Below are 228,181 nucleotides of genomic sequence, written 5' to 3' on the forward strand. Positions count from 1 at the left end.
TGTTTCTCTTTGTCTTTTCTGCAAAATCGTGTCCGGCACAAGTTGAACAAACAACAGTGCAGTTCAGGCAGCTGCCTGAAACTCAAATAAATGACTGTGTTATGTTGTTTTATCTGTTAGCAGTTACAATAGTCTTTTGTTTCAGATGTATTAAAAAGTCAACTTTCTCTCTTTATATACATTGACTACATTATTCACTTGAACTTCAAAATATCAGTGAAAACTGACAGTTACAACAAGCCCACATATGTCTTACCTTCATAAATTCATGTGGTCTGATTAACAAATAATAAATAATGTTTTTGCTGTCGCATAAGACAAAGAAAAAAACCTTAAAAGATTTGAGAGGTGGGGAAATTGAAAATGTTTAAAAACTAAAAATTGCACAAACAAGAAAAGCACTCTATAGAACACATACGGCTGCCAAGTCCCTTTTTATGTAATAAAGCTGCACCAAAGTTCACCCACTCATGTCAAAATAAATGTCAAAAAACCTCGCAATGCAGATTTTTTAAAATCACTTTGTTCATTTTATATTTTCTTTCTTGGCCTGTCTCATCCTTCCTCCAAATATTCTGAAAATCCAATCAGTAGTTTTCTGTAATCCTGCTGACAAGCAAACAAACACAGAAACACAAAACATAACCTCCTTGACGGGGATAATGATCACAATAGTTGATCATGTATTCTGTTGATCAATTCACCAATGAATCATTTAATTTGTCTTTATGTCAACTGAACCAAAAACTGTTCTACCACCACTCTCACAGACACGACACTGGTATTTCTTCTTACCTTGCATTTAGCAGCTTTTGACCGTGTTTGACCTGTGGTGTTATTCTGCTGCGCCTGGACTTGTGTTGTGTTCACTCGGCCATGTGAGGACACACTAGTGCCTGAACATTGTATTTCAACTGCGTCCTTGTATAATAATCTAAATTCAACCATATGCCCTGACAGTGGAGATTACTGAATAGAGATATTTCTTTGTGTGTTATTTCATGGGCTTTTAAATCTACATGGTGTTGTATGCCAGTGAATATCATTAACATTAGCATCACGTTTTCTTACCACTTGACAAATTCCATAGAGAAGAGAGTACTCAGATCCTTAACTTAACTAAAACACAACAATATATCAGAAATGAATCAATTTCAAGTTAAGTTCCTGCACAGAAAATGTCACAGTACTCAATGCCGAATATTTCAATTACATTTTATTTGTAAATTGCCAAATCATATAACAAATGGTACAAAAGGCAAAAATATTTCAGTGAAAGCCTTTTCACATGATACTTTCTCCACACTCCTGCAATAGAGATCTCTAAAATAAAGAAATGGTCTTATAGTTGTTTATTCTTTTGTTCAAATTAAAGAAAGACAGCTGACAGTGAAATACAGATTTGGTTTTGTTTGTTTGTTCCTGTATTGGATGAAGACTCATCCTGTGTTTATGTTCTCATCAGGTAGATGAAGCTCGGTACGTCTGTCTGCAGTGATTTATCAGTTATGTGGTCAACAAATTATGGATCGATCCAAGTCTACAGTCAGCATCATTGTCTTACGGTATGTTTACTGTTATCTGAGGTCACTGTTTCCATGGTGCTGGAGAATTTGCAGTCGCATAATAATTAATAATTATTATATCAAATGATCATCTCCTGCACTGAGTAACAAACAGCAGTGTGGCTGAGAAAATAATGACTTATATCTGGAACAAATTCAATATCTCAGTCACAAATTATAATTTTTTTCACAAAACCAAATTATAGATCCTCAACCATGTATTCTGTCATACTGTGAAAGTAGTAGCATCAGAACGAAAAAAAATATGTGTTACATATACTTATATATATTAATACAACCAGGTGTTTTAATCTACCTCTATCATCAAGGAATTCTGCTTCGAACTGGATTGTGTCAGAAAGTAGCTATTGTGCTATCATGTGCTCACAGTATCGTCCATAAAGTTTTTACTGTCCACGCGTGCGGTCAGACCTTATGGTTTCAGTAAGCAGCATGTTATTCGGTTCCCTCTCTCACATGTGTAGCTTCGCTTTCACTCTTTAGTTGGTGTATGAGAGCGACTACTAGTGCACGTTCACATACACCCCTGCTACTGCCATTTATTGAATGGCAAACGATCCAAAGTAAGTAATCTGCCCATTTCTTTGGATCTGCTCTGAAATTGAGTGGGTTCTTCCCTCGGGCCATGTCTATCCCCTCCATAAAATGATATGGAAACAGGTGATAACATTAAAAGTAGTCAGGTCGTTGCTTCAAGTGATTTCTTTCCTTTTTCTTTATCTGACAAACGGCTTCATACAACCTTTCACACGTAGTTGTTCTCTCCAAGACATGAAAGCAGACCATGATGTGTGGAATCAATGCTGCTCCAACTGGAGTACATACTCCACTATCGTGTGACTATACCACATTTACTGCACTGACAGCACTTGACCTTTTTAATGACTCATTAAAATTAACACTATAATAAACATTTAACAGTTATGAGACAATCACTCTCTCTCTCTCTCACACACACACAACACATCCTTAATAACAGGAAAAGCGGTGGCAGCGCAAAAGACCAATTAAAAATGTGAAGGTTGAACCTTTAAAAAAATACTGTTCATTAGGGGAATTATTTTATTTTCAAACGTGGACATCTCTCCTATATGCGTTTTCGTGGTTTTATATTGATATGAAAACTGTTGGAGACACTGTGGATAGTTGTTAACACATTCTTCCAACAGCAAGAAGTGAATGTGATTGGTTGGATGGTTATCAAAGGTGTAGCCCACCTATCGCCCAATGTCAGCTGAGATTGGCTGCAGCCCCCTTACAACCCTTGAAAAGATAAGCGGTATAGATAATGGATGTATGTGTGACATTTACTTTATTTTCTCATCATGCTCACGTCTTGCTTGGTCAACGGTGCAATTCAGTAAAGATCTCAGCAATAAAATAAATCCAGGTTTTAAAAGATCAAAGTCACATTGTCTTTCGTCAACGTGGCCGGGGATTTGCATCAACCAACATCCACTCTCGTCAGACGGGAGGGGCGTTTAAACTCACGATATGGCTTCACTTCATATCAACTTAAAACAGCATATCATTTTAGACACAGTTAAATGTTACTTGCGCCATTTCGTTTCCAAGGTAACAAGAAGGGTATATTTAGAGTACTAAACTGAGACAGAAGAAAAAAGTGTTAATAATCTTGATGTAGCAATTACAATTAGTCAAAGTCAAATAGTAAAGATCAAAACACCTCATCTGCTTACAGTTGAAGGTGAGAGAATGCTCAAGAACAAGCATCCGGCTCATTCATCAGCACCACTTCTGACACTCGCTGATTCATATGGTACAGTAGAGGCTTCACTTGAGCTACTCATCAACCTCCGTTCAGGAGAAATACAGACGTCAATGAATAAAGTGTTTGTGGTTTTATATGTTTAGCTTTTTATCCACGTTTAATGTGATGTCAAACATGAGTTGTGCAAGAAATGTATCAGAACAGCACATAGACATGAGTTAAAAATCTTCAATGTACAAAAATCCCTTTTTCGTTGAACTCTTCGGTGTGTAAACTCAAACTTGTCACTTGAAACAGAGTTTGGTTTAGTTTATTTAAGGATCCCAGTTAGAAGCACATGGTTTTTCATCTAGTTTATATGGTCCTGAATGTAAAAATACAACACAGACATACAATGTAGAGCAAACACACACAATTTAAAATCAACCTGAGCAGATTGGATGAATTTGTATCAGACTTAGTACAAATTATACATAAAAACAGAAACCAAACAAAACCAAGGAACACACACAAATCAAGCAGACTAATCCCATGAATGAAAGAAAAAAGATAAAGAGATTAAAGTAACAAAGAATAATTATGGTAAAAAAATTAATAATAATAAATAATAGTTACAGCATAAATAAACAATTACATGCAGGGTATTGTGCTTTAACCATTACAGTGTTAAATGTGATGAAAACAGATTTGATACATGAACAGAATTTTAAGAAACAAGTTATTTTATGCATATTTATTCATATATAAGTCAAATAGGCAGCAAATACAAAAACAGTCACATACTTATACATAAAAATATACATTAATATTTTTATATCAATATATCAAACTTAAACCAACTTTCATATACTTTTGTGTCACAGTTGAGGCTACCACAGTTCTTCGGTGATTAGGCAAAGTGATGCAAATGCGCTATCCCTAGCGTATATTAAAACTGTAAACACAATCTGTATCTTGCTTAATTATGATCATTGACAAGTCCAGGCTTTTAATGGCTCTGCACTGGCGACAACCAGCAGCTCCAGGCATTTGGGATGTCTGTCCATCTGTCCCAATCTTGTGAACACGATACTTGACAAAACAACTTGAGGGAATTTCTTCAAATTTGGTACAAATATTCAAGTGTACCCAAAGATAAACTGATTAGAGTTTTTTTGGTCGAAGGCGCTGTGACCTCACCAAAAAAAATGTTTTGGTTTTGTGAACACATCTCAGGAATCTTGATACATACGTTCATCTGGATAGACAGATGAACTGATTAGAAATTGGTGGTCGGAGGTCCAAGTTGACTTGATATATCAGTAACACCAACACAAACCCAGCCAGTGTGGAGATCTAGAGTTTAGACCTGTATTTTGTTCATGATTTTGATTCTCACTGTCCTACACAAATTTGGAAAGCCCAGTTTTCCATAACCAACACTACGTTGCCACAGCTTAACATTTACTGTTAACCTGGGCAGGAGTGTAAGACACATGATGTCGCCAGTAATTTTTGTTATAGCATGCAAATGTACCAAAGTTCAGAAATTTACATTGACAGAGAAGATTATAAAAAAACAGCAGACAAATGCAGTGGAGAATTACTGTTACTGTATGACACTCTTTGCTAAAATCACATAAATTATTCACAGCAAAGAGTTACTCTCCTCAAACGTTTAGCTGAAACGAGTGAGACGTCACGTAATTACCGTCTGACCGCTGCCCTGAGTTTAGCTGAGCGTCCTCGAGGATTTTCATTCACATCATCCTTTTCTGGAGTGATCACTTTTCTCCGCAGAGGAAACCAGTGAACACTTCCACCATCTCTTTTTTCATGCCCCAGTTTTTCCCTCCTGGTGCCTTGTTTCCTCGGGCTGAAGTGATATTGATCTAGATTAGACATATCATCTCCCTGGAGGAAACGTTTGACCAGTCTGTCTTCTAGTGAGTGAAAGGTGATTATGCAGAAACGTCCTCCAGGTCTCAGGATTGCCTGGGCAGCACGCAGGCCTGCGTGTAGTTCGTTCAGCTCGTCGTTCACAAGGATTCGCAAAGCTTGGAAGGTTTTGGTGGCCACATGTGCAGGTCGGTGGAGTCGGTCTTTACGAGCATAGATGACAGCGGGAGGAAACGTTCCTAGAGACAAAAAAATGGTCAAAGACTGAGTGAATCTTGTAAAACATGGAAGCAATCTGATGCTCAACATTTTCTATAACTGTTTATATACTTCCTTTAATTTGCATGATCATGCAGATTAACAAGTGCGTCACTAGCCTGTTAGCATTAGCATCCTAATAGAAACTTACCAAACATTTGATTTAAATTGTAGAAAGAACATCACAAAAGTTCAGCTGTTGGATGATTGAAAAAATGTATGGTGTATGAAACGTCCCATTGCTTTTAATAGAATGGATGATTTCTCTGCATTTGAACATTGTTGGAAACAAAGGCCTTATTGTTATACGACATTTAATGATGATTTGTTTCATATTATATCTTTGATAATTCTTGTTTTTAAAAAGAGAACTTGAGGTGATCTAAAACATTTGACCTGAAGTGTATCAGTTATCACACCACTAATCTATACTATGACTCTTGTTACCTTACAGACTTATTTAACGTCTGGTGTGTGGTAAACACAAACAGATTCAAATAACTGTAAACTTCCCTGGTCAGGACAGTAATAATACATCCTGAATGAAAAACGATTATTTAGTTGCCTTTGACTTGTAGTTGTGCTTCTGGTGTGTCTGCGGTTTAAATCATTAATTGAAGAGATGGATTGACAAAGCAGGATGAAGCACAACAGAAGCAGTGTAGAGCGAGCTGCAGCAGGAAGGAGCGGCAGGCCCATCAGAGACAGTGAGGAGCCGATGCAGGGTGGACAGGGCGTGTCACTAAAATACTGAGGTAAATAGAGTCACATGTCTCTGGTGATCCGTCACTTCACTGAATTCAGAGTTCATGTTTAAATGTGTCCGAGCACAAAACAACTCCTCCCCTCACACTGGTTGCTGTTAAAAAAAGACAGAAAAAGGAAAACTAAAATATTGTTTTTTTTTTAGTTATTGCTCTCTGGCTGGTGCACTCAGTCATGACCTGCGCTCTGTATAATGAAGTAAAACGAAGGGTGATTTATGTTTCTCTCCCTCACCACAACCTTTCTCTTTAACACTCCTGACCGATTGTGCATGGAGAATTTCTCATGCAAAACCTTTAATATCTCCTCCCATTATTTAGGAGATTCTCCTTCAGAATGCATGAGCAAGGAGAAAGGCAGATATGTAGAGAGTTTGAAAAAAATTACATGCTGGGTACAGAATGCATCAGATGTGGACATAAGCGGTAAGGGCAAGAACACTGACTGAGAATCGATTAAAATTTGCTGTAAAGTTAGGAAAACATTATTTATATTAAAAAGCGCAGGGTCCAGCTTGACCAAGTCCTAACCACCACACAGAAGAACAATTAGACACTTGTATAGACCTAAAGAGAAACTGCAATAAATAGAGAAGTGAGTGATGTGGCATTTCTCTCCTCCTGCACTAAACAGCCCAAGGTGTGAGTCACACTGCAATCAATACGATGGCTGCACAGCACAGACCACCCCTGTTCTGGTCTCGCCAAGCCATGCGCTCTCTCTCCAATTCATCTTTCAAAGGTCCTACAGACAGATCCGTGGAGAAAAGAAGAGATTACGATGTGTACATAAAGAGGAAATCAAGAAGTTAAGAAGGAGAAGCGACTTTGTGAAGCATTAACATATAGAATTAACATCACAAAGCTCTTGTTCTCTACCCTTGTGTCACGAGAGGCTATTAGTACAACAACAGTGTTTCATGCTTCTGTGCTTTAGTGGCTGAACTGACGCTCTGACAGAGTTTGTTCACAACAACAAATAAATAAATAGAGCAGAGCAACATGGTCACAACTTTTTAAAGAAAGAAGTAAAGACCTGGACATGTTTAACAGGCTCATTTTATTGCCATTTTGCAACGACTTGAGTTTTTGTTAATGGATTTTTTAGTGGCAGTGACATCTGCTGCTGCTTTCAGACATACAATGAAGTCTGGACATTTTCCTGAGAGTATCTGTGGGCGCTTTATGTGAGAGTGCAAATGCCCGAGTCAGTTCCGTCTGATATTCTCTGGAGTTTTTTCTGCCAGGCTCCAAGTAAATATCCCATGAGAGAATACATCGAGATAATGTCTGCAGAATTCACTGCCAGCCAGTGATCGTGTTGATGATGTTACAAACACACTACTGACGCAAAACTGAAAAAAAAGAAATAATATCTCAAGGAAACAGAGGTGCCTCACACAGATGCCAACAAAGACGTCAGCTTGAAAAGACAATGACATTCAGGGCCTTTCAGTTTTGAGAACCGATGCCGGTGTTGATGTGCCACAAAAACATGTGATTTCCACAACATAAATGTATATGTCATGTCCTGCCTCCTGCGTGCTCTATCCAGACAATCTTCTTACAGGTTCTTAATATGCTAAATTTAAACTCCAGAAAATGTCAAGACTCAATTGCCAAGACCATTTCAAGAGTTCATGTGTTCAAACATATATTGTAATGTTAAACACATTCAAATGCCTCATCACACAAATCATGCAGAGGCAAGAAACACACAACAACTCAATGTAAACTCTGCATAGGTGAAATGACAGAAACATGCTCATTGCCCCTTTTCCTCTACTTGTAAAGAAATGCTGAGGTTCTGAAATAAGCCACACATGCATGAGAACATTACGCATGACGTTTTTATCAACCATCAGGCAGAAACATCTTGCTCATTATCATTAAACGTCACTAAAGTTTTCAGTGACTTACTAAGTCATACTGAAACAAACCTGAAAAGAACAGAAGCACAGGGAAGTCACAAAGGTAATTAACTATGGTTAGGTTTATAAATATAATACACAACCACCCTAATCTTCCCTCCCATTACAACATGAACATCACACAGCCTTTCATGTTGACAATAAACATTGGCACCGGACGCACATTTTGTCCTGCAGAATCAGCCAATATCAGCGAACCTCCTCGGGATACTAGGCCGGTTACAACATACTGGATAAACAGCTGAAGAGCAATGCTGCCTGACATACACAAATCCCAGCTGGAGACAGAATTTGACTATAGGAATTGTTGAAATTATAAAGATACAGGATGGTTTGAAAATTCTATACAAAACACAATGACTCATATTTAGAAATGTGGCTGCTCAAAGACAGATCTGTAGAAAAATGTTTTACAACTCATTCAGTGTGCTGCAAAAGTTTCAGGCTACAAAATACAGTGAGGGTGGTTTGAAGAAAATGATGCTATAAATAGATTTTACTCATCAGTTATCTTCATGCAACGTTCAGTGAATGTGACGCACATTTGACTTTAAAACTGCACCGATTCTCCCCGCTACATTTGACTCTAACAAAGTGTTTGAAAACACAATCAGTAAAATTGGCTTCAACTTCAATTAATGGTGTTTTATTTTTAAATCCTCCCTCACTTCACCTTTACATCTCCACATTGTTATCACCTTCACAGTCATGTCACCTGCCCCAGAGAAGAACCCTTGTGTGCCTGATTAGATTACATGTGAGCTGCATACACAATTAGTTCTGACCATTTCATGTGTGGGAAATGGCGTATACATGGCCTTTTTTTTTTTTTTTAGACATTTATGTCATTTACCACATTCACTCACAGCTTTTGTAAAAGCCTTTTAATTTTGATTTAAATAATGAATCATATACACAGGTAACCCAGTGAACAGGACTTCATATATAAAAAATATTTCAGGTTGTGAAATTTCTAACATTAAAATACCCAAGTGTAAAAAATAATGAAATGAGGGGAGAATGAAAGTGTGACTAAATTAACCTTTTAATCTTAACAGAGGCAATGCAACAGGGTAGGCAGAAACAGGCAATTACCTGGGGCCCTGAGCTGAGAGGGGCCCCCGAGAACGGCTGATTACGATGTACATTTAAAAAAATTCTATGATCAGCTTTGTATAAAACATTGCAATGTGACAATGGATAGAAACCCTCTTATGAGGCCCCATGCCAGTAATTTTCAGCCAAAAGCTTCAATACCTCATTTACACCAAAATTAGCAGCTACATGCAGGTCTTTTTAAACATGTGTAAACACGTTAAAATTGTCAATGAAGAAGACAAAGTAAATGATGAAGGAGAGGGCATATTGTAGAAAAAGCCAGATGTTAGTGGCTTATTTGACCAGAGGAAAATGTCTGAAATGTGTTCGATTTGGTTCGATTTAGGGAATCCCAGGTTTTTGCCTTGGGCCCCCAAAAGTCCCTTGAAACGCTCCTGTGTCTTAATACCACTAAGTCCCTAAAGTGCAGTCGCCCATGTCTCTCATACATAAGTCCCCATCCCTTCTTCTGTGACTGTGCATTTTTTCTTGTCAGTATCACTATGACATGTAAGAGAGCAACACCTGGAACCTTAAATCTGAAATCCAGACCTCTTGGATTGTTCCAAACAAACATCGGTGGTAACTCGCTTTGCTCTTCAAACTCCTGCTCTTATTCACACCTGTTCTCCCAGGGTGACACTGACGCGCACACTGCTCTGTGCAATAACTACTGAAATGACATCTCACTCGTTCAGCAGCTCAAATCTTGAGGCATACTGCCAAAAAAAAACAACCCAAAAAAACAATCAGTGAAGACAAACAATGTAATCCTGGCTTTATGCACAAATGTGTCGTGTGTGAGCATATGTGGGTGTTTGCATTTGTGTCAGGTGTGTCTGCATATTTGTGAGCGGAGAATTGAGGGGGAAAAAATGGGGGGGGGCCAAAAATGTAATGTGGAGATGGAGAGAGATGAGCTGTATGTGAGATAATGTTTGTTTTCAAGACATTAGCCACATTCTGTTCCAGCCACATCCAGCTCTGTCGTTGTCTCAACCTTATCTCTCAGAGGAAGATGTGCAAGACAGGCACCCGAAACAGAGTCAGGAAACAGAATGATGTCTGAGATCACAGTCTACGTAATTTTTGGAGACAAATACATCCCACCAGGAGACAGCCTTAATAAATCCACTCATGTTTTATTTTCCCTTACAAGCTCCACAATGCTGCAGGGAATTATTTAGGACAGTGTCTAGCTACCTGCCACCACGCTGGCCAGCTGCTGTGTCCGGGTGATGGGGTTGACACGGCGTGCCTTCACGATGGCTGAAGCTATTTTCCTGGCGTGTCTTTCTTCCCCATATGCAGTGAGGATGGATGCAAGAGCCTGTTGATCTAAGGTATTCACAACGTCAGCAGCGCAGGGCATGTCGAGGTACCTACGCACAAAGAGAAGCCCAATTAAGCTGCTTGACGTCACGTCCTTGCTGACAGTGGCGAATCCTGACAACTCTGAGATACAGCCGAAAACCTTTATGTTTGACAGTTATGAACAGATCGAATGGGAGGGAATGAAAAGAGAAAAGCAGCTTGTGCAAATGCTTGTAATGGAGTTATCTTAAATGGATTCTTTGCACAAGCTGCTGACAGAGTCAAATAATCTGTATATATTTCTGAAAACAGGATTCATTAAATTACACACACACACACAGATATACACATAGGCTTAATACATATTAGAGGCAGACATGACGGTACACAGCATGTCCACAATAGGGTTTTAGATTTTTATATCAGTTACAATGCTGCCATTGTTCATGTAATTATATGTACAATATAGCCTATATATTCTGAGAGCAGTGTATTACTGTATTTCAATAAGTCATATAATAAGGGAATTACCAGTCTGCCATGTAATGTTATGTGTATGTGTGTATATATATAAATATATATATATTTTTTTTTATTATTATTATTATTATTTTAAAAGAAAATTGGAAATGGAACTAAAACTTTACTCTAGTCACATCAAAAGAAGATTAAAGATTAAAGTCTTCTGCTCTATGTTGTTGGTAGCCCAGTATGATAACTCTCCCTTTTTATCAGCTGAACTTTGACATCACTGCTGCACTGGTGCAATTTGACTCTGACCACCCAGCCTCTCCAGACTTACCTTTTTCCATCCATTCTCATATCCAAGGGCCCATCTTTGCTGAGGGAGAAGCCTCTCTCTGCCTGGTCCATTTGCATGGAGGAGCAGCCAGCATCCAACAGGACAGCATCAATGCTGCCTGGCTGAACGTTCGCATTTGACAACAGGACCTCAAGCTCACTGAATCTGCCAAGCAATGGTTTCACACGACCACTAGAGAGAGGATTAGAGGGAAAGGCACAGCACAAATAAACATTTGTATATCAATGAGTTTGGCACAATGGCTGTGAAAATACTGGCCTCATATGAATGGATTTAGTCATTGGAAGTCTTAATTATTTTGCTGACATCCATTTTTAAAAAGTTAAAAACTGTAAAAATTTATTGTTATTAATTTCATTGCCAAAGTACCTTCAGAAAGCGAAGAGAATAAGGTTTGAAACTAGAAATAATAAGAGAATAAGGGAAAGATACTGAACTTTGGTTATGTTCCTCATTCTTTTGGAATAAAATTAAATCTAGGAAATTAACAATAGAGGGTTGGGGATAAAAGATAAAAATAGAATTGCACAATAGAGGTTCAGAAAAATAGAAACATCAGGTTGAATGAGACATAAGAACAAAAATGAAAGGTTTGAACAACAGCAATTAATGCCACTGAATATTTCATAAAAATGAGATTAAAATGGTTACAATAGTGAAAGAAAACATATAAAGTCTTCATCTTCGACTCTGAAGTTCTAAATATTCTGAAGAGGAGGAAGAATTTTTGTCCTAATATTGTTCCACACTTATTATATTCAGTGATGATGAGTTGAGTTACTGTGTGCTGCTCTGGTTACAACACACGTTTTGCTGGATTATTCCTTGATAGAAATAATACAGAAGGGAGTTGTGTAGTTTGTAAATCAAAGCAGCTCCCTTTTCTCTAGACTGTGATAAAGCTTAACGTCAGTCAGTCCGGGGGGAGAGTTTCAGAATATTTTACAGTTAATTGTTAACTTGTTACTGTATTATGCATTATGTGATGGAAATAGATTTCATTACTGTATGAATCTAAAGGATTGATCATGATGTTACATATGATTCCTGAGATGTTATTACAAAACCTGGATAACAGAGAGTCTTACTATTAACAGTTTTAGCATAAACATACAAGACATTGTTGGTTTATCAGTTTTAAGAGTTAAAATGAACAGTTACATGATGCACTCATGAACAGTTAATCACATGAACACTTGGGTTAGACTTGACGACCCTTGTGTCATTAGCAAGTCATTCTTCTCTGGTTCCCTGAGTAACACCTGTATCTTTTTTATAAAGATGAAAAATAAAACATTCATAATATTTTATAAATTATATAATACAACAATATGTAGGAGAAAACAATGGATCTTTTTAACCAATCAGATAAACCTGACAAATGAACTGAAAGACATATACATTAGTTTATATTTTTAAAAATAACTATCATTGTTATTAATCTAATCCATATTATGTGACTATGTGCATTTCTTGTTTACTAACTGTTTATATGCATGATAGATTTGATCAGTTTGATTTTGCCATTTTCTGACATGTTTTAAATTAAGTTTGAGAGAAAAAATATATCCTACAATTCATAGCAAATTAATAGGAGCCAGCGAACATATTCACACCTGTAGGCGGCTCGGTACAATCACAGTCTGATCTCCACTAGAGCGGTCTGGGGGTTGGGTGCTGTGGTCAAGGGCACCTTAGTCTGTGCCACGAGACTTCAGTAATGAGGGCGGGGGAAGCTCTGCTCTTTCACGTTCTCTAATCTTTAGGTCACAGATGCTACTGAGCGGGAATGGTAAGTCGTCTGTGTTTTGGAAATGCTGAATACTTTCATATTTTATCTTATCAGCATTAAACACTGTTGAGAAAAAACACTCAACGTCTGACAGTCAAAGTAATTTTTATCCTAATGTTCATGGACAAGATATTCAATTTAAAGAAAACCTCTGGGTAGGTTGAGCAGCTTATAGTAGCCTTTTTTTTTAAATCATGGAAGCCAACCAGATCAACACATCTGACTAGCCTATTGCGATCGTTGCTTGCCTATGACAGAGGTATGTACTCAGTCACTTCCTCCTGCCGACAGTAGTGAGCTCCTCCAGCCACATTCATGAATATTTCATGTGACCTTTTAACATTGTGTGAACAAAGATGATGGCAGAAGACAGCAACAGGAGTTACAATCTATAGATTAGGTGCAAAGGTTCCTCTGCAGCCTTCTACGCCCATGTGGTTCCAAAATATGAAAAAAGGTTTCCGGTCAAGTGATGAAGCCAAACATATCAGATTGGCATCTCTAAATGATAACCCACTGCAAAAACTAGGCAGCACAAGTTGTCTACAACCTCCTTATCCAGCTCTCTAAGTACAGTTAACCTGCATTTTTAATCCGTTTTAAAAGTTGAAGATATATGTTTTAAGGACTCAATGTTTGGGCTGGGCAATGTGGCCAAAACTTTTATAGAAATAGAAATTCTCAGTTAATAATTGTCACATTATTATTTCTGTTGAGTATAAAGCTCAATGTCAACTGGGATTGGCTCCAGCACTTCTCTGATGGTTGCCTAAATTTGAAAATTGTCTGTTTCATGTTTCATGTTTCTTTATTCCACCTTCCTCAAGCGTCACTGGGGGGAATTCAGGGAAACACAAATTGTCAGGTCCTCCATTTCAAAACCCACAGAAGACAAAATGGCAAGGGAGCCTCTCGCCCACACAGCCAGGGCCTTTCACTGCTTTGCTGTTGTTATCCACCATCATGTGCAGTGATTAATTTGTTGAAAAATCTATAGTAAAGGCTTTGTTGTTCTCTCCCATCACATGCACAACCCTTTTATATAACTGCGTCTTCAACAGCACTCTGCCCATTATTGCAAATTTCTAATTTTGTATTATTGCTCAAAGTTGCAATATAAACTTTTTGGGGAGAGTTAATTAATTTTATTATATAATTTTATAAATCGTAGCCATTCTAGATTCTAATTGGAGCCTAACGACTCTTTACAACAGATAGCATTGTAACCAACAGCTAATAATAATCCACCTACACTGAATGAGTGCCTCATCTGGTGGTGACTGAAGATGTCAGCAGAGGCAGAGACTGAAGACAGGGAGGAGAGAAGGGGCGGAGCTCTGCTAACTGGTGGACAGTGGCAGCTAATGAAACCATGAGCTCTTCAATGCTCAGGTAGAAACATTATATAAAACTAAAGCTGAGTCCCTCATGTTATTTTTCTTGGGGAACACAAATAATATGAGCTGGTCTATGAAGGGTAGTACCTTCTCTGTGAAAATGCAGACAGGCCACATCCACATGTGGTGCTGTCAGGGCCGGGCAGCATACTAACTGGTGTAAGATGGTTGAGAGCTGGGCGTTAGATAAGAGTTTCTCTTCAGACTGAACAGAACCTCATAGCTTTGTCTGGAGGCAGTTATATGCATGGAGTTTATGTTAAGTATTTCTACTCTATATCATCAACCCTGCACAATTCATATGTATGAATGGGAAAAGTTGAAAATTTGTAGACTGATTTAACACCTCAGTCTAACACAACCTTCTGCCTTTTTATCATAATAGTGTAAATAATGTTGTCTGTTATCTAATCATCCACCCTTTATCAATACTGCTTCACCTTAGGGTCGTGGGGGGAGCTGGAGCCAATCCCAACAGGGCAAGAGGCGTGGTACACCCTGGACAGGTCAGAAGACAGACTGGACAGTTGGAGTACCCAAACACGGGAAAACATGCAAACTCCGCAGCGAAAGACCCCAGCCAAACTGAGATTGGAACCAATAATCTTCTGAGGGAACAGTGCTCACCACCGCATCACCATGCTGCAATAACAATTCAAAGGGTATTCCTTTTTTTTACTGTACGGTAACACAAGTTTTTAACATTAATGGAAGTGCTATCATGGCTGCATTCCCATTATATTGTAATGTTTTTTCACAAATGACTTCTACTTTTTAATTACTTAGAAATAAGATTCTCAAGTCTGTGACCGCCCACATGCAGGTGATGGACGTACCTTCCTCTTCACACTGCAACGTCTCCTACAACGTGTTTTTTGTAAGCCACAGAAGTATTTAAAAATATGCAAAACAGTTACATAACATTTCTAAATTATTAACTTCTTTATGTGACTTAGACACAGAGTTGGAGATATAAATGCCTTATGTAAGGTCTTATATTATTAAAGAGGACAAGTTTCAGTGGTGTATGTGCTGAGGTCCAAGTGTGGGCTCATAATTGCTTAAGAGATCTGCACTATTTATAGTTGTAGCACCCCACAACACTGACATGATGCAAATTTCTGTTATTCTAGCATCTCACACAGAGACAGTCCAAAGACCTTCATATTGATTTACAGAATATGTGTAATATCTGTGATAATTTTACAAGAAGTCCAGGACAAGGTGGTCTGATGTCAAATGTTCAAGCTATTCAGTTGGATTACCATGAGACCTGATACTTGGACATTCATACTCCCCTCTATGGACTGTAAGAAGTTTGGTGATTCCTGGAGTTCTTGTAAATTGCCATCACCAGATCACAAAATAAATAAAGAACTTTACATGCATAGATTTATGACCCAATACCACACAAATGGTCATATAGACATTGATTTCCCCTATATAACCAATATACCTTAAGCTGCTTTCTGACATGCAGCGAAGTCAAGAGAGATGACCCAATCAGAGCCTGCAGACTTTCTGCAGACTTTATCCATCCAGCCCCCTTTGAAAAAGTCCACAGAATGTCTGCAGGAGCTGATGTGAGAAAAAAGCAGGACATCCTCCGCAGGATTCACCAAATCCCAATCCAATTTTTCGGACATCCTCCAGAGGTCATGTCTGAAAACGGCTATAGAGATGTCAGTTGTAAACTCGCTAAAACACACACACAGAGGGGGAGTGAATGTGTTTTTGTGTTCAAGCCCAGGTTCTTAAGGATCTTCAAAACTCACCACTCAGTTCTGTTATTTCCCTCCAGAGTCTAACTTTCTTCTCGTCTGAATGTTGATCCATTAAAAGCAAAAGTTGTTTTCCGCGTTGAAACATTTTCGACTTGAAGGGACCTTTCTTTGTGTCAGGTGGCACTGCCTCATGCAAATTTGTGTCTAACTGTGTCTTTCCACTATGCTTTGTATGCAGCCAAGACAACTCTGAACTCCTGTTGCATCCTGTCAGTCTTGTTTAAATCATGTTCGAGATATTGTCATGCCTTGTTCTATGGATTAGTGCATATCAGTAAACCATAAAAAAACAAAATCACAACACTTCTGTCATATTTTCCTTTATCAATCTATCTTGCTCTTGTTTTGTATCAGTGACTAAAGGAAATACTGTGTGTTGTTCCACAGTACACAGAGGCTGTTTTCAGGCATGCACTGAAGCTCATACATTTTCCTGAAATTTTCCAGAGTTGCTGTACATGAGAACGCAAATGTCCGTGTGAGTTGCTCTGGAAATTTTCTGTACTTTTTCTGCCAGCACCCAAGCAAAATGTCTATAAGATATTCAAACAATCCCATGTGAGATTACAGCAGGAAATGGCTGAAAAATACAAAACAATTCGAGAGGACGTGTTGATTACGAAACTGGAAGAATACAAATATCTCAGGATGAAAAAGAGGTGCCGTACAGATTGAAGACGCCAAAAACTGTGTTCATTTGGAATGATTTGAGATCTTTTTGATGATACATTGCGGCAAATAATTAAAAAAATAAACTTTGCATTTCACAGCAGAATCTATAAGTTTTCCGATTCCTGCATGCTCTACCCAGAGGCCACCACTTCGCTGAATGCTCCAGAGTTTTTCCTGTTGTTGTAAATGTGTCTGACTCATACAATCTCCTACTACGATCTTCATATCTGAAAGGCAAATGTAATTTCTGAAAAAACTGAGATGAATGGAAACATATTAGCATGTTATCAATTGTTAGATACCCTGAAAAAGGAAGGACATCTGACAAATTGATGGTGCCTAAAAAAAAATTCCACGTCTGAAAGAATTCCAGGTCACCTTGTTCAAAGATTATTAGACTATATTTTAATATGTTTTTGCATTAAACATTAAAGAAAATTCACATTTGCCGATAACACTACATTCTGCTACGCCTTTATATTTCCTCACACTAAATGTGCCCTGGCATGAACTTGTCTGTCTGGAATAAGAGTACACTCAGTGGGGACATCAAGAACCTCCACAGCAGCCTCAGTTTGAGTGCATGCTCATTCAACATGATGCTGCCTCTTCACATATCAAGCCTGAAATATTCCCTTGTGTTGACCTGCTCAGTTCCTTTACCTGCGTCACTGAAGCCTTAGACAAGATGCTGATTGATTGCTTTCAGCAGGGGAGCGGTGATGAAAATATCTACAGTCCCGTGAAGGAAAAAAGAAAAAGAAAAAAACCCACTCAGTACAAACACACAGGTTGGTCTTTATAATGCATTTTGGTCAGGAGTTCAATTTGTTCTACCTCAGTTGATCTAAGGAAGTCTATTAAAAACTCCTTGTGACTTAGCAATAAAGCTAAAGGAAATTTGTGAATTTGTGACTAAATGGCTGCTATCTCATTGGTAGCTTTACCAACATCTCCAAGAAAAGCCATCCCACTGGTACTTCACTTTACTGCTATCATGTTCATTCAAAGGGCTGATTCAAAAGCTTGTTTCTGAACAATTTGAAAATGTTGTGTGGCAGGTGAGGAACACTTCCACATATGGAATAATATGTCAATGAAGCCTGATTGATTGACTGAGGTTATTAATCAGCTGGTTATGAGAGAAAATGGCAGTCTTGTGTGCTGTACAAGTTGGTAGTTGTAACAGTATCTATCACACACATGCAAACGCATTATGCTGGTGTATTGTGTATTGTAATGTGAGCTGCAACTGTTGCGTAACTAAATCCTGTCTAAGGATGTTTCAGCATCCTATAATTATTTAACCATTAGTCTGCTATTCTAAGGCTCAATCCCATTTCACCCCTTTGCCCTACCCCTTGTTTTCGAGGGTTATTTTGCCCCATTAAAACTGAGTAACAATGGGTAGTGGTCAAAATCCTCCCCTACGAATTGGGAGAGTACTCCAAGAAGCCGCTACGTCACCATTAGTCGTCGCGGGAACCTGACAAGTCATCAATAGTCGTCAATGTAAATAGACGGGACAAAAGGTTTTGCTGGGTATGTCATTGTAATAACATTGTTGAGATCTTAAATAAACCAATGCAATTGCTTGTAGTTACTAAAGTGACAAACCTATAATATCCAAAAACATCTATGCTAATGCAGGTGAATCAAATTACCAGGTAAATGCTAAGGACATGTTTTCCTATATATAATTGCAATAATGGTACAACACAATAACATTTGCCTTTTATCCAATTGAAAATGAAGCTTGGATGCTCGGCATTATTTCATGTATAAATCAAAGGCACACTGCTTTAGGCTACTAGCAGTGGTCTGTAGGCACGTCTGCCAGTAACCTCACTGCCCTACCCTTGTTAAATTAAATGCATCATGTAGCTTCAAAGATGTGACATGGAGTTATGTCCAAATTCGAGATTATTGTGCATAAATCAGCAAAGTGCTATAATGTTAGCATGCTAGCTGTTGAGAACGGTAGCGATTTTTTAAGGTTGTTGTGATAAAAAAACGATCATAATACATTGAGCCCCATCACCTGCCCCTCACCCTCCATCCCAACACGAATCAGAACACACTACCCCTACACAAGAACGCACAAAACAGAGGGGTAGAGAGAAGGGGTGACCTGGACCTCCTGGAAACATTAAGTTAAACCGCTTCTGATCACAAAAGTGTTTGTATCTACTGATAATTACTGGGACAGATCTCTTGCCACTGATTGATTAAGACAATAAAACAAAATAACCCCACCCTCAGGAAATGGGTGGATATTAATAAAAAATCTGGATGATAATAGTGAAACAATCTGAATTTAGTGGTAAAGTCATTCCTATGTTTGTATTCAACACTAGCTGTTCAGAGGTGTACATAGTTTGTCTTTTCACATATGAAGAACACAGCAGGTGACATGTCAGACATGTTCAAAACAACAGTAAAAAGTCAGGCGAGGGTTGGCAGGAGGCATGACCACCATCGATGTCAGGTATTATTACCCAAAGCTTGTTCAATTATTAAAAAATAAACATTTTTATTCAAAAATAATTACAGCCTTGGGATAAACAAACCATCATTAAATAAGCTCAGGGAAAAGGGAGAATAAAGGCACACAATATACAAAGGTAAATTATAACTCAGCTTTATGTGCCAAAGTTTTCAACTCTACTAAAACCAACAAACTGCACAGTGCATGTATATCATTTCTTATACTTTATCTGTCTCTGTGTGACCCCCATATGCACACATGTAAATCCAATGTTTGCCTGACTTGACTTTCCAATTATTCTTGGTGCCTTTTCATATTTATAACAGTTATTGTGGGCACAACTGCTGCTGTGCATCAAGAGCAGGGAAGTCATAGCAACAAAAAGAGTGGTGAAAAGCAGAGAATTGCGAGGCTAAACATGCAGGAGAAAAATCCCATTGAAGACATGGATGAATATCGTTGAGGAACAGAGGGTCACCTTCACCAGTGATTGCTTTTAAGTATAATGCACATTAAAACCGGGTTCAGATCCACACTAACACTCTACAGTTTGCATCAAGGTTATACTTTCCTCAAGACAAGGGGGAAGAGAAGAGAGAGAGAAAATCCTCTAACCCTGTTGTGTGGATGCGCTGCGTGGGCTGACAGGGTCTTTTACTCAGGCTTCCAATAATATTGGTTAATTGCTGGATTTCTCTGGCTTCTCTCAACTTGCATCACGAGTAGGCGTGGAAGAGTTTACAGCAGGGGTATATTGCTGCTGACAGAATACAGTGTTCTCATTCTCTCTCTCTTAATTGTCATTCCCTGCTCACAGGCACATTTCGCTGGCAGATTCCCTTGAGAGAGGTTTCCCCAGAATCTACGTAAAAGGATTCCTTCCCACGCCATGGTCTTAGGAACATCTCATTTTCATCCTCCCGCGCCTTGCTCGTACACACGTACACACACTCACACAAACACACACACTCCCTCACACCCCGGCATTGTGTCCTCATGTCTCCCTGTTCTCTCTCTCTCTCTCTCTCTCTCTCTCATTTTCTAACTTCTCTAGGCTTCTCTCTGCCCCCCCATATCTTATAGATCCTCCGTGGGAGGCAGCATCTCCCTCACACTGCAGGCGTGGGCCCTTACTCTGACAAATGACATGTCGAGCCCACCAGCTTTGCGTGGGGGGAGAAAAGCTTTAAGTTAAGAAGGAGGAATGGATTTGATTGGATGGTGAAACTCAGGGGCTGTATCTTACTGAGCACCATTTGATTGGGACCAGGTAAGAAGTGAGAAACACAGGGAGAGCTGCAGTACTATATCACACTGACAGTATGTTTTGAGAAATAATGACTACATTATAAACACTGCTCAAAATGGTCGAGCTGTCAACTGTGACAGTGAAAACGAATGGTTAAACATTAGCCCTGATATAGGATAAACATTTGTCTGGGCAGCTTGTAGCTTTAACTTGTGTTTTGGTCTGGCTGATATTTTTCATTAAATCACTTACGAGTGTTCCTTGGCTAACTGCTGGGCCAGAGAATTTGCTGTAGGATCTCGGTCTAAGGCCAGGACTGTGACTTCAGGAACCATGTTCAGAATTGCTTTGGTATGACCACCACCTCCAAATGTCATGTCCAGGACCACCTACATGCGAGAAAGCAAGAAAAAAAGCAACACGTTCTTCTCACAACAGGACTCCATATACATGATTCATCGTCTTATCATCACAATGTGAGTTCTACATTTGAGTTTTCACAGTGGAGCACAGACAAGTGCAACTTGAGTCAGGTTTTTCTGAATTTGTCTTATCTTGGTGTACTAAATGTCAACATGACTTCAATGTGACTCCCCCCCATATATGTATATATGGAGGGAGAGAGAGGAAGTCAAATTTACATCAAGTACATCGAGGTGGTGCAGTGGTCAGCCTCACAGCAGAATGGTTCTGAGTTTGAATCGCAATTCATCTGTGTGGAGTTTGTGCTATTTGGGTTAGGTTCATTTGAAACTCTAAATTGAACTTAAGTGTGAATGTGAGAGTGAATGGTTGTTTGTCTCTGTATGTTGGCCCGGCGATACACTGGCGACCTGTCCAGGATGTGCCCTGCCTCTTGCCCAATGTCAGCTATCCTTAAGGATAGGTAGTATAGATAAGGAATGGATGTGTGTGTGTGTGTGTGTGTGTGTGTGTGTGTGTGTATACATATATAAAGAACAGATTTTAAGACTGATGTCTTTGTCCTGGAAAGATTTAAGTATCTTTTTTATTTCATCAAGTTTTTACTTTCCAATTTTCTGAGCAAAAACTAGGAATCTTGTAAAGGGACTGATCTGATAATAAAATAGATTTTCAGCTCACAATGCAATGTGAGGGCAGTGAGGTTCAAAATACTCTTCATTTTGTTATTTTGTTCTGCCCTTTGCATTTTAAAAGGCCACGGTAGATTAAAAATGTATCATTCATCTAAAAAAAACCCAATGATACAAGATAAACATGACAGGGCCAGTATTTGTTTAATCATTATTTAAATTAGCTATGATGTCTTACAAGCAAATTTTGAAGTCCCACAGCAGTGTTTCTGTACGACCAACTAAACCGTTATTTATTCTCCCCTTCAGTAACCAAAAACACACTAAAACTAGACTGACGTTGTAAGTTTGACGACTTCAACCTTCACAAAACATTTTTGTTGAATCCAGTCTAATCAGATCTAACATTAACAGTGATGGAAATGACTGGGTGTAATGTGAATGGTGCTGCAACTCTTCAGGTCCCCTCAGCTCTGTGGAGCATTTTAACCGGCCAACCAGTCGAGGCGAATGACCGCCCACATTGAACCTAGTTCTGCTAGAGGTTTCTCCCTTTTAATGAGGGAGTTTTTTCTCTCCACAGTCGCCAAACTGCTGCTCATATTGGGAACTGTTGGGTTTCTCTATATAAATACGATTTTAAGGTCTCGACCTTCTATGTCAAGTGCCTTGAGATAATGTATATTATGATTTGGCGCTATACAAATAAAATTGAACTTCTGCAGCTCATTGTTTTGGTTTTAATCTCAACAACTTTACCGAACCTTCAACACTTCTCACCACTTTGACTTGCAGCAGAATCGGCAGCTGTTTTTAATCATAGTTTCAACCAGGGAATTTTATACCATGGTGGGTGTTGCCTTGTTATGGTCAGGTTTTCATAAATACGGTTTTCCAACTTGTGAATAGCATTCACATCCACTTCCACTGTATTAAAATATGGATGCATGACAGCTCTGCAAAAGCAAGATTCATAAATCCTGCATCCTCCATGTTAATGTACAGGACATTGGCCAAACTAAAAAGTCACTTCAAATAAACTTTTCTCAAAGATGGTTTCTGTCATTTTTGGTAGCTCTTGTCACACTGACGTTCGTTTTAGTTCTTACTTTTCCAGTAAGTTTGGCTTTAATTATCTATTTGATGCTATACAAATTAAGTTAAAGATCATGAATCAAAGCTGAGAGTGAAATGCAATTGGTAGTGTTCATATCCAGGATATTCTGGCTTCATTTTTAGATAGAGGAAGGGGATAGGGTTGAACCTCCAGCAACAACAGATAACTCGCTACAATGTGATGTAAAGGCTGTGGTCATGAGTTGTTTTTCGTGTCACTAATTTGTCGCCAGAAATATAACAGTAAGCCAGAAAACATTTATGATCATGAACACAGCATGTATCCTGCATGTCTGTGTCTCAGGCTCAGTCGGTGCCTCCTCTCTGAAGTTCACTTCACAGAAAATATATTCAGTAGAATTTTGAAATCAAGACTTCTTGAGTTGTATTCTAACTTTCATATTTTTATTTGAATTTGACTAATGAACTGCTGATCAATATGTAGTATTAAGATAATTTTGCTTCAGATTTTATCTGGACTAGCTTTTAGGTTTGTGTGCCACACAATACCTTCTTACAATCACACAAAAGGATGTTTATATGGTTGACCAGTGAAATATATGCTTGGGCAATGGATTTTTTCCATCAACAACAGGATGCCTCACATCTGCCAAAGATTATTGTTTAATAACATGGAATGAAATCTTTCAAGTCGTTACCATGGGAATCTTTCCCATCTCTGTTACCTACCTATATATCAACCTTTATCAGTTTAATCTATGAGAATACCTGATGAAATTAATGTTATATTATATCCAACTCAAAATAAAGATGGCAGAAGCTCTGCAAGCCATGTCCTTATGAGAAACTGTTGATAAATACAGCCTATATATGTTCACCAGCTAATGGGAACACTTGCTGATTTGAAACACTGCGGTACAGTGATGTTTTTAATTTCACATCCCCTCCTGTGATGGACTGAGGTGTTAGCCTCAAGTTTCCTTTTCCTATAAAAAATATTTTCTTTTGTCCTTATACTACCACATGCTGCTCTGATTAATTATGTGAGAGTGAATGTATAATGTGATATGACAGTATGCTACCTACCTTATGCTTATAGTGAGACATATTGGCTTTCAGGCTTTGTCCCATGTTCTCATGCTAACCCAAAAATATCACTTAGAACTAAATAAGGGACAAGTCATCAATAAAAACAAAGATAAAAATAACTCCAACATGATATTGCTGTGATTTTGTCCAATTTGAGAATTGTTTTAAAAAATCATAAATAATTTCTGTTTTGAAATTGTTAACGTTCACAGAATTCTCAAAATGGACGATGATAGTTCTTTACTGTGTACTGAAAACAATCATTTCTTATTGAGGGTGAATATTACAAAAAAAATGATTCCCCAAAAATGTTTATCCAAATGCCATTGGATATCTCCTGAAGTAGCTTTTCATTTGCCCTAAAAGAGCCGGATGAGGATCCAATCAATAAAGAACGCTGACATTAAAAATTATGTTTAAATCCAACATGCTTAAAAATATCTACTTGAGGATGTTATCAATTGTAAATACCAGTCTTTCAATCTTAACGTTTAACTGGGAAACACAGTTTATCGATCATATCATGAGGGGCAGGAAATGGAAAAATGTTTTAACAGGGAAATGTCGAAAACCTGCCAACCATTCTGCTGCATCTTATTCAGGTAGCTGTTCACTGAGCTGTATCCACAGCGTAAGACTTGCAAAGCAGAAAACATCTCCACATATATGCTCATACCTTTTACAATTGTTGATTAACACTGCTACACAACAAAATAAAATAAAGATCCCAGCCCTGTTCTGAGTGAACAGTCTGAGATTGCTTGAATAATTGACTGGATTATGCTTTACTTTTTACTTTTCTACATTTCTGTTCTGTGATATATTATAATGTCAGCAAATGGTGGGGACCAGATGTAAAATGACACAAAAGGAAATGCCAGCTATTCTCCACAAAAACATTAAACCTGTCGATCGATAGTGACGTTGAAGGTGGGGTGTGTGCGTGCATGTGTGAGGGAAGAAGTGATCAATGGCGGTTCCCTCTCCTTTCCAGCGCACAGCAGCAGATGGGGAGGGGGTGTGGGCTAGTGGGATGAGTCACACGCATAATGAACTTGCCTGTTGTGCTATTCAGTACAAAAAAGGAAAAGGAAAACAGAAACACAAACAGCAAAGTAGGCTGGCTTTTATCGAAACAGTCAACACAAGCAACCAGGAGACAAACTGGTCCTCTACTGGAGTGTGTTGCACTTTTCACAACAATCTTTTGTCACATCCTGAGGAAGCTGTGGCCAAAAGAACAAAGGTTAAGCCTATTTATTTCAGACTGCCAGCCAATTCTCAGCAGTGTTAAAGGCGGTTAGTTGGAAATCTAAATACTGTTTATTTATTCACATTTGCTTCAGTGAGCATAGACACTATCCATCTTTGGGAGGTTTAATAGTATTAAACACATACACACCATGTTAACTAAGCAAAGATGAAGAACTGCATGTCTACAAGGTCATAAGGTAAATTGAAAATATAGTTCCTCGCCCTGAGGGAAAACAAGCTTCTTCAAAAGCCCTGAATGCTGCTGTGAAAATCTCCCATCTTGTTTTTAGCGAGCGAGCTACTTCTACCACCAGATGTGCAAAACAACTTCTTGAAAAGATTTTGTGATAATGGGCTTGGCATTTGCAATGATGATTGACACCAAACTTGGGAGTGAGTCATTCACATTGATATTTCATACAGCGGGGTGTCAGCGAGGCTCTCACCTAGACTGGGCCTGGCCAGAGAAAGCACCAGACTGGAATGAAGCCAGCACTCAACGTGGGTCCTCGCAGTCTCTAAATGCAGAGTCGGTTCTTAAAATAAAAGTAATTACTGTAGTCCCGTGTTTTGTTACTCGGTTTAGGGTGTGTAATATCTGCCTTTCCCAGCAGAGGGAATAGGAGAGTTAGTAGTGGTCCAAGTGGTGCAGTCCAACAGTGAAGCTGCAAGGCGCTATAATGCAGGACACTTCAGGAGTCACCCAACAGCATTCTTAATGAGAACTTCTCTACCCAAAAGGAAAAAGGTAAAAAACACTGTATCTCACTTTATAAGTTACATTGAAAAATAAGGAAGAGCATCTACTGAGTTTTAAAAACACGTTTGATGGAAAAGTGTCATTTTGGCATTGAGATTTTTACTAACATACAACTGTAAATAATATCCTGGCCATATGGAAAAAAGGGGCCTCAACTCAAGTCTTCTTATGGTTGAATTCATTAGGAAAAGGGGAAGAGGAACCTGAGAGAAGCCTGAGTACTCACCTAAATCCTACTTGTGACTCCCCAGCCCAGGTCAGTTACAGTGGGGGATCTAAAATGTCATTGAGGGGAGTTTTTACAGATCTTGTTACACTAACACACAGACCATTAGGGAGACAGATACACAGGTACAGGATCGCTTTTCTTGTCGCGTCCGTTGCCATGGCAAGAGTGGAGGTAACCGGTTTGCATTTCTTTCTCTGTCACACAAAGTTCATGGCCAGACACAAATGTGCAAGAATTTGTCAGGTTTGCAGCATGAGAACCTCGTATGAAAAGATGAAGGTACAGGTTGTGCTTGATGGCGGTTGTGTTGACTGCAGAGAGAAGTGTTGACTAACCTGGCCGTTACCTTGACTGTGGATATAAACCTTTCACTTGAAATAGCACCAATGTTGGACAAACATGAAATTAATAAGTTTTTTAACAATATGCTCATACCTAAACCACCTTATTATAGAGTAAGTCTCAACAGCTTACCTCCTCATTTATCCATTGTTTTTAACTTATATTAAGAAAGATCTAAGTAACTTTTTCATCTTTTTACTTTATTTAAACAAATATAATAGGTGTGTTCATTGTTCATGCAAATAGTGGGTGAAGGTGGGGGTGCACAAAACAGATGGTCAGTGAGCACAGACAAACTCAAAAGGCATGAAAGCTTCCTGCAATTACTCTGTCAAGAGATTATGTTGATGGTGACCAGTGATGTCTGAGGTGCATGTGGCCTAAATGTAACGTGTACTAAACATACAGCCTATGTCTGACAGCGAAAGGGAAGTCGGTGAACAAGTGAGCGCGTGAACAAGTGATACAGGAGCACTAAAATGTTGACAAAACTCTTTGCCAGAGGGCTCCTTCCAAATGCCTCTCTGTATGTTAAGTTAATCTCTCTTTTGTCAAAGGAATGCTGCAGAGTTACAACAAATACTTTCATTCCTCATCTATTCAGTGCTGTTTGCAGTCTGTTGGCATGAGTTTAAATAAAGGCACCTGAGGAGGTATTTGAGCTAGGTAGGACAAGACACGTCTGCACGCGTAACAGGAGCATTTGCTCCTCCAACAACACCCATCTGAAGTATGTCTGATCTAGGTCATTTCCAAGCATCTGGCTAAATAGATGCATGGTCCTTTCTAATCTAGTCCCTATTAGTCCGATGGTCCAACAATTAAGCTAATTGTTAATATCACATATTACTGCCATAAAATATGGTTGGAATAACTTCTATGTTGGTGAATTGTTATCATACTGATTGTTTTATGATAAAAGTGGGGCAAAGCATATGAGACAAAAATTAGGTAAAAAAAAAATCAACGAAACAGATAAAAGAGAGATGTCACATGAGTGGCATTCTTGGAATATGCTGTTCATTTCTTTTGAAGTAGAATTGAAGAAGGTATTATTTGTTTATTCATCTTTTTGAATATAGTCATAGCTACATAAATCTATAATTCATACATGATTGGTCACACTTGTTGAATGCAGGACTCTAGACTCTAGACATGGATTCTCCTCAAGGTCCTTAATAAATTATCTGCCACTTCGAAAAGAGGTCGAGGGTAACTAACTAACTGAGTGTTATTGAAGCCTCACTTAAGTCCACCTACAAATATTATCTAATTATGTGAAAATTTAAATTTTATCCCATTAGAGCTACTCCCTCCATCCCCCAAATCACAGAAGTTAGTTATCTGTGCCTGATTGTCTGTGCAACACACAACACTTAACACTTAAGCCTATTATCACTTTGTCTGTTGTTTATCACCATGACTCACTTCTGTTACCTGCAATATCTATATATTCTAGGGTTAGGGTTAGTGTTCCAATTATACCAATTATACACGGGTGTACCAAAAGCTGATGAAAGTTAACATTACTGAGGATCAAACAAAGTCTCAGTCTGAGGATGTAATGCTACATGGCTACTACATAAAGCACATGTCTCTGAGTTAAACTGGATTTGATGATGCATGCTCCCAAAGGGAAGTCTTCACATTATTTAATTCCTTCTGCCATTTAAAAAAAAGTTTTCAGCCTAGAATAGATGCTATAGGTAAAACCGATGAATTGACAAGGTTTGATGTCCTCTTTTTAACAAATGTTTTGTCTTTTGTTTCCAGTTTTTAACTTTGGATTGATCCACCCCGTCTCCATAACAGATTTACTTTCGGGTACTAATGGAGGAACCTTGAACAGAGATACAGTGTCTATGCTGTATGGGAAAGTGCAAAATGTAATGTCAGTCACTGGAACTTAATGGTATCGTTGAGTATTGGCCAGTATTTACGTTTTTGATGAACAACTTGGATTAAAATATATTCAGCTGCTAAATGTTGTCGTTTTTTCACTTGCTTCCTTTGTTGGCAAAATTGTCAACAGTCACAAACGCTGAGTGACTAGCATTCTTTGGTCCTTTTTAGCTAGTGTTTCGTGATTTTTCTAGAGACGTCCCTTTTTGGGATTGGTTGCAGGAGAACTTTTGCCTACTGGTCCAAAGTGTGTAGTTCTCAGTGCAGCACAAGGCAGAGGACATACTGGACAACTATCTAAACAATTTCAGGAAGCTGTCTAGTCTGTTTGTCACAGTGTGTCCCCACACCATATATAGCCAATTTCAGACACAATCCGGGCTGTTATGAAACACTTGCATGGATGAGTCTCTATATGGTAATTTCCTTAGTAAAATATTGTTTGATCTATGTCTCTGTGGCATAAAATACTTGGTTATAAGGCAAAGTACTGCACTGAAACACAATACAGCAGAAATAATATGAATATATAATAATAAAATAAGGTGGGGAAATGAAAAGAGGGGACATCTTCACTACGTCTGATATTTTCTAACTTAAGACACCTCTAACAGACAGACAGAATAAAGGCTGTGTTGGAGGAAAGAAAAGTTGAAATGGGGGTCTGATGAAAAGGTTGGTATATTTGATAAATATCCAAGAAGACCCCATCCCTAACAAATTGCTTCAAAATGTTATCCTAGTTTACAAGAAACTTCTTTCAAAATGTTGGCCTGTTTCCAACAGTTTTCAAGACATCAATGGCAAAACCTCTCCTCCAGATATACAATCTACGATTACTCAGGACTATTATTTGCAGACCAATTTCTTACCTTTCCTTGGCAAGTGTCTGGAGATATGGATTAATATAAACTTTTTGCTGATTTCCAATAACAGCATTTTCAAAAAGCTCCAATCTGGTTATCAAGAAAACCCCAGCATTGAGAACGCCCTGAGGACAGTTGTAAATAACCTTAGAAACACTGCATTTGAAAAAAATATGACTTCTTCTTAGATTTCAGTTTTATTACAATCCTCCATGAATGTTTGACAAACTTGAGGAATGGAGCTTGGCTAATTAAGGTCTTCCACACACTTTGTTGTTTTCTGTATGCGTCCCATACAAGTACAGAAGAAGGTGGACCTATTTCCAGCAGCTTCAGTCTGTCTGTGTGTCTTCTCAGCAAAAACTGTTCATGCAGCAAAAGTGGAAACAGGGAAATCAGCAGGTTGGTGGCATATTCCACTTACTACTCAGGTACTAAAATGACACTGATTGGCCTCAAGGTGGCGCAGTAAAAATATTTTGGACTATGGTTCTTTCTTCCTCACACATTTTCACTTTTTTTTTTTTAATCAAGTGAAAGTGAAACTAATCAGTAGGGGACAGTTTCTTACCAAATTCAGAATGCCTCATCTACAGACAATGAGTCATCAAAGGAACTTTGATGCATCAAGCTATTTTGAATTTATATACTTAAAATCATGTAAGTCAGTCAATCAGTTAAAAATCTTAAGACGTAAATACTGTATCACCATTTAGGGTCATAGTCATTGAAGAAGGATGCTACGTTATAGGAGACAGAATGACTCACTAGTTTACTCATCCTGGGGCATGGAGGTTGACATGAAGATATACTGCTACCCTAAAGGTCTGCCTGGATCTTACCAGGGCCATAAAAACATCAGCGCCTCCCAAACATCTTCCTCTTCCTTCCTGCCTGCCTGCCTGCCTTCCTTCCTTCCTTCCTTCCTTCCTTCCTCTCCTTTATATACAATTTTTTTTCTCAGCACCACTTTCATATAATTCATTACCAGTCCTGCCTTTTTTCTACAGTTACATTTTTTTACATTTTCCTCTTCATAAAGCTCATAAAGCCCATGTCAAGCATCCGCCCACTTCAAGGAGTCCTGAGACTAGATCTTACACCACAGTGGTGCCGAGGAGATCCCTGGAGAAACAGGGATAGCAGGCACTTGCATCTTCTCTGAAACTCTGAGCCAACAACTCAATATTTACTGTACGTGGGCAATCCAAGGCAACGATTAGTCTTTCTACCACATTCCTTTTGCTGCTTGCATTCTGAAAAAGTAATATAAAAGTAATTTAATTCAAAAATGATGAATTAATTTAGCTGCTCAGAGAACTGTTATTTGACTGTTAGTATTTGACTTCTTTCTGTCAAATTAAAACATAGCACAATGCACTTAAAGCAGCGACTTTAAAGTTGATTCTGATACATTAGACTTTCGATCATGTGTGTTTTAGTTGAATTTGGGGTCAGTATATGACTGAAACATCATGGATGCAGAAGATTATCATTAACACAATCACAATCTGTGTGTCAAAATTTATAGGGCAGAGGAAAGCATTGTGGGGATTTGATTTAGAGGCAATGAGTGACAGCTGGGGAAGAACTGATTGGACACTGAAAGAAATGGAAAGGGAGGGACCTCTACTGTGAGCATGAGTCATCACTCTCCACCCCCACCCCCCAAACTGCCTGTTTTTGTCTCGCAGGTTGGAGATTTACTGAGCTACATTTTCTTTGCTGGAAACATTCAATTTCACATAAAACTGAACGCAGACCATAACAAGCAAATTATAGTGAGTGATATCATGAGTCAAATCTGCAGGAGGTTTACAACAAAGGTCCAGTAGCTGCTAAAAATCTATTTACAGTTAGTATCCTAAACATAAACAGATGTGTATATTTATTACACATTTATTACATTTTCATTCATCAGTACGGAGCAGAGTCTGCTTAAACACAGATTGACTAGGATACATTTTTAACATGTTACTGAAACAGGATTTAATCCCTTGAAATTCATGAAAAATTAGAACTACCTTATTTGTAAAACTGATTTTTCTGAGTGGCTCTAGGATACTAAACTTAAAATCAGTAAAGACTTCAGCCTCACCTCTGTGCTATGTAGCTGTGGGAGGCAGCCATTCATGATAATTTAATTTATGTTTCCCACAGTCTAACAGGTTAGTTTGGGGTTGAAAACAATGGGAGGACGGTTGCTGTGAGTGATATCCTCCTCATTATTCTTGATTGGTTCATTCAACTCAATTGCCACAACTGAGATGCTGTAAGAGGAATAGATCTTACATTATTTGACTTAAAACACAGATATTATTATTATTTCACTATGACAGCTTTAGCTCGGACAAAATTATTGCTGCAATATTGTTGTCATCCACTAAAAATTATGTTTTGCTGTTTTTTTACTTGGGTTTGCGACCTTCACTGTGCAAAATGATGCATGTGCACTAGAAGGCTGTTTTCACATTTAACTGCTGAAGGTAAAACTTTTCTCTGTGCTCACCTTAAATCTGAGTTCAACACATGCACACACGCTTAAAAATGTTATGGCACTACAATTGGTTTGGAAGCTAATCACACTTCAGCAGTAAGCCTATAAGTGTGAGGTGGAAACATACATTTCCTGAATGAGAATTAACATTTCAGTGTAGTAGAAGATATCTTAATAATTACAAATTAATTTTTAGAAGAGGTAGCTGTATCATAAAGAATTTGGTAATTTTAATATGTTCTTAGGATTAATCAGATACAAATCATTACTCCAAGCAGAGAATTTTATGTTTAGGAAAACATTTCTGGAGGGGATCTTTAAGACAACCCACTGCACAAATCACAAATACATTTCCCTTGATGCCAGCCAGTAACCTGGACAAATACAAAAGGAGATGTAGGAAAGCCATCTGAAGCATGATATGATCCAAAACGCTACTCTCAGAGATGAAAGTTTCCCTGAATTTTGCACCTGACAATTTACCAAATTTTTCCCTCTGCATCTTAGTCAAATGTTTCACAAATATCAGAGTGAGCTCATGTGAGCAAAAACAGAAGGAAAATTCATAGGAAGCAAGTGGGTTTGATGTTGTTTGTGAAAGTGAAAAATACAAAAATAATACAAATATCTCAGGATCAATAAGAGGTACCATACATGTAGAAGATGCAGACGTATATGTCAACTTGGAAAGACAAGAAGATTCGAGAAAGGAGTCGCGTGATTTCCACAGCGGGACTTATACATTATGTTATGCTTCCTGCATGCTTCAGACGTCATTCCTCACCTGAATGCTCTGCACATTTTCCTGTTTCTGTTTCCTGCTGCATTCAAGGCAAACTTCAGAAAATATGCAGACCGGGAGTTCATGTCTAAAAATGGCTTTCATTTTTATGTAAAGACTTTCACATTTTCTCCCTGAATAAACATATACTGATTTGTTCCTTGGCTTCTTTCAAATGTATACGGCGTGCACTGCAAGAATCAATAGACACAACATGTTGAGATGCAACGCTTACACTAGAAATGACGTAGAACAATATTATGTAGTTCAAGAATATATAACGTGTAGTTATACTGGCATATATTGTGGTTGTTAAAACATAGTGGATAGGAAACAGAGAGAAATGTCAAAATACTTTTTCTTTGTTTTAACTGGAAACAAGAAATAAGGTCAAATATGATGCAGTGGATCTACTCCAAATGATTACGTGCTTCATTGGTGCCTGCTCTGAAAGATTTCTCTTAAGTGTGACATTACTGTCAATACAGTGCACCAAGGAAACAATACAAACTATATAAAGTGAAGTGGAAACGGACGTGAAACTGAAAAGAGGGGGTGGAATCATCTAACTATATTCACGAAATGTAAAGAAGCAACAGAAAGGATGGTTTTCTCTCCTGAAGGTGAATTTCATGGTACTAAAGGAAGACAAAAGAAGAACAGGGCCAAGTCCATTAAGGAGTGCAAAAAGGAGTCAAGCTAAATGAAGGCCTTGTGGTGGAAGGCATGGTAATAGGGAAAAGACATCAAGGCATTTATGAAGATGCTTCCAGTAGTTTGAAGACTGGGTTGACAACACAATATGAAATGAAAGGAACTAGGGAATGGGGTGGGGGCATTGGAGAGGTCTTGGGGGAGGGGATAGGCTCAGAGGGAAGCTTTGTAGCGCAGTGTTATGTGCTGATTTTTGATAAAGTTGCCCTAAGCCTTTCCATGATGGGCACCATCATCAGTTTACCAATGTTTTGGATTTACAGTACCTGTTAAGAAGGACACAGAGGTACTATAAAGGTCAAAGAGTGTATTACAGTTATAGCAGAAAGAGAGTAGAACTATTTTCTGTCTAGCAGTACATCTTGAATTGTTTTATAATTTACTTATTGACTGCCTCCGCGTCAACAGATGGCCATGAACAAATTAGCATTTTCATCAATTAGTTTCACTTCATTATCCATTCTGACATCATGACCACGTTAGCAGTTTCCTATTTGCGAGGAAGAATTATTATCGAAAACGATCACAAATTTCTTGTGGACAAAGGAAATATATTATTTATTTCCCTTTTTCTTTTTTCTTTTATTAAAACTTTACAGTAACCAGCGTGAGGTGTGTGTTGTCCGCTCCTCTTGTTAATATTGTGGGTATTTCCATGGGACTGTTAATGACACTTCAATAGGAAGAGATACAAATTGGAATGTGGGAAATCAGAGATCTGCAACCAGGCTAAACCACAGTATCAATATTTAATGGTTTTCAAATATTTCTTTGGTCACCTTGTCCAGCCCTAAGCTTAAGGTGCTAGAACAGACTAGAGTTTGCAAAGGTGGAAATAAAGTGAGATGTAGAGCTGACCATGGATTAGGATCCATTTGGCACATTGTGACCAAAATTGTGCTGCAAATCCCAAACAAAACCCAGGTGGGCAGAAATACATAATCATGTGCAACTGTTCCAAACCAGTTATTCAAGCACATCTGGTCACTGAAGCATTAAAGTACTCATATTTTGGATATTTAGTTTGAAATTGGGGGTCTGCTATAATCGGTCAACCTGGAGGTAAAGACGGTGTAGGAACAATGAGAGGAAAGTGAGGAAACTTCTGTTATTTGTTAAGGTCAGCAGTGCCATGGAGTGTCGAGCGGACATGCTCTTCCCTGCCAAATTAATCTGGAAGTAGGAGAGGAGTGGGGGCACCCCAGCTGAGAGCAACAGAACTTCTTCTGGATGCTGCTGAGAATATAAATAATGTTGGCTACACACATAAGATCAGTGCAACTTACTTTTTTTTTTGGTAAAGGTGCAACAGCAGATACAACAACAAAAATAAATTAGGTGCAGGAACAGGATCAGTAAAAGGATCCAATGCACCTTTAAAGAACTATATACCTTCAGTTACAATAGGCATTTGACCGGATTTTACAACTATATAGTGAAAAACAATCGTTATCTACTCCTTCTTGTCAATCAGGTAAAATGTTGAATAATTCCATTTTTACCCGGTGTAAAACCAGTGCTATTTGATAGTGATTTGTTGATATGTGCCACAACTTAAATGACACTGCACAGAAACCAACTGTGTGCTAGCTGTGTTTACGATAAGACAGTCTGTTGTGACACACATGAGTGTGCCTAGGTTTTACAATAAATAGTGATAAAGCAAAATGATCTCCATGTTAAAACAACATTTCATGCAAGAGAGGAAGTCTGTCTATGACAAATCCTTCATCACATCAAAGTACAAAAATGCCCCAGTTAATGATGATCACACCAAAATATCTAAGCATTATAAATTAACCTTTTCTGTTTTTTTGCTTTAAGCTCATTGTCATAGTCAAATGACAAGAAAGGGAAAAATTTAAAGGGGGAAAATATACATATGTATGCATGCGCGTATATACATACATATATATGTATGTATAAAATATTAAAATGATACCTAAACATTAACAGTAATAGGTAAAAATTTGATTAAATGATAGATGTTTTGTTATATAATTATTCTGAACATATTCAAAAGAAAGGCCACCCAGATAATGTGTTGCAGGAATGAGTCATCTCAATCCAGCTGTCCACAGGGCATGTATCTGATTAGCATACCCACACTCATGCCAGGATCAGATGTAAATATTGCAATGAGGCCTCCCATAATAGTATTAATTGAGGATCAAGGAGCACTTCCACTTTATTTTTACCAAGTTTGGCAATAATGGACGCCTGTGAGCACAGTGATATGACTTCTATAATTGTTATTTAAGCAACATTATGTAACAGCCATCTCCGCAGCCACATGTGGTAATTTATTGGGTACCGAGTCTGAGCAATTAAGTGGTTTTCATGGAACAAAGAAAACACACTGGCTTCCGAACAGTACATTTTCCTCATGATCCCAGGCCACCTGAACCTGAGCAGCTGTTGCCATAACGAATACGCCAAACTGCTTTTGCAAACCTTGGTATTTTAAAAGTTTCTTCACTGAATATTGGAAATGAACACTGATTTTAAGAAAGTCTTTTTAAAAAAAATATTTTTGGGGGATTTCATCTTCTATGATAGGATAGGTCAAGCAGGAAATAGGGAGACAGAATGAGGAAGCCATGCAGCAAAGGGCCTGGTCAGAACCAAGCCTGCAGACACTGCTTGAGGACTCAAGCCATTTATACTGGGCACCTGTGGTACAAGGTGAGCGAGCAGTGCCCCGCTTCTAAGTCTTTTTGACAAATCTACAGTTTGGCATTACTCTTAAACTTACTGGACCTCACCAGAAGATATGACGAGCATGTACAGGTGTTTAGGGCATGAAGTGAAAAAGTAAGAGGTCCATTCTCCTTGTTTCAGGTAAATGTATTATCAGAATGATTATAAGGCTGCTATTTTAAGGTAAAGTAGTCTCATAATGTTGCTTTGAATATAAATGAAACTACAACTATCAGTACAAGCACATTCTTCCCCCCTTCACAATAACATGAACTTTAACTGTTGATGATATGTGGATGCATCAGTTGTAAAGAGAGCTCTCTCTATCTCCTTTGCTGTTGCTTACTCTGTCTTGCTCTCTCACATTCAGTCAATGGTGTTGTGGCAAATTCAATCAAACATTAATAAAGTGCAACATTTGAAAAATAATTTACTTTTAGAGAAGCAAAGAAACTTTATTGAGCCATATACTGTGCTGTGAGGTGTGAGATACAGCTTTGTAGGTCGCCAACCCGCGATAGACAGGTCGATCTCAACAGTCGACACTCCACGCCTCAGATCAGCTGTGTGTCAGTTTTCTGTTGTTCACACGCGTAGTGTGTCTGCTATTGGCTGTGGAGCTACAGGTTTATCCACTGCATTTCCTTCAATAACAGTCGTATGATGTACTAAACTAAACACCAGGACTCTACCGACTGAAGACCTGCATCTCTCCCACAGTTGCGATAACAATCAAAGCCCCGTTGGAACAAATGAAAGGATTCAGAAAGTGAAACCGTGAGTGTTTTTACTTTGTAACGGGTGCGGGAAGTGTTGGAAATAAGTGTTTGTGACATAGACAGATATACATTGTGTTTAATTGCAGAGTAAACAGAGAAAATTATCTTTTACCTGAGTTTTAATGTTTATCTGTTGAATTTATGTCACAAACATAGATGGTTGCAACGCTTTCTGTATGCGTTTCAAAGTAAAAGCACTCCAGCGTTTCTGTTTTTAATCCGTTCACTCGTTTAAAAAAATGGGTTTTATTGTGAAATATTTGCAGGAGCAGAAGATGCACTGTATAGTACTTTAGGAATACTTTTATACAAGGAAATAGTCATACTTATGGCCATATTCAAGGCAAAGCCTGTGTAAAACATTGTGCTGCAATAGCATATTCACATATTGTTGAACTGAGAAGCTAAATACAGGTATTGTGCACTGAACAGATGCTGTAAATATAAATCGATATGAAAGTAAATATTGTGCATTGAATAGTTAAAGTTGCATAACTGCCTTTCTTTGTGTATATTTATGCTCGTACATTAAAAATTATAAACATGACCCCCCTAAGTGTTTTTTTGGGAAGATATCAGGATGGTAGATCTCGGCTAACGTTTGGAATTATAAAGGGATCTTGGGCTTCAAAGGTTGGTGACCACTGAGTTAAACTGAATGGTAAGTCAATAAAGTTTGGAGGGTTGGCATCTGCTCAGGTAGGCACAGGAAAGCTTGTTATGTTTGTTTAAGTTGTTGCTTCAGGGAACCTGAGGCTGAAGAATGTGTAAGATGAAAGGGCTAAAACAACTCTACGGGACAGTGTGGTGAAGCACCCACAGAGGGGTTGTCTGCTCAGCAAGGCTGAACGATTTGGCGCTCTGTAGACCGAGGCACCCCATTTGGCTAATGAAGTCCCAGACTGTCTTCACACCACACCCCCACCCACCGCTCCACTATGAAATGTTCTACTCATGAAAGTAATGAGGCAGGGAGGGAGAAAGACTCTTCTGGCCACTGATAACCTCAGACTAAACTTGCAACCTTACGAGACAAGGGCCTAATATCTGGCCGTCAATCAGCCCTAGCATCCCTGGCTGGAGTGTTTAATTACAAGGATCAATTATTTACCAGCCTCCTCTTTCACTACTCAGTGCTCCCAAAAAAGGAGTGCAAAGAAAAAAAAAAGAAAAACTTTGGCATGACCCAGGAGAAGTTGTTGGGGCAAATTTAGTACAGAGAAAACAGTATACTGCTTGTTCTGGATAACAAGCACACATTTTTACATTCTGTATCTATACAACAACTTCTATATGTATTGTCAAATCAACACACTTGTTTTTGGGCTTATAAAACTTTCTAAAATAAAAATTATTTTAGTAACAAAATATACATAATTGACATAGTAAATAGAAATAAGTGAAATAATTCCTGACATATTCATAATGAGAATGTTCACCTACAAAACTTTAAATACATAATACAATCATAATTTATATATAAATCATCTGTCTTAACACTGCTGATTCTTTAAAAAAGGATGCAAAAAATAACATCTTCAGGATGCAACTTTTGTGACATTTACTCCTACAGCCATTTCTCGACTTCAGCTGCATGTCCCACACAGCAACTGCAAGGCTTTTAACTAATTTGAAGAGACAAGATCATATTACACCTTTGCTTGTATTCACAGCAGCGCTTCACCTGGCTGATGCTGGGAATGTAAGGAAACCCAGATAAAGTCAAAAAGGATAATTTATCTGAAATTGTGTACATTTAAAATGCAGCATCCCACTTGCTGACAAAGGAAATTGTTTGTTTTTACTATAGATGTTTCACGGTACATTACATTTCATTTAGCTGACGCTTTTATCCAAAGCGACGTATATATTATGCTTCTGAATTGTCTCAGACAAAAATTAATTACACTCACTGCACACAAAGCTTTAAACTAAATACTACTTAAAAAAAACTAAATAATCATATTAACCCTATCTATGCCCTTCCCTACAAACGTGTACACTCAGTTACAAAAAATATACTATACTAGACCTGGGCAATAAAACAATATCAATAATTATTGCAATATAATTATAATCAATAGCAATATAATAAAGGTGCAATATATATCTCAATATTATCACAGTGAGGAGATACAACATGTAACTTATTTTCCTCAGATTTATTAAATATCCCTTCAACGGTTTGCTAAAGTCATAAAGAGTTTAAAACCACAATCTTCACTCAGGAGTAAGAGCAGTCTTTAAACTTAAAATAAATAATAATGCGACATTTATTGTGATAATTATCAATAAAAAATGATTTTGTTTTGATATATTTGTTCATATTGTCCAGCCCAATCCTGCACTCACATTTACGCTGAAGCATTTTTCCTACCAGACAACCTCCATATTCCACAAACCCACATGTGCTCTCCACTGCAGAAAACCACATTCAATGTAAAAAAATTTGAGATACAACAGATGTTACTGTTTCAGTTTAACCTTTTATGTCAGACTGCTTCACACCACCATTCCTACTCTATGTTCCATCTTGCATCTAAAATTTCAAAAAGAGAAATAAGACAATGAGAAGTAGCAGCTGGTGGAGTGTTCTGTGGTCATCTATCCATAGCACAGAGTGCCTCTCCAAGTGTCCGGATTGCAGGCGACCAAATAACCCAAATAACAGGGAAAGTGAAAAATGCAGCACTCGTCCACTGCTGTGGTTCTGAGCTTTAACAAGCTACAACACCTGTGATTTGTGGTTTGTCTGTTCTGCTGTATTTTTTGTGTAACACATCTATTGTCATTATGAGTCAAACCTTGTTCATTCTATTCATGATGTGCAAGCTCAACACTGGTGGCCACCTGCTCTCTCTCTTGTAATCTCTCGCTGGCATTAATAATTCTTTAACTTTTGATAACTTTAATTTGCATTTTAGGTTCTTTACTCTTCCGTTGCCTTTGAATAGATAAAGCGTATCAGCATTTAAAATTCATGTTATATATATATTCGAACATTAAAAAAAGAAAGACAGAAAACAATGCTGACTGTGAAATACGCATTTGGAAGTTTATGAGACTGGCCCAATGCCATGGCTGATGATCACATTTATGAAACTATTTAAAATGCATCTCAGAGAAATAGCTGTTTAACTTGAATTCGTGATTATGAAACAATGTTATTCATTCAAAATGTAACACTAACATACTCCATCTTCCAGTTTATTTGTAATTGTTTGTAAGGAATGATAAATCTGCTTGTCAGATATCCCTCTCTACATTGCCTGACATAAAAAAGAACAAACTCTCATATGTAGCTGTCCACTTTTGCAAGCTCAAAAATATCTTGACTGTTTAAAGGCTGAGATTGATACAAAAGTAGGTTCAACATTTATGGCCCTCATTAATTCCACAAGGGGGAGTGTGTTGAGACTGAAATGTAAGAGTAGGCAGCTTGTTTCTACTTCTACAGCAGCACAGGGCTTCTCCCCTGGACTATCAGCTGATGGCTCATTAATCTATTCTAGAGGAGGTCCCCTGCTCAAGCAGTCTGCACCAGTGAAGGATTCCTCAAGCTTCTTCCTGAGAGTGACTATTACTGAGTTTAAGAGGAGGTTTCATTAAAGCAATATATAAACAGGTGCACCCGGCTTTTAAAGGGAATAGGTGAGGGCACTCTGATTGGTTTATTGCATGTTACACCCAGAACACACCCATCGTTAATCATAAGACTAAATACAGCCATTTTGATCCATGCGCCTGGTACAGCGGCCTCTTCTACCCTGGTACTGTGGCCTCTTCTACCCTGGTACAGCGGCCTCTTCTACCCTGGTACTGTGGCCTCTGGCCTCTTCTACCCTGGTACTGTGGCCTCTTCTACCCTGGTACTGCGGCCTCTTCTACCCTGGTACTGTGGCCTCTTCTACCCTGGTACTGTGGCCTCTGGCCTCTTCTACCCTGGTACTGCGGCCTCTTCTACCCTGGTACTGTGGCCTCTGGCCTCTTCTACCCTGGTACTGCGGCCTCTTCTACCCTGGTACTGTGGCCTCTGGCCTCTTCTACCCTGGTACTGCGGCCTCTTCTACCCTGGTACTGCGGCCTCTTCTACCCTGGTAATGTGGCCTCTTCTACCCACTGTTAAACTGGCAAAAGAATCTTTGGACATGGCCTTCTAGCATTTGACTAATGCGATTTACACCTAACACTTAAAAATTGAAGTTAAATTGAAGCAAAGCAGGTTTTAATTGGCAAGAACACGTAAATATGGTGAGAATGATTATGCTATCATGTTGATGTTGAGCAGGTATACTGTTGACCACCATTTTAGTTTTGTGTGTCAGTATGTTGATATTGTTTGGATGGGAATGTTATTAGTCTGTATTTCTTAAAGGTTCAGTGTGTTGGATTTAGTTACATCTAGTAGTTGATATCCTACAGAAGAAACTATAGTGGCCTTCAGGTTCTCTTGAGACAGTTTGGTTTGTCTGTTCTGGGCTACTATAGAAACAGGGTGGACCATGGAGAAGAAGAAGCCCTCACCATGTAGATATAAAGGGACCATTCTAAAATGAAAACAACGATTCTTTGTTTCAGGTCATTATACTCTAATGATAACATTTAATTAATATTATATATTTTATATATATATACACACTGGACCTTTAAGCATTGAACAAAAGCATGTTGGTTGTAAAACTCTATATCAAAATATATTACGGGCTACCAGTGGAAATTGCCTACCTGCAAACACATTTACAGCCAGCTGTCCTGTGTGGGAGGCAGCAAGACACTGAAAGGCTCCATTTACACACTTTGGTTTAACTGCAGTATTTGCTCTGACACCCATCATCGCTTAAGTACTCCATTCATATGTACTCTGCTTCAGCTGACAAGAACAATTATATATTACTGATTATTTTAGCCATTCATACCACTAATATCACTGCCCTCAGAGATTTTAGTGGACATTTGCGACGGGTATCCTCTTCACAGCAATGACACAAACACTCCACCACCACAAATTTGCCTGTGTCAGAGAGTTATGTTAGAACGCAGATTTCTAATTGCCTGACTAAGACTGACAGGGCATTTAGCTGTGCCTACAGAATTATAAATCAGCCATATGAATGTGTAACATGACGATGTGCAAGAACCCTAATATCTTTGTAATGTTGTTGCAGCTATAATATAATCAATGAAACTGCAATAATCTGTATCAAGATAATAAATAAATCAACAAATAACATTTAAAACATCCGAATGCAATCATATAACATTTCCACAGAGCGTCAAGTGATTGTGTCCAACAGCATGAACTGTACAAAAAGAAAAATCTATCAAACTGTTTTTTAATAGCATCTGATTGGCAAGCTGTCTTGGGACAGTTGGCAAATGGGCGGGCAGCGGAGGAGTTTAGAGGTGCTAAAGTTCAGGCAGGAGCGACGCAGCACCCTGTGTCCTGCCAACAGCCTTACAGTGGCGCAATTCCTGACTAAGTTGTTGACCCATGGCCCCCACCTGCCTTGACTATGCATTATATGGGAGGGGGGCATCACTTCCCGTTCTATGCTGCTTGCCACACCAGAAGGCTTTTGACTCATGCCCATCTGTCCTCATAGTACATACATTAAGGGAAAGCCAAGATGCTGGCACCCTATCTAATTTCCTGTGTGCCTTTATAACGAGCCATTATATAGTGTGTGAACAAAAAATTTTTTAATCTTAGAAACAAACATCTCAATAAAGACAATATCAGTTAAGTAGTTATTTCCACTAGTTATCTTCAGATTGCAATTAGAGGAATTATACCTCACATACTCTGATATTTACTTCTTACCATTGGTTTTATTAATTTTTTTTAACCAATAAATGTCTTAAAGGTACAGTGTGTAGAATTTTGTGATATCTAGTGTTGAAATTGCATGTTGCATCTGAACACCCCTCACCTCACTCTCTCCTTCCAAACATGAAAAAGAACCTGTGGTAAACTTCAGTTGTCATAAAAACTCAAAAGGTATTAAGTTTATCCAGTCTGTACTAATGTAAAAAACATGGCGGCCTCCGTAGAGAGGGTCCCCTCAGTGTAAATATAAAGTATTTAAATATAAAGGGTCTTTCCAGGGTAAAGAAAACTACAATTCATACAATTTAGATGAAATTAACTAGTGAAAACATCATGAGATTTATTCTACATTACATTTCTGCCAATAGTTCCCTTTCACCTAAATCTTACACAAGGGACCTTTAATTACAAAACTAACATAACAGTGCTGCAAAAAATCTTTAAGAAGCTTATAATATGAATCGTTGTTGATGCTGTATTGGTGTTGTTGATACAACTCTGTTGTAGATTTGGGATTGTAGTTAGTGGTGGTGCAGTATTACATTACATTACATATCATTAAGCTTTTATACAAAGCGACATACGTGCATTCAACCATGAGGGCACAAACTCAAATCAGCAAGAATCATGTAAGAATCGAGCTGTATCGACATGTATGACACTGGTAGGTGTTCAATAAGTTCCGACACTATTAGATGGAAAGAAAAAAAAAAACATCTCTCAGTATGAGTTTGCATTACCACGGCAACCAAGGCAGACCGGATCACAATGCCTGAAATACAAATAAAACTAATCACTTGCAAATATCAGTGTGGACAGTCTGAGGGATTCATTTTAGTCACCCATCAAATTTGCCAGTCTAAACACATTCTATGAACTTTTTACCGTTTAATACATTTTATTGTCGTGTATGATGTTAATAAGGAGGAGGTCAAATTATACCATTGATTTTGTGTGAATACTTTTAAATGACACTGATTTGGTCTGAATAAATGTCATTTGAACAGACTTCAACTTTCTTAAAGCCAGCACCAACAGCAAAGATGCAAACGTACCTGACCAGGTTGGATGTTTAAGTTATGAAGCACTTCTTTGAGCATAACAGGTGTGTGAGGGGGGTTTTCAGAGGAAGGAGAACACGGATCTTCAGATCTGTCACTGTGACCAGTACCAGATGATGCACCGATTGTAGAAGAGTGCAGGCTTAATTTCCATGACCTCCACAATCTCCACACAGCCAGATGGGTTTTCCATAACACTGGGTTGGAGCGCAGAAACATGTGGTAAATCATGATCCTTACAATGATCTATGAAGAAAATGAAAGCAATGTCATGAGTGTTAATACTGATTACGAGGCATGGGAAAAAGTAATACTGCAGAATATGGGTAGTATTTTGAAGCTTGAAGTAAGATGTTGATTGTCTCAAGTCGCAGGTGATTACAGATTTGACTACGTTTTTATAATGTTATCTGGGTTTCTGGTTACATAAAGTAATGCTGTGTGTGTGTGTGTGTGTGTGTGTGTGTGTGTGTGTGTGTGCAAAGAAATTTTAATTGTTCAAAGCAGATGGTTTCCACCTGGGGATGCCCAATCAAAACAAGAGGACATCACAGCTTTAAGCCAGTTCAAAACCCTTGTAAGGGTTGAACCCATTTAAAAACACCTCTCTCTGGATCATATACTGCTTCACCACCACACATACAATGAGAGAAAGTACGTCTTTGGCTGATTCGTTTAACATTTTACATGAACAATACCACCCGCACCATGCACCAAAGTCAGCCACATTGTTAAAAAGGTATTCAGGTGTTTCCTGGCAACCAGATGTATTGAAAATAAGGGCTCAGTTAAGATGCATGATTCCAATAAAATAGAATTATGTTCAGAAGCTGAAGGAACAAACACATTTGGTCACGACATTGGTGAACACAGTAGAAGTGTTTGATGGCAGAAGAGTTACACGGTATTTGAATAGGTAGTAATATTATACTGAGTGCATATGTGTTACTGTTGTCAGATTGCTGGTTATACCGGCAGTACAGGACAACTGTTTTGCATTTATAAACGTAGAGGGAATATAACATCTTGCAGGTGGGGGTGGGATTATCCCTAACCAGAAGAGCATATAAATGAAGGAATAGTTTGAGTAGGGCGGGCCAATAAAACAATGCAATTACTTGTAACAATATAATTTACATCAATAGCAATATGACAAAAGTCATATATATATAATGCTTATACATTGTGCAAGCACAATGAGGAGGTATAACGCAAAACTGATCTTGCTTAGACCTAAAGAATGGTTTAAAACCACTACCTTTAAGTCTTTAAACTTAAAGTTTACATACTAGCAAACCTAAAGAAATAATAATGACATTTATCGTCAGTCGTCAATTATCAATATCGACTGATATGAACATTTTAATCTTGTTATAATTTTTGGCCACATCAGCAGCATGTATCACTTCCTAATCTTTTTTGTGAGAAATCATGTATGTTATTTATTTTAATTGTCATAAGAGTAGAACTTAATTGTTTTCTCGTGATAATTAAGTTTATTTAATAGTCTGTTCCATAGTTTTATGAGTGACTGGATGAAGTGGAGAGTAAAAATAATAATAATATTAATATCTGGTATTTTTTTCAAGGGCCTGTGATATTAGCAACGCCCACATCTCCTCCCATTGCCACAGCTGCTGGCCATGAAGCTAGGTTTGTGGAGGTTAGCATGACTTTACAGCACTGGGTAGTTGCTAGCCTATGTAATGTAACCAAACGCTTGACATCGTGTTATGCTGGTATATGTAATAATACTAGAAACAAACAAAAGCACTGCGTTGGTGTGGAGCAGATTAGCTAACCTACCTTGCTAAAAAAAACAAATGCCAGAGCTAGCTTCGAGCAGCTGTATGCAAATGGCTGTGTGGAGCAACACATGCACATATGAGTGTTAGCAAATGCGAACATTAGGTCTCTTACCCTGTGTCACGACAGTGTGTGGTGGCTGTGACGGTATTTATGAGCAGTGGGATTCTAACACCCGACATGTTTGTTTAGAGAGTGACCCCTCCCGGCACAGTTAGCTAGCTAGCTACTCAGACTACCAATGAGCACGTGGAACAAAGCAGCACATTCGTATACATTCAAGCACGGCTCGCCCGGGTGACCTGTGCCGGACAAACGTGGCTTCACCTCCGGGAAGTCGGCTGGAGCTTACCGTAGTAGACCGGGGCCGTGGCTCCACCTCCCAGAGCGGCAGCATGGCGCCTGCGTCACCGCGGCCCCGCCCCGTGACCAGCGGCTCACATCCAATCCGCTGCGACAACGGAAGAGGGCTTGTTTTTGAAATTATTGGCGCTTGCCGTGTTCGCCATGACGCTCTGTCAGCGGTGCTAGCGAATGTAGTGTTTTTATCCGAACACAAACTAGTTGTTTTTCGACCATAAAGCGTTGCCGTGGCGATGAAACGCAAGAGAACGACTGCTGGTTCGAGGGTAAGTCCTGTTTACGTGTACCAGTCAAACACCGTGTAACAACAATGCTAATTTGCCGTTGGACGTTGTATGAGGGCTAGCTAGCAGGCGTTAGCCGACCGTGTAACACATCCACCATTTCCTCTTCAAATGGCTGTTTTATATGACTTGACAACTTTATCTTCTACAGCAGCTTTGTCTTGGCCTTCACTGAATTGTTGTAATGTTCAGACAGAGCTACATTCACCTTTTCAATTCATGTTCGTATAATGTTTCCGGTCCTTTGTATTGTGTACGCGTCCTCAAGATACAGCATTGGGGTGTTGGTTTGTTTTAAACTTTTAAGGTTTTACTTGTTGAATATAAGTAAAGTCAATGTGTTCGACATTGTTCAGCTGCACAACAACTTAGTAATGACACCATGAACCTGGGCTCCATGTTTAATCGCTTCACCTTTTAAAAAGCGCTGTGTTGCAGCATTCAGGTATTTACCGTGTGCTAATATGCTAAGTCGCACTTCAACACATCAACAGTAAAATGGTTTCTTATATCTAACGTCTGTATTGGCTGAATGTGACTTATCATTAACTGTTCAACATGTTTTAAATGTAAACGTAGCCATGTTTTAATTCTGTTAAGCTCCTGGGTGAAGGTTGTGGTTTCAAAACCTTCTTTAAGTTCAGATAATGACAAACACTTCACAAATCTGAGGTAGATCCATTGTGTGTTAAACCTCCACACTGTGCTTGCACTATACATAAGCATTATATTGACATATAGACCTCTGTTCATCATGTTGCTATTGATGAAAATTAAATCACAATAATTATTAATGTTTTTTATTGCCCTACTACAGTATCATGTTTATCTGTTACTGGGACTGCCAGCTTGTGAGGAAGGGCATAGGTAGATTTGATATGATAATTTAGTTTTGAGTTGAACAGCTGAGTTTCGGAGGCAACTGAGATGAGAAATGATTTTCAGTTTTCTCTCTGTTTGTAAGCTTAATTTGTTATAGCGTACCAGTGGATTTGAGTGAAATTTTAAAGGGAGATAAACTGCCTCTAAGCTGCAATAACGTTAGCGCATCAGTTTCCTTGTAATGAGTAGAAATGAAGCGTGAGAATCATCGTTGCAGGAATACAACACATAAACATTGCACACCCAGTATTTGCCTGTTGCCACTTTACTGGGTACACCTGGCTAAAACCAGGGGAATTTGATACAAGCTGAAAGATGAGTTTCTTTTCTCAATAAAAAAAAATGCTGTGTTGCAACATGATTAACATTAAAGTACTCCAGTAATATAACCAGAATATTGTTATAATGTGACTTTGGTGTTCTAGATTTTAAATGTTGTTTCAATTAAGCCTTTGTTTTTTGCTCTTTTGTAGCAACACTGAAATTTCAGAGCGACCAGGATGGCAAGTGACGTGTGTAGCCATGTCAAGGTGGTCATTCGAGTGAGGCCAACCAATGACAGCGAGAAGCGGGAGAACTGCCGAAATGTGGTCCAGGTTGTTGATAACCACATGCTCATCTTTGACCCCAAAGAGCAGGACTTATCATGTTTTGGGTCTCGAAAAGCACCAAACAGAAACAGAAACATCAATAAGAAGGCCAACAAGGACCTTAAATTTGTTTTTGACCATGTCTTCGACGAGAACTCTACTCAAGACGACATATTTGAGAACACCACTAAAGGAGTGTTGGATGGTGTGATGAATGGATTCAATTGCACAGGTAACATATCAGTAATAACACTTTCCGCATTGAAGACCTGATATTAACGTTTGCCTTGAGTGATATACAAGTGGACGGCTCTAATTTCTCACATTTCAGACCCAATCACATAGACCACATTCATAGGTGGTCTGATGTGCATGTGGTCACTTTTCTTGAGCATGGCTAACACACGTATCCTGGGCCACATTGAAGGACTGCCGACTCAAATGACATCTTTTGACATGCTACAATGTCATATTGAATTGGAAAACATGTTTACCATTTCCCATAGACTGAATTATTTGTCTCTGCCAAAACATTAACTCTGACTGACACATATTTTCTCCAAATGAGTTAAATGTTAATTCATTGTAAACCTCAATGCATTACATTGATTTGCACAGCCCCTCCTGGCTCCACTGTCTCCATCTCTCACACCAACACATTGACAACGGACCCATCTGTATACTCAGACTGGCTAAAAACAACATAATTTGGTCTTTGCAAACACAAATGACGTAAGTGTTGATTTGCATATAGAGCAGGGAAGTGAGATCTGATCACAAGTGGTCTATGGAGACTCATCCAGGATGCATTCTAATGCCAGGTGTGAACTGACGTACTTGGAGCTGTCCACTTCTCATCAGATCTCACGGGACAGATGTTAATACCAGGTCTGAACACAGCCAAAGCTGCAGCTTGCTGCCAAGCTTGTTGGCAAACTGTTTGGCAGCACTGTTTGCTAACAAGTTCCACATGTCAACCTTATTAAACGTGATGATAGGTTAATGTTGTGTTGACAACTTGTTTCTTCTGCACCCAAAAAAATCTGTGAATGCAGGTAAAATGTTACAGCTGCAATTAAAGCTCCATGTCTAATATTGGCTTATGTGACACAATATTACAATTAACAACTTAATGAATCTGTTAAAATAATAAGAGAATCACACATCACCTCTTGCTTCTCTTTTATAGTTTATTAAGCATAGACTTACCAAAGGGTTCACGGCGGGATTTATTTTCTTAATTACTTAAGTTTCCTCACAATACTTGCAATACTTTTGCATTTTTTACGACATATTTTGTGTTACCTTTTTTAACCTTTGCTTTACCTTTTACGTTACCTCACATTTAGTTTTGCATTCCATTTATCCATACCCCCTCATCCATAGGAACAGTTTAAGGAAATGCTCCGCAGATGCAACCGAAAGGAGAGATGATGTGACACTTCATGTTATGTATTGCACATTACTCCTTTTGTAACATAAACAGCTGGAGCTGCTCTGTCTGAGTGTAGTGGATGAAGCAGTGGCTGTGTTATGGTTATTGCTGAATTTGTAATTGTATCAACATAAGCCAAGCAGCCATAATCAAAGACCAATCATGTCTGCAGCCACAGTTAGCGAAGATATATCATCCTGACAAAAAACAAATATACAGTAGTTGAATTGAGAAAATGTTATTTTAAGTAAGTAAACATGAGTAAAAATTATTTCTGCATTGTTTATTCTGTAAAATAAAAGTTTTGATAACAGCAAAAATAAACGCAGCTACCAATATGTCTGTGAAAGGTTCATATCGGCCAATTTTTATTAGTCAATAGATAAATCAGTGTGAGTTCAAAGCTTGTTATTTAGGTGATGTTTGTGACAGTATTGCATAATGTAGAACCACTTTTAAATTCAAGCTGATTAAGATATGATTGCACTATAAGCTCGCTCTAGCCAGCCTTTTTACAGCAAGCACTTTACATTCAACATATGATTCAGAAATATAATGTTTGATCCTTTAATTGCTCACATGTCATGTTTCACATTAGTTGGTGGTTGCGTTCAATTCATAGCAAGTTTAATGTTGTGGTAAGAAATCATATGTATGTTTGTTTTATTTTGCTGTCACTCAATTGTCTTTCAATTGAAACATTTTTCAATTACAGTGTTTGCTTATGGTGCTACTGGAGCAGGAAAGACCCACACCATGTTAGGCGCACAAAATGAACCTGGGGTCATGTACCGCACCATGAAAGAGCTGTTTAAACGCATGGATGATGCCAAGGAGGAGAAGGAATTTGCTGTTGCATTCTCATATCTTGAGGTGAATATTTGAGTGTGTTTTTTATTTGTATTATTGCTTGATCTTTGGTTCTTTTTATCCTCTGTATCAGAGCATGACCTTCCATTTTGTGTTAGACCTTACCTGAAGGGTTTCAGTAGTTCTATTGTTTGGAAAGTGAACCACATTGGTTTTGTCTCCAGGCACTTCAGCAGTTATAGGTTGTTTTAATAGCTTTAAAACATTTTTAGGGTTTTACTCATCCTGTACAGAGCCTTAACAATCATTTGTGTGTCCTGACTAACTCTTTGGTTGGCTTTTAATGAATTTGCTGTTATATTTATTGTCTTTTTCCAGGTTTACAATGAACAGATCCGAGACCTGTTGGCTAACGCAGGCCCCCTTGCAGTTAGAGACGACGGCTCTAAAGGAGTGGTTGTTCAGGGCCTCACATTGCATCAGGTTAGTAGCAACATGTGTCACCAACACTGCTTTTTCATAGGGCTTATTCACTGTAAATACTGCTGTTGCTACAAAATCAATTAATCGCAGGCACTCTCAGTTACTCTTGCAATATATAATGTATACTTTTAAACTAGAAAACAATTTGTCTTGTCAAGAAAGACAAGCACCAATGTCTAAAAATGCATTTAAATTGTTCAGATATTACCAGAAAAATTGTGTGAAGGAGTTGGAAATCAGGAAGCAGATTTTCTCTAGTGATTGTCTTTCTCTTAATAAATAAAGGTAGTGTGGGCTTTTTGAACTGAAACTTGACCTTTGTGTTGGCATCAATTATGCAGGTAGTGTATAAGATGTTATACTGGCTGTTTTCTCAAGTAACACTAATTGATCAAATATGCCAATAAAGTTATTTCTAAAAATACAATCTAATTATTGTTTTATACAACTAAGTTACCTGTACATGGTTCCTTTTACTGACCCACACCATCCATTTCTCTTTTTACAGCCCAAATCTGCAGAGCACATTCTTGAGGCTTTGGATTCTGGCAATCGAAACAGAACACAGCACCCAACTGATATGAATGCCACCTCTTCTCGGTCCCATGCTGTGTTTCAGGTATTTCAATCCTGTCCTAATGAAATCATGGTGTCATGATATAAAAGACAGGAGAGAAGAATATGATGGGGGGGGGGTGAATTAATTGAAAATGTTTTACACAATATTATTTTTTTGCCTTGCTGTGTTAGAAAAGGCAGACACCACATGGTCAGCCATCACAGCACAATTGAGAAGTGTTCACACTTTCAAGCCTCTCTCTTTTTAAGTGTTGTCTGTGAGCATCTGTACAGCCTGCTAGCTCCCATAAAAATCTTAGTAACAGTGATTAACCAGTAATTAATCTCTGTCTCAAACTATGCCTCATTGGATCCTTAAATTGAGGGGAATGGCCCTGAATAACCCTTGAAAATGCCTTGAATTAGATGCTTAAGAAGTTTTGGGAACATTGTCTAACAATGCATCACAGTTTGCCTTTTAATTGTTTTAAATTGACTGTTGTTCTTTTTGCAGATATATTTGAGACAGCAGGACAAAACCGCCAGCCTCAACCCAAACGCCTGTGTTGCCAAGATGAGCCTGATTGATCTGGCAGGCTCGGAGAGAGCCAGCGCCACAAACGCCAAAGGGGCACGCTTGCGGGAAGGTGCTAACATCAATCGCTCACTACTTGCCCTTGGAAATGTTATCAACGCCCTTGCTGACCCAAAAGTGAGTTTATGTAAACCTACATATACTATATACTTGGTCCAGAGATGGACACTAAATGCATTGCATGCAGACACAGTGCTCAAGTACAGTGGATGTGCAGAGTTTTACACAGATCACAAACTATTAGCAGATTATAATTTATATATTTAGTATTTTTATGCTAGTATTTGTTCAGCAAATCATCAGCGAATAGGTGGATTTGACGATTATTATGGTTATAGGCATAGGACATGATTCATTGACCTCCATATAAAACAGAGAGCCTGGGAAGTTGAGAGTCAACTCAGTATAAGGGCATTATTTCATTCCAGTTGCATACATTAACCTGTCAAGCAGTCTTCTCATATTACACACCACTCTCAAGGGATGAGGTGCATGCGGGCCACATGCATTTAGAAAGTTCTTTGCAAATGTACCACAGCCATGTTGAAATGTGATCCTTCCTCAACAGGTTATTTCATTCTTGGGGTAAAACTGTGCTCTTTCAAACACACTGTCCAGTTGTTATTGTTTAATCCTAATCACTATTTTTGAGTGTTGCAGTCTTGGAATAGATAGATCTGCTCTGGCTAAAAGGCCAACCACTGATCCCCACTGCTCCTCCACCCAATCCACATGGTTATTGGTGGTCCAGTGAGCACTGTTGGCAGACGAGGAATTCATGTTGTGACCATTGTTTACAGGAAAGAATGTCCCCACTTGTGTCTGGGCTGACATGCCTTTCGATGATTGAGGAGAAAGTCTGCTCCTCTGTTTGCGCTGTTCAGTATGTCATCCTCATGCTATGCTGCACAGAGGTTTTTGTTGAAAGTTGTTTGCCTTAGGCAATGTCCAAGCCAATGCAGATACATTTTACGACACATCACTTATCTCCTTGTGGATCTTCCGTTGACACAAGGCCATTGTTTCTCACCCTCAAAAATTGGGCTTGTGAAAAGTGGACACATTAGATTTTGCCCATTTTGCCAATTTACCAAATCTGTATCTACCTCACAATAACATTTTACATAGTTGTGCCAATAGCAGATCAACTTGTGAGAAAAATGTCATGTTATTATACATGTGTGACATATGTAACTGCAGCGCTGATGTTTTTAACAAGAAATGTTGCGCATCGGGGCTGTTACGAACAAAAATTTAGAAATTATATTCCCTATCGGGTCAGGTTCGATCATGTTAGCTAGACACACACAGAGGCTGCATGCAGACAGGAGAGAAGTATTTCACACAATGCAGAATTATTTTTAACTTCATTGTTTCAGAACAAGCGATGCCCCGTTTATCCAGGAACATAAATATTAATTCTGCAGGTTTATAAAAAGATCAGCTCCAAGTATGAGAGATAAGAAAAGAGCAGGGGAGCAGAATCTCTTGTTGACCAGCAGAGTAATGTGCCTTGACGCTCCCAATGGGGGCCACCCTACAGTAAAGGCTAAAGATGCAGCACACAAGTCTAAACTGAATGAATGACCAATCTATGTGGAGAGCACATTCTTATAAATGGACTGTTGTAGTCGGATTTTTGAATTGAAAACCTTATTTTGTAAATTATAGCACACATTACTGTAAACACTTACAGTCTCAAATACTTTAAGCACAAATCACAAGGCTCGTGAAGATACACACCTCTAGTAGTCACACAGGGATAAAACCAAAAAATCATGTGAAGAAATAAAATTATTTGATGCATCTATATTTTATCATCGAATCGTAGCCCTCTCAATCGTAATCAAATCAAATCATAAGGTGCCTAGAGAGACACAATTATATATTTTATTTATTTTTTTGCTCCTTGCATTGTTAACCCAGTTTCAGTTGTGCCTATCTATATTTCTCTCAAATTATCTAATGCGTTTTTGTGATTTCCCATATTTTTTGAGTTGCATGTTTGTTTTCACTTGAATTGAAGCTAAAACATAAAAAATTGTCTTATTTCTGTGGCTTATGTGCACTGTTCTCATTTGTTTCAGAGCAAGAAAGCTCATATCCCATACAGGGACAGCAAGCTGACACGGATACTGAAGGACTCCTTGGGAGGCAACTGCAGAACGGTTATGATTGCCAATGTTGGCCCCTCATCCAAGTCATATGATGACACCCACAACACCCTCAAATATGCCAACAGGGCCAAGGAGATAAAGTCATCGGTTAGTATTTAAGTTGTTGTATTGTTTCATAGTTGTCAACTGTAATATAACTGGACTGTAAATTGATGAATTTCTGTTAAACCTTGACATTTTTCTCTTTATCCTTATCTATCAGCTCAAGAGTAATGTTGTAAGCCTGGACAGTCACATTGGCCAGTATGCAGTAATATGTGAGAAGCAACGGCAAGAGGTAATATGAAACAACCAACAAATCCAAAAAAACCCAGTGGAAAGTTATCATACTTCATATTCATTTCTGACTTTTAATGCCTTTATATTTTTCATTTCTACAGATTCTACAGTTGAAGAAAAAACTAAAAGAATATGAGGAGAAGAACATGGTGCCTGGGACTTCCAACACTATCTCCTCTCAGAGAGCAGCTGAGCTCAAAGGGTAAGCAAACACATGTGTGAACCAGTGTAGCTTGTTTATTCAAACCAGTTAAATTGTAAACAGTGTAACTGGAATACAGACGCTCGTTGAAGACAGGCACAGCTCATAGCCTGTGCTTGGCAGTTAATTGTCCAGTGGCACATTCATGGGGCCTTTGGTTTTGTTAGTGGTTCTGGTGGCTTTATTCCTTACAATTTATATTGAAGTGGATCAATATAAATTGAGGTGTAATTAGATATGGTGATATTGGTTTAAGGAATCAAGTATGATATTCAAAGAGACAACTTTTTTACCTTTTTTGTATGAGCTTTAAACAGCTTCTTCTGGTTTGTTTAATAACTATTAATTCAGTTAATACTGAAGACACAGTAATACATGTGCTGAAAGGGGCAGCAAAACTGTTTTATATGGCACATGTTTAGAGAGCTCTTATGAATAAACCATGCAGGAAAAAAAATTTCAATGGGATCAGCAGTACTGTCACCACTTCAAAATTTTAAAATTGCATTAAGTCCTTAAATTCAGTGTTTATAACAAACATATGGCTTAATAAAGTAATATGAGCCGAGTGTTGTTATTGATTCACACATACAGTATGCCCGTAACATTTCACTAAATGTTAAAGCACACACTTGACAACTTGGTACCTGATGTCAATACCTGATGACATCCACTTGTTTTTAAAATGCATAGTACAAAATATAGAGGATTGTTTTGAGCTGGAAAGTCTGTTGGTCAGTAGTTGTTGTTCAGCGCTTCACTAGCTCATGTGGTTGCATCTTTCCTTACTTTTATCTCAGGACTAAGATGAAATCTAAAAAACACTATACAAAATCAACTCTGCTCCCTGCCCACTGTCTCCATCTCTTCCTGGAGGGTTCCCAAGGCATTCCTAGTCCAAACGGGATATATAATCCCTTCAGTGTTCTCTGGGTCTGCCTCTGGGTCTACTCCCAGCTGAACATGCCTGAAATGACTCCACAGGGAGGCATCTATGGTGCATCCTTATCAGACACCCCAACCTCCTCGACTGGCTCCTGTCCATAGCTGCTTTCAGACATGCACTGGTCTCCTCAATTCCTCCGTATTTTTATCCAGAGGAGGTGCATGTGTTAACCTCGAATATCTGAGTGAGAAGCTCTGCAGTTCCTACGGACTTTATCTGCCTGGCTTCCTGTATAAAGTCCGTAGAAATCCAGGATAAGTCAATGTGTGAACACGTGACAGGAGCAAAAAAAACAATATCTCCTAGTGAAACGGCTCATGTGAAGGAGCAACAGTTCTACTACAGTTTCTGCCTGGATGTTTGAATTTCTCACCTTGTCCCTAAAGCCCCTTTCTTAATGGACATAAAACACTCACAAAGACGCTGTTCAGACATTTTATTAACATCCTACCTGAGAAATCCAATAACAAGTGGACAGCTTCAACTTTGTCCGTTCACACCTGCCATTAAAATGCATCCTGAATGTGACTCCTGCGACCACTTATGATTGGATCTCACAGCCCCTCTTTATTTGCACATAATCGTAATTTCTGCTCGCATTTCTGGTCTGAGTTTACAAATTAGTCTGATGTCAAAGTGTCTGTGTGGGTTCAAACGCAGGACAGAGATAAAGGGAGAAGTCAGGAGGGGCTGCGTGAGTCAATGCACAGCACACAGCTCTATGTGGCCCAGGACACATTTGCGTTCACACAGTGAAAAGATTACCAGATTACTTTCTTGTTTGTGTTACTGCTGTTTGTTTTACTTTAATTGAGTTGTTGTCCCATGAAATCGGTACCTGGACAGTCAACAGAAATTGTTATTAGCTGGAAAACTGTGAATCTTTAGTAATGACCGTGCTGCACTAGTGCATGTAACAAACATCCCATCAAAAACTCATCATAAATGTTTTTCAGCATCCCGACTTTCTGTCAAAATAAAGAGCCATTTTCTCCAAAGCTGATGGCCCATTGGTTTTCACTAAAGATGATCTATACCGGTCTACTGTGCTACTGTAATGTTTTCCTTCAATTTCAAACCATATCATGGGGTGTGAGAGAGTGCAAGTTCTTTCCTTAATGATATTGAGCTTTTATGTTTTGGAAGCAAAACTGTAAAAAAAAATTCAGTCTAATTATCTATTTACACATTTATATTAAACTGTATATCGGTGTGTGTCTGTTAGTGGGACTGGGTGATATGGCTGGTAAATGATATTGCAGTATTTCCAAGGCTCACCGTTTATCAGCCTGGCATATGGCTCTTTTTTTAAACTGATTTCCAATTCAGTAAATTATCAGATTTTGCTTTAGATTCCAAACAGTCTGTCAAGGACAAGAAATGCCAATTTAATCTCCACTATCCCATATCCCTATGTATATCTCTGTATCAGTCAATATTTGTCTAACTATTTCATTCTGATAATGACAGGTGTTTAGCACCTTCACCTTAATTTTAAATATGTATTTATATTTGTACTTATTCTGTAACATAAATCACATGAACCACATCCCATCTAGACGTCTAAAAAACATACTATGGCATCTGTTGGGGTATTTGGGTTGGGGGCGGGGGACATGGAAAAGCTGAATGAGTCTCACTCCCACACATTTCATTCACTGGCATCAGAATTCACAACTTGCACAGTGAGAGGCTCTGAATAGAGGCTGCACGTGTCTCGCACTATTAAAAATTCAGCAGTCTAGCAAGGCCACAACGTCTCCTACGTCACTGGAGTTACATTGAAGAGTGCAGTCACATTTCAGAGACAGCTCTCTGGTCTTATTTACCTGCATTTCTCTCCTGTCTCATCTCAGCTAGATATCCACTTGCATTCAATCTGGAAATTACCTCAACTCTGTCACAATGGATAACATAGTGAGCAAGTGGTTTATAAGAACTCCTGGCACAGTAATTAATTACATTTGCTCCTCACATGTGGCACAGCAAAATCTTATCATATCTAGCTTGAATCCCTGTGATGTTCTATTGGATTGCACTTTGAGAGGTGTTTCTACTATTTTGCCCCCCTCGTGTATGTGCATCAGAGAGGACTGCAAAAACACTTTTCAATATACAGTATTTAGTCCAAAACAACACAAGTGCAGCCTTAAAAATGACTACAGATGAATGAATGGATGCCTTTGACAGCACCAGCATTATACTGTAAAGATATTTTAATGGATAACATTGAACCACATATGTGCCTGGGTATTGTTTTTACCTCCAGAGTTACAAATACATTCTGACCTTTTTGTCCACCTTTTTCAATATCATGATGTTTGACAGCCAAATGTAATACAATTAATACAATTTGTATTGCCTGAAAAATGTAAATTCCCTAATACAACCCTTTAAAGGAAAAAGAGTGTAATATTCTCTTGCTGTCTGTCTCTCTAGGGTGTCAGAAGCTCTGCAGCAAATCTTCTCAAGTCGGACCCAAATCAGGAGAGAACAGCTGGAATTGGAGAGACAACTGAAGGAGAACGAGCTGCGCCAACACTACAGTGAGGTGGACAACCTGCAGGTCCAAACTTTCTGTGCCAAAGAAAAGACTGAGAAGGTAGCTAATGCTAACACTGCTATCCACAGATTCCATCAACCCTGCAGAAAAGCAGCTGCTGAGTCATTATTTCACATCTCTGTTCTCTACAGTTGTGTTAGCCTCTCATTTATGCCACTACGGGATAGGGTCACTGCTCCTCAGGTCTTGGCTGTTCTCTGCTGTTTGAGCGTTAGGCCCAATGCCACTTGAAGTACAAAAAGTAAATCCTCCAGAAAGTTTTTCTGAGAGTGATGCATCTGCCTGCGTTTAAAAAAGAAAAAACTCTCCAATAAATTTCTACCAATGCTAAAGATTTTTAGCGAATCTGTGTTATTTGACTTAAGCCTGGTCATATAGCTGCTTGTGTCTGTATAGTATAGTATGCAATACTTATATTATATAGTCCATTTATAATATTCCTCAAGTGCCGTTTTTTGTTGTTGCTTTCAATAGGCCACTTGTAAGCATGAGCGGAAGATTGCCAGCTTAAACACTCAGCAGCAACACATTTGTAAGCGTCTGAAGGAGTCAGAAACACGTTTCAAGGAAAACGATGGCTGGCTTCATCGTGTCGAGAATGAGATGAAGTTGGTGAAGTTAAATGATCAGACTTCAGAGGTAAGTAGATCTTATCGACCATTTCACATCGGCCTGAAAGATTTGTGTTTCTGTTGTGACAGCACATTGACATTTTAGCTTTCCAACTTGTATCAATTGCATGCAGAAGTTGTTTTAAATTCTATTTAAATTTCTAATTATTTTACCTAACTGACATTGTTGTGGCCACACTTACATAGATTCAGAAATGATTGTAGGACTTTGGACAATAGATCTGGAGATGTGAACAGCGAGTTAAGCTTGATGCTTAATTACATAACTTGTAGACAGGATGAAATTGTTAGAGTTAATTTTGGAAGATAATTAGATCAAGAGAAAAACGTTACAGTGTCAGTTACATCAAAACTCATTGCTTTTCCTTTGTTTTTGTTTGTTTGTTTGTTTTTGAAAGTAGGCTGTGTCTCTACTGAAGTCGTGACTGTCTTTGTTTTCTTCCCATCTGTTCTCCCAGTAATTAGAACCGTGCTCATTTTATTTCTCCAGCTCACTCATGGATCACTGAAGAGAATAAATCAATACCATTTACTCATCCCTCACACAGCAGCCAGTTACCTAAAACCATGTCCATGTTATTTTTTCTTTTTATCCTTTCTTCCAGGAACTGACCCAGAACTATGACGCACCCACCGGTCAAATGTTCTCTCTGCTGTTGTTTCATGGTTTCTTTACGTCAGAGTTCTTTTTCTCCCCTCCCTTACCCTGAGCAGACAGCTAGTCTGATGAAACAGTGATGAAAACAGAACTTAACATCTTACCTCTGCTATCCTGACCCCCAACAATTATTTTGTTTCCTTTAATTCAATATGCTGCTATAATTTTTACTGTCTGACCTCACTTTTTCTTTAGGTGTTAGAGAAGGAACTACATTGCCACAGATTGGAGCTGCAAGTAAATGACCTCCAAAAATACATCTATCAGATCATCGCGCTCACTACACTGCAGGATCAGGAGAACAAGCGAACTCAGAAGTAGGTTGACAAAACCTAGAATCATTTTTCATTAGGTTAAGTTAATTAATCCTGTTTTGCAGGTGAATAAACTACAAAACATCTCAATATTATTTTTCTATTGCATTTTAGAATGATGGAAATCTTGCTGCCCGCATACAGTCGACACTACTCTGCGTTGCAACGGGCTGGGCTGGTCACTGCAGCAGATGCGATGGCAAACGACGAACTGGAGCACCTTGTGTTGAGGGATAGAGGCGTGGTCTGGGCAGACCAGGAGGGGGTGGGGCAGAAAGGTGAAAGGACTGGAGTGGAATCACAGAAGACAAATGAGGTGGGAAGCATCGGGCTCCATGGCGAGTTGGCACCTTTCCTGTCTTTCTCACATTTGCAATACCACCAGAGCAGCCCCTGCAGTAAGTCATCACACTTCTCCAATTTATTTTTTCTGTTTGTGTTTATTTAGCAAGCATGTAAAAGATTTGGGGGGATTCATTACAAAATCATTGAATGCTGCAAATTTAGGCAGAGCTCCTAAAATATCAGAAGCAGTGGAAAAAGTCCATCACACTGTCCCTGTGCCCACTTTAATGTTTCCTATTTATCTGACTAATACTGCACCCACTCATGTTTAGGTATTAGCATTCTAGATAAATACAGGAAATCCTGACCTCATAAAAAAATTAAACAGAACATATCTATGTTAGTGGGAAAAAAATAAAGAGAACACATAATTATTTTTGAGGAGGCTGGTCACCTTATTAATTACATATAACTTATTTTCCAACCCTGCCCCTCTCCCTCTCAGAATGTATGAAAGAGAGAGAGACTTTGCTGTGAATCTTTGTCGACCCATGAGAGAAAATGTAACTCGGCCATTCTTCTTTCTCATAGCCAGAATCTTAGCTGATCGCTTGCAAATGTTTTTTAAAAACACCCCATTATTTATCTGAAGTTAAGATGGTAATAAGAAGATGTACAATTAAATTTTGTTAACTTACAACATTTAAATATCCATGAGAGTCGCCTTAGTAGTAATACTTTCTTGCTGTCATATTTTTTGGATTCCTTTAATGTTTATCTTTCTGTTGATTTCTAGCGGAAGCTGAATTATCCACAGAGATCTCCTACTCTCCAAAAGAAACAGAGCCAATAATTAAAACCAGTTAAAACACAGAATAAAGTGAAATGAAAATTCAGTGTTTCCTTTTCTGCAAATTAAAACCAGTAAGAAATTCCGATAGCAACCTCAAAGGTAGCAACTTGCATGTTGAAAATGGAAGTTTTGAAACAGATTTTGCCTGTGCAGTCACAGTCGATGTGTCTTTAACTGTTTTTAATGTTTTCTTTCGAGGGGAAATCATCATTGAGTATTTGGCATCAGTTCGGGTCTGATATGTATTTTGGGTCCCATGAGATTGTACAATGTACAGTTACTTTTTAACTTTCATCTCTGCGTGACCAAGCAGCACCAGTTCACTCATGTCACATAAGCCATGACAGACAGTGGAGCATTAGCCTAAGCTGGCCAACAATACTCAAGGCCTGTGATGGTGTCTATCGTTTGTCAGATAGTAAACTCTACACCTGTTCCTCTCTGCCACTGCTGGCTTGTTTTAATTCACATCACATTTAGTACTTTCAGTTAAATTTGTTGTCAGTTTTACAAAGTATTGAATGACTCTGGAATACAGATTCTAGTGTCGGTCTATGCTTTGGTGGATTTAACATTGGGGACCAATCTCCAATCACCCTTAAAACAAAGGGCTACGGAAGCTTTTCTAGCTCTAGTGTTGTATTGATGTGATGTTAATGTTGCTCCTCCTCAAATCTCATTACGATTTCCTCAGGTGCAGAGGGGCAGACAAAAAGAACATCAATTTGCAAAGCTGCTCTATCCCCAAAAGGTAAATCTCCGCTCCTCTGTTCCCCGTCTTGCTAACATCCTGTAGTCGTTAATCTATACCCCCTGCATGCCTGTTAATCCCTCCCACCCCTCAATCATTCACTTATATCCTCTCTCCCTGTCACCTTTCACTCACTCAATCCATCACACTTACACAAACATACTTCAAGAGACAATGCTGCATTTTTTCATTGAAGCAGAGCACACGGATCAAATTTGTTTTTAATGTGCAATATAAATTTGAAACTCTTCTGTGTAAACCTAAATGTTCACTTTGGCGGTGTGCATTTTATTTGCTGAACATGTTTGTAGCATTTTTGCTTAAACGACTTCAGAGCAGTAAAGTACACAATAAAAATCAGACATGTAATATAATTTGATTTATAGTTCTGCTGCAGACATTCCGTCCTGGCCAAAACTTGAATAATAAAATTATGTGAATACTCACAACCGGTTTAATAGAGGGAAAACTGTGCATGTGGAACCTTTGGGGAAATATAATACATAAGCCTTTGTGAAATATTGCAGTTCAAATTGGCTGTAATGATATTTACTGCAGGTGGTCTAGATTTCACTGAAACATATTGTGGGAAATACAACTTTTGAAGAAAATACTTCTGCCAGATGACGACGGTTCCTTGAGTGGAAATTAAATATGAAAGCACCAGGGAATTTGTCAACACTGCTATTAAATTTCCTTACAACTTATTTAGATAAGTCAACTCTGAGCGAGTATTTAATTAGTTGGTTTTTTTTTTTATATGAAATAAGAAGCCCCACTTTCTGTGTGGTCTGTCTGTCCTACCCATCTTTATACCCTACATTTCAAGCAAGTGGTTTTAGTAGTTTCTTTTTTCCATTCCTTCATTTGTGGTTTTTCAACCATAATTGTGCTATTCTTTTTTCCAATATGTTTGCGGTCAGCCAATCACAAGAGGCAAAACCTAAACACACATTAAATGTAATAGTGTGGTGATAATTTTATGTGTATAAATTCAGTTTAAATGCAGAATTGGACTCACCCACAATAAAACTGGTCTTTGAAAAATCTCATTAATAATTTTTTATAACACTAAAATGGTACTTGTAGTTATAATAATAATAATGACTTTTATCATTTTTATTAACAATATTGATAAATTGCATACAAATGTTGTGTTAATCCATAACCTTCCTTAAACAAAGTTCTTGACAAAACATTTATAATAGCTTTCCACTAAATAATCATATTTATGTGTAATCAGTGTAATTTATTTAGTCTTTAAATAACTGTTTTTGCATCACTATTGTCCCATTATTAGGATAATACAGCTTCAGTTTCATCTCTCTAATAAATCATAACCCTTGTGCATCCCTTCTCAATTATGCATTCACTGACTCACACCTGCATCCTTGAAAACCACCCTGTCCATCTTCACTACAGTCTGGAGCTCCAGCTTTGTACATGTTGTCCAGCATGATCAGCTATGGTCAATTACTGATAGATTCTGAATTATGTAGAGAAACAGCACAGATGTTTTAACTACTAAAGGTTTTAACTTAGCATTCAGATAAACTGCTCTGATCTTATCCTGGTGCTGTTTGTTAGTCCCTTACTGCCTCCTCAGCTCTTAATGGTAGTCACTGCAGCATGTTATGAGCAATGGCTCCACCCTGCAGCTTGCCAAGCCAATCAAATTTCATCGGTTTTAGAGAGGGTTGGGGTTTTGAAAAAGCATTAACTCTTTGTGGACTGCTTAATAATGGCAAACCACACAAAATAATCTATTTGAGGGGCCATTTCTTCATTCCACAACTCATTGTTGATTATCACATGTCCACACATGCATTTATAAATAGCTCCCGGATTTTTCATTCAGATTTCTCCCACGGCCGCGTCCTTGCAGTTATTTTTATATTCTTATTCAACCCCCCACCCTCACCTCTCTCTTTTCTATTTTTTCCTCCATAGATTTTTTTTCTGTCCCTTCTGCTTCAAACGTCTGTTAGCCTGGCTTTTTTCTTTTCCTCCTTTTTTCTGTCTGTCTACCATCTAACCCTCCCAATCCCTCTTGAGCTTCATTCATGAAAATGCAGATCCACAGCAGGGCAGGAAAAAACGTCAACAGACGTAAACTCCCCTGCTCCACCAACCAGAAAAGGCGCACTATAAAAAACTGGCAGCAGCAACCAGGCGACCCTAATTCAGTGCAGCCTCCACCAGAAATAGCAACTCATGCATGTATTAATCCCCTACAAGCCAAAAATATGTGATGGAAGGAACTCTGCTGCCATTTATTGCTAGGGACAACTCCTCTGCCACAGAAAAGGACTATTTATCACTCGACGTGCTGTCGGAAGTCCAACCCACATTTTCTAAATAGTGCATTTTGATATTTAGGGTAATGTCTAAATCAGTCATTCACTCTTCGTGCTCTCACTTCCTTATGTGCTGGCATTTTCCCTTTTAGCCCCTTTCATAACCCCTACACCTCTGCAGGAAATGCCACACGTGTAATCGTGTTCCTAATGCGATGCAGACATCATGATTTAACCCCGTTCCGCTCTGCGGTTGTCGCTTTTAAATGAAGACATACAACATAGCAAAAGCACTCACTGGATAAAATTTCACATATCAATCAATATGTAAATGTATAATTGTATGTTTAACTTGGCACTTCTGTAAAGCCCAGAGAAGTTCATTATCACTCAAAATCTTTTAATTTCAACATTATGTTGTTTATGTTCTTGCCAGCGTTGTTCATATCTCATAACAGTACATTGATATTTTACTCACTAGCAAACCATCTCTAGGCCAGTGAAGAGACAACTGTTTGCAGACCTATTTTGTGGCTTGGCTTATTTTCTAAATAAATGTTTATACAACTTAAGAAATGTAATAAATAGAAGGCCGATCACACATCTGATTGTGCCTTTGACTCTATGGAGAACAGCCGGTTCTAGGGTGGTCGAAGTGATGGAACATTTTATGTTTAAAAGGAGTCATTTTCACAAAATTAAATTTGAGTGCAAACTCTTGGAAGGGTTTGCCTTTTTATCAAAGTCACACAGTAGCACAGCAAAAATAAAGAAAATCTCAATTGAAAGAATGCATAAATGTTTTTTTCCCCAGTTGTTGTCCCATGTTCCTCACAAATGTTTTAATTCACAACCACTGTTATGTGCACCAATAAAAATTAATCAAACCTCAAAAAGTTCCTGGCTAGTCATAGCTATAGTTGTAGCCATTAAATGGTAATCTACTGTTAGAAAGCAGTGCAAGATAAAGTATTAATAGAGTCTAACTGGATAAGTTACATAGCCACAAAATACAACATGAAAGATACTAGCAGTGTTGGGTCCCAGTAATGCAGTTAAATGTCACAGAACTAGTGGCTTATATTGGCACGTAAAACTGCACATAAATACATTTCTTCTTAAAATATAAGCCCTTATTAAAATTATTAAAACTGGTAGGTCAAATCCTCAAGATCTGGTTTCTTGATAAAATGTTCTACTTTTTTTTCCTCAGTTCCATTGTGGCTTTAGTTTTTAATTACCTTGTGCTGTGCAAAACAAATCCAACCCTACTGATCACACTGTAAGTTAAGGGCATGATCCATCTCATTTCTCTGGCATGATATATTTTAAAATTGCACTGTTAAGCCTAAGGCTGGCACTTTACTGATTACTGATTGAGTATGAGAAACAGAATGATTATGGGAGCGATGTTGCCCTGCTTACTTTATAAAGTGGATTGATTTGGCTCTACGTTGTAAACAATGAATTGATAAGTGTATTTTCAAGACTGCTTGTTCCAGATAAAAAACAAGGCTTGAAATGTTGTAACATTATAACTTGATGACTTAATATAAAGGACCTCAAAGAGATATAGACTGACCTCTGGTCTGCCGACAGTACAATCAAACGATCAATAGCCTGAAGTAATCAATAACGATAACTTCAGGCTAATTCATTTACTCATTGTCTGAAGTAAGTGCAGTTGTCACTAGGGCAAAAACAATATCAATAGATACAGCAATATAATTTTCATTTATACATATCGATATAACGCTTATGCATTGTATAAGCACAGTGAGGAGGTATAACAGGGATTGACGGTGCCAGGCATAAGCAACAGACCCAAACAGATTTGTATTCAGATAGTGTGTGGTACATCACCGCTGTGAGAAAAGCACAAAAAAACACAAATACAGAAATCTCAAATGTCCAAAACTGTTGTAGCTTTGGCAGACAAGTTTATGTTAATGCCGGATTCCCACCACACAGAGTAATAAGCTAATTGAGAACATATTGTATGTCCTCCGGTTCATGGTGAAAACTCTCTCTATTACAATGCTAATTCTTCATAGGTTTTGTTTTTGTTGTCAGTTGGGTTGAATTAATTTAAGTTTATTAACTTTTACCGATGGTTTGGATTTTTAGGTAGAGGGAAGGCTGACATGAAACAGGAACCACATCCCAGAATGCCCATCAGGAGAAATCTGTCTGCGTCACTGCCACCACAAAGCCCTCAGTCCGTTGCCAAGGTCCAAGTGTTTGAGGATGGCATGTTTCCGCTCCAGTGCACACCAGAACCTGCTCGAAAAACTGCTGAGGCGCAGTCGCTGAGCTCTTCCACTGCTATGGATCCCAACATGACCTTCGAAGTTCTGGACAATGATGATCAAACTGCAAATAATGCAACCATCCTATTAAGCGGTGATAGTCCCTCTCAACCATCCAAGTCCAATGACGTCTCGGGTCACAGCCGACTACACCATGCACCTAAGGCCAATGAGGGGAAGCAGATTCAGACTAAAAGGTCAGAAAATATTCATGTCTTTACCTTTTTCTATGATTTCAGGGTCTCATAAAGACAATTTTTCTCATATTTTAAAGCAACACTTTTTGATGTTTCTGATCTTTATCATTTACAATCACATAACTGGAGATGTTCTGGTACCATTTTACTCCACCCGACTCCTATTCCTTGACTATGCATATCGGAGTTATGATACAATACCAGTACATTAAAAAAATTTACTGTGTTACTATGTGTAGATATATTTCCATATAATTCTAGAATATATAATTTACTCGTACTTTTTTGAATGGTCCAAAAATAGAGCCCAATGCGAAACACTTAGCAAAACGGAAATCTTTGACCTAAAACTTTCTGTCCAACACACTTCTCATGATCTCAGAATACATTTGATCCCCTCCTAAAGTCAGTTATATAACCGTACATGTCCGTTTCCAGGCTGGCCTGTTATGTGGATTACAGTTCTCTTGACTCTACACAGTTTATTGGTTCTCTTGCAGGTCCATATGGTGCCTTTTTTTTTTACATTGAAGTAGTTGCAAACAAATGCATTGCTACATGGGCTTACTGCCTACTACACTCCTGTGGTTACGCCACAATTTACTGCTACAGAACTGTATACTTCTTTCTGCATAAACAGGAAAGTCCATATGAAACACCCATGGTAACTGAGAACACTTTGGAAAACACCATAGAAAATACTGCTGTCACAACAAAAACAAAATCTCATATAACATCGCAATTTAGCTGCAGACATAGATTTTTACAAGGTTAGTTCACGGGGAAAAACTGTTACAGATGCCACAATCTATCAGAACCAATTGTCGCACTTTCTTGTTCACCAAACAATTTATCTCAACATGCACTTTTGAGCACTGGAGGGTTAACCAGGGAGAGCGATGCGATCAGTGAGCAAGATAAGCATGATTACAGTTTGAAATAAAGCCAAACGTAAATTACTTATTGATGTAGTACTCATGTTTTTGTTTAGGTTTTAATCAACTTCTTATTATTTTCTCTGGGTTGCACTTCTACAGACAAAAGAATAAGAGACAAAAGTTAAAGTAGGAAGATTTAAATTACAAAAAATCCTCTTCACTTTTATTTTTTGTGACTAGCTGTTTGCTTTTAAATGTCAGAGACTAACAAATGCCACTAAATATATGAATCCACCATTCCTTCTTTATGTCACAAATGGGAAGTAGTGTTATTTCTACTCCATTGGATTACATGTTATTTTCAATATATTTTAAATAAGAACAGTAAACAAAAGTTATAAGTGTTATTAACTCTTTAAATGATATTCACATCAGGGACATCTGCACTTATATCTAAGAAAAAATCATTGTTACAAATGCACAATGTTTGAAGGTTAGTTCAGTGGTAATGCCTTTTGAATCTGGAAAGTTAGAAAGAAGTTGGAAAGAAACATTATAACACTTTGTCTGAACAGTACACAGAAGTATTTAATAAATGAAAGGACACAAATGTTATTTATTTATTTAAGTAAAAGAAAAAAAATTATTGAATGGCTTTAATGGTTCAACACTTATCGAGGTTTCTTGAATCAAAACCTTTCCCTGGCTGCCTATGATACGTTTCAATGTAACTGGAGGATCCTGTGTGAAAGTCTTGTTGGTGACTAAACCATTGAAAAGTGGTAAATCCCCTAAACAGTATTCAAAACAAGACCGAGACTGGAGTGCAAATAGTATTTATTCCCACCAGTGGCATGTTTCCAGACTGGAACACTGGGTCGAGAGGTTTAAGTCATCTGAGCAGCTCCTTGGTGTCTTTAGCTGGAAGTGGGAAACAAAACCGGAAACGTCGCAAGCTACTGCAGCAGAAAGGCTTTTTGTTGGTGAATGACGTTACCAGCAGAGGAGTCTTCACATTACCTCGTTGAGTGTGGACCATTTTATTTGTTGGATAATATCTGTGCTACCCCACAAACATTCAGGAGATGTTTTCCTCAGAGACTAAATCTTAGGAGTAATCAGACTTCATGAGAGCATCTGGTTGTTAAGCTTTGTTAAGCTGGTCTGCAACAGACAAGTCAAATCTCAAAGAGAAACAAAACACAACCTTGTATTAATATTAAGACCAATACACAGGCTATTGTAGATGGTGTTGTAAAGAAGAAGGCAAATTTAGAGTAAGAGACTCTATGTCTTTCTTTAAACTTGGTGCGTCCATTTTATCCTGGCTAATGTAGAAAATAAATTTTTAAAAACTGCAAGGTGGGTGAGTAGCAGTTCCCTGGGCAGGGTTCATGCGAAGTGCAGCAGACAGGGACAGGAGAGGCAGAATAAGTTTAAGCCGTGAGCAGGGAAATTAGGGACAGAAACAAACTCCAGTAAAACAAATGTTACAGATCATACAGATTTCTGTTTCTGGTGTTTCTCTAAACAATCCATTACGTTGTGTTTTTAGAGGCCACCTTCAGCTGGTAGGACTTCAGTTTGGTCTCCAAAATGTTGGTGCTGTGTGACTGTGTGACACAGAATGTGTTCACTTTGGATTTGGCTTTTGTTGCTTAAACCTTTCCACTTATTGTTCTTATAAAAGGGATTTAAACATCAAGACGTATGAAGCTGCTAAAGGTTTTTTTACCTACAAACTGATTATTCAGGGAGACGCCCAATGTAACTTGTCAAATGTCAAATACATACACAACACAAATGCATACAAGCAAACTTAAACACTGGCTTACATATTTTATATCTGTGTCAAATTCATCTTAGGGACAACACATTTTTTATATCCAAATTTCTGGATGCCAGTGTACTGTAATGAGGAATCTAATATAAAACAACTTGAATAGACCTAGCTTTTGCAATACAACAGAAACAAAATGTGGTAGTTAAAAGCTGTTTATTCTTAGGTTTTTAACATGCTATTTTGAATACATTCCTTGGTGAAAACATGTCATGGTAACATGAACCTTTGCTCCATAGACAGCAGATTCCATCTTTACAAGAGGTCAGACGAGCCAAGCCGACCTACATGGAAATGACGTCTGCTGCACAAGGAAAGCGTAAATTTAATCGGTAATTTCTCTTAAATTCTTCCATCCTGCTTAGACACATTTATGAAATATAACAAATTACCAAAATTAATAGTTACATCTTGTTGTTATCAGATGATGATGATGCTGGTTGATATCTGATAACTGTTTCTGTTTTCCCTCTCTTTGATTCAATGAAGCAGCATCAGAGAAGATATAACTCAGGGTCTCTCTGCACCAAAGCGTATAAAGAAAGACCCCTTGGTGGCCCAGAGACCGCTCAGAGTGCATCGCTTCGCTGGTAAGTGTCAACACAGGAAAACTGAGCCGAAGAAGACATCCTCACACAGTGTTTATAAATGACACTGTAAACTATAATCAAGAGTACACACATATACAGAGTATTTTTTTTAGAAAGTGCGACCATAATGATTTAGTTTTTTATTTCTTTCATATCCAAAATGTTCTTGTTCTAGGTGTAAATTTTTTTTCAAAAAATTGAAAATCAAATAACTATCTTTAAAATGCAGTCATACCTTGTGTTTTATTGTTCATGGATGAAAGTGACATTTTGCCCATCTATCTACCCTCAACCTATCAAAAAGTGAAAACACACTTTTAGAAATGGTTGTTAATGTATTAAAATTCAAAAACTGATAACTACGATAAACACATTTAGACCCTTTCAGCTTGTGTTCAGATATTTCTTTTAGCTTTAATTTTCCTTGAGATGTGCGTGGAAGTTGATTAGAGTTCACCGGTGGTGAACTGAGTTTACTAGCCATGGAAGAGCACACATCTGCCTGTGTAAGCTTGCATAAGTCACGCTGCATTACAGGACAAAAATCAAGCCACAAAGTCCAAGGAGCTCTGTGATAAAATGGTGGCAAGAGTATAAAACAATTTTTAAAGCTTTGTGTTCCCAGGAGCACAGTGGTCTAATTCGAGAAATAGAAAATGTTTGGAACCACCAGGACTCTTGCTAGAGTTGTTGTTCTGGCAAAAACAAGTAACTGGCCAGGAACAACAGTCACACTTACAGAGCTTCAGAGGTCATCTGCAGAAACAGGAGAACTTGAGACAGTGCCTACACAGAAGCTACACGGCCAACTTGTGATCAAGCAGGATGCCAAGGTATTTGTAAGAGATGACCCTCTTGCCATCTATTATTAAAGCCAGTAGTCAGTAAGTGATGAGCAAGAATGACAAAAATTATACATTTTGTCGTTTAGAGAATCAAAAGCTGTAAAGAATTGATTTCCACTTGAGAGATGATCCCATAGTATAAATAGCAGTATCATCTGCATAATGGTTTATGTTTCCCTTTCTCCTAATCCTACAGCAACATCATTTAGTCTATAGAAAATACAATTTGTCCTAAAATAGATCCTTGGGGAACACCTGCCTTTACTATCAAAGATAGATAGAGTTGTAATTGTCTCTGAACACACACAGGGGTCTTCCAGTCAGTTTAAAGATCAGTTAATCATAGAAGTCCATACATTTGCGACTATGAAGAAGATATACCATATCAAATGTTTCTAAACTGCTAAAATTGTTTCTGTTAAGTACTGAAATAATGGCGTAAATACTTAATTTTTATGATATTGGCAAAAATGCCTTAAATACAAGTTTTCACGCTGTCATCATGGGTTACAGGGTGTAGATTGATGGGTAAAGATGTACATTTTTTTTCCTTTACAATTAAATCCACAACATAAAGTGTGCAAAAAGTGAAGGGGTCTGAATATTTTCTGAGGCCGTTTGGTGTCTGTCCTCAGGTTCAGAAGAAAACAAGCCTGGTAGAGTTGTAAGGAGCATTTCTGAGGGGAACCTCAACCTCCTCGAACCTCAGAAATCCAAGTCCATTTTCTACAGAACAACCCAACAGATAAAACGAGTGGCAAAGCGGATGTAAAGCCACATGGTCAAACTTTTCATCCTCAGCCTTTATGGACACTCCAACTGTCTCTCCACTCTCTTCCGTCCACATTAGTCTTCTCTAGTTCTTTTTCTCTCAAAACCTAAAGAAGTCTTCTATTGTGTAGGTTTCTCCAACACAAGTACTAACATAGTAACATGGAATGGAATGTGTAAGTTGCGTTGTTTTCTCACTCTAAACTTCAGCATCACACCACAGTGAAATGTCATTTGAATGTATATAAATGTATAGTGGTTGTGATCAGTTTTTATTAGTCTATCATTTCTAAGCCGAGATAGATTTTAAGATAAACATTGAAATACTCATGTACAGACTGCAAGAAATAAAATGTGTCCTGTGGATTCCAGGTGTTTTACTTTTACTTATCAACTGCAGCTATTCTCTTCAACAGTGATCAGCGTCGTAGGTGACAATATTTCACAGGGCAGCTATTACCAGAGGTAGACTCTACATGACTTCAAATTCAGGTATGGCTGAAAAAAAGAAGGAATCAGTTGTGCACTGCGGTTTGTGTCTTTATTTTTCATTGAATTTTGTCTTGTACAGTTAACAACAACAACAACAACAGTTGTAGATCATCCATAATGAAACTGGTTGTAACTGAATCTATGTTTTTCAACAAATAAATCCACTTTTAGTGCTATTGCTGTTACCCTAAGTGTGATTGTGGTCTTAAATGAAGTTTGCGTTTCAAGATGTGCCAGCAGTAGATATCAGCGACGTAGGGACAGGCTCAGGAAAGTTGGAAACAATCAAAAAAGGGAATTGACTGTATAGGTAGGTCTTATTTATGTCAACATTCAATTCAACCAACACTTCTTCTGTCACGCTCTAAAATGTCTTGGTTTGTTTTGGGATGTGTTTTGTTCTTTCCTCTTGTGTTGTTTGCGGTTTATTGTTGTGGCTTTTGGTTTTGTTGACAGGGGTTGTTTATATTTACAAATTACACTATGGATACCCACAATCTCTGTCATGTTTCCGAGGTAAACGAGGTAGTTGTTGGGAAGCGTAATTAATTACTCCAATATTCCTTTATTTCTGTCATACTTGAATTTTATTTATTATGGTCTTTAAAACCTGGGGTGTGGTTCAAGAAACGACAATTATCACAATAATCACTTTACGGTGTATTCATTAAAACACGATACGCTGAATAATCAACATATTACTGTTTTTCTAATACAGTCATGTTTTCTGTGAAAACAAGTACTAAAATTTTGTCACAATTCTCTATGCAGGAAAAACCCTGACTCAATTGGAAAACTGGATTGTTGAAAATTTCCAGCCGCTGCCACTCAAGTTATTGTATGCAAATGCAACCTAAACACTGACAATTCAAATGTAAGAAAAATATATAATAACAATGTCCACTTTTATATGATAAATGGTGTTAAACAACATCCCACCAGTTTAAGAACATGACTGTTGTCAGTGAAGGGGTACTTTGGCTCATCTGCTGGGGCTTCAGGGAAACATTAGAGATCATCTTGTGATGGCTTCACACACGCAAGCTACGATTTCTGTCAACATGTTGACGTACATGAGTATTCGGTACTACCATATTTTACTCAATAGTCATGGGTCACACCATACCCATCATATGTTGATTAAAAACCCTAATTGATCCTGTGGGAAATTCAGGACAGGTGACGACAAGATTCAAACCCACACCCGAGTATTGTTGACACAAAGCTTAACCAGCTCAGCTCGGCTACCCTGAGCTATCGCGGCCTTTATTATGTTCTGAACTGCACACCTGGGATGTTTTGTGACGGCATCTTTTCTGGTTGTGACAATGTGGTGACGAAATCTATCCATAGACAAAAACCCTCCAAAGACCTGAAAACCCACCTCTGGGGTAGTTCCTGCTACAGTGGGCGTCTCCAGGACCTCATTTTGCTGTGATGACACACACAGACTCACAACATAAAAACAACAGCAGCCTCATGCTGACGCAGCTGGTAAAACGGTTTAGGAACCACAGCTAAACAACACTTTCAAATCATGTTTATAAAAACATTTCAGGCTTTCTGACGATGCATTTTTAGCCCGATCAAATGTGAAGAATAGCTGGGAACGAGCTTTTATTAGAACTCCAGGACTTAAAAAAACAAATGTCAAAAAATACCTCCTGCATGTATCTATGATGAGGGTGGGACCTCATTGCTCTGTCTGGAGAGAACCAGACTTGTCACTTTGAATTCAGTCTTGCAACTTTCAGTGGCACAGCATTCAGTGTGATCTTTATTTTTAGCTCAGGAGCTCAATGCATATATCAGCACTGTACTGCGCAAGCACTGACACCCTCTCATGCTCTCATTCACAAGAATCTCTTCATTTTGTGTGTGTGTGTGTGTGTGTGTGTGTGTGTGTGTGTGTGTGTGTGAGAGAGAGAGAGAGAGAGATGTAGAGGGGGAGAGTGTGTGTGCGCGCACACAGGGAGGCAGGTCTTGGCTAAAGTTTATTAACTTTCTATTAGCCAATGGGGCGCCTTGTGCGTTTTTCCTGCTGACCAATGGGACAGATCGAGAGGTTGGAGGTGGGTGTTGCTTAGCAACTGCAGGTAGAATCTCAGATCATGTCGGACCCATTGTTTTATCTTGCCTCCATGAGAGACATTACATGCTATGTGTTGTGATTTGTTAGTAAAAAAAAAAAAAAAAACACCTCTGTGCTAATGCGTCACAAAGTTGTTATCTCTATTTCTGTATTGTTAAACAAAGATCACACAGACTTTGATGGCATTTCACCCTCAGGACAGAGCCATTTGAATTCATTGTCATCAGGTTACTACATGTAGCTGTCACTGGAATTTTGATTTTACATTTGTATTGTTCCTCTGATTACAGGGCAAATGGCCTTTACTGAATCTCATGTAGTAATAAACATGGAGAAGATAAGATTGACAAAAACACTGATTTTACATGTAAATGAAACATTCAGTCTAACACACCGTCACACTAAGGCACATGTAAAAAAAACCAATGTAATTACTTAGAACTACATTATTTAATGACTCTTATTACAGACATCTCTCGTGTTGACCTACATGAAATTCAATTTCTTTTTGTAGAGCCAGCGTTAGAAAAGGGCCTTTACGTTTGTTCACGGCCAGTAAGAGAGACCCAGATAATCACATACAAATATACGCATGCGATCCCTCCTACAATGTTCCTGACTCCCACAAGGCAGCACGTCACAGCTGTGAACTTTTTGTCCCCTGTCTAATTAGATGACCTGATATCTTAAAGCAATATGTCACAGTGGAATGACTCGCACAGAGCTGACCTCCAGTACTGTCTGTCCTTTCCCCACTAATAGTGTCGCTTTTTGGCTTTTGTTTTACCTCTGTTAGCCTTAAAATTGCATGTAAATGTCACCTGACAATAGGTATGCACAGGCCTGATGCGCTCTCTGTGTCTATTGTTGGTGTGAACATGCAGGAAAATGAAGATGAATATTTCAGATTTAAGTAGTGCTTTAAGTATTTGTCAAGAGCAGCCTTGGTATTTATTATTTTATGCTCCTTCCTTTTTTGGACTTACACTTATGCGTTAGAAGATAGTACAGTTCAATAAAACGAAATAAGAAGATAAAAAATAGAAAACATTTGCGAGGTTAGTGTTGAATTTATCTTTTTTTTTTTTTGCAGGAAACGGCATCATAAGCGAGACACACACGCTTCTGCTCACCGTCCTGTCCCGTGATGCTTAATGCAAATATTTAAATGGGGGTTATGGAAATTCCTGGTCATGCACACTGGATTTGTCATTTAAAGCAGGGACGTGAAGATTGTTGTTTACACCACATCCATTTGTGTCCAGTAAATCTGACAGTGTGAAACAAAAGGAATAGAAAAAATAACTTTAATTGGAGCACATTTGTTGGATATACTTGAGCTCAAAAGGCAAACAAACAGGGATTCAGGATAAGGTAAGTCTGGATAGTTCACAACTTTACAGAGATTAAATCTAGGGCTGAAATGATTGGTCGATCAATCACTTGGTCGGTCTTCGTAAAATGAAAATGTATTAGTTTAGATTTCATGTGTTGCTTTTCTCAAAATGTTTTGTCTTTTGGATTAATTGCAGAGGTCGTGTCAGGCTTCTTATGGTGATTGTGTTTGGCATTTTCTTTTCTATGAACCAAACACTTTATGAACCAAATCAATCAAGCAAATATTGAATCAATTGGCTTAATCTTCACTGAAAACAAGTTCGTTAATAGGTTGTTGGAGCAGATTCAATGAGCAGCAGGAGCCTCGGATGATTCTTCACATAAACATGCCTTATTTTAAAGAGTGCTCACTTTTGTCTTTAAAGAAAGAAAAAGACAAAGAAACGGAATACTGTTTGACTTTGGAAAAGTGAGGTTCATCTGAGAAAATGTCAAACATCAATCTTCAAGGACATTGTGCTTTAACAGTCTGTCACATACAGAAAAGAAGAGAGAAAGAGAAGTGTTTCAGGTAAATTTGACCAAACAATGCTTTATTTTCCACGATTTCTTACAACAGAAATCTGCTTTGCCTTTGTTTTGCATCCTCCTTTATTGCAGTTTCACATTGTAATCTCCCTCTGACATTTTTCTCGGCAAACAAATTTGTGTAGGAAAAACAAAATGTGGCAGCAAATACCTGCCTCCGCTTTTATCAATACACACGACTGACTGTTGACAGGACCCTGAGCAGTGGTTATCACGGGGGGGGGATGGGTGAGATTTACAGTTTCCTTTACCAGGTATGTCTCCAGTTGCGAAACAATGTGACAGAAAATCAGTACAGCTGTGATGGCTCAGCAGTGTTCTTTGCCCCTCTACATTCTCCTTCAGGAGCTTATCCAAAGCCCACCTCAAATGTGCCGTATGTAGCCTGTGGATGACTCATCCTCGGGAGAATGAGCTGTACGGTGCAGGTAGCCTTGCAAATAAACATTTCACCATTTGCAGAGTCCACTGAAGTGCTCTGCTGACTTCCAGTCTGAACCCACCGACTGCAAACTCTGACAAACCACTCCTGTTTTGTTCTGACTGTGAGGCACACGGTGTAAAAGATCCTCCCGTGCTAATGTTATTGAATAAGAAAATTTGTCATCATTGCAGCAATTGCCATGGAGACAGGGTTAAGTCTCAAACCTACCGGTATTATACAGTGCATGAGTGTATGCTCATTACCCTTTACCGCAACTTCCAGGAAACGCTGCACGCAGAGTGGATGGATGACTCCACGTCTTTAGTATTGTTTGGGAATATGCAGACATTCAAATGATTTCTCTTTCCCGGGAGCACTTCACACCTGTTTGCTCTCAACGCCCGCTGAACACTCCCCCATTCTTCTCTCAGCTTGCAGCATCCCGTTGTTCTGTGCTGTTTGTATTCTAAAGTTTGTCACTAATGGGGAGGATTCTCCACCCGATGATGGTGTAGCTTAAGTGATGCTTCCATGACTGCTACTCCATGTAGAGATTTCTTTGATTTAAATTGGACTCTGTTCATTCCTGTGGCAAAATTTGTGCTTTGTTTTTCACTGATCCTAAAGACCAGTGGCCATAACCTGAGACAGTGTCTTGTCTTTAGATGAATAATAGGAGTAGAGCTGTGTTTTCTTTTTGGAAGACGGTTCCTGGTTCAGATCCCGGTTTGTCTGGGGTCTTCCCGTGTGGAGTTTGTATGTTCTCTCCCGTGTCTTTATGGGTCTTCTCCAGGGTACTCCTGATTGTTCCAGCAGTCCAAACTCTAAAGGTGTGAATGTGAGTGAGAAAGGTTTGTCTCTACATAGCAGATTTCAGACATGCACCATCTCCAGATAATTTCCTGAAATTATCCAGAGGTGTGTGTGACAACGCAAATGTCCAAGTCAGTTGCTTTGGACATTTTCCAAAACTTTCTCTGCCGATATCCTCTGGAGTTTCTCCTGGAATTTTTTCCGAAACTTTTTCTGATGATATTCTCCTGCCAGCCCCGTGAAAAAACTCCTGGTACCCCTACAAAACAAATGTCCAAGTTAGCCCATGTGAGAATACAGCAGATGCTTCTATATATAATTACAAGAGGTGCCAACGCCTTTGTTGATGTGCTGTAAACAAAAACACATCATTTACCCAGATGCTCCCCCTCACCTGAATGTTTTGGAAATTATTCTGCTGTTTTCTTCATGTGACAGAAAAATGTTCTAAATATTTGGCCACTTTTTCCCTCATGTTCATTGAAAGGATCACGATTTACCCTCAGCTTTAAATGATTATGATCAAGCTGGTCTTTACCTCACATTTTGGTCATGGCCAAGTTCAACTCAATTCTGCTCAGCTCTATATTTGAAATCTATTCAGAATTACTAAGTGTAATCATTTGCCCCTGTTCTTGGACTTGTTGGAGTACCATCAGAGGGTCTTGCCCTTCAAAAAGCTCAGTTTAACAGCATAGCCTATACTTTCTTTCTTGGCAAAGTGTCTTATTCTCTAAAATTTAAAGGGTTTTCAAATGCAGCCCCTGAAGGATGTGGCCCCTGAATTGAGACACAGTTAATGAATGGATTCATGGGTTCTTCCGTCTTTTATTCCAATGTAGAACCGTTGAGAATGGCTCTTAGTTCTAATAATCAGTTAGCTATTATTTCATGAGGCGAGCTATTTATCAAATAATGCTTTTAAAAATGGGAACAAAATTGTCCATTTTAAAAGTGAAGAGGACACGTCCTCAGTGTCAAGGGCACTTGTGTCGGCCACTGCAGGACTTGAACCACTTGAAGAGAAACAAATGTTTTTGGAGCACTCGCTGAAACAACTAATGCTGTCATTCCTCTTGGTGGGACAGACTCAAACACTTGTGGGAGAGCAGGGGTCGCATTTTGGGATCAATACATCAATATGAAATTAATTTTGAGTCTCTTCTCCAGTCTACACTTAGCTGACAATTTATTGGATATTTCGGGTGAAGTGTGAAAGAAAAGAGTGCTCTTGTGGTTGAAGGAGAGCTGAAGCAGTTTGGTCTTGCAGTTTGTATCATAAAGGATGTAAGAGTGTGTGTACCTGAATAGTGTTGTGATCACATTACACACACGTTTACCCGAAGGGTCCAACAATAACTTGAGTGGAAATTGTAAAGTTTGTTTGTCTAAGTTTACAAATATCCCATTTAAATGAAATAATTAAAATGTTTAACACTAATGACTGTTTTCAGAAAGAGCAGAAGTTTTATGAGGAAATGACAATGTGATATCACTGTTTATTACATGTCAATATGACAAGTCTTCGGAAAGCTTCAATCATTCGACAGCTTCTTTAAAGTATTCGAAAACACCTTTGTGTGTTAACGCTTGGTTTGGTAATCCTGAAAAAATCTAGCAAGGGCAGGCAACAAATACATCCCACCCCCTCCCACCAGCCCTCAGGTCGGGTCAGTGACGGACAGGTACGCAACCAATCATTTCATTCAGTTTGGATAAAATGATGGGTTGTTTTTAATCCAGCCTCAGACACAGGCTGTGGCTGAGGGGGTAGAGTGGTTGTCCGCTTACCAGACGCAAGATACTGAACCCCCAATTGCCCTTCATAAAAATAGTGCTGCCCATAGTGAATGGTAACAACCTGTACTGTGAAGCGCTTTGAGTGGTCATCAAGACCAGAGAAGCTCTATATGAATACAGACCATTACCTTTAAATAACTCTAATTATAACAGTCATCAATGGTCGTGTAGTTTAAAAAATCAGTCAGAATGCTCAAATAACCACGCTTATAATATCTCTTCCCACCATGTGCACGCTTCTCCCTCAACTGCATGTGGGAGCGAGGCATGCTTCACTGCTGACACACACAGAGGGGCTTCGCTGCCAGATGACAGGAAACTGCACTTCCAGGCAGTTTGATAAGTAACACACGTGGCTCCAGACTCCAAATGTGGCCCTCAGTCTTTGTCTCTCATGGCACACACACACTCTCACCCTCTATCATATACTCACTGTACATAGGTCTCTCTCCCTCCCCCCTCTCTCCCTCTCTCTCCAATGATTAAAAAAACATATCCAGCTTATAACTGCAAGTTAGTCAGACACCCACACTCATTTGCAGTGAAAGGCAAATGACCCTGGTGATGAGTCATTGCATTCACTCACAGACTCGCTTTATTCGATAGACTGAAATCTCTTAAGGCAAAGTGAGGCAGTGGTTCTCGCCATGGTGCCTCAGGTGTTCCTTGACGTTATTCTCAGATATAAAAGGAAAAAGCAAAGCAAAAATAGCTCAGTGTCATTAAAATCAGACCACACTTTCTTAGTTACACACATAACAATTAATAAGGGCTCCCTTCTCCAGTGACCGTACTGGGCTTTTTCTAATATTTGCAGCCAATCAATAGTTAGGTGTTCCTTAGAAATGAGTTTTTAATGGGTATATTGAAAGTAGAGAATAATTGCTCTGTAAGACAGCTAAACCCTGCTGTGATAATAGTTATGGTAACAGTGAAAATGTCATTATTCATTATACAACTTAACTAAAGAAAATATATTATGTGTCAGAATTATAAATCACAGACTAAAGAACTTATTGGCTTCTGCTGTGATTTCTTTTTTTTTTATGTCCGCTTAAGATGCTGGTTGTATATTTTCATTAAGTGAGATTTTTTCCTTCTGCAGATTTATTAAGAAATGTGTTTGGAGCTTTGAATCTGTAAAACCATCCAGAAATGTGAAATAAAAGTCAAAGATTAGAGAAATGTCTGAAAACAACATAATCTACTATAAAAAAAAAAAGAAAAATCTTGTTAATCATCCCGGGACTCCTCTGATTTTGTCTGGATTTATTTATTTTTTTTGTTTAAATCTCATTTGATGTACATCATTACTAAGAACAATAACTTTGGGGAATACTACACTGAAATAAACATCATCAAAAATATTTATTAGATCTGAAACAAACAGATGATTGATTCATTGATTGACAGAAAATTAACCAACCGGAACGATAATTCTTACAAACAGTCATTTTCTGTAAATATCTGGGTTTTGAAATTTTGATCAGACAAAACAAGCAATCTGAAAACATCAACTTGTCTCTGAAACTTAAATGGACATTTCTCATTTCATATAAATTTCGCAAATCGTTAACTGAGACAACAATCAATTAAATGATAATTAAAATAGCCATTAGTTGCAAAAAAAGAGAGAACATTTTAATTTTAAAAAACGATACAATTTCATACAGAAAACTTTCACAACATCATACAAATATATTTTAAATATTGTATGTACAGTTTGTTTTAGTTTGTAGTTGGATGAAGAAAAGGAGCCACCGAGTTGTCTGTGACTCAGGTGTGTGTAATTGTGAGTCAGTGTGTGTGTGGGCAGTAAAACTACTTTCTACGTATTTGTTTTCCCTTAACATGTGTAGAAACTTCCAAAGTGATAGTGATGTATTTCACAAGCATGTAAAAGATGCAGGTGACAGATGTTTATAGAAATGGAAAAACCAAAAAGGACAAAGATTTCCTGAGGCAACAGGGAAACGTGTCCAGTCTGACCGCAGTTTGTACGAGAGGGGAAGAAAAAAAACCTGAATGAACCTGAGACTCATTTTTGGGCATTAGGCCTGAGGGCTGCAAGTGTTATCTGGCTGCATCAAGTTTACTTTGTTTAAGAAAAGAAAGAATGGTGGAGGAGTGTATGGGGGAGGGAGTGTAATGGGAGTCTTTAACGGGGAGTAAAAGGGACTGAAAGGATTTTGATCCAGTGATATTATATATCTGTTCTGGTCAGGGCAGACAAAAGCACACAGCAAACCACCAGAGAGCAAAGCATGTCATGTGAATAGTATGTCTTCTTTGCAGTGTTGTACATCCAAAGGCTTTGTGCGTCTGAATTTGGCTGGTAGACGGCACAAAGGAGGCAGTTTGTTCGCCCCTGACAAGTGTGCTTTTATTTGTAGCGGCCCTTTGATGTATAGAGAAACTTTGGCTGGGATATCCCTCGCAGACAAATGCACCAGAAATCCCACTCCTTTGTATTATCCTTAACAATTCCCCTCACCATTCACGGCAAAGCTTTTATTCCCTTTAAGACCTTTATTTTAAACTTTGTGCCTACTGTCTGTCCGTCAACTGTAATGGGGGAATCTCGTTTGACTGTATTGTACCGGGAGGGGGTTCGGGTAGCAAGGGGAAGTGGAGGTTTGGGGCCGTGTAGTGCAGATATGGAAAAATATCACCTGACCAAGTGACGAAGTTTGACATTTGTTGTTGAGAGTTGTAAAAACTACAAAAGCGTCTCATTACAAAGTAGCGTTTCTGGAGCTTTTAAACAGATTCTCAGTTTTTATAAATTTATAAATGTAAAAATTTCTATTTTTAAAAGAATTGTTTTGTCTAGAGTCATATCTGTAAATTGAATGCCACAGTCAGCAGTTAGCTAGCTTAGCTTAGCGGAGTTAAGTAAAAACTTATAAAATCCACTCAGAACATCCAAATAGATCTAATTGTCAGTTTATGTCTTGATGTTTAATCTTAGTTAACTAAGGTTAATCATTAGTTAAACATTTTTTTACAGAGAGTATTTTAGGATTCTAGCTTACCCTTACTTATTGTCATTCAGTTTGAATATGTGACGACTCCACTACCACATCAATCATCATTAGAGAGTTTGAAAACTTTTAACATTAAACTTTATAGTTTTACTTTCAGAAGAAGAATCTGTTTAAGTACATGTAGTTTACAACTCGCTGATACATGTTTGATATATCGACTTTGACCATTGTTCCAAAGACAACACTACGCTTTCACTCCTGCCTTGTTTAGTCTGTACTTTCAAACTTTCCAGTTTAGTCCGAACCAAAATAACCGATGTGAGAGGAGCTTCAGAAAACTCCTCAGACTAAAGGATGAAAATTTAGTCCAGACAAAAGAGGTTGTCTCGGTCAGGAAGTGGCTCGCAGGAGGTCTTCACCTCCAGTGATATAATGTTTGACGTTTAATTTGCTGGCAGTGATACCATAAAGATATTAGAGTGGGAATGAAATGAACAGAATAAATTGATTTATTTATTTTCTCAATTCAGAGGGAAGACTACACCCTGCAGAGTTAATAACACACCAACATCAGAAGCACACAAACCAGTATAGATAGATGCAGCTCAGGTAATGATGAAGACGTACTGTCCATATGTCGTACAGAAGTCTGTACTCCTCTCCCTGAATTACAATGTGAAACAAAAACTCACCAGATCAAATGCAACAAAGACGTGAACGTTGATACAGTTCAAGCTGTGAAAACGCCCTAAAATCATCCATTTAACAAGACGAGGTGAAGAGAACATTCACGCTCCCGGGAGCTCCAGGGAGCTGCCCAGTGAACTGTCACAGCCTTACACTGGTGTTATTGAACAGTTGGGACTTCAGTGACTCTGTCCAACAGCATTTTGACAGTTGCTGTTGAGGCCGAGCACAGTGTTACTTCCCCACACAGCTTTCGTTCAAATCCCCGGACTGGCTGGTCCAGGGATTTGAACTGCCAGCCTCCAAGTTATATCAGATGTCTTTTATATCAGATGACAGTGAAACAGCTCAAACACTTGACCTGTCCATTCCTGGGCGCCCACAAGCGCTTAAGCAGATAAAGATTATTTTAATCACATAGGCATTTTATGGGGGTCAGAAAATAGAGCTTTTACATAAAAACATTGATTTTGTTTTAAAGCCCGAGCAGTGCCGCTGTGAGTTTTCTGGGCTGTTGTCCTTGACTGACAACTGACAATGAGCCCAATTTTAATGCAAAGTGAAAGGTGATTGTGAGCTTATTGTCCAGTTCACAAAACCATGACAGGGTTCACCGCCTACGCTGCTTCAGTCCACGTCACTGGTGTGGGACTGAATCACACAAAATGATAATCAGAGTCTGTCACTTAAGTCCTGAGTTTGCATGCAGCAGTGATGTAGAATGTCTTCTCTGCATCTGCACACTGTAAAAAAATAACCACACGCTTGGTATTTTTCGGTCATGTCTATTTTATTTGTTACATTGCATTGTGAGGCAGGTAAATAGGTTTAAACATTGACTGTATATGAAGATGGATGACATGACAGCTCCATCATAACTGAAGCCAAAGCATCTTGATTGCCCACTGGTGGCTGGCTTCAGTATAGGACATAAACCTGGCCTCCTCCATGTTAGTGGATGGAACCATGGGGCTATACCAAAAAGTACACGTAAAATCTTTCGTTGTCAAAGTTGGTTTCAATCATTTTAGAAATGATGTGACCCATGTAAGATAACAGCGTTTGTATCCCAGATACATTGGCTTTATGTCTGGGTCATGGGAGGAGGTGGAGACACGGCACTATGGTTTGATGGTGACTGTGTATAAAGATCCACAACGCATCTCCACCGATACACCTGCTCGACCGATCGTGAGTTAGGCTCTCGTTCATATTGTTTCACCTCATTTTTATAGCATCAAATAATGAGACACAGGAACACTGGAACATACATCAGTGTGATACCTAAAATGCAACTTTTATTTGAGGTATACCTTGACTTTTTAGTTTGATTCATGTCCCATCCACTAACACAGAGGAGGCAGGGTTTGTGAACTATATTGCAGCCAGCCACAAGGGGGCAATTTAGATGATGTGGCTTCATGTAGTCCATCGTTTTTTACAGTCTAGTCCATGGTTTGAACATTTATGACCAAATACACTGAGCTTTCAAAGTCCAAACTCAGAATTAAATTCATTGTCACTGTCTCTCCTTTTCCTCGTAGAGTTCAGCAGAGCGTCTGGGAAGCAGAGACAATCATGCAATGTGAACATCTCTGCCAGCGTGTGTTACATATATGTGCTGCATTGAAGGTCAGTGCTTCACACTTCTACTGCACAATATTTGGCCGGTCATGAAGGGGCTACCATTCGCAGAGTTGCCATGCATGCAAAATTTCAGGTCACCACCACTGGGAACCAATAATGCCTTTGGCTATGCAACAAGATGCAAATACATCTATTCAAATTTGCACAACTCCATACACATTTGAGCTCACACAAACACTCACACAACAATCTCATCTCGCTGCACCAGGCTGCAGAATTAAAGTACCCGGCATTCATTCATGTGTTGAATAAGTCACTGTCCTGGGGCGATATTGGATCCGAGACCAGTTTGGATCCATATTCCTGTGTTCGAAACGTATCTACGGTATTCTAAATAATTAAAATATCATTTTTTATGTTTACTCACCTTGTTGACCAATGCTGCTTGGCAGCCTCTCAGCCCAGTGGCAGGCCCAGATTACCTGTCTCACCCAGACAGTCATAAAGCTAATGGCAGACAGGCAGCATCCGCCACTCCGGGCTGTCAGGACGTTAGTCAAAGTTAGGAGATCGATGCTTTTACATGTCACACCCAGAGCTCTAGATTTCTTCCCTCGGGCACTAAAACACAGTGTTTACATAGTTGCTCTGTGTTTAACTGGTGAAAGATGGCCGGGAGAGGACGGATCACACTGTACACGGAAAAGAAAGATAGAATCCCCTCAATATCATGCTAGCACTAGCTTCAATATCAGCCCTGCTATTAGCCACCAGGGCTGCCCAGATATCATCCATCCCGACACTGTCCGTCACTCTATACATAGAACGGCAAAATTAGCACAAATGCAGCACTCGCCATCATCGTGAAGTATGACGGCGCTGGGGCGATTATTTACGGGGCTGCATTACTTTCTGAAGACCTGAGCTCTGAGTCACCGACCGAACCTGATAATTAATTCCACACTCCGCAGAAATATTATGAAGCCGCTCGACAGAATGACAGATGTACAGCATGAAGCACGCTGTCAACAGGGGAACTGGATTAAGGTGTTGTGACTCCTTTGTTGGATTTTTTGAAGAAATTGTGTTTTTATGTCAGTGAATCAAAACTTTGACCGTTTCTCTTTTTCTTCTATTCTTTTTTTATAATCTACACTTAGGAAAGACAAGAGGTGCAGTCGATTGATTCGCTTCTGTGTAATCAGAGTATTTGTTGTTTTCTGTCTGCTCTTTTCTTTGTCCCAGAGCTCAACTTCCTGTAGATACAAGAGGTATGAGAGGGGGAAGATACACTGGGATCTGACAGTAAGAGATAACCTGCCCTCACTGAGCCTTCTATTTTTAACAGCAGGTGCTAGTAACACATGACGTGGGGCTCTTGTTATCAATATTTATGGAACAAAATTAAGACAGAGTAATGATACACACCGCCCCGACTGGATCCATCCTCGCCTAATAGTTGTCATTACAGCGAGGGGGAGGAAAGTGCTGATAGACTCAAAATTTTAGGCTGGCTCTCTGCATTTTAGTAATGATTCCAGAGACCAGGCAGGGCACAAATGTGATTAGCAGATGTAAACATGGAGCTATGGTGGCTACAGCGTAGAAATGGCTTTTTAGTGAGTGATTTTGTGCAGTTGTCATTCGAAAGGATGGAGTCGGAATTCGTTTTTCAGACTCTGATGGGCCATTTGTGGACAGAGTCTCAGGAGAGGTTGGTTTAAATCACACAGGATCTCATCTTTAAAGCAGGTTGCAAACATGGAAGTAACAACAGGTTCACGAAACAGAGAGAATAACTAAATGTGCTGATGAGCTTTTTCTCACTTCACACATCTTCTTTGCTGTGTTTACTGATCATCAATATCTATATCAATCCCAGTCTGTCTTCACAGGCCACATAGATCTTCAGTGGTGCACTTTCCTCTCCGACTTTGCCCCGCAGTGCAACCCCGTCGGCGTCACATTCCCTGTGCCAGAATACAGTCCACTCAACACGAAAAAGTTCTGAGAGTATACGCTCAACAAGAGGTGAAGTATCTTGGCAGACCACAGAGCAAAATGCCATGCAATCATATGCAGCCCAGGGGATGTAGTGATTGATCTGTGACCTCGGGAGTCCGCCATAAGATATTGTGGTGGAGAGTGCGGGGGAGGGCATGGATAGTGGGAAATGGACGAGCATGAGTCAGTAACAGAGTCTGCGAAAAGCTGTGGGAGCAGAGGAAGTGTTAACAACATCACAAGTAGGAGCAAGTCAAGTTACCACGTCAGGAGGCAGAAAGGACCGAGAGTAGGACGATGGTAGGAGCCCGAGAGGTGATGGGACACATACATCCTGATCATTTAATCGTGTGAGTCGAAGGAAGTGGGATTGTTCATCCTCAGCATGTCGTCCACTTGATATGTGTTACCTCTCTCTTTACGTCACTCTGTTTTTTATTAGTATAGCCTGTAATGAGTAGCGGCTGTGTGAAAAGCCTACATTTAGAAGAGGAGGGATTTCAAGGATAATAAGCCATGTGTGACTCTGGCTCAGCAGCACTTGTTGACTGTATGGTACAAGAGTGCATCTTTTCCTAGCAAATTATAACCATATGATAAATAAACGCTTCTAATTTTATCTGACTATGCCATCTTGTGTCTTCATGACAGAAATGTGTCGACGCAGACTGCAAAGAAAAGAAGTTTTTCTTGCCACTGCCTCTACAAGCATAAGATGACAGAGTACATGCGTAGTCAGACCAAATTAGAACCAACTGTATTTGCCAAGAAAAGACTTTTGAATGTGTTGGAAGTTTTGCCACAATATTGATGAGTGACACTGACAGCAACTTGAATCTTCTCTCTTAGCAGCAATTTTTATTTTCTGATCACACAAGTGCATCAATCAGATGTATGGTGACAAAGGGAGTGTTTCCACACATGATTCACATATACAGAGGCAGGAGGCAAACTGTGCCTCATGCAGAGCAGCAGGGTCTGAATGCCAGAGTTGCCCTAATCACTTCGAAGAGCAGCTTTTTGGTGTTTGCCAGAGAAAGTCCAAGATTTGTCAGCTATTGTCTCCTTGCAGACGCACGCCTCCAGGTTCCAATAACGCGACTGCCCACGCAGCGTGATTTCCATAAACTATGACAAAAAAGTCATTTATACCACGAGAATGACACTTGGTTGTTTTTTTTCCTTCTCCCTCCTCTCAAACACTCCAGAAAGTTTTTGGGGATGCTGGCAAAGAGTCAGGCAAATATCACCTATTACTCATGTTACTTAGTACATTTGGGGCTTCACTTGCAAGCACAGCGCTTCGTCACTGCATAACAATCAGATGGCTGAGTGTTGGCAGAGCAACTGATGGAATTTTACTGAAAACAGATTTCGCCTTTGAACTTCCAGATATTCGTGATCGAAAAAAGTATATACCTTCCCCGGCTCTGCTGCTGCTCGCTGTGTGATTGCGGCTCTGGAGGACGTGGATTAACTTTTTTTGTGTGTGTGATTTCGGTTGTCTGTTTTTTGGTGAGGAAATAACGCAACACTTTGACACAGAATTTGACAACGTAAGTATACATGTGCGTATATATGTGGTGCAGACAAAAGGTGCATGGGGGGTGCTGGGAGGTGGGGGGTTCATTTTTGAGCAGCAACAAGTTCCTGGAGAACTTGACAGGCGAACACAGGGGCGCTGTTATAATGTGCTATTTGTCTGGTTAGAAAAAAGGCGACCCGGGCTGTGCATTGCGCGCGTAATATGGAGGCATCTAAATGACCAGCTGTGCGTATGCGTAATAGGCCTATATGGCCCTTCGCCAAAGAGGGAGTCGGGGTTTTCTGCACAAACACGTGAATACGGATCAGTCTCAGAAGTTTCTATGTCTCTTGTCATTGTTGCTCGGTGCCGATTTAAAGCTTTGAGCCGCTGAGCGCAGCCATCAGTCGCGGGGACTCGCGTATCCCCGCAAACTTGGACTTGCCGTCGCTTATTTCAATCACGTAAGACCCCTAATGGCGTTGTCCGGGCGAGGGTGTTACGTATATGTGTTCAAGCTCTTTTCTGACAACGCAGCCTTGTTGATAGTTGTCTCCTTACTGTAGAGCCGCCGAGGTGTTGCCTGCACTGAGCAGAGTTTTAAGCACGGCCGATATTGCAAAGGGTTATTAGATTCATAAGTCAGGCGAAGTGGTGGGCGATCTACTGAGCACAGCAGAAGTTCTCATATGATGACTTCAAACAAGACACATTACCTACCAGCATCTGTTGGAGTGAGTGGATATTAAGACACTTGTATCTCCAGGACAGCGCAGGGGGAAAATGGTAAGTAAGCACACGGCGTATATAAAAAAGAAAGGGGGGTGATGATTATACCGGTTAATAGTCGTGGATGCTGTTTAGTCTGACAACGCATTGCTGGAAGGGTTGGACTCAGAGGCTACTTGAGAAAGTCAGTGATCGAGACCCGTGTCTGGTTGAGGCTGATGTTGACAAGGCTGGTGTGAGGGGGGAAAAAGATTGTGAGGCATTTCTGGGCTGAGGATATGCCGGTACAGTGAGAGAGAGGTAAGGAAATATTACATTGTGTCTGTGCGCAATGTGTGGATCCTGGGAATGGAGGCTATAGGAGGGCTGTGCATGCGAGTGTGTAAGCAGGGATGGCTTTATCTTTTATGCATGTATTTATGTTCTTTATTTTGTAGAGACAAAAAAAGCAACATGTGCCACTCTGCCGTGACACTTGCTCGTATACGCGTGGCAATGTAAGGAACAATGGGGGATCAGTGTGTTCACCAGCGGTGCCGGGTTGTAATTTGGCACCGACTATGCGCTGGATTGAGCCGGCGTTTGGTGATATAGGTGCTGTTATCTGGATGGAAATGTACGACTAACATGTGATCAAATATTAACAGGACTCGGTTTGGCAAGGGGGCGAATAATACACGTGACGAGACGCGGGGAATCGGCAGCACAATCACAAAGTGGGCACTCAAACAAAAGTAGGCTATATAGATATTTTCGTGGCCCCCTCTTTTTTAGTTCCCCCGGCTGCATGTGTGTGTGATGCTTTCAGCACGTTGGACAGAGGCACCGGAGTCGTGCGTGGACTAAAAAAACACCGAGTGGACGCCAACTCTCTTCCTCTCTCCTCCCCCCCACCCCTAGTTTGACCAAAAAAAACCTTGGGATTGTTTTTTTTGTTTGTTTTTAACTTTTGGTAAGCTTATTCTAAAGGAAGCCTGTGGTGGGGGATAAACGGGATTCATTTCTAAAAGAGAGAAAATTTGATAATAGAAAAAGAAAAACCATTAGGAGCTTGTTTTGGTTGTTTGTTTATTTTTATTTTTTTGCAAAGCAGTGCCAAAGTTTAAATGTGAGGTGTGTGCTGTTTACGCGCAGCACATCCTCGGTGCACTAACCTATAAGCCCCCCCACACTGCGTTAAACTTTTGGACATGCAAGTCTTGGCCGCGGAGATCTAACCACGCTGCGTAGTGGTTGTCAGCGCTTGTGAAGGTAAGAGCACAATCCCATTGTTTCCTTGTCAATCTTTTTTGTTCCTGTCGTCTTTTTTTATCCACTGGGGGCTTTTTTTTCTTCCTTTTTCTTTCTGGCTCCTCTCTCAAAAAATCAACTTATTAGAACCACAGCAGGCAGCGTGCATGCAGCCTCCTCGCCCCGGCACAGCGTCAAAACGTGGGGCACCGGTGTGCGAAATAACCGGAATGAAAGCCGATCCAGGTGATCCCGTAGATATTTTATTCCTTTAAAAAAATGGATTAATAACCTAGAATTTAAAAATAAATATGGATGCGTGGCACATTCATTCATTCATTCAGGGTTTGTGAGAAACTGGGACTCGTGTTTTTCGTGCTTGGGATTTATTTTGCGTTTCTTTTTTTCCCTTGTCTTTTTTTGGAGTTTCCGAACACTGTCTGCTGCAATATAATTTGCGTAATCGTTGCGTTGTGCCTAATCATGCTCGCAATATGGGACTAAAAGACGCTGCAGTGATCCTTCCACGCGTGCATGAACTGGACGAAACTGGTGCTTCTATCTTTCTATCTTTCCATCTCTCCATCTATCCATCGTTATTTTTCCATCGTTCCTGTGCTGCATGTTTCATGTTCTGTCTCCATATCAAACCCTCTTGATTTTTTTTTGTTATCGACCAAAAATAGCCCCATACTCTTTACCTTTCTCTCTTTCTCTCTCTCTCTCTCCATCTCTCTCTCTCTCCCTCTCTCTATCGCCCCCCCACCTCCCGTCATCGCCATCAAATCACTTGTGTTTTTACTACGACCGCTCCACGGTTTCATTCATAAGGTGCTTTTCACTTCACCTGCTACCCTACCCCTCTCCCTCTCCCTCTTTCTTTTTTTTTGTCCATGATGCACGGCTCTTGCTGCTGTGTGTGTGCGCGCGTGTGTGTCGACCTGTCAAACGCGCGCCTCGCATTTGTTATAACGATGATAAAAATAATAATATTGATGATAATAAGGTTAATTGATTCTTAATTGCGATGCAGCTCATTGTCATGTGTGCAGCCTGTGTTGTTACAGAGGAAACATACGACCGTGTGTGTGTGCGTGTGCGTGCGTGTGTGTGCGTGTTATTCCTGTGTAAAATTACAATAAATATAGGCGTGGTCAAAGTGCATCCACTGACAGATGTTATGGCTGAATGTGATGGAGAGAGATGGGATGGCTTGATATGCAGTTGTGCAAGTGGCATCGATTCTTCTCTTTCTTTCTTTATTGTTTTAAAAAACCTGTCACGTGATGCTTGTTGTATAGACGTAGATGATGATCTACGAAGCAGATCTGCTGTGGGATTTTATTCTCCGCTCTCTCCTGAAGGACTTGTAGCCTCAAAATCGTCTTGCACCGATGCAGAAGCGCTGGATATTTTCTATTTCCTCTCTGTATATGTGTGTGTGTGTGTGTGTGTGTGTGTGTGTGTGTGTGTGTGTGTGTGTGTGTGTGTGTGTGTGTGTGTGTGTGTGTGTGTGTGTGTGTTTGTGTGAGTGTGTCTGTCTCTCTCTCGTCTTCTCTCTCTCTCTTTTCTGGTCAAAGATTTCAGATTTCTCATCCAAGACGAAGCGGCTGCAGGAGGAGAGAGAGAAAAGCCCCTATAACGCCCACTGTTTTTAATCAGGTCTCCTCTTACACGCTGCGTCCTCTAATAAATTCTCCCCCCCAAAAAATACGCGTCCAGTAAATTGTGGAATTACGTTTAAATGATCTCTGCCGTCATTTGTTTTTAAAGCCTAATGTGCGCAGATCGCTTTCTGCACATTACAGCCTATTAGCCCTCATTTTATATGACAGTGAAACCAAAATAGATCATATTACTTACACCAGGCTGCCCGACATTCATAAAAACCGTCCTTTAATAATAAAAGCGCTGCTGCGTCGCAATAAGCTCCGTAATAAGACACATTTCTGCCTTTTAAAAGCAACAACCCGTTTATGGCTCAAATTATAGCCGATCAATAATTTCTACAACGAAACGATGAAGGTTTTCGTTAATATAAGGTGAACAAGACGTAAAGAAATCATTGTCATTTTTGTGTAGATGGAATAAGAGATTTCTGGCTGAATTTGTTGATAAATGGGATCTTTCCTCTGCAGACCGCCTGTGTTCTGGCTGTATTTCTGTTATTATTATCGCTATTATTATTATTATTATTTCTTTTTTTTCGACTGAGACGTGGGATTATGGTGTGGGCGTGGGCGTGTTGGGTGGAGGAGGAGGGATGAGCGGAGGCGGTTTAGGAGGGGTCTGTGGGGTGGCACGACACACTTTGTATGTATGAAGGTTTTTTTATAGCACTTTTCTGCAATGTACGTCAGCGGATCAGTCCTTAAATGGGGCTGCGCGCGTTTGTGTGCGGGCGTGCGTCCGTGTGCGCCCGCGCCTGTGTGCGTGCGTCTCCGCGTGTGTTATCTTTACCGAGAATCTCCCCCCTCTCTTTCTCTTTCTCTCTCTCTCTCTGTCTATGTCTCTGCACTCTCTCTCTCTCTCTCCCACTCCCTCTCTCTCTGTCTCTGCACTCTCAGCTCTGCAGAGTTGGGGTGGGCGTCAATAACAAACCTGATGGTAGGTTTCTCTGCAAAAAAAGATGAAATTCTGTCGGTAGGCCTATTTCTTTAACGAAAAATATTGAATTTAGCACTAATAAAGATAACAGTTATAATACGCGAGTTTTTATTTTGATCAAGCTAACGTGTGTTTTCTCTGTAAATGGCCTTTGTGTCTCATTTTTCCGTGGCGATCAATCCCTGCACTTTGGGAACTAAATGGATTTGGTAAAAATCTGGTTTTCAATTAAGCTCGTTTTAATATAAATGGTCTGTTTGTTTTTAATAAATGTCGATTTCGGATCGCGCTGTGCCCACATGAAATGTAATAATAACTATTTATCCAGGCTGGTGTCTGATAGAAATGATAAATATAGGCTATTGATTCTTTTGGGGGCTATAGATGGCGAAAATGTGGACACACAGCGAGGTGCACGTCACGATATATTTAGAGCGAATATTAATCATCTTCATCATCATGGAGATGTAGGCTTATACTTTCACCGCTGCTGCTTTAGTCACCACCATCATCTTCATCACCAACACCTTCATCCAATTAACAGGCTTGTTTAAACAAGTTCTGGCAGGAGGCGAAGCCTTGAACCTTTTTTTCCCTCCTTAACCTTTAATTATCAGTGATTCGTCACAGTGACGTGACTGTGGTTTTACAGTGATGGATCCCACGATGAGTTATTAATAAGCAGTGACAGTAGATGGAGTTCATCTGACTGGAAAGACTTTTTATGTGTCCGACCACTGCGGGACCACAAGCATTCATGATGCTCTGCCTGCGCGGGTGTGTGTGTGCACGCGCACGTTTGCACGCATGTGTGTGTGAGGAAATGTTCAAATGTCTCTCGGCATGTGAATCTGCAGCACACAGCTGAATTCTAGCAACTTCCAGAAAACATGTGTGTATCGATATATTCCTGGATTTAGCTGTACAAAAAGTGACTCGGGTTCGGACTGAGGTATAACTTGGTACAATGTGTAATTTCTGTCATTTAACTGTTAAAACACGTCTGTAGTATCTGTATTTTAGCACATGGTGGCAGGATCTGTCACATGAAACCATTGGTTCAGTTTCCTGCAGCCTCCTTTTACAAAGCTAATGAAAGAAGAAAAAAACGCCTTTTGCTTTTTGTGACTTGGACTTGAACAAACATTTCAGCGTTTCCAAGTCATTTAGCGGTCTGATTAGTGTGTTTTCATTCAGCAGCGTTCAATAACCATGCAAAGGTTATTGATGCTGTGGGGATATTGGATTGTGGGGGGGAGGAAGGGGCGAGGGTGTGGGGTGGTAGAGGGTGTGTGGGGGGGGTATAAGCCAAGAAAAGAGACAGAGAGAGGATTAATAGCCTGTGGAGTGATTTTCAATCTGTGCCACTGTAGAAATAATGTCGTCTGTGTGAGGATGTCGAAGGAGGACTGTGTACATGTATGAAGCTTAGGAGACCAGTCTTCTGTGTCTGCCTGATAATTACAATAAAGGTTATCATCATCACAGGAGGGATTGTATTAACTCCTCACTCCAGCATCTGATTAGAGAAGTTTACCTTCACCAGTCTGGAGTTTTCTCAACTGTTCTCCAGCTCGCCCCTCTTCGTTTGTTTGACGTCATCCCACCTCATACAGAATGTTTTCTCAGTTGACGTGTTTTCCTCTCGGGGAAGAATGCAATTTCACTTTCATCAAAATACCCTCGTCGCCTTCCTTTATCCCCAGTGAAAATGACATTTCACAAAATGTCATTTCGCCCAAGTTACATGGCTCCTCTCTTGCACAAGGAGGCATAATTCCACTTGTTAAGTGAAGCTCTCGGCAGTGCGGACCTGTCAGCATCGTGCTGCATTTGGCAAGAGGAAGCCTTGAAAGGTTATACAAGTGTGCCGTGTTGTCAGCTCCTGTGGTAGTTTCTTTCTTTCTACAGCACTAACGGGGAAAAGGTTGTGAGCACGGAAGATGTGAGAGGAGAAGGACGCGACTGCTACTGATGTACGTGTGTAGTCATGGACCAGGTGATGAAAAGCTGTAGAAATTTGCCAAACAACATGCAAAGACAAAAGGTTTCAACCGAACACCTCAGATGGTTTGAAGTCATTGTCACTGGTGCCGGATTGAGAAATCTTAAACCTAAAGAAATCTTACACCTCAGTTCCGATGACCTAGTGCTTTAGCAGTTTTCAGAAAGACTCCTGGTTGCCAGGCCGCTGCCGTCATCCCCCTGCTTGACCCTCAGTAGGATTCGAATGGGTCTAAAAGATCCTCTCACTGCTCACAACTCGTTGTGCTTGGATGTTTTTTATTTTCATTCACAAATTCAGTCCTTCAGGCCTCAGACACGTGCGAGCCTAAAGAGTCCTCTTGATACACCACCTTCAGTTGTGCAGTATTTGCAGAAATGAGAGGGACCATGTTGTTGTTTTTGCTCTTCTAATGAGATGCCAAGTGATTTATTTATGAATTACTTGTTTGGAACAGCCCCCTTGTGCAGTGTGCATTTTTTTCTATCCTCTTTGGAGTCATGTCGCTCAGTGATTGCTGATGCAACTCTTTGTCATCCAGAGTTTGCCCTCACCTCCTGTGGGCCTTCAGGGAGGGCTATATCTATCTTGGCATATCCCCGGGTGTGTTGGAGGTGGGAGTGACTCATTAAGCAGGTGTGTGCATCCACTCCCATACTGCTACATGCCAAACAAGAGCTCTCCAGCTCATAAGCTCGTGCAGGGAAGAATCATGATGGCAATAACGCAAACACTTGACAATAAATCTTTGCTCTGGACCTCGGCCAAGTCACAAGGATAATGAGCCGCTATTTCCCCATTATGCTCACTCTTGTATTCATCAGAGGTGGAGTTTCCTAACCTTCATCACCAATTGAAAGGTTGTGGCTCCACTGACATCTTTATTTGAATTCCACATTATATGGGGAATTAATTGTCCCCAGTCTGTCCCTGATGAGGGGGAACTGAGTGTCCAGAAGCAAAGCAGTTTGGTTCTTAGTGAACTCTGTGTACGTAATTTGAACGCATTTGTTTGGCTGACATTTGGTAATAATAACCTGTGAAAGCTGGTTACTACTCTGCAGAGCACTTGCAGGGGAGTCATCCATCTGTTGTGGAGATGGCTCACTTTAAAAACAAGGAGACGCACAATTGTTTCCAGTAAGTTCACATCTCCGTTCGTCTCCAGAGCCGTTGGCATCCAAATGTTTTCGCACCACTCACATGTTACAGCAGCAAAATGATAACACCTCCTCTGAGCTCATATTCAGATGGTTTGGATTTCATAGAAATAAACACACATTACTCTGGATACTCTATACACAGTATACACAGTGTATGCAGTATACCCAGTACATTATACACAGCATACACAGTAGCCTATGTGAGACACAGTATAGGCTATGTGATACACAGTACATTATACACAGTGTAAGCAGTATACACAGTACATTATACACATGGTACATCATACAGAGTACATATACATACAGCACATTGTTCACAGCACATAGTTCATTACACGCAGTACACAGAGCACATTATACATAGAGTACATTATACACAGTATATAAAGTGCATCATACACATTATTCAGAGTACATTATACACAGTATTCTGTGAAAATAGGATGAGATATTTCTGGGCTATATGAAGGATTTATAAAATAGATGTAAGAAGACTCATACTGCCCAAAATGATGAAATAGCGAAGGTGTTCAAACACAAATCTATAACCTACTTTAGTCTCTTCCTTATGGCTCATTTTGATATAAATCACCTCCGCTCCATCACTATCTGTAGACCAGCACAAGAAACGTGTATTTTTATTTCCCTGAACATCTAATTTTACACAAATAGGGCATCTCTAAATGGCAGGCGGTGGATCACGACTTGCTGGAGACGCGCTGTTACGCAAAACCTTCCAAAAAAAGAAAGAAGACAAAATATGCCACCTCTTTGGCTTCAGTGAGCAAAATACGGAAGAGCACAGAGTGCTTTATATACTGCGAGACACTGTGGTGTTGATGCAGGCTGCGCGGTATGCGGACAAAGCGCATAACGCACACTGGACGCGCATTAATAGTTCCGCCTCGGGGCTGTTTAAACAGGAGTTTGGTGGCGACCAGTCAGCCAGCGGCGGGTCACATGTTGCAGCGTCATTGTGTAGTAAAGTTACTGTAGTTGCAAAGAGGCTCCTCATTCCAGCTCCAGAGGTCTGTGGTCCCGTGGAGCTGCTTCTGCCGCTGCTGCTGAGGCGTTCCAGCATGCGACAACTTCAGCTTCAGACGATGATCTCCAAAGGAGCGCGCAGCCATGGGAGTGCATTACCTCAGCCATGCAATTTCCACCATCAATAATTTAATCTATTTGCTCCAAAGCTGAAGAGATATCCTGAAGCTGGTCGAGAGGGCGCACTGGGAGGAAAATATCGCTTAAGTTAAATTACTCGGGGAGTTGTCCAAAACATCCCAGATGACACTGCTGTCCTGTTGAATGGTGTTTTACGACTGGGCAGTGAGAGGTATGTGTTTGGCTCTGTTCGTTTGTCTTACGCACGGTTTTTTTGGTTTGTTTCAAGCACTTTGGCTGTTTGCTGCTGCTTTGAGAAAAGATTAAGATGTGTATGTCTGTGTGTATAGACTATATGTGTGTTTGAGGTGTTGGGAGGGGGTGAGGATAGTGGTGGTGTTGGTGGTGGGGGGGGGGGGGGGGGGTCTAAAAGTACCTCGATCAAGTCCGGTTATCCAGCGAGCAGACAGCGCCGCAGCCCGAGAGGGGATATGCGTAACCTTATCCTCCCGTTCATTAATAAAAAACGGGAGTTATTATGTTGATTGGGTTTCCAGTGGAGAGCACAGGCTCAGCAGATGTAATCTGGATGAACACACACACAAACACACACACACACACACACTCACTCAGTTGTTTCATCGTGATTAGTGCAGCCTGAAGCAAATGTGACTTGTGGTTATTAGTATTTTCTCGTATAAGTAGCAAACTGGAGACAATCCAGCGTGTCCCTGCGTCATGCGTCAGCCACGTTTCAACATTTAACTTCATGCTCATGAACAAACTCTTTGTTTAGGGTGTTAGTCTATATATGTACTCATCTAACCTCCACACACACACACACACACACACTCACTCCAGACAGTTTTTTCTGCATTGTTGTTTTGGAGAGGAGGGGGGGAAAACTTTGATGAACTCATTAAGACTTTATAGGAAACCCGAGACCTAAACGCCCAGCGACGTCGGCCAACACACACACACACACACACACACACACACACACACACACACACACACACACACACACACACTCTCACACTCACACACACACATATATACACACACTCTGAATAACTTCACACCACTGTACAGAATGAAACGTGGATTAAAACAAAGTCCCATTTATAGAGCGGTGGGAGAAGGAAAAATAAACCTGGCTCATGTTTGGCAGCTTTAGTTTGAGAATATCTTGTCTAAGAACGAGCTGCATGGATGGATGATGGTGTCATGATGAGTTAATGATGTTCTTTCAGAAAAATGCAAATTGAAGCCAAATTTTTCCTCAGAGTTGTGACTAAATACCATATAAGTCAAGTTTATAGCCCATTTACAATTACGCACAACAACAACATGTTTGTGCGTCCTGGAACACAACGTAGGATATGTTTTTCTTTCCATCCATCTATCTGTCTCTCTGTCTGTCTGTCTCACTATCTATCTGCCTGTCTGTCTCTCTGCTTGCCCGTGTGCCTGTCTAGATATCTATCTATCATTCTGTCTCTCTATCTCCAGGAGGGAGGGAAAGGGAGATGGGTGGAAGGCAGAAAAAAGAAGGAGCTCTCATTATTTCACGGTCTCACACGACATCTAGTGGAAATGTGAGGGGACTGCAGCGCTGTTGGTTTGCAGCTGCAGGTCTGCTGGTGTGACTTCAGCTGTCAGGTTTTTCGATTTAGTGATTCGTGGGTTAAAATGGACACGAGGGAATAACAGAATTTCACATTAATGCGATGTAATATGGGGGTTTGCACATAAAAGGCCTTAAATTAGCATGAGTTGTGAATCTTACCAAGCTGCATGTGTTTCCATTGTGCACAGTGCTGGGAGGGACTCAGTGTGAGAAGCATAAATCACTCAGCAGCCGTCTGAACCCTGGTCTTTCTGTGGCAGTGCTCGGCCTAGAGGCTGCAGGTATAATCCCTCAGTAAAGCTCATCTATTACTAAACGTGCTCTGAAACGGTGTCAGATTGAAAACAGATCTCGAAGAAGACGCAAGCTTCCACATGTGTCAGCCATTATACTGCAGACAAATCTAAATGCCTTAGTTAAGTACTGCACATTGTGGCACACAGGGGGGTCCTCGGGGAGAAGAGAATGTTTCATATCATGTGCAGCATGTGTTTCTTTCAAGCTGAATATTTGGCACACGTTGGACATGACAAAACTCGTTGCTAGGTAAATAACTCGGTCCCGACTACACATTGTGCAGGAATCGAACAAAGATGCATGCCCACCAGGGAGACGTGGTGGAGGCAGGAGAACAAATGTTACTGCAGGTCACACTATTGAAACGTAGCTGGAGCATTTCTCCATCCTCCACCCCGCTCGTCTGATGTTTACCCCCCCCCCCCCGTGTCTAAGACGTCGCGCACGCTGTTGGTGAAGATGAAGCCATAAAGTGCGCTGACATGTGGAGGGAGACCGGGGGAACATTACTGAGTGTGTAACAACACGAGCCCTGCTTGTCCTTTCATGCTTTAGAGGAACTTTTCAGCGTCTGTCAAAAGGAGACATTTATCACTTTAATCCCCACCTGGCGCACAGAGTAAACGCGGAGGGTAAGTTACAGATCCGTGCCATACAGGCGCGCTCTCAAAGCAGACCAACAGGTGGTCATCCAGAGACGTCAAACAGTAGACACACACACACTCACCTGCTCCTATTGTTTCCATGCTCTAGGTGTGTTGTCATGAATGAAAAGGTGTATTTGAGAAGCAGCAGGGCCTCTTTTCATCTCCACTGCAGGTTATCGACGCAGTATTCATGGCTGAGGGGATGTATGTGTGTTTAGAGCGAGTTCTTTTATGTGACATGTTTCCATAGTTGCTATGAAGCCGAGTTTCATTTCCAAAACGTGCATTCAAAACAATCCTCAACCGCCTCCTCGTGTTGGACGTTTCATAAACCGGTCGAGATGGTGCGCAAACTCCAAAGGAGTCGATTCTGCTGCAGACATTCCTCCATATGTTGCTGCTCATTATGGTAACTCACTTTTTTTTATTAACTGCGAAATCCAGCAGTGCACATAAACTCTCTCCCTTCACTGGATGTATAAAACAAAGAGCAAACCAATCGGTTGTCACATTTAGCCTGTGGTAGATATATAAGCCAGAGCCTCTCCGCCGGTCCCATAGCAATTAAATGATTCATTGGCTTTATCGCATTTTAACAGGATGTTGATTGAGAGCATAAGCCATATTGATTGTCCTGATGGAAACAGGAAATCACAGAGATAGAAATAAAATCATTTGTTGTTCCCGGTGTGAGGATACCCGGGGGAATGGCATGCAATTGCACACCGTTGAGTGGCATTACCCCCCCCCCCCCCCCCCCCCCCCCATCCCTCCATCCCTCCATCCCTCTCCCCTATGGAGACCTGGAAGAGACGTCATCTGTGGTTGTTATGCTGCGAAATGACGCTGGCACTCTCTCTCCACCCCCTGCTACTGCAATATTACCCCTGTGGTCTGTTACGGAAGATGCAGCACTCCTCGTCTGCACCATTTCCAGCATGAAGTTTGACGCCTGACAGTAATCAGCCCTCTTTGCCTTCATCTCCCTCGTGTGGAAGTGGAACCATTTGATGCTGATAATAATATCAGCCCTAAATGCATCCTACGCGTAAAAGCTCGTGACTGGGGGCCTCTCATCCCGTAAACCTACACACCTTTTCTGTGTGTGTGTGTGCTGGGAAGCCTGCACAGAAAATTCTCGTGCTTGCATGGAAGCAAAACCTCAGCAACACTGCAGGGGTCTCCATCTTTGCATTTAAATGGGCTTTCTGTTGACAATATTTAATAAAAAATACATATAATCAGCTGCTAATTCATTGCTTTGTCCTCACTGTTGTTTTAGTTGGTGAGACACACACACACACACACACACACACACACACCTTCCTCCTCACATCTTCCTTGCAAACACGCACGAGCCAGCCCCTCCCCATGCCCCCCCTCCCCACCTGACACGCACACTCTCACGCGCACGGAGGAGCGCGTCACAGAGCTCGGGGAATGAGTGGCTCATTAAGAAGAAGGATGTGATATTTTGAATAGAGACTGCGAGACTCCCAGCACATCTATTTTTAGAGCAGATATCTCTATGGCAGTCGCCGTGGTGTTGGTTAATTGCAGCCACGGCCCCAGATACCAATTAAGAGCGAAACAAATGCATTTTAAGGTGCAGGGGTTTTACGCTCCTCCCTGCACTGTAAAGGTCCTCGTGTCCATTCTCTCTCTCTCTGTGTGTGTGTGTGTGTGTGTGTGTGTGTGTGTGTGTGTGTGTGTGTGTGTGTGTGTGTGTGTGTGTGTGTGTGTGTGTGTGTGTGTGTGTGTGTTTTCTGCTGGGTGTGTTTTCCTGTATCAGGTTGGGATATGCAGAGTGCAGTCAAAGCCTCGGCCGGGCTATTTTTACATGAGCCTCTGTGGAAAGCGAGATCTAGATTTTCTTTTCATTATGGCTGCTTTTATATCTCTGGCCGTTGGATGTCTACCGATTCACTGACTGCTGTGAATCCTAGAGCTCCACAAAGGTAAGGGATTCATATGTGCTCAGGCGGTTCGCTGGTTAAGGATGTATGTTCAGTGTTTCGGCTCCACCTGGCTCGTCCTTTTCTTTTCATTCCTCCTCCTCCTCCTCCTTCTCCTTGGCGGTGCTGTGCTCATCTTGTGAGATGCTCGAGACTGGTACTTTACAGTGCGGGGAGAGTGTGACACATCTTTCTGTCATTCACTTCCCGTCCTGACATCCTTTCTAGTTCATCCTGCGATGCTCTCACCATCCACCTGCCAGAAAAAAACACAAACAGTGTCCCTCAACAAACCTCCTGCTTCCCATTCCCGACTTTAAGGTTTATTTTCGAGCACAGAACGTGATATATATATTTATTTTTTTCAGAAATAGTACTGCAGCACCGTTTGTCTGAGCTGACTCGAACACAACATCTCCCACTCAGGCAGTGTGTGAGTGCTGCAGGTCCACTGTGTGATGCTAATGGCGATTTGGTTCGTGGGGTGAAGTCAAAGACAAACGATAAAACCTGAGCTCTTCAAACAAACAGAACAAACAGAAATACAAACTTAACCCTATGCACACATTTCTGATTACAGGCAGCTCACAGCTCAGCCTCACACAAAACACATCCTTTATTTCCCACCTGTCCAATTTTAAAATCAATATACAAACTAATAATACATGTCACTGCTGGTCCTTATATACAGGAGGTTTAAGAATGTGAAAATCCAACATGTCCTAAATAAAGTTTATAAAAATTTGACGGGAAGCCTATAAAACTGACAACTCAATGTTTTTGGACAGTGAGAGATGGAGGACAAGTTTGGCCACAATATGATAAGATAGGATAAGATAATATTAGATTGGATAAGATAAGATAAGACAGAAATTTGTCCTGACTATAAAACTACACATCCTTTCACACTGTAGAAATAAACCACACAGTTAACTGTTTAACACACCAGTAAAAAGAGGCTCATAAATAGCATCAAGCCTGTGAGGATCTATTCGTGTGATTTTTATCTTTTGTAATAAACAATCTCTCTGATGCTCCGCACAGCTTTCGTGCGTCCCTGCCAACGAATGGAAATCTAAGCCAGACCTCACATAGGAACAGAACGATTACAGTTTGCAAACAGTTTGCAAACACTGATGACACGGCGCCAATATCAGTTTAATAAAAACATTTTGTGATTTCTTTTTTTCAAAGCTACTGGCTCTCTTTTTGGCTTTCAAAGAAACATGAGAGGGTGTAAATAAGAGGAGAGGCCTACATGCTGCATTATTGATCAAGTATAAGCTAACTTCATTGAAGATGCTCTTTGACTAACTGTCTCGTTCTCTCTCTCCCCTCTCCTCCCCTTTTGTTCTCTGTCTTTGTCTCCTCCTCCAGTTCCACCAGGTTAGAAGAGTGATGACCATCCTGTTCCTTACTATGGTTATTTCATACTTCAGTTGCATGAGAGCTGCGCCCCTGAGAGACGCCCCGGGCATGCGGGGCCATCGGACGGAAGGCTACTTGGGCGCTGCTGCAACGGCCGCAAGAGGCCATGGGACTCCACAGAGTGGTGGTGGACCAGGCCAGCGTGGGGAACTGCCCTCGCTCACAGACACGTTTGAGCAAGTGATAGAGGAGCTGCTGGAGGTGGAGGGAGAGGCGGCACAGCTGGGACAGGGGGCTGATAAGAGCCAGGGAGGTGGGGGCCCATCCTCTGTGGTCAACGCAGAGAGCAAGGATGTCGACCTGTACGACTCACGTGTGATGATCAGCAACCAAGTGCCTTTGGAGCCGCCCTTGCTCTTTCTCCTGGAGGAATACAAAAACTATCTGGATGCAGCTAACATGTCCATGAGGGTGCGGCGACACTCCGATCCCTCACGGCGTGGAGAGCTCAGTGTGTGTGACAGTATTAGCCAGTGGGTGACAGCTGTGGATAAAAAGACGGCAATAGACATGTCTGGGCAGACAGTTACCGTCATGGAAAAGGTCCCTGTCCCCAATGGCCAACTGAAGCAATACTTTTACGAGACCAAATGCAACCCCATGGGGTACACAAAGGAGGGCTGCAGAGGAATAGACAAGCGGCATTATAATTCCCAATGCAGGACAACCCAGTCCTACGTGCGAGCGCTTACCATGGATAGCAAAAAGAAGATTGGCTGGCGGTTTATAAGGATAGACACTTCATGTGTATGCACATTGACCATTAAAAGAGGGAGATAGTGTATAAAATGTATAGATTTTATTGAAGAGTTTAAAAAAGAGAATAAAGAGAAAATATCTATTTGTATATATACATAACAGGGTAAATTATTCCGTCAAATGAAAATTTTATGGACTGCATGTAAAAAAAGATGAAGTTTATACAGTAAAAGTGATACTACAGTCTATTTATTGAACATATTCATGACCTTGTAAACAATTAAAAAAAATCTGATCAGTCATTTGCGCCCAGTTTAAATTACTATATCACATTCCTCAAGACATTGTGATTTGTTTACGTTGCCAAGAATTAGAAAAAAATGAAGGAAAAAAAAAACAGGCAAGGAATGAGAGAGGACGGTTCCATCTTCAAAAGCTTGCATGCTGCTTCAATTGTGAATCGAGAAATTCTCCACTAAGAAAAAAAAGGATATGATGCTGACCAAAAAAAACATTCCGTTTACATATTCAGCAGAAAACAACTTTCCTCTCAAGTAATTTATCTGTTTACTGTTCTAAACTTCTCAAGGTAATGTTGAAATTACATACTATGTCAAGGTGCTGTTGTCAAAGCTTTGCTGTTTATTTTTTTATCCCCACCAGAGGACAAGATATATATATATATAAAAAAATTATATGTATATATATATATATATATATATATATATATATATATATGTATATATGTATATATATATATATATATATATATATTTATATATAAAATTTATTCATTGACATGTTTCTGGGTTAATATTATTCATTTTGTATGTTGTGAAGTTGTTTGCAATATTAAACTGAAATATTTGAAGAAATAAAAATGACTATAGGCAACTGAAAAACAAAATCAATGTCGATAAAGTTTCAACAGTGCATTTTAGGTAGAATAAACTTTATTATACAGACAGGCAGGCAGGGACGAGGAGGCCTGGCACACACACAAACACACACACACACACGAATGTGCACAAACTCTGCTCCATTAAAAAGAATGGATTGTTTCACATTTTTGTCACGGTAAAGGAAATAATATATTATAGCAAAGGACTGAGTGTATTGGGTAATACACAGGAAAAGCAATACAGGCAGCAGTATATTTAGGAGCTTCTAACGTTGTGTTAAGGAGGAAAAAAGTAGTACATGCTATCAAACCACCTCCTGCTCCCACCAGCACATCACTTGACGACAGACTTTCGTAGTTTGATTCTTAGGTATTTACACTCAGGTGTTCAGAGCTTTATTGATCTATGATTAATATCATGACTCCAGCTGCAATACAAGAATTTACAGCCACAAGAAAAAGCACCTACACCTACAAGCATGGACACGTACAAGTAAGCTAAGGGTGAACATGAATTATGCCTGAGTTTTGACAGTGATGGACTCCCCCACCCACATGTTTGTGTGCATTAAAAACATTTGCACCCACCTTTTCTGTTATTAGTGCACGATAATCCCATCTTTAAATCTCTTGCAAAAGAACTATCATCACAAGGTTTTTACGCGGCGGAACATTCGCTGTGGTCCTGAGGAGAAGCCATTCCAGGTAACTGGTTTGGTGTCGGGATTATAAAAGACTGACGCGGCCTCATATCAATACTCCCTCCAGCACACTATAACTTAATGCATTACATCGTTACATAGACAGAGCCCGGTGCTTGCCAAGTCTACATGCCACAGATGGAGGTTGCATCAAGATAACAATAAAATCTGCTTGACTCCACTTCCACACATACTCAAAATATCACATATTTCCGCGGTGATATATAAAAAAGCAGAAACAAAACCTTCAGTTACTGCTGTGTTTTAGTTTCGTCTGATCCAACCACCTCATTTTACTTCTCCTTCATCAACCTGAAGGTAAGTGTGACCTCTACTGAGAACCAGATCTGGCCCTTTGGGAGATTTGGGGGAAACAGATTGCTGAATAGAGGAATCTTTTTTTGTGAGTGGAGAAAAAGATGCTCCACTTTCTCCTCTGGTTTGTCTGGATCCTCCTGAGAAGCCTGAGACGAAGATGCTGTGAGTTACTTTTATTATACAAAAGTGGAGGATAAACACGGAGTCGGAGGAAGATGGCGAGCACGCAGTATCTCAGATAACCCACTCTCATAAATCTCCAAACAAAGGGTACTTAGGTTTCTCATCATGGCCGCACAAGCCAAATAAGAAAGAAGATTACCCTAAGTCATTTTATTATCCTATGGGAAGAGAAGCAGCCATAATTCCTTCCTCCTCAGAATACAGAACAATAAATCAAACCTTCTGGGACGCATTTTAGACGAGGCTCTCTGAGCTGTCCCATTTATCATGAGCAGACATATTGGGGTGTTTTTGTTGAACAAAGCTTAAGTAATAGAAAACTTTATCCTCCAATTACTTAAGTGAGGAACAAAGTGACTGGTGAAATCACCAGTTGTGTTTGAGCCAGGGTGAAGTCTATGTTTACAGGCCAGACCATATTGTCTCTTATAATCATAAATCATGCATGTGAATAGGTCTTCAAGTATCATTCAGTAATTCCTTATGCCTACGACTGAAACTTGGAGACAAAAACAGGAAGAGAGAAAATAAAAACTTGAGCAAACAAGCATTGGGCCATTAGAGCAAATATGGCTGCTGCTTCCAGCCGCACCCCAGTCAGTGTTGTCATAGCAGGTATATTTTCATCAGCTGTCAAACGGCTCCAGAGAGTCATCACCAACTGGGTGTGGTCAGAACATAGTGATTCTATATAGTTTGAATGTTTCAGGCTACAGAGAGCAGTACAGCAGGAGATTTCTAGATTGTCCAGATGTGCAGCAGCCAACCAGTAGAGAGCAGTAGAGAGATTGAACGTCCCAGGTGACAGACAGAGACGCTTCTTACAGCTTCCTGGTCACCAATACCCATAATACATAATGGAACAAGTCCTTAAAGTATGAACATCCATGAGGAGGATGAGAGCAGCTGCTGAATGAATGATCCGCTAACACACATAATATAGTTGGGTCACATACCCGATGACATGTTTTCCCTGGATGCTGCTCAATGAGAACAGCGAGTGAACTGAACACAAGACACAAGGATGAGCACTCCACATTCTGCAGGTTCAATGTCTTCAGTAAACAGAATTTACACCACACGCTACCTTAAATTAAAGTTAAACTCAAATCACAGAAATATCAAAGTTCAGAAATGTTATTATTATATTATGTTATATATATATATATATATATATATATATATATATATATATATATATATATATATATATATACAGTATCAGTATAGTATACAGTCTGTACTATATATCATCAAGAATAGAAATACATTTTATTTGTCGACTACATGAGGCCATGGATAGATGTGGCAGTCCCAGCAGACAGTAACAAAAAAAGATCATGAGAAGATGGAGAAGTACCAAGGGCTGAAAAACAGCTAGAACAGATGTGGAGAGTAAAATACAATCTGATCCCTGTGGTAGTAGGAGCATTAGGGGCTGTCACTCCCAAACTAGGAGAGAGGCTCCAGCAGATCCCAGGTACAACATATAAAGCTCAGGCCTAGGAACTGAAAGAATATTGTGCAGAGCCCTCAAACTCCCAGGCACCTGGTGAAGGACCAGCTTGAAAAAGACATACTGACCCCATGTCCCATGTGTGTGGGGAATGAGGGGGATTTATGTCATCAAGAATAGAAATAACTTTGATTTGTCAATTACACAAGGCCATATGGGTGAATCTCTCAAATAGGGAACTGTAGTATATATTACAGGTTCAGTTTGTAGAATTAAGTGATATCTAAAGGTGACATGTTGCAGCTGAACACCCCTCACCTCACCCTCCCCTTCCAAACACGAGAGAGAACCTGTGGCAGCCTTCAGTTGTCATAGAAACTCACAAGATGTTAAGTTTGTTCAGTTTGGACGACTGTAAAAAAACATGGCAGCCTTCGTAGAGAAGACCCGCTCCTGATGTAAATATAAAGTATTTAAATACAAAAGACCCATTCAAGGGTAAAGAAATGATAAAGATGATTTTGCAGTGAAAACATCACACGCATTATTTTATCGTCAATTTCTTTTATCGTTAATTTCTGCCAATTTCACCTATCTTACACACTGAACCTTTAAATTGTGATTTAAACACACATTTGTGTGATGGGTCTGCAGGATAAATACATATCTTACTTAACACTGACTCACAGTAATTACAAAAGATGCATTCAGTGTCCTCTCGTGAACACCCAGTTCCTGCCATAAACAGACTGAGCTCGGTGGTTTTCATCCAGCCTTTCGAGGGTCGGTGAACGCACCATGACACTGGCAGCTAGCCTAGCCGGCTAACTTTGCTAATCTGATTTATCGCCCGAGTTAAGCACGCATAACGCTAGCCAGGATTACCAAATTTAGTTTCCCAACATCTAGCGTTTAACGCAACGTCTACCTGACACCAAACAGCCTCACATCATCAGGATGGCATCGCTCGGGGAGCCTGTGCGGCTGGAAAGAGGTAAAGTTAATGCGCTAGCTAGCGTTAGCTTAGAAATATTTGTTGTGATAGCAGGGAGGCGTTAGCCTAGCTTAGCTACCATTAGCTCAATGCAGCTGATTGTTGTTCTTTCGGGCTGTACACTCTGTTATTCAACCACGTGTTACTGCACTAACGTTGTGTTACTGATAACCGACGTTAACGTCTTTGGTGAATTGTGTCTATTTCTGGGCACCGAGCGATAATACCGTGTGTTTTTTGCTCTTGTATCGCTTCACTTCGCGCAGCAGCTAACTGGCTAATGTGAGTGAGAACAGGGAGTGAACCGAGCTGGTGTGTTAAAGGTTTGAATGAATGTCAGCAGCGAACACAGTGAGCTTCATACACTGAGTTCACCGCCTCCACCATCGTTAGCATCAGTGATGAGCAGGAGCAATTCAGAGCATTGTTTAATCAACCAGTTCGTTCTCATAACGTAACACTGACATTAGCATCTGCTAACACAGCCCAGAAACCCCAGATTCATACAAACCTACTGGATCTACTGACATTTTGAAGAAGGGTGGTGTCATTAGCAACTCGCAGACAAAAGGCACAATTTAGGTGAGACAAAAATAAAATAGAGATTGAAATATAGACAGAAATTTAGAGGAAAATGACTTTAATGGAGTTAATGATTTGCTGACATGAAATATGAAACGTGATATTTTGTGGGTTGCCCCCTTTCGTCATGTAGCTTCATAACAATTAGGGCTGGGAAATAAAGTAAAATCAAATATTATTGCAATATATATTTTATTAATGTATAACACAGGTTAATTGTATAGTGATCCAATGTGTATTGTGTAAGCACAGTGAGGAGGAATAACACATAATGGATCTCAGTCAGAGTTATAAAGTTTTGCAGTTTATCAAGTGTTTGTCATTCTCTGCTCTTTGAAAAGAGTTTAAACCACGACCTTCACTAGAACAAATAATAATGTGATAATCGTCCCTATTAACTGTTGAGAAATATTTATTTTGATATCATTTTTGGCCATGTGACCCAACCATAACAACAATGTTTATCCAAGTCAAGACACCTCTGTCCACAGGGACAAAGCCTTTTTAACCAGAGCATGTGATTTGAAAGAAAAGATACATTTAGTCTCAAACTAATTAAAAACCTGTTAATTGACAACAAGTTTATTCCAGTTTTAATTTAATATAGAGTTTCCAGGGTTGTTTGTGTCTAGTGTTAAATGTCTCTATTTTCAGATTAATGAAAACCTTGATGGTGGTATTTATGTTCTCGTTGACAGATATCAACCGTGCTATTGAACTGCTTGATAAGCTCCAGAGGACGGGTGAAGTGCCCCCCCAGAAGCTGCAGGCGCTGCAGAGGGTCTTACAGAGTGAATTCTGTAACGCTGTCAGAGAAGTGAGACTTGGTCTTTGCTGTTCTTGCAACACTTACCTCATGTCTTCTCTTATGATGTTAAACTTTTAAAACGTAGATTTCTATGTGATTGCTTTGCAATGTGGTGATGAAATATTGTCCCAACAATGTCTCTTCAGGTTTATGAGCATGTGTATGAAACGGTGGACATCAACAGCAGTCCCGAGGTCAGGGCCAACGCAACAGCTAAGGTAAACCCTCGTCATCCAAGTTGCCACCTCGCAAACAAACATTTGACTTAGTTTTTAACATCACTCTCGTTGAACTTATCAAATTCACAAAGGTTTAACATCACTGCTTGTTCATTTGTAGGCAACTGTAGCAGCTTTTGCGGCAAGTGAGGGTCACTCACATCCCCGTGTGGTGGAACTGCCGAAGACAGAAGAAGGTCTTGGTTTCAACATCATGGGTGGAAAGGAGCAAAATTCACCTATTTACATCTCACGGATCATCCCAGGAGGCATCGCTGATCGTCATGGCGGCCTGAAGAGAGGCGACCAGCTTCTCTCTGTTAATGGGGTGGTACGTTGAATTCACAGAATCACTACATACAAAGCATGGCATGCATTTCCTTTTCAGTTTGTGTACAGCTCATTAGGATTTCACTGATCCAGTTCACTTGATCTGTACCCAGTACCTATAAAATATTGAGCCAATACTGTTGCTTCCTACATATTCAGTGGATCTGAAGATAAACATTTTCCCATGATTATTAACCGATATAAGAATCTTGTATGTCGGTGACACGGTCTTACAGCATATATGGTTTTTTTTCGCAGAGTGTTGAAGGCGAGCACCATGAGAAAGCTGTGGAACTCCTCAAAGCAGCTCAGGGCACAGTGAAGCTGGTAGTAAGGTACACCCCCAAAGTCCTCGAGGAAATGGAGTCCCGCTTTGAGAAAATGAGGTCGGCGAAGCGCAGGCAACAGAACAACTATCCCCAGTAGGATTTTCCCATGTTCATCTCCAGCTCCCATGTCTCTCCTCCTCCTCTAGCCTTCTAGCCATCTGTTCTGGTCTCTTTCTTATCTACCGACCCCAAAAACACAACATACATAAGTTTTAGTTGCCTCTCACTCATTCCCTTCATTGTGCTTCTACCCTTCTCTGTAGCATTTTTATTATTCACCACTGTTACTGTAATAGACACTACGACTCTAGACGAACACTAGAATAATCACGATTGTCAGTGTAGGTGGTCTCTCACACGTGTGCATTATTTTGAAAGTGACAATTTGAATGCAAGTATGAGTACTTCTGTGACCATCTACAGAGCTTCTTTGACTGGAAAGGTAGTGTTTTTAATTCTTTTATCAGCCACTACCAAGTGCCTCAGGGCAAACATGTTCATCCTATGTACTGTGTTCACTGTTCATTTTTTCTCTCAAATGGTTTAAAGTCGAGTACTGGTAATTAAATGTTTGTGGCAGGAATCACTACATGCTTTGCAAATGTTATTTTCAAAGATTGTTTAATTTGAGTATAAATACATTTTCATTTTAACGGCCACTCTACACGCAAGTCCAGAATAGCTGGAGGAGTTGGTGTCAGTTTGAATTTGTTAAAAATTATTTTTGGTAATAAGGGAAACCACTGAAAGGACACATAAAATCAAATGTGATGGATGATATTGAAGGTTTTTTTCTGGGTTTGCTGTCAAACTTTTCTTTCTGTTAAACCACACTGTTAACAAATGATATAAAAGGATCTCAGCAATTCATGAACTAAATTCCTGCCATTACACAGACTCACAGTTTTACTTTGATCTAAGTAATAAACCGTCACAAGCATAATCTCTGCAGTCAGCATGACACAAGATGAAACCTGTTCAGCTTCTGATTCCTTTTTCTTGACGTAAATCAGCATTTTATAAGTTGTGTTTGTCTTTAGTCAGGTACAGAACATTTACATAACATTTATCTGTGATCTTTGTTAAAATCTGCTTGTTAGTGTTGTTTGCGTCATTTAGTGACACTTCAGAGCAAAGTAAGACATTCATGATATTAAGCATTGTTTGTCACAGTAATGTGAGTCATTGTTCTCAAGAGTGAAAGGGCAGATGCTGATATCACACACATTGTTCATGGCCATTCATCAAGACTTTATACAGTTTTTAGGGCATTATGTTGCGCATCTGTTGTTTTTTACTATTTTATTTCTCCACGTCTGACTCGAAACAAAAAGTGTGTCTTAAATGAAGCTTTCGTTACTTTTGGATTTTTATATATTGATTTCATTAAGATCTTTAAGTGGTTTAACATGTCCACAACACCAGGACTGGAATAAGGATCAATCAACAGTGCAACTGTAGATTTTAATCATTTACTTAAGCAATGAGTTGAAACCTATCTGGGTCTGACAATTAATGTTTTGCTATATAGCACCAAGACATTTCTGTCATTTCTTTTCATTACTATATTTAACTATTCAATATATATTAACAAAAGTATTTATTTGAAGACTTTTCTTGCTATTCCAGCAAAGGGAACATTAGTGTAGTGATTGTCTGGTTGAACCCTCCTCATTCACTCTTTCAGTGTAACAAACTTTCACTCAGAGATTTATCCACACAAAATGTTTTGTTTTCCATGCTAGATGCAATATCCTGTATAAAGCATATATGTAGTTTACATCATCCCACAAAATAGGCTATAGTTGTGCAAGCCATAGGATTTTCAAATCCCATAGTTGAGACAGGAAGGTGTTAGCGATGAGATAGTTATTTATTGAATGGAAGGAGGATAAAGGAACATAACCGTGTATGAAAGCAGGACCGCTTTTAGCTTCGCTGTAGCTTCTGTGTTTCTTTGAATGGTGTCATTAAGGTCCTGCACTGTTTGTCCTCTGGTGTTGAACCGTTCTTCAGAAATGATTTGTTTTATGCCGTGTACTGTTAAATCCAGTTTGTCACTTTGCAAGTGTTTTGGCATCAGTTGTCAAGACTTGACATGATGACGATAAACAGCCGCACACTTACGACCGAGGCGTCTGAAATTAGGTCACTGACAGTTTCCATTCGCTTGTGCGATGAAGTAATTTCAAAGCTTTTCTCACTTTTTTCAATCATTTATTTTTTCCGCCATCTCCTAACATACATTTAGGATCAACTAACTGTTAAATTTTTTTTAGTCAATTCCTTCAGCAAACTGTAAATAGCTTACTAAAAGGTCTTAAAGTCCATAGGTAGATTTTAGCATGAAATTATTTATATTGTTTTAACCAGAATATGAGTGTGTGTTTCAGGGATCTGGAAAATGTTCTTTAAAGGGTTGCATCACTAAATGTTTAAAAAAAAAAAACAACTGTCAGTGCAAGATTAGGGAAATATTGGTTGTTGTTTTTCTACAATAAAGTGAGTATAATTCGGTGATGATGTGATATTTTTTCCTTAATAATTGGAACTGAAAGTAAAATTCAAAGAAAACAAGTTGCTGATTTAAATTTGTTGCAGCCTCTACATTTGTCCATTATTAGTTCAATTCAGAATAGACTTCAGTTGAAAATGATTACAATTCACAATAACAGGAGGAAGTGGTGTGAAAGAAATGAATCAATTTGGTTCTCAGACCCCTGATGGTCAAGGTTGAAAGCGGGTGAGGGCGTGTGTAGTGTGGGAGACTCCTCCTCGGGATGTAGACGCTAATGGTGCTTGATAGGACAGAGGATGTGGAGGAGGGTCACAGCAAATAATAGAAATTACTCCTAAAACAGAACAGGTTTAAAGTTTTAAAGCATCGACATGATTGGCTGATGGGATTACTGTAAACACCTAACAATCAGAAGAGGCAGGGAGAGAGAGAGAGAGAATTGTGAATGAAAGTCTCCCTGAGAGAACTTGCGCTACACGTCCTATGTCAGTCTGTTGTTCCTTTAACTGTCAGGTTATCTGCAGGACTGTGTTCACAGTTGAAAGTGTTGGTAACTTAAATCAAATTGTGTGTTACTTTAGAACAATTAGCAGCTCTCTTTAAATCCTTTACTTCAGATAAAAAATCCTTAATTTCGGGGACAACGTCTAAAACAAAACACATACACACACAGAGTACTGCAAATCCACTATCTATGCAAGGTCATTTCAAAACTTGTATTGGAGCAAATTAGTTTTACTGCAGAACGTTTTTGACATATATGACTTAAAGGCCGAGTGGACAAATGTAGTGTGTAGGGAGCCGCTGCACTCAAAACTTTGGATTTACATGATGAGATGTTTGGTTTGTTGTAACAATCTAACATTGATCACCATCAAGTGAAAGTTCCCATGTGATATTAGCCTTTCTACCTAATTAACGATTGTCCGGATGTATGTAGGAGAATATATGACAGTGTGGTTTTTAGTTTGACCATTCCATAGGTTTCTCGTTATGAGGCAGAACATTTAGCAGGAGAGCAGGGTGTACGGATATGTTGAAATGTCTTAATATAATGTATCTTTTGTCCCTTATAATTGTGTTTTATCCAGCTTTAGATATGTAATGAAACTGCTCTCACACATGACAAGTAAATCAGGATGAAAAACGTAATGAGACTTAGTTATTGATCTTGCACAGTCTCCATCTCCACTGAATGTCGCTGACCATCGTCTGTTAGTTGCAGAACCTTTGTGAAGTCAACTTTCTACCACTCCTCCTTGTCTATATTGGAATGGTCAATAAAGTATTTTTTATAATAGTTTTCTTTTGATATTTTTCTCAATTTTTATAAGTGGTTTTCCTAAAAAATAAATACCAGGAATAAATGGTACTTCCATTTTGACTTGTGTACCAGGACATGTTTCAGCGAAGTCTCTCTGAAATGCGGCGCGGATGTGGAATAGATCTTGCGGCGGTATGAACGAACAAAACCGTCCTCGGTCAGCGCTTCTATTCTGAGACCTGAACTGATTTGTCTTTTCTCTTTAGTACCAAGACCAAACTTGCGACGTTTGTGAACATTTTTGATAATGTTTTAAAAATGTTTTAGTCAGTGCTCGTTTAGGATTATTACCAGTAGACTGTTGTTTTACGTTGTGTTACCTAATTTACTGTGCTAACGTTGGTGTGGAATGTAAACTGTTGTGATGTAGAACGTAACAATAATTTGACTGGAGGCTGAATAAACCGTGCTTCAATGTGTGAATTATGATGGGTTTTCTTTAATGTCTTTCACGCACACAACACTTATTTCAGTTGTAGGCTCAAAAGCAGGGAAGGAGTTTTGAGAGGACGCGTCTGACCCCATCCCTTCATGATCAAAACAAGATGTTCATAGGCACGTCTCTTATGATTTTGAAGACTTACAGTAAGCGAGCGCCACAACAGTCTTCACACTTCACAGTAATTTTCATGCCTGGCACATACGGAAAATGTTTTATGGACACTGAGCGCATGCACACAACGCCCAGTACGAGCTCCTTTTGAAGTCAAGAGAAACATGTTTGCTGTCCAACACTGTTGAAAGAATGAACCTACTGTGAACTTTCCTGCTCAGCTATTGAAACGGTTGTTATTTTCTGACTCATCTGTAACACTTGTGTATGTGTGTTTGTAGCAGGTTCACCAATAAATGTGTTTCCTTCTTCCTCAGTGTTCTGCGTCACTGCTCCATCACGTTCATGTCAAAAGAAAGCAACTTGGCTCTCACAGCACAAGTTCAAGTATGTTTCATGAACCACAACAGTTTCTTGGTTGAAACCATGTGTCTGTGAGTCAATAGAGACATTCAAGGGACAAAAGGACATGAAATGAAAATGAAATGGCAATAAAGTCCTGTGGTTTCCTACTTTATCTGTCATGCTCCTGTTTGGACGCCAAAAAAAAGACCTCATTCTCTTTTATTGCAAATCAACATTTAAGCAACACTTTGCCCAGACTGCTGCAGCTTTTACAACCAGAAGAACAAAGCTTTTTGATGTTTCTTCACCATGAGCTCCAGAACAAGATTCATACTTTTATTGGGGCAGCTGTAGTCCAGGAGCAGGCCGTCAACTAACCAGAGGGTCAGAGGTTCGATCCCTGGCTCCTCCAGTCTGCATGTTTTCGTCTGTGTTTGTCAGTTATCAGGATTAAGCAAAAACTACTTAACTGTTTACTGTGAAATTTGCTGGGGTAAAACCCAAAGAAGAATACATTACATTTTGGAGCAGATCTAGGATTTCTTCTTATATAATGTGAGATTTGTTTGTTTTTTAATTTTCCCAGTAAATAATACATGGATCAGGCATGGAAAAAAATTTGACATGTTTAGGGATCAGATTTTTGTGGTGCAGCTTGATCGAAGTTAAGGGGATTGTCAGGCCTTGGTGGAGGTATGTGCTCTAGTGAGTGCTTTTTAGTTTATTTAATGTTGTTCCTGAAGTAATCCAATTCATTCATAGCTTTTTACAGCAGACATTATAACTTACAAAACCAGGAATGTATAGGTGTCATATCAATGATAGCTCCCATTGCATTGCCTAATTTATGATACTTTTTACATGGTTTAATAATTTTAAAGGTGAGATTTCAATGAGATAATATCTGGATATAGTTATATTTAAAAGTTAGCTTTCCCCACATGCACCCATTCACACTAGATATCTGAGAGGAGCTCTGTAACAGCAGATTCAGTGGTAGATCAGGGCCGGTTGCCTGGAACCAAACAGTGCACGTGACAGCCATTCATTAGAGCTGATTGTTCACATTACAGCTGGAGACCAGAGCGCAGATGCTGGTATCTCATGGTGTGGGCCCCCGATCCATTGCAGAAGCTCACGTGTGGATGCTTCACTTCGTCCTTTCTGGCAACTAAAATCAATCAAACCCAGGAGCAAACACAGCGGCAGCAGCAGAGAGAGAGGACGAGGCAGGAGGCCGAACTGGATCAGGAGCCAAGACAGCAGCAGGAGCAGAGCAGGAAGAAGCTGATATAGAGTAAACACCCACACACAAATCTAAACTCACTTAGCTTTTTTCTCTCTTTTTATTATTATTATTATTAGCATTATTATTAGTATTATCACTACAGGTGAGGCTCAGGGCCCGGTTGTGTTGAACCTGCAGATCACTTTTCATTGCACTATCGGTAGGTGACCAGTAGGTGTCGTCTTCACTTTTTTTCTCGCTCTTATCACCGAAGAAGAAGAAGCGCGGTTTCTTCCGCCTCCATCCGCCGTCGCCTCTTCCTTTCTGCCCGCTAACCCCGAAGAGAACACGCGTTCGCCTTTGTAGCTCAAGTGAGTCTTCTTTTTAATAACCTACCAAGCACAACAGTCAGTGGGAAACCAAGCACAGCGCGTCGAGAAGCGATTAAAGTTCGGCTCCTGGTAACTCGGAGTCATTGAAGAGCGGTATATTGTCAGTATTTACTGTTTTTGCGCACCGTGGCAGCAGCTAGCTAAGCTATCTAGCTAAGTTAGCTAGTGGGACCGAAGCACACTCCGCCACATGGGTGGCAAGCTGCAGCTGTGTTTATCTCAAGTCCAGTTTTTAACTGTTAATTACAATAAGGTTTCACCACAGGTATTAACAGTATATTATTTTCAACACTATAGAGTTGAAGGTCCCACTCACACATCCTGTAAATGTGTCCTAGGTTTAGCGCGTGGCTATGCTAACTGTCCAATATTCTAAGATTGTTCTATATTTGAACGTTTCATGATGTGGTGACAATAATGTCAAGCGGAACTCGGTATCGTGTATGTTTAAGTTTACAATAAGAGCCCATGAGCGTTTTTAATAGAGATTGCTAGCGTCTACTTTACTTTCAACCCAATCCCATGCTGTTCAGATTATAAGTAGTGATTCAAATCATAGTACGGCAGCCAGAGATCGTTTCATGTATAGGTAGATTATCTCTGTACAAAGATAATCCAGTGACTATCAACAAGGAAATCAACAGATGAGATTGCTCCTTTAGTCTTCAGGTTTTTAATAAAGGTGTTTCCTGAAGTGGAAATAACGTGAAATAGCCCTAAATTAGAATTATCTCTATAAATGTCTGTTGTTAATTATGTGTTATACTTCTTCACTGCGCCTACACGACAACAGCATTTTCCCCATATATAAAACTTTCATCATATTGCCATTGATGGAAATTACATTTTGTACTCAACCCAGAGTGAAATAAAACGCGTGAACAAGCTGTCAACATGAAATGCTTATTCTATGTGCTGGATGTGTCACATTGATAGTTTTCTGGTTTGCTTCTGTTTAAGATGAAGATTAGAACTCTCAACAAAGTTTCCTTCTAAATTGTACGTCTCTTGTTTTTCTAGTTTAGTTTATTGTCAACAATACGTCTGTGTGAACCGTCTTGTTTGTTGTCTGTAGGATGCGTTACGTTGCTGCTTACCTGCTCGCTGCCCTTGGAGGCAATGAAAGCCCTGAGTCCAAGGACATCAAGAAGATCCTGGACAGTGTTGGCATTGAGGCCGATGACACATGCATGGACAAGGTACAGAGCAGCCTGCCCTTCATTGTTTCTGCTGCTTCAGTTGAACCGTTGGCTGGTCATTACTTTTGTGATAGACATTTAATTTGGTCTCTTTCTCAACAGGTCATTTCTGAGCTCAAGGGCAAGAATGTGAATGAGGTGATCGCATCAGGTGAGTTTGGGTAGATCTGAGAGTCTCTCTAAGACAATGAAGCACCAGGTTGGATTTGAATATTATGTACCTTTGAATTTGAGCAAAAATACATAAAACTGAGCAATCTCAAAATATCTGCTAAAAACAAACAGGAGAACCAAGAAGTAACGTTTTGAGATATTAAATGAATATTGACAGAATCACTTGATGGGAGTATCTTACGTTACATCATTCTAGTTTGCGACCAATGCTGGTGATAATGTTCAGCTTTTCAAATTTTAACTGAATTGTTTTACACTTGGTTCAAAACAGACAGTGCTGACTGGGTTGAATATCAACCTTTGACTGTGCACTCCAAATATGATCAAACCTACAGATACAGCGTTCGCTTGGCTAAATCTGTAAAAATTGAAATATTGACACCAAGTCCAGGGAAGATGTTAATGCAAATAAAAACGCTAAATATCCTGATTGTCTTTCTGTCCTGTGGTTTCTGGCTGCTGACTCCCAGCATTATCACTCATGCTTTGTTTGCCAACCCATCTCTCCCCAGGTTACGGTAAACTGGCCAGCATGCCAGCAGGTGGTGCCGTGGCTGTTGCCAGCTCTGCAGCCCCAGGCTCAAGCGCTGCTGCAGCAGCCCCTGCTGCAGGTGAGCTTTTCAGCTTAGCACTTTGTCAGCATCAGTGACACATGGCGCACAGTGCCTCTGCTTTCACCTTGTATGTCAGTATGATAACTTGAAGCCAAATTAGTCGTCACAGTTAGTTTCTTTATCTTTTCAATGGAAGAAAAGCTCCAACATTTGAACAGATGGAGAATATAGATTGTGGTTAAAAACCATGTAGGATGCTGAAGTTTTTGGGGGACAATTATGGAATGTTTGTGTAAATTTGTAGAAATTGGTGTCATCATTTTCTTATTCATAAGTTAAAGTATAGGAACCTCACATACAACAGTTTGTCATATTAACCCAGCAATGGTGGGCAGCTGTTTTGTTCGAGGTGCGCAAGTTACCCTCTTGAGCATACCTGTTAGTTCAAGTGTGCTTTGTTGTTTATAACAGGATAATAATATCAAGTTGTTGTTGTTTTGCAGCTGAGGAGAAGGAAGAGAAGAAAGAGGAGTCTGAGGAGTCCGATGACGACATGGGATTCGGCCTGTTCGACTAAACTTTTTCAAAACATGAATAAAGTTTATAAAAAAAACTCTTCTGTTAAATGTTTCTTTCCAAATCTTCATCCAGTTAACCACATTTTATCTGTGGTGAGAAGATGGTAAATTGCAGTTTAATCTGCTAACTATAAAGCTCCCTTTTTCAAAATAGTTTTCAAATGTGTAGAAAATATGATTTGACCAAATAATGACGATTGAGGTTCCACAATTTATTGATGGCTCAAAATTGTCGGTCAAGTTTTTTTCAGAGGGTCAGTGCCAATGTGCAAGTCTTCAATGTTTAGTCTTTAGGTCCAATCATGTGATAGGACAACGACTCTTTCAAAGTACTGTTACAATCAGTGGACCATGACTTGTGTAATTGAGTGGTATGGCCAACAGATGGTGCTAGTGAGTGTCTTGACTACTGCAGTATGGAAATGTTGGTTACTGTGTCTGACGAGTGCTGAATTATCCATGACAAGGAATCCCTACACCAGACTAACAACTCTGCACCCTATCAGTACTTAGGATAAAACCGCTATGACTGCAGGTGATGTGCACGTAGTTTACCACTATGAGAGAATAGATCAAAAGAATAAAATTGTTCCTATACTTATCTCCTGGATCAAAGGTGTGTTTACTTGAATGTGATCTTTTCCATAATAAATGATTCCGGGCTCTGTAATAGAAGTGAGAATCCATCACTGTCGCTGACACACACGGGCACATCAGTTGTTCTACTCAGACAAAAAGCAGGTTATAAATATTCTCAGTCTTTGATCTAAATCTGGGAATTCAGCATCATTTCAGAACAGACGAGGCTGGTTGAAAATATATAAATAATACTCAGAACCTTAATGTTGGCCTAAAAATAGTCTCTTACTGTGCATTTGAGTTCTGAAAGGGAGAAGCATGATGGATAAATAAAAAATAGCAATCCAACTAATCAGTGAGGGTTTTTTCTGTTTGCTGCCACTCTGCTGCAGCCAATGAATAGAAGAGGCCTCACTGGTATTCTGAGGTCAGCTCATTTCATGAGATTTAGGTTCAAGGGTCAACACAATGAACTGAAATCACTAATCATTAAACCACACAGATGAGTCAATAGCCACAGTGAGTTCTTATAACTTCAGAGGAGCAGGACACAGTCAGGCTTCATGTGAATATGCGCTTGTTTTTCCATGTTAGCTCCAGACCTATAATCAGCTTTTAAACTATTGGTCATATGTACAGTGTGTTTTGCTGACTGCCTCGACACTGCAACTAATTATTATCATCTACCATTGTATTTACAGTCTGTTATCTACAACACAGTGTGTTACAAAACATGAGAGTAGTTATAGAGCTTGACTGAATCACTAAAATCACATTTTACTGTGTACTCTTAACAGCTCTGATTACTTAATCCACCTCTCAGGCTGAACTCAGACACAATGTCCACATATCTTTGCTCTTATCTAAATATCTTTGCTCCTGAGTAATCACAGACAGACCATAAACTCAAATATGGAGCCTAATAGTACATATATAATTAGAATGGCACTCAGAGCACGTACCTCCACCAAGGTCCAACTTAAGGTGACTGAGCTTTAAGACCTAAACACAATTGTTCACATTGAAAAGACACTCCCCTGTTTGTCAGAGATATTCAACAAAACACAAACACTAGGTTTTTTTCATGGGGTGTCTTTGGGGTGTCAAGTATGGTTCTTTCACATAAAGGTGATGCATAATTATAAAGGACACATTCTATGGTAAAGAAAACAACAATTTATACAATTTTGGTGATCACGCACAAGTTTAATTGATTCTTCTTTCGTCCAATCCTTTCACTCAGTTTTGTGGAAATCCATTGAGTTGTTTTTGTGAAATTTAGCTTCCAAACAAATGAACAAACATACAGAGGTTAAAATGTAACCTTCTTGGTGAAGGTAACACTTGATTGGCATGTTAGCTTTATAGAGGGTAATGTACCCTGTTTGTCATGGTTATTGTTAAAAAAAAAAAAATTCTGTTTCTTTTTCTTTTTCAATTTAGTCAACCCTTCCCTCCAACGCTAGACCCACAGAACCAAAACAGTTTTCTTATATGATGACTTCTGAGTATCAGTAGGAGGCAAACATCAAATAACAAGACCCAGCTTATGGCTCTGGATACGTCATTAAAGCAGATGAACCTGTGACAGAAAAAAAGTTTCCACTGGGAAGTTTTTTCTATAACGCAACTGAAATGTCTCAATCAACCAATGAGTCATGTCAGGGTGTGTGACTATAAGACTGTTACTTAAATTGGTTTAATTTAGCTGACGTTACTGAAAAGAACAGAGCTGAGTCATGTGAGATGAGTTAGTGGGTCTGTGAGATGTTGAGTGTTTTATGTCTGAGGACAGAAAGTGCTGCACAGATTGTTTGTCATCTGCTAAACAGCCTTTTAATCAGGGCTGCACAGAAACCAGAGGGGAGCATGGACCAAGATTTGAAAACACAACAAAAACAACATTTTCAGCACAACCTGTTGATTTATAGCAACACGTATTCAAACAGAATGAAACTTGGAATCTTCCAACATACCCCATCTTGGAATTTCCAATGAGGGGATCGCACCATGTACTTCTCCTTCTCCCACCGAGCATCCATGGACAGGTCACGTATGTGATGTAATATGTTTACAATTTAGGTTCTGTACTTAATTAACTTTGAGGTATATTTTGAATTATACTTCTCCACTACATTTCAGCAAGAAGTAATGTGGATGTTGGGACTTAATGTAAAGGATTCTTTTTCCCCTCCACCAAGGAGGTTATGTTTTCACCTGCATGTATTTGTGTGTTTGCTTGCTATGAGCAGGGTTACGCAAAAAATGTTGAACTCATTATTACAAAACTGGGTACAACGATGTTGTGTGGGTCAGGAAAGTACTCATTATGTTTTGGTGCAGATCCAGGAAAAAAACATTTTCACTGTCTTTAACATTGTCAGTTTTTTATAAAATATTGTTGACTTCTCAGAGAATAATACTTGGATCTTGATTGAATAAATCAGGCATAATTAGGACTGGTATGTGAGTGTGTGGAATTTAGAGCAGCTTGATTGAGTTTAAGGGAACTGTTGGGCCTATGTGCTCCAGTAGTTAAAGCCAGTAAAGATCCATAGTTGGGTTTTATGGTCTGTCAGTGATTCTTTAAGAGCAAAGTTATGTAGATATGAGAAAATTTATGTAGACGTTGTGCCTTTTAAAAACTTGAGCCTGAGAGGTGGATGAAGTAATCAGAGCTGTTAGAGTACACAATAAAATGTGGATTTCGTGATTCATTCATCCTCTATTACTATCTTGTGTTTTTTAGCACACCGTATTGTAGATAACACATACTGTATATAAAAAGGTAGATAATGTTCAGTTGCAGTGTCAAGGCAGTCAGCAAAACATAATGTATATATGACCAATAGTTTAAAACCTGATTATAGGTCTGGTGCTGCTATTGAAACACAAGCCACGTGTTCACAAGTCTGTTGTCATTGTTAAAATAGACTTGTCTGTGTTGTTTAATGATCATTGTGATTACTGTACTGTCACTGTCTCCATTACAGAGTGTGAAATGTGGTGCAGATACTACCAGATCTGGTGAGTTTCAGTGTGATTCAAACAGAGGCTGTTGGGCCTTGGTGGAGGTAACTGAGTATGATTCTAGTTTTACTTTGTAGTTTTGGTACTTAAAGTAAATGATCTGAGAAATTCTTTCACCACTGGTAAAGTAAGACTGTGTCACTGAGCCCTACTTTACTATATAGTACCTTATAGAGCACTACATAGTCAACCCAGCTTTTGGACAATACTGTGTCATCTGTGTACATCATCGTATCGGCTGCCCTCGCTCCTGTCTCGCCACAACCGCAGAACATAATGGTATATATTGCCAGTGACCATCGGTTGTGCACTTTTCTCTATTTGCATGTGTGGTGACTTTTTTGCAGTGCATGTGTCGTCAAATTGATAAAGTTGTTCTCTTAATTTGCAGTTGTTTTTTTCTTCTTGCATTTGTTTTGTTAAATTGCAGTGGGTTAAGCTCTCTCTGCCACCTTAATATGGGGCACAAAAATGTTCACAGAAGGAGGATATCAGGGGACATTTAGGCTCAAAACACGGTGTAAATGATGCTGTTCCAGCTGAATTTGAATGTCGGGGCTTGCAGACACTTGGATGACACCACACGAGCAGCATGAAAACATTAAGTGTTTTTTCTGTTGTAGTTTTTCTGTTTGAAGACGTGGTCACCATTCACTTCAATTGTAGTGGATTTGGCTGCAACACTGTTCACCCCTGAAACTCCAGAAGTGTTTTGTGGACTCAAACACCTCACCCACTCCTCCATCTGCATAGTGCTGAGTAGATGATGAGGAGCCATCACTTTAAACTTGACAGAGAAGCTCTCGATCGATCGATCATCAAATTGATGAAGTGGTTTTCCTCATTTGCACGTGTTTTAGTATCTTTGCATGTGTTTTCTTCATTTGACGTTGAGCTCTCTCGGCCACCGTAATATGGGACACCACTACAAAATGGCGAACTCACCGTGGAGCGGACTGATCAGGGATGGGGGGGGGGGGGGTTCGGACCGTTCGGACACAGACAAACCATTTACAATAAAAACAGCTCTTCATTAAACGAGTTAATATCATAGACTGTATATAAAGAGGTTAATATCTAACGCTGATGAAAAACGTGACTGTAATTTGAACGTGTGATCAAATGACTGTACAGACTCCTCCCACTCAGCAAGGCGGGCGCGCGCTGTGACGTAACGGTCGGTTGGTAGTTTATAGGTGACGGTCGGGGCGGAGCCGTCAGTCGATCGTCTCGCCAGCGGACAGTGAAGGTTACCTGCTTCAACAGTGCTTGAACGGAAACCTCTCAGTCTGTCTCCCGACACCTCAGCACCGGACTCACCGCTGATCACTCTTCATCCTCTGATCACTCTTCATCCTCAGCATCTCAGCGAACGTCCTCCTCAGAAAACTCCGTCCAGAACTCCGTTAGCCCGACAGCTAGCTAACCGTTTGTTGTGCTAACGACACGAGACGCTGCTTTTCAACCTCCTCACCGGAAGAAGAAGAGAAAACACCAACACCGACGCTTGGTAAGAAGCTTTGTTTCCTCCGGTGTTGTAGTCACCGACGGACACACGCGCACGCTGCGTCAGTGTTGTTGTTGTTACGTCCAGCTTCGTGAATCCGCTGCGGCCTTTTTACGCAGTTTGTTGTCTGCGTCATGTCCTCAGGTCTGAACACGCTTCATCACAGACTCGCGTGTTTCAGACCAAACGGTCCTCACACCCTCACAGTTTGAACCCTCAGCCTCCTACTTTAATAGAATGTTACATATTTGTGTAGAAAACTGCTGTAAATTAAATAATTAAATTAAAATAAGCTTTAACGTCAATTGGCAAGACGAGTTACATAATGAAATGAAGCCTGGTTAATAATAATCCCCAGATATTCGGAAAGTCGATCATTTGCGATGATCTGTTTTTGTTAGTGAAGTAATTTGATGTTTGGGTCTGTTGATGAGGAGAGAAGACGATTTGATGACTTCATCTTGGAAATTGTGATGAGCCTCTGTTTGAGTTGAATCCATTAATAACTACTGAGCAGATGTTAACAGTTGTGTTTGTTTGCTGTGTTTCAGAATCATGACTTCCCAGGTGAGACAGAACTTCCATCAGGACTGCGAGGCTGCAATCAACAGGCAGATCAACCTGGAGCTGTACGCCTCCTATGTCTACCTGTCCATGGTGAGAGTCCAGTCCATTATAGAGGAAAACATTTTTAAAAAACCCTGATGATTTTAACTCTCTTCAAATGTACTGGTTATTTAACTGCTCTGCCGGCTGAGCTGTGTTTTCTGTCGTGCCCACAAAGTGCTGCCAGTGTGCCAACTTCCTTCAGAGGGATGAAAGAGCACGTGGGAGGTTTGGGTGAGGGTAGCTGAGGCAGCCATAAGTACACACAGTCGTCAGAGTAGCTGTTTTTTTCCAACATGAACTTGTAAACATGTTTTTAGTAACTTGTTTATCATGTTCTCGATCTCAGGTGAATAAATGTTATGAGGCTGAGTAATTGAACAAAGGTTGATAAATGCTCTCACTACTTTCTGGTCATTTTTTCTAAAGGATTTACAAAGTGTGTTAGTTGAGACATATTTTAAAGGCTTTGTGTTCTATTTACCCTGCTTATCTGAGCTGTTTCTGTTTCTAGTGCTGCTGAACCACTAATAAATTATTAATAGGCCAAAGTATGAGTGGTGTTACCACTTTAATGGAGGCAATGCAGTGCCATAGAGCCACTGTAGATCATCTGAGTGTTCTCCTGCAGCCATATTTCACCTGAGGGAAATGTCTAGTTGAAAACACTAACCGTGTCCTCTTTTCTCCTCACAGGGTTACTTCTTTGACCGGGATGACCAGGCATTGCACAACTTTGCTAAGTTTTTCCGTAATCAGTCACACGAGGAGCGTGAGCATGCCGAGAAACTAATGAAAGTACAGAACAACAGGGGGGGACGGATCTTCCTTCAAGATGTCAGGGTATGAGAGCACGTTGGATTTAATGTGTTTATCTAAAAAATATAGAAATAAATCTGTTTTCTGGGGATTCTTCCATATCTATGTTGGGTGGGTAACATAAGGTCATAAAGATACAGAGGGAGTGAGCATGCTGCCAAGCTTATCTTTCTCAGACATGCAACCACACACCCCTCAAACTTCAGTAAACCGTTAAACTGCAAACCCGCGTTGTCGGGTTGCTAGCCTCTCACCTTTTCATTAATGAATGTCTCACTGCTCTCTTGACCTGCTTTGTGTTGCAGAAACCAGAGAGAGATGAGTGGGGCAGTGGGATCGAGGCTCTTGAATGTGCCCTGCAGCTGGAGAAGAGCGTGAACCAGTCACTACTGGAGCTGCACAAGCTCTGCTCTGATCACAATGACCCACATGTGAGTATGATTCATTGCTCAGTTGCACGTCTTCCTCTAAAGTCACAGTTTTTTATAGAACACCAGTCCCAATCCTCAAATCTTAAAGAGGTATCCGGTGTTTCATTACTAGTACATTAGCTGATCAAGGAACAGATCTGGTTCCTGTCTGTAAAATGATCTTACTCTCTTTTCAGCTGTGTGATTTCATTGAGACGCACTACCTGGACGAGCAGGTGAAATCCATCAAAGAGCTGGGCGACTGGGTGACCAACCTGCGCCGCATGGGAGCTCCTGGCAATGGCTTGGCCGAATACTTGTTTGACAAACACACCCTGGGCAAAGAAAGCAGCTAAATCCCTCCATAGCTTCTTCACAGACGCTTCTTTCTATGTATATTTGTATCTTGCGTCTATATTTTAAACAATACAAGGCCGTGTGCATGGTAGTGGCTTGTCATTTCAATCTGTATTATTCTCATTGCCATTTACTCTCAAATTAACATCTATAAAATGCCTGAGCACTATTCTGTTCAAATCCCACTCTGACATCCTGCTCTCTCTCTTTCAGCTGCGTTCTTGTCATTACTATGTATTTGCTGAGTTTTATGCCAAGAGCTCTTGAATAAAATGAACCCTCTGGATTCTGATCAGTCTCATATTTGAATGTCTGTGTTAAGAAAAGCTCATTTGAAAGGGTCTAAATTAAGCTTTAAAAGAGGAATTATAGAGTGAAGTTTTTGTTTCACTTCCATTACCGGAGAAAACATAACTTGAGCCCTAATTATGGGTATTGCTCATAGTGTGGAACAAATTCTAAATACAACATCTGTTTTACATCTTCACTTCTGAAACTGTTCTAACTGTATTTAAGCAAATCTAGAACAAGATGTTGGTAGGTGAAAGACTCCAAAGACTAATAATCAAGAATATAATCACTGTGTTTATCTGAATGTAAAGATCATAATTACTGCTTTCCTCACAGGCAAGTCTCTAGAATATAACACCAAAAATCCAAAATAAGCAGCTTGATGTGAAGCTAATTCATATCATCTGCTGCCCATGCTCATTGTCCTCTGTGGAGTCTGAGACTTTCGTAGACTGTGACCTTGTTTAAGTGATGGTTCCCAAGACTAGTTCTTAACTTTGTAATGCGTTGACTTTTCTGGACCCTTTGGAGGGTTTTTAAAAAAACACGTTATTGCTGGATTTATGACTCAGACGTTTTACAGTTTTTTTTTCTGTGATGGATCTCACCTGTTGTTTCTGTCTGTGATCGGTGCAAGTGGGAATCCCTTGAGTAGTGATTCAGAAGTAACAAGACTAACCTACAGCTCTAATGCCACCAACAATGAAAATTATTGTAGAGTGCATAACTCCACCAAAGTCCAAGTTCATTTAAATCATTCTCAAAATGTTACAACTCCTGGATCAGTGCCAAAACATCATGGGTTCTTCCTTGGGTCATGTCCCAACCCTCCACTAAATTTAAATTTCATGATATCGGCCGGAGTAGTTTTTCTGTAGTACTGCAAACAAAAAATTTAAAAAAATGCAGACTAAGACATAGCCTCCTTAGTAGAATGTACTAATATACTGAAATAGTTTTAATTTATAATTGACACACAACTACAAATAAATATAAATGTTTTTTATATGCAAGAAAATGAATTTGGACCTTGAGTGAATATCCTCTGTGATACATGCAGGATTTCTTTTCTGCACTCCTGAACATACTCAAAGTATGTTTCTTATTTGGGTTACACCATTTAATAAATCTTTGTTACTGTCAATCTATCTCCAAACATTTCCCAGTAAAAAAATACATGAAGAAAAAAATTCACAGTTTTATCTTCAATCAGCCAATTTCATTTTAGGATCTACATCATAACAGAGAAATTATTGTAGAGTTGTAAATCGTGTAAAAATAAACTGTAACAGCCATGTTTAAATCTTCCTGCAGTTCATACTGGATCCTGTGTGTAGCCATCCAACTAACGGTGTGTAGAAACACATGGGAGAGAAGTTAAACTCATTTTTAAATGCAAATGGATGTGTATTCAACATTCACTGGAAATACACTTTATGGAAAGTTTCATAACACACACCAGTCTGTAATTTATTCCCAACAAGAACAGCTGTGAACAACAGTGAGGCACTTTTCTGAAATGAGTGCTACAACGAGCAATATTACAAAATCAACATTTGTTGATAATCAGATGCACTCTGGAATATGTGATGGTGAATTAACAGTGACCACAGTCCCGGCCATACTGAGGTTTTCACGCTTCTTCCAGCTCCACCAGCACACCATCACAGTCTTTAGGATGAAGAAACATCACTGGTTTCCCATGAGCACCTATCCTGGGCTCTGCTGACAGAGTTCTGATGTTCTTAGCTTTCAGGTCGGCTATCGCAGCGTTGATGTTGTCCACCTGCAAAACGGAAATAAAATGTGTTCATTATTCATCCCACTTCACTGAGTCTGATTCATACTCATGTAAAATGCAGCAAAATGACTGGATTTATTGTGTTAAATATGAAACAGAGGGACAAGTTGGACAACTGAGGTTTAAAATGTGCAACATTAAAGCTGCTCTCAGACAGGAGATGACCACCGGACATTTTCCTTTCTCAAGAGTTTGGGAGACAAAGGCTGATGCCGGTGTCGATGTGATGTTAACACAAACATGATTTACACAACAGAGTTAATGTACCAGCACACTCTACCCAGGCACCACCCCCCCCTAACCCTAACCTGAATAACTCTGACGTTTTCCTGTTGTTGCCGTGAATGTGTCTGACTGTCGACCTCCTGCGGCGTTATTAAAATGTGAAAAGCCACCTCCAGAAAATGTGTCACGTAGCGGTTTCAAGTAGCGTTGCTGTGATAAGAATCTGCATGGGACATTTTTCTGTTCACAAATAAGACTCGTCAGCGCCCCCTGGAGGACAAAGCTTTTAATGTTGACACTTTCTGCTGCTGGTTGACAACTGCATACATTTCTTTCACATTTTTGTAAAAGCTTGTTACTAGATGAAAAGAGGGACTGATACTGACTCTGAACTTAAGAGTCTGACACCTTAAAACATTTTCAAAATGAAATAAAATGTGCCCTTAATCCAGAGCTGGATTTGGACTCCTCATACACTGTTGCAACTAATACAGAATGAGTGATGGACACATGTATTGTATGTCAGTGACATTAGAGACCTGATGTTGGTTGCCTCACTGTTGCATTGTTATGGTTTACAGGCACAGAGCCATTAAACACCTATGACGCATCCAAAAACTCATCAAAAAGTCCTTTAGTGCATGTTGTTGTTAGTTACCTCCACAAGTGAGGTTATGTTTTTGCCCCTGTCCATTTGTTTGTCACCAGAAATGTGCAAAATCTACTGAACAGATTTCCACAAAACCTGGTGGAAGGATGAGCCAAGTAAGAACTCAGTTGTTTTGATTGAGAAAAAGTGGCAGATGCAGCAATTTTTTCTTTCTTTCTTATATTTTGTGACATTTTTGCCAATTTCCCAGGGAAATAATACATGGATTATGATATATTTTTTTAATCAGGCATATTTAGAGGATTGACATCAATGAGTGTGTGTAATTTGGTGCCTTGACTGAATCTAAGTGGACGTTGTTGGGACTTACTGGAGGTATGTGCTCTACTGGGTGCCATTCTAGTTACAGTATACCTGTGGTTTTCCTGCTGTAAGAGAGTTTGCTATAAAACTATGTTCCATACAAAGCTGATGAGATCTAGCTAACTGAATGTCCACTGACTACAAGGAATGCGATCGATGCCGCCTCACCTCGATACAAATGTGGTGCATCCCTCCAGACTTGTTCTTTTGTAAGAAGCCAGCGATCGGACTCTTCTCCCCCAGAGGATGGAGCAGCTCCAGCTTCGTGTTGCCGAGCTCCACGAACACGGTGTAGACACCGTGCTCGGGCAGGGGCACCTTGTCACTCACCGTGGCCCCGAGCACATCCCGATACAGAGCCGTGGCCTTCTCCATGTCGGGGACAGCGATCGCGATGTGGTTCAGCCTCCCCAGCTTCCACAGAGATGAGGGAACGCCCTGATGGAGGGATGCTGTCATTGAATAAGCCCTCAGGAGTGTGAGACGGGAACATCTGGAGAGACCTGCCACTGAATGAGAAAATATGATGAGATCCAAAGGTGGAGCATTTACCTAAACTTCCCTCTTTTTATTTTAGATATTTCTATTACCTTCATGGAGTATCAAGGTTTGATAAATCTTCCACCCACTGTCTGACACAAGTTTTCTGATGTTTACAGACTGAGCACTACATGTTTTTATGAGTGTGCCTGCATCACTCCATCAAATGAAAATATTCTACATGTTCTTTCATGTCACGTAACATGCTGCCACCAAATCATATCAGATACCATTTACTAGATTTTAGTACTTATATTATATATGAATATTCAAGCTTTAAGAAATATATCTTTAATAACGTCCATGTCATGTGACCCACTGACTCCAAACACATTCTGAATTGTTAGTCTAGATAAACACGACACACACTTTGAATATTTCCAAACACACACATTTAACACAGAAGAATTATGTGACATCTCTCCGGACACGTTCAGAGAAAGAAATCCTGAAGCGGTTCGAGCCTCTTGTATCTTAGTTTAGCACTGATACTCCCTGATAGATTTACCTTTAATTCAAGGAGTGTTTGAAATTTGAGTTAGAGAAAACACGTGGTGAATAACACACTGGACTGTCACAGATTTCAGTGGACTGCGTGAAATTATTTTTGCTGTCACATTAAATAAATGCAGGAACTTTTTTAATCAAAATAAACACGAGGAGTCGCGTGTTTCCAGCTGCTCATGAAGTGAACACGAGCTTTAACTGAGACTTCGGTGTGAAACAGACCGAGTTGAAGTCTCGTTTAATAATCTACAGGGAATTCAAAAAAGGATTGAGTGCAGAAAATCATTCGTTTCATTGTTGACACAAACCAACCTGCAACCTTCAGCACGGCGGACGCCATCTTTTTACCCCGGAACCAAGCGGCGCCGGAACGGTTTCTCGGTGAGCCTGTTTACCTGCGACTCAGACGCACACACGCGTGTGGGGGGACAGGATGGCGAGTGGAGAAATGTGGAGCGCGCTGGAGGAGTGTGTGAAGACGATTAATGACAACACATCGCAACCCGAGGATTTTCTCAGGCAAGTGTTTCCACCGCGTGTGTTGTTGAAGAAGCTGTAAAATGTCGCAGCAGCTTCGTCGACGCGCTGTTTGAACTGTGGAACTCGACTAGCTCACCGCTAGCTAATGCTAACACGAGCAAGGACCCGGCTCCTCCTCACTTACTTACTTTAATGATCAGTGCTGCAGCTTATAAATACTGTAGAACTAGAAAATGTCCTCATTTAAAATCATATTGTACAACTTATTTATATTGTTTTAATGTCCAGCTCTGGATCAGGCCCTTTTAAAGCATATCAAGCTGAGATCAATGAGAGTCAGCTCGTAGACATCTGCAGTAATTAAACTGTAATAACTCATTAGCCCCTGGTTTCATCTGAACACTGACTCTTGTGTGTCTGGTCTCGTACATTTATACAAAGATAATACATAAGTGACAGGAAGTGGAATAGCTGTAGGATTAAAATGTCTGCAGTGAATGAAAGATGCATTAGAACAAGTTCTAATTTCGTTTTATATAAATTCAGGACTGAGCAATAAAACATAGTAATACATTTATGTTTCGACACTGATTCTGTGTAGTCAACATAATCTATGCAATCAACATAATAAGTAATAAGTAGCAACATAAGTGATGTATTTTTCTCTGTATTTTTCTTTATAATTGCCTGTTGATTTGTATGTTGTTATCAAAGATGATCTTTATTTCCAGTGAAGCAACAAAGTCTGCAATAAACTATTGAGTTGAAAACAGAAACGGCCTCTTCGAGAAATCGTATGATAGCTTTTTTAAAGTATAAAACAGATTTACAGTGCTAAAAGTCGTTCTTTAACCAGTGTTGTGTTTGTGTATCACGGATGAATGTATTACAATATAAGGTTGTTTTGTGTACTTGTACCAACCCCTAAATTGAAGATGCATTATTTGCTATATTGATTGTGTGTTTCCAACTTTGCAGTCTTCAGGATGGAGTGGCAACAGACTTCACCTCTCTCACTAAGACCCTGTATGACCTCCATAAAGCCCAGGAGCCTGCGAGTTATAGAGGCAGCCTGTTGAGACAGCTGGTGGTGGAAAACTTCGATGAGGAGCAGATCTGGCAGGAGCTGGAGCTGCAGAACAATGCTGTACTGAAACACTTTAAAAAGGCGATTGATGAGGCTGTGTCAGATGAGACTTTAACGGTGCTGGTCGAGGAAGAGGAAGAGAATGGTGATGAAGCAGAGGTTGAGACTGATGATGAAAATGTTGACGAGGGAGAAGAAGAAGAGGAGAATGAGAAACCACGCAAACAGTCAACGAAAAAGGCCGTGGAGGCAGAGGATTACACAGATGAGGGCTCTGATCTAGATTTTGACGTGGATGCTCTTGAGAAACGAGAGAAACGGAAGAAGGAGATCGGAAGGAAAGGCTCAAAAACAAAAGTTGTTCCATCTGAGGTTGATGATAAGTTCTTCAAGTTGTCTGAGATGGAGTCCTTTCTCGATGATATGGACAAGCAGGACGGAAAGGAAGATGAGGATGAAGATGGGGTTAACTATTTTCAGGACCTGGCCTCTGATGAGGACGATGATCTCGACCTAGAAGAAATTATTTCGACCAAAAAGCAAAATAAAAAAACGGTAATGCTTACCCCCTAACCCTTATTAATCATCTATTTTACTGTGTCCCGATGATGCAGATCTGTTGATTATTGTTATTGTCTTCAGGTAAAGAGCTCCAGGAATCTCAAGTACAAGGACTTCTTTGATGCTGTGGATAGTGAACCAGCTAAAGCAGATGAGCAGTCAGATGGCGAGAATGATGGCGAGGATGAAAGCCAGGAGGAGGGTGAAGAACAAATAGATGACGAAGACGATGACTATGATGGTGAAGAGGAGGGTGACGATGAGTAAGTGTGATTCATTTTATGCAGCTTGTTTATAACTATATGTGGGAAAATCGTGTTTGGTTTATTCTTCTATGCTTGTGAACCACTCTTCGATAGGGATGAAGAGAGAAGTCACCTCAAATCTTCCAGTAAGAAAGTGTCCTTTAACCTCTCTGGAGATGAGGACAGTGAAGGAGAAGACGTGGAGGACATTTTTGGGGGGAAAAGTCAAAATTCAGCGAAATCTGAATCAAAGTCGTCATTTGAGAAACGACAAGAAAAGGTAACAAGGTTTAAGGTTTGAATTTATGTGTCATTTTTTCTGTTTAACAAAATAAGACTCTCTAGAAAGGCTAGAAATGGGACTTGCATGTGCAAATTATCATCAGGTGGTCACATTAGCCCTTTTCAGATCTAAACTGGAGTTTGCCTTTCACATATGAAGAATGAAGCAGTTCTTGTGTTTTCAAGTGCAAGTCAGGTTTCCATCTGAATGCCCACTGATGTCGATCATTGTATCCTTTTGTTGTCCTGACCTGCAGATGTCAGAGAAGATCGGGGAGCTGGAGAAAGCAGCTCTAACACAGAAGCCCTGGCAGTTGTCTGGAGAGGTGACGGCACAGACTCGTCCAGAGAACAGCATGCTGGAGGAAGATGTGGAGTTTGAGCAGACGTCCAGGATGGGTGAGTGACTCTTCTGGGTTTGTGTGCATATTCTCAATGTTGTTATGTGTATATATTTATACTGTTTCACTGAGGGCTCTCTGTATGAGCTACTTTAAATCTAACAACACGATTTTGTCTTCTCTTTTAGCTCCTAGTATCACAGAGGAAACAACCCTACAGCTTGAGGACATCATTAAACAGAGAATTAAAGACCAGGTCAGTTACAATAACTTTGTCTTCACATTGTCTGAAACAAGGGATTTTGTTGACTGATAATAACATCATCTTTGTGTATCCATCAGGCATTTGATGATGTGGTACGCAAGGAGAAACCCAAAGAGAAGGTGTTTGAGTACAAGAAGAGACTAACATTGGACCACGAGAAGAGCAAGCAGAGTCTCGCAGAAATCTATGAGCAAGAATTCCTCAAGCAGAATCAGGTTTGACTTTTCATCTTGTTTTCACTGCTACTCCAACACAAATGAACCTTTGCTGCATTCAGTGTTTGTACTTTTTTTTTATTTCAGCAAAAGACAGAGGAGGAGGAGAACCCAGCCCACGTGGAAATTCAGAAGCTCATGGACACACTCTTCCTAAAGCTGGACGCTCTTTCCAACTTCCACTTCACACCTAAACCAGTAAGTTTTATCTTAAAATAGTGAGGCTGTTCTTTTGAAAGATAAATAGAAGTTAACTGAGTCGGCAGGCAACAGAAATAACAGGCTCAACATGATCTGTGATTCTTATTGCAATAAAGTTTTTAAGTCATAGAAAGTTATATCACATAAATATATAACATGTCATCCTAAAGTTTAGTTAAACTGTAGATATAACTGTAGATAACTGAAAAGCTTATAACCACTCCCACGTTGTCCACAGCCTGTTCCTGAGGTCAAAGTGGTGTCTAACTTACCGTCCATCGCAATGGAGGAGGTGGCTCCAGTCAGTGCCAGTGATGCAACTCTGCTCGCACCAGAAGAAATCAAGGTTCGTCATCCATCCACGTTCAAAACATGTATTTTGATCTTGGTATTTTTTGTCAAGCACTGTCTAATAATACTCTCCTCTATCCACAGGAGAAGAACAAAGCAGGAGATGTACTGGGTGATGTTGAGAAAACGTCAACAGACAAGAAGCGTGAGAGACGTCACAAGAAGAAGGTCAAGCGTCTGAAGATCAAGGAGAAAGAAACGAGACAGAAACTTAAAGAGGCCAGTAGAACTGGAGAGAATAAAAAGTCAACAAAGACCGAAGTCACAGAAAACCTGAAGAAACTCACAAAAGGAGGCAAAGCCACGATACTGAAGGTGAGTGTTTATCTTGAAGAAGATTATAAAGGGAAACAATAGGAATCAAGTGAACTGTATTTCTTTGGAGAACTCTTCCAGCAAATAAAATTAATTAGGGCTCGACTTAACTACATTTCAAATGAAATGTTGCAATTTACTATGCTTTGATAAATAAAACAACTTAATCTCCTGCTATGTCCTGAGTCAACTGATATGTAAGATTATTACTGCATCATAAACTAGGTCATCTATTTTAAGTTGTCAGACTGAATCCTCAGTACTCTGCTTCCGTTGCTCAGACATCATAACCTTAAGTGGTAAAATAACATTATTGTGAATGTTCCTGAGGTAACTGAACTAACCGTGTATTCCTCTTTTTCAGGACGAGGGAAAGGACAAGGCTCTGCGGTCGTCTCAAGCCTTCTTCTCTCAGCTGCAGGACCAAGTCAAGAGTCAGATCAAAGGTGCAAAAGACCAGTCTTCAAAGAAGAAGAAACACAAAGAGGTCTCCGTCAGCAAACTCAAGTTATAATAACTGATGGTTTGTTATGTGAGATCAACTTGTTATTGTACAGAGTCTTTTTATGAGCAAGCAGAAATTTATTAACTCTGAAAGTCCTTGTAAAATGTTTCCATTTTCATTAAAATAAATCAAATGTCTAAATCCTGGTGTGTATTTGGTCTTTGTTAAAGCACTTTCACTCACATGACAATATCAGAGCACTTTACTTTCTGAAAAGATGAATGGAAAGGCCCTATCTGATATGTGAGTACAGTACCTGAAATAATTTGAACTAGAAGTGAATTTAATTGTAATGGGTATTGTGATGTTTTGCATGTAACAAATTCTAGTAGTTTGTTGATTTTTATAAATTCTTAACAAAAAGAGGTAAATGCACCTTCTGCTTTTATTTATTTCGTGGTTACACACTTCTACTTCATGATCTAGGGAAAAGAAAGAAAAACAAACCATTGAAGCAGTTGTGGTTTGTGCAAACAGTTTGTGCACCCAACTAAAATAAACTGTGGTGCCTTCAGGTGAGGTCGGAATGATCGTGTAATCTGATTCACCAAATTGACGTGAAAACTACCTTAATTTGAAAAGCATCTGTGAAAGTCAGTGAAAATGTTATTCCCACACCTGCTAACCAGCATAATTAACCAGTTCCAACCAGTAGCTTTTATTGTGATCGTGTAAATGAAGCACATTTTGTTTTATTCTGTTATTTCCAGGCCCTGTTACACACAGCACGTTTATGTTTCACCTACATCTAATTCTTCTGATTATTCCGCGGCCACTGAATGCACTATAAGACTCCGCCCCTTACAGAAACGTCCCATGACGTAAGTGAAGCTCATTGCGGAAGTGAACGAGGCGACAGGAGACAGACGGAAACAAACAAGTTGGTGCGGACGCTTGACGGATATTTACCGGTGAGTTACTGTCGCTCTCTTCGACTTTGTCGCATTATTTCAAAGTTCTCCGCCATGTTGTATCAGTTTGTATCGCTGAAGCTAACGTTGAGCTAGGTAGCTAGAGCAGAACGATGACACAACAGAGGCGTGCTAACAAAGCTAGCTAACAGGTGTAACACCACACACAGGTTAATAGCTTCTGAACATAATAACATCGCTGTGGTTTATTATATATGTGGTAAAAAAACGATACTTAAAAGATTGTATCGTTTCGAGTGTGAGCTCAGGTGGCTTCGTTACCTCTCCGGCTAAAGCTAACTTCCGCAATGCTACGTAGTGTTTTGTCAGTGAGCTAACTTAATGCCATCGCGGTGTTTATGTTTGTTTGTTTGGGGTAAATGTGCGGAGTCATTCTGTCGCGATGGGTTGGTCTTGCTCACATGATGACGTGACTCAGTCGATCGGAGGTCAGCTGGCCTGTGTTGCCTGGTTTCGGTTGAATACTTCCGCCCGTCTCATGCTCTCCTGCTCTCAGACAGAACATCACCATCATGCTGGGAGGAGGATTCAAAGCAGAGAGGCTAAGAGTGAACCTCCGGCTGGTCATCAACCGACTCAAACTCCTTGAGAAAAAGAAAAGTGAGTCTGGGGCTGGGTGAACAAACACTAGTCTCCTACATCAGTGGATTCGTGCTAAGAAGTCAAGCGTGTTTATTTGATTTAGTTCTTCCTTCTAATTACTTTTTATCTCTTACCCCCCACTGCCATTCACAAATTTAAAATTAAAGCTGAGCTCGCTCAAAAGGCAAGGAAGGAGATCGCAGATTACCTGTCATCAGGAAAAGATGAGCGGGCTCGGATCCGCGTGGAGCACATCATCAGAGAGGACTACCTGGTGGAGGCCATGGAGATCCTGGAACTGTACTGCGACCTGCTTCTGGCTCGCTTTGGCCTCATTCAATCAATGAAGTGAGTACTAAACTAACTGATGCACAGTGTGCATGAATTTTCCACTCTGGCTTTAGACATAGTCTGTCTGCCGGTCGCAGTGCTCAGCCTTGTCAAGCCAGTTTCTGTTGTTTCTGATCAGGGAACTGGATCCAGGCTTACAGGAAGCGGTGTCCACACTCATCTGGGCAGCACCTCGTCTTCAGGCAGAAGTGTCTGAACTAAAAATTGTAAGTGCTTCTGAATTCAACAAATTACTGGCCACGATCCCAGGAGTATTTAACAAGTTATGTCTATTTATTAGATTTGTCTAATCTCTGAATCTTTTTTGCAGGTGTCTGAACAACTATGTGCAAAATATAGCAAGGAGTATGGCAAGCTGTGCAGGACAAACCAGATTGGCACAGTCAACGACAGGGTAGGGGATTTTTTTCCACTGACTGCCAATGGGTTTTTTCAAGATTGTTGTTGTTTTTATGTGTGAGCTACTGGAATTATCCATTTACAAAGTATTTTATCTTAAGAGCGCGTGAACCTTTAGTGTGGAAAGTTTTTATCAGTAGCTTACCACATATCTACTTTGTTTATAGCTGATGCACAAACTGAGCGTAGAGGCCCCTCCCAAGATCTTGGTAGAGCGCTACCTGATTGAGATCGCCAAGAACTACAATGTGCCATATGAACCTGACGCCATGGTCCGGGTGAGCATTTAAGAATCAGTTATCGCTCAGTGTGAAGGATGAAGTTGTACACTCTGTTTACTTACCACTTATCCACTCCTGTCTCCTCACAGCCTGAGGTGGCTCCTGGCGAGGAGGCAGACCTGATTGACGTGGACAATGACAAGAAGTTTGGAGGTGGAGGAGGGGGTGGTGGAGATTTCTTTGTGCCTCCTGCTGGTGCTATGCCTATGGCCATGCCGATGCCCATGCCAATGCCAACAGCATTTAACTATCCACCTCCCAAAGGAGCCGTAAGGAATTCTTTTCAAAGACCCTGTTCTTTATGACTTACACATGTGATTAAAACTTTAAGAGTCTTAAGCATTAAGAGTCTTCAACCAGATTATATACTATCACATTGACCAAATGAGCCACAATGATTGATAACGTAAAAACTGGGCAACAACAGAAATTTTTTGAGATTAAAACATGTTTGAATTACAAAATGTGTTAATGAACATGCTTTTAAAACGAATGACAGCCATTACTGAATATTACAATGACTTTTATTGTGGAGAAGCAAGAAGATTTACAAAGATTTACACTTGGCAGCTGCCCCCATCAGACTTGCACCTGACTGTTTTTTTTTCTTCCAGGAACCGTTTAATGCACCCATTGGAACCTATGACAACTTTAAGCACCAAATGGGAGGAGGGCAGCCCCCACAGCTGCCCAATTTCCCCCCCACATACGAGTCCGTAAGTGACTGAACTCTTCCCATCAATGCCCCCCTCCTGTTTCCACAGATGGACAGACGAACAGGGCAGGGCAACACTCAGGGAAGAGCAGTTCATTCAGCTTGCTTGCAGTTTTACCTGTCGTCTACACTTTTACACTGTTCCTCAGCATAGGCCAAGTTTTTGCTTCATCTGCATGGATGTCAGTAGCATGAGATGCTCATACCTAACTACTAACTGTGACTTTATTAGTTGCTCTGGGTGGGGTTAAAATGAACAGACGAGGGTGTTAAAGGCATTTTAGAGTGAGCTTAGGTTAGTACAGTCCTAACACCTGTTTTTGTTTGACTCGCGGAAGGTGGTGGTTTCTCATAAAATCCCCTGCAGCGCTCCCTTTTCTTTTCTTACTATTTGTGTTTCTCTGCAACATTAAATGTGATTGTTAATTATTAATACTAACTCGTATAACATTATTTTATTTCAACGTAAAGATGACAGAAGTCCTGACATAGTTGTCTGTTTCAGATTGATGACCTAGCTTCTGTTCCTTTCCAGGCTGTAGGTGAGTTCTGCCTGACAGACAGCTAAATCATTTACTAAACCTACTGGGTTTAGTAGTTTTCAGCAAATTTTACCGAAATAAAAGTATTGACACCTGTATTAATAGTTTCTATATAACTTCTTTATACTATATTTATTTCAGTTTAGTGCTTTGTTGAATTTTTTCCTGTAGCAGGACTCTGTATGTGGTACTTTCATTAAAATGAAGCTCATGTCACCCAGTGCAACTGTGGCTTAGTGAAATGTTAATTCAAATGATCCCCCAGGCCTTTAAGTAACAACAGCCTGCATCTATAATGTCATAAAAAAAATTTGTGGAGTATTTGTGCTTTTTGATTTTCTATGTACAGTTCATATTTATGTCACATGCAAATCCTTTATTCTTAATATAAACTCACGATTAGTTTTTCCACCATTTTTCACTCTCCAGGTCCTGGACCTTCATCTAAGCTATTTGACAACAACGCTCTCCCAGAACTCCCGTCAGTTCCAGACACACTCCCCACATCGTCCTTCGGCGGCAACACCACCAACTCGGATGACATCGACTTTGACGATTTAACACGACGGTTTGAGGACCTCAAGAAGAAGACTTAAGTGCCGTATCCCTGGTCAACACACACACAGTTCTGTGTCATCACCTACACAGCTCAGAACAGGAAAATTGAAAAAGGCTCTGTATCAGTTCTGCATAGTTCTCCCCTTACATGGTGATGTTATCTCACACAGATGTTAAACATAGAAGTATTCTTACCTCATTTACATAAACATGACCCGCTCACCAAGGGTGTGGTTGCTCATTCGACCCCGTCACTGATCAGAAATCTGTTCACAGCTCCGGTGAGGAACCATATGCTTTAATATCTTTATACATACGACACATGATAAGAATTCTTACCACCATGTTGTTGTTGACCCCCTTTTGACCCTTTTTCATTTAAGATCACACTGACTTTTATATTTTCCCCATTTGTGTGTGTGATTTGCTGTGTAATCAAACCTAGATTATAGATAATTGTAGCTTCTCCCTGGGTTTTGGTTCTGACTAATAATTTACAGCACAGGCTTTGATTTTACTTCCTCTGTGATCTCTGCCATTGTGTCACTCACTTCTTGCCCAGACTCGTCAAACAAGCCTGACTTGCCATCCCAGTTTGGAAAGTAGCTGGCATTCACACTCGCAAAGTTTACAAATAAGAAATGACATCATGACAAATGGAAGCCATATTTTCATTGTCTTGCACAGTCATTTTTTTTTTTGACACACTCCTGATCGCCGCACTTCTAAAACTTCATGGTTTATTTATGGCAGAAAAAAACCGGGGTGAACCTTCCAGGAAAATCTGATGGTGACATATCAAACCTTTTCTGTTACGTGGATGATGGGGCACAGATGTAAAGTAGTAACACAGTGTATGGAAATCTGTAATAATACATTTACAATCATAGAGATAGACCTATTAACATTGATGATTTAACTGTACAGTATCTTAAACAATGTTTTTAAGCCCTTTTGAATGTTGCTTTCAATAAACCTCAACCTGCACTTTCTTATTTTGTAAGTAATTAATGTACAGGGAAAATGTGTGCCGACAACAGCAGTCGCACAACAACCTGATCGGATTGATGGGATGCAAATATTGGCCCCTTACTACTGGTTTGTGTTGAATGTGTGTGCAAGTCTTATACTTTACATGTACCACTGCATCTGCCTTAGTTACCATCTCTAATCAGAGGCCTTGTCAGTTTGTACTGGGTTCATAAATTTGGTATCCATCGAGATTGGATAAGTTACCTGCATTGAGTCTCAGTCGTTAGGATTATACTTTATTTTCTTTACCCATCAACAATTCTGTAAAATCTGTTGAGTTGATTTTCTCATATTTGATGGAAAAAGAAAAAACGTCTCTACCGGCCACATAGTTTTGTGTTTCCTGTGGTAAAGCGGGACTGAGGTGGTTTCTTGTGCAGGCGTTGGATTATTGCTGCAACCTGACCACACCAAGCCCTGCTCGCATGGCAGTTGAATGGTGGCCTTGAATTAAAAGATTCACTGATGTCTGGAAAGCACAAGTTTTCCAGCTGGGTGATGGGTGAAAGCTTACGTAAAGGTGTTACACATGTTGGGTATAGTAGAGAGATTATTTACACTACAGAACTGTGATCTGCTCACTGTCTTTTCTACAATGGACTGTTCTTTCATGCTTAAAACCTTGACACATGAAATTGTGTACTGTTGCAAAAAAACAGAATTGTTTTTCCACTGTATAGTAAGATACCAATTTAATAAAAGATTATTTGGAACTGGACACTGGTTAAGTTATTTCACTATTGTTCACAACACTGTAATGCCAAATGATAAACAGCAGGGGTCCTCAGTGTAAAGAAATGTTCTTACTGAGTGATGTACTACAACAAATCTCTATTGATAAAATGGATTATATATCATTGACGTTCAGTTTGTCTTATTTCAGATGTGAGGAATCAGTTCTTTTTGATGGTATATCATGTATTCATAATAACAGATACATTTTCCCTTCATGTCTCTAAATGTATGAAAATCCACTCACTCATTTCTAAGCGGTTAAGGAGGACGCCTTTTACATCAAGACTTATGGAGATCATAACAAATAGCTGGGAGGGTAAATCAAATATGTAGTAGAGGACTCAGGGTGTAGTGTACAATGTGTTACTTGAGGCTTTTGAAAATCAGTAATTCATGTCGTCCATTTTTATTTACAGTTTATGGTTATAACAGGTTTTGGACCTGCTTGAATGATGTTCAAATGAATGATGTTGACATGAAATGAAAAGTGTATCCACATGTGAACCAGAGCTGGGAAAGTAAAGCAACCAGGGATATTCTTTATGTACACATACATCATCATGCAGAGTAAATAAACCTGAAAGAAGCAACACTTTGACATGGAAGAGCAACATTTTCCCTGACTCACCAATTCAGAAACCATACTCGGGCATTGGAGATTCTGTACACATGTAAAAACCAGGATGTGTTATGCAACTTCATGCTCAGAAAGTAAAACTTCCATTAAGTGCAAAAGAGTGTTTAAGAAGCAAGGGTGCCGTGTGTTGAAGTCGTGCCCATCGGAGGAGACATCTCACCCGGCAGAATGCAGCGTCCTCACAGCGTGTGCCTGCCGGAGTACCGCCTGCAGCTGTCTTGTTGCTCTGGGAAATGGAGGAGACGGTTCAGTGAGACTCACAGTGCTTCACCTCTCTCAAACTGAAGGAAGGATGCACAGATACACTTGAAGAGAGACAGAGGAGTCACTTGGGACGAGAAGAACTGAAAGGGTCACTAGTTACAAAGTTGTCAAAGCAAATAGTTTCACTGTTGCTTCATTACGTAAGTGCTCTCTGCAGTCAACCTGAAACAGAATGCAATGGATACACCTGCTTCATGAAATATGAATAAGTCCTCTGGGTTAAATTCATGTGTTAAATGACATTTAGAGGACATTTCTTCCCCCCAATCCTGTCTCAGATGTCTTTAAAGTCTATTCTGTAATTCTGTAGTTAGATATTTTTCTACTTTTTCAGTGTTATATCTGTAATTTTGATTTTTACAAAAAGTGAAATGCTTGGAAATAATATTTTATTTTGAAGCAAATGTAGACTTTTAGCTATTTTTTGCCAGTTGGAGGCAGCAGAAAAAGTTGACGTCCATCACTGATTATTTATACCTTTTTAATGAATCTTTCCTTCTATTATCACATCTTGTTATGGCCTTTATAGTAGCTTTTTAAATGTATTCTATTGTATTCCATTGTCAGCATTTTTCTTGACTCATCAGTCAGTTGTAAACGACTTTGAACGGCCCTGACTTCTCTGAAAGGTGCTAAATGAATAAAGTTTGATTAATTGACCTGAAAAGTTCCTATGGTTGCATTGCGAAGTTGCAGACTTACACAATCCATGAAATCAGTTTCATAAAGCACTGACATGACACAGCACTTACAACCTTTTACCAACAGCTCAGAGTCTGTACAGCCAAACCAGTTCAGTTCAAGTAATATATGAGCTGCAGAATGTTTTCCTTACCTAACAGCACTTTCTCTATTTCCTCCGTCTCCTCCACAGATACAGGTTTCAGCAGCAGTGCAAAGAACACAGCGATGCCGATCACCTGCAGACACAGATAATCCTCTGTAAATGTATAAGAAAGATAAGACAATATACAGAAATCTTATAAATAAACTGCATTATTTAGGAGAATGCAAACTACCTTAAGCCTGGTTATTTAATCCCAAGTTTTTCCATCTTTACCAACCTTGAGCGGCTGCAGAATGAAGATGCTCTGGAAGAGGGAGAGGCCCAGAGACATGACCCACTTGATGGACTTATCTTTGCCGTACTGAAAACCATACAAGAGGGTGAAGTAGGTGGACACTGCGCTGATGGACAGCAACAGGAACCAGCCCAGGAACACACACCACCAGGGCAGCCAGCAGCCCCCAGTCCTCCTCTTCTTCTTTTTCACAGGAGGTGGGCTGGGCCAAGAGAAAAATAGATGATGCAAACAGTAAAGAATAGTTTTTATAAACTATATACTACTATATCATGTTTAACCCCTGTCTGTTTGTTGGTTGGTTTGTTTGTAAGCAAATTGGAACCTTTTCAAGTCTTTTATTATGACAAATAAGGTTTCTTTTCGTCTAACTGCCCTAAAAACGACAGCAATGGACAGATCACTATATTTTTGCAAATAAAATGAATAACTACTGTACTTTAATTTCATCGTTTCTGTTTCTTTAAAATTCAGCACATTTAGCGAGCTGATATCTGAGTGTGTGAAATTTGAGGTTATTTCTGCGTTTGTGCGTTGGCCGGAGTGCTGACCAGTAGGCCAAGTGGCTGCTGAAGACCATCTCCGCCTTGCGAACCAGCACGTTGGTGATGTTGAGTGCCTGCTGGTACTCCTCTGGACTCGGGAAGTTTTTTCCATCCAGCTTTTCCAGGTCCATCAGGAGGTGACAGAGACCAGCGAGGAGGAACTTGCTGCAGTACACCCAGTGAGGGTCACTCTCACTCTCCCCTGTGACAGGATTACACCAGAGGGACCAGCGTGTAATTACATTTCTCTGCACAGCGTGATCTTTCTAGCACTTGAGGTTTCTTTCTGGAAGAATTTGCTGCACAAATCAAGTGTTGCTTTGTATTCTATTTATAAATTGGGAGATAATCTACCTAAAATGTAAAGGTTTCAGTATCACTCAATCAAATTTTATTTGTATAGCCGATATTGACAAATCACAATTTCTCTCCTCGGGCTTTAACAAGGTGTGACATCCTCTGTTCTTAACCCTCAACAAGAGTTACTACCAATAAACCCTTTCAACAGGGGTAACGTAGAAACCTCAGAGAGCCACATGTGAGGGATCCCTCTCCCAGGACGGACAGAAGTGCAATAGATGCCACTTGTAATGGAGAACGTCAGAAAAATAATTAAGTAAGAGTAATTACAGCATTGGTTAGAGTAAACAGTTGCATGATGGAAGGTAAAGGAATGGTATCTGAGTATCTGAGTAGACATATTGTATATCAAGCAGTCTTGTTGTAATCATTCATTCATCAGTAGCATGCTATGAGGGAAAACACTGCTCCTTTATTACAGTGAACACTGAAGTGAATTTAAAGTACATAAAACACTGTTGTTGTTGAATGTATGTGTCCACTTGCTCCATCTTTGCCATTTTGGTTAATTTCCCTCAACAATGCTGCTCTGGTTATTTCTGCTTTTATCTATTCATCATATAGTTTACACAGTTACCAAAACAAAAGGAAATCAATGCATGCAAATCTTCTGCAAAAGTAAATAAATGAAAATAAAAAAACTACCTTGCATGAGTTGGAGGAAATCATGCACCCTGTCCAAGCTGGAGCAGAGGTCAGCGGTGGACTCCAGCCTGGACGTCTCTGAAATCTTGTTCCTCGGACTTTTGCTCACCAGAGAAATAACCTCCTCTGCGTCCTATGAGGGACGGACAACAAAACACCAAATGCTGCATGTACTGTATATATCATCAGCAGGAGATGCAGCATTAACTGAATGCAAAAACATGTCCCTGGTCTCACAAGGAAAGCAATGAGTGTAATTCATTCGAGTAATGCACAAAATAAGTCAAATGCAAATGCTGAGCACACTCTCGCACCTTCAGAATAGTCGGTATGGTAACTGCAGAGGGTCTCTGGTTCTCCTCACAGTCGTCTTTTTGAGGATTTGAAATGATGCGGGGTCGGATGCTGCGGAAGATGGTGATGATGAGGATGTTGATTGGGAACATGAGGAGACCACTCTGAACGCCCACCATCAGCTCCTGCCAGGTAATTTCCAATGAACCTGAACAAAGACAAGGACACAGTTGTTGATGCAACTGAGAAGAGGCCAGCAACAAAAAGAGGTCTGCAGCAACAGTGATTTGGATATTTGCAGTGCAACCTGTGCCACCTTCACTTTGCAATTTCGACACTCACAAAATGTACAATGCATTTTGTTAAATGCAGAATATTTCATTGGTTTCATAATGCAAAGACAAAAAGCAAAAATAATTAAAGGAAATCAAATCAGCAACGGAGGCTGATATTTTAACCATAACGTATGATATCTTGTTTTCTTTAAGCCATGAACACTTGTCATGTGGTCAGTTTAGTACCAAAAAAATAAATTATTATTTTATAAAATCTTTAAAACTCACAATGATTATTACAGTATTTTCCCTGTAGGTGGTGACACCAATCTGTGTACAGCATAGACTGTAAATACAGAAGGACAGTGTGACATCTCCACAAAAGTGAAACCAAATCGCCTCAATCGCCACCTGGTGGCTGGCTGCAGTATAGATCATAAATCCTGTCTCCTCCATGTTAATTGATGGGCCATGGATGAAGTGGAATACACACTAGTGTAGTCTTAATTTCTCCAGTAGGTTTGGTTTTGATTTTTAAAGAGTGGCCAATAGGAGTGGTGATTGACAGCTGAGACTGACTCATGATTGGTCGACTGCTTGTATCGACAGGACCTCGCTCCCGTGGTTACATCCCCCAATCTCTACTGCACAGACTCTGGCTCCTAATGCGCAACATGGCCATGTTCATATCCAGGATATTTTAGCTTCACTGCTGGATAGTGGGAGGAAGTAGAGATGTCCTCCATCTTTTTTACAGTCTATGATGTCATCAGCAGGTTTTTCTGACAATGACTAAACAGCTCCCTCTTGTGGACAGTCTGTAGTCCGCTAAATGTGAGTGACTGAGTTAGTGAGATGAAAACCCAGCTGACTGAGTCACTTCTCCACACAAAACCTATTGTGAATAACTCTCTGAAGTCCAGCTTACTGGTTACATACACCCACACGTGTACACATGGTCAGCATGTTGTTGGAAAAGCACTTGTGGTGCTACGTTTCTTTTCAACGCCTACGACTTCTAAAAAGCAACAAGCTCAGTATGATGTGTAAGTTTGAAAAAGTGGCTCTTATTCTCTCATCCCACATGTTTTATTCATCTAATCCTGCAAACTTGTACTGACGCATCCATAGCTGAAAATGTTTTATGTAATGTGTTTGCTTCAACCTTTTATCCAAAACTTCGAGACCCAAGAAGAACTTCTCGTTATATTCCATTTAAAATGTGTGTGTGAATATGTGGATTATTATTGTTAGTAAAGCTTGGAAACAGCTAAAATAATAAGTGTTGACGAGTGATTGACCTAATGAAAAAAGCACTGGTGAGTCCTCATTTATAGGAACGTTCCAGAAGGCGATGTTAATGGCCATAGTGCAGAGGAGCAGGCTCATGCAGCATGAGACCCTCTGGGCTCGTGTGAACGGACTCCGCGAGGGAGGATCCACGATGGACACCCAGATGTGTTCATCCCTAAAGCCGGTCGACGTTCTGCTCTGGAAAATATTCCTGACAGAGAAAAACAGAAACTCATAATGACACTGATCATCAAGAGCAGAACTGGTTTCAGTGGCAGTCATGTAAAGTGGAACATCTCTGACCTGAAGCTGGCGATCTCGTTGCTCTTCGCAGCGTTGAAGGTTTTCTTGGTCATGCCGTCTCCACGGTCGGCGCTCAGCCAGCAGTCACAGAAGAATTGCCACATGTGTCTTGTTTGGAGGTCTATTATGATCACTTTGTTTATATACCTTTTCACAAGGGAAATTCACAACGCAAAAAATATGTTATGTATAACCGTATGGGTAATTACTGGATATATTTTTCACTACACTTGATAGCTGTGCAGACTAGGAGCACCAGATAAGTCTGTACTCTTAAAGGTCAATTTACCATCTACTTGTCGGCAGTCAAAATTAACACATTAACAAAAAGCATAAAATATTCACCACATCATGCGAAAAATGGTACAAACTCATAAACATCTGTTCACTAAACATTCATCAAGAACCATGAATTGTTCTCTGAGAAATCAATGAAAATGCTGCAAAACACCCTCTCTCACACTGTTAAAGAAAGTCAAGAGAAATCCACTGATCAGGATCCACGTCAAAATGTAACGGGTTCCTTCTTGGGTCATGGCCCACCCCTCCAAAAGATGTCATGGAAATTGGTTTTGTAGTTTTTTGCATAATTCTGCTTGCAAATGAAGACATAACCTCCTCGATGGAGTTAATGATAGGGCTGACCCTGACGCTGCGATAAGCATGATCTCTTACTGTAGTGTATACACTGCTGTATGTTGTTCCAAGGATTTTAAAGTGTGTGTGTGTGTGTGTGTGTGTGTGTGTGTGTGTGTGTGTGTATGCGGGTGAAGTGTTAAATGATCGAGGGACCGTATCATTTTTAAGTGTTTTTGTGACAAAGGCAAGCCTCCTGTTCAGCAGAGAGGCGTACACGCTACCTGTACCTCGCTCAAACAACCCTGTCAATTTCTCACATGTCCAGTGCAGAGCTGAAACTATCCCAGCATAAAAAAGACAACCTGGAAATGACATGAAGCTGCTTGTACATATCATTAATGCTAAAAGTATAAAGTTTAATATTCACTAAAAGTAACGTGCCAGTGATAGTTTGAAGAACGTATGAATTGCTACTGAGGCGTGTTTAGTCTCAGCCTGTGTTGTACCATGATGGGTGACCTCCAGAGTTGTCATGCTGCAGCCGGAGGTTCTGCACATCTCCCACTGGGAACGGCGCGGCCAATAGGAACATGTCGACAGCTCCTCTCTCAAATACAGGCTTATCGGGATCAGTGAGTGTGTGTGTTTCACTCTCTCCCTCTGTGCCAATCAGCTTCACTGTGACCTGCAGGAGAACACGACGTAACGATTCAACAGCACCCAGCATTTTATAGAGGAGCCCATTTTATACTTGACATAACCATAAATACCAAACAAACCACAAAACATCACTGATTGGTTATGCAGTTGGGGAAAACATGGATATCAAATTTCTGTCTTAATTTTTAATCTGATTCATCTGATTTTCATGAAATCAGACTCCAATTTTGAAAAACTGTGATCTCACTGTAAAACTGTAAAAATAAATAAGTAAATGAACTGAATTTGTTTGCTGTTTGAAGACAAATATATTGAGGGAAATGGAGAAAAAACATGAATCATTATATCTATGTATTAAGCATCCACAGTGTGAATTAAACAGGCTTAAAGAAGCAGCATGGGCCTTTAAGCCAACATGTATGGTACCTCAGTAAAATTATTCTTCTATGAGCTATTCAAGAAAAGAAATAAATCATAATTCTGCAAATGAAAGAAGACTCTCACACTGGCAGTCGTCCCAGCATTCTTGCGATGGCCAGTTTGGACACTGATCAGGTAGTTGTATTGAGCTCCTGGGTGGTTGTCCTCCAGCAGAGTCATCTTCCTCTGATAGTTCAACGTAAAACAGTAAAGAGCATAAATACCAATGTTTTGGTGGAAATTGCTGTATTTTGGGCAGTGGAGAGTTTAGTTTCCAAACAAAACATCCACCATTCACAGAAATGGTGGGGGGTCATATGCTTGTAGATTGCTGATAATCAAGAAGAGAGCATCTGTTTTTCCAGTGGAGAGACTGACCTTAGAGAGTGCCCTGCGGTCAGAATAGCAGGCCCACAGCAGAGTGGCCAGGTAGAGGCCGAAGAACGCACACAGCAGGGCCAGCACCACAAAGTTCTCAGAGACAGTGGCGAACAACTCGGCCGTATGAGATATGTCCACATAGTTTGGCATCACGAAAAAGGAGCTCCCGAACAGAGTGAGGTGATTACACAGACACTGTGTTCTTTCTGGAGTGGTTTTCTCTCCCACCTTAGACAACGACAGCTAATCAGCTGCTGCAGATATATAACTGTACATGTACATGCAGAGCCAAAGTAAAACAGCCACGTTTATTAAGACTCTATCCCTGTGAAAACTCACCTGGCAGCCCTCTGTGGTCCACATCTCCCTCTCTATGTGCCAGTAAAGACACTTGCTCATGAAAGTAGATATAGTCAGTGTCAGGCCTGGTTCCCATGTGGAGTTAAAGAGTCCAGCATCCACGTACCAGATTCCAGGAGTCTGCTCTAACATCTCTGGGGTTATAATCCAGCGGTAGCGTCCTGTAGCAAAAAGCAGCTCAATAGAACATCATAATCCAAGAAACTATTGAATGAAACTTCAAAGAATTTGTCTATTTGATATAAAATAATATATGAGAGAGTATGTACAAAGCATGGAAACTAGAAGTTCTGCCCTGCGGTTGTTTACCTTCACCGCCCAGTGCAATTTTAGTCTTTACAGGTGTTTCTGATGTATTGCATTCATAAAAATATGAGGTTATTTTGACCTTTGACCTTAACCACTGAAATCTGATCAGTTAATCTTTGATTTCAAATGACAACTGGCCAAAATATGAAAAAATTCCTCAGTTCAAGGGGTCAAAAACAGATAATACTTGTGTCCAACTGAAGATTTGTACCAAATTTGAGGAAATTCCCTCAAGTTGCTGTTGAGATATCGTCTTCAAAGGAATGGGACGGACAACGCAAAAGTACCCGTGGCCACTGACAGTCTCCAATGCTGAAGCATTAATATTATATTACAAGAAATCTGTCTTTAACTGTTTTGTATAATTGCAAGAGTCCCAACCTGGATCAGGATTATTCTACTGCTGCAGATGCAGATTACTTTAACAGACACATAAATCTCTCACAGATATTGAACTCTGATGTCAGCTTACATGGTAATACATTAACTCCTGATTTTTTACCTGTTGGTCTCAAGATGGTTGTGCTATTCAAATATGTAGGAGGTGACCCATGTGACAAGGTGAGAATCAGTGACACATTGGTACTGGGCTCCACGTCAAAGACGATGGTCATGTTCGGGTCAGAGACGTTGATGGTGGTCAGCGCTTTTGTGTTTCTCTCCAACATAACAGTGTTGCTCGTCAGTACTGAAGCACCTGCACGAGGCATAAAGATCTGGAGGAACCAGGAAATATAGCATCAAAATATGAAGACAGAGCATTAGACTGTTTTTTTCTTCAACTAAAGGTTTTAAATGAGAATTTGAAGCTCAATATTCATGGAAGTGGAAGTAAACATTTATGGATGTTTTAACAGCCTCAGACGCAGGTAGGATTTCTCCCAGTGCTCCCGATGGTCAGAATCTGTCATTCAGTTTCAACTTTTAAAAATAAACTGCAGATCCCATGGTTACGTTAGCAGCCCTTACTAGGATGATCACCTGCACACACAAATTCTCTCTGAGCAAATGCAGCCCCTCTCTCACAGGGGAAGAGGGGATGGCTGAGAGGGGATGGATGAATTGAAGGTTGTAAGGGAGAGTTTTTTGTCATTTTGGTTTAATCACCTGCTGATAATGTCACAAGCTGCTTTCTGTCGCCCAGCAGTGAGGAGTCTCACTCTAGACACTCTGAACAACCCTTCTAATAACACAGACATTGGTAATATGTCAGTTTCACCTTTTTCATTTTCAATCTGTCTCCAATCTGTTCTGGTCCCTGACAATCCTCACCTTTTCTTTTCATTTGCTTACAACCTACCTTAAAAAATATGAACACCATAGTTCAAATGACACAATATTCAATTCTCCTGTACCTCTATCATCTCTGTCAGGTTTTCCAGCCTAATGTCAGAGACCCCATTGCTGAGTAAGATGCTGCAAACAGTTCCTGAGATGTTGTCGTCAGAAGGATGAGGATTGTGTGAGAACGTGGCAAACTGAGAAAGAGAACAGCTCTGTTTAAGAGGCTGTAGATGACAACCATTACGAACACACGCATACTCGTGATGATAACACACACAGACCTGAGTGAAGACCTTGCTCTGCCCTTTCAGCTGAGTCCGAAGTGCTGAATACGAGGGGAGTTTGACGAACTCACCATCTTTCACTGAACCCAGGACTGCACCACTGAGGTCCGCAGGTTTGTAACTGACGAGAGGGAAATAAAAGGTGAATAAAAATATAAGAAAACCTAAATACACACAAAAATCATGGGATGTATACAAGGTCAGGGATATTCTGAAAGAAAATACCAACCTGTTCTGATAGATGGTGCCTGTCTGGTGCCTGATGATATATTGGCCTGTGATCACTGAACCAATCAGACTAGCGATTGTACGATAGATCTCAAAAACCTGCTCAAACAAAGCCTGGAAGGGGGAAAAGTTCAACATCACCTGACTATAAGACCAACAACGACAACAGTGTGTGTTATTGCTTGTGTGTACCAGTCACACGATCTAGTGAACGTACTGTGGGGCTTGGGTTTGCCTGGATGTCGCATCTTTTTATTGAGAGGAGGATGATGCCAGTGCTGCAGTTGATGATGTGACTGATGGTCTCATTGTTTTGCAAAGCAAATGTTGGAGTCAGTTTTTTGGTGACTTCATACAAATACTTAATGAAGTTGTCCTGCGAAGGTAAGAAACAGAGAACTTGTAACGCACCATGACAGACTCTCAGTATAAAAACAATATCATGATGATAATGAAGAATATATATTTTCCAAAGCGAAGGTACCCACCCTGCTGTCATTTGTCGGTTCCCCTACTGTTGTTTCCATTCGCTGTAGTTCTTTGTCTGCTGCCTGTTTCAGAAAAACAGCCCTTTTTTAAACTTAAGAAATAAAAGAGTATAATATTACATAAGCATATTGTATTCATTGTCTTTGTTTAAAATGAGCAAGGCATCCCTCACCAGGAGAAGACTCGTGATTTCTGACAGAGTTGCGGCACGTTTGGGTCCTGAAATTAAAGTGTGTGTTAGAGAGGCAGAGAAAGACAAGCACATACTCTGACTTTTTACTTTCAGTGAAAACACAGAAGATGCTTTCAGACATGCACAGAGAACGCAAATGTCCGAGTCGATTGCTCAACACATTTTCCTGAACTTTTCCTGCCAGCCCCCTAGTAAAATGTCTGGAAAATGTCAGAGAGAGCCAGCGCCAGAATTCAGTAGGAAAATGTCGGGCCTGGTACGTTAAGGATGTTTCTAAAACACATATCTCAGGATGAAAAAGAAATGCCAAATATGTAGAGGACACTGAGGAAGATGCCAACTTGGAAAGACAATGAGATCTGAGACTTTTTGGCGATAAGGGCCGACGCCGGGGCTGTAAATAAACATGTGAAATCACAGCGAGATTTATACCTCATGTCCTGGTCTACACAGGCGCCACCACTTGTATAAATGTTCGGGACATTTTCCTGCTGTTGTGAATGCTTCTAACTCGAACAATCTCCTGCTGTGTTCTTCATATGTGAAAGGCAAACTCTAGAAAATGTCCAGACCCAACTTCACCATTCGCCATTTACGGAGTTCATGTCTGAAAACTGCTGTTTTTTTCAATCTTACTTACGAGGTCTGCTCACATGACTGGACACAAATTTATTCTGCAAAGACAACATGAACAAAACATGAAAATTCCGTTTGTATGTTTGCATGGTTTCATTCTGTTAGTGTGCGATCTCTTACCGCTGTGTTTGATGAAGACCACAACCCTTTAAAACAAGAGTGACACATTCATCAAACTGCATGTTGAATACAAAGGAATGACAGACATGAAAGATAAAAAAAGGAAAAGGGAGGAAGGATGGAGCTAAAGCAATTATTAGGAAGCAGGTGTTCACATACTGCGGCTGCAGAGGAAGCTGCGTCTCTGGCTGCAGTCTGATGTAGAGAGCTGGAGAGGATTCAGCCTCATGTATGTGCAGCTGTACTCTGAGGTGTCACCATTTTCTGTTGTACACACACACACACACGTATATACTACAATACTGCCATTCATTTTCTGTTGATGGACTTTTGGAACAGGAAAATGTCAATTCAATTTGCACGTAATATACATGTTGTACGCAAATCAGTCAGTGTTCATTTTTAGTTGTTTATTGAGCTATTTAAAAAGTGTGTGTAGAGTGTAGCCGCATCTAGTGGTGAAGTTGAATGTTGCAGCTGAATACCCCTCACCTCACCCTCCCCTTCCAAACATGACAGAGAATCTGTGGCAGCCTTCAGTCCAAAAAGATTTATTTTGTCCAGTCTGGGCTACTGTAAAAAACATGGCAGCCTCCATATCGCGGACCTGCTCTAGATGTAAATGTAAAGTATTTAAATATAAAGGACCAATTCTATGGTGAAGAAAACAATTTGTGCAATTTCGATGAAACACTAGTGAAAACATCACTGGGATTTTATTTGATAGTCAATATCTGCCAATAGATCCTTTTCACCTAAATCTTGCACACTGAACCTTTAACACATCGTCAATCAAAACATAACTTAATCCTTTGAATACGTTTCTGAAAGTGTTGGGTGGATTTTGGTTATTTCTTAAACCCTCCTAGTGTTAAACTGACTATGGTGTCAATTCTGTGTTTTTTTACACTGAGTTCTACCCGCTCATATTCAAAGTTTTCTGTTGATATCTACATATACCGTATAGTATCACTAATGTGATGTAATCTGAACATGTCTAAATCTCTTTCTAAACCATTTATGTCACCAACCTTATTCTGAAAATATTCACTCAGAGTTACCATAGTCTTGTGTCATAAAATTATTTAATAAGACATTTACAATTAACTTTTTTATTTCTAAATCTGAGACAATAATGTTAATGTGTTTGAGAAGTTTGTCTTATTTTGTTAGGTAAAAAAATCCAGATCTGGATTTTTAATTAAAATTTATTATCTACATGGCATCGGATGATAAATGTATTCAAACAACTTGAAAACAAAAAGTTGTTTATTTCCTAGAGCTATTTGGTTTGGCAGTCCCAAAGAGACACTTATTCGATTTAAAGGATCAGAATCCAAGACATGATAAACTAAATATAAAAAAAAGCTTGTGTGTGTGTGTATTTTACTGACCTCCCCTTGGTTCCCCTTGGACCCCCTCCCCCAGCCACCATGTGAAGTTGCTGGTGTTTCTCCGTCTGGTGATGTTCTTCAGGAGAACTTTGATCGGGCTGTTCACCTCCTTCAGGAGCTCCCCTTCTCTCTTTTCACAGCTGCTCCTGGCCTGGGACCAGGTTTTCAACTCCTCCACAAACTCAAAGCAGACTCTTCTGAAAACGAGATCACACCGGGCAGGGAAAGCATCGCCGCTACAGGTCTCAGACTCCATAGGTGAAAGTAGAAATCCAGCTGAAATCCACAAAAAGACAGAGGTTCGCAGCAACATGGTTATTGTGATGTACTGAACTAAAGGACATAGTGCTGAGGGAACTGAGGCTGCAGCAGCAACTGAGCAACATCATGTTCGTCTGTCACATGTAAATGAGTGAACTTTCTCCAGAAAAACACTGCATGTGTTCTCAATAGATTAGGAAAATCACTGCAGACACTCAAACAAGATGCAAAGTGAAGGAGTCACTTGGCAAAGGTCACACAAGATGAACCTTTTCTTCTGCAACTGACCAAGGACAGATTCCACCTTTTCATTCGCTGATCACACGAAAAAACATACAGAATAATACTATTGTGTTTGTATGATAATGACAATGCATAAGAAATACACACATTTTTCTCAAATGAAATCCTTGTTTATATGAACTGCCTCTTTCCTTTACCTTTTGAGAAACACTGTGGGTGCAGAGGTAGCTGTGGTGGCCCTGAAGTGAAAATCACAATGACAACGACAAAATAAGAACAACACATGGGAAAACACAAGAGACCACCTGTTGTGTTTTTTATATTCACTGTTGAGATTTTGTATCTGCTGTTGTGTTCCTTTTATTTGCTGTAGTATTTAGTGCTCTGCTGTTGTGTTATGTATTTCCTGTTGTGTTATGTATTTCCTGTTGTGTTATGTATTTCCTGTTGTGTTATGTATTTCCTGTTGTGTTGTGTGATGTGTTGCTTCCACAGAAGGCTCAGCTGCTCCTCCACCAGTGACGCCCATAGACCGCGCTCACGCTCAGGATGGAAACATCGCGAGAGTATGAGGCGGAAGTGTCGCCCGTGTGTGTTTGTGTAACATGTTAGGAAACTCCTCCTGTGTCCTTACAACGCAATGACAGAATCGCGTCCATGGCGGGACATCTGAAGGTAATGTCAAACTCGAACTATCTTCTTGATGGTGTGAAACAACACGTGAGACTTTATGTGACGGTTGTGTTAGCTTAGCTTCACGTGTAACCAGGGGACAGTGAAACTTAGCTTCGTTGTGTGTTTGCAGGAGCACACACGTGTAAGTCACACATCCAGACAGCTGGGGTGTGTGTTTGCTCTTTGACGAACAAGCGGCAAATGTGTTAAAATCCCCACAGAGACACATGTGTACATCAGTGTGTTCAGGTGGATGATATCCAGTATTCTCCCTGAGGTGTTTTATATATATATATATATATATATATATATATATATATGTGTGTGTGTGTGTGTTTTTCTCTTCCTGTAATATTCAGTCTGTAGTTTGTCGCCTCTTCTCTCTGCTTGTTTTGTATCTCGTGTCTTTGATTGGCCTGTAGCAGACACTTTGGGATGTCATAGCAGGAAAAGCACAAGTGTAATTTATTCATTATGTATTATGTCTCAGTTGCATTGATGTCCCATCAGCCTTTGCTGTGCTCACACATGAATAGTGCACACGACCACACATCCTCTCTGGATGTTAACTCGATTATTAAACCAAACACCGGATGCAAACTTATCATTATTGTGGAAATTGGGACCTTGCTAACATTATGAATGTGTTTGTTAAGCTTTATTATGTCTGTTCACAGTGAGTTCCTCTACGATGTGGTATTATGTGTTCATTTCTCCCGATCTTGTCAACAGAAGCAGTTAAAAGAGGCGGTCAAGATCATCAGCTCAGGGAGCCTTCTGTTTGCCTCCTACCTGACCGTGGTCGGAGATGAGCGTTTCTATGCCAACCAACTGATGCCCCTGCTGCAGAGGATTGTGGGGGCAGAGACGGCACATGTGTTGGCAGTGAAGATGATCAGTCTGGGTCTGGTTCCTCTGAATAGATACCAGGACCCTGCGTCATTGGTAAATCATGTCCCCTCACTGCTACACTCAGACAGTTTTGTATCAGAATTATCCCAAGACTTTGTTGTGTTTGTCGTCTTGTCTCCACAGGAAATGAACGTCTTGGGATTAAAATTCAAAAATCCTATTGGCATTGCGGCGGGCTTCGACAAGCACGGGGAGGCTGTGGACGGTTTGCAGAAAATGGGTTTTGGTTTTGTCGAAGTGGGGACGATCACGCCCAAACCTCAGGAGGGGAACCCCAAACCGCGTGTGTTTCGACTCAGCGCAGATCGTGCCGTTATTAACAGGTATGTTTTAAAAGAAGCTGCCCTTTACTCCAGCTGACTGTTCTGACTGTATTAGTTTTAGCTATTTGCCCCAAATAAAATGTATATATTGATAAAATTACAAATTCTATGGTTTGTAGATTATGGCTGTGTTCTATTATTGTTTTTCAATAAAGATGTTTTTTAAATTCTGATTTAATTGGGGTTTATCGGGAAATGAGTCGCATTAGTTTCAGTTCACATTCGTGATATTATTTTCATTTTAAAATAATTGTCTTTTTCACAGAGTTCAGTCTGTTTATAGAGATTAGGCCTCCTGCATGTTTGCAGAGAACACATACCCACAACTGAAAATAAGAGTTCACAGGCTTATGTCATTTTCTTTTGTTTTACATATGTAAATGAGGGATTAATAAATGAAGGTAATCTGTCTATCTATGAGTATGAGTAATTTTACTAATAAGCTGTCATTCTAACAAGTTGTACTTTGTATGTGTCCAGATATGGATTCAACAGCTGTGGTTTGGCAGAAGCGCAGCAGAGGCTGAAGGCTCGGGAAGAAATACAGCAAGAGCAAAGTAAAGGTTAGCATTCTGTTTATTCTGTAGAAACTAATGTAAATGAAATAAATATGACCCTGCAGAAAAATTGTACTTTCCATATCGTTTTAAAATTTCCCATTTTGATTTCTCATTTTCCCAAAAAATTGCTTGTATTTTAATACTACATGGAGTGAGCTATAAATCGGGCACATTTTGGCTTCTCTATGTTTATTATTTATTTGTCAGTTAGTTTAAAATAAAGAAACGGAGCACTAAATAGGATTTGGGTTTGAATTTTCTTTTCTGTAAAATTCTTGACCTGTCCTTGTCTTCTGTTCTGTTGTGTCTGAACCATACCTGCTCCAAGCCCATTTAGCACATGAGCAGCCTCTGCCCCAGCTGAGTCATACGTCTGATGATGCAGCTTGTGTTTGTCTGAACTTCCTTTGTGTGTGTGCGTGCGTGCGTCTGTGTGCGTGTGTGCATGTGCGCGTGCGCGTGCGTGTGTGTGCGTGTGTGCGTGTGCGTGTGTGTGTGTGTGTGTGCGCGCGTGTGTGTGTGTGTGTGCGCGCGCGTGTGCGTGTGCGCGCGCGCGTGTGTGTGTTTATAGCTGGCCTTCCCCTGGGCATCAACCTGGGGAAGAACAAGCTGTCCCAGGACGCGGGGGCAGATTACTTGGAGGGGGTGAGAATGCTGGGCCCTCTGGCTGACTACCTGGTGGTAAACGTCAGCAGCCCTAATACACCCGGTCTGAGGGATCTGCAGGGGAAGGCTGAGCTCCACCAACTCCTGAATAGGGTAGGGTTGTCTGAATGGTTGTTTAATTACTGGGATTTAACCTAATAGTGACAAAAGTCACTAGACTCAGCATCTCCCCTTCAAAAATAAAATAAAATTACACCGAAATTCACTGTTGTGTATAGTGCATCTTTATTCTGAAAATGTGTACTCATCTAATCTTTCATTCACAATCTCTCAGATCGTCTCTTATGCCTCTTTCTGACGTCTGCAAAGTGAAATCTCCTGGTTCTGTCGTTGTGTCTCTCTGTGCCCTCTCACCTGATGTTCTGACTTCACACAATCTGCTCAGGTGTTGAAGGAGCGTGATGCCCTGCAGGGAGAACACAAACCTCCGGTGCTGGTGAAGATCGCTCCTGACCTCACAGCGCAGGACAAACAAGACATTGCTGATGTTGTCACCGAGGTTTGAAGTTATTGTCCTTTTGATTTGAATTTCCTTCCTGTCCTTAACTTCATTTCATTGTGATCTAACATTCATCTCAGATGTATGTTGCTTTCATTACAAATAAAAGAGCGTCTGCAAGATTAATTCAGCCAGTAATCAGTTCCTCATCTGTGGAGTTTTTCCTCAGAGCGATAAAGATTAAAGTTTTGATTATCTTTATCTTTAAAATATGTTTTTAAGTTTACACATTCTTCTTTGATTAGAGTTAAAGCTGTTGTGCTTTTAAATGGTCAAGTTTTCATCCCTTCTCAAGAGCACAGGAAGAAAATATGAAAATAAAAGTTCATGGAATAAAATTGATTCAAAATAATAAAAAAGTACCATGAACAAATAAAACATGATTCATTTAACATGGAAAAATTTAATCTCTGGACTAATATCTGTTGCTTTAGTTTTGTTCTTTCTGGCCTCAGCATGGGTAAGGTTGTGTTTTAGTTCAGGTCAATAAAGAATCTTGTACTTGTAAGAATGAGGCCTGTAATTGTTTTCTGATCAATTATGGTTTTAAGGTTTTTTGTATTTGAGTCTTTAATATGTTAATCACAGCCTTTACTAACTTTATAACTACATTCATCAGAGTTCTGTTTAAAATGTGTTGCGTAACAGAATAATTCAAAAGTCTCAGCTCTCGTCTTCTGGTAACGTCATCACGACCTCAGTAGGTTAATTTTAGAGCTGGGTTTTTTTGCTCATCGGAGCGAGGAGGAGACTAACCCTAATGGAACAGACATTAAGGAGGGAAGAGAAAGCAAATGTTTAAACAGCACTTTCTCTGTCACTAAGTAACAAGGTCTGTCATAGCCAAGTGGCCTTTACTCAAGTCTCCCAACATAAATCATTATCTGCGACTTACTCCATGTCCCCGGCTCTTTGTACTTCCTGTCTCTGCAGCTGGGTGTGGACGGTTTAATGGTGTCCAACACCACAGTGTCCAGGCCCGAGACCCTCCAGGATCCACACAAGTCTGAGGTTGGTGGGCTCAGTGGCCAGCCGCTCAAAGACCTCTCTACCAGCACCGTGAGAGAGATGTACAACCTCACCAAAGGTAGCTTTCCGTCCATTCCTCATCCCCTCTGCTGCAAGACAAAAATGTTTTAAATATATTTTATTAGTTTCTGTTTCTAAAATGGGATAATTTTTCTTCTCTTAACTCCACAGTAATCTGAAAATTATATTAATGTTATTGTAGGTAAAATACTGATTGTGGGAATTGGTGGTGTGGCCAGTGGGCAGGATGCTATGGATAAGATCCGTGCTGGTGCTTCATTGGTTCAGCTCTACACTGCTTTGACCTATCAGGGTCCACCTATAGTGTCAAAGATCAAGAGAGAATTGGAGCAACTTCTGAAGTGAGTATGACTGTGAACTGAAATGCTCTTCCTGTCTCTCTGTCTTTCATCGTCACAGTAGCATTACAGTTGCTTTGTGAATAAAATCTTTGAACCCACACTGACAGGCACATTTTGAATGACAGCAAAGATGGTAATATTTTTAATTCAGTGAATTATCACTTTTCACAGAGAGGAAGGTTTCAGCAGCGTGTCGGAGGCAGTTGGAGCAGATCACAGAGAAGCAGACGGCTCGGCTCGTAAACAGAACCTGCTGAAAGACACAGACAGTCAGGGCTTAGCAGCAGCTGCAAACTCCTCCAACTAGGAAACATGATCATCAACGTCGTCCTGAACTGAGATGAATGCTGAGTATTTGTGACCGTCCGTCCGTCCATGCCTCATGATATACAGGGTGGAAGCTACAGTCAGGTTTGAACCATATTTTCATTATTTGCGGTGAGGAGTTAAACAGTAAATGCACCAAATCTCATCTATTCCATTACTTGAAAATTATTAAGTGCATAATGTGTAATGATGGTGCATCTGTACAAGCAGAGGTCTGTTTGTAACTTTATTTCAGGCGTTTATCCTTTTGTTACAGTGTAACAGCAGTAAATATTTCTCAATCTGTACTGAGAACCAAAGTGCTTGAATCTTTCAAACACTTAGTCTCTAATCTCATTCTTATTGACGGATACAAGTAATTTTCTTGTGTGTAAAGACAATAATCTGACATGACGTTATACAGATAAAATGGCAAAACTTGTTTTTTAAGGAATTATCTAATGCAGAAGTTGAAACACCTTCAAATGTTGATATTGTATTATTTTAAAATCCAAAAATACATTTTAATATTCATGAATCAGTAGCACAATGCAAAAAACAAATGCATTGAAATTAAATTAAATCAAGACAAATAAAGTTGTCAAACACAGCAACAGCTCAAATGTTAATTGGGTTTTTATTTTGCTCTGTTCTGTGATGGAGGGTCGCAGGGTTGTTCATAGTGAATATTTGTGATCTCCCTGTTTTAAGGTTTTTGTATCAGACTTGGTTAAAGCTCCAACAGTAAAGACTTGTTACAAAGAAGAAATTACCATCACTGACAAATGACTATTTCCTGGAAAGAACTCTTATATTTGCAGATGAACATTTTTTATTTCATTATTTTATATGTTTTCTGGTTTACTGCTGTCTTAAGTTGACGTGACAAAAAGATTTCCAACACGACACATGACTCAGTATACTGTACTGTGTATAAAAGACATTTGTTCCAGTGTGGGAGATCCACATCTGGAATCAAACTACTGGTAAATCACGCCTGATTAAAAACAAACAAACAAAAAATCTTTGTGCTCTGTTTTCAAATTCTTGTGAATCTAATAAAGAATGTGTCCAAATGGCAAAATCCTTTCTTAAGCCATTTTTAGTAAATTAGAATTGAAAGAAAAACTTATGATTTATCAAATAGGCTTTCAAAATCCACATGTAAGATTAGCATAAAATGTATTCAACTTGACAATACTATAGACGAATTTCCTTTCACAACATGTGTCTTCTACTCCTAATCATCTATATCAGGAGTAAATACAGTGGAGCTCTGTTGATTTCATGGATATTTTGCTTAAAAGAACTCTGACTACTCCGCCAAGATCAGATAAAACCCCTTCAATCCACTTCAATCAGCTGAGCTCCTACTCAACCCCTGTCCTTACTATCTGAACACATTGGGTTTGTCCTCACTCATTGACATTTTATGAAGCCTTTCTAGCCTATCGCAGCACTGCCTGCTGATCCTAGAATAGACAGCGGCCATTAGACGTAGTGAAGGAGCGCCGCAGTACTGTGAGGATCAGCTGTGAGCTGCCAAGCGCCTTCCTCTTCCTATCCTGAGGCCAAGTCCAAACAGGCTTGTATCCCATATGTGGTGTCACAAGGGAGAGGAAAGTCGAGGCCTGACTTCCAGACAACACAAACTTTAAAACTAAACGCTGCTGAGATGTACGTTTTCCTTGTGTAACTTCAGTCATAGCTTGGAGGCAGCACATATCTGTCCTGGAGATTTGTACTGTGCACTGAAAGCTAATGGGAAGAGAAAGCTCAGTGTAGGTTATTTATCAGCTTGAATGAGACCGATATTCATTATTCTATCTCTTAAGAGGCTACAGTTAAAGCATATTTCTTTCTGTCATACACTGGGGTGACTCAATGCACAAATAGACTGCTAAAAGCAGATGTCTTGGTATTGTACATAAAGCCAGTGAAGAGGAGGGATAGTCTTTACACGGTTGCACAGGGAGAGAAAAAACCTGCAGTGAATGAACATAAAGAGGACGATGATAATGTAGAGGAACAGACGAGTAAAAGGAAATGGATGGCATTGCTTTCTACCTCATTGAGAGATTCAACATCCCAGGGCCTCAATTAACGGTTTCATCAAATGGGGGTAATTTATAAACTGGTGGAAATACCCAATGTAAATTCACGGGATGTTATGTCAGTCCAACAGTCCAAACCCCAAATATTCAATTATAAGTGATATTAAACACAAACATAGCTAATTGTCACAAAATTGTTTTGTGTACGGTTGGTAGAATAGTCACAGTAATAGCCCTTGATTCATTTATTGTGTTCTCGTTACGATCTGTCTGTCACTGCGTCTTAGTCCTTTATTTGCCTTTTTCATCTTAAACAGTGACTGTGGAGATAAGAACAGAAAACACCGGCTGTGGTGTCGAGCGTGAGACCTCGCAGTTATATGGTGTTTTGATATTTATAAGCTCTGAAGCTGTTTGTCTTTTTACTTTACACAGATGATATTTACAATCACATGATTTCTGATTTGTGTTATCTTTTCATTTTTCTTTTTTTCTGTGTATTTGTATTTTCATGGAACGTGGAATGGTAAAACTAATGAAGCATTTTCTCAGTCAAAGAGACTATTGGAGATATTTCAGGTTTCTGCATGAGGTCTGTAAAAGCCAATGTCTTCCTGTTCATTGGTTCATTGGTTACAAGGTAAAGCAAAAAGTTTCTGGGTCATTTGTGTACTTCGAAAACATGATATAAAAACTTTTCCCTCAGAGAAAGAAAGAAAGTAAATTATGAGAATAATAATTTAAAGAATATATTGCAAGCCCAGCAGGTGATATTCATGTTTGAATATTTTAATTTGATATTCTGTCACATTTTTCAAACTTAAATTCAAATAAAAAGCATTATGTCTGCAACCGCAATTTTACAACACTTTACAATGAGCTTAAACAAATATCATAAAATATCTATAACGCAGACAATCAAAAGATATTCAAGAAACCTAAAACATGATTGTAACTTCAGTTAATTGAATAAATACACTTTCAGAAAATACTGAATAAATGAATGAAGCACTGCATTGACAGAGTCAAGGACCCGGAATAACAATCACTATTGGTGACAGGTCGATCCTATCAAGGCAATAAAACTAAATTTACATTGGTGTAGTTGCACAGATTTTGTGGTGCAGTCTGTGTTTTTACTGTTTGTGGTGTTACTGTCTGTTTAGATGTAGATTAAAGGTACAGTGTGTAGAATTTTGTAATATCCAGTGTTGAAGCTGCATGTTGCAGCTGAACACCCCTCACCTCACCCTCTCCTTCCAAACATGAAAAATAAACTGTGGTAGCTTCAGTTGTCATAAAAACTCAAAAAGTGTTTAGTTTGTCCAGTCTGGACTAATGTAAAAAAACATGGCGGCCTCCGTAGAGAGGACCCCCTCGATGTAAATATAAAGTATTTGAATATAAAGGGCCTTATATGAGGTAAAGAAAACTACAATTCATACAATTTAGATGAAATGAACTAATGAAAACATCATGAGAATTGTTTTACATAAAATATCTGCCAATTGTTCCCTTACCTAAATCTTACACACGGGACCTTTAAGTGTTTTTAATTCCCTTATTTAGATACATGAAATAAAATGTAAATCTTTTTTTTTCCCCCCAACCTCTTTATTTTAAAATTGCATTGAAAGAGTTCCATAAACCAATATCATTTTTTTGTCAATGCGTTCAGATGCAGGGAAATCTAGAAGGCCCTTTCACTGTTGAGGCATCAACAGATTAAAAAATGTATATATGAATAAAACATAAGATTACCAAGACCTTTATATGTTTCAGACGGGAAGCAACCTCTGACAAAAGGTATGGAACAGCCTGGAATGTCTTAAAGCATGAGCAGAGTTTGGTTCGTCACACAGCTAACAGCATTATTTCTATGAAGTGTGCGACCGATGGCAGCATCCTGTGGAGGAGGCTTGTGAGACACAACACTGCAGTGAATTGAGATGAGTGGAGAGGAAAGCTTCTTTACACTGCCAAACACTTTAGATCGACACAACTCTCTGTCAACTGTGACGGCAGAAGCGGGAGAGCTGTCAGCACTGGAATAACTTCAGAGCAGCAGCATGAAAGCGCCGCAGGGGCCCATGTGAACGCTCCCTCTTAACTCACAATGAAAACCAGTGGAATTGCCTGAAAATCGCTTTTCACAGACAATTCGCAGTCAACCTGACAGAGCCAAAACTGATCAGCGAGGTAGGCGGAGAAATCCTAAAGACAAAATGTGTTCAAGGAAGACAAATGAATGTGATGAGAGCAATTCTTACATTTCCTCAAAATAATGTTAAAGCAGTTGGTTAGCAGTTAGTTCATTTTTGTTTCTGGCATAGACATTTAATTTTTTTAAATCAATAAAAAGATGAAATAAAATACCTTTGCACCCCTTATATAGCATATATATTTTATTTTTTAAATACATGTTTAGCAGATATTACATTACATTAATCTGTCAGTTTGTTTCACCAGTGTAATCTACTTTAATTTTAAATGGCAGCATAAATGAGTTTGTTGTATTTTTACTGATTTGCAGTAGTGATACAAATGGGCACATATTGATGTTTCAAAATATTGTATCCTCTCAAACCATATGTCTTATCAGGAACAAAGTGGAGCGATGAGGTCAAATAGCTTTTCCCAAAGAGGAAAACTTATTCAAGAATCCACGAATGGATTCAACTCCATAGCCACCGACAGGGACGTGCTCAGACATTTTGGGGGGCAGGGGCTCAAGTGAGAAAAAGGGCACTTCTCATAATTATTTATTAAAAGAAATGTTTTGACACAATTGTTAAATGCTCAACAGTAGTAGAATTAACAGATGAAGAGCCTACAATCAAAATTATGAAGGAGGCAGGACACTATAAGCAAAAACTGCTTTTTCATGCAATCTTCTTTTTCACTCTAATGGAAGGAAAATTTCAATGGTGTTTGTTTTTACCTTACCATAAAAATCTATTTTAAAATGTCTCTTTATATAACTGAGACACAGCATGTCACAGACTTGAATGAAGACAGGCTCTGAACGAATCATGTCAAACTCTGAAAAGGTGGTGAAAGGTATCAATGCACAGATTGGCAGATGTCAAGCAGACGAGATTATGTAAGTGGGGGAGCTGCAGGTGCTGTCTGAAGTGTTTGTTTACCATAAGGACGAGGAGGAGGAGGAACGACAGCTGCGAGCCCGTCAGGTCGGGTCATGTCAGGTCGACCAAGATGGCAAAAACAAATTTCCTCCTGAATCCTGATGGTGATGTTATCTTATTTTTAAGTTTGTATAAAGTTATTTTAATACAAATATTACAACATAAAAACATAGAATCTCAATTGTGTGGGTGTAATAATGTTTTACAGATGCATTCAAACACAGTTACCTCAACAACTATGCAATGTTTTCTGAAGCATTAACAATCATTTTAGAAGATTTATTTCACCAACTGTATCCAAGCAATTCACTTGGAATCAATCTTTTCAACAAAATATTTGTATAATATTTATAACATTTTTAATCCCAATTTTCATTGTGCAACACTTGATTTAAAACCGTATTATAGAATGTGATGCAAATATCACATTATCATGGTATATAATACTGTGTACATTCACAATTTAATATGCTAGACTATAATATTAACAGATTCACGCTGCCCGTCTGCTCATGCTATTAGACCCTGAACTGCAGGTGGAATCGATGGCTCTCTAACTTCTCAATCTTTGTATGTGCATGTGCAGTGGTTGATTTTTTGCTTTATGTGCACTTGTTAAAAGATCCTTCAAATACGTGTTTAACAAAATAGCATCATTTTCTATTATTGAATAGAATTTGCGGTGGAGAGACTTTTGAAGAGACCCTTTGACCCAGTGTGGTTTGTCGATTCTGTTGAAGATGTGAATGTTTTTCACTACTGAGCAAGACACATTAGTGCACCTACAGTAACCCACAGTGGGCACCAGGGCTTCCACGCACTCTTTGTCTCACTGAACCTAATGCAAATAAGAGAGTAGCACCAACACGACCAGTGTCTTGTGGCAGCGCAATAATGGAGCAATGTGGCCAACACTAAAAAGCTTTTCTTCCATTTGATATTAAGGACAATTGGAGGATAAACTTGCATCTCAGTTCCTTGGGGAAATAAAAGGAAATATTGCTTATGTGAAAATGTGAAAATGTAGACCCTCGTATACTGTAAAGGCCAAATGAGATAAAGTACAGAAAGTCCAAATTTGAGTATTTCAACGCAAAATATTAGGATCTGAACTGTTGTTCGTACAAAAAATGGAACATACATTACAGTGCTGTGGATGTTAGAAAGCCTTGATGCATTTTGAGACGTGAACTTGTTCTATACAGTGCTGGATGTCTGTAGTGCAGTGTGAGTGACGTTTACAGCCCAGTGTCCTTCTGCAGATGGCTGTTATGAAAGCTAGTGAGGCCTCTGGCTACAGGAAGTCACAGGTGTGATGGAGGCAAACAGAGCCATCAACGACACGCCACGCTGCACAAACCGATTTCCGCTGATGGGAGGGTGTATACATTCATACAAAACACACAAAGCAGAGGGACATAGAATGTCAAATAAAAAATCTAAATCAATATAAATATAAATATTTTTCCATAAAAAGTTTAAATTTGTATGTATTTTTATTCTGTGTCCTTATGTTTTAAAGTGTAATAATAAAAACCGCCATAGTCATTTTAAACAGCACCAGCTTTTCCAGCTATATAGCATGTAAAAAACATTAAATATAATATATATATATATATATATAAATAAATATGATAACGAATGAAAGAATTTACTTTAAAAAGTACATTACTTGGTTGGAGCCTGCGCAAATTATTGAAGGCTGAGAAAAGCTCAGTCTCAAAGTCATGCCTGACTTGCTTTTGAATTTGCAGATTGTTTTTTTACAGAATGTCAGTAATCTGAGTTTAAAATGGTTTTTATCATCTGTCATTAAAACCCCAGAAAAAAATGTGGCCCAAATATTTCCTGACAACAGCACTTGGTTTTTTAAAGATTTCCTACAGTTGTTTTGAGGTTTTACATAACTCCCAATTCTGATAAAGTAAGCAAACGCCCACCCACTCACTCTCAGCCAGGCAGTTCAGGCATATGACTTCAGCTCTCATCAGTTCAAAGCAGCGTGAACGAACACTGAAAAGGCTTTAGAGATAAAGGTTGTACTACAGGCCCTTTATATGTTAACCCAGCCCTACATACATTCAATACATGCAGTACACAACATATGCATATACCTAAAAACAGAGCCGGTTTTACTTTAGGTTTAATTCATAACATTCAAAATGTTTCTTAATTTTGCTGCTATTTTATTTTATTGGTCATTGTATTGCTGTGGTGTAGCATTTTATTCTATTGTTGTATTTTGACTATTAAGTATTTCAACCTAATTTTGTTAATCTGTATAGACACTGAATGTGATTTTGATAAATAGATAAATCTAAATATGCATTAGTTAGGGGGCAGGTGCTCAGTATTTTTCACTGTCCTTTATTGGTAATGATGCGACAGCCTGATACATTTTAAATCCTTCCAGCTTTTTAAACAAGGATTGTGCCTCTAGTTGGGAAACTGGTGACTCCGAGGGTCATATCGTTTGTGTTATAATACCAGCCTCCTCAAACACAGTAAAACCCCTGTGATGAATAATACAGAGGGACTACTCTGCCCGAGGACAAGCGGCACAGACAGGACCACTCAACATAAGTGCAATAGTGAGTTTATCGAGGAGACTTCTGATGAACTGTAGGTGTGTGTATTTATAGGGGACAATGTCAGCAGGGACTCCAAATATATCTGGAGACCAACCGTCCACACTCGACTCAGGCTCAGTCTGTCGGGCAGGTGGCCTCTCGGGGACCACGCTGTTATTATGGCTAAATAATCTGAGTGACGTGTGGGACTGAACAACACGGACAGTCGAAGATGAAACTGGTGTAGAGGAGCATCCGCTTTTTTTCTGAAAAAGCAGCAAGAGATTTCTCATTGGTGCAAATATACGAGAAAGTTAAATCATCTCAGACTCACACACTATATTATATCATATGCACTCCATGAACAGCAGTTCAGCAGTAGATGGATGGATCAGAAGACAGATGAAAAAAACAGAAGTTGGAATAGATAAACCTTTTTGGGTTTTGAGGGTAGTTAAAAGTTAGGAACATATAGAACTGGTGAACCTTTTCTTAATATTTTTACTCTAATATCTTAGAGTTTTGAGTTTTTCTTTGAAAAGATCATAGACAGTATAAAAATGGCTGACACACCTCCACTTCCTCCCACTATCCAGAAATGAAGCTTAAATATCTGAACAATGTCATCTTATGTATTTTGAGCTAGAGTCGGGGGATGGAGCTGCCAGAAAGCCAAAAAGCACATTTCCCATTATGTCTAATAAGCTCTTCAAGTGTTTCATATTCAAACAGACAACTTTTTTTTATCTTATAAAGGAGGTGCTAAGTGGTTCCCAGTAAAAATGAAAACAAAAGATGTTCTTCTTTCAGTCTGATTGACCAAGTATCTACCTTTCCATAGAATTTATGCAACATAAATATAGTCCTTTTTCTCATCCTGGCCCTTTCAGTTGTGAGCATTTGTCATGAACCTGCTTCACAAACACATGTTAAACTTTTCACCATTAACTGAAGATAATCGGCCAACCCATCTCTGCTCTCTTCCACTTCTCACACTTGGTCTAAAGGTCAGAGGAAGAACTATGTTTTCTGTCAGTCAATCCGGGATCAGTAGAGGAAGACAAAGAGATAACGATAAGCCTAGTTGTGTCCAGTATTGTCTGACAGTTTAATTTGACTCCTGTGATCGTGGAGTGGAGGTGACTTGTTGCCGCCCCTGTGGAGGAGACAGCGTTGCTTCTGAACCCACCCCTCCCTGTCAGCCCTCTCAGCCATCTCTGCCTTTGCCCTTTCCTCCGTCGAGCCAAAAACAGACACCAGCCACAGGTGGTCTCTGTGCTTTATCGGTTCTGACACACATCTCTTGCCTTAAGAGCTTAGAGAGACAATTAAAAATTCATTAGGGCAATGAAACGAGAGAGGATGAAATAGAAATAGGAGAGACAACAACACATAACCTTGCTGAGGCTCCAAAGTGCTCTGACTTATCGTCTGCAGCGTCTCTTGCTGGCGGCATTGTTGTGTCTGTGTGTCTGTGTGGTTGTGTTGTGGTGTAACTATAGAGATACAGAGTCTAATATAGAAACAACCCTTCTGTTACCCTAAAATCCTGCGACAGAACAACATTTATGTGTGACGCACTTTGATGTTTCCAGACCTGAAATAATCCATTTTTGTATTTAATTGTTTTCACTTCATTCTTATTTATCTCTGCACAAAATCTCTTCAAGACTAAGGCAGAGGCGTACATACACACGCCAGACATTTGACCACATTTAAATGATTCTGACTAACAAATAACCACCATCCTTGTTTTTTTGTTTACTTGCAAATGAGTCTCTACTGTTTCACTCACCACACCTGGAAAAAGCTCATAGAGAACTGCAGGTCTGCTGCTACTAATTCTTTTTTAATCAATTCTAAAAACTTTCCTGTTGACCTCTGCCTGTTATTAAGTCAAATACAAATATACTTTGGTTGCTTTGCTCTATTTGTTAGTCACCACATACAGTATACTATGTTAAGTCTCTTTGGTGACCACTAGGGGCGCTATGTAGTAATGTTTTTCAGGCCAGTCTCCGTTTTGTTTATTTTGTGCGCAGGTACACATGTGCAGGAGAACCTGAGCAGCATGACTCACATCCTGCATCGGGTTTTAAATTGTGACATGTTGCAAATATATAATAGACAATCATAACTGATAGAAAATATGTGATTGAAGGAAGGTTGTTGCAAAGTCTGACCTTAGATGCACAGTTGCCTTTGAGTTGAGCCTGGAGGTGAATGCAACTGGTTCATTTCACGAGATTTTATACTGAACTACTGCTCATATACTGTAGGAGTATAGCAACATATCTGTGAACTGGACTGAGAAGAATTATGGATTTGATGAAGAGTTGGTATTAAGATCATAGACTCCATACAAGGATGGACAACATGACAGCCTCCATCCCGCAGACTCCGAATCCAACTGTGAAAGATGGCAGTGTTTATATCCAGGATATTTTGGCTTCATTTCTGGACAGTGGGAGGAAGAGGAGATGCATTGTCCATACGTGTATATGGTTAAATATAAAAGGTACACCCATAGAGAAAATTTGAGAGCAGGTTGCACTAATGACAGTTGGATGTCACATGAAGTAGAATCAGATGGCAAATCAATATAAGGTAGAATTTCAAACTGTTTCTAATTGTGTCATTAGAAATGGTAATTTTACACCAGGGGAAGCCAACACGAAAATGAAACAGCTTTGCAAACACAATGCAGCTGCTTCTTCATATTTGCAATTTTGATTGCAGGCTCTGTTCCACCAACGCTGCTTTGAACGAATGTAACAAAAAAATATATAAAACAACAAAGGGACTATTGTGCCTTAATATAAATCCTCAAACATGAACAGGGGTTCACAACACGACTTACAGTATCTCCAGGGCTTTCCAGGGCCTGCAGCAAATTTCCATATTAGGTGAGTCAGTTGTTTACCGCAGGAGCTGTGAATAAAAACCTTTAGACGCTGTCAGTCAGTAGCTACTAAAGATGTTCTACCAGACACAAAGAACATGATGCACAGGACTGTAAGGATTATATTGTAAGGATATAATGCGCTGATACACAAGTCTGCTCATGCAAGTCAGGATCTGTAGATTGATATGCATTGATCCGTTCATTGGTCACATAAATTCATTGGAGACTGTGATTTATTCTCTGTCTATAATTGTCTCAGTCTCTCTCTTCTCTCTGATAATCTCATGATCCTCATTCTTTGGACTCGGTCACATGAGTACGCAAGTGTCAGATCATTTATTTCATGGTTAGACTGAAGGTGGAGGACGTTGTTATCACATCACTGCTGACATTAGCCGTCAGCCTCTCACCCTCTCCTCTGACGTCTTCACAGAGTGGACGACCTCTCTCTCTGGCAGTAAAATACAAACTCTTCCCACATCTCTGCGAACAGACACTCCTCAAATTACAATTTGGGTCACTAGGTTTCAAGCTCCTCTCCGCTTTGTCTTTAGGCTCATCAGCTGTGCTATTTTAGATGATAAGAGATAGACCGAACACTCAACCTCACTCTGCTTCCTTACCTGCACACTGTGCAAAGATCGCTCCACGTTGGGTGACTGTGATGCCACTGTGGCTCTTTCTCCTCCATGTTACATACCAAGACAAATCTGATCCCAGTGGGATTAAGCCAATAATACTCCGGAGTAAACTAAAAAATGCTGAGGTGTTTTTTTCCCCCGGCAGCTTCTGTAACTGCTGAGTCTGTGAATATTCCAGCAGTGAGCTGAGTGCTTTACTGTCACACTGAAGCCCATTAAAACTCACAAATGAAATGTTCCAGAACACGTTTATTATTACCAATTCTGAAGCAATCACTCATGAATTATGCACAACTGATAGAACTCTGTACAGTGATTCGATATCAGCACAATGAGACTCAAAATATTCACCAACAATGATGACGATGCTGAAGATTTCAATGACTGTGACAGTTTTTGATGGAAAAAAGTTTATACGTGTAAGATATTCATTCATTCTGTGAAGTTCACACACAACATATCAACACATTTTTTATTTTGTTGACCATTAAATTCCCTGATGTTTGTTGTTGGATCAACATATATTATATCACAGCACCCTTGATATTACAAAACACTTCCATGAACATGCACTGGATTGTCAGTCAGTTGGCTTTAGGGGAATAATATGACAGTTTGGGGAAATGTGCTCATTCGCATTTTTGCTGAGCTAAAAGTAATAAGGTTAATTAGCATAGCGTAGCTAAGCATAGCTTAGCATAGTTTAGCTCAGCAGAAAGACTGGAAGCTGTTTAAAGGAGGATTGTGTTACCTTTAGACAGAGCAAAGTATAGAGAATATACAGTATAAAGGTGGATGTCATGACAGCTCCCCCAGGGTGAAAGTAAAGCATCTTGCTCACCCCCTGGTGGCTGGGTGAAGTGTAGGTAGTGAATCCTGCTTAATCCATGTTAGTGGATGGGACATGGATCAAAAAACTCAAGGTACATGTTAAATACATTTTTCTCATTTTATGTCGTTATCATCATATAAAGATGCATCATCCATCATTACGTACAATCTTTGTGACAAAGCCACGTTAGGAAGCTCAAACTCCAGCTTAATATTTATCGTACAAACATATAGAAGGGCTTCATCTTTTTCACGCCAAGAGAGTGAATATGAATATTCCTCAAAATGTCAACCTATTCCCTTAAAATCGAAGTTACTGTAAAACAGCCACAAAACAATAAACCTGTTGCCAATTAATTAACTATCTAACTAACTAACTAATGTATCTCTCAAGACTTCTCTCTATGTGGTGGGGAGTGGTCTCGCCAAAAAATTAGTGTCAAACTATAAAACATATGACAGTTTGGGGAAATGTGCTTAGTCACATCATTGCTGAGGTGGTGGATGTAAACAGCCGATGTAAAAAACATTATTAGTATGCAGGAAGTTACTGCATTGCACTTTTATTGAGAAGTTTTCCCCCTTATTGACAGTGTTTATGCTAAATTAGGCTAATTGCCTCTTTGTTGGAGCCTCGTACATAAAGGTAGGGTTGGTGATTTGTTTCTTAAACAACTTTCTTTCTTATTTGCCTGCCTGTGCTCTCACTGTGCATGACCAGAGTCTTCAGCTGTAGAGACATCCTCCACTGAAGAACAGAAGATAGCCAGAGGTTCAAAAGTCGGCTTCAAGAAGTTGTCAGGCAGTGCACATTCATAGGGGCATGACTTCGGCAAGAGGGTCAAAGTTTTGCCAACCCTAGCTTTAACGGACGAATGTGACAGTAGTATATCAATCTTTTTATCTAAATCTCAGCAAATGAGCACATTTTCTAAAATGTCAAACTATTCCTTTAATGGGCACTTTATGGTAAACAGGACACAGTTTTGTATCATGTTGAACTATAGGAATACAATTTGTATATTAACAAAACAAAAACAATTTTGGGCAGGCAATGGCAAGACAACAGAACTTTGCCCTTTTTGTTGATGCAGTTGATGAATCATTTCCACCTCAAAGGCCTGTCGATAATCAGAGAAATTATTGAAATGCAAACATTTTAAACATGAATAAAAATATACCTATTAAACAATGTGAAATGCCCATCAGCCTCATGCATATAATCATTATATTGTCAAATTGTACAATACAGATTTCCAAACAGTACACAAGACTTATAGCTGACACACAGAATTTCATATTACAAATACATCATACCCTGAAAAGATATAGGCTGGCACAGCATGAGGGTGTGCTTTAATCATTATGCTTTTCATTCTTAATCTCTATGTTTGCCATTCCATTCATTTAGTCATCATTACTGATTGAATAAATATACAGATTATTATCTTTAATTAACATTTACTAAGAAACAAGCGATAATATAAAATACCTCAAATAAAACTTGTAGAAAATTAATCTTGTCTGACACATGGCAGAATGCAAATGGCTCACGTGGTAACTGATAAAGTGCATCTTTGATTGAGGCAGATTAATATCACAAAAGACTGAATGTAGATGCTCAATAGTGTGTGTGACACTATGGAATCAGATCCATGGGGACTGTTCCTGTATCCAAAACATAACAGGAGACAGTAGCAAGATTTCTAAACTCATAAATAACACATTGAGTTGAAAAAACCCTTGAATGAACCGTTATGATTATCATGGTTGTCAGTGCACCTTCTGGAGAGACTATGGGATTGATCCTGAATTTATTGGATAAGCCTCGTCATTTGTAAATCTTCAGGACAGAGGTTTGTTTCCAGACTGAGGCAGGATGAAGAGGACAGGATGTAGATTGTTGCGGCAGTAGAGTTGCTACAAATACCTGCAGTTTATTTAGAAAGTGTCTCTTTTCCTTCTTTCTACAGTATGTGTGTTTGGTCAGATCCTGAAAGCTGTTTCATCATGCCGTGCATAGAAACTGGTTTCTATGAGCAGAGATAAATGTGGATGGAGGTCAAAATTTAAATACTATTGAGACACAAAGTTTTGCAATAATTTCATGTTCAATTACTTATTTTGAAAAAAGATTTGCGTGGAGTTTCCAATTAAAATAAAGAAATTGTGACATTTTCAGAAATAGGCTCATTTAAATTTCTTGCCGAGAGATAAACTCCAGATTGAGATGACTCTCAGGGATGCACAGTTTTTTGTTACCTTTAGACAGAGCATAGCGTAGAGAATTTATAAAGATGGACGACATGACAGCTCCCCCAAAGTGAAGCCAAAGCATCTTGATCAACCCCTGGTGGCTGGCTGAGGTGTAGGTAGTAAATCCTGCCTATTCTATGTCAGTGGATGGGACATGGTACATGTTAAATACATTTTTATTCAATTTCTGTCATTTTAGGTAGTTATCCTCACACTGGTAAATCATATATTAAGGTGAAACATAATGTTTGACAGCTGGGGCTGACTGCTAATAGAATCAAGTGCATGTAATAAAGGGACCTTGCTACAGTGGCTCCATCCCCTGAACACTGCTGCTTAGACTTCGTTCCAAATCTTCCTCCAAATTTTGGCTTCATTTCTGGAAGTGAAGATGCATCATCCATCATTACATCCAATCTACTGCATGTGACCGAGCCACGTTAGGCAGCCCAAACTCCAGCTTCATATTTACCATACAAACAGAGCGGCTTCTTCTTTTTCTCGCCAAGAGATTGAATATGCACATTCTTCAAACCTATTCCCTTAAAGTCAAACTTACTTGAAAACAGCCACAAAACAATAAACCTGCTGCAGTTGAATTAATTAATGTATCTCTCAAGGCTTCTCGCCATGTGGGGGGGAGTGGTCTCGCTTAAAGAGTAGTGTCACACCCTTCCTGAAGCGATGGTCCCTGACACTGTAGATGATCACATTGCAACAGCTGTTTCCTGTCAGGATCCAGAAGGCAACAAAGGAAAAGTTACACCAGGTGTATCCCACCACGTTCCCGAGCACAAACACTGCGATGGGAGAGAAGGATGCTGTGAAGGCAAACGTCAGTATACCGATCGTCTTGGCAGCTTTAATGTCAGAGAAAGACGGCCTGTGAGGGCAGCCTCCTCCTCCGCGTCCTCCTCCACCCCCTCCATCACTGAGACTCCCCTCTGAGAGCAGTTTGCGTTTTCGGGAGTACTGTCGAATGCTTGTGAAAGACAAAATATTAACTGCTAACGTGCCACCAAGCAGCGTGAAGTCAAACGCTGGGAACAGCAGCAAAATGTTGGCATCAGGTGGCAGCTGGCCTCCAAGCAATAGAGGTGTGTAGTTACACATACGACTACACTCATTGTACTCCAGAGTGAAGTTACTGCTGAAGATGAGTGGTGCGAGAGCCAGCAGGAAGCTAGCACCCCAAGAGAGAAGGATAAGGAGCAGAGTCCGTCTCCGAGTCACCAAGGCGTCCTTGTGGAGCGGCCACAGGATGGCCACGCTTCGCTCCAACGTCATGAGGAAGATGGTGCTAATGGAGACAAAAGTGCATCCAGCAAACACGGGGCCAATCAGCATGCAGGGCTGCCAGGGGCTCACTATTCCACCGAGGGAGGAGGAGGCCGGGGAAGTGGAACTACCCTGGTACCAAATGGGAAGAGAGCTCGTCACCATTAGAGAGATTTCAGTGTAGACGGAGAAAGGGACGACGAGGACACCGACCATCATGTCTGCTATGGCCAAAGAGACTGTAGAGAGAGAAGACACAAGAAGAAAAGGAAGATGTCAAGGGATCGCCTCCAGTTATTGACAATTGTAGTAATGCATGTGAATAATTTTCCAACTAACTCAGAGTATTAGATACAGTTGTGTTGTGGGACAAAAAGAGTGAGAACTTTAGTTATACTGGCATAAATTTAAATAAATAAGTTACTGTATTACTGAGACTTTGTCATAAGACCTTTGCAAGTTCTTGGTGTAGGCAGGTTGATCTTCTTCCTCTTAAACAATTAATTCATTGATTAAAATAATTTTAAAAATAATTTTTAATTTTTAATACAATTACTTTTAATATAGTTATATAATCATTTGAGGAAAAGGGATAATGGTGCAGGTTACACTATATACATAAGCATATCAACGCAGATTTATCTTCTCATATGAAAATGTTGACATTAAAAAATGGTTAGTAATATGGTTTACAATATTTACCTTTCAAGTATCCCTGTGGTGTTCTCGACTGCCTTGTTTGCACAAAGACAGTAAGCGTGACCACATTTCCAACCACGATGGCAAACGCCAGGCTGACCATGAACACCACTGCCAGTGTACGATTGAGAAACCCACAGCAACAGAGGGTACAGAGAGGAGCCAGTGATTGCCCTGACCCGGGTCCTGCCTGAGCCGCTGCGCTCAGGTTGAAGGGGCCATCTGTGATCGGCAGCAGAACCGCTGTGCTCCCTGGGATGCTGACGTTGTGAAGCTGAGCAGTCATGGCCCAGGAGAGACTGAGTGGTTTATCCCTTGGATGTGTTGGTGGTTGGGCTTCTCAGGATGTCCTGTGCTGAGGAACTGTCCTGTTGAATGAACACATTTAAATCACATGGTAAAAAACTAGAGAAATGAGACAGACAGTAATAAGCTAAACCCACATTTAGCTACTACAAGTATTCAGTGCTGAAACGAGACAAAATATTTCTATCATCCACCTTAATGTTCACATCCTTCATCCAAAAAACAAAGCAGCTATCTAAATACTGTTATGTCATATGTAATAATGGGAGTTGATAACACTTGACAATGTGGGTTACATACATATTCAGTGGGTAGTGTGTAAATCTGCCAATATATCAATAAATATCATCTGTATAACAATTAATATAATAATAATACATACAGTGGTATTTAGGACATAATTCCCTGAAGCCACCATTACCAAGCCACAATGCAGACTATATTACTTTCTTTGCATAAGTCTATAAACCTAGCTGCTGTTTAAAACGGTGCTACATGTACATGTCATGGCTGCACATAGGTGATTGTTCAAAAATACAATTTATTGAATGTTTTTTTTATTTAAATTTTTTTAATTTATTATATATCAAGCCCATAATTCAATGATAGTTCAGATGATGTGGAAGGCTAAATATGTGCAGACTTGAAAACATGTGTAGTAGTTATTTACCTCCACCTGTAGTGGTAAGCGAGTGTGTACAGTGATTTTGTTTTACATGTGTGTTCTAGTTACATGATGTCTCTCTGTGCTCCAACACTGTTGGGAGCGCCTCAATGCTGTCAGTACCCATGCAGAAACTCTAGGTTCAGTACTAAATGTCCCTCTCAGCTGACAACCAAATATGCAGGTCCTTCAATCATTTATGCTGTTCACTGGGCTGGAGAGCAGGAAGGTGCACATGTCCAACCAAACAAAGGGTAACAGGAGTGGACATATTCAGATCAGAGCAAAACCAAACTAAAGCCCATGTTCTTACCATGGCTCTGAAACAATCAAAGTAAGGTCACAGACTTGAAAACATCTGGTACCAGCAGTGAATTAGCCTCCGAATAATGAGAACTTGATGAGCAGAGAGAAAAACCTCCTGCTCGTTGAAAGGACCGGTGTGTTTGATTCAGGGCAGAAAGTCTGATGATGTCCATCATTATGTTTTCATCAGCTATAATTACCTGAAACTTACAATTATTGTTTTTATGAGCCTTTTGTATTGACTAATGGAACCACAGACATTGACATGATAGCTCCCAAAAGTAAAACCAAAACACTGGCTACAATTGCAATTGCAAACTGCAACCTCACCACTGGATGCCACTTCACACTGGTCTAACTTTGATTTTCAACCAAACATCCTTCCACAAATTAAATTCAAGTATGCTGATAGTAAAACATCAATTGTTTTCTTAATAAAAGGGTAAGGCATATTAAAAAAATAATCATCTAGGGCCTATAGAAATACTCATGTCCCAGTTTTCATGCTTTACTTTACTGACATTTTGACTCTGATCAACTGATTATTGACCTTTGATTTAAACAGCATCCCACAAAAAGTACTGGAGACATTTGCCCCAAAATTCTCGGTCTACAGCTTCTCAGATGATGCCTCTGGCACCAGACTCCAGCTTGCTCACTCTTATCAGTCCACGGTCTTGAAATCTGCACACAGTATGAATCTCAAATAGCCATGATTCTGCCTCAGGTGGGAATATGGCTCAGGCAGAGAGACTGTCTATGACTATCTGATTGCCTGATTGATGCTATTGTTTGCAGCTTCTATACCATGCTGTACTGTTGGCTTTGTATTTACTCTGCATCATACCAGCTTTCTTAGAGGATCGTGTGAAATTATGTGAGACTCTAAGGGACATCTGTGTACCATATCTATTTAGAGCACGCCTCTCAAGCATACTTAAGTGCAGGCACATGAGCTTCCCAGGAATTAACCCTTGAATGTTGTAAATGTTTGCTGTATTGCATCATAGTTGCACAATTATCACAAAATGATTTTATATTACTTTTCCTTTTTATGCCTTACAAAGAAACAACTTAATAAGTGGGGAAGTATTGAGGTCATAAGCCCTAACTTTGCTTCAAACAGCTTGTACATTTGATGAAGGTGACATCGCTTGTATTTAGATCCAACTCCTTTTTTTAACTGAGCTTATTTCAGACATGCACTGGAGTGACTGTAAGTGAGAACGCAAATGTCCAAATCAGAGGTTTTGGCCAAACTCTAGAGTTTTTCCCATCAACCCCCTTGTAACAATTCCGGAGAATGTCTGAATGTTTCACACCTGAAAGGGAAAGTGGAAAATATACAAACTTTTGGAATTTGGAAAGAAAAGTATAGTGTCATTTAAGCTTTGTTTTATTTTTTTTATCCGTTGTTGGTCCTGAGCAGGGAGAGAACCGTGGGGTTTTGGTCACATGCATTGCTTTTCTCAAATGCTACCAGAAATGTATGTGATGACAGTGGAGATGAAAATATTTTTAGTTGAACCTCATCAAGGAAAATTTTGCCTTTATCTTGACTGAAGATGACAAGCGGAAGTGTTCCCTGAGGCAAGACCTCAGGGATAGTGAGACAAACAGCTGACAGCAAAGACAGTGCACGTGCACACACACACACACACTGAGGGGTGGTGTCTGGGTACAACATGCAGGAGGCAGGACATAATGAATAAATTCTGCTGTGGAAATCATGTGTTGTTATTTGCAGCACATGAGCAATGGCGTCTTTACAAGTTGACATCTTCGTCTGCCTCCCCCTCATGTGTTGCACCTCCTTCTAGACATTTATCAGAGATATTTGTATTGTTTTCCACCTGTTAAATGGTGCTGGCTGGTAAAGTTCTGCAAAATGTCTGAAGCAACTGACGTATGCGTTCTCACATTCACCCCATTTCTGAAAGCAGCTTCATTTGTAAAAGACTTTTAATTAAACTGACCTCCATGTGATCAACAACACTAAAGCGTCAGTGCAGTGTATTTGAGGAGGTTTCAGAATAAGTGCAAAGTCTGTTCTTAGGAACAAAGTAAAAAGAGATTGGGTAAAGAACTGTGCAGTAAGTGCAGGTAAGGTTGTAAGGAGAGGAGCTGCTCTCTCACGAAATGACTCTTCAAGCGCTTCTTGGAGACAGAGCGAAGCAGCTGTTCTGATAGCATTTAGTAGCTTGTTCCACAATCTGGGAATCACAATCCAGTTTAGAGGAACACAGTGGCAGAGATGGAAGATAAGCCTGAATAATCAAATTCATGTGTGCAATAAACTCTTTGTTAGGAAGCAGTAGAATCTTTAGTTTGATTGAAAAGACCATGCATATCCGGTGAAGGTCAATGAACGTGTCCTTTTAGAAAGATCGAAAAGCAGATGCACCACCACATTCATTAGAATACATTATCTTGGAAACAGGAATGCTTGGATGTGCTTTTGTGCTAATCCATCAACTAGATGCTGAGGTATTCTGAATACCTGGATCATTGTCAATACCCGAATACCACCTCTTATCAATTAATCAAACCTGTGACCTGATGGGGATGCCAGAGGACAAGTCATTAGAATTCATCCTTTATGAACCTGGAATTTAAATTTCAAGGCAATTTCAATAGTTGTCAAGATATTGATCAGTTAAACAGCAGTGGTCAACCTCATGGGGGCACTAGAGGAAGAGTTAGGGAATCCTCAAATAAGTTTGATTCATCTATGTGGGACTGTGTATATTTCAACTAAATTTCATGTCAATCAATCCCAGTTGTCGAACTAGCATGAATTGGGCACTTGAGAAATTTCTGTCTTTATGTGAATGGACTAATTTACCAGCAGGTCATGCATGGACATCTTTAGAGTCATTCACGTTGTGCCATGCAGGTCTTTCTAACCCAGATCAGTCGAGGCAGATGGCCGCCAGCATTGAGTCTGGCTCTGTTAGAGGTTTTTTCCAGTTAATAAAGGCTTGTTTCTCTCCGTAGTCGACATAGTGCTGCTTATTGTGGGAACTGTTGGGTTTCTCTATCATTTTTAATTTTGAGATAATGTATGTTATGATTTGGCGCTACACAAATAAAATTTAATTGAACTGGTAATTCACAGAATACAATGCACAAATAAATCCATGCCTGAACTGGGGATCCTTTAATGACCCTTTGTCAGGAGACAATTGTGCTGGAAAAGCTGCATTTCACATTGTTGTTCATGCTTGCAGGGAATTTTCTCTGACAGCGCTGCATCCTTGAGTGACAGGTTGGACATATGTAGGAACACTGTAGGGGCTTGGTCAGGGCTCTCAGGCCAGGTCGCCCAATGCACAGAAGGGTTATGTGCAGTAATAATGGACAGGCTTGCACCGACCGCCTGAGGCCGTCTGCCACAGCACAAGAGCAGAGAGACAACTTCCTTTTCACATCTTGGCTTGTCATTCTGTCTGGATTCATTTCCCTTATGGTGGTCAGAAAAGTGCTCGAGCAACATATTCATACACACACAAACGCAGATACAAGCACATAGTGTTACTCTCTGGTGATGGTTATCCTATCTTTTCCTGTATTAGTATCTTCGCTTACACATTTTCTTGTTCCTTGGCAACATGAGTTTTTGCTACAATTCTGCTTCACACTCATATTCACATCTCGGTCTCGATTTTTTATTTTTAAAATGTAATTTCACTGCAGTAATTATAGCATTCATGGGGAATTTTCAACCCAGCATTAATAAAAAACACTTTTTACTTCAGAACATATAATATAAAAACAAATATTTTCAATATTCTAAACTGGATCCCACCAATCAGTTATTCTGTTAATAGTTTGTGAGAAAATACATTTTAATGCAAGGAAAGAAGTATAGGAAACAAGCAGCCAGCAAATTTGCATTTTGTGGAAACTTGGTCTATAATTACTTTTTTTAGTTACCCACTACATATTGAATAATCAAGGTAATATGAGTATATATATGTCCTCTTGCTATTAGACATGAAAAGGTCTCAATATGTGCAGCATGTTATTAAAAAAAACTAATAATAACTTTTAATATACATTTTAGTACCCCATAGTATAAATTAAAAGGGGTGAACAAGTACCAATGTATTATACAGTCCACAAACACTGTAGCTACATAATAATAACAATGAAGTATTTGTGGAAAACTCTCAGTATTTAAATACATAAATATAACCTATATAAAACTATAATCTCCCTTAAAGACAAAGCTATATATACAGAGACACCCTTCTTTCAAAGTGAGAGGTATAATGCACTGTTCTCCAGCAACAACAATAATGCACAAAAAATCATTCAGTAAAAATAAGTATTCAAGTCTACAAATATTTGAAGTCTATTTCACTAAAACAAAATCATGAACGTGCTCTAAAAGTATTAGAAAATATTTTTCTCTTGTGCGTACGTACAAAAACCCAATAAGTATTTCCTTAAGGCAATATGTGCACAGAATAATTGTTGAGTTGTAAACTGTATTCTGAACAGATTTTTTTGAACTGATTGTTGAAACTTAATGTGTGGCCAATGCATGTTTGAGTGTGTGTGTATGTGGTGTCAACAGTGTCTAAATTACATGCTGCTAATGGACATCACACCCATCTCAGTTTATTCAGTCAGCTGCTGCATGACTGAATGATCAGACACAGAGCAGGAATCCACAGGTTCAATCATTAAAGTGTATTTAAGTGATTTTAGACGTTGAAATAAAAATGTCAAAGGTCAAAGGTTGAAATGTATTTTAATGAAAGTGATCCTCTCATTGAATCACGTATAGTGTGACTTACAAACTGAGATTTCAACCTAAGGGTCACAACAATTACATAGACGAAGGACTCAGCATTGTCAGTATCAATGATTATGTTGCTGCTCTTTGTTACAAACACTTAATATGCTCAATTTTCACAATAGCTTCCTGTTGAACAGTCCCAACAGGAAGCTTTTGTACATTGGACATTAAAATTCACAGTAATATTAACAACTACAGTGAAAACTGAAATTAGATGTTTGAGTTGAGTTTGTTTAATTCAAGAGACAACACATTAAAAACATTACTGAGCCCCTGTGTTTAATATGTTCCTGTTACATTTCCATTCACTGGCAGATCAGTGTGTCTCTTGGGAAATAATTGCTCTTTATGCCTCATCTAAATCAAATTTGTTTTAGTATTGTCAGTAATTGTAAATAAATGTGTTCAACGCACCTGGAAAAATGAGTTGGACAAACTTCTAACTATAACATAGAACATTTTTTACTCCAAACATGAAGCTGAACAAACAGCTACTTTTCAGCTTTTTGAAATCCCAAATATTTGGAAAGTCATATTATTCATAATCATTCATAGTCCAACATGTCCCCTCCATTTCAATCAACACTCAAACAAAAGATTGGAAATAAAACTAAGAAATGTAGAAATCTTTTATCTGCATGTGTTGTTGGTATAACAGAAAACAGCAGACACATAATACCACACATACTACACAAACAAAACATTTAAAAAGAATCAGATGGGATGATCTTACCTGCATTTCCAGTCATGGACCGTAGAGAAGTTGTGCATAGAGAGGTTGATAAAACCATCCAGTGTTAAAGTGGGTGTTAAATCCGGTTAAAATCCTCCAGAGAAGAAGAAAGTGGAGCTGTAGTCGTCTCATCATTCATTCTCCTTAAACACACATTCAGCACAAAGCCTCTCACTCGCTCCAGCTCTCTGTCCCTGTGATTCAGCCTCCCCCTCTCTCCCTCCTCCACCTCCCTCTCTCTCTCTCTCTCTCTCTCTCATTCTTTCGAGCGTTTTCCTCCATGTTCACTTCACTGCCCCCCCTCCTATCCACCCCTCACCCTCTGCATGGCTTGCAGTCCTTATCGCATGCACATGCTCTTCCCCCAGAGCTTCAAGGTAAAGTATGGAGCAGCATTGTACTCTCCTCTCTCATCCTTTCCTCCCATGTTTGCCTCCTGATGTGCCCCCCCGACTCATCTTCTCCCCACCCTTGTTCCTCACCCCTCCAAGCATTTCTCAGTGTATTCTTTGTGAACTCTTGCATTCAGTTCACACTTCATTATTTTAAATTGAACTCTTTACACATGGGTCATAAACCTTCAACCTTGCACAACCTTTTTTCTTCATCTTTCACACTTTGCACCTTACAAGTTTCCAAACTTCTGACATCCTTCTCGCTCCTGCTCTGCATCTTGTAACAGAGATGCAGAATAGAGACAACAATGAAAAAAGAGCCGGAGAGAGATACAGATACTACATTGAACTAATGAGAGGTGACTCTTTTACAGTATGAGTGGGGGTATAATGCATCCATCCTCTCTTGGGCGTTTGAGTCTTTCCGCCGATGGCCTTGGCCTGTGTGCACAGCTTTGACCGTGGCTGGCACACGGGTCATATCCCTCTCTCTCTGTTGCCCCCGGTAGCAGAGACCATAGCACTCAAGTGAGACCCCTGCCCTAGAATCTGATTGGAACCACTCGTCAACACGTTGCAGGACACATTGCTAATTTGCCCTTGCTATGACCCTATCTCCCTGAGCCAGGCTGAACAGTCACTGAACAACAAATGCATTGAAAATAAAATGGAAATCAAAGCTCACATTTCATAAATAAATACTGAAGAAATATGGAGTTCAGAGCTGAGGAGTAAACATCAACACGCGGAGCAGCATTATGTAAGCTGATGCTCAAGGGGTTTGTTAACCTGACAAATAAATAAAAATAAGACATATTCCTTGTTATCGTCAGGGTCATATTAAACACAAACTGCTGCAACCTCTTTGAGACTTCTAGTCTGCACAGTACTGCACAGATTCAACCTGGCTTCTGGTTAATTACATGTAGGATCCCAGTAGCCTGAGTGAGTGGATTTGCAATGCTCCAGCACAGTAAAGTGAGCATCTCTCTGACCTGCTGCCACAACATAATCTTTGGTAGAAGATTACAAGTCATGCTATGAATAATACAACACAGCACAGACAGCAACTTGAACAAATCCTCTCTCAAAGTGACAGTCACTGTGTCATTTACTGTGTGAACAGAATGGGGGGACTCTAAATCTTTATTAACTGCCCCACTCTTATCATAAATAAGTTCTGGTCAATGTGTTGCGTCATCAAGCTTCATTGTGTAGAACGATGTCTGTGCACTCTACACTGGAAGACTTCACTTTCATCGACTGGAGGCAAAATGTTCTTTTTGTGAGTCTATGAGCAGGATATTGTGACATCACAAGTGGATGCCAGTCCTGGGCCCATCAGCAGCTTGCAGAGGTTTGAGGTGATGTTTGCATTACACATACACTAAGAATGGATTTAAGATAAAGAACAATTACATTGAGAAATTTCAATGCAGGATTAAGCATATATGTCATTTTGTAGAATTTCGAATCAGCTAATAGCACCTTTTTCTTGGGGGAAAATTCAGTTTAATTTGTATAGCACCAAATCACAACATACAGTGTATTGTCTCAAGGCACTTCACATAGTAAGGTGAGATGTTATTATATCACAGAGAAACTCAACAGTTCCCTCTGAGCAAACATGTATGATAATCAATCAAGCACCTTTAATAGAGGTTAGTAAACAAATACAAATGCTGACAATGAAATACCAGAAAAAGCTTTGACAATAATAAAGCTATTTTAAGAATTAAAATAAAAAAATATAAGTTTACAAAATTATTTGGCAAAAAAACACAAATATTTAAGGTTGGATAAGATTGAATAAAATTTAAAACATAGATGCAATAAATGAATGTCCATAAGTCAAAAGCCAGGTTGAAAAGGTGAGAAGAGAGAGGATTTTAACACTGAAGAGAAATAAAAACTAAAAACTAAATAAAAATGAAATAAAAACTAAAAAATCCAGCAGTATCACAAAGCCACAGATAATTATTCAAACTTTTATTATAAGTATAGTCTGTATTTTAACACAAGCATATAGGATGTGAGGGTGCAGTCAAAGGAGAAGTTGCACTATTGGCTCCTCATGCTAACAAGCTGACAATGTCATTGCTAACTTGCTGATTTGTATTGATTAGACTATAATGTTTCCCATGTTCACCATATTAGTTTTAGCATACAAACGTTTGCTATCATCACAAAACACAAAGTACAGTTTGATTTTGCAGGACTGAGAGGAACATGAGAGGTTTCTTGTGATGTATTATGTCTAGTGTCAGGCTATCAGACATTATTGATAACTGATTGACATTGCCTTCACTTGGGCTTAAGTTAATATCTTTTTCGTAACTGTTTAGTGTGCTCTGAAAATATGTGTTCATGATATAATCTGCTCCTAAACACTATTATTGTGACTGTGTGTTATGGCCCTGTGGACGAGGTTGAAGTGCTGACAGAGAGAAGAGAGGGGCTTGTTAAGTAAACAGCTTCTGTGTCTGATCCAGTTAAGATTGCACTCGCCCCAGGTCACTTAATACAGCTTACAGAGTAAAGCCTTAGTAGCACCGCCACCATGAAATCAGTTTGGTTTTCAGAATTTTCATGTCCAATTACATGCTTAAATGGATTACCCTCAGGAAATCATTTCTCAGAGTTCGCAAGAACCGCGATCAATCTCCTTCAACAATGAAACGAACTTTGAAGTCAAAAATAGGAATCTGAAACATCTCTCTTTGGGCTTGTTAGAAGTGGGACCATGTCTTACTGATGGCATGCATGGGAAAATCAGGCTTTACATGTCAGTACTCATGTACATATGCAGTACTCAAAGTACTCTGCAAACATTTAAACTTTCTCTCTGTGCACATAGGTGATAATAACGGCACCATATTTCTTGTTAATTTGTCTATTTGGGTATTTTTACCTGCAAAGTATGGCACCATCCATCCTTGTTCTACTTACTGGATCATTTGAGGGTCATGGGGGGAGCTGGAGCTAATATGTTCACTTACTTGAACATTTACTGAAAACCAGCAGAAAAATTCAACAGATTTTTTAAAAAGCGCAAATTAAAACCCCAACATTTTTTTTAGGATTGCAGAGTCTGTAGTTTTATTAAACCATTGTATTGTATGCTAACACATTGTCTTTGATGACTGTTCTGCATCTCTACGAGCAGCACTTTCGAATAATGCAAAGTGATATAATTCAAAGTCAAGGCAGCAAACTCAGTAAAAAATCTTATCTTAGTCACAAACCTCTGGAGCCTCACTGTGACCTCTTGTAAATAACCAAAGCAGTAATCCTGGACTTTCCTCCCCGCAGCACATGTCTGACAGCACAGTTTACACTGTTTACTGCCAGGAAGTTGATGAAATATTGTGTTTGTGTTCCCTGCCGAGAAATTTAAAGAGGACGCTTGTGCGTTATTTACTGTAAAAACAAATTGAATAGCACATTGTGTCGCAATATCATTATGTACTCATCTGTGATAAATACAAATCAGTCAGCATTGTTTTCCTTTTGTGAATGATGACAAAAAACTATGAAGAAAGCAGTGTGAGCTGACAGTCGTGCTTTGCAAAACTGAAACAAACTGACTCTTGAAATGTGTTCACTTTACTCACGTCACATGATTTAAAATATATACAGTTTTTTTTTGCACCATATGATCAAACTGTTGAAATCGATAAATGCAAATATGTCAATGTTTTGCTGTCGTATTTTTACAATGTTATTTTATATTGAGCTTAATACCTTCCAGAAGCCTTTGCTGTAGGTGCTACACATTTTAATCACAGATAAATGTCCTGTTTCCTGAATCCAGACTGTTGACTTTAGAGATTTCATAATGTTTTATTTCAGAGTCTGGGAATCAATATTCTCCGGCTGTGACATTATGGGAATTTTGGGGACATTTTCAGGGCTCTGAGCCTTTATAAACACTCCCAGCTCCAAAATGCACAACACACTCAAGAGCAGAGATTAAAACCAGTCACTGCTGGACACTGCAAAGAGGAATATTATCAAAAAAATGCGGTAAGTTAATATATTCTGACATAAAGTTTCCAATGATTTACCCAGTGATGTTTGGTGAGCTAATATAAATTATTGGCTGAATATTCAACTCAAATTTTTTTATCCAGTAGTGGACCGGGTTTTATGGTTCGAAATGATGAGGAAGAGCAGAGCGATTTAGCGTTTGTTGATCATGTGTCTGTTGTTGTTTGAAGGTTTTCTCTGACTGCGCTCCTCCTGGCAGCACTGGCCTCTCTGGCAGACGTGTCTCATGCTGAGGAAAGAATTGATCGCTCTATGTCAGGTAACACACAGCAGCATTTACACAAACAGTCAAACATGCCTGCTCTGATAAACACCGTGTCTTCATTTAAAACCATGGTTTTTGCATCAATATTGCATGAATATGATAAATATAGACAATAAAACAATTATTTTCGAGAACTCAATTTAACCAGCAGAGCAAGTACAAACCTACAGCCATTGTAACAGTGGAGGTTTAGCATATATGCCTGAGCAATGAGAGTTATATGCTAATATCAGCATGCTAACAAAATCACAATTACAATGCCAGCATGCTGATTTATTGCTGGTATATATTAGCCTAATTTATGGGTAAGCAAATGAAAACTTGTCATTTATTTTGCAGCTATTTTAGTCTAATTAGTTCATCTATTTAGAATGTTTCAAAAGTTAAAAAAAAGAACAGCAAAAGTAAATAAACAAGATAAAATCATTGAAAAGTAAAGAAGATGAAAATATCAGACTAAAAGAGGACAACGAGTTTGGCTGCCTCAGATCATCAAGTGTACAGCTGCAAACAGAAGACCTTATAAGTTTGGCCTGTGGATGGCGCTCTGTGAGAAGTGAAAGGATTTTTTAAAATTGTCCTCTGGGCAAATGAATGGCAAACATTTCATCACAACCCATTCAATAATTGTGTATCTTCAAATACTGTCTATGTGTATACCAGAGCACATTGTCTCTCACTCTCATAATAATGTATTTATTTCTTAGATTCATTTTGCCAAATAACTAAACTGTCATATTCGTAGGAAGATTATTGAAACATTGACAAAAACACATCTCACGAACTCTAACAAAATGCATGTCCATAGACTGCATCCCAACATTTATCCATCTAAACAGCTGCCGTCCACTTTAGGACACGATCAAGTGGATCAGAGTGACCACAGGCTCCATCTCTCTGATGTCCACTGCTGTTTAACACTAATACCTTCTAGACAGTTGCTGTTCAGAAAGATAACTCCAGTATGAAATGACATGGCTGTCATGCAGAATATCTGAGGTCTGGGCTATTACAGCTCATTTCAGATACTGATCTTCATTTGGTTCTGAAGCTACAGAATCTGACAGAACATGTCTGACAGCAATTTTTTTAAACAGTCCTTAAAAAAACAGAGAAACCGATAAATCAGAGTCCACTGAGAAATATGACTTAACTGACTGGAGGCAGGAATATATTTTTCAGTAATAAGATAAGCAGATAAGTAACAGAAGCGCTGAATCCATTTTCTGTTCATGCAATTTATGTAGTGCATTAATCTCATTCATTTCATTGTATGTGTAAGTCATTGTCCAGTTTGTTGAATACACTGATTGATCAAGTCACATAAAATCATTAATGATCAATAAACCTTGTAATTATTCATCATTAAAGATCATGAGCAGTTTGCAGAGTGATGCCGTCCTTGTACTTAAGATCTTGCCACTACTTTGATCTCATGAAGTAGTTCTCATGGAAAGTCACCCACACCAGTCACACGCATCAGAGCTTGATGATGCATATATTAGAGACATGAAAGCGATGCATTCACCCAAGAAAGCTTCATTTTAATGGCCGATCCCCAGAAGCAATACACAACATGCTTTAACATCTGAAGTAAATAGTCAAAGGATAGGAAATCATAGTTTACAATATCTGTTGTGGAAAATGAATAATATTTCTGTGCAGAGTAAATAGTAGGGGCACTAATATAGATCCTTGTGAAACACCATTATCTAACATTCTCGGAATTGATTTCCAGAAAGACAAGATTTTAACCAGCTACAAGCAATCAAAAGTCTTGAAACGGAAAATAAAACAAGTTGAAAGATACACACTGTAGTGTATAAATTACAAATGCATTATTCGTTTTCCAGCCTCCAGATTTGCATCACACCGTTCCAGGCGAATGGTTGGGGGATTTCTGGCCCCTCACGTTCCCTGGCAGGTCATGGTGTACCTTGCTGACAGCGTGATGGACGGAGGCTATGCAGGTGGTGCTCTCATTTCTGACCGATGGGTTTTGACGGCTGGCAGGAACCTGTTTGTCAGGAAGAGTCGAGAGGACATTCAGGGAAAAGATCCCATAATCCCCAAAGTGTACGTGGGAATCTCACAACTGGAAAAAGGTGGTGACTCTAAAGAGGTCGCAGTAGAGAAGGTGGGTAAATACTAAGAGTTTTGGCTTTTTTAGTAAAAAAACAGATGCCAGATTAATAACTGAAACACTTACCTTCCTCCCCGGCAGGTTGTTCTTCATCCAGGCTTCCAGAACCGCTCTGACTGGGACAATGACTTGGCTCTGATCCAGCTGAAGGAGCCTGTGGTTATGAGCGATAAAGTGACCCCAATCCCCCTGCCGGAGAGAGGACAGGACCTGAACAACGCCATGGGAGGGTCAGGGGTCATCACCGGCTGGGGCTGGGGGATCAACTTCACCCCTGCTAAGTCACTGAAATACCTCATACTCCCTCTAGCTGATCATTCTCAATGTAAAGCAGAATATGAACATATATCTTTCACTCCAGATGTAGACGACAACATGTTCTGCACAGCGGCTATTAATTCTGGGGAAAATGTTTGTTTTGGGGATGCAGGGGGTGCTCTGGCCGTCAATGACACAGAAACCGGAGACATTTATGCTGCAGGGATCCTTTCCTATGACAAATCCTGCAGCAGATACAACTACGGAGTTTATATGAAGATTTCCTCGTACTTACCCTGGATTCACAGTGTCATCAGGGGAGACACAGAGAAATCATCTGCTCTGCGCTCCGATGCAATGTCCAAAATGTACAAGTGGCAGCCGTAGAGCTTCAGGCTTTGTTCTTTTGAATTTTGTAAAGAAATAAATGTGAATTTTAAACATTGAATTTTATTAAATAGACCATTCATAATGCAACTACTGCTGTCTTCTGTCTCTTAAACGTTGTAATAGACAAAAGTGAAAAGGGTAGACTTGTTGACAATATACATATATACATATATATTTGTTGAAATAAGTTCAACACATGCAGTTCTGCCTGTTTGTCATAATCCACACAAGTGAGTGCAACACGATAGATGTCTTACAGGATCATTTTAAGAGAGCAAAGTTATATGTATTTTTAAACAGTGACTGCAGCATGTGGTTTACTGTTATAAACACTTAAAACAAGTTAGTTTTGATCATAAATCAAACTTGAGTCCACAGAAGTAAGAGGTTGGGGTGGTTGGTTGGATGGATCAACTAAATATTACCACATTTTCTCCATAACACTACATAAATCATGTTTGTGTCTGCAGTGAACCAAATATTAATCACAATGTTCTCAGATTAGAAAGTGTTCTCAATACATATTTCTACATACATACATCTACATTTAATGTTATATATTCATAGTTTTATAGTTTTATATTTATAGCACTGACAAGAGATGTCTTGATGACAAAATGTAAAAAAGCGATTTTTATACATCAACATTAATCACTGTTTCGTGTTAGGGACGGCTTTTATGCTAACATGCCACGTTAGCTATGAGTGCAATGCTAAAGAAATATTTTATTGGCTAGCACCTTTTTTGTACAAACAAGATTTGATTGGGTGGTGCCTCCGTTGCCACATGAAAAGTTGAGCTCTGCTTAATTCTGCTATGCAATGTCTGAGCAACTCGAGAGAACCACAATGCAATTCTGCAACACATAATGTCGCCTCAATCAAAGTGAACGAGCAGCGTTTTGGTCGAAGCCTCCAACGCACATGTTGGAATCCTGCATAATTTGTCTTCATTTGGAGGAGTGGTTGATTTTAAAGTAAACTGCTGTGCACATGTGATTGACCTTGAAAAGAGAACACAAGGTTGAGATCACATGTCTTCATGTACAGTCATCAGCATCAAGCGAGAGACACAACTAAAATCATTGTCCGCAGATGAGATTTTTTCTCCGACAATAGAAGCGGGACATTTTGGTGTGGCAGGTGCGTCCACTCTGCAACCAAAAGTGAAAGGTCTCAATAACAAATGCTTCTCTCCACATCAGAGAAGAGGGACAATGACAGCCGCCTGTCTGATACCATGAGAGGAAAAGATGAGAGGGAAGAGGAAATCAAAGTGCAGGGCCTGAGATGACTCTTTTCATTTCTCTGGATCTTTGTCAGTGTAATGAAGTGTTGACAGTTTTGAATGTAAACTTGATACCTACCTCTTCAGTCCTGCTTTTGACTAGAAATGGTCTTTTAGACAGTGTTTGACAGTTATTTATATATCTTTCCAACAGTTCACTCTCTTTTATCATTATTAACTTTAACTATATCCCTTTAATTTTTTTCCTCTTTTCTTTTCTTTATGTTGATTTCATTCCACATTTTTACTAGCCATTTAATTATTTTATATTTTATATACATTTATTTATTCTTCTATTTGTTTATTATTTATTTTATTTCACTTCGTTCATTAGTCTCCAATTGTTTTTAATTGTTTATTTTGATTGCTGTTTTTTTCTGTTTTATTATCATATTGTCAATCACATTTGTTTCTGATTTGTGTTTCACGTCTTCAGTGCCAGTTTGTCTCGTCAGTTTCTTAATGGTTAAGCACTTTCCTTTCAGTGTTTATGCCTCGTATTTATAGTATTTGAGTTATTAACCAAGTTTTGTGCTTTCTTTGGACCAGCATGTTGCACAGCACTCTGTCATCATGAAGGAATATCTTGAAGAACGTGGTTCATGACTCAGACAAGAACCAGAAGAAAACACATGACAACTATTGTGAGACCTTTAATCTTCAGAACAATAGGCAAGATGAGGAAAAACTCTAGAAGACTTGTACAGACTTGTATAATCCATGACAAGCTGCATATGCAGGATCTAACCATTTTTAACCTGACTTGTGGACTTATTTTCTTTTTTTCCCTCTGCTCTGAATTGACTCAGGCTTTCCTGCATCTTTCACCAGGCACACAAACATTTCATCAGGAAGAACTCCCTGTGCATATCGGTCCCTTACAGTCCACTGCATACTTGTGTGTGTCTTGATTTACACCCAGTGAAATCATATTGGCTACAGAAAGAGATTTTGAGAGAAACTACAGTTTCAGTCTTTGGAGCGTGATTCAGAATCTATTGAAAGTTTCGACCTGTTCAGGTAAAATAAAAATGAAGCTGTTGAAAGGAATAGAAGAAGTTTTTACAGCAGGTCTGCTGCAGAGTGCACAAGGTTTTCCTCTGACTTCTAAAATATTAATATCCCTGTCAAGGGCCATTACTCTCCACCAGTCTCAGAGTGTACGCTCTCTGACTCCATCACTCCTGCAGAGCACTGACTGAGGTCATAACACCGACAGTCTCTCACTGCAGTGTAAACTAGAATCAGCATGGACCATGAACATTGTTGTATATGAGACGAGATACACTTTTCATACAATGTGTAAAGCTCTTTGTGTTTGCAGCAAAACGTTTTTTTAACCAGCTATTCTTGGACGACATATATGGTTAACCTATCTAGATATGATATTCATTATTTTGTAAATAAAGTTGCTTTACATTTTGATTTGTTGTTTTTTTTATAACACATCTGTCAAATCTTGTGTATTTGGTGTTTGTATATGTGAGTCATAGAGGATGAAGACAAATGGAAAGTTACTCCAATTAATTTCTGTCTTCTCTCAGCAGGAGCAGGTGGTCCAGATGCTAAAGGTGTTTTAGAACCAATTTGGATTTCTGGGAGCTGACACTGATGCTGGAGTAATGAGTAAAAAAGTCCAATACCCATATATCCGTCAATTAACAATGCTTCCTATGATGACTTTATTAAACCCATATGTCAAACACATGTAAATGTGGTTTACATTACTTATTTCATAGCTAAACCATAAACTTTCTTAAAATTTAAAATAATCACAAATATAACTAAATATATAGATTTTTTAAAATTAATTAGAAAATAAAGCTATTCGTTCCATAAAATATAAACATAGTGCACATCTTTTGTGCAAGGTAACATAAAAGTTCTCAGATCGACATACACAGTATAAGCAAACATAAATGCAGATACTGTACCGTCATGTCAGTGAAAGGTTGAAGGTGAATAAGTTGACGTGACCATTATTACCTCCATCGAGGAGGGTATGACTTCACTCCTGTCCGTTTGTTTGTTTGTAGGATTACTCATCAACGACTGAACCCATTTCAATGACATTTTCTGCATATACATTATGGTGCAGATTTTCAACATTCTCTTTGATTTCTCAGAGAATAATTTATGGGTCTTGATGAAAAAAGCAGGCATGTTTGGGGGACAGGTATTCACAAGTGCAAGTTGGTGCAGATCCAAATAAAAATCTGGATGTAGTGAATTTCCATGTGGTTTAAAAAGGGGTGAGTGCCTTTCTAGTTACTCCTGTAATTCCTGCTGCTTAAATAATGACTATATATATTACATTCAGAACACAAGTAGTCTGAATTAGTCTAAATTCAGGATTTGACACGTGCATTTATAGAGCAAATGCACTGGTACTGAATGTGCTGATACTGTCTGTGCATCTGTAGCTTCAGATATCAAACACATCTTGGAGGTAGGAATAATACTTATCAGGGGTATTATCTGATCCTTTCTGCTGTTGAAAGCTTGTTATACTCAACTGCCAGGTTATCTGCTCTCTCTTCATGTGTCACTGGGAAACTGAATCACCCACCTCATTGCTCATTGTGTGTATTGTATCACACACACACACAAGCTTTTCACAGGGTAATAAAACAACAGTTGTGTGTAACTGCATTGACTGATGGATCATTTTCCACTGTTTGCCAAAACAGGATTTACTGTGTCTTTCATTGGCCACGGACAGACTTTACTCACAATAGATTTGCTGGGTAATGAATGATTCTTCCTTTCACATATTAAACAGATACCATCAGGAAACAAAACAGTCTTAATCTATAAATATTAGCACAGTGTCTGTCTCCTTCTTGTTTATTCACCTCCTCTATCTTTTTTATCAGGTTTTTTATAGCTTGTTTCATCTAAATTGTTTGAATTGTAGTTTTCTTTAAAAACTTAACTTCCAAAATACTTTGGAGGGAGAGGGTGAGGTGAGGGTTGTTCAGCTGCATCATGCAATTTCAGCACTAGATGTCACAAAATTCTACTCACTGTACCTTTATAGGAAGCTGAAGAGATGTCCTTGTGAAGGGAAGAGGAGGGGTCAGTTGCTAAGCATCGGTTAAACCAAGTGAAAAAACCTGACAGACATTGAAAGGACATTTTATTTCTACTTGGTTATTCAGTGTGATGTTGCTTTCTTTTGCTTTAGACTTTAGAAATATTTGTTAAGTTCACACAATCATTAAATTTGCTACTTTAACTCTTGAGACATCAGTTATAATCAACTAATAATACATGTACAAAAAATCTAAAATGTAATAAGAGTACCACCACATCAGCGAAGAGGTATTTTCAGAGATCAGGAAACAGTCGATATCTAAGAGCCTTCCCATGTCAACAACATAAATTCACAAGTTTGACTACAAGACATCAGTAGTATCCAGCCTAAATTAGAATTAACTGTAACTTGATTTACCCTCAGATGTGGATTCTGCTCATTCAACAGCTCGAGGGAGGAAGTGCTGCTATGGCAACTTGAGATGTCCTGCGTCGTACCAGATATACTGAAAGACGTTTGAGCGATTCAAGGTTATGTGTGTCTCTTGGAAACGACAACAAAAGGCCTGTTAACAACTGAATCTCAAGGTTTTCTTTTCTTCGTCTCACTGATGTTCAGTCAGTCAGATGTGCGGTCTCATGTAGTTCCCACTAAATCTGTGATGAATTCTTCTGTGTGTGTTGAAATGAACTAAACTATTTACATACTTTGCAGCTGTTAGTCACAATGGGGAAAGATCACATGACAGACATTAAATGCCATGCAAAGGTCACAAATGTCACGCCTTCTCTCGTACAGGGCTCAACCACCTGCCAAGACTCCCTTCAAAACTCCTGCTCTCATTAGCAGTCTCATATCACACAGGAACAACGGTCAACGGGCATGTCGGAGTGAATGCAGCTCAGTTGTTGAATCAGATTTCTATTTTAACCTCGTAGGACCTGGCGTCCATATTTAAATGAACAGTAACAATACGAAATGTTTATGTTTTTTACTTTGTTATGTCTTCGTGCAACTGTTGAGGCAACACTTCAAATGAGCCATATTGCTCAAAGGGGCACAATTGTTGTTTCTACTTTTGTTTTGCACTCACAAAATAAAAGTTTTGCACATCATTACTTAATTGTGACTTCATTGTGTTCTATCGAAATCTAAAACTAAAGTCCTCATATGTGGACATAATTTTTCTCAGAAACTACATCATGTAAAAAGATAATTCCTTGTTTTTACACTCATCAGGTGCCAATCAGCCCAAATAGCAAAGAGAAATAAAAAATGCATGCCATGAAAGAGTTCGGGTCTTAGGAGGTTAAAGAATTGGATTGAATAAAATCCAAACATGAGAGTAAATGAAGAATGTCCAGATTCATCCATCAAAACTATCATGGTGAATGAGTAATCTTATTTTATATAAAATGTTTTTTTACATAAAATAAGATCTTCCTGAGATATTATTCTTGAATTGTTCTTTCACATAATTAAGAATAATTGAGCACCTCTGGTCAGTTAATCATAATAAAATGAATTAATAACATAAATAAAACACAAATAAGTTGAAGCAATTTCTCTTCCTTCCAAAAACCAATAATAATAACAACAATAAAGGTTGACAAATTATACCAGGCTGTTGTTCTGTTATCAAGTTATCTTTTCACCCCTGTCCGCCTGTTTATTTGTTTGGATCGGGCCGAATCTAATCAACAACATTTTCATAAAACTTTTTGGAGGGGTGGGGCAAGACCAAAGAAACAGGTTGTGGATCCAAGACTTTTTCTTTTCACTTTCTTTAACATGAGCGATGGGAAGTTTTTCAACATTTTTATTGATTTCTCAGAGAATAATTCATGTTTTCTAGATGATAAACATTGAGCATTGTTTAGCGAACTGATAGTTATGAGTCTATGCAGTGTGGTGCAGTTTCAAATAAAAATCTAGAAATAGCAACTTAAATGTGGTATCATAAGGAGACTATTGGACCTTGACAGAGGTATGAAGTCTATTGAGTGACGTTCTAGCTTGATCTCATTCTGACATCAGCTTTATCCTTCAACCTCCTTCCCCTCAGCAGAGTCTGATATATAGGGAGGTGTGAAGTGGCTTCTCACATTGAGGAACCGTGAGTTCAAGTGCACAACAAAGTGTTTGAATGCTTCAGCTGCGTGTGTGTGTGTGTGTGTGTGTGTGTGTGTGTGTGTGTGTGTGTGTGTGACCGATGCATGGCCTTTATTCACAGCTGATGGCATATTAAAGCCTTGTCAACTTGATTACTCTTTACACATTTAGCAGAAATCAAACAGGTCAGTGACAGAAATTAAAAGATGAGAAAAAGATTTAAAAAAAGAGAAAACTATGCGGCATTGAAAATAGTAAAATAAATCTATTACTGTCACACAATGTTCTGAATGACCCAAGATCTTCAAGTCAAAATTAAATGACATGGCCAAGTAGTATCCACGTGTGATGCATGTGTTAAAAGGTTACATCTTTTACTTCCCATCACAAATGACATTAAGCATTTCCTTTATTTAATTTCCTCTTTTGCTGGTTATTGTAAAAATATAAATGTCTCTTTCACCATTTGTTTTCATAAAATGTGATGGGAAATTGTTGGGTGAGAAGGCTTTTAAGTCTTGTTTTTGGAGTATAGTTTCCTACTCAACAATTGTTTCAAAAGCATCTTTCTTGTTAAGAAGCCTTCTTGGCATTAATGATGTGACTAAACCGTAATGTCATAAAAGCACAATTATATTCCAAACTGTTCAGTTTACCCGTTGATTGTTGAAAATTAAAAAAACAAAGAAGAATAAAGTGTATTTCCCAAGATGATAAAATATTGCTATAAATACAACATAGAGGTTAGATGTGAAATCCTGAGAAGAGAAAAATGACCTGTGGTCCCGAGGGCTTCAGCAACTGTAAAATCGGTTAGAGTTAATGTTCCTGTGTTATCTGTAAGACCTTCATACATATGATTTTAGATTTTAGTTGGAGATTCAACTGTGTTTTAACTCACAAAAACATCTGTAACATGCTGGGACACTTGAATTCTACAAACTATCTTTGTGGTTCGCTATAAGTTATTTAAATAACACTGTTTCGGATCAATAAGATGTCATATAGCGACAAGCCTCAATAGATGAATGCCCTTTTAACCTGTGACAGACCAGAGCATCTCCACCAGTTATCCACCCTGACAGTCACAGAGAACACCATGTTCTGTACACTCTGTACCATATGACTGATCTTACACACACACACACACACACACACACACTGGGATTAGATCAGAGCAACTCCAGCGCATGTACACTGGACGGTGAACGACACCTTTCTTTAGGTGGCAGAAGTGACGCATGAGGATGGCCCAGCCCCCTGGATGAGGAGCGTTGAATTTAAAATCTTTGACTCGATCTTCCCCCTCTGCTCATTATTGGGCTCCTTACATAACGTTCAATCTCTTTGCTTGTTGTGCACATTAGCAACCAAAAGTGCCACTTGATCCGTAGCAAAGACACTTGAGTCAACCACAAGAGGATTCACATGATCTGAGTTATCCACACATTTATTAGATTGTAACAGAATACATATCAATAAGACAGCAACAGAAACCAAGAGGCATAGAAATGCACTGCACAATGGATGTCTCAAAGTTCATGTATGCATGAGATGATGTTAAACACATGTCATTCAGGGCTGAATCTATTGCATACTCGTGGATTCATACAGCTGTTATGGTTTAAATACAGAGAAATGTTCTCTTGAGCGTGCGTCTCCTCTTTATCCTGCACCTCTCACACAAACTCAGGGTAGTCCTGCATCTTGGACTTGTAGACGATTTCGAAATACTGATTCTGCTCCTCTGTGAACATGTTCTTCCAGTCACCAGTCTTACCTGGATTGTTAGAAAGGGAAGCGAAAAGGATGATATTTAATTAATGTGATTTTAAACAACATATTAAAGGTAAATCTATAGCTATAACCAAACTGAATAGTTGATCATGATTTTAAAAACTGTTGACTCATGTTTACCCATGATACAGAAAGTTCACCTTGCAAAGGAGGCATTCACCTTTTTTTCCCCTGCCAAGAAATAGATGTGAAGATTGATACCACAAATGTTTATTTTCTTTTTTTCACAGCCTCACCATTTCTCATGAAGGAGCCCTTGCTTTGGTCCATTATCTCATGAGGGATGAGGGTGTAGTTGACCATGTTGTTATTTTTCATGCTGGCGAAGCTGCAAAGTTTCACACAGTTGTTGACCTCCTCCTCCACCAGGGGACACTGTAGGAAAGAGCTGACCTTCCCTATGGCATCATGTAGGTTCTGTGAAATAATAATGTTAAATAATTCATCAACATATTAAATTTGGACTGCAACACGATGACTGAGGTATGTGAGCAAAGCTGAGTTTGAAGACGACAGAGTTAATAACTTCCTCTTTGTCTTGTGGTCCATGTGACTGCAGCATATTGAAAAAAACAGGCAGGTTCGCTGTCTAATAAAAAATATAGATTTATAGAAATATCATTTGATGGGAATGATAAATCACTTCTACCAGCGACATCTCTTCATAGGTGATGTGAAGCAGATTGTCCATAAAATTCTTCTGACTGGACCAGCCTTTAACGTGGTCAAACCAGGAGCCATAGTTCACTGAAACAAATATATGTGATAAAAATTAAAGCATGTGTCTTTGATCAAATTATATAAACCCAAAAAAAACATGTTCTCCTTCAACTCACGCGTCCCCTCGAGGAATCTCTTTAAAAACCCTTCAAACGTGCCAGCGTCAGGAAGAAAGTTGGCCATTTTGTGAAAGTGGTAAAAGGACACCACTACGTCTTTGGGGTCTCTGTACACATAGATAACCTGCGACATGACAAAGAGCCACACGTCAAATATTTTGAATTATAACTTAAGGCTGATTCTGATGTGAGTAATGTTTGAAATAATTCAGAACAAGATACATACTGAGCAGGACATTTTACAGTTGACATACACCGCCATAAATATTGACCTGATCAGTTTACAATAACTCTGTGTTATTCTGACCTTGGCTTTGGAGCCCTGAAGGGCAGGGCCTAGTAGGTGATGAGGCAGGTGTGAGGTGATGATGCGTTGTGTGGCGGATGAGGCCTCCAGTACAGCTGCACTGTAGTATTGCTCCAGCCAGGGAGCCCTCTCCCAGTTTGGAACAGTTTGGTTCAGATGTGGGTCCCCTCTGCTCAAAATTAGAGTCACAATTTCCTGCAGCCATGTGGTGCCTGTAGAGAGAAGAGAGCGAAACGAACACTGTGCTGACGTTCATTCAATTCATTCATTCAAAAGCAAAACAGTTCTGAGAATAGTTAAAAAACCTAAACTGCAAACAAATGAGTCATGCAAGTCACAATTTTACTGTGTGCGTGTTCAGCAGTGAGTTAGTATAAGATACGTAGAATTGGATCTTTTTAAAGCCTTCTAGTTCCCTTAAATTCAATCAAACTGCACCAAATGAACATCAGTCCCTTAAATGTGCCATTTTTTTCAAATTAATCCATGAATTATTACCTGGGAAATAAGAAGAAAAGAAAGAGAAAAAATCCCAGATCCTCCCCTTTGTCCAAATCTGGGTTCTTTCTTGTTTTATAAAAATACTTTCAGTAGTTTTTGTGTAATCCAGCTCACAAACAAACAAACCAACATGCAAACCAATGGACAGGGGCTAAAACATAACTTCCTTGTCAGAGGTAAAAAGTCATAAACAGGCAATATAAACACAGAAATAATATGTACAATGGAGAACTGAATATAAACATTATAAACATAGTTGCACTTAGAAGCTATAATATATTAAAATTGCACCCATAGAACATGAGTTTAATTGTCATCTGTAGTTACCTGACTTCGGATAGGAGACGATGAGAACGTCCGTGTCCCGAAACGGAAATCTGAGAGCAAGTTCTAAGGACTCCTGGGTGTGCAGGTGTCCAGGGAAGGAAATACCGTGAAACATCTCTGTGACATCCAACCTGGCCATAGTTTTAATGTAAGTTAAGTATTCGCTGCTCTTCGTGTCTCTTTTAGCTTCCTCTTCCTAAGCAGTTCTCCTTTGGTGTCTATCACTCTGTATCTCTGCCTGTCGCTGCCTGTCGCTTTCTGTCTCTGTCTCGCTGTGAGAGAACACAAGCATCACTTTAAGTAGAAAGAGGAAATGGAAATGCAACTGCTTGTCAGACACAGAGTATTATTGTTTCAATGGTTTTCAAACATGGCAACATATATTCGTGGTTGAAGCAATGAATGAAACAGGAAAAACCAGGTGGTTTAGTAATGAACATGTGCAACAGTCTGTCTTCTGTAAGGGATGTTCTTGAATTTTGTTCTCAAATTTCATCAAATGACAATATCATCATTTTCAACAGAAAACTACATACGACTAAAATTATAAAATAACATGTTAACTTATCATCCAATTAAAAATCACAACTCCTGAACTTCCAGAAAAATTACGATTTCTTTCCCCCAGGGATCTTTTTTTCTTTGAACCAACATCTGATCTGAGCATTTAGTTCAGTCAAGCAATTCAAGCGCAGTTGAGTTGGCTGCTTGAACTATTCACACATCGCTCCCTTTAATGACATAACAACTTCATTAGTTTTCAAGATGCAGCTGGAAAATGAAAATGACATTTGATGGGTGAAAGATGATCAATGGAAACCTGGATTTCATCTTCATCTCAATGAGGAAGTGAAGATCATGTATGTGTGAGTCTCTGACAACGTTCTTTTAATCATCTTTTCCCCTGTTTGCTCGAGCACTTTGTGATTTGCTTGTAGCCCTGTGTCCCAGAGCAGCCTTGAAGATAAGAGGGTGACATTTACAGGCAATAAATCAGAGCTTTCATATGTGACCCCTCACAGAAGGGCACCTCCTACATGTCATAGTCAAGATAAATTAAGCTTTAGGTGCACATTCAAGCATGAAGCAAATCAGTAGTCTATTTCTAAGGATTAAACAGGATCACTTTTTAATTATTATCCAATCAACTCATGTCTGAGTCAGAAACACTGGTGCAGTGTTAATTCTCACAACAAAGTCTTTACCACCGATTAATTCTAATTGTGCTACTATGCTAGAAGTCATTGTGCGAGAAGTAGTTCATTTTCAGATTAGAATTTCTCAAGGATTAAATGTTCCTTCATGGTTTGAGATGAATTCTTCTCCTCAAGATAAATAAACCGTTGAGAAACCTGTTGGATCAGGCTGGAAAAAATATCATTGCAAAGCTGAGAAAAAACACAATTTCTGAGCTCATTATTTTTTGACTTGAGAGACACAGTATGTGGTTCTCACAGGACAAGTTACCTAATTATTTATCAAATTAGCTCAACATCAAAAACCTACTACAGAAAAGTGCAACATACATGCTGGGTGATAAAAAATAAATCTTGACTTTTGGCCATATCGCTCAGCCCTAACATGGACACATACAGTAAAACACTGAAAAGGTCAATTTTCTGCCTTCTTCTTTTTCGCTTTTGATACTTTTTGGTACTATATATATCTATACTATATATAAATCTATAGTACCATATATAAATGTATGATAGTACTATGCCTTTGGACCAGAAACGTCCAAAGGCACAATATACTGTACATTTACCAACAGTTATTGCTCAACCATCTGAGAGAGTGTAAAGGCTGTTTAAGCGGCTGCACAGTAATAAAAAACAGACTCAATACAGAGGAGGAGCAGAGTTGATGTTTGAAGGCGTTGTCAAATGGAAACAGACAGAAGACTGTGGTGAGAATTCAAAAGCTAAAAGACCAGAAACCGGCAGATGAAAGAGAAATCTTATCCAGCAGCAGTTTAGTAGAGTCAGGATTGTACAGAAGAGAGAAAACAATAGATAATAAGTCAAATCTAATCTAAAGTTTGTGGAGACAAAGAAAAAGAAAAGTATTCAAGGGTGTGTATAAGTTTGAGCAATGTTGTCCAGGGTTATCTCAGCTGTACATCTGATGGTGTGGATCAGTTCTTGTGCCCTCGCTGAGGACCTGTACTTGACCAGAGCTCTAAAGCTGATGTCTGAGACGCCACTTATCGACGGGTAAGTCTCCTACATAGAATAAAAAGAGCTTCACACGATGGTTTTGATTATGGTATCTGCTTTTTACCATGGAAGCAACATCTGCGGTGGTAAAAAGCTTTCAGAGGGAATTTCCAGTGCCAATTCAGCAAAAAAAGCTGTTTTTATAGAGTTTCCTTCGTTGTAATGAGGTTTCTTTCTTATCTTTATTCTTTCTTAACTCTCGTCTCAGATAGCAACTGTTGGGTGCAAACTTCCTCTGCTCAACACTGGTTTTCAGAAGACAGCCTTAAGCCATAAGCATCTGGCAGCGTTTTTCAAGAGCAAATGCCACCTCCATAAAATCCTTAATTAAAACCTGAACCACAATTTTTGTTCGGACATGAGCAGAAGCCTACTCTGTGTATTGCCTTATCCCCAATAGCTGTTTATGTAAAGAATAGCTCAATTATATATTATCTGTTCAACCAGCCTCAGCAGATCCGTTTTATTTTTAAAAATCTACATTTGGCATTGAAATAATTCTATGATAATGCTATGTTACGCTAACACTGTGGCAACAAACTCTTTTTCTGTAAATAAAGGGGTTTGTGTCTGATGAAGCTAAGAAAGATTATCAAAACATATTTCAGTTTATTACTCATTTGACATCACAGTGAGCAACACATTGAGCTGCACATCATTTCTCTGAGTTTCTTAAAATCGTGAAAGAAAATACTAGATATTATTGTTGTATGAACAAACAGCTTCATATAATTTTGAATTGAACTAAGACTTTGTGTTGACTTTATTAGATTTACACAGTGCAGGGAGTGTTCTAAACAAACCTTGGAATGAAACCTTTAAAATTTGACCAGCAGTAATTGAGCCATGGCAGGTTTAATTTATTTCACAATGCAATTTTACTGAGTTATCATCCTTGTAAATATTGCTTTCCTAGAGGAGAATAGTCAATCAATCACATATATGCAGGTAAACAGTTTTGAACAGGAGCAGCAAGGACAGAGTATTTTAAAGGTACAGTGTTAAGAATTTTGGGAGATCTAGAGTTGAAATTGCATGTTGCAGCTGAATACCCGTCACCTCACCCTCTCCTTCCAAACATGACAGAGAACCTGTGGTAGACTTAAGTTGTCATAAAAACTCAAAAGGTGTTTAGTTTGTCCAGTCTGGACTACTGTAAAAAAGATGGGGGCCTCTGTAGAGAGGGTCCCCTCCATGTAAATATTTAAGTATTTAAATATAAAGGGTCTTTTCTGGGCTAAAGAAAACTACAATTCATACAATTTAGATGAAACGAACTAGTGAAAACATCATGAGGGTTATTCTACATTACATTTCTTCCAACAGTTTCCTTTCACCTAAATCTTTCACTGGATCTTTAAGGAAAGCATTAGAAGATCTGACCATGAAATGAAGACATTATGCTCTCAAATGAAAGACCATGCTCTTAAATAAAATGTATATTTTCCTCCCTGCTGTCAAAGCATTTTGTGAAGAAAACTTTGAGAAAAGTTTTTGTTACAGAGTGAGACCTTCACTTTCTGATCTTACAGCCATAACGACCTGCCATGGCAACTTCTAAAGCAATTCAACAATGAGCTCAACAAAGTGGATCTCAACAACCTCAAAACAACACACACCAACATCCCCAAGATCAAAGTGGGACGGCTGGGCGCACAGGTACATACAGAATAGGATGTACTGGGAATTAAAGGAAACTATGCTTTCAAGGTCAAAGGATACTGATTTCATTTCAGAAGAACTTTTCTTTAAGATAACTTTGGGGTCACGAAGAAAGGTGCGAGGAAGATCTAATGCTATTTAACCACCTCATAAGCACTTGTGTCTTTCAGGTAATAGAATCCTTATTTCCTTGCTAAATAAAATATTATAGAATGAAACTGTTTACTACAGCCACAGAGGTGTGTAGATTCACTCAACATTTAGCCAGTAAAGATTCACCTGTATGCAGATGACATCATTATCTATACAGCTTAAATCAAGCATTTCATTTGGTGAAGACATCAAACCCTTGGTGTGATGCCTTCTAAATCTTTCATGTGTTATTTTAAGAAGAATCTTGTTGAGGACTTGCTGTATGTTAAACGTCAGATAATTCATACGTTATCGTTTATTCCTCTCAGTTCTGGTCAGCCTACGTTCCCTGTGAGACTCAGTACAAAGATGCTGTCAGACAAACACTGGAGCAGATAGATGTGGTTCACAGGATTTGCCAAAAATACCCAGAAACCTTCATGTTCGCCACCAGTAGCAAAGGTGAGACTTTGAGTTGTACAAATAATTTCAGAGACAACAAAATGCACTGCTACATTGTTTCTGTTCGTACCTGCCTCTGCTTCCTGGTGGAATCACCTGTCATCTCTTATGTCTGCGCTGCACAGAAATCATGGACGCCTTCAACATGAACAAGACAGCCAGTCTGATCGGGGTGGAGGGGGGTCATTCTTTAGACAGCAGTCTGGGCACCCTCCGTGTCATGTACCAGCTGGGGGTCCGCTACCTGACTCTCACACACTCCTGTAACACACCATGGTAAGAGACATCAGCACGGCAGAATTATGTCATCTCATACACAAATGGAAATGAGACACATGTGACCTTTAAACAGGTTTAGTACTTCATTGAAGAACTAATATGCAACCACAAGTTTACTACTGAAGTTGATTTAACTTTTTTTTTTTAATTTTTGTAAAATATTAGAAAATAATGAGCAATGACCAACACGTCAACCAAGAACTAGTGATCCCCTCTAATTTCTTGTCCAAACAATAATCACAATTATTCTGTTGATTTTAACATATGGAAAAATTCTTCTCACTTTCAAGGTGCAACCTTGAAATGTTAACTAGTTAGTTCAAGTTCGGGAGCAGGGCCACGCCTCCACCACTCCTGTCAAGCTCACAAATTCCCATTCAACCATGATGCTCTGTTTGTCTCAGATTTCTCAACCCACCCTTCATCCATTTATCATTCTACCTCATTCCTCCCTCTGCTCGCCCACATCCCTTCATCCTCTCTTATTCAGTTTGGTGCACATCTCTCACATGGGTCATTAAAGGTACTGGTATGGGGGGCACGTATGGGGACAATGATGTCTGAGATGGAACACTGACAATGAGTTTCCTTCCACACAGTCACCAGTGCATCCTCCCAGACCAGCCTGTGAGACACATCTTCACCTCAGACCTTTCCCTCAACTTCCAATATCCCTTCAAACCTTAAAATCTTTCTTCGGATCAACTTTTAGACAATCAATAAATCAATGAATAACTTCAGCTACTATCAAATCGAATCAAAATCCTGTCAGGTAGTTTAGTCTATAGTGGAACACTGTATTTGTGTCTCTTTACTAACCAAACCTTCAGTAGAGCTCAGTGTGGTGTGTAACAGTCAGATGTTGTGCTCAGTTAAGGATGTGGAGAGTTTGGGGATTTCCTGCAGGCCTCGTTTGCTCTGCAGAATATCATATCAGATTCTCTGCAGGAGCCACTGGGGTCCTGCATTTGTACTCACATTTGCAGTAACTACAGTATCGGGTATTTGAAAAACTAAATTCACATGGGAATTAAGTCTTAACAGATCAATTGAATTCATTTCCAAACTATAAATGTGATAATTATTATTGTTAATAATACTATTTGGTCAATCCAAGGAATAACAGCTAATTCCCTCGTCGTTGTTTTTCTCATCAGGGCTGATAACTGGCGTGTTGACACTGGATCAGAGCCATCTCAACACAATGGCCTGTCCCCATTCGGCAAGGTCTGAGTACAAATAGCACAGGGCTAAATTTCCATTCTCAGAATTACAGATAAGTGTCTTAAAATGTTAACTTCCATTGCATGATCAAGGCGTCTTCAAGAATGTGTAAAACGAAAAATATCTTCACTTACACAACTGACAACGCCTTTTTCTGGTGCAATGTGTCTCAATCAATTACAAGAACAACATGATTTTTACTTACTAATATGTTTATCCTAGTAGATAAGAAAATTGAATTGTAGATATAAAGTGTTTTTTTTCATGTTTTATTAATCATAGTGTGTTTTCCCTCACCAGCGACTGATAGTGGAGATGAACCGGCTGGGAATGCTGATTGACCTGGCTCATGTGACTGTTGCAGTCATGAACCAGGTGCTAGATATGTCTAGAGCTCCCGTTATCTTCAGCCACTCCTCTGCCTACAGCGTCTGTCCACATAAGAGGAACGTCCCTGATGATGTTCTCAAGAGAGTCGTGAGTCACTGTCTGTGTGTGTGTGAGTGTGTGTGTGTGTGAGTGTGTGAGTGTGTGTGAACTATAGTCTAATAATTCGATTCTCTCCCATAACGTTTTTACCATCCTCACATATATGCAAACCTCACCATAGTTTTGACCATAGACTGTATTTAAAGATGGACGACATGACTGCTCCTGAAAAGTGAGGCCAGTGTCTTGACCACCCCCTAGTTGTTGGCTGATATTTGATGTAACATGTTTTTGATTAGTTATTTGATGCTATCAAAAACTTGGTGAAATGATATTTTTTCTGGGTAGTGGAAGGAAGTGCAGATACATTATCTACTTCATTTACCATTTAGTTGCCTTGACGAGCACATAGCTCTGGTGTACTCATGATTCTCATGTTGAACAGCACACGGCTGAATGTTACTGAGCTATTATTGACATTGAAGTGATTTGTTAATGGAGAAGCAGTCCCGTTAACGATTCCACGGAAGCTGTAGACAACTATGAAAACACAAGCTACCTTCCCTGCTCACTATCTCAGATAACTAACATGCTCAGAAAGCTCTTTATGGCACGAAGGCCTTGAAGCAGCTGTAAACCGTCACCTTGTGTCCACTTATACTGATATAATGAAGGCAAGTTCCTGTTCAATGGCAATTGAAGGAGGATTGTTGTGCAGTGGTGTTAAATTACAACAGCTCCAATCAGGCACTCTAACAGACAAGAACATGGAGGTCAATACCCTCATGTACTTGGATCACAGTGAGTTGGAACACATCTCGATTTCTCTCGGTCACTGCAGGGTCTCGTGTCAAAGCAGAAATCACACTGTCTCTCTTCATGTCCCATCCTGTCTGTCTCTGCAGAATCAAACCAGAGGAATCGTCATGGTGAACTTCTACAACGACTATGTGACCTGCAGCAAGACCGCGAAGGTCTCGGATGTCGCTGGTAAATTAAACCGTTATGATGATGATGATGATGATGATGAAACCCACTGTAAACCTGGTTGAATATTAACTGTTATTCTCTATAAAACCCATGTTGATGCACTTTAATCTCTGTTTACTGCTGTCACTGTAGATCACTTTGACCATATCAAGAAAGTGGCCGGGGCGGGAATCATCGGATTTGGGGGAGATTACGATGGAGTTACCAGGTTAGTACAGAAAGAATTCCTACATTAACTTAGAGTCCAGAAAAGGCAATTTCCAGAAAGTAGCTGTTTATTACGAGCAATGAATGGGATCTGACATCATCCCACAATTTTGGCAGATTAAAAAAATTAAGGCTATTTAGATATTTCTGTTTTTGTTCTTGCTTATAAAAGACTTAACATGACAGTTATGTGTCACTAGTAGGAAGTAAAATCCTCCTTCCTTCAGATTACCAGAGGGTTTGGAGGATGTGTCCAAGGTCCCCAATCTGGTGGCTGAACTGCTGAGAAGAGGATGGACCGATGAAGAGGTTAAAGCTGCTCTGGGAAATAATCTGCTCCGTGTCATGAGAGAGGTCGAGAAGGTCAAGAGAAGACACAGACACACTCACTCACACACGTTTGAATTCATAATGAAGCTCTTCAACCAATAAAACGACACGGCTGACCAAACTAACAGTTCTAACCTGAACCCAAAACAAGTGGTAACCCTCAAAAAACTCATTAAGACTCTGAAACTATAGAAAGACATGAACAAATACAACCTTGAACTAGATATGTGTGTGTTTCTGATATCAGTTCATGCACCGTAGAAAAAAAGTTTTGATTTGCATATCAGCACAGAACTTAATTTCTTGCCAAGGGGAACTCAAGAAGGTTAAAACATCCTGGTCAGTCGAGTAGTTGCTGGAAACTGAGTCAGTAAAAACAGTTGCATATTGTTTGCGGCTGTGAAAGAGGTTTGTCTGAGAAAAGAACCTTGACGGCTATCTATGAGATAGGAAATTTATAACAGACAGCCTTAATTAAAAGCTGGGGGTGTAAAGTTTAGTGAAGACATGGGCGTGAACCAGGTTAAGAGCATCTGATGCACATCATGTGAGATGGAGAATGGAAAATCCCCATTTTTACAACCTGTGAAAATACAAGGTGGCTGTATGACTGCAGAGACGATCACATGAAGAGAGACATACTCTGCATTGACATTATGACACTATATCTATTAAATAACCCTTTGTCACAGGTTTTGTCAAACATTACACATCTTCAGTTGAATCACAACTCGTAACGGAAGCTCGTGCTTTTTTAAATGTTTTTATTTCTGGATGAAAAGTAATTCCGTGACTTTCAGTGTGTCCATGGTTACCCTGCAAATGGGAAGGACTAGTATCTTTCAGATTCATTTAATCATAAAGAAAACTGTCCTAACACAAACCCTGATATTCTCCTGGAAACATTCATACAGCCTAAATGATTTCAAATTATGTAAAAAACCTAGAGAATTTAAATGTGCTGGGACTGTTGAGCCTCAGCAGATGTACAGTATATGCTCTTTACTATCTCGTATTCAAAGAGTCAAAAGATTCAAATTTCTGGAGAGTGATTCCTGATAAAAACAGTGGGTGTTGGTGCTCTGGTAGCAGGTGGACGCTGTGAGAGAACACACACCTGTCACAGTGTTTGAGCGTCTGCTGGCTGACAGTCTTATGTTTGTGTGTCAGGTCCGTGACAGTCTGAGTGATGCGAGTCCAGATGATGTTCCTATTCCATATGAGGAGGTGAAGAACCCGTGCAGGACGAGCTTCGTGTTCTCCAGTGCCGGAGCCGTCCACTCCATCAATGCTCTGGCCCTGCTGCTCACACTAGCTCTGCAGGCTCTCCTCACAGTGTAAATGATTGAGTCCGTTTGTCCATGTATACATGTGCAATCAGAAACACTGAAACGCTGCAGGTTAAATTGGGTTCAACAGCTTGTTTCTTTTTCTCGATTTTTTAATGGACTTCAACAGGTTTGATTCAGTTACACTAGTGTCACAGTTATCATGAATACAAAACAGAAATGATCACTTCAAGTTGAACTTGATCAGGCCTGAGAAAAACTCTCATCTGTATTCATGAAACCATCAAAAGATGATCAGGACATGAAGACAAAAACACAAAAAAACAGTCCTCAACACCAGCATGTCCCTATTTCTAGGAGAAGCGCTCTATCTAGTGGTCTGAGAGGGTAATACATCCGAGAGTTTACACCTTTTAAAAACATGACATTTTTTAATTCCAACGGTTTTCACATCAAAATCATATTTTGGACAAATAAACATAAGATAATTCAAAAATGTAAAATTCGTTTTTAACTATATGAATCAAACAAATGTTGTTTGCACACTGAAAGTGAATTATTGTGAAATAAATTGTAAAAACACAATAATATCTCCTGAAGGCTGAGGCAGTAGTATGTTTTTGTCCACACACACACACACACACACACACACACACACACACACACACAAAATACAGATGAAACCATTAAAAGAAATTCAATGTCAAATTTAACAAATATGAATTCAAGGACAGAACCACAGGACTGAGAGGGGATTCACGTTTTGTCTACCAGCTACAGTCTGTTCACTTGTAATGTAACTTTTTTTTTTTCAACAGAGAAAGCTATTATAAAAAAAAAACCCTTTGAAAAACCTGTTGGCAACCATCATCTGGTTTGTACGTGCTGTTCATTTTCCACATTGAGTTCAATACTTTGTGAAGTGAAATGTTCTGATTTCAGAGCTTGTTAGGGATAAGTTAAGGAATAAATTAGGGCTGGGCAATAAAGTAAAAAAATGATATCAAATCGATATTGATAATTATCACAACTGTCACATTATTATTTTGTTTCATTCAAACACTGATTTTTGTTTTTGAGTGAAGATTGTGGTTTTAAACTCTTCTTTACGAGCAGAGTCTGAGGTAGATGAATGATGTGTTTTACCTCCTCGCTGTGCAGGCACAACACACACGACATATATCAATATATTTATTGGACTTAAGTTTTATTCTTATCGATAAAAAATATATTGTGATTGTCTCATTGTAGGATAACGATCCCTTGTGCCAGTGACCAGCATATACTTTAGCACCCTCTTGTGTGCTTCCTGGGTATAACACAAGACTTCCACGATGACAGCATTAACCACTCTTGTGTTTCCTCTCAGCAGAGACACTGCTGGTGAATCAGATGAATAGACTTAATGAAAAGTGCATGAGTTGCTAAGAAATGGACAAAGGGCTGATGCTCACATGATCCCATGATGATTTACAGCAGCTGCACGGTGGAGCCAGCTTCTCTGGGAAAACTAAAAAAATGAGAAACAAGCAGCGTGACCTCAACTGGACTTTCCAGAGGAGTGTTAACCATTTAAAAAAAGGAATATACAACACAAAGAGAAAACTTGCACAGTCACAGTTCAGATGAGACTTTTCTAGACCCCAAAAGAGCCGAATCCACAGGAGTAAATATCAACACACTGTAACAACTTCAAGTGTAAGACACAACAGGAAGATACTGGTATTTCGCTGAAAACAAACTTGGAGTTATTGCTCTCAAGCGCAACGCATCCAAGCTGAGGCCAGTTCTTCTGCAGAGTTATGAGCATCCAGTGCCTGAGACAACAATTCACTAAAGGATGAAGGTAAACCATCAGAGGTAAGAAGGAGGAGGGATATTCCACATTTGCACAGAGGAGGATCCAGAGGTTCTTAAGAAACAACCACCCTCTGCATCTCATTGTCTTGGCCCTGGGTTTCACTGCTCGACAGCAGAGGGGAGTGAGCCGGCACAGAAATCCGATACGGCAAATTCTCTTTAGTCAAAATCTTCCTGGTGGCGGAAACCAAGCGGGAATAGCTGTCTGGGTTGTACGACGACAGAGGGGGTCGGGTGCACAGCAGAGGTAGGTTGTCCCTGTCAGGCCGGGACAGAAAGAGCGGAGGCCGCCTCTGGTTCTCGCCCTCCTTCAGGGAGTCTGGGAGCGGCTTGCGTTTGCTTTCAGGAAGCAGCATTATGCAGAGGACGGAGAGGACAGCGAAGGAGGCAAAAATGACATGGTGGAGGAAGTAGCCGCTGTTGTTCTGGAGCTCCATCAGGGAGGAGGCGGCCATGCCGACACATCCCGCTGCCAGCACCAGGCCGAGGCAACCACCTCTGACAGAAGGCAGAGACAAACATTCATTCACACCAAGCACAGTTTAGTGTTCTCTATTGATCTAATCTCAATCTGCATGTTTTGGGACTGCACAAGGAATCAGGAGTACCCAGAGAAAACTATGCAAACAAACTGAGAACATGAAAAATCCAAACAGGAAGTTTGAATCTTCTAGCTGGGAGATGTTCTTTTAAAAATGAGTGAGAAATATATTTCAACAAAGATTTTTAAAAGGGAACATTTTCTAAAACAGATGGACATGGTCGTTTCTCGAAAACGTAATTAAATCAAGAGTAAAATGTAAAATTGTTGAGGACTATTTTTAGCCATGGATGAACATTCATTCATCAGTTTATTCAATTACATAGGGATTGCTTCTTAGTGAGATCAATTCAATACTTGTTTCTTTCATGGAAACTTCTTGACTTAGTGTCTTAAGTTTTTAAACAGTGCTGGATAAACTGACACTCACCGAATGACAGTGGGCATCACCTCACAGGCGAAGAACACACTGAGCATAGCGAGAGCCTGAGAGAACAGCAGCCCCACGACAGAGAACACCAACACCAGGCCTCCACGCAGGTCTGACACACAGAGAGGACAAACTGTCATCAACCCCAGAGACGACCAATCAGCAGCACAGTTCATCATTCTCTTCATTGATTGGATCAGCACAGCATAAACATTTTATTTTCAATATGAATCTAGGATATATAGAACCAGAGAATGAGAAACTGATTTGTAGAGTTTGTTCAAATTTATATATATATACACACTTTATATTCTTAGTATATAATTTTACTGTGGTACTATATATATATATAGTATAATTTAATAATCATCAGAATTAACAGATATGTAGGAAGTGTGCTGCATTTGTGTATATTCATAAGGAAATCTGAATTATATATGTATAGACTAACATAAATACTGTTTATACACAGGTATAGTATACAATATGATGTGAATACAAGAATTATATGTTTATGATATATAGATCATTTCAAAATAAGTGAAATGAAGTGTGAATGTTGAAGTAAAATATTACGTGACTACAGATGTGACTTACACTGAGTGAGGGCCAGCAGCAGCAGTGACGACAGTCCGGTGATGATAGCGGACAGCAGGAGAATACCACGACGACCAAAGCGATTGACGGACAAACAGATGAAGATGCAGGCCAGCACTCCGGTGATGACTCTGAGGAAGTAGCTGAAGTAGAAGTTGGTGGAGTAACTGTGCAGGTTTCTGGTGAAACAGTACTGAATGCCTGTTCCTATCAACCTGGAGGAGAGAGACCAGGGAGGGAAACCTCAGAAACAAGAGACCGGATCTGCTTTAAACACATCGTGTGACTCAAAGCTTAAAAATCATTCTTTTGTCGTACATCATCATCTCACTTTCCATCTTTAAAGGGACAATTCAATTGGGAAATCAGTGAGGTGAGAAAGATTTCATCTGGATTCACATGATGAAAAACTCACAGAGTGAAGCTGAGGATGAGGCAGTTTTTCCAGATAACACGAGTCCCACGCAGCTCCAGAACTGAGTGGTAGCTCGGGCGACAGTCTTCCCCATATGCTGAATCTATCTCTAAAATAGAGGGGGAAGGGGATTCAACCATTTTACAAATTTAATCTTAATTTTGAGTGGTCTGTCAATGTAGGAGAAAAACCCTTATGTCTTTGGCTCTGTATAAAATGATGTCTAGATATGAGAGATGTTTATTTTCTTGCGAGTTTATGCAACAAATGAAATAAATTACTTCAAGTAAAGTTTGATGACTGTGGCCAAAGCTCTCTCTGTGTGTGTGTGTGTGTGTGTGTGTGTGTGTGTGTGTGTGTGTGTGTGTGTGTGTGTGTGTGAGTGTAAGTACCTGACAGCACAGTTTCACCGGGGTAGATTTCGTCTCGCAGACAAACACCATTTCTGGTGGAAAATTCCTGGAAGCTCCTCTTCACCTGAGGGATCTGAGCGGTGGCCAGCAGCCAGCGAGGAGACTCAGGAAAAACTGACGCACAGCTGAGCAAAACAAATCCTGTTGTCAGAGCTCAAACAGTCTAACATCGAAAAGGATGGGTTTCTAAATCTAATCTGTCTGTCTACTGGTACAACATCAATACAGACACGAGGAGAACATGCACACAAAGAACCGGGATTCCAACAAATAACCTTCTTAATTTGAGGCCACAGTGGTAACCACTGACTAGGGTCAGGCTTTATAGGTTATAGGTTTATAGGTTACTCATGCAAAGTAAAGAGTAGATAAGACTCATTATCATATACAAATGATGCTACAGACACTCACTTCCTGAAGCGTTTCAAAGGACTCTGGAGGCCTGAGGTTAATGGGATCGTTCCAGTCAAACCAAACAAAGTGCAAACTGAGCACACAGGTAAACAACAGTAAAATGAATACACACACCACCATCCCAGGCACATCAGACACCCACACATTTAGTTTTAATCTTCAACAAACTCAATTTACAAACACTTTTTGCATAAAGTGAGAGCTGTTCTCTGGGGCCCAGTCACTTGACTGCTTTACTGTTGTTGCATCGCCCCTGCTCACTCTGAAGACTGAGATTATCCTTGCTCATTTATAATACCTAAGAATGCTTTAATAATAAGTGTGTGTGTGTGTGTGTGTGTGTGTGTGTAAAACTGCCTTAGTTTCAATGAGACACTAACTGAGTTTTGTTTAATGCTCCACCAATTATACGCACATGGTGTGGTGTGTGTCTGTGTATTTGATGTGTAAATTCTGCAGTCTGACTCACCACCAATAGGAGAGCAGCAGGAGCAGAGGCAGCGTGATCACAGCCTGCAAAATGGGCCAATCTCGGCACAAAACGGCGATACCCGGCAACAGCAGCTCTGCAAACAGGGCAAAGAAGCCGCTGACCATGGCAACCATGAGACGATGGGGAGGATCACACAGCTCCAACCCTGAGAGGAGAGAGACAAACGTCAGTGGAGAAATAACAGGAAAACTAATTCCTTTTGTCCGAAACCAAACCACTTCCTGTCAAAACGCGAAACCTTACACACACATAACTACTGGCTGTTATTGATGTGTTTTATTTTGTATTGAAATTATTAAATGTTAGCCAACTGTCTAATCTTTTACAGCACAGATTAGCCTGACCCTGAAGTGAGCATCAAGAGCATCTTGATTGCCCCCTGGTGGCTGGCTGCAGTATAGGACATGGACCAAACTGAGAAGTCAGATGGTTTCTGTCTTTTTTAGTTGTTTTCGCACTGATGTATGTTCAAGTGCTGATTTTTCTTCTGGAAGGTTTCTGGTTGTAATTAGTTGTTTGATGCAATAAAAACCTTTGGGGGGGAAACCTCATGATTGACAGCTGAGTCTGACTGTTCGATACCGGGGCTCACCACCATCTCCAGTGATCTTTTAGACTCTGGTTTCAAATGATGTCCAAGTGAGAGAGGGCGGGACCTGTACCCAGGATATTTTGACTTCATATTTGCACAATGGGAGAGGCATTGTCCAGCTTTATAAACAGTCTTGAACTCACTCGATCTTTTGACACTTCTAAACGCTTCATTTTCTGTGAAGGATTCATGGATTTTAAATTCACTTATAGTAGATTTCTATTTAAATACAAAAAGAAACCAAAATAAAATGAGTTACATTGACAGCATAATAATTATTGACAGTCAAACTAGTCCCTCATTTGCTTTTGTAGATTTGTGGAAGAAAAGGAAGTGCTGCATCTCTATGAGAACCGGACTTAACTTAGTTACGCAACACAGGACAATCAAATCTCCTATAGTGTTGAGTCTGCTGGTTTAAAGCTAGAATCTGCACACTATCTGAAAATAAACACAAATGCAAGGTTCAGCAAGCAAGGAGATAACGAACTCCAGACTCAGGTACTGAAGTAAACTTGTTTGTGAGCGTGTCCAGTTTCTCCTGAACTTTAACCTCCTTCCCTCCACAGCTGTGATTCTGTTTCTAGCTCCTCTCGGTGGAGAAGGCAAACGAGGAGCTCACTTCCTGCTCACTTCCTCTCTTGTTCAGCTCTGTCCTGCTATTGTTTCCTCCTCTCTGTGGACGAGTTATGCTGGCAGGACATCACTGAGGAAAGAAAATCGGGACTCACTCTCTCCCTGACCTCGCAGGAATGTGGGAGTGTGGTCTCATTTGATTAAAAGCAGAAAACGTGTGTTTCAGATGGGACCCTCCATTACCCAGTATCCCCTCCTCTCACACAGGAATGTGTGCTGTTCACGTAACTACATTCCCATGCTGCTTCACTCTGGTGTTAGACAGTTCTAGAAATAAAACAAGCCGGGTGGTGGGGATACACGATGTTTCCTCTACCAGTCAGAGACGTCTCGTCACAGAGAGAGTCAGGACAGCGGCACGGAGCTAAAGATTCGTCACAGAGACGTTGAAACCCTGTAAGATGACAGCTGAGATAAAAGATAAAGACCAACCAGCTGCCAGGCATGGCTCAGCACGACACACAAACACACACACACGCATACACACGCACACACAGTTAGTCATCAGCTGAAATTCACACACACAAAGTCAGACACACACCTGTGAAAAACAGTGATCCAAGTCTGTATCTCATCTGCTCTAACTTGTAGCCAATGGCAACAGACGGTCTGTCATCGAGTTAAGATTCTATGAACACAGTAGAAATACGACCCTGCAGTAGTATGCGTTCAATAACCAGAGCAGTTTCAGTGGACACACACGTCTTTCCACTCATATGAGGTCACTGTGACCTTTGACTACTGAAATCTAATCAGCTCATCTTTAAGTCCAAGTGAAAACGGGTCAAAATTTGAAGAAATTCCTCAAAGTCAGAAGTGAAGAAGATGCAACCAGAAAACAAGACGTCCACGAACAAGCTCCTTCTGCATGTCTGTGATCAAAATATATTTCCCATTAACACAGATACATGTTTTACACTACGAGGTAATGATCCTGTACATGTATACATGCAGGGGTTTGAAATGACCCAAATAGATATAGAATAGTTTTTCTAAATTCCCAATGTCATTTTGATTATTTCAATCACTATTTGATTATTAGCTTGGTGGAAATAAAGGTTGCTTCTTCTGTAGATCCAAAGATTCTGTTGTCAAAACCTATTTCAGCTGCAGTGTGACCAGAGATCAAAACTGCTTCTGATAACAGATTTTTGAACTAAAGAGAGTTGTGCAAATGTTCCAACGATTCAGTTTGATCACTAAAGTATTTGCTTTAATTTGCTTGTAATGAGAAAAGCCCCAGTGGTCACATGTTGTGCTTTAGGTTGGTGTGTTTGAGCCTCGGCTATTTCCTCCAAGTTTAATGCAGTTCAACTGACAGTCTGACTCAGTGTAGGACGAGGGGTTAAAAACACTTAGAAATTGATAACTGTATTTTTTATCATTTTTAACGGTCATGCTTGTATGAATGATGGCCAACCTTTTTTTTTATTTACAGTATAATATGCTCTGATATGATGCTCTCTGAGGTTTCTGAGTTTCTTTGATAGTTTTACCTTATTCTCGACGCTGATTTGCCATTTTTCAGATTATCCTCAGATTCACCCACATCCACGTTGTTCCAAACATTAATATGATAATCTGATCATTTATCTGACTCGTGGGTCTGATCAAAGTAATTAAATTGTTCCTCATGCTACAGAGATGCTAAGGCAATTCTCAAGTTAAAATACGTTATGATATCTAATATGTTTGATTTAATGTAAAAAATAAAAGTTTTATTAAAAGCTTAATGATTAGAAAGCAGACGAGAAGTATTCAGAGAGACACCGTTACAGTCTCCTGTGGTGTGAAATCAACAGAAGGTAAAACTAACCGGCCGTCACTGGTAAATTATTATATATCAAACTGTCTTTCTTGACTTTCACAAATAAAAAGTCTGACTTCAGTTGTTTGTGTTTCGTGACATAAAGATAAGACAGTAAGATAAGATAAGATAATGTATTCACAGTGGGGAAAGAGAGCAGTCAGGAATAAAACTTCACAAGATAAGCTGATTTTCTAACTTGCTTCTGTAAAGTGCACAGTGAGACTTTTCATATCTCTGACTGATTAGATAACTTAGTTCGTTAAAGGTAGAAAGGTTTCACATCAGAAGCTGTCGGTTGGGTTGATGTTTCCATTCTGAGGGAAATCCAACTCATTAAGATACATTTAATTTTACACGTGAAATCACAAGGGAGGAATTTACAATATTAACATTATGTAACATTTATATAACAGAGAAAACGTATATTATGTATAATCACTCTCTTTGGACCAAACACACGATGGCTGCAGCTAAATCCTAAAAAGATACCTCACTATATAATCAGGACAGTATTCTTCAACAATATAAGACCAAGATGTTTGGTTATTGAGGTTAAAGGACGGTTCCACTCAGGAAACTTGTGGGCGCCTGCACGTTACATAGTGTGTTTTGTTCTATGTTTCGGGATTAATAAGATGAACTGATGTTTTAATGAGATAAAAGTAAATGCTACTGAAAAGAAAATGGTATTCACTTGAGAAAAACTCTCTGTTCTGTTTTGATTTTCTTTCCTCATGAACAGAAAACAATCTTGTTAATTCCAAAAGTTATTTCAGTAACATTTACTTTTATATCATTTGTCTAAATCACAGTGAGAAATGGAGTTAAAATAGAGCATGACATCTGCAGAAACACGGTGCCAGCTTATGACTGAAGAGCAGGAATCCTAAACTGCTCTCTAAAGTAAACACAGGGGTGAGCGGCTGAGTGCAGAGAAGCTGAGGGAAGCTTTTTTTACGTAATGAGGCCGCAGGATACTCACTGGTGATGTACGAGGACAGGAGCACCCCGGCGAGCACGGCGCCTTGAGCGAGACGCAGCAGCAGAAACACCTCAGCACTAGTGGACAAACACACGGCGACCCCCAACAGACTGGACAGAGCGATGGAGAGGAGGAAACATCGCCGACGACCATACCTGCAAACACACATGGTGCACATGCTGTCATCCCACACACATGTGACAAGTGTTTTTAATTCATAATGGTTGTTTCCTCAGTAACTTCAGGTCTGTTCAAGTTGTCTCTTTAGCTCTGGAAAATGTCTGGAAAATTGAGTCCGGACATTTTCTCTAGTTTTCCTGTCACATATGAAGAACGCAGCAGGAGACTGCTAATATTTACAAGTTAATGTTCTGGTGTATTTTTTTACCTTGGTGGTCCAATTAAAACATGATCAATACTTACCAGTCACATAATGTACCGAGGAAGATATATCCCAGAATCCACCCTGTCATGAAACAGATGTGCTGCAAAGGGATTTTCCAGTAGTCGCTGCAAACCAGGTTCCACTGCAGAGGACGACAAACATAAAAAAAATTAACCGGGACACTAAAAACAGACAGTGCTGCCATTTTCTTTAGTCTGTTTATTTCGTTGGCTTTAAATAAAAACTGTTCCAGGTGGTAGAGAGGGATCAGCAGTTTTTTGTATCAACAGGTGAAAGCTTTTTTTCACATGTTGAATTTGTCATTTTATCAAAACAGAACAGGCTTGTGACATTCAATCTCTATGGACTAATTAAATGAATACAAAACAAAACTAATCATGAGTTAGTGCAGCGCCTCTGGATTCTTCAGGAGGAGTTGGAAAATGTTGCCGCCGTGGGGGGGGGGGGGGGGGGGGGGGGGCGCGTCTGGAGAACTTGATGTGCTGCCATAACAACATGAAGTCAGATAAGCAGCAGAAATGAGCTGGATGGAAAAAGAAATATCAGGCTTTGAGATTTAAGACTGAGCTGCCAAACATCGTCACGTTTGTTTCCTCTGGATTTTAATCTGTCACAAACTTTCATTGAGAATTGACTGTTTCCAAGCAGCTGACACCAACAATCTGACATTAGCTTTCATAATTTCTTTCATATTTCATGTGTTTAACGATAAACTTCAAGTCTCAGCAGGTTAATTGGCATCAGCCGAATCAAACTAACGACTTCTAATGTGCTTCAAAAATAGACGACGATATTGGAAATGTGTAAAACAGATTTTAAATGCCGATACCTAATTTCATATGTTAGATGAACACACCGTCACCAACATGCTGCATTCATGGTAATCTGACGACACAGAATGCTGAGAACAGCAGGCGACCAGTGGAGTCACACAGAGCGATTTGTGTGAGGAAGCAGGAATGTAGCTCATGTCCTTTCTAATTGAGTTAAATATCTGCTGACTGTTATTACATTAGAACAAAGTGGAGCTCAAAGTAGAGCCTGTCAGTGACAGCTGATCTACACCTGAGTCACTGCCTTTGTTAATACAGAGTTTTGAATATAAAAAAAAGTTTAAGTCTATTTAAAAAGTGTTATTTTGGTACCGTTTCTATAACAGCACTGGAAAAAACACGATCAACTAGAACAGCACTCAGTGGAGCTCGTACCTCCACCATCAGTCCGCTTAAATTCAATCCAACCGCACCACATTTCACACACTCAGAGAAATCAGTCCCATAAATGTGACTGATTTGTTTCATCAAGATCCAAATGTTGAAGAATTCACCCAGTTTTCTCGTTCACTGTGCTTTCAAACAAAGGTAGAAACATGTCCCCCGCTAGAGACTAATCTAAGAATATAATAAAGTAAAGATATCCACACACAAGCAGTTTATTCAAATACTGTTTCCCCCAACATAAACCTTCCACAGGGAAAAAGATAAACTGACTCAGATCATTTACCCAAAGTGTTTTTTCTGGTGACTGAAGATTAGTCTCAGCACCTGATTAGTAACTGTCAACTTTAGCAGGTCTGACGATTAACCGGTTTTAAAGGGGCCTTTGAAGGCAACACAAATAATAAGAAACATTACAAAAATGTGGAGCTGCTGGTGAAAACACTGAAACTTCATCATGTATCAAGTCTGAGAAACATGACAGCATATTCTAAACTAATGCAAGAGACTTCAGTAAAGAAGGGGAGTGGTCCCACGCAGATTCTGGCCAACATGCATTCTGTAAACAGCCTCGGACATGAACATCCAGTTGAATCAACAAGTCCGCCTCACACCAGTTTGAGTTGCTACAGGAGGACACTGAGGTGTTCCTGCATGAGATCGCTATGTGCCTTTCAATGTGATGAGCTCTAATGTCGTTTATTCAACTTTTCCTTTGGCCTGTTGAGGGATGTCAGGTTCAGAGGAAGCTGCAGTTGGTGAAGGACGTGTTGACTCAGGAAGGAGCATGGTGGCCTCAGACTTCCCAGCGCCACAGCGCGTCACGGGGGAAAAAGGAGGAAAGGTTCTCCCTGCTGCCGGATATTTATTTCCCTGGATCCACGATACACTGAAGATGATCTGACAACGAGCTACAGGGGCAATTACCCATAATGACTCTGCTTCAGAGACTGCATCAAACCCTCGTGTGTTTTTTTTGTGTGATGACGCACTGAGACAGTTTATGTGAGAACCTGTTATCAGTATTTGCAGACTGGGGTGGATCAGTGAGGAGCACGAGACCAGTGAAAAGATAAACATGTTTCTGCTGCTTATTTACACATGTTGCACAATGTGACACAAACACAATGAAACCTAATGTCCAGGCTCGGATTCTTACATCTTTACGTCTGTTTACCTGTTTGTTGGTTTGTTGGTAAACAGGATGACACAAAAAGCACTAATGATATTCCTCGGGGGAAGGATGTGGAGGAATCGGATAGAATCCATTCAATTCTGCTGCGGATCCGAAGCAGAGGACGGTTCCAGTTTGTTTGTTTATCACCTTCTTCAACTTTGCAAGGTTTAACTTCTCAGAGATTCATTCATGGGTCTTGAACATTTAGGGAACTTATATTTACAAGTGATTGAAAGTTGTTGCAGCCTGATTAAATTTGAAGTTGGACTTCGGTGGAGGTACGAGCTCTCCCCAGTGTCATTCTAGTTTGTTGGTTGGTTTGGATTTTTTGTTTGACAGATTACAAACACAGCTTCACAAAAACTACAGGACAGACTACCATGTAACCTGGTGGAGGGGGTGGTAGAGGTCAGGAGAGAGCATGTTAAATTGTGGTGCAGCTCCAGATCAGGGGGCGGATGCAGGATTTTGACATTTGTAATAATAAAAATAACTTTATTTGCGTAGCACTTATCTTAACAAGGTTACAAAGTGCTTCACGAAATATATGGCAATAAAAACAAAGGGAAAAAAAGGTAAGTGGATGTTAGGGACAAATTAATTCAATTTTTATCACCAATCATTTAAGGTTGAGACCTTAAAAAATGTCCATTGATTTCTCAGGTAATAATTCATGAATCTTGATGATAAAACCAGGCAGATTCAGGGAACTCACATCTATGATTTGATCGGAATGTAAAGTAACTGCCGGTGTCTGAGTGCCACAGTTCTAAAAGGGGCGTTAACTTAAAACTATACAACACTTCATTTTGTCTTTTCACTTTGGATTTGATTTGAATTCTCAAGTAGATACTGAGTATTATTCATGAATATCAGTGCAGTGTTTGGTAGAAGAGTCGTGTGTGCACTGTTGGGTTTCCACAGAATGACCCAGAGACTGACTGCAGATCAGTGAGAGTTAAAACAGCTTGAAGGCTTCAGCCTGAGAAAATATTGACTGAATGCTGTGAACAGCCATCTTCCACACCACACTGATAAAACCCTGTGTGAGGAAAGTGATCAGCACCAACATGTTGGTGGAGGGTCAGAACATAACACCAACTTTAAAAGTGACTCAGACAAACTTTTATAACTGAGTGGATGAAACGAAAACCTAAAAAGCTCTATCCAGTGGAAGCTCACTTCAGCCACACAACTTTGGATGAATGAGATATTTAAGAGGTCCACACCTGATCCACAGACCTGACTGAGACCTGCGGGGGGATCAGTCCCTTACCTCGGTGACAAAGTTGCTCTGGAGCCCCGCTGAGTGGCTGTACTCCCACCCCTGGGTGCAGGACACCCTCTCCCTGGGCACGGTGTCTGAGAGCTCCGAGGTGTTGGCCGGGTACTTGTAGAGCTCACAGTGGCTGAGGCCGGAGCCGATCACCCAGGGGATGGTGAGGTTGAAGTAGCGCTGTCTGGAGAAGTTGCTCAGGAGGAAGGTGGATGGCAGCAGCTGCGGGTCCGGCTTGCAGTGGTACGATTCCGGGATCAGTGTGAAGAAGACGTCGCTGAAGAGGTTCAGCATGACCGCGAGGTTGGGGAACCAGCTGAACACGACCACGACGCGGTTGTAGCGTCCGTAGCCGCCGGTGTGAGGGAAGATCTTCGTCTCGTAATCCATGTGGAGAGGAGCCGTGCAACATGCGTCCGTGGCCATGGCGCAGTGAGGGCGCACAGTCCTGAGAGAGGAGGTGCAGCTGCAGGTAACACATGGAGGAGGAGGAGGAGGAGGAGACAGGGTTTGAACCCGTGACGTGACTCACTTCTGAACATCCCCTCAATCCAAACTTAATTTACTGAGTTATATAATTAACATGGGGAGTTCACAGTGCTGGGAAATAAAACTTAAGCACTCAGACTTTTTGGCTTTCACATTTAAGTTGTCTTATTATGTTTGTGTTGTCTTTAAATTTAGATTTGGTTTTATAACATTTGCTGATTTTAAATGACACTGCATTATTGTGCTTGTTGTCCGTGATGTTTTGTTTTCTTGTTTTTATTTCTCCTCTTTGTGAAGCACTTCTTCTGAAACTTTATTAAAGGTAAGTTGTTGTTGAAGTTATTGGTGTTTTAACTGTGCACAATTTAGAAAGCAGACAAATGCATTTATACAAATATAACATCATGAATCCACAACATATTCTGAGCATTTAATCTAATATTAGGTTTATTCAGAGAAAAGTTAACAAGTTAAACTATCAAGTGATCATTTTTATTTGAACAAACTTAATTAATTGTGTGTTACCAAATGAAGTATTGTCTTTTTAGTTGGTAAACAAAAAGTACAATTTTATTGTGGTTTATTTCACTGCCTGATTTTACTCAACTAGTACCAGCTGTAGTGATGAAATGTTGTAATCTTAATTTGCACACCAAGCTGTTTTGATTGAGTTTTGTAAATTAGTACAAGTGTTTAATATGAGTTTTTTATTTTCATCAGTTGATGCAGATTTCAGTGACGTGTAAAGAGCTTGAGGAATTTGGTTTCGTTGTTAACTTGATCTGTGGATCAGTTTGGGACTTGTGTCTTCAGTGCTATTTACGTCTGCGTGTTTTCCACTTCACCAGGTGACTCATTCGTGTCACTGGACTCAGATGTGAAACATGAAATCTCGAATTACACTGAAAAGTAGCTGCAACGTTCACAGACAGTAAATATAACATGTGACAAAGAACTGGTTTGTGTTTGTGAGAAATGATATCCCATAAAAATGGTGACACACAGCAAACAGGTGTTTCTACCCCATGAGTCACAGACTGAATATATAAATATGGACGTCATGACAGCTCCCCAAAAGTGAAGCCAAAACGTCTCGATCACCACCTGGTGGCTGCAGTTTAGATGATAAACCCTGCCTCCTCCAGGTTAATGGATGGATCATTTGAGGAAGTTCTTATCTCCCTGATTAATGTTCAAATGTAAATAATTTTCTAAGTAAGTTTGATTTGAGTTATTTGATGCTCTAAGAACAGGGTGAAATGTCATGACCGACAGCTGAGACTGACTCAGGATTGGTCGAGCATATCCAGTGCATGGATTCATTTGTGGATAGTGGGAGGAAGTGGAGATGCTTCGTCCATATGTGTTTATAGTTTGAGAAAAAGCCATGAATGTGTTAGTAATATGTTTGGTGACCGGATTCCACCACAGAAATTATATTAAGGTACAATAACGTTGTTGACAACTTCATGCTGTTAAATCTGATTTCAGCCAGAGACAGTCAGACCAGAGGATGACCTCATGGACCAAATCCAGCAGAGAAAGAATTTCAAACATTCACACCGACACGTTTTTCATGCTCGATCTTCAGCTTCTTGACACCAGACTCATCCTGCTCTCGACAGAAACAGGTCTCTGAGACATTATATAGAGATCGATGTTATGCTCTTAACAGGTATATTCTTAAATGTATTGATTTCTCTTAGGAGTGGATATCTTGAGTGTGTCAGAAATGATTAGTGGCAGCATTGATGCAGTTTTAGTACAAGACGGCTCATGACAAACACAGAAACCAAGAAGCAGAGGGCAGCCGGTAATATTTCAAAATTTTATTAACGAACATAATCTCTGAGGAACAACAGCAGTTCTCGCGCTCTCTGTACATGCAACTGTAGAAAATAACAATTTAGAATTTTTACTTTTTAGTTTTAGTCTTTTTTTTTGCCATCCATCCTCATTTTCAGGTTCTCTCGTTTTTATTTTTTTTGTCTTTTCTTAAACTTGTCTTTTTTGCAGGAAATCAACAACAGCTAGAGGTGAAAGTACTGGATCTCTGTTACAGCACTGACGATAGCATCAACAACCCCCCGCCCCCTCATTACCCCCCCCCCCCCCCCCCCCCCCTTAGCTGCTCCAACAATATGTACACAAATAAACTACATTGTACAAATAAAAAAATGTTACATTGTTACATCATAATCACCTGCAGCGAGCGCACGCAGCCCGTTGCTGTTAGAACCCCACATTCTACGCAATTTTTCAGACTAGTACAAAGAGGAGGGTGCAAAACGTCCTGGGAGGTTTTATTTACAGAGCTATGTACAGTATGTCTCTTTCACGCATTACAAGGAGGAAAATTTACACAGCGGAGACCAACTTCAACACAAAACATACCACAGGTGTCAGAAAAAACAAAAAGATAATAAATAGGTTATTTCTCACCATTTAAAGAGTAGTTCTCCATGCTTTTTATTAGTCATCTTCCATTCTAAAAAAGGAACAAAGAAACAGCTACAGTCTGGGTTTTAATTAAAAAAATAAAACAAAGAAAACCAACAAAAGAAAACTAGAAAAAAAGGCTTGAAATCGTGATTCTATATAATGAAAAAATAGCAAATATGTATATTTACGTCCAGTAAGAATAAAAAACAGCAAATAACAAATCTAAAATAAACATTATGAGTGAATGTAAGGAGAGTAGAGGTAATATGTTGTTGACTGAGGTGGTGTCAGGCTAGCATCTGTATCACCACGGCCAAGTGCTCTACTGTGCATCTGAGGACTGACGTGTGTTTTGTGTCTTGTTTCAATTTGATCCAGAACTCTATCTTTTTGTCAGTAAAATATTCACACTGGAGAATTGACGCGGTGGGAAGTGTTTTACTCAATTGCTCTGCGTGTCGCAGCACTGCAGACCGGGGGGGGAGAAATGACATGTTACTTATATGTCAACCATCACTATTTCAAGCCTTTGTGGTTCAAATAAACGACTCATTACAGAAGTAAAAAAACTAAAACAAAGGCGGGGCTCAAACCGTTTAAAAGGTGACGCAGGAAACGGAAACACACTTGATGTCTTGTAAACAATAGTGAGAGGGTGTTGTCGGTCAGGGCATAGTAACGGTATACATTCTGCTCGATAAGCAATGTGATTGACATGCCACTGGTGTTTATGTCTTAATTAGGAAGAGAAAAAAACCCTAAGATTAACACAACAACATTCAAAACTACAAACACTGAGCTAAAAAAACACACAAGGATTTTGTGAACAAAAGACACCCATTACCCCTCATCCCAAAAAACTGTAAGAAACCAACAACAAAATAAAAACTAAATCAAGACAAGCAAGGGTTTGAAACCAAATTTCTGGCTATATGAATCCAAGTGTGTGTGCGTGTGTGTGTGTCTGTATAACCAGGATCTGTCAAAAACTATCCAGGACTATGCATCTAGCCACCTTGTCTGCACAGTGTAATAGCAACAACCATTGCACTAGCACTAGACATACCATACACAGCTATGTTGACTGACAGTGTGTAAATAACTTAAAAAGGTTTAGATAATATTGCCATCAGGATACGTGAGCAGCTCTCACACACAGACAGAACGTCTGCTGTGTGGCAGGTCGGGAAAGCTTTTCAAAACCAAGACCCACGAAATAAACAGAATCAATACAGGTCGTCACAAATCAACATTTCAATGGGATTTCAAACGGTCTGTTCAGCATTAGGCTATATCTTCCCCCTCCACTGTCTGTGTTGATCATAACGAATGCCCCCACACATCAGAGTTATATAAAGAAGTAGACTAACAGTTATAATCCCTGACAACGTCAAAACAAAACCCCTTTGAGATTAAGCACGGATAAAAAATAGTTCATGAGCCGATTATGATTTAACTGACGGCCAAACAAAGAGAATTAGCTCTCTATGGGTTGTAGTAAAAATTGTATATATTTAAAAACATAAAGTGTTTTTAAAGGCCACAGGTCTCATGCAAAGCCAAATAGGGTTCTTGTATTTTCCGACAAGCAGACCCACTGGCGCCATCCAGTGAGTAAAATTGGAACAGCACCAAGGAAATAAGCTGCTCTCCAACACTGGCCGAGGGGCAGACAGACTGACGAGAAACTGCGTGAAGATGCTGTGGAATGAAAGCTTTCAAAAGCTGTTACAACTCTTCAGTCTTTTTCGTGTGAAACACAGACAAGCTGGGAGAACAGAACATATAATAAAATGCTGAAAGACCTGTGTCTTGTTGGTTTCACACAATGTTTTGTGATCATTCAAAATGTTTTCAGTCCAATTTTTGTTAAGTAAAAACAAGAAAAATGAAACCATACTAACATAAACACGATGGCATTGCTCGTAAATGACATCTCTCCAACTTTCAGCCCACTGATATAT

The 228,181-nt window shown here is 39.6% G+C and overlaps 16 protein-coding genes across 30 annotated transcripts; 10 read left to right on the forward strand and 6 right to left on the reverse strand.

The window, feature by feature from the left end:
- Positions 1-3,612: 3,612 nt before the first annotated feature.
- On the reverse strand, positions 3,613-45,990 carry mettl15 (methyltransferase 15, mitochondrial 12S rRNA N4-cytidine). 2 transcript variants are annotated; one of them, XM_020080137.2, is made up of 6 exons: positions 45,858-45,990; positions 43,694-43,945; positions 21,019-21,155; positions 11,364-11,555; positions 10,451-10,629; positions 3,613-5,435 (listed from the first exon to the last, which is right to left on the reverse strand). In XM_020080137.2, the coding sequence occupies exons 1-6, from the start codon at positions 45,900-45,902 to the stop codon at positions 5,005-5,007; spliced, it is 1,236 nt and encodes a 411-aa protein (XP_019935696.2). In that variant the 5' UTR covers positions 45,903-45,990; the 3' UTR covers positions 3,613-5,004. The 2 variants fall into 2 exon arrangements, with proteins under 2 accessions (XP_019935696.2, XP_019935697.2); XM_020080138.2 differs by lacking the exon at positions 45,858-45,990 and adding an exon at positions 45,620-45,851.
- Positions 45,991-45,993: 3 nt separating this feature from the next.
- Positions 45,994-71,569, forward strand: kif18a (kinesin family member 18A). 3 transcript variants are annotated; one of them, XM_020080135.2, is made up of 18 exons: positions 45,994-46,134; positions 47,508-47,856; positions 49,775-49,932; positions 50,248-50,352; positions 50,861-50,971; positions 51,425-51,622; positions 53,593-53,769; positions 53,885-53,959; positions 54,063-54,163; positions 57,549-57,711; positions 58,147-58,311; positions 59,158-59,279; positions 59,391-59,674; positions 61,109-61,165; positions 65,590-65,968; positions 68,926-69,018; positions 69,176-69,276; positions 70,757-71,569. In XM_020080135.2, the coding sequence occupies exons 2-18, from the start codon at positions 47,535-47,537 to the stop codon at positions 70,891-70,893; spliced, it is 2,748 nt and encodes a 915-aa protein (XP_019935694.2). In that variant the 5' UTR covers positions 45,994-46,134; positions 47,508-47,534; the 3' UTR covers positions 70,894-71,569. The 3 variants fall into 3 exon arrangements, with proteins under 3 accessions (XP_019935694.2, XP_019935695.2, XP_069381040.1); XM_020080136.2 differs by having other exon boundaries at positions 69,179-69,276; XM_069524939.1 differs by lacking the exon at positions 45,994-46,134 and adding an exon at positions 46,179-46,373.
- An 11,930-nt stretch (positions 71,570-83,499) lies between these two features.
- bdnf (brain-derived neurotrophic factor) lies at positions 83,500-103,028 on the forward strand. 9 transcript variants are annotated; one of them, XM_069529163.1, is made up of 2 exons: positions 83,500-83,745; positions 101,977-103,028. In XM_069529163.1, the coding sequence occupies exons 1-2, from the start codon at positions 83,581-83,583 to the stop codon at positions 102,805-102,807; spliced, it is 996 nt and encodes a 331-aa protein (XP_069385264.1). In that variant the 5' UTR covers positions 83,500-83,580; the 3' UTR covers positions 102,808-103,028. The 9 variants fall into 9 exon arrangements, with proteins under 9 accessions (XP_069385264.1, XP_019935392.1, XP_019935394.1 ...); XM_020079833.2 differs by lacking the exon at positions 83,500-83,745 and adding an exon at positions 86,967-87,260; XM_020079835.2 differs by lacking the exon at positions 83,500-83,745 and adding an exon at positions 87,507-88,015.
- A 4,013-nt stretch (positions 103,029-107,041) lies between these two features.
- Positions 107,042-113,814, forward strand: lin7c (lin-7 homolog C (C. elegans)). The gene is made up of 5 exons (XM_020080148.2): positions 107,042-107,279; positions 108,560-108,678; positions 108,816-108,887; positions 109,009-109,218; positions 109,476-113,814. Exons 1-5 carry the CDS (start codon positions 107,243-107,245, stop codon positions 109,641-109,643), a joined length of 606 nt encoding a protein of 201 aa, XP_019935707.1. The 5' UTR covers positions 107,042-107,242; the 3' UTR covers positions 109,644-113,814.
- Positions 113,815-115,724: 1,910 nt separating this feature from the next.
- rplp2l (ribosomal protein, large P2, like) lies at positions 115,725-119,012 on the forward strand. Its single transcript, XM_020079579.2, has 5 exons — positions 115,725-115,885; positions 116,982-117,105; positions 117,208-117,256; positions 117,792-117,890; positions 118,337-119,012. The coding sequence occupies exons 2-5, from the start codon at positions 116,983-116,985 to the stop codon at positions 118,408-118,410; spliced, it is 345 nt and encodes a 114-aa protein (XP_019935138.1). The 5' UTR covers positions 115,725-115,885; position 116,982; the 3' UTR covers positions 118,411-119,012.
- Positions 119,013-122,950: 3,938 nt separating this feature from the next.
- Positions 122,951-126,011, forward strand: fth1a (ferritin, heavy polypeptide 1a). The gene is made up of 5 exons (XM_020080219.2): positions 122,951-123,530; positions 124,079-124,184; positions 124,830-124,976; positions 125,258-125,383; positions 125,560-126,011. Exons 2-5 carry the CDS (start codon positions 124,083-124,085, stop codon positions 125,716-125,718), a joined length of 534 nt encoding a protein of 177 aa, XP_019935778.1. The 5' UTR covers positions 122,951-123,530; positions 124,079-124,082; the 3' UTR covers positions 125,719-126,011.
- mcee (methylmalonyl CoA epimerase) lies at positions 125,560-130,510 on the reverse strand. Its single transcript, XM_020080258.2, has 3 exons — positions 130,369-130,510; positions 129,178-129,518; positions 125,560-127,796 (listed from the first exon to the last, which is right to left on the reverse strand). The coding sequence occupies exons 1-3, from the start codon at positions 130,394-130,396 to the stop codon at positions 127,644-127,646; spliced, it is 522 nt and encodes a 173-aa protein (XP_019935817.1). The 5' UTR covers positions 130,397-130,510; the 3' UTR covers positions 125,560-127,643.
- mphosph10 (M-phase phosphoprotein 10 (U3 small nucleolar ribonucleoprotein)) lies at positions 130,442-135,045 on the forward strand. Its single transcript, XM_020080256.2, has 11 exons — positions 130,442-130,575; positions 131,515-132,178; positions 132,266-132,447; positions 132,544-132,709; positions 132,969-133,110; positions 133,241-133,308; positions 133,395-133,532; positions 133,620-133,730; positions 133,972-134,079; positions 134,169-134,399; positions 134,764-135,045. The coding sequence occupies exons 1-11, from the start codon at positions 130,490-130,492 to the stop codon at positions 134,911-134,913; spliced, it is 2,046 nt and encodes a 681-aa protein (XP_019935815.2). The 5' UTR covers positions 130,442-130,489; the 3' UTR covers positions 134,914-135,045.
- Positions 135,046-135,685: 640 nt separating this feature from the next.
- ist1 (IST1 factor associated with ESCRT-III) lies at positions 135,686-141,014 on the forward strand. 4 transcript variants are annotated; one of them, XM_020080181.2, is made up of 10 exons: positions 135,686-135,815; positions 136,333-136,436; positions 136,586-136,766; positions 136,888-136,975; positions 137,080-137,163; positions 137,336-137,446; positions 137,539-137,718; positions 138,064-138,165; positions 138,670-138,706; positions 139,136-141,014. In XM_020080181.2, exons 2-10 carry the CDS (start codon positions 136,349-136,351, stop codon positions 139,300-139,302), a joined length of 1,038 nt encoding a protein of 345 aa, XP_019935740.1. In that variant the 5' UTR covers positions 135,686-135,815; positions 136,333-136,348; the 3' UTR covers positions 139,303-141,014. The 4 variants fall into 4 exon arrangements, with proteins under 4 accessions (XP_019935740.1, XP_069385363.1, XP_069385355.1 ...); XM_020080182.2 differs by having other exon boundaries at positions 135,713-135,815; positions 136,337-136,436; XM_069529262.1 differs by lacking the exon at positions 138,670-138,706 and having other exon boundaries at positions 138,064-138,169.
- On the reverse strand, positions 140,597-152,930 carry pkd1l3 (polycystic kidney disease 1-like 3). Its single transcript, XM_069529232.1, has 22 exons — positions 152,832-152,930; positions 152,673-152,698; positions 152,557-152,590; positions 151,896-151,942; positions 151,723-151,785; positions 151,452-151,610; positions 151,236-151,348; positions 151,004-151,127; positions 150,794-150,916; positions 149,941-150,154; positions 149,109-149,290; positions 148,767-148,997; positions 148,473-148,574; positions 147,815-147,993; positions 146,730-146,876; positions 146,435-146,637; positions 144,879-145,066; positions 144,565-144,697; positions 143,566-143,761; positions 142,997-143,216; positions 142,768-142,852; positions 140,597-141,894 (listed from the first exon to the last, which is right to left on the reverse strand). The coding sequence occupies exons 1-22, from the start codon at positions 152,899-152,901 to the stop codon at positions 141,848-141,850; spliced, it is 2,886 nt and encodes a 961-aa protein (XP_069385333.1). The 5' UTR covers positions 152,902-152,930; the 3' UTR covers positions 140,597-141,847.
- Positions 152,931-155,092: 2,162 nt separating this feature from the next.
- dhodh (dihydroorotate dehydrogenase) lies at positions 155,093-160,525 on the forward strand. Its single transcript, XM_069524953.1, has 9 exons — positions 155,093-155,245; positions 155,978-156,190; positions 156,281-156,480; positions 156,961-157,043; positions 157,612-157,799; positions 158,092-158,205; positions 159,139-159,292; positions 159,437-159,596; positions 159,768-160,525. The coding sequence occupies exons 1-9, from the start codon at positions 155,228-155,230 to the stop codon at positions 159,901-159,903; spliced, it is 1,266 nt and encodes a 421-aa protein (XP_069381054.1). The 5' UTR covers positions 155,093-155,227; the 3' UTR covers positions 159,904-160,525.
- A 12,074-nt stretch (positions 160,526-172,599) lies between these two features.
- LOC109624951 (beta-2 adrenergic receptor) lies at positions 172,600-183,282 on the reverse strand. Its single transcript, XM_020079884.2, has 3 exons — positions 183,099-183,282; positions 176,286-176,650; positions 172,600-175,822 (listed from the first exon to the last, which is right to left on the reverse strand). Exons 2-3 carry the CDS (start codon positions 176,566-176,568, stop codon positions 174,921-174,923), a joined length of 1,185 nt encoding a protein of 394 aa, XP_019935443.1. The 5' UTR covers positions 176,569-176,650; positions 183,099-183,282; the 3' UTR covers positions 172,600-174,920.
- Positions 183,283-187,387: 4,105 nt separating this feature from the next.
- hp (haptoglobin) lies at positions 187,388-190,686 on the forward strand. Its single transcript, XM_020079717.2, has 4 exons — positions 187,388-187,519; positions 187,714-187,802; positions 189,662-189,945; positions 190,033-190,686. The coding sequence occupies exons 1-4, from the start codon at positions 187,515-187,517 to the stop codon at positions 190,594-190,596; spliced, it is 942 nt and encodes a 313-aa protein (XP_019935276.2). The 5' UTR covers positions 187,388-187,514; the 3' UTR covers positions 190,597-190,686.
- Positions 190,687-198,468: 7,782 nt separating this feature from the next.
- On the reverse strand, positions 198,469-201,115 carry sult5a1 (sulfotransferase family 5A, member 1). Its single transcript, XM_020079700.2, has 6 exons — positions 200,808-201,115; positions 199,980-200,191; positions 199,670-199,796; positions 199,483-199,580; positions 199,070-199,250; positions 198,469-198,816 (listed from the first exon to the last, which is right to left on the reverse strand). The coding sequence occupies exons 1-6, from the start codon at positions 200,944-200,946 to the stop codon at positions 198,716-198,718; spliced, it is 858 nt and encodes a 285-aa protein (XP_019935259.2). The 5' UTR covers positions 200,947-201,115; the 3' UTR covers positions 198,469-198,715.
- A 1,526-nt stretch (positions 201,116-202,641) lies between these two features.
- dpep1 (dipeptidase 1) lies at positions 202,642-210,615 on the forward strand. Its single transcript, XM_020079699.2, has 10 exons — positions 202,642-203,020; positions 204,556-204,682; positions 205,147-205,279; positions 205,405-205,555; positions 206,716-206,785; positions 207,083-207,259; positions 208,117-208,201; positions 208,334-208,409; positions 208,636-208,771; positions 209,909-210,615. Exons 1-10 carry the CDS (start codon positions 202,899-202,901, stop codon positions 210,077-210,079), a joined length of 1,248 nt encoding a protein of 415 aa, XP_019935258.2. The 5' UTR covers positions 202,642-202,898; the 3' UTR covers positions 210,080-210,615.
- A 971-nt stretch (positions 210,616-211,586) lies between these two features.
- Positions 211,587-223,807, reverse strand: slc22a31 (solute carrier family 22 member 31). The gene is made up of 9 exons (XM_020079658.2): positions 223,287-223,807; positions 219,634-219,737; positions 219,211-219,365; positions 215,167-215,335; positions 214,263-214,408; positions 213,871-213,979; positions 213,456-213,670; positions 212,859-212,970; positions 211,587-212,385 (listed from the first exon to the last, which is right to left on the reverse strand). The coding sequence occupies exons 1-9, from the start codon at positions 223,710-223,712 to the stop codon at positions 211,941-211,943; spliced, it is 1,881 nt and encodes a 626-aa protein (XP_019935217.2). The 5' UTR covers positions 223,713-223,807; the 3' UTR covers positions 211,587-211,940.
- Between the last annotated feature and the right edge of the window lie 4,374 nt (positions 223,808-228,181).

Source organism: Paralichthys olivaceus, chromosome 1, assembly GCF_024713975.1.
Source record: "Paralichthys olivaceus isolate ysfri-2021 chromosome 1, ASM2471397v2, whole genome shotgun sequence".
Taxonomy (NCBI): domain Eukaryota; kingdom Metazoa; phylum Chordata; class Actinopteri; order Pleuronectiformes; family Paralichthyidae; genus Paralichthys; species Paralichthys olivaceus.

Excerpts from the sequence above, each read along its gene's own strand:
- mettl15 (XM_020080137.2), bottom strand. The coding sequence starts at position 45,902 with ATGCTGCCGCTCTGGGAGGTGGAGCCACGGCCCCGGTCTACTACG. Across the intron at positions 43,946-45,857 it reads CACGGCCCCGGTCTACTACG|ATCATTGTAAGGATCATGAT; the intron begins GTAAGCTCCAGC and ends TTTTCTTCATAG. Across the intron at positions 5,436-10,450 it reads GCTGGCCAGCGTGGTGGCAG|GAACGTTTCCTCCCGCTGTC; the intron begins GTAGCTAGACAC and ends TTTTGTCTCTAG.
- kif18a (XM_020080135.2), top strand. The coding sequence starts at position 47,535 with ATGGCAAGTGACGTGTGTAGCCATGTCAAGGTGGTCATTCGAGTGAGG. Across the intron at positions 53,960-54,062 it reads GTGAGAAGCAACGGCAAGAG|ATTCTACAGTTGAAGAAAAA; the intron begins GTAATATGAAAC and ends TCATTTCTACAG. Across the intron at positions 59,675-61,108 it reads CCACCAGAGCAGCCCCTGCA|GTGCAGAGGGGCAGACAAAA; the intron begins GTAAGTCATCAC and ends CGATTTCCTCAG.
- bdnf (XM_069529163.1), top strand. The coding sequence starts at position 83,581 with ATGACCAAATACACTGAGCTTTCAAAGTCCAAACTCAGAATTAAATTC. Across the intron at positions 83,746-101,976 it reads ATATATGTGCTGCATTGAAG|TTCCACCAGGTTAGAAGAGT; the intron begins GTCAGTGCTTCA and ends CTCCTCCTCCAG.
- lin7c (XM_020080148.2), top strand. The coding sequence starts at position 107,243 with ATGGCATCGCTCGGGGAGCCTGTGCGGCTGGAAAGAG. Across the intron at positions 108,888-109,008 it reads GGGCCAACGCAACAGCTAAG|GCAACTGTAGCAGCTTTTGC; the intron begins GTAAACCCTCGT and ends GTTCATTTGTAG. Across the intron at positions 109,219-109,475 it reads TTCTCTCTGTTAATGGGGTG|AGTGTTGAAGGCGAGCACCA; the intron begins GTACGTTGAATT and ends TTTTTTTCGCAG.
- rplp2l (XM_020079579.2), top strand. The coding sequence starts at position 116,983 with ATGCGTTACGTTGCTGCTTACCTGCTCGCTGCCCTTGGAGGCAATGAA. Across the intron at positions 117,106-117,207 it reads ATGACACATGCATGGACAAG|GTCATTTCTGAGCTCAAGGG; the intron begins GTACAGAGCAGC and ends CTTTCTCAACAG. Across the intron at positions 117,257-117,791 it reads GAATGAGGTGATCGCATCAG|GTTACGGTAAACTGGCCAGC; the intron begins GTGAGTTTGGGT and ends ATCTCTCCCCAG.
- fth1a (XM_020080219.2), top strand. The coding sequence starts at position 124,083 with ATGACTTCCCAGGTGAGACAGAACTTCCATCAGGACTGCGAGGCTGCA. Across the intron at positions 124,185-124,829 it reads CCTATGTCTACCTGTCCATG|GGTTACTTCTTTGACCGGGA; the intron begins GTGAGAGTCCAG and ends TTCTCCTCACAG. Across the intron at positions 125,384-125,559 it reads CTGATCACAATGACCCACAT|CTGTGTGATTTCATTGAGAC; the intron begins GTGAGTATGATT and ends CTCTCTTTTCAG.
- mcee (XM_020080258.2), bottom strand. The coding sequence starts at position 130,396 with ATGGCGTCCGCCGTGCTGAAGGTTGCAG. Across the intron at positions 129,519-130,368 it reads CGCCGTGCTGAAGGTTGCAG|TGGCAGGTCTCTCCAGATGT; the intron begins GTTGGTTTGTGT and ends TTTCTCATTCAG. Across the intron at positions 127,797-129,177 it reads TGCACCACATTTGTATCGAG|GTGGACAACATCAACGCTGC; the intron begins GTGAGGCGGCAT and ends TCCGTTTTGCAG.
- mphosph10 (XM_020080256.2), top strand. The coding sequence starts at position 130,490 with ATGGCGAGTGGAGAAATGTGGAGCGCGCTGGAGGAGTGTGTGAAGACG. Across the intron at positions 132,710-132,968 it reads TTGAGAAACGACAAGAAAAG|ATGTCAGAGAAGATCGGGGA; the intron begins GTAACAAGGTTT and ends CCTGACCTGCAG. Across the intron at positions 134,400-134,763 it reads GCAAAGCCACGATACTGAAG|GACGAGGGAAAGGACAAGGC; the intron begins GTGAGTGTTTAT and ends CCTCTTTTTCAG.
- ist1 (XM_020080181.2), top strand. The coding sequence starts at position 136,349 with ATGCTGGGAGGAGGATTCAAAGCAGAGAGGCTAAGAGTGAACCTCCGG. Across the intron at positions 136,437-136,585 it reads ACTCCTTGAGAAAAAGAAAA|CTGAGCTCGCTCAAAAGGCA; the intron begins GTGAGTCTGGGG and ends TTAAAATTAAAG. Across the intron at positions 136,976-137,079 it reads AAGTGTCTGAACTAAAAATT|GTGTCTGAACAACTATGTGC; the intron begins GTAAGTGCTTCT and ends TCTTTTTTGCAG.
- pkd1l3 (XM_069529232.1), bottom strand. The coding sequence starts at position 152,901 with ATGAGGCTGAATCCTCTCCAGCTCTCTACATCAGACTGCAGCCAGAGA. Across the intron at positions 151,128-151,235 it reads GGCACCATCTATCAGAACAG|TTACAAACCTGCGGACCTCA; the intron begins GTTGGTATTTTC and ends CCCTCTCGTCAG. Across the intron at positions 150,155-150,793 it reads ACCTGACAGAGATGATAGAG|ATCTTTATGCCTCGTGCAGG; the intron begins GTACAGGAGAAT and ends TGGTTCCTCCAG.
- dhodh (XM_069524953.1), top strand. Across the intron at positions 156,191-156,280 it reads ACCAGGACCCTGCGTCATTG|GAAATGAACGTCTTGGGATT; the intron begins GTAAATCATGTC and ends TTGTCTCCACAG. Across the intron at positions 156,481-156,960 it reads GATCGTGCCGTTATTAACAG|ATATGGATTCAACAGCTGTG; the intron begins GTATGTTTTAAA and ends GTATGTGTCCAG.
- LOC109624951 (XM_020079884.2), bottom strand. The coding sequence starts at position 176,568 with ATGACTGCTCAGCTTCACAACGTCAGCATCCCAGGGAGCACAGCGGTT. Across the intron at positions 175,823-176,285 it reads ACCACAGGGATACTTGAAAG|TCTCTTTGGCCATAGCAGAC; the intron begins GTAAATATTGTA and ends CTCTCTCTACAG.
- hp (XM_020079717.2), top strand. Across the intron at positions 187,803-189,661 it reads AATTGATCGCTCTATGTCAG|CCTCCAGATTTGCATCACAC; the intron begins GTAACACACAGC and ends TTCGTTTTCCAG. Across the intron at positions 189,946-190,032 it reads AAGAGGTCGCAGTAGAGAAG|GTTGTTCTTCATCCAGGCTT; the intron begins GTGGGTAAATAC and ends CCTCCCCGGCAG.
- sult5a1 (XM_020079700.2), bottom strand. The coding sequence starts at position 200,946 with ATGGCCAGGTTGGATGTCACAGAGATGTTTCACGGTATTTCCTTCCCT. Across the intron at positions 199,581-199,669 it reads GAGATTCCTCGAGGGGACGC|TGAACTATGGCTCCTGGTTT; the intron begins GTGAGTTGAAGG and ends TATTTGTTTCAG. Across the intron at positions 198,817-199,069 it reads GGGCTCCTTCATGAGAAATG|GTAAGACTGGTGACTGGAAG; the intron begins GTGAGGCTGTGA and ends CTAACAATCCAG.
- dpep1 (XM_020079699.2), top strand. The coding sequence starts at position 202,899 with ATGTTGTCCAGGGTTATCTCAGCTGTACATCTGATGGTGTGGATCAGT. Across the intron at positions 205,556-206,715 it reads CACTCCTGTAACACACCATG|GGCTGATAACTGGCGTGTTG; the intron begins GTAAGAGACATC and ends TTTTCTCATCAG. Across the intron at positions 208,772-209,908 it reads TCATGAGAGAGGTCGAGAAG|GTCCGTGACAGTCTGAGTGA; the intron begins GTCAAGAGAAGA and ends TTTGTGTGTCAG.
- slc22a31 (XM_020079658.2), bottom strand. The coding sequence starts at position 223,712 with ATGGCCACGGACGCATGTTGCACGGCTCCTCTCCACATGGATTACGAG. Across the intron at positions 219,738-223,286 it reads AGAGCAACTTTGTCACCGAG|TGGAACCTGGTTTGCAGCGA; the intron begins GTAAGGGACTGA and ends CGTCCTCTGCAG. Across the intron at positions 212,386-212,858 it reads GTGATGCCCACTGTCATTCG|AGGTGGTTGCCTCGGCCTGG; the intron begins GTGAGTGTCAGT and ends GCCTTCTGTCAG.